Consider the following 248,851-nt stretch of genomic DNA (forward strand, 5'->3'; position numbering starts at 1 on the left):
GCACTGTGCCTTTGCCCATGCTATGCCTATTTCCTGGTATGCCCTTTTCCACATCACTTGTAATATTTTATTGTCCTTATTCATTTACTATTCAGCCCTTAGAGAACAATGGCTGTGTCTTTTATACATTCACTCATTTACTTATTCAGTAAAGATTTAGCTACCTGCCAGATCTGGGGAATACAGAAGTGATAAAAACAGACAAAAATCCCTGTCTTCATGGAACTTATATACAAATGATGTAATAAATGAGTAAAATATATTGTAGTTTACCTGGCGATAAGTGCTGAAGAAGGGGGATAGAGAGTGATGGTGAGGATGGGGTTGTGATTTTTAACAGGTGGTCAAAGAAGTTTTGACTAATGTGTCATGTGAGCAAAGACCTGAAGGAGGTGAGGGCAAATCATGTATGTAGATATCTGAGGATAAAGTGTTCCAGAAAGAGGGACTAGCAAGTGAAAAGGCACTAAGATGGGAGTATTCTGGATTATGCCTGGTTTGTAGAGAAGCCACATGAGGCCCGTGTAACTGGAGTAGAGTGAGAGAGGGGAAAAATAATCACATTCATCCTAGTATCCTAGGGCTTAGTACTGTGTCTGAAACATATTGGGAGTTAACATATCAATGAATATTTTGATGGCAATGTAAAAAAATGCCAATATGTCACAAAACGTGAATTGTACTAAATTCAATCCAGGTATTTTTAACAAAAATATTTTTTCTGCTTGCCTAGACTTTGGTTTTGCCATTGAGACAGATGTGACTTCTGTTAATTCAGATTTCAGGTCCCTTCAGGATGTTGTGTTGGAGTATTTCACAAAAACATCCACATCTTCTTTTTGCATTTCCTCTGTGAAAGTACTTATAAAGAACTGTAGCCTTTGGTGAATACAAACACTGGAAAATGCTGGCAAACAATGTTGGGTAGTACTCTAGTAACATAACATTCAGATCTCTTAGCAAAGGTAACAGCACTACTCAGCATCACTTAAAGAAGCTGCCAGTTTAAGGACTTATTTTGCTTCTAGAACTTATTTTTCTAGAACTTATTTCTCAGAACATCACTCACAGAATCTGTATGAAGTAACCTATGCATATAATCTTATTAATATTTATTTCATTTGCACTGTTATCAGCAGGCACGACGAACACATGTGTAAAATGGCAACTCTGGAAGACTGATTAGATCTTGATTAGATTGTCTCCTGCCTGCTCCTTTCCCTGGCTCACTTTGGACTCCAGGTGTTAACAATATCCTGCTATTGCTTTTGACTTGTCAGTGGATCCCTTTGAATCAGTACCTTCTCTATGTTGATTGTCAAACTTGAATTCTGATTGTTTAAGCTTTTATTCTAATCCTAATATTTTCTCCTGTCTTCCTGATTTCTCAGCTGATTTTTTCTGGAGATTCAGAAAAACATATACAGTCTCCTACAGTTCCCAAGAAATGCTTGAATGGAAACACTGATTGTAAAAGCTCTCTTCCCTCTAAGTCATCAGATCCTGATAGTTTGGGTGTTTTAATTGAATCGTCAAGAAATCAAACGTTCTCAGGCTTTAATGCTCTTCAGGCTTCTGTAACCAAGTTGGATTTACTGTAGTGAGGAAGAACACATAAATGGAGAACAATGGGCTGTCTCAGTAAGGTGTTAAGAAGTAACCTATTACAGGATTTGGGCTTTGGTTGGTGACTTGAGGGAGAAATCTAAGGAATTGGGGATTTGCTCTTATTGGATGCTGTCAGAAAGCTGGGGCAATTTATGATTGGGCATCTCAGTCTTATCTATACAGAGGGAAGGCTAGAATGAGAATAAAGCTATCATTTGTAAATAAGTAATAATCACTCATTGTGACCAAGAGAAAGGGTATCTTGTGGTACTTTGTGGTTGGCAGAGTGACCTTGTTTTTGTCTATGCTTAGGCAAACTTCTGAAGTGCTTTACTTTGTCTCATTTTATCATGGTCTCAGAGTAACCTTGTCTGAGGTTGGTATTTCATGAGATTATGTCTATCTAATAGGAGAATAATATGGCTTAGCTGTGAGTACTAGACCAGCTTCTGAATATCAGGAGCTCTTTCTTTCTTTCTTTCTTTCTTTTTGTTCTTAAATTTTTCATTCAGATATAATTTATATACAGAAAAGTACAAAATTTTTAAGTGAATTTTCATAAAGTGAACACACTTGTGCAACCAGAATTCAGCTCAAGAAAGAGAACATCGCCAACACCCAGAAGCCCCCTTTATGCACCCTTCAGATTACTAACCCCAAGACTACTCACTATCCTGACTTCTAACATCATAGATTCATTTTGCCTGACTTTGAGCTGTATATGAATGGAAATGTACAGAATTAGCTCTTTGTTGTCAGGTTTCCTGGGCTCTACATTATGTTTAAGAGAGTCATTCATATGTTGTGTATGATTGTAAATTAGTTCATTCTTGCTGCTGAATAGTATTCTGTTGTGTAAACACTCTACAGTTTATTGTTATTACTGTTGATGGCTATTTGGGTGTTTCCAGTTTGGGGAGATCAGGAATAGTGCTGCTGTGAATGTTCTTATACGTGTCTTTGGATGAATGCATATATTACATGCTTGCTGGGTAGAGGTAGAATTGGTCACGTTTACCTTTAGTAAATAGTACCAAACATTTTCCCGAAGTGGTTGTATCAATTTACACTCCCACCAGCCATAAGATTTGTGCTTGCTCTATTCCCATGTTATTTATACTGTTGCAGAATACAGAAAAAGGTGAAAACTTCTAAATATATTCTACAGGTCTACTATTACCCTGACACAAAATTGAGAAAGGACAGAACAAAAAGGAAAACTGTCAGTCATCTTTAAATAGGGCTGTAGAGATACTAAAGAAAATATTAGCAAACTGAACCTAGAAATAATTAAAAAACAAACAAACAAAAAAGCAGGACCAAGACCAGAGTGAGTTTATTCCAGGAACAGAAGTGTAATTCAACATTAGGAAATCTATTAACATAACACATTAAAATTTATATTAATTCATTAGTGTTTGTTAACATAATTCATTAAGTTCCTATTAATTATTAATATCATTGTTCATATAATTCATTGAAATAGAAACTTTATTAATATTTCCTTTAAAAGATTAAAGTAGAAAAAACATAATCTCCAGGGCTGCCGAAAAAACTGTTGATAATACTTAATTCCCATTTCTAATAAAAATTCCACAGAGATATATAAATGTCCATGTACCTTCCCTTCAGTCTACTTTTCAGATTCATCATCTATCATTACACCATATGCAGGCTAATTTCTGACTAAAACAACTTACAACTTTGATTTTTCCCTTGTTTCTCTACTTATTAACTGTGCAGCCTTGGGCAAGTTACCTAACCACTCTGTGCTAATTTCCTGTCTCAACTGGAAATAACTGTACCTACCTTAAGCAGTAAGAATTAACTCCCTTAAACAGTAAGGGAATCAATAAGTTACTATTATCACTTTTTAATTACAAGACTTTGTTCATCAGCCATCCCTTGACTGGACCATGAGTGCCCTGAGAGCAGGGACTAACAGTGGTACATTTGGGATACTCAAAGAATGTTTGTTGAATCCTGATCCAAGGTTTCTCATCTTCCTGCCTTTTTTCTTTGTTCTCTCACCCTGTTTACCCCTTCTCCCCTGTCCACCTATCTAAAGCCTAACCCCAAACAGTGAATAACCATTCTTTAGAACCCTTTCTTTGTACCATTCTGATGGTGCTTATTACAGTGTTTTGAGAACTAAATGAATATAATGTTGCTGTTGTTGTTTTTAACAACACTTAGGACATAATAACCACTCAGTAAAACTTAACTATTGATGGAAGAAATTTTCAGATATTGACGTATGGGGAAGCCACTCTAGCTTATACGTTGATTTAGCTTGAACTTTATGCTATCTAACAGCCTGCCTTGTAGCCCATCAACATGCATTGTATATCTGCTCTAACCAATAAAGAAAAGAGTGCACTGTCCAGAAGTAAAGAACGTCCCTTCTGAAGACAGAGATAAAAGTCTCCCTTTCTGGGACATCAATGCTAGTACTCCTTTGATGATAAGGATCCTTTCCTAGGTGCCAAAGCCATACTAACTTGCTGTGTACAAGCTAATCTGTTTTTTTGTTTGTTTGTTTTTAACTTTGAAGGGATGTACTCTTATCAGGTTTGATGTTCTTTCTTCTGAAAGAACATAAAATTGTGCTGAAAACCATGCTTCTCCAGAGCAGTTCCTCAGAGCTACCGAGAGGCTAACTCCTGGACTATAGTCCTCAGTTTGGCTCAAATAAAACTCTCCTCTATTCTTTTTAAATTTATTTATTTATCTTTGGCTGCATTGGGTCTATTGTTTTGGTGTGCAGGCTTCTCATTGCGGCGGCTTCTTTTGTTGCGGAGCATGGGCTCTAGGCTCGTCGGCTTCAGTAGTTGTGGCGCAAGGGCTTAGTTGCTCCGTGGTTTGTGGGATCTTCCCGGACCAGGGCTCGAACCCGTGTTCCTGCATTGTTTGGCAGATTCTTAAGCACTGTGCCACCAGGGAAGTCCTCTCCTCTACTCCTATTACAGATTGGTTATTGACTATTTCCTTTGACACTATCACAATCACGTTATAGTTGCTGCAGTTTTCTGAGTTCGTCCAGGGCAGAACTATGTAGTACATTTTTGTTTTCACTTTTCAGGGTCTGCCAAAGCACAGTGGCAAAGGCTGAGCTGGGAAGAAGCACCACGCTAAGGGCCCTGGGGTGTGGGTGGGGTCCCATAACGTTCAGCAAGATGGGGGTCACGGACGCATGCAAAGCAAGACACGGATTGGACCAATCACACAATTTGGGCGCTGAAGGCCCCATCTCCCAAATTTCCATTCACTATTCAAGTTAGAACCAAACTCTCCAGCAACGGATGCAGGTATCCGAGGCCCATTTGGGGCGCTCGGGACACCTAACCTTGGAAGGCGGGCGCAGGCGGAACCTTCGTCCTCAGCTCCAAGTTTCCCACAACTCCGCTTCTATCGCTACACTACCAAATAGACGGCCTCCTTCCCCCACCCACGATGGCCCAGTATTTTCAACGAAACGATTAACAGACACCTCAACAACTGAGGACTGTTTCTCCAAGCAGCGTTCCCCCAGCGCGGTCGCATGAATCCCGCAACACTGCGGCGGTGCCCAAAGAAGGGCCACCCACGCTTCCCCCGCCCAGTGAGAAAGAGGCCGCCGGCCGTAGCTCCGGGCGCGTGCTCTGCCGCTGACACCGCCCCACGCTCACGCCGCCCCGCGCCCACGCCGCCCCGCCTTCTTCTCTCCAGGACTTCCTGCTGTGCTGCTCGCAGACCCCCGCCGCGCTGCTGCAGGGACCTGACCTATTCGGAGCGCGCTGTTACCCAGGGGTACCGGAAGAGGCCGGGCAGCGGGGGAGAGCTGCAGAGGGAGGCGGAGCCCGTCACGCACGCCCAGGGAGGGCAGGGGGAGAGAGGGAGGCAGAGTTAAGCGAGGAGCGCGAGGAAGTGAGCTTGGGTCCGACTTGAGCTCTGGCTCAAGACCGAGACTGGTGGGCCAGGCCCCCAAACCGGCGTCACACCCCGTCTGAAGAAGACAGGCGGTCACATGGCTTCGCCATTCCTGCCTGCGGGAGCCACTACGGGCGACAGCGGCGGAGAGCTGAGCTCGGGGGACGACTCCGTGGATATGGAATCCCTCCAGAGCCCGGAGACCGAGGCGTCCAGGAGGCTGACGGAGCTGTTTGAGAAGGCTGCCGCGCACTTCCGAGGCCTGGTTCAAGGGGCCAGCAGGGAGCAGCTCTTGTACCTGTATGCCCGGTACAAGCAGGTAAAGTCGCAGGGAACGGGTGGATGCGGGAGAGCGACCACAGGCCTTCTCTTTCCTCCAAAAAACAGATAGTAAACGTGCTTGATTAATGGTTAGATGTAATGAAGTTTGTATGTGTGTGTGTGTGTTGTTTTTTTAATCATCTGCTAAGGATTAGCATCATTCTGGACATGGAAAGGACCTGTCTGCTATCCGAGGAGTGATATTTAGCTGACCCTGAATGACAGTTTTTCTGTGTCTTCTCTGACTTGCTTAGTGGCCTTGCACTTACGCTTCACCAGCTTCAGAACATTTACAAAACAAGATTTATCGTTCACTCTTGCCAGAGGGTCGTTTGGAAGTAAACGTAGTAATGTTAAAAAAACATTTCTGAGAATAATATGATTGTAATAAAGAGGGTGATGCAATGCGAAGTAAAGTATTACTACTTTTATTGTGATTTTTTTTAACCCTAAATATCTTAGACTTATGTTTTGGCTGAATATGCTTGTGTTAGATACCGTTATGAAAATTTTAGAGCTAGAAAACACCAGATGAAATAATGCCCTTCTCTTAGGAATAAGGAAACCCGGAGAGAGTAGATAACTTGCCTAGGGTCATAGAGAACTAGAACGAGATTGTAGCTCCTGACTCTAAGGCTTCAAAGATTACCTGGAAGTATGGAAATAATAATAATAATGTCATATGAGACATCTTTAATTTATCCTCAAAGAGTAATTGGGTTAGAAAAATAATTGCTTTATCATAATCGACAAATACTTGTTCAGCATCTTTTATGGCAAAACACTTGGGTGTTATGCCTGTGGGGGATGCAGAGAAGCAGAAGCATCATGACACTTGCCATCAAGAGACTTATAAAGTTACTTGAGGTGTTTAGATTTAAACATGTGAAAAATCGCTCATGAGAGTTAAATAACAGTTCAGGAAAACTCCAGCTCTTTGGAACACTGGAAGGAATGAAGTTCGGGATAACAGCCCATTTTATGCCTCTTGGTATCTGTTTCCCCCTGTATTCTTTTAAAAAAAAAAAAGTTGTGGGGTCCCTCTGTATTCTTAAACTGAATATACTAAGTAGAGATGAACCTTCTTTTGAAGATTCATGAATATCTGTTAAAGTGACCTGAGAGATACAGCTGGTAGGAACAAATGGTATAAATTATAGTGTTGAATGAAAATATGCCTGAATTGGCCTCAGAATTTGTTTTCATGCAGAAGTCCTGGATATCTGTTTTCTCTTTGGTCGTTTATCCTGTCCTAATAACATTAAAATGAGACTTTCAGTTATTTAACAAGAATTTATTGAGCATTGCGCTTGGACCAGTAACATGGCTGACTGATGATTCTCTGAGCAGTATAAGACTAATTTTCTCCAAATTTCCTAAAAACATTGTTTTTCTTTCTATGACATATTTATTGATATTAGCATCATCATTAAATATCTGATATTCAGTGATATCAGTGAACTATAGTCACCTGATATAGTGATATCAGTGAACTATAGTCACCTGTCAGTTGGCAACCATCTGTCTCAAATATACTTCATCCAGATAGTCTGGAAGAGGCGTGTGTTCCTCACCCTCTTGACATTAGTGTGGTTAGAGATATTCTGTTTCTGGAAATAAAATTCCTCGTTATTGGAGAATAATTATTAGAGAATTAGAGAATAAGATTATGCTTACTTAGATATGTTAGGGCACACAGTGTTTATCAATCTCTTCTAAATATTTTGTTTTTATCAGAATTCTGTGGCAGTATTAAAAATAGCATCTTTGATAGAATAACGAAGTTGAAAGTCCAGTATAATTCCTGTATGGTGGATCAGAATTTCTCATAAAATAATTACATTTCTCATAAAATCAACCTTTATCATAAAATAATTACATTTTCTATTCCAAATAGCACTCTATTTTGTCAGCAGGAAGAGGCTGAAAATAAGCTGAGATGTGAACCTTACTTAATAGAAGGCACCTGCCTTCTATTAAGGCAGACAGTAAAGAGATTTGCAAATTGTAAAACACTGTCACTTTTCTCACTAAATTTTTTTTGCTTTAAAATATATCAGGCAGAGCCCTAACATAACATAATAGCTCTTTTAGTCTTGGATAAGCCTATGACTGCACAATTATCTCTTAGTGAAGTTTCAGAAAGATCACACCAATTAACAGGGTTTTTTTGGTCCTCCATGCATTAGCCTGCACTCTCCCAGCAAAAGATAACTAATTGACACCTGTGAAACTAGAGGACAATGAAAATTTGAAGTTCCTGTTGAGGAACCTTCAGCATTAGCACAGGTGGGGATGCTCAGCATGTCCTCCTACTTTAACCTGGGTACACTTGATTCACTGGCATTTACCATTGTCAAACTTTGTTGAAATACTCTGTTTCAGGGGCACTGATATATCATACATATATCAGAGAGAACAGAGTTTAGATGATGCTCTGTTAAAGTGCTGCATTTTATAACTGTTTCATAGCTTAGGATTCATCATCCCTGATTTGGAAACTGTTACTTACGATGTCCTAAAATCCTGTAGTTTTATTTTCCCAGTCTTTGTGGATCCAGAACTATTCTTTGAATTTGGGAATACAAAAGCTTCTGTATCAGTGAGGATACTGGGTCAGCTGCTGAACTTTTATTTTCATCTCACATAATGGTCTGGAGGTAGGTGATCTAGGGCTGATAGGGTGCTTCTGTTTCATGTGATCATCCAGGGGCTTAGTCTTTGTCTATCTTGTAGTTCAGCCATCCCTCAAGGTAGCAGTTCTCAAACTATGGTCCCCTGACAATCCCTCAGACTTTCACAGAATATAAAGTCAAATCTATTTTCATAATAATACCAAGACACTACAGGCATACCTCAGAGATATCAAGTGTTCAGTTGTAGACCACTGCAATAAAGCAAATAGCACAATAAAGTGAGTCACGTGAATGTTTTGATTTCCCAATGCATATAAAAGTTATGTTTATACTATACTGTAGTCCATTAAGTGTGCAAAAGTGTTATGTCTAAAAAAATGTATATACCTCAATTAAAAAATACTTTATTGCTAAAAAATGCTAACCATCATCTGAGCCTTCAGTGACTCATAATCTTTTCGCTAGTGGAGGGTTTGAAATACTGGGAGAATTAGCAAAATGTAACCCAGGGACATGAAGTGAGCAAATGCTATTGGAAGAATGGTGCTGATAGACTTGCTTGATACAGGGTGTCCACAAACCTTTAATTTGTGAAAAACGCAGTGTCTGCAAAGCACAATGAAGCAAAGTGCAGTAAAACGAGATATGCTTATATTTGCCTTTTTTCTGTGCTGTCATGGCAGATAAAACTGCTGATGTGTTAGCATGAATCAAGGCAGTGGCAGCAGACTGTACTCGTAGTTATTTTTTTTTAACCACTATGTACTCTGAGTTAAAAAAAAAAAGGCCAGTTTCACTTTAAAATGTCTTTGATGAAACAGTGAAAATTATTGATTTTTATTCAGTATTAACTCTTGAGTACACATCTTTTTACTATTGTGTGTGATGAAATGGGGGTACACACAAAATACTTCTCCTGCATACTGAATTATGTTGGTTGTTTTGAGGAAAAACACCTGTGTAATTTTTGGTTGCAAGTTGAGCTACCCACATGAAACATGATTTTTACTTAGCAGAGCAACTCACTGATAAACTATGCTTATTCAGATTTGAGCATTTGGCATACAGTTCCTTGAAAATGAGTGAAGTCAGCCTGTCACTTCAAGGAAAACAACTGACAGTATTTGTTGCCAGTGACAACATTTGAGCCTTCAAGTGAAAATTAAGTTTGGAAAATCTGTATCTGCCACCCGATCTTGACAGCTTCCTAATACTGAAAACCGTTTTTGATAAGATTAGTGGAGGTTTTAATGATTGTGAACTTCCGGTATTATATGTATAATTAATTGTGTCATTTGGAAGATCTGCGGAACTCAGTGAACTGTTTTTTCAAATATTTCAGGGAATGAGGTTACAAATTATGTGTGGATAAAAGATACATTGAAAGTGCAGGTCAGACCAATGGATTTTAATGTAACAGTGTGAAAAATTTGTTGGTATCACTTCAGATTCCACATTGCAGTTAACCTTAAAGAAACTGCCACTTGTTTAGTTTTGGTGTGATATCAAAGACGAGTAGCCACAATTATCTGAAAACGCTACTAAAATACTTTTCTTTTCTAACAACATATCTCTGTGAAGTTGAATTTTCTTCATTTACTTCAACCAAAACAGCATATACTGCAATAGATTGAATGCAGAAGTAGAATACACCTGCCTTCTATTAAGGCAGACAGTAAAGAGATTTGCAAATTGTAAAACACTGTCACTTTTCTCACTAAATTTTTTTTGCTTTAAAATATGTATTTTTCATAAAATTTTGCTATTTATGTTAACATGTAATGAGTTTATTATTTTTAAATGAATTAATACATATTTTAAAATTTCATTTCTAATCTGGTAAATATTGATAGATATAACCCACGTAAACAAAAGCTCTTTGGGGGGATCAGTTTCTAAGAGTGTAAAGGGATTATGAGACCAAAAGGTTTGTGAACTGCTGCCCTAAGATTCTCTTCCCATGGCCAGAGATAGCTCACCATACGCATGTTCTAGCCAGGGCAGAGGGAAGGGGAAGAACAAGCCCCCCTTTCTTCCCCACCCCCACCCCGGTATGCAGGCCTCTCACTGTTGTGGCCTCTCCCGTTGAGGAGCACAGGCTCCAGACGCGCAGGCTCAGCGGCCATGGTTCACGGGCCCAGCCGCTCCGTGGCATGTGGGATCTTCCCAGACCGGGACACGAGCCCGTGTCCCCCGCATTGGCAGGCAGACTCTCAACCACTGCACCACCAGGGAAGCCCGAAGCCCCCCTTTCTTTTTAAGGAAGACATTTATATCACTTTCACATACATCCAGCCCCCCGAACCTGGGCAGAAGTTGCATGGCCACATGTAATGTTCAGCTCAATGACCATGTGTCCGGCTGAGACTTCTATTACCATAAGAGAGAGGAAGGCTAGATACTGGTATTTGTTTCTGCCACTGGCTGTTGTCTGAATAAAAAAACCACAAATAGTAATAACTGCTATTTTTATGATGCCTAGTAGTTTATCTCATTTCATATTTCTAACACAGTAGTTCAAGTGATTTTAGAGATGCCAGAACTGAAGCCTAGATTCTATGTGGCATATAAAAGTGTTGTATAGTAGAGTAATATTGGACTTTGGTGTCTAACAGCCCTGGAGTCAAGTCTTGACTCCTAATTCAAGATTTACTCATGTGTGAGCTCCTCTGTACTCATTTATAGAATGAATTTGTAATGGCAAGCCTAACAGGATTGTTGTGTGGCTGATTTGACATACATATGTGAAACTTTTGGTTTATGGTGATTGTTCAAGAAAAGCAGCTCCTGATCTTTCATCATTTCTTCCCCCATCCCATCATGACCGGGCTACCCCTGTGTAAATGTACGTTTTAATAACAGCCAGAGGGCCATGTGATTAATGGCTAAGCAAATGATAGAGATGATGGTTGTTAGGAACTCAGAGATGGATGAGATCATTGTAGATGGAAAGGGTTCTTAGAATTTGAACCTTGAGTGGGACTGCAAGGAGATTTAGCATTTTGAAAAGCTGAGAGAAGAGAAGTCTTTTTAGGTGAGGGCAATAACATGAGCAAAATAGAATAAAAATTCTAAATGCAGTGAGTAGATCAGTCTGGTTAGTGAGTAGACCATCAGTTTGATTTTAGCAAAATGCAAGTGTGTAAGAGTAGAAGGAGGTAGCGGGAAAGTCTTTGAGAAGTAGATGGGGTCCAGATTGTGGTATTTAGCTTTAGGGAAAATAGGTATTTTGTTGAACACATGCCTAATGTATTCATTTTATATGCAACAAACATTTTTTTACTGCCTTAAGCTAGACGCTATGTTATGTGCAATGAGCGACTTAAGAATGGTTTCTTAGAGGCTATATTCTAATAGCAAGATGAGACTACACAAACCTTGCTAACACAAGGTAAAAGTGAAAAGTGTCATCAGAGAGGTATAGAGTAAGTGCTGTGAGGGTTCATCAGAAAGGGAGATTACTGCTGGCAGTGGGAATCGAGCTGTGTAGTGAATTCTACAGTTGTGTGAATTTCACTTATGCTTATTCACAATGAAAATAATTACTGTGTAGTTTAACTACAAGTGTTTGAGGATTAAAAGTAAGTATTGAGCACAAACAAGAGAAGATTATTGTGGAATAAATAGAATTTATATTATTGAGAAACCTTGAAATTTTTTTTGTGTGGCTTTTAGCATCTAAATTTATGTTGACTAGTTTCATAATAGGGCACGTTAAAAATAGTGTGCTTTATCCTGGAATTTGAGAGAGATAAAATGCGGATAGTGTTATGAGAATCAACACAGACAGACGGTATGATGAATTCTGATAAACTGTACTTTAAAGCTTGTTTTATTGCATGTTTAAAAATTCTTCTACATTACAAATGGTAATAAGGATTGCATAATCTATATTTATAATTTGTTTCATATATATAATTTGTCTACGAATTTAGGAATGCACTGTCACCCTTTTTTTAAAATGTATTACACTGTTAGATAACAGTTTTTTTATGCAGTAAGCCAAAGCAGCCTGTATTTAAAGTTTGTTTTTTGGTTTGCTTTTGCAAAGCATGTTAAATTTTGTTATTTTATATGATGCAGATATTTTCTAACCTATAGTTATAAAGTATACATAATAGATTTAAAAATTAGAAGTTTCTCTGACATTTCTTTGAAAAATAAGTTCTTGCTTTTATCCCCCTCCCGCTTGATTTAGGTCAAAGTTGGAAATTGCAATACTCCTAAACCAAGCTTCTTTGACTTTGAAGGAAAGCAAAAATGGTAAGAAATTCTTGGGATCTAATGTGGTTGTTGTAAATGGCTTAGGTGTTTAGGAATTAGAAAGTAGTGAGCAGATTAAAGAATTAGTTTTCTATTAATCTCTTTCTGCTGTAGACTGTGCTAATGATAGGCCGTTGGGAGAGAGATTAAAAGAATCCGATTTTAGTTAAATCTCCTAAAGGATTCTTATGCCATGATGTTGGTATATAAGTAGTTCACAACAGACACACATTCCTTACATATGAATTGCTTCTTAGAGAGTGACCAAAAGAGCTATTGGTTGGAATTTTCCTTCCCTGTCATACAGCCCCTAATGGGACACCACTTCTCCCCTCTGGAGGGATCTTTGGAGGAAGGCCAGGAGGTTGGGAAGGTGGAAGAGCAGGGTAAATCCCAATTTTTTTACTCTTCTCCCCTTCGCAATTTTATCTGCTCATTTCTAGTGCCCTTCTGTTTCTTGCCCACCCATACCATGGTGAAGAAGTGCGTATAATACCCTGTTGGGCAGAAGGGGGAAAAAATAGATAGTCTACTTCTTTCCTGAATACATAAAAAGATTATGCCCTCCTAGATTTTTTTACTTATAATTCAGAGATTACCTCTTATCATTTGAGGCCTTATTTCCTCTTACCTTGTCTAAGTGAAAAGAGAGAAATTGCATACAATAGGGAACCTTAGTTATAGAAGGAAGGACCTTGGAGCATCAGCCCTAGAATTAAAAGTAGAGAGAGTAGGGTTTAAAAAGAAAAGATGAAATATGGTTATAGAGAGAAGAAGCGTATTTCACAATGTGGTCCCCTGGACAAGTTGCCTGTCTAGGAAATGTTTGTTACTCAGCTCTGAGGAGATGTAGAGCTTGAACCCGAATGCAAATATTAATGTCATTAAGCACAACTGTTTAGTTCAGCTGACTTTTTTTTGTGTAAGACATTCTCAGTGAAGGAAGCAGTGCTTTGATTTTCATTCTGGCGCAGGTTTTCTTTGCTGATGATAACAAAAAGTTCTCTGACTGGCATTTTATTACTGTTGTAGAGAATACCTGATGTAAATTTTATTGTGAGTTTTTTGTTTTAGTTTAAGAATTATAATTCACCATTATTTTTCCCCAAGTTTGCCTGTTATCTCACTGTTTTTAATAATTTTTAAAAGTTTAGACTTTACAACCGCTATAATAATAATCCAGTCAAGAATCATCAATGAAAAAAAAAAAGGATCATCAATGGATGTTAAAATCATTAGATGAAAAACTACTAGGGAACAATATTCACACAATCTGATCCACAGTTTACTTATTAATTACAAAGAGGAAACCGGGAGATACTGCTTTTACTAAGTCCTGACTCCTGTCACGATGGGACAAACTGCTGTCGTGTGATGAATTGTAAACGACATGTCACCTATATGTTGCTCTTGCCAAATATTTAACCTGATTCTAGTCATGATTAATCATTTTTGGCAAGAACACTCTGTAGGTGAGGAAACAATGAGACAAATGCAAATTGAAAAATATTTTATAAAACAGCTGGTTCAGACTCTTAGAAAATAGCAATATCATGGAAGACAAAAAGTCTAAAGATACATGAAACTCAGTGCTGTGTGTAAATCTTGATTGGCTCCTCATCTGGGAGAAGAAAGCTATAAAGAACCTTTTCGGGAAGTCAGGGAAATCTGAATATGGTCTATATACGTTTATTTAATAGTACTGATATTAAGTTTCTTCACTTTGAAGAATATATATTTGGGGTAAAGTGCTATGATGTATACAAGTAACTTTCAAGAGATTCAGCAAAAATAAATTTAGGAAACCTCAGAAAGACGTTCTGTTCATCATAGGAGCAGGCAGGTAGTGAGAAAACTGGGGGACTGAGTTCTGTTTTACAGTAGATCAGTGGCTGTACTTCCCGGGTGGAGGTAGAAAGAATTGGCAGGGAAAAGCCAAGAAGGAGGCCTGTCCTAGCAGCTGACAAAAAAGAAGAAAAGGAAAACACAGAAGGGGGCTCAGGACTAAAATATTGCCCTTGGTATTAAATTGCAGGAAGTCCCTACCTTCTTACTCACTGTATTCTTATCTCTGTCTTCACTTCCCCTCGCTTTTTTTTTTTTGAATTTTATTTTATTTATTTTTTTATACCACAGGTTCTTATTAGTTATCCATTTTATACATATTAGTATATATATGTCAATCCCAATCTCCCAATTCCTCACACCACCACCACCCCTCCCCCGCCACTTTCCCCCCTTGGTGTCCATACGTTTGTTCTCTACATCTGTGTCTCAATTTCTGCCCTGCAAACCGGTTCGTTTGTACCATTTTTCTAGGTTCTACATATATGCGTTAATATACGATATTTGTTTTTCTCTTTCTGACTTACTTCACTCTGTATACAGACAGTCTCTAGATCCATCCACGTCTCTACAAATGACCCAATTTCGTTCCTTTTTATGGCTGAGTAATATTCCATTGTATATGTGTACCACATCTTTATTCATTCATCTGTCGATGGGCATTTAGGTTGCTTCCATGTCCTGGCTATTGTAAATAGTGCTGCAGTGAACATTGGGGTACATGTGTCTTTTTGAATTATTGTTTTCTCTGGGTATATGCCCTGTAGTGGGATTGCTGGGTCATAAGGTAATTCTATTTTTAGTTTTTTAAGGAACCTCCATACTGTTTTCCATAGTGGCTGTATCAATTTATATTCCCACCAACAGTGCAAGAGGGTTCCCTTTTCTCCACACCTTCTCCAGCATTTGTTGTTTGTAGATTTTCTGATGATGCCCATTCTAACTGGTGTGAGGTGATACCTCATTGTAGTTTTGATTTACATTTCTCTAATAATTAGTGATGTTGAGCAGCTTTTCATGTGCTTCTTGGCCATCTGTATGTCTTCTTTGGAGAAATGTCTATTTAGGTCTTCTGCCCATTTTTGGATTGGGTTGTTTGTTTCTTTAATATTGAGCTGCATGAGCTGTTTATATATTTTGTAGATTAATCCTTTGTCCGTTGATTCATTTGCAAATATTTTCTCCCATTCTAAGGGTTCTCTTTTCGTCTTGTTTGTAGTTCCCTTGGCTGTGCAAAAGTTTTTAAGTTTCATTAGGTCCCATTTGTTTATTTTTGTTTTTATTTCCATTACTCTAGGAGGTGGATCAAAAAAGATCTTGCTGTGATTTATGTCAAAGAGTGTTCTGTGTTTTCCTCTAAGAGTGTTATAGTGTCTGGTCTTACATTTAGGTCTCTAATCCATTTTGAGTTTATTTTTGTGTGTGATGTTAGGGAGTGTTCTAATTTCATTCTTTTACATATAGCTGTCCAGTTTTTCCAGCACCACTTATTGAAGAGACTGTCTTTTCTCCATTGTATATCCTTGCCTCCTTTGTCATAGATTAGTTGACCATAGGTGCATGGGTTTATCTCTGGGCTTTCTATCCTGTTCCATTGATCTGTGTTTCTGTTTTTGTGCCAGTACCATAATGCCTTGATTACTGTAGCTTTGTAGTATAGTCTGAAGTCAGGGAGTCAGATTCCTCCAGCTCCGTTTTTTTCCCTCAAGACCGCTTTGGCTCTTCGGGGTCTTTTGTGTCGCCATACAAATTTTAAGATATTTTGTTCTAGTTCTGTGAAAAATGCCATTGGTAGTTTGATAGGGATTGCTTTGAATCTGTAGATTGCTTTGGGTAGTATAGTCATTTTCACAATATTGATTCTTCCAATCCAAGAACATGGTATATCTCTCCATCTGTTTGTATCATCTTTAATTACTTTCATCAGTGTCTTATAGTTTTCTTCCTACAGGTCTTTTGTCTCCCTAGGTAGGTTTATTTCTAGGTATTTTATTCTTTTTGTTGCAATGGTAAATGGAAGTGTTTCCTTAATTTTCTGATCTTTCATTGTTAGCGTATAGGAATGCAAGAGATTTCTGTGCATTAATTTTGTATCCTGCAACTTTACCAAATTCATTGATTAGCTCTATAGTAGTTTTCTGGTGGCATCTTTAGGATTCTCTATGTATAGTATCATGTCATCTGCAAACAGTGACAGTTTTACTTCTTCTTTTCCAATTTGTATTCCTTTTATTCCTTTCTCTTCTCTGATTGCCGTGGCTAGGACTTCCAAAACTGTGTTGAATAATAGTGGTGAGAGTGGACATCCTTGTCTTGTTCCTGATCTTAGAGGAAATGCTTTCAGTTTTTCACCATTGAGAATGATGTTTGCTGTAGGTTGTCATATATGGTCTTTATTATGTTGAGGTAGGTTCCCTCTATGCCCACTTTCTGGAGAGTTTTTATCATAAATGGGTGTTGAATTCTGTCAAAAGCTTTTTCTGCAGCTATTGAGATGATCATATGGTTTTTCTTCAGTTTGTTAATATGGTGTATCACATTGATTCATTTGCATATATTGAGGAATCCTTGCATTCCTGGGATAAATCCCACTTGATCATGGTGTATGATCCTTTTAATGTGTTGTTGGATTCTGTTTGCTAGTATTTTGTTGAGGATTGTTGCATCTATATTCATCAGTGATATTGGTCTGTAATTTTCTTTTTTTGTAGTATCTTTGTCTGGTTTTGGTATCAGGGTGATGGTGGCCTCATAGAATGAGTTTGGGAGTTTTCCTTCCTCTGCAGATTTTTTGGAAGAGTTTGAGAAGGATGGGTGTTAGCTCTTCTCTAAATGTTTGATAGAATTCACCTGTGAAGCCATCTGGTCCTGGACTTCTGTTTGTTGGAAGATTTTTAATCACAGTTTCAATTTCATTACTTGTGATTGGTCTGTTCATATTTTCTATTTCTTCTTGCTTCAGTCTTGGAAGGTTATTCTTTTCTAAGAATTTGTCTATTTCTTCCAGGTTGTCCATTTTATTGGCATAGAGTTGCTTGTAGTAGTATCTTAGGATGTTTTGCATTTCTGCAGTGTCTGTTGTAACTTCTCCTTTTTTCATTTCTAATTTTATTGATTTGAGTCCTCTCCTGCTTTTTCTTGGTGAGTCTGGCTAATGGTTTATCAATTTTGTTTCTCTTCTCAAAGAACCAGCTTTTAGTTTTATTGATCTTTGCTGTTGTTTTCTTTGTTTCTATTTTATTTATTTCTGCTCTGATCATTATGATTTCTTTCCTTCTACTAACTTTGGGTTTTGTTTGTTCTTCTTTCTCTAGTTGTTTTAAGTGTAGAGTTAGATTGTTTATTTGAGATGTTTGTTGTTTCTTGAGGTAGGATTGTATTGCTATAAAATTCCCTCTTAGAACTGCTTTTGCTGCATCCCATAGGTTTTGGATCATCGTGTTTTCATTGTCATTTGTCTTTAGGTAGTTTTTTATTTCCTGTTTGATTTCTTCAGTGATCTGTTGGTTATTTAGTAACGTATTGTTTAGCCTCCATGTGTGTGTTTTTTACGTTTTTTTCCCTGTAATTGATTTCTAATCTCATAGTGTTGTGGTCAGAAAAGATGCTTGATATGATTTCAGTTTTCTTAAATTACTGAGGCTTGATTTGTGACCCAAGATATGATCTATCCTGGAGAATGTTCTGTGTGCACTTGAGAAGAAAGTGTAATCTGCTGTTTTGGATGGAATGTCCTATAAATATCAATTAAATCTTTCTGGTCTATTGTGTCATTTAAAGCTTGTGTTTCCTTATTAATTCTCTGTTTGGATGATCTGTCTATTGGTGTAAGTGAGGTGTTAAAGTCTCCCACTGTTATTGTGTTACTGTCGATTTCCTCTTTTATAGCTGTTAGCCGTTGCCTTGTGTATTGAGGTGCTCCTATGTTGGGTGCATATATACTTATAATTGTTTTATCTTCTTCTTGGATTGATCCCTTGATCATTATGTAGTGTCCTTCCTTGTCTCTTGTGACATTCTTTGTTTTAAAGTCTATTTTATCTCATATGAGAATTGCTACTCCAGCTTTCTTTTGATTTCCATTTGCATGGAATATCTTTTTCCATCCCCTCACTTTCAGTATGTATGTGTCCCTAGGTCTGAAGTGGGTCTCTTGTAGACAGCATATATATGGGTCTTGTTTTTGTATCCATTCAGCCAGTCTATGTCTTTTGGTTGGAACATATAATCCATTTACATTTAAGGTAGTTATCGATATGTATGTTCCTGTGACCATTTTCTTAATTGCTTTGGTTTTTTTTTTTTTTTTGTGGTACATGGGCCTCTCACTGTTGTGGCCTCTCCCGTTGCGGAGCACAGGCTCCGGACACGCAGGCTCAGCAGCCATGGCTTACGGGCCCAGCTGCTCCGCGGCATGTGGGATCTTCCTGGACGGGCACGAACCCGTGTCCCCTGCATCGGCAGGCAGACTGTCAACCACTGCACCACCAGGGAAGCCCTTGGGTTTGTTTTTGTAGGTCCTTTTCTTCTCTTGTGTTTCCCGCTTAGAGAAGTTCCTTTACCATTTGTTGTAGAGCTGGTTTGGTGGTGCTGAATTCTCTTAGCTTTTGTTTGTATGCAAAGCTTTTGATTTCTCCGTTGAATCTGAACGAAATCCTTGCCGGGTAGAGTAATCTTGGTTGTAGGTTCTTCCCTTTCATCACTTTAAATATGTCATGCCACTCCCTTCTGGCTTGTAGAGTTTCTGTTGAGAAATCAGATGTTAACCTTATGGGAGTTCCCTTGTATGTTATTTGCCATTTTTCCCTTGCTGCTTTCAGTAGTTTTTCCTTGTCTTTAATTTTTGCCAGTTTGATTACTATGTGTCTCCACGTGTTTCTCCTTGGGTTTATCCTGTATGGGACTCTGTGTGCTTCCTGGACTTGGGTGGCTCTTTCCTTTCCCATGTTAGGGAAGTTTTCGACTGTAATCTCTTCACGTATTTTCCTTTCACTCTCTCTTCTCCTTCTGGGACCTCTATAATGCGAATGTTGTCACGTTTAATGTTGTCCCAGAGGTCTCTTAGGCTGTCTTCATTTCTTTTCATTCTTTTTTCTTTATTCTGTTCCGCAGCAGTGAATTCCACCATTCTGTCTTCCAGGTCACTTATCCTCAGTTATTCTGCTATTGATTCCTTCTAGTGTAGTTTTCATTTCACTTATTGTATTGTTCATCTCTGTTTGTTTGTTCTTTAATTCTTGTAGGTCTTTGTTAAACATTTCTTGCATCTTCTCGATCTTTGCCACCATTCTTTTTCCGAGGTCCTGTATCATTTTCACTATCATTATTCTGAATTCTTTTTCTGGAAGGTTGCCTATCTCCACTTCATTTAGTTGTTTTTGTAGGATTTTATCTTTTTCCTTCATCTGGTATGTAGCCTTTTGCCTTTTCATGTCTATCTTTCTGTGAATGTGGTTTTTCTTCCACAGGCTGCAGGATTGTAGTTCCTGCTTCTGCTGTCTGCCCTCTGGTGCATGAGGCTATCTGAGAGGCTTATGTATGTCTCCTGATGGGAGGGAATGGTGGTGGGTAGAGCTGGCTGTTGCTCTGGTGGGCAGAGCTCAGTAAAACTTTAATGTGCTTGTCTGCTGATGGATGGGGCTGGATTCCCTCCCTGTTGGTTGTTTGGCCTCAGGCTACCCAACACTGGAGCCTACCTGGCTCTTTGGTGGGGCTAATGGCAGACTCTCGGAGGACTCATGTCAAGGAGTACTTCCCAGAACTTCTGCTGCCAGTGTCCTTGTCCTCACGGTGAGACACAGTCACCCCCCGCCTCTGCAGGAGACCCTCCAACACTAGCAGGCAGGTCTGGTTCAGTCTCCTGTGGGGTCACTGCTCCTTCCCCTGGGTCCCGCTGTGCACACTACTTTGTGTGTGCCCTCCAAGAGTGGAGTCTCTGTTTCCCCCAGTCCTGTTGAAGTCCTGAAGTCAAATCCCGCTAGCCCTCAAAGTCTGATTCTCTGGGAATTCCTCCTCCCGTTGCCGGACCCCCAGGTTGGGAAGCCTGACGTGGGGCTCAGAACCTTCACTCCAGTGGGTGGACTTCTGTGGTATAATTGTTCTCCAGTTTGCGAGTCAGCCACCCAGCACTTATGGGATTTGATTGTATTGTGATTGCGTCCTTCCTACAGTCTCATTGTGGCTTTTCCTTTGTCTTTGGATGTGGGGTGTCTTTTTTGGTGAGTTCCATTGTCTTCCTCTTGATGATTGTTCAGCAGTTGGTTGTGATTCTGCTGCTCTCGCAAGAGGGAGTGAGAGCATGTCCTTCTACTCTGCCACCTAGAACCAAAAATCCCTCCCCTTGCTTTTTTTTTTTTTTTCTCCCCTTGCTTTTGATGTCCCTGCCCAAAGCCTCAGGATCTACTACTAGCAGCTTAGAGATGAGATAACAGCAGAAGGGGAGGTATATTTCTCACATCTTAAAATGAGAAGTTTGAAGCATTTCCCACAGAATATTATTTTGTGTGACGGTTAACATATTACTGAAATGCCACAAACACAGTTAATTCGTAAGATGGGAGCTACTCCTATTGTTTGTAGACCATACATTCTCAACAGGGGTTTGAAATTTGGGTTTGGGGGAGTTTTAAAATCTTAGATAGTAAAAAAAATAAAAAATAAAAAAAATCTTAGATAGTATAATAGTGTGTCATCTTCCAAAATTCAGCAGATGTGCAATATATGTGTAATTTTAAAATTTAACGGGGGAGGGTGATTAGGGGAAAAAAAGTCTCAAAGGGCTCCTTTGGTTGGGTGATAAGGTCTGTATTGCTGTGGACCAATGAAATGCAAAAAGAGAAGGCTACTCATATATGGCTTGTTATATCTGTATCTCCTGACCCTTAAAATGTGTGTGCCTTTTTTTTAATAATAAAAAGAAGAAATATACTGTTTGTATTCCTTACATAGTTAATGATAGGTCATTTTGGATATTCTCTACTTTAGGGAAGCATGGAAAGCACTTGGTGATTCAAGCCCCAGCCGAGCAATGCAGGAGTATATTGCTGTAGTGAAAAAATTAGATCCAAGTTGGAATCCTCAGGTAAGACCGAATGATTGTAAATAATATTTTCCAATAACATATTATCTTTCTCTCAAATAAATGTTTAAAACTAAGCTTTAGGCTTAAATAACATCCTTAAAGTTTTATTTTCTCAAATCAAAAGATTATAAAGTTATTGCAGTATTTATCTAAAAATATTGCTTATATGTTAATCAGCTACTGATACTGAGAACTTCTCTGAATTGTAGAGCATTTTTAAAAGCATAATTGTAATTTCAGTCATGTAAAAACTCAATTCATTTCAGAATTTGAAAGAGTTTAACTTGAGATCATATTATTATCTTGAGAAATGGAAGGTTTTTTTTTAAATGAGCACTTTCTATGAAAGTACAAAATGCTTGTTGATAGGGATAAAATATGAATGACATGCTTTCTGCCATTATGTAAAGTACCTTATAGAATATAAAACGTGTCAAAAATAGAGTAACAGTATAAAACAATAATAATGCGAATGCTAGAGTATCCAGTGGAAGAACAGATTACTTTGGACTTTGGCGGCAGTTATCACGTTGTTACATATTTATTACCAGTATGAAGGAATTTTGTTCCACCAGTGATGGAATCTTAAAATGTCAGAGTTGTAAGGAATCTTAAAGATGTATATGTTGTGACATATAAAAGTATATCTTAATTATGAGTACAAAGGGGGAGAGATAACCAAGTTAGGATAGCTCTAATGATACGACTGCCTTTTGGAAATCATTGAAACATTTCCTGATGTTTTTGATGTGCATGAGTATTCATTCTCAGAAACATTCCTTTTTATTAATATCTTTTATAAAATGTCAAGTTTGCATACAGATATATACCATAAAGGTCGTAAGGACTTAAACTCTGAAATTCAGTGGTAAAAGCAGGTGCATCTCTGAGCTGAACTCAGCCTGAACACAAATGGCATGATATTTATTTATTTATTAACATCTTTATTGGAGTATAATTGCTTTACAATGATGTGTTAGTTTCTGCTGTATAACAAAGTGAATCAGCTATACACATACATACATCCCCATGTCCCTTCTCTCTTGCATCCCCCTCCAACCTTCCCTATCCCACCCCTCTAGGTGGTCACAAAGCACCGAGCTGATCTCCCTGTGGCACGATATTTAAAAAAAAACAAAAACAAGACTTGGAATTGCATGCCTTAAGTGAGTCCTTACTCTTCAGGTCCAGCCGCTGTGGTCTCAGTTCTTCCCTATTGACTTATACTTGACCGTTTCTGATGCCTGGCTTATGTAGGTGTTTGAGTTGATAACTTCTGATAAATGACAGAATTTATGATTTCTTACCTTCAATAATTTAATTACTAAGTAAAATTCCGTTAACTATGACTCTTACAAATGCACAGTCCATGTAGTTAGGTAGTTCTTCCTTAGGGAAACCCAAACAGGCATTAAGGATGTTTTTAAAAATATCTGAATCTTACCTATTGAACTTATAAAACTTGAGTAGACTAAGCAGAACCAAAGATACTTTCTTTTATTTTTTCTTTTCTTTCTTTTTTTTCAACATCTTCATTGGACAAAGATACTTTCAAGTAAAAATGATTCTTTAATACATTGTTCTAAAAATATGTTAACATGATATCTAGTTGTAAACAGGAATTTTATGTTTCATTTACGTTTTAATTTTTAGTTTAAACATTCTGAGCTGGTCCCTTTGACTCATAGCTTTTTTTCCGCCTTTTTGATTGGTATGGGGCAGATCATAATCTCAATCTCAAGAGATTTGGTATTTGGTTCATTATCTTTTAGGTTAAAAGAACCATTTTCTTTTGATATTTGTTTCTAAAAATGATGAAATAATAACGACTCTCATGCTGAGTGTGTTAAGTTCTTTTCAGGTATTGCCCTTTGAAATCTTCATAAGAATTTTAAGAATTAGGAACTATTATTGTCTGTATTTTAAAAAAGAGAAAATTCAGGCACAGAGAGGCTTAGTAACTTTTCTAAGGTTAGCCAGCTAATGAATGGTGTTGCCAGGCTTTGGACCTATGCTTATATGAGTCCAGATCCCCACCCCTAATCACTCTGCTATCTGTTCTATAGCTGATATTATGTGTATTAAAAAAAGCATGTAAACTTAAGTGTATGGAAAATTCAAGTAAAGATATTTATTTTAAATTTATTATTTTAAAATTTTATTTTATTTTTGGCTGTGTTGGGTCTTTGCCGCTGAGCGCGGGCTTTCTCTAGTTGTGGCGAGCAGGGCTACTCTTTGTTGCTGTGCGCGGGCTTCTCATTGCAGTGGCTTCTCTTGTTGAGGAACATGGTCTCTAGGTATGTGGGCTTCAGCAGTTGTGGTGTGTGGGCTCAGTAGTTGTGTCTCACGGGCTCTAGAACGCAGGCTCAGTAGTTGTGGCACATGCGCATAGTTGCTCTACGGCATGTGGGATCTTCCTGGACCAGGGCTCGAACCCGTGTGCCCTACATTGGCAGATGATTCTTAACCACTCCGCCACCTGGGAAGCCCAAGATAGTTACTTTTTTTTTTTTTTGTGGTACGCGGGCCTCTCACTGCTGTGGCCTCTCCTGCCGCGGAGCACAGGCTCCGGACGCGCAGGCCCAGCGGCCACAGCTCACGGGCCCAGCCACTCCACAGCATGCGGGATCCTCCCGGACCGGGGCACGAACCCGCGTGCCCTGCATCGGCAGGTGGACTCCCAACCACTGCGCCACCAGGAAAGCCCCCAAGATAGTTACTTTTTAAATCAAAGCTACATGGTACCTTGAAGTATAAAATGAATAGTGCTTTAAAATGTAACACGTTGCCTGTTTTCTGTTTTGTTTCGTCTTTCTCAGGAATGTACTGTTGAATGTCTAATATAATCAAGGCAATTCTTTTGCTTTTACTTACATAGTTTTTTGGGAGGGAGGCAGAGAGGGTGAGTTTTTGTTTGTTTGTTTTTTAATAAATTTATTTATTTTTATTTTTGGCTGCATTGGGTCTCTGCTGGAGCACACGGGCTTTCTCTAGCTGCGGCGAGCGGGGGCTATTTGTTGCAGTGCGCAGGCTTCTCATTGCAGTGGTTTCTCTTGCTGCACAGCAGGGGCTTCGATAGTTGTGGCTCGCAGGCTCTAGAGTGCAGGCTCAGTAGTTGTGGCGCACGGGCTTAGTTGCTCCATGGCAACGCGGGATCCTCCCGGACCAGGGCTCGAACCTGTGTCCCCAGCACTGGCAGGCAGATTCTTTTTTTTTTTTTTTTTTAAAGAAGATGTTGGGGGTAGGAGTTTATTAATTAATTAATTTATTTTTGCTGTGTTGGGTCTTCGTTTCTGTGCGAGGGCTTTCTCTAGTTGTGGCAAGCGGGGGCCACTCTTCATCGCGGTGCGCGGGCCTCTCACTATCGCGGCCTCTCTTGCTACGGAGCATAAGCTCCAGACGCGCAGGCTCAGTAGTTGTGGCTCACGGGACTAGTTGCTCCGCGGCATGTGAGATCCTCCCGGACCAGGGCTCGAACCCGTGTCCCCTGCATTAGCAGGCAGATTCTCAACCACTGCGCCACCAGGGAAGCCCCCAGGCAGATTCTTAACCACTGCACCACTAGGGAAGTCCCAAGGGTGAGTTTTTAATTTTGGTATAATTTTTATTTCTTTTTTTTTTTTTTTTTTTTTTTTTTGCGGTATGCAGGCCTCTCACTGTTGTGGCCTCTCCCGTTGCGGAGCACAGGCTCCGGACACACAGGCTCAGCGGCCATGGCTCACGGGCCCAGCCACTCTGTGGCATGTGGGATCTTCCCGGACTGGGGCACAAACCCGCGTTGCCTGCATTGGCAGGCGGACTCTCAACCACTGTGCCACCAGGGAAGGCCTATTTCTTTTTTTTTTCTTTTTTTTCTTTCCTATTTCTATTATTTTTGACAAATAAAAATTATATATATTTAAGGTATACAATGTGATGTTTTGGTGTTTGGTATATATCTTGTGAAACGATTATCACAGTAAAACTAATTAATGTATCCCTCACCTCCCATATTTATCATGGTTTTATGTGTGTGTGTGACGTGTAAAGTTTCAAGAATAGTACAAGACGCTTCTGGATGGCCTTTGTCTAGTTACACCATTTTTTTTTTACATTTTTTTAGCATTCTTTCTCTATTTACTCATAAATACATACATACTACATATAAATAAGTTTTTTCAGAATTATTTTATTATTTTTTTTGAACTAAAAGTTATAGACATCATGTCCCTTTACTACTTAATACTTCAATATGTTACTATACTGCAGTTATCAAAATTGGTAAATTTTTTTTTTTTGGTGTCATGAATTCTTTTGAAATTCTTTTTTTTTCAGGACCCTGGGCTCAAGAGTTCCTACAGAGCATGCATGTGTGTGTGTATGTGTGTAGATATGTGTGTGTATACATATTTCTTTTAATATAAAAATTGTAAATGTATATTTAAGGTATACAATATGATGATTTGATGTATATATACATAGTGAAATGATTAGTCAAGCTAACTAATATAACATCTCCTCTCGTAGTCACCTTTTCTCTGTGTATGTGTGATGAAAACACCTGAGGTTTACTCTCTTAGCATACTTCCAGTATTCAATACAGTGTTATTAACTGTAGTCATCATGCCTGTACATTAGATCCCTAGACTTATTCATCCTACATAACTGCAACTTTGTACCCTTTGACCAATATCTTGCTATTTCCCCTAGCCATTGGTAAACAACATTCTATTCTCTGCTTCTATGAATTTCACTTTTTAATTTTTTTAGATTCTATATATGAGATCATATAATACTTGTCTTTCTCTCTCTGGCTTATTTCACTTAGCATGATGTCCTCCAGGTTCATCCACGTTGTCATAAGTGGTAAGATTTCCTTCGTTCTCATGGCTGAATAATGTTCTGGCGTGTGTGTGTGTATACACACACACACACACACACACACACACACTATATCTTGTTTATGCATTCATCCATACATGGACACTTAGGTTGTTTCCATATATTGGCTATTGTGAATAATGCTAAAAACATGAGAGGGCAAGATATCTCTTTGAGATCCTGATTTCATTTCCTTTAGATGTATACCCAGAGGTGAGATTGCTGGATCATACGGGAGTTCTATCTTTAATTTTTTGAAGAACCTCCATACTGTTTCTCATAATGGCTATAGCAATTTACATTCCTACCAATAATATACGATTCTCTTTTCTCAAAATCAGGAATTTTAACATTGATTCAACATTACTGTCAAATCCATAATTCATATTCAAGTTTATCATTTATCTAAAATATGTCTTTCATAGTTATTTTTAAAAATTCTGATCCATCATCCAGTCCAGGATCATGCATTGCATCTAGTTGTCATGTCTCTTTAGTCTCCTTTAATCTGGAATGGTTTCTCAGCCTTTCTTTTTCTCTCTTGACTGTGATATTTTTGAAGAGTATAGGCCACTTATTTTGTAGAGTGCCCCTCAATTTGTTTGTCTGTTTTCTCATGAGTAGATTTAGATCATACGTTTTTAAGAGGAATACCACAGAATTCTTCTCAATGCATTATACCAGGACATACATGATGTCTGTTTGCCCCCAAATTGGTTGTTAACATTGATCACTTACTTAAGGTGGTGTCTGCCAGATTTCTCTACTGTAACTTTCCTTTTTCCCCCTTTGTAATTAATGAGTAATTTGTGGGGAGATACTTTGAGACTATGTAAATATCCTTTTCCTAATCAGATTTCACTGACTAGTTTTAACATCCATTAATGATTTTCTAACTCCATCATTTCTTCTACATTTATTATTTGGCACTCCACTGTAAGGGTGGGCTTTCTCTTCTCCCCTATTTATTTATTCATTTTCAAGAACTGTGAAAGGTGCAGGATTGTACCCTACTTGCAAGCTAATAAGTTAGCCTGTTACTGTTTCTTAGGTGCTGGCCGAGGCTCCTGGGTCTGAGCCAAAGGGCTTTATTTATTCACGGCATGGCAAACTGCATGAGCTTCATTTGATTTGCATCTGTTTCTTGTGTCCCCTAAGTCCCACAGGTATGATGCAGGTGGGCCTAGATGGATTCCTGCGTATGCAGTGGGTTGTGCTATAGGGAAGGAGCACTGAGCTTTGGGGATTCACCACTTTTATAGCAGGTAGAAGCAAGCCTGCTATTTGTGAGGGGTTGGGGAGACGTGACGTCATCCCTGAAGGTGGCTTACTGTACGTACAACCCTGAGAAAAGGCCTAGATAAAGAGTGGTCAGAGGGCTTCCTTGGTGGTGCAGTGGTTAAGAATCCACCTGCCAATGCAGGGGACACGGGTTAGAGCCCTGGCCTGGGAAGATCCCACATGCCGTGGAGCAACTAAGCCCGTGTGCCACAACTACTGAGCCTGTGCTCTAGAGCCTGCAAACCACAACTACTGAGCCCACGAGCCACAACTACTGAAGTCTGCACACCTAGAGCCCGTGCTCCACAACAAGAGAAGCCACTGCAATGAGAAGCCTGCACACCGCAATGACGAGTAGCCCCCGCTCGCTGCAACTAGAGAAAGCCCGTGCACAGCAACGAAGACCCAACACAGCCAAAACTAAATAAAATAAAATAAATTAACTAAAAAAATAATAAAGCTTAAAAAAACAGAAAAGGAGTGGTTAGAGCCTGGCATACTGAACATGAATGTATAGGGATGCTCAGGGCCCATGGTCGATTGCCTCACCCAATATATACCAGTATATACTCATAGATTTCTATTTTATTCAATGGATAATAGTCAGTTACCATCATTATTTGGCCACTGAGAGCTCATTCAAGAGGGCTCCCCTGTCCTTTTGTTATGTCTCCATCATTCTTTGAGCACTTTCTTACTTTCTGGCACAAGATGTTTCAGACTGTATTAGTCCCCTCGGGTTGCCATAACAAAGTACCACAAACTAGTACTTTGTAGTTTAAAACAAGAGAAATTTATTCTCTTGTAGTACTGGAGACCAGAAGTCTGAAAATAAGGTGTTAGCAGAGCCATGCTGTCTTTGGAAGCTTCAGGGAGGAATCCGTCCTTGCCTCGGCCAGCTTCTGATGGCCTCAGATAGTCCTTAGTTTGTGGCAGCATAACTCCAGTTGCTGTCTCTGTCTTCACATGGCCTTCTTCTCTGTCTCCAGATCTCCCTTACTTTCTCTTATATGGACAACCAGTCATTGGATTTAGGGCTCACCTTAAACCTCATCTTAACTTTTTCCCCTAGCTTTATTGAGACGTAACTGACATATAACATTGTGTAAGTTTAAGGTGTACAGTATGTTGATTTGACACATATGTATTGCAAAATGATTACCACTATAGCTAATACCTCCATCATGTCACATAATTACTATTTCTGTTTTGTGATGAGAACATTAAAGATCTACTCCTTTAGTAACTTTCAAGTATATAATACAGTATTATTAACTATAATCACCATGCTGTACATTAGATCCCCAGAACTTATTCATCTTATAGCTTGAAGTTTGTACCTTTGACCAACATTTTCCCCATTTCTCCCCCACCCCCGAGGCTCCTGGTAAAAACCATTCTACTCTGTGTTTCTATGAGTTTGGCTTTTATAGGTTCCACATGTAAGTGATGTTATGTAGTAGTCGTCTTTCTCTGACTTTTTTCACTTAGAATAATACCTTCAGGACCCATTCATGTTGTTGCAAATGGTAGGAGTTCCTTCTTTCTCATGGCTGAATAATATATATATTTCATACTTCCTTTATTCATCTGTTGATAGACACTTAGGTTGTTTCCATATCTTGGCTATTGTAAATAATGCTGCAATGAACATGGGAGTAAAGATATTTCTTCAAGATCCAGTTTTCATTTCTTTTGGATATAAACACAGATGTGAGATTGCTGGATCATATGGTAGTTTTTGAGAAACCTCCATACTGTTTTCCGTAGTGGTTGTACCAGTTTACATTTCTTTCTTTCTTTTTTTAAAATTAATTAATTTATTTATTTTTGGCTGCATTGGGTCTTCGTTGCCGCGCATGGGCTTTCTCTAGTTGCGGCGAGCAGGGGCTACTCTTTGTTGGGGTGTGCAGGCTGCTCATTGCAGTGGCTTCTCTTGTTGCGGAGCACGGCCTCTAGGTGCGCAGGCCTCAGTAGTGGCTCGCGGGCTCTAGAGCGCAGGCTCAGTAGTTGTGGTGCATGGGCTTAGTTGCTCTGTGGCATGTGGGATCTTCCCGGACCAGGGCTCAAACCCGTGTCCCCTGCATTGGCAGGCAGATTCTTAACCACTGCGACACCAGGGAAGTCCCCAATTTACATTTCTACTAGCATTGCACAAGGGTATTTTTTCCACCTCCTCACCAACACTTGTTATCTCTTGTCTTTTTGATGATAGCCATTCTAACAGGTGTGATGTTTCACTGTGGTTTTGATTTGCATTTCCTTGATGGTTAGTGATGTCAAGCACCTTTTCATGTATTTGTTGGCTATTTGAATGTCTTCTTCAGAAAAATGTCTATTCATTTCTGCCCATTTTTAAATCAGGTTTTTTTCTTTTTTTGCTGTTGAGTTATATGAGTTCTTTATATGTTTTGAATATTAATCCTTTATTACATATGTGATTTGCAAATATTTTCTCCCATTCAATAGGTTATCTTTTCATTTTGTTGATGGTTTCCATTGCTGTTTGAAAGTTTTTAGTTTGATGTAGTCCCATTTATTAATTTTTGCTTTTGTTGCTTTTACTTTTCGTGTCAAATCCAAAAAATCATTGCCAAGACCAGTGTCAAGGAGCTTTTCCCCTATGTTTTCTTCTAGGAGCTTTATGATTTTTTTTTTTATGCTTACTTTTTTTTTTTTTTTTTTTTTTTTTTGCCATACGTGGGCCTCTCACTGTTGTGTCCTCTCCCGTTGCGGAGCACAGGCTCCGGACGCGCAGGCTCAGCGGCCACAGCTCACGGGCCCAGCCGCTCCGTGGCATGTGGGATCTTCCCAGACGAGGGCACGAACCCGTGTCCCCTGCATCGGCAGGCAGACTCTCAACCACTGCGCCACCAGGGAAGCCCTATGCTTATGTTCTTAACCCATTTCAGGTTAATGTTTGTAGGTAGTATAAGATAAGGGTCCAATTTCATTCTTCTACATGTGCTTATCCAGTTTTCCCAACACCATTTATTGAAGAGACTACCCTTTCCATTGAGTATTCTGGGCTCCCTTGTCAAATATTAGTTGACTATATACCTCATCTTGATGACACCTGCAAAGACCCGTTTCCAAATAAAGTCTCACTCTCAGATACCTGGGGTTAGGACTTGGACATGTCTTTGGGGGTGGCGGGGGGACAATTCAACTCACTACACAGGCTCATCTTATACTTTCCCTGTCCTTATCCTAGAATTGGTTGTTTCCCTTTGGTTCCTTTCAGTAGAGAATGATATTTAGAAACCAAAGTCTGGGTGTTGGTTATGTTCATTGCTACCGCTGTCATTACTTCTAGGCCCTCTCAGCAGACATACCTGAAAAATACATATGCTCAAATGCATGTATATATTAACATACATACACGTATGTATGTGTACACACATATGTATGCATACAGATATGTACATACACACAGATATATAGTCATTGTAGACACAGACGTGTGTATATACACAGACACACCTACATAACCCTCTCTAACATATGTATCCTATGTCTGTATTTTTATATTTATTTACTTACGTATTAAAAAGCACAAGTTCATTTGGTACCTGTGATTCCAACCCAACACTATAGAGTACATTGTAGTCGTCCCTCTTTCCATATTTGTAACTCCTTTCTACAACAGAACCCTGGCTGCTAATATTCTCATTATATGACCTAGAATACACAGGAAGCAGTTTCAGAATTGCTAATCTATACTGCTGTGAAAGAAAAGCAAGTTTACTAACTCAAGTTGACTATTTGTTTACAGGTTGTTTGTTTTTTATTTTTTAAAGTAAAATTTATATAAGGTGAAATGCTCAAATTTTAAGTGTATAATTTGACGTTTTAACAAATATTCAAAGTACTTTTGTAAAAACTTTGATAAAATTGGAAAATAACTGCATCTCAGTCACCTTGTTTTTCCTGACCACTTCCTAATTGACTATGGTCATTTGGAAGATTAAGATTCTTTTTAATGTGAATGCCCTGTCCCATGAAGTAACTCTGTTCTGAAGTGGCTGCCTTGCTTCTAAATAGATAACATGGACACAAAGATGTGTTTTTATAGCCTGATAAATATATTAGTTCTAGAGGAGGACATTTTCAAAATTAAAGAATTAAGTGTTTTTCTGTATTTCCTAGTTAATACTTGATGTATTTCCATAGCTCTTTCGAGAAGATTCTTATTCCAAGGTGTATAGTATGATGGATAGCATTTCTTTTGAGTCCTCTGTAAAGGCTTTTGAGTATGAATAGCAAGATGATTTAATATGAGTTTATTTGGTATCTGCTGGTCCTACACGTTAGGCCAAAAAAGAAAAAAAAGCATTTAATGACCTCTTTGTAGATCTTATTAAAAGACCAATATCATGTATTTTGCATATATAATTAAAGTTTATCTGTCATAGGGGCTTCCCTGGTGGCGCAGTGGTTGAGAGTCCGCCTGCCGATGCAGGGGACACGGGTTCGTGCCCTGGTCCGGGAAGATCCCACATGCCGCGGAGCGGCTGGGCCCGTGAGCCATGGCCACTGAGCCTGCGCGTCCGGAGCCTGTGCTCTGCAACAGGAGAGGCCACAGCGGTGAGGGGTCCGCGTACCGCAAAAAAAAAAAAAAGTTTATCTGTCATAGGTTACTGTTTCATGTTGAACCAAATATAAAATGAGGACTTTTGTCCTTTTTTTGGACATCTGTTAAAGTAGTATTGATATTAGTCATTCATTCATTCTACTCATTTCATTGTACACTTATTGTGTATAGGTTATAGCCCTAGGGGCTGGGGATGTATCAGTGAACAAAGGAGAACTGTCTCTGTTCTTAGGGAGTTTACAGTTTGGCAGGCATAAGTAATAAAATAAGTAAATATTATAATGTGTGAGAAGGTGATCAATGCTATGGAGGGAAAGCAGCGGAGAAGGATACATATATGGGAGGTGGGGTTACAATTTTTTTTTATTTTTAAAAATAAATTTACTTATTCATTTTTGGCTGTGTTGGGTCTTCGTTGTTGCACGCGGGCTTTCTCTAGTTGCGACGAGTGTGGACTACTCTTCGTTGTGGTGCGCGGGCTTCTCGTTGCAGTGGCTTCTCTTGTAGCGGAGCATGGGCTCTAGGTGTGCAGGCTTCAGTAGTTGTGGCACGCGGGCTCAGTAGTTGTGGCACACGGGCTTAGTTGCTCCGTGGCATGTGGGATCTTCCCGGGCCAGGGCTCAAACCCGTGTCACCTGCCTTGGCAGGTGGATTCTTAACCACTGTGCCACCAGGGAAGTCCGGGGGTTACAATTTTAAATGATATGGTCAAGGAAGGCTCACTGAAGAGGTGACATTGAGCATAGATATGAAGGAGTGAAAGAGTGAACCGTACAGGTATCTGGGGAAGAGCATTCTGTATGGAGGAAATGGCCAGTGCAAGTCCCTAAGGCAGGATCATGCCTGATGTGCTCTAGAAACTGCTAGGAGGACTGAATAGGTATATGGGAATGGGGGCAGGGTAGAGAAATAGGAAATGAGGTAGGGTGGAGCACATGGGATAGTCTGTTATAAGGATTATGGCTTTTATTCTAATGAGAAGAGAAATACACTTTGATTGTAAACTTGTAAAAAGATATAGATATTCTATATTGCCCAGTAAATAGTATTTTAATGAAGGTAATACAGGCATATGGAAATAGAAATTCAAACAGTATGAAGGGGCATAAAATAAAACTTTATAAAGTTCTTTGTCCCATACATCATATACCATTCAGTCCTATTTCCTAGTAGAACTATCCACTTGTAACTGTTTCTGTAATTCTGCACTGCTACTTCCATAGCACTAACATCTAAGTTTTTTTCTTTTAAAAAAGTGTTCTTTGTAAATTGAACATTTATTTGTCTGACAGACAGGTGAAGGTTAATCAGGATAGTTCCTGCAGTTTCATTCCTCTTTGCCATGTACCTCCGTTTCTACTCACACGTAGTAAAGCCTCTTGTGACCACCAGAGGGAGCAAAGTTCATTATAAATGAGAATTTTGTTCTCAGGAATTTCTAGGGCTTTCTGTGTGTTTCAGTAGTATTGTTAAAACCTTGCTTCTCATTGGCCATTTACTCTTTTGCCTTTTTTAAAAACTCCTTAGATCTTTAAAATTTTTATATGTACTTGGGATCTTACTAGTGACTTTATTTTTCTTCACCTTACTGGTCTGATGACTCTTAGGTTAGCATCCACTGTATTATTTTTGTGTATTGTCCATAAAGATAAATAGCGTAGATGGGAGAACTGGCACTCTCTTTTGTTCTTTGTGGTTATATAGCTGTGTAGTAGCCTTTTGTAAATTTTGCTGCTATTCATCTGTGGTTTTTGCAGCATCATCTACTTATCTTTTACCTATAAATGTTCATTGAATATTAGAATAGATAAATTCATACATATAGTATACTTACCTAAAAGGTAGTCATCATTTTTGAAATTTATATTTAGTAGTTAGGCAGATATGTATATTTTGACCAGGAAGTTACCTTCTTTGATTTTTTTCCTTGTCATTCATATTTAATTTTTGTAGACTATCAGGTATTGGTATTGAAATGTTTCTTTTCTCTAGCTGCCTGATGCTGGAGGATAATTCTATAAGTTACCTTTTTTCATGTATGAAAACTCTCATCTCAGAACTTCATCTAACCTTTGTATAGTACTACATTTAGCCTATAAGCACTTCAAAGCCTAGGACCATGTTGGATTCATCTTTGTATTATTATTATTATTTTTTTAATTGCGGTACACGGGCCTCTCACTGTTGTGGCCTCTCCCGTTGCGGAGCACAGGCTCCAGACGCGCAGGCTCAGCGGCCATGGCTCACGGGCCCAGCCGCTCCGCGGCATGTGGGATCCTCCCAGACCGGGGCACGAACCCACGTCCCCTGCATCGGCAGGCGGACTCTCAACCACTGCGCCACCAGGGAAGCCTCTCATCTTTGTATTTTGACCATACTGCCTACAATGTTTAGCACAGGGCAATGCCGCAGAAGGTACCTACCAAGTAGTTCTTAGATTATTCTAATTTCCTTTTCAAATGACACTACTTCCTTTAGATTTCTCTCAGGACAGGACCCTGTTCTGGCTCCTCTCTTGTTTCTTCAAGTTCCAGGGCATAACTTATACTCTGGAAATTAAGTATTAAGGAGATTATTCAATTCAGAAAACATTTACAAAGCATGAGATACGCAGGATGCTATTTTAATTCCTGAAAAAACTACTTGGAAATAGAAAATTTAGCATTTATTGTTGAGGACTAACAATGGTGCCAAAGAGATTAAAATATACAGACATGGAGAAAGTAAATTCTGAATTAAGATTTGAATGTGAGGGACTTCCCTAGTGGTCCAGTGGTTAAGATTCTATGCTTCCACTGCAGGAGGCATGGGTTGGATCCCTGCTCGGGGAACTAAGGTCCCGTATGCTGCGCAGCGCAGCCAAAAAAAAAAAAAATTTGAATGTGAATGTGGTAAAGGCCACTTTTAAGGTGATAGGAATATCATAAAGCGCAAACGCTGCATGATTAAATATTGTTTTGCCCAAGCCTGTGTTGATGTTTCTCCCTACTATTCTTGCAGTTTTAACTACTGCCTATGTTGATTCTAAATTTATTTTTTAGCCCTAACCTTTTCTGTGATCCTGACCAGGGCTCAGAGTTTTTAGAGCAGGATCATAAAAAATATTTTTTTAAAAAGTGAAATGCCTGCAGAGGCCAGGCCATTAATGTAAATGAATGAAGTGGGTTGGAATATATATATAGTCATGAGAGTTGTGGTTTACAGGGGAGTGCATGCCTATATAAACAAGGGAAACGGACCTTTGCTCTAGCCGGTTATTGCTATGAGTGCCCAGTAGTGCCAGTTCAGATATGAAATCTTGGTGTTACTGTGCTCTGTCTTGATTTTTGAATGAGGCTTTAAAAGAAGAAAGTTGAAGTTGGCTAGGCTGTTGCAATACAGTGTGAGCCAAATCAGATACACCTACAGGTACATTCAATCTTAAGGGCTCTACCTTTTGACTTTGTTTTAGGTTCATGTGTCAAAAACTCACTGAGTATTTCTGTTTTAGTGTCGCAGTGGCACTTCTACCTGTTCTCCCTATTTTGAATCTGGTCCCATTCAGTCTTGTCCTCTACATTGCTTCTAAAATGACTTATCTAAAATACATATTTGACCATGTTTTCCCAGTTTAAATGTGATTCCGTTTTACTTATAGGCTAAATTAGTATGGTATACAAACTCCACTATAATCTGTTTCATATTTATATTACAATCCCACCTCCTACCCCTCTTCAACCTTTATTTTAAGTTCCGGTACTATCAGACCTAAAATATTGTTTCACCATCCTGACTATGCGTCAGAATCCCTTTAGGGAACTTTAAAAATAGAGATGCATAATCTTCACTCCAGATTTACTTAAAATTTACTGGTAGGGTCCTGACATCTCTTTTTGTTTATTTGTTTTGGTTTTGTTTTAATGGCTCACCAATCACTTTGAAGCAGCCTGAGGTTGTCAGTGTCTACTGCCCTACATCTTGCTGTTTTACATCTTCTGATTTTAGTTCAAGTTTTTTTTCTCTATTTGGAGAACTCTCTCTGTTTACTAGATTAATTTATACTCATCCTTGAAGACTAAGTTCAGTGTATTTTCACCTCTAGGAATCTTTTCCCCATTCCTTGAACCATACAGAGATAGGCAAAGTGACTGTTCTTTGTGGTCCCCTGCTTTCATTGTTCTTACCATTTTGAATTGAGATTATTTTTCTCTTCCACTATACTTTAAACTTTTCCAGAATTAAGATTATGTCTTATTAATATTTATATTTGCTGTACCAGCACAGTATCTGAAACAGAAGATGATCAGTAAATGTTGGACTGGACTGATCAGGCAGTTGTGTTGTGTGTGGTGCAGGGGAGGGGTTGAAGAAGAGTTTGAGTCCATATAGCTAAAAGTGCAGTTTGCCTGGATTACCTTAGTACTTGTGTGTGCTATACCTCTGCTTGTTTTTGCTGTGTATAGCTTTCCCAATTATTAAATGCCAAGTTAATGGAAAATCAGGTTAAGGCCTTGTGTAAATTGAATTCTGAATTCAGTATCTTTATTCCTTTTTTATATGTGTTGTGTTCTTTCCTTTTTTTTTTCTTTTTTCTTTGGTTGTGTTGGGTCTTAGTTGTGGCAGGTGGGCTCCTTAGTTGTGGCATGTGAACTCTTAGTTGCGGCATGCATGTGGGATCTAGTTCCCGGACCAGGGATCGAACCCGGACCCCCTGCATTGGGAGTGCAGAATCTTAACCACTGCACCACCAGGGAAGTCCCGTGTCTGTGTTTTCTTAGGTTTGCTTTGTCTAGATTAATTGGGTAACATTAATTGGGTTAAATATTGTATTCCTTATGTAGGAACATGAAAGTTAATGCCATATTTAACTGCAAATTGAAATTTGGGTGAGTCAGAGGGGAGGAGAGACTTTAAAAGAAGTTGAAGAATTTTTGAAATAGACATTTCTCTAGAATAAACCTGTTTTTTTAAAAGAGCTTTTAAAAAAGAGCAGAAGAATTTTGCTTCAGTAACAAGGCAGGAAAATCCAAAATTCCTTGGCTGGATTATATTGTGATTTAGGTAAATTGAATTGTCTTTTAGATCAGTGGACTATAGAGGGCAGTGTTTTACAGCTTAAAGTGACTGTGATTTTCAAATACACTTGCCTATATTGTGCTTATTTTGCGTTTTTGTTTCCCTTATAGACACAAACTACAATAACTGCAAGGTTAGAAGAATTTTCTTGTTGTATTTAATAAATCAAAATATACTAGGTTTTTTTGGGGGGGTTTACAGTAAATTTTATTTATTTTATTTTTTAAATTAATTTTGTTTTTGGCTGCATTGGGTCTTCGTTGCTGTGCTTGGGCTTTCTCTAGTTGCGGCGAGCAGGGGCTACTCTTCGTTGAGGTGCGCGGGCTCCTCATTGCAGTGGCTTCTTTTGTTGCGGAGCACAGGCTCTAGGCTCACAGGCTTCAGTAGTTGTGGCTCGCGGGCTCTCAGGGTCAGTAGTTGTGGCTCATGGGCTTAGTTGCTCCGTGGCATGTGAGATCTTCCCAGACCAGGGCTCAAACCCGTGTCCCCTGCATTGGCAGGCGGATTCTTAACCACTGCGCCACCAGGGAAGCCCCAAATATACTGTTTCAATGAAAGATTTAAGATGTGCTTTAAATAAAGAACATACTATTTTTGCATCTAAAAATGTTGGTGCCTTGGAATAATAGATGAGAACTAAAAATGGGAAAAGATTTTGTTGTCCAATTCAATTCATATGAATTAAGAAAAATAAGCAACATAAATTTTATTTGGTAATCTAAATTTATTAGACAGTTTGGAGAAATTAGTATCCTGTGTAACTAAAATTTTCTTTTACAAAAGAATGCTTAAGACTTCCTTATTTGTACAATAGAATAGGATATATTTCTTTGTAAGTAAAGCAGTTACACATTTGAGTAGACTAACTGAATTATGATATTAAAGCCATAGGCAGAAGAAATAGGGAGGAGTAGGTCTTTTGGGATGGATTGTTTTTCAGATTTATTTTGATTCAAAAAATGACTTAAATTTATTAATTAGGAATTACTAATTGAAACTGCCTTTTAATCTAGTTTCAAAATTACAAGATTATTTTTTTCTACTGAAAAACTGTTCTAATAGCAGAATTCTGTTATAACATGTTTTGTTACTGGGAACAAAGAGTGAATATATTTTGGGTCAAATTTGTTAGCTTCCATGAACAGCTAATTTCTGATACAGAAAAGCATGGTGTATTAGTAAAAAATAAAATGGACTGTGCTACTGACTTCACAAAGGGTTGCACAATATTTAGGAACTATTGAATGCTTAATGCTTGTATGTGTTTGTGTGTGTTTGCCAGTTGAATCCAGTGGTCCCTATTTGTCATTAAAAAATATATGTTTTGGTTAGTTTTAGAGGAGAATTAACAAATAGATATTCATCTGGTACATTCATTGGGTATTTTCACATTCATTCCATGCATTTACTTGTCTTTGAGTTTTTTTAGTTTTCTCCTGTTATATTTGCCAGTTGAAGAAAGGAAGCAGTATGTAAACCTGTGCACATACCTGTGTGTATGCAAAAACTTTGAGTGACAGCTTCATTCTTTATTAAAAACATAGTTTAGTGGTATAACTTAAACGAAACTTGTGAATACTTTTAGGACTGGTGTTCCATCTTTAAATAACACCATAGTTTTGCATTAGTGAAGTCATATAAAATTACCTTGGGATAGATAAACATCTAGAGTTTCATTGATATTGGTGGGATAGGGTTGCATTGGAACCAGATTCTGATTTTAATATATGATGGGTGTTAGTTTTGATATTTCTTCTGATAGCACCTAGTCATAATAAATAAGTGTAGTCATGTCACAGTTTTCCAGTTTCTTCTTAGGTTGAATATTCTATATATTTGAAAAAAATTTAGTGAAACTCTTAGTAACGTATAATTTTAATTGAAGTAAAACGGAAATATACTTAGGAAAGATAAGTTGTTTTTCTTTTTTAAATGTCCCAGTTACTCTTTTTAATATATAATTAGGTCTTATCATGTGTTTCCCCACCCTCTAGTAGTCATGACACTGGGTCATTTTTTAAATTGTTATTTATTTCTTTATGGCTGCACCGGGTAGTTGCAGCACACGGGATCTTCATTTCGACGTGCGGGCTCTTTAGTTGTGGCATGCGGACTCTTAGTGGTGGTATGTGAACTCTTAGTTGGTGGCATGCATGCGGGATCTAGTTCTCTGACCAGGGATTGACCCCCAGCCCCCTGCATTGGGAGCGCGGAGTCTTACCCACTGGACCACCACGGATGTCCCAACTCTGGGCCATTTTAAATGTAGGGCCTCAAAATTTGTTAATTGGATTTGAAATCCAGTGAAGGGAGATAGTTTTTATTCCCCATTTACTTAAGAAAAAACTGCTTGGACAATTCAGTGTATCTCCTTTTTGAAAGTTTTAAAAATTCTTAACATTTTGGGATATTAAAATTTAGTATTATAAACCTAAATGGGTAAGGTTTGAGGTTGATTTCCCTTCCCATCTCCCCAAATTTGGATCGTGTGAGAAAGTTTTATATATCGAGAGACTGAATGTTTAAATGTCTAATATTTTTGTACTATAGCTGACTAAATGATTTTTATTACTATTTTAATCTTTAATTTTTATAGCCCTTGGGTCATTTCTCTTGTATATGTTTTATTCCATGAAATTATTCTATATTCTTGTTCATTACTCTAGTACTGTACTAGATTTCTGTACTTCCAGTCTTTGTTTTCTTTTCAGATCTATTTGTGTTGTAAAACTAGGGGTGAATGTGTTAATTTGTCCTTTGAGATTCAGTTCAGCTAAGATTTATTGAGCTTTTTCAGGCTGCATTACTTAGCATAAACTAATGCTGTAATCCTGCTGAAATCTTACAATAATAATGATTAATTATATGTCATCTTCTGAAATTTTTAAGGAATTGATGTACTTTGGAATATGATTTTCCCAGTAAACTCAAGATGCCAAATCACTTAGTTTTTACCTCTTTTCTCTAGCATTTCTGCTGATCATTGTAAAATCCTGAAATCATCCATCCTCTAGCATTTCTGCTGATCATTGTAAAATCCTGAAATCATCCAATTAAATTACTGTGTCATTGGGCTGTGACTTAAAAAAAAAACTGAATTAGAAGATTTTATGATTTTTTTTGCAATTATTGGTGATATATATATTATATGCCTTTGTGTTTGTGGTATCTTTCAAGGAAATTTAAATTGGAGACATTTCCCTTTCGACCAATAGCTAACCTCCTTTGGCTTTATCCAGAGTTTTTAGGGGTGCTTCAACTGAGTCTGCCCTGAGTCATGATACTGTCATCTTCTGATAATCTGAATCATTCTTGCCTATCAGTAAGGTGTGTAGCAGTTCTTTCATAGTCTAGCTTTTTGCCAGGTGTCACCTCATCATACAAATCAACTCTGAGTAATGAAGTAATGGAAGAGTAAACATATTTGGTACCCAAATGACCCCAGAGGGTTTGACACTGCAGTTGGAACCCTCAGATCAGGCCCTGCCATGTGTATATAAAAGTTCCTAAAATTTCAGCACATCAGAAATAATATCATTAAATGTATAACTTTAGTAATTAGAGATGTAAGCGTTGTCCAGTGTTTACAACTTTGTATGTATCTCTGTGTGTATGTGCATGTGTGAGAGAGGTTTTTGAGGAAACACATTGGTATAAACCTCTGCTGAGGCTGAAAACCATGCATCTTGAATAATTTGTTATACGAGCCACACTTGTTTTTTGTTTGATCATTTTTATGCTTAGATAAAACCTGCAGTCTTTGACTGCCTTATGCCTGTTGGAAAAGAGTGAAGTGTCAGTTATATCTTTTCTTCCAAGATGACAGATTAACTTTCAATTATTTGTATCATTTAGGAACAAGAAAATACCAGTTGCAAACAACAGGACAACAGTTCTTAAGTTGCAACTTTCTATTTAAGTTGTTTTCACAGGTTAATTCAAAAAGCTCTGAAATTTCGGAAAACTTAGAATATACTTTTGTTCAAATAACACTTTTAAGAAATGGGTTCATTTTAACAAAAAGCTTAACAGTTAAGTATTTTTACCCATCTTCAAGCAATAATATTTGGTTTTAAATGCTACTTCAGTCTTGTGCTTTTAAAATCAGTTCACTTAACTTTAAATATTCTTTTAAAATGTCTTTTATAGGGAGCAAAAGCAAAGTGCCCTCTTAATGCCTAGATAATAAGATGTAGTATTTGTATGAAAATGTTAAAATCTGTGTTGCTATCTTTTCTAGGCCCTTAAAAATTTTTTTTCTATATATTGGAGTTTCTCATCAGCTGTGTAAATATAGAATCATGGGAGGCTTGGGATCTTCAGGCATTTGAAATGTTGTAATATATACGCTAGTTTAAGTGTGTGCCCTTTTATAGATAGCCCTCATTTCATGCACAGTCCTGTATTTAAATAACTCATATCATTGCTATTCTAAGTAGTGCTTTTGCAGATTGACTTTTTTCCATAGATCCATAATTTATAAGAAAACATAAAATGAAAAGACTAGACCAAAATGATTTTGGTGCATGGTTATAATCTTAATATCAGTACTGAGAATAAAGCCTAAGTCTGTTCAGAATAGACTGGTAACTAGCTGATCAACTTAAATTTCATATAGTAATTCCTTTTCATTGTTTAGTTTGTGTTTTTTTTGCATTTAATTTGTAGGTTTAGGGTGTCTTTGATTTTATGTCCTTTGAGAAATTTATGATCTGGTGCTTTATTTATGACATAGTCATCTCAGCTTCGGCAACTGATTGAAATACAATATAGGGAAATTTAGTATGTAGTTTTTAAAAGCTTAAATTGGGAAAATGAACCAACAGTGCTCATGTGGAGCAAAGTAAGAAGGGACTGGCAGGTTAATTTCTCTATACTTCTATTGGGGTTTTATTGTTATAATCTTATTCACAATATTTGACGTGATTTGCTTTTGGAGATTTGTAGTATATTGTCATGTTTTAAAGTTGTGAAGGAAGATTATAATTCATTGAGGTTGTATATGTAGAAGAGAGTTTGTAAACTGTAGAGTGTAATGCAAATATAAATTATTTTTATTGTTATACCAACTATTATATTGAACAGAGGCAAGAATTTTATTAATATGCTACCAAAAAATAAATGGGATGCAGTGTTAGTGTTGCTGGGGATATTAGCAAGTGATAACATAGCACATGGTAGCTTATGTAGAATAAATAACTAGGTTGAAATTATAGAGGAATTATTCAGACGGAAAAGTTAATACATTTCCTTTGTGGCTGTACCATATCATGCCTAAAATTATATAGGACTGATTTAGTTAAGTCTAAGTCATATTCCTGTAATTTAGAGTTGGAGAATAGTTTTTTTCTATATATATCGAATCTGTCAGCTGCATGAATTAGATTTTGTTAGCCAAGTTGAAAATAAATACATTTGTTTTAAAAAAAATTATTACAAAGACTTGGGTTTAAAACACTATCTGAATACTACATTGTTTTCAGTCTCACTGTAGAGTAACTCCCTTCTGGAGGCAGTATAGTTTTATTCATATTACAGTGCATGTGAAGTAAGACTTCCAGCTATTTGACACAGTTTCTAATTTGAGACCAAATATATTACTAACTATAGCTTTAGAGTCAATAGCTACCATATGTTTGTTGGTCTTTCAATTTTTAGAGTATGACAAAGATGAAAAGGGTGAGAGAGAGGGGTGATGGATTGACCCTTGGGTACAATGCAGAAATCAAATAAAAAAAACCAATCAGGATAATTCTTAAAAGGAGAGCATAAGAGGAGAGAGATGTCAGAAATTTGAGTCTGAATTTCTTGGTGCCTGTCCTTGTATGAAGAAAAGGTTCTGTATTGAAGGAGGTTATGTTACGGTCAAAACCCGACAGTGATAAAAGAAAATTCCAACTGGACATTGGCAATGAGCTTGATTGGCTTAGAGACAGAGATGATGGCAAGCAGGGGTCATTGTTCTGACTGATACTGAGGCATTCTGGCTAGAGCTTGAGGTAACATGGAAGCTGATTGGAAATGTAAACTTGTCTTCTATGCGGAAGTTTCCCTGATAGAGTGAGAAGTAATTATGGAACCTGCGATAAGGAAGTTGTCATGTTCTTGCCTTGTCCTCTTCTGTTATTTCTATGGTCAGGATAACGAGCAAAGATTTTATGGTACTCTAAGCTGATAGCCTTAAGTGTCTGATTCATAGGTAACCCAAAATAATTTTAGGAAACAGTGCAGAGCTGAGAGTAACAGAATTCAGTAGTTTAATTATAGACTCCTAACGGAAGGGTGAGAAAGTACATCTGAAATGTATAAGAATAAGCCATCCCCAGAAGGAATATGAATGCCAGTTGATAGTGAAAGATGCGCTATCTCACTAATGACGAAGAAATGTAAGCTTAAGCAACGTATACTACTTTTCATTTGACAGATTGAATTAAAAGGCTTGTTGGCAGAGCACAAGGAAGTCAGCACAGGCATGCGCTTTTAGTGGAGCATGGATTGGCCGCAATCTTCTAGGAGATGATTTCTTCACCTCCTAAAACCACCTGACCACTTAGCTTTTGCTGTGAGGCTTAGCTTCAGCAGGACCTCCTACCTGACCAGTGTCGTGGAAACTTTGACTCCTTCTCTTACTTCTGGGCTCAGGGTGTGTGGCAGAAGCTCTGTCCCCAACAGCTGCTTAGAGGGGTTAGGTGGCAAGCCCAGAAGTTCAGGGGACAGACTTTGACCAAGAAGAGGCAAGAGATGGGAAGAAACTGGCAGTTAAATTTCTTTTCCTTTCTTGCCTTTCTTCATTTCCCATGCTGAGACATGGTGGTCCATTTAGCCTAACTAGAAGACATCCTGTGTGACCTCGGTCAGTGAAGCCAGCTTGGTAACAGTACCATCTTCTGTTTGCTTTTCCTCCTTACCTGCGTCACCTCTCTTTCTCTCTCTTTCTTCATATGCTGGGATTTTACCTCTCAAGAATTTCTTAACTTGGAAGGTTTGCCTCAGGTTCTGTTCTTTAGGAAATGTAGGCTGAGAAGCTAACAATTTCACTTCAGAGACTCTATAAAAATGTTTGCAGGTTCTGGAAGATTTGTGTATGTACACTGCAGCATTGTTTGCTTTACTGAGAAGTTGGAAACAATCTAAATGGTCACCAAATAGGGAAATGGTTAAATAATGATATATTATACAGTGGAATACTGTCCAGCAATAAAAAGAATGATATGGAAAGTTTTCCATGGTATACTGTGTGAGACAGAGTGCAGATCAGTATGTTTAGTTTGATCCCAATTGGGGAAATTAAGCCACCAAACAAATCAGGTATAGGCACAGGTACAGTATTGAAAGGAATAATGTAGAATTGGGAATGTTGTTAAGTAAGGAAAGAGAGGGATTTCTACTTTCACCTTACACACTTTTATAAAATTGAATTTTTCTACATTGAATATGTAATGAAACAATGGGAAAAACTTGCTACATAAATCATATAGATAATGGGATAATTATTAAAAATGGAGAATAAATATGCTTAGGAGATAGAAAGCATATCAGAGTGCTTAGTTCATCCAATATTAATCTTGGGGGATCATGAAGAAACTAACTTTTTAACTTTGTTTATTAAATATATACATACATATATAGAGAGAGAGAGGGGGAGAGAGAGAGAGAGAGAGTGTGTGTGTGTGTGTGTGTGTGTGTGTGTGTATAGATATAGATATGTTTGATATAAGCTGGGGCATTATTCAAAGTGCTTTATGGATATTATTTACTGGTCACAATAGCTCTGTGAGGTAGGTGTTGTTATTATTCCTGTTTTACAGATTAGGGACCCAAGGCTAGAAAACGTTTAAAAAACACAAAAAGCAAAACCTTTGACGTCTTATAGGTTTAACAGTGGTGGTTAGGAAATTAAACTAATATTGCCTGACTCCTGAGACTCTAACCTCTGCCTGAGGTTCTAACCATACTGTTTCTAAGTCAGTCCTATAGTATTAGTGATCACAACCTATATATGATCTGATTGTAAAGCTGCTTGCATACTACTTGACATAGATAGCCGAGTTTTATTGTCTTTGCTGGGTGGAAATGGATTTTTTATTTTTTTATTTTATTTTTTTGCGGTACGCGGGCCTCTCACTGTTGTGGCCTCTCCCGCTGCGGAGCACAGGCTCCGGACGCACAGGCTCAGCGGCCATGGCTCATGGGCCTATCCGCTCCGTGGCATGTGGGATCTTCCCGGACCGGGGCACAAACCCGTGTCCCCCGCATTGGCAGGCAGACTCTCAACCACTGCGCCACCAGGGAAGCCCGAAATGGATTTTTTAAAAAATCAAAGTGGAAATTGTTTTTTTCCCCAAATGTAAAAAATTTTATAGAAACTTTCAGAAAACACAGACAAGTTTTTAGATGAAAATAAGGATTGTCTTAAAAATAACCATTGTTGACATTTTGGTGTTTATTTTGAAAATTTTCTGTGTATAGTCACTTACACTTATAGTTAGAATTAAAAAAATTTTTTTTTCTCCAAATGGGATTATGCTACTCAGACTATTTTTTAAAATCTGCTTTACTTGCCAGTTATCACATCTTTGTGTGTGTGTGTGTGTGTGTGTGTGTGTAAATTTCTAATGGCTGCATAGTATGCTATTGTATGGATAAACCCCATTTAATTTAGCCAATATTCTGTGTTTGGATGTTCAGCTGTTTTCTTTTTATTATTACTATTTTTTAAATTGAAGTATAGTTGATTTACAATATTATTTTAGTTTCAGGTGTACAACATAATGATTCAATATTTTTATAGATTATACTTCATTTAAAATTATTATAAAATATTGTCTGTATTCTTTGCGCTGTAGGTATATCCTTGTAGTTTATTTATTTTATACATAGTAGTTTGTACCTCTTAATCCCCTACCCCTATCTTGCCCCTCTGCCATACCCTCTCCCCTCTGGTAACCACTAGCTTGTTCTCTATATTTGTCAAGACTGTTTCTGTTTTGTTATATTCATTCGTTTTATCTTTTTTTTTTTTTTTTTTTTTTTGCGGTACGCGGGTCTCTTACTGTTGTGGCCTCTCCCTTTGCGGAGCACAGCCTCCAGACATGCAGGCCCAGCGGCCATGGCTCACGGGCCCAGCCGCTCCGTGGCATGCGGGATCTTCCCGGACTGGGGCACGAACCTGTGTCCCCTGCATCGGCAGGCGGACTCTCAACCACTGCACCACCAGGGAAGCCCATTTGTTTTATCTTTTAGATACCACATATGAGTGATAACATACAGTATTTTTCTTTCTCTGTCTGACGTATTTCACTAGGCGTAATAACTTCCAGGTCCATCCCTGTTGTTGCAAATGGCAAAATTTCATTCTCTTTTTTAATGGCTGAGTAATATTCCATTATATATGTACCACCTTTAATCATTTATATGTTGATGGATACTTAGGTTGCTTCCATATCTCGGCTGTTGTAAAAATGCTACTATGAACATTGGGGTGCATGTATCTTTTTGAACTAGTGTTTTCATTTTCTTCCGATATATGCCCAGGAGCGAAATTGCTGGATCATATGGTAGTTTTATTTTTAGTTTTTTGAGGAACCTCCATACTGTTTTCCATAGTGGCTACACCGATTTACATTCCCACCAACAGTGTATTAGGGTTCTCTTTTCTCCACATCCTCGTCAGCATTTATTATTTATAGACTTTTTGATGATAGCCATTCTGACAGGTATGAGGTGGTATCTCCTTGTGTTTTTGATTTGCATTTCTCTGATGATTAGCAATATTGAGCATCTTTTCGTTGCCCTTTGACAGTCTTTATGTCTTCTTTGGAAAAATGTTTATTTGGGTCTTCTGCCCATGTTTTAATTGGGTTGTTTGTTTGTTGATATTGAGTTGTATGAGCTGTTTATATATATTGGATATTAACCCCTTATCAGTCATATCATTTTCAAATATTTTTTCCATCCAGTAGGCTGTCTTTTCATTTTGTCGATGGTTTCTTTTGCTGTGCAAAAGCTTTTAAGTTTAATTAGGTCCCATGTGTTTATTTTTGCTTTTGTTTCTTTTGCCTTAGGCGACACATCCAAAAAGAAAAAATCCCTATGATTTATGTCAAAGAGTGTTCTATGTTCTCTTCTAGGAGTTTTATGGTTTCAGGTCTTACATTTGGTCTTTAATCCATTTTGAGCTTATTTTCGTATATGGTGTGAGAAAATGTTCTAATTTCATTGTTTTACATGTAGCTGTCCAGTTTTCCCAGCACACTTATTGAAGAGACTGTCTTTTCCTCAATGTATATTCTTGACTCCTTTGTCATAGATTAATAGATCATAAGTGTATGGGTTTATTTCTGGGCTCATTCTGTTCTGTTGATCTATGTGTCTGTTTTTGTGCCAGTACCATACTGTTTTGATTATTGTAGCTTTGTAGCATAGTCTGAGGTTAGGGAGCACAATAGCTCCAGCTTTATTCTTTTTCCTCAAGATTGCTTTGGCTATTCGGGGTCTTTTATGGTTCCATATAAATGTTAGGGTTATTTGTTCTAGTTCTGTGAAAAACTTCATGGGTACTTTGATAGGGATTGCATTAAATCTGTAGATTGCTTTGGGTAGTATGGACATTTAACAGTATTAATTCTTCCAGTCCATGAACATGGGATATCTTTCCATTTCTTTGTATCATCTTCAATTTCCTTCATCAGTGCTTTAAAGTTTTCAGAGTATAGGTCTTTTACGTTCTTGGTTAAGTTTATTTCTAGGTATTTTATTCTTTTTGAGGTCTTTTTTTTTTTTTTTTAACCCTTGCAGATAATGCGGCAATAAACATTTTTCTACTTATGTTTTTACACACTTACCTAATTATTTCTTCAGAATGAATTCCTAGAGGTCAGTAGCCAAGTTTTTTAGTTTCAGTTTTTTATTGATGATTTAGACTCACCAAGCAATGCATTGTTTGTCTAGGAAGAAATAATACTGTCTTGTGTTTTCTCTTAGTCACTTGCAACCTTTCATTAATGGTTAATAATTATTATTAACAAATGGGACCTAATTAAACTTAAAGGCTATTGCACAGCAAAGGAAAACATAAACAACACAAAAATACAACCCACAGAATGGGAGAAAATATTTGCAAACGATGTGACTGACAAGGGTTTAATCTCCAAAATACACAAACAGCTCACACAGCTCAATATCAAAAAAACAGACAACCCAATCAGAAAATGGGCAGAAGATCTAAATAGACATTTCTCCAAAGAAGACATACAGATAGCCAAAAAGCACATGAAAAAATGCTCAATGTCTCTAATTACTAGAGAAATGCAAACCAAAACTACAATAAGGTATCACCTCACACTGGTCAGAATGGCCATCGTCAAAAAGTCTACAAACAATAAATGCTGGAGAGGGTGTGGAGAAAAAGGAACCCTTCTACGCTGTTGGTGGGAATGTAAATTGGTGCAGCCACCATGGAGAATAGTATGGCGGTTCCTTAAAAAACTAAAAATAGAGCTACCATATGATCCTGTAAGCTCACTCCTGGGCAGATATATAGAGAAAACCATAATTCAAAAAGATACATGGGGCTTCCCTGGTGGCGCAGTGGTTGAGAGTCTGCCTGCCGATGTGGGGGACACAGGTTCGTGCCCTGGTCCGGGAGGATCCCACGTGCCGTGGAGCGGCTGGGCCCGTGAACCATGGCCGCTGGGCCTGCGTGTCTGGAGCCTGTGCTTCACAGTGGGAGAGACCACAGCAGTGAGAGGCCCGCATACTGCAAAAAAAAAAAAAAAAAAAGATACATGCACCCCAGTGTTCATTGCAGCACTCTTTACAACAGCCAAGACATGGAAGCAACCTAAATGTCCATTGACAGATGAATGGATAAAGAAGATGTGGTACATATATACAGTGGAATACTATTCAGCCATAAAAAAGAATGAAATAATGCCATCTTGCAGCAACACGGAAGGACCTAGAGATTATCATATTAGGTGAAGTAAGTCAGACAGAGAAAGACAAATATCATATGACATCACTTAATCTAAAAAAAATGATACAAATGAACTTATTTACAAAACAGAAACAGACTCAGAAAACAATTTATGGTTACCAAAGGGGAAAGGTGGTGGGGAGGGATAAATTAGGAGGTTGGGATTAACATATACACACTACTATCTCTAAAATAGATAATCAACAGGAACTCTACTCAATATTCTTTAATAACCTACATGGGAAAAGAATCTGAAAAAGAATAGATATATGTATATGTATAACTGAATCACTTTGCTGTATACCTGAAACTAACACAACATTGCAAATCAGCTATACTCAAAGATAAAATTTAAAATAAGGACAAAAGAAAAAGAAAAAAAATACTGAATTCTCTCAGAGACTATTGAGCACTCACTGTGAACATGGCAACACCTTACTAGGTGTTATTTTTAGAATTTTTCTCTGGTTAAATCTGTGACTACCATCTGTGAGCTGGAGTGGCTTCATGGTAAAGGATGGAAACCATATAGGAGAATAGTATTCCATAGGATTTGGAGGGAAAAGAATGAAATATAACTTTAAAAATATGTAGATTATACTTTTGCTTATGTGGTATTTGTCTACTTCATTGAAAGTGACTTAATACTTTTCTCTTCCCTCCTATAAACTTTTAGCTCCAGGAGGTTAAGAGAACATATCTGTCTCAGTCACCATTGTACTCCCAGTTAGGAGGCAGTAACTATAAGTTGAATTAATGAATAGATGAGAAATAATATTTATACAGTGAAGTATGACGTTTGTTTCCTAGGTTGTTCATAGAACCGTAGCTACTGAGTCTTTTGGACATATGTTATGATGTTGCTAAAAATAAAGTTCTAAAGCTATATAGATGAGGACTTCCCTGGTGATGCAGTGGTTAAGAATCTGCCTGCCAGCTCTGTTTACAATAGCCAGGACATGCAAGCAACCTAAGTGTCCATCGACAGATGAATGGATAAGGAAGATGTGGCACATATATACAATGGAATGTTACTCAGCCATAAAAAGAAAGGAAACTGAGTCATTTGTAGTGAGGTGGATGGACCTAGAGTCTGTCATACAGAGTGAAATAAGTCAGAAAGAAAACAAATACCATATGCTAACACATACATATGGGATCTAAAAAAAAAAAAGGTTCTGAAGAACCTAGGCGCAGGACAGGAATAAAGACTCAGACGTAGAGAATGGACTTGAGGACACAGGGAGGGGCAAGGGTAATCTGGGATGAAGTGAGAGAGTGGCATGGACATATATACACTACCAAATGTAAAATAGATAGCTAGTGAGAAGCAGCTGCATAGCACAGGGAGATCAACTCAGTGCTTTGTGTCCACCTAGAGGGGTGGGATAGGGAGGGTGGGAGGGAGACGCAAGAGGGAGGAGATATGGGGATATATGTATATGTATAGCTGATTCACTTTGTTATAAAGCAGAAACTAACACACCATTGTAAAGCAATTATACTCCAATAAAGATGTTAAAAAAAAAAAAAAAGAATCTGCCTGCCAGTGCAGGGGACACGGGTTCGAGCCCTGGTCCAGGAAGATCCCACATGCCATGAAGCAACAGAGCCTGTGTGCCACAACTACTGAGCCTGCGCTCTAGAGCCCTCCAGCCACAGCTACTGAAGCCCATGAGCCTAGAGCCCGTGCTCTACAACAAGAGAAGCCACCGCAATGAGAAGCCCACGCACCGCAACGAAGAGTATCCCCCACTCGCTGCAACTAGAGAAAGCCTGCACGGAGCAACGAAGACCAAACGCAGCCAAAAAAAAAAAAACTATATAGATGAAACCAACATTCTCAGTTCATTTAATTAAGCCGTACCATTTTATATGTCCATACCATTTCATAAAGCGAGATAGTGAACTATCATTCTGTTTCCACATTATGCAGCCTAATTATAAACTCAGGGTCAGACCTATACTGGGAGATGGCAGACCAATAAATCAGTATTACAAATGATATGCCCCAAAGGAGTGTTTACCAGTTACTTTAGCCAGATTACAGATGAATAGCTTAAGACCACAAGTAGTTAGATAGGATTGAGAGTAAAGAATACCTATAAAATTGATGGCAAGTTTCTTGGTATTTGAGGGTTGTTACCTCTTTTATGTTGAGTGTTGTTCTGAGTTATCACTGGTAATCTCTGTATAGATGTTTCATCTTTCACTTTTCAATAGTAAATGTTAAATAATCTTGGTTATAGCTAGGAGAAAATAGGAAAAAATCCCAAGCAGCAGGTTTTCTGGATCAATTGGAAAGTATTTTGGCAACCATGGTCTGTTACTTTTTTGCATAAGCAAACTATTAATTAAAGGTAAATTTTAATGAAGATTCATCATAATTGTTTTAATAATAAAACAAAGTGTTTTTATTTGAAATTTAAATACACCCAATAATACATCATTAATTTCTTTCTCCAGCAAGTCAAGGAAACTAGCAAGTGCTGGGAAAGTATAAGGCTCTTAGTAAATAAGCATTATAACCAAACTGCCAAACTACCTACAGATGGCCTGATTCATTGCCAGTGACCACCAGAAACCTATGAACTTTAAAAAATTTTGACTTAGAATATTTAAAATACCGTTTATGTTAAAGAATACTTAGAATAATTAGTTTGATCTACTTGATAATTTTGTTATTGTACAAAGTATGATGATCCCTCACCTTTGTTTGAAAATGGTTAAATTTCAAAGACCTGGTTTAAACTTTTATATTGATCATTGTTTCATTATTATTATTGTTTTTATTCATTATGTTAATAGTTCATTTCCTTTCTAAATGTTCTTTAATGTTCTTCCCAATCATGAGATTCTCTATTTCAGTAGGTGTTTGGGTAGCGTACAAAATATTAAATTCCTGTAATTTGCATTGTAGTACTATGCTGTAGCTACTCAGTTACAAGGAAAGATTTAATAATATGCTTGTTTGTTTATTCATTTACTTATCATTCAATCAGCTTGCCTGGCCTTTGTGCTAGATTTGGGGATACAAAAGTAAATAAGGTATAATCTTTTTTCTCAGATCAAAATCAGGTGAAAGAAAAAAATTTAAACTGATCATTGTGGTGGAGTTTGACGAATACTAATAGCATTATGAACAAAGGGCTGTGGAATCTCAGGAATGACTATCTGCTTGTTGACAGTTAGAAAGCCATGAAGGTCATTTTTAAGCAGGGTCCTAGGGTTTGAGGAGGTTTATTAGAGGAAGAAGAGGATGGAACAGCATTTTGGGTAGAGGCAGCAGGTACAAAGGAGTAGATGCATAAGAGCGTTTGGCATATTTAGAAAATGGAGAGTTTAATGTGTGTGGATCATTGGTTAGGAAAATATGGATGGATAGATCAGCACTGCTAGATCATTTTTTATCAGCATTGTGAAATTCCTTCTGTAGTGAGGAGAGACTACCTTTTACTATTCTTTAGAAGAAAAATTTTGTTTTTAAATTTTATAATTCATTCATATATTAAAGATATTTAAATGCTCACTACTTGGTAGACCTTGTATTACTGCTTGAGAATTATTAATGTAATAATTGAACCTGATTGAGTAAGATGTTTAGATAGTGATCTAGAAAAATGCATATGTGGAAGAACTAGATTTTATGACTTGATTTGAAAGGATATAAAGAGGTACTTTAGAGTAGTACAAATGTATCTTGGATGCTTAAATTTTCAATTTTCAGTGCTTTAGATTGCTGTAGGAAAATTACACAGTGATATATAGGTCTAATATTCTTAAAGAAAACTTTTTTTTTTTCAAATTCTGAATGTGATATTTTAATAACATTATAATATACACTCTCACAATAACAGTATAAATTAAAATGCATTCTTAAATAATCAACGTATTTTAAATGTTCATTTTTTCCATTGATTTTAGTATACTTATCAAGATATAAAAATAGAAACAGTCTGTCAATGATGTTTTCTTTTTTAAACTTTTAATTTCAATTGTGTTATATCCGTTTTACCAATTTCTGAAGGATTCTCTTTCTTAAACCTTTGATGTCCAATACAGTCTACTCCTTCAATTCTGTTGTGAGATAGGCCATATTTACTATTACTAGATTCTGTCAGAACTCATATTAGCCAGGATGGGATGTCAGAAGGAACAGCTATCACTCTAGTCTGTAAGGGAACAGTTGTCAGCACATTCAGGGAAAGGGAACAAATGCCCAATTAGGTGAAGATATATTCTGGAGAGGCTGGCAGGTTAGGTTACCAGTTTTATCTCATGTGTTGAGTATTGACTACGATGGATAAAATTCTTTCAGATTAGTGTGTTTTTATTTTTTTAAGGATTATAAAACTCCTAGATTTTTTTTTTTTTTTTTTGCGGTACGCAGGCCTCCCACCATTGTAGCCCCTCCTGTTGCGGAGCACAGGCTCTGGACGTGCAGGCCCAGCTGCCATGACTCACGGGCCCAGCCACTCCGCGGCATGTGGGATCCTCCCTGACCGGGGCACGAACCCATGTCCCCTGCATTAGCAGGTGGACTCTCAACCACTGCGCCACCAGGGAAGCCCCCTAGACGTTCTTTGACATAGCCTGGAAGTATCCTTCCTTCTGACAGTTTTGGAAGTGATAAAACCAGACCCAGATTAGGCTGCACGTTAAGGATAACTTGAAAATAACCTTAAGAGTTTCCTTTTGGAATTGTGATGTTTTGGCCAATGTAGTTTAAAAATAACTGTCTTAAAAAAAAACAAAACTGTCTTAGACTATAATGCTTATCATTTATGTTTAACTACATCATCTATGAAAGTTTCTTTTAAATCACAAAATATGGGTACTTTGAAAATAAATGACTCCAAATTTGTTAATTGTTGTAGAGATTACAACCCCACTGCAGAGAAACTGCTTTCAAAGCACATGTGTAGTAAATATTTTTATAGAAATATGGTCATAAATAGTCCCAGGAAATCCCTCTTGAATATACTATATTTACATTTCAATTTTATGTTGTTGGTTTGTTGCTTTAAAATTGAATATAATTAGAATAAATAACACGCTAATGGCTTCATTTTACATTTTGAGTCAAAGCTTACTAAATTAAACCTTTACCCCCAGAATAGCATCTTGAGTAAACACATGTGGTTTACCAGGTTTAAATATTTTCTTGAGATCATGTGTGTTTGATTTTTCCTTTTGTAAAATTTGTGTGTCGTATAAATACAACTAGGTATGTAACAATCCTTTCCTGTACAAGCATTCCTCACTTAATAGAATTCTGAATAAGAGGAATTTATGAATTAAATTAAAAATTGACCTAAGTTTTTTCCTCTTCCCCTTGGAACTTGAGGATCTTAGCACTGCACATATATATTACCAGATGGAGTGCCAGAGTCCTCTTACTGTGTGTGTTACAGTTAAACTGAAATGAATGTGTGAGAACATTTTTTAACATGTACTAACAGCTATTAGTGAGATCCCTAGTCCCTAGTAAACAGACCTTTATATTGGGAATAGAATAGTCACCAAGGACCAGTTTTCTCATTTGCCTATCATCATCACAATTTGTTAGCTGTTTGTCAGTTCTACCTAATTTGACCTGGATGTCCTTAGCAAAACTAGGATTGAACATTTCAGTCTCTGGCTTTATGAATGATTTCCCCACATCCAAGGATACTCTTAACAAACTGTACAGATAAAATTGGGGGAAATGTTAGGAAATAGAACAGTAAATTATAGTTATGGAGAAAGTGCAAAAAAAGTTAAGATTATTGACAGTAGTTTCAAAATTAGAAATATTAAGGTGAACTGGAGCCAAATTACTAAAATATTAGAAATTTCTCTTAAATAACTATAATATCTTAAGCTCTCTATTATACTACTAGATTGCCTGGTGAGCTTTCACTCTTAGTGTCTTAATGTTATGAATAATTTTTTAGTTTTATAATATGAATTACTTTTAGTGGTTATACTACGGAGATCCTGAAAACTATAATTACTTTTACTAGAATGATTGAAGCTATATGTTTTAAAATTTGGTACCTTCTAGGTGTGATTGTGTTACATATGGAGAACAGTTTTATACTGGAACGTATGTTTCTCTTTATGATGAAGGTTAACAGGAAAATGACAAAAATTAGTTTTATACCAAAATCCTTAGGAACTCTTAGCTCAAATCTAAGATTTTAATTCTTACTTTCAAGTCCTCTGTAATTTGTATCTCCGTCCCCAGCTTCTCCAAATTTATCTCTAACTTTACCCACTGTAAACTTGACTTCCATCTGACATGCTTCCTCATCGTCCCTCAAATACAGTGAAGTTATTATGCCTTTCTTTCCTTGTGCTCTTTCCTGACATGCTTTTTTTTTAACCGTTTCTACCTCTGTGTATTTGTTTTTTTTTTAATCTCTGATCAATTCCTGTTGACTCCATGAAGTCCAGTCCGTACTAACTTACCCCTTTCTATAAATTTATCGCACTTATTGTTTATAGTGTACATTTTAATATTTGATCTTATTTGATTTATATTGTTTATTACCTTGTTTTATGTGACAGCATAGCCTAAATCCGTGGTAATACTCAGTGTCTTGACAGCAGTTACCTCAATTAGTATACCTTTCAGTGATAAGAGAGTAAGTGCTTAAGAGTACTTACAGTGTTGAATTGAGTTGAACTGAAAAAAGTTGGGGATATTTATTAACATAAATTATGCCTCATAATATGGCATGTGTGCTTTTTGAGGGTGGTTATAACGATTAGGTGTCTTTTTTCATTGTCTTTTTGAAAACGTTTTAGTTGTGGAATCATGCTTATTCATTGAAGGGCTATTTTGAGCCATGCTATGGGAGAGATATATTAAACTGTCATGTACATTATCAACATTGATAAAAAGTTAATATTTGTAGTACAGGACACTTTTATGGAATAATACCTTTAGTGTTCACGTATGTCTGTGTCCTTATTTTATTGTATGAAAGCTCTCTTCTGTTCCTTCGATTAATTTTGCCTACCTCAAAAGAAGCCACTCATTCTGATTCATCTTAGCTTCTCCCCCTCCTTAAATGATTATAATTTTTCTCTGACTACTGATATTAGGTTTCCTTAGCACTGATCTGATCGTCGAGGTCTTTTGAGCAATAACAAAGCAGACGTCAATTTTTTTTCTAGTCTAATAGACGTGTGAGCTCTGATTTCTCTACTGAGACAAAGTGAGATGATGTAAAAGAGACCTTTCTTTTCTTAGGAGAATGCTGAGAAATGGTAGGTCCCTCTCAAACGAAGAGATTTAGTCTACCAGGCTGGGTTAGGACTGCCAAAGTAAGCAGGATTCACCATGTATAGGACCATATAGCATGTGGTGGGTGTGATCCCTCTCTGCTTGCTAAGGGAATCTTTCTTTTATCTTTATCAGGTGGTTGGGCCCCTGAAGTTTAGTTTTACTGCCATGGTAAATTTTTTTTTTTTCCTTTTTATTTTTTTTTTAACATCTTTATTGGGGTATAATTGTTTTACAATGGTGTGTTAGTTTCTGCTTTATAACAAAGTGAATCAGCTATACATATACATATGTTCCCATATCTCTTCCCTCTTGCGTCTCCCTCCCTCCCACCCTCCCTATCCCACCCCCCCAGGCGGTCACATAGCACTGAGCCGATATCCCTGTGCCATGCGGCTGCTTCCCACTAGCTATCTACCTTACGTTTGTTAGTGTGTATATGTCCATGACCCTCTCTCGCCCTGTCACAGCTCACCCTTCCCCCTCCCCATATCCTCAAGTCCGTTTTCCAGTAGGTCTGTGTCTTTATTCCTGTCTTACCCCTAGGTTCTTCATGACATTTTTTTTTTTCTTCTTAAATTCCATATATATGTGTTAGCATACGGTATTTGTCTTTTTCTTTCTGACTTACTTCACTCTGTATGACAGACTCTAGGTCTATCCACCTCATTACAAATAGCTCAATTTCGTTTCTTTTTATGCCGTGGTAAATTTCTATCCTAACCTTTGGGCCTATGGATCTCTTGTCCCGCACCCTCTCCTTTTAGGTATACCATAATTTCTTCCAGATTTGTTTTAGTTGCGTTGCTTCAGTACGTTATATGGAGGGCAAGGGAACCAAGGCTATGTGTTTAGTCTACCAGCTTCCTATTATTGTTTTTAGGTTAAGTGTGCTGTTTCTGCTGTTTTTCTGATGTTTCCAGAGTTTCCAGGTTTTCAAGGCTCTCTGTTTGATATAGTTTCCAAATATGGAAAGCTTTTGTTACAGTGTGATGTTATGAAAGATAATTTATTTGGACTCTTGCTAAAGATCAACATTTAGTCATAGTCACTGTGAGTCTTTCTGATATTCTTCATAGTTAGTTGAAAGGTATAGGTATAAAAGATACAGGAATATCTTTTAGAATTACATATTAGTTGTTCCTGTATCATTCTTATCAAAAGAATGTTGTGCATGCCTGCTGTGACTGTAACCACTGTGCTCACTCTTCACCCGCTTTCTTAGGGCAGAATTTCTGGATCAGATGCATCCAAGGTAAAGTTTACCATGTCTCTTCAGGCTGACCCTCAGTAGTAACAGAAAATACCAGAGCAATTATTGCACACACATTAATGGTCTTCTAATCTCCAACCTTGCATGTAATTGCTGCTGTCAAATACAATTACTGTCTGCCCAGGTTTCTTGCCCTGGGGGCAGTCGTGCCATGCCTTGGTATAGAGTTAGAAAATGCAAAGAGAGTTTCTGAAACTTTTTGAAGGTTTTGCTTATATCTACTTTGAAAATTTTAAACTATAAAACTACATTGCCTTTTTTATTTTTTAGAAGACTGACCTGATTAAGTCTGACAGTAATAAGAGAAGAATAACAAAAAAGATTTGAAGGTTCATTGATTGTAACTGTATTTCTGAACAATTAATTATGAATACATTTCCTTTATGCATTGGCACCACATTGGCCACAGTTCAGAAAATATAATGCTAAACTGGTGTTCCTTTTTTAAAAGTATGTATACTAGTTAAAGCTCTACACAATCTTGAATTAATTAGATTTTTGTGATTGTAGTAATAGGATAAGACTATAATCTAGTGGTTCTAGATTGGAGATCGCCTATTGTATAGTAATGCCTCCTTGATTTCGGATCTGGGGATGAACTGTTCCACATGGGTGAATTTTTCAGCTAACTGGATGTATTCTTTAAAATAGCTAAACTTTAAAAATTTTTAGGTAAAACCTTTTCTAATATAATCATGTTTTCTAGCTTCTTTAAACATAATTTACTAAGCACATTTTATCGTTTTCCTCACAGGTTTATCATTACATTTACTAATTATTGTGAAGCTAGTGGGAAGCAGCCGCATAGCACAGGGAGATCAGCTAGGTGCTTTGTGACCACCTAGAGGGGTGGAATAGGGAGGGTGGGAGGGAGATGCAAGAGGGAGGAGATATGGGGATATATATATATGTATATGTTTATGTATAGCTGATTCACTTTGTTACAAAGCAGAAACTAATGCACCATTGTAAAGCAATTATACTCCAATAAAGATGTTAAAAAAAAAAGAAAAGAAAATTAATGTGATGAGCTTAAAGGTTAGTTAGGGTATGGATTTTTTTTTTTTTTTTTTTTTGCGGTACGCGGGCCTTGCGCTGCTGTGGCCTCTCCCTTTGCGGAGCACAGGCTCTGGACGCGCAGGCTCAGCGGCCATGGCTCACGGGCCCAGCCGCTCCACGGCATATGGGATCGTCCCAGACTGGGGCACGAACCTGTGTCCCCTGCATCGGCAGGTGGACTCTCAATCACTGTGCCACCAGGGAAACCCAGGGTATGGATTTTTTATGTCTTCACCTACTATCTTGAAACTTTGTGCTCTTTTGGGTGCCTTTCTTTTAATTGAGACACACCATAATTCATACATTATACAGTTCACCCATTTGAAGTGTTCAATTCAGTGGTTTTTAGCATATTCACAAAGTTGTACAACCATCACCATGATCAATTTTAGAACATTTTCATCATCTCAAAAAGAAACTCCATATCCTTTAGCCATCAGTTTCAACCTCGCAATTTCCTTCGGCCCTAAGCAACCAGTAATCTACTTTATGTCTCTATAGATTTGCCTATTCTGGACATTACAGATAAATAGAATCATATGTGATCTTTTGTGATTGGCTTCTTTCATTTAGTTTAGTATGGAAGAACAAAGATTCTTCCAAGTTGCAGCATGTATCAGCACTTCATTCCTTTTTATGGCTAAATAATATTCCATTGCAGCATGTATCAGCACTTCATTCCTTTTTATGGCCAAATAATATTCCATTGTATGGATATACCACATTTTGTCTATATTCCATTGTATGGATATACCACATTTTGTCTATCTGTTCTTTTGTTGATGGACATCTGGGTTGTTTCCACTTTTTGGCTATTATGAATAACACTGTAAGAACATTCGTGTGCAAATTTTTGTGTGGACGTATGTCTTCGTTTCTCATGGGTATGAGGAATTGCCAGACTTTTCTCCAAAGTGGCTGGAACATGTTGCATTCCCATCAACAGTATATGAGGGTTCTGATTGCTCTACATCCTTGTCAGTACTCATTATTTTTTATCTTTTTGATTATAGGCATCCTAATAAGCGTGAGGTTGTATCTCATTGTGGTTTTGCATTTCCCTGTTGGCTAATGATGTTGAGCATCCTTTCATGTGCTTATTGGCCATTTGTGTATTATCTTTTTTATTATTATATTTATCTTCTCTTATGTTAGGGCTGTACTCTTATTGTTAGAAAGAATGTTAGTGGTTGTCTAGACTAATTTTCTCTCTCCAAGTTATTCCAACATACAGTTTTTTAGATTCTATTAGAAGACTACTAATGATGGAAATACACTGTTTCTGAAGAAGTTACCCCAATTTTTTTTAACAACTCTAATTATTAGAAGCTTCTTTCTATAGTAGGCCAAAATCTGGTACACTGTTTTTTTTTTGTTGTTGTTGTTGCTGTTACTGTTATTGTTGTTGTTTTTAAATTTGTTCTATTTTTGCTTTCTAGGCCTACGTATAAGTCCAGTTCTTCATCTTCATAAGAGTCCTTCATTGTTTTAAGACAGCTTTTAAATCTCCTCTTCGTCAGGCTAGATATTCCTAATTTCTAAAATTGTTCTTTCTCCCATCACCATCAAGTCCCACCACCATCCCAATCATTCTTTGTGAACAAGTTTCAGTTTCTAATAACTTTCCTTATAGTCTGGCTTTGGAATTGAACAGACTGTTTGAGATATAGTGTGACCACTATAGAATAAAACTTTTCTCTCATTTGAATACTGTACTTTTAGGGATGTAGCTTAAAACTACTTTAACATTTTTGGTAGCCACATTACAATGTTAATTCTTTAACTTTCAGGAAACTAAAATCTCAAATCTTTTTCACACATTCTGTTATGTAATGTTTGTTCTGTACTAAGTTCATTACCTTATGTGTACTCAATATTAAATTCCGTTTACTTGATTCATCATATTATTCCAACATTAAGATATTCTTTTGGATCATGAATGTGTCATCTAGGTTTGATGACCCTGTCATCAGGAAATTTGATTAGCATGCTTTTTTGTACCACAAGTCAACTTTTTTTTTTTTGGCTGCCTTGGGTCTTCGTTGCTGTATGCAGGCTTTCTCTAGTCGTGGCGAGTGGGGGCTACTCTTTGTTGCGGTGCGCAGGCTTCTCATTATGGCGGCTTCTCTTGTTGTGGAGCACAGGTTCTAGGCTCATGGGCTTCAGTAGTTGCAGCACACAGGCTCAGTAGTTGCGGTGTGCAGGCCCTAGAGTGCACGGGCTTCAGTAGTTGGGGCGCATGGGCTCAGTAGTTGTGGCACTCAGGCTCTAGGGCATGTGGGTTTCAGTAGTTGTGGTGCATGGGCTTAGTTGCTCCGCGGCATGTGGGATCTTCCTGGACCAGGGATTGAACCCGTGTTCCCTGCATTGGCATGCGGATTCTTTACCACTGTGCCACCAGGCAAGTCCTTAAGTCAGCTGTTGATGAAGGTGGTATATAATATGGATAGGGTCAGAGACTGACTTTGCTGCTAGAAACTTAACTGGAGATTTTTGATCCATTTATACATGACTTTTGGTTACTCAATAATAATAAAAATAATTATTAGCATAAATGCTGGAGAGGGTGTAGAGAAAAGAGTGGGTATGAAAATTGGTGTAGCCACTATGGAGAACGGTATGGAGGTTCCTTAAATAACTAAAAATAGAGCTACCATATGATCCAGCAATCCCACGACTGGGCATATATTCAGAAAAGATGAAAACTCTAATTTGAAAAGATATGTGCACCCCAGTGTTCATAACAGCACTATTTACAATAGCCAAGACATGGAAGCAACCTAAGTGTTCATCAACAGGTTAATGGATAAAGAAGATGTGGTACATATGTACAGTGGAATATTACTCATCCATGAAAAAGAATGAAATAATGCCATTTGTAGCAACATGGATGGACCTAGAGAATATCACACTAAGTGAAGTAAATCAGAGAGAGAAAGCAGATATTATATATTACTTATATGTGGAATCTGACAAATTAATACAAATGAATTTATTTACAAAACAGACTCCCAGACATAGAAAACAAACTTATGGTTACCAAAGCAGAAAGGAGGGGAGGGATAAATTTGGAGTATGGAATTATCAGATACACACTACTATGTTTAAAATAAACAAGGATTTTCTTTATAGCACAGGGAGCTATATTCAATATCTCGTAATAACCTATAATGGAGAAGAATCTGAAAAAATATATACATATATAACTGAATCACTTTGCTGTACACCTGAAACTAACATAATATTGTAAATTAACTTCATTTATTTATTTCATTGAAGCAAGCTTAAGACAGGAAAGAAAAATTATTAGCTGTATTTACTGAGCTCTTACTATGAGCCATGCACTATGCTAAGTGCTTTAGATATGTTATTCTATTTAGTCCTCACCACAATCCTATAAAGCAGACACTGTTATTATTATTATTTTTTTTTGTGTGTGTGTGTGGTACGCGGGCCTCTCAGTGTTGTGGCCTCTCCTGTTGTGGAGCACAGGCTCCGGACGCGCAGGCTCAGCGGCCATGGCTCACGGGCCCAGCCGCTCCGCGCCATGTGGGATCTTTCCGGACTGGGGCACGAACCTGTGTCCCCTGCATCGGCAGGCGGACTCTCAACCACTGCGCCACCAGGGAAGCCCCAGACGCTATTATTATCTGTATTTTCTAGACAAGAAAGCTGAAGCTTAGGGAAGTTAATAATTCATCCTGAAGTTACACAGCTAATAACTGGTAGAGTAGGATTTGAATAGTCTCTGTCATTCTAAAATTTATACTTAACTAAAATTCACTCTCATGTGAAAATCAACCTTATTTGAAGTTATGCCTTATTTTTCTTAACCATTTATTCATGCATTCAGCAAATATTTATTAAGTGCCTTCTATGTGCCAGGCACTGTTCTAAGTTCCTAGGATATGTCACTGAGCAGAAACGAACAAAAACCTTTCCCCTTGTGGAGCTTAAATTCTACCACAGGAAGACAAGGATAGGAGTGTAGAATGAAGGGGGTATTGGGTTACAGTTTTAAATAGGGTGGCAAGGGTAAGCTGTATTGAAAAGGGTGACATTTGGACTTTAAATTGGTAAAGGAGTGAACTACTTTATTTTTAAAATTCTTTTCCATTATGGTTTATTACAAGATACTGAATATAGTTCCCTGTGCTATACATTAGGACCTTGTTGTTTATCCGTTCTCTGTATAATAGTTTGCATCTGCTAATCCCAAACTCCCAATCCATCCCCTCCCTTCCCGACCCCTCCTCCCCCTTGGCAACCACAAGTCTGTTCTCTGTATCTGTGAGTTTGTTGTTAATGTATTTTTAAGGATTTTTTTCACTTATGTTAATGAGAGCAATTATCTTCCTTTTTTTGTATCATTCTTGCCAGGCGTAAGTGTCAAAGTTATTCTGATCTTATAAAAAGAAATGGGAAGTGTTGCCTCTTTTTCTATTTTCCAGAAAAATTTTTGTAAGTTTGGCATTATTTCTTACCTAAGTGATTGAATGAATATAACAGTGAAGCTATCCGGTATTCTTTGCAGTAAGGTTTTTAATTAAAGATTCAATTTCTTTAATAGATATGGGACTATTCAGATGTTTCACTTTTTATTCACTCAGCTTTGGTAAATTGTATTTTTTTGAGAAATTTGTCCATTTTTTCCAAATAACCAATTTATTTGCCTTAAGTTGTTCATAAGATTTACTTATTAATTTTTGATTCTCTAAGATATGTAGTGATGTCCCTTTTCATTCCTGATATTGGTCTTTTGTCTTTTTTCTCTTCTTTCTTCATCATTCTTGCTAAAATTTTTCTGATCTTTTCACAAAACCAGTTTTTGGCTTTGCTTATTTTTCTCTAGTGAACATCTGTTTTCTGTTTCATTGGCTTTTCCCCTTATCTTTATATTTCTTTATATTTAATTTTTTGTTCTTTTTGTAGCTTCTTGAAATGGAAACTTAAATTACTGTGTTCTTTTGGGAATTAAAAATCACTCAAGGACTTCCCTGGTGGCGCAGTGGTTAAGAATCCGCCTGCCAATGCAGGGGACACGGGTTCGAGCCCTGGTCTGGGAAGATCCCACATGCCACAGAACAACTAAGCCCGTGTGCCACAACTACTGAGCCCGAGCTCTAGAGCTCATGAGCCACAACTACTGAGCCTGCATGCCACAACTACTGAAGCTCACGCTCCTAGAGCCTGTGCTCCACAACAAGAGAAACCAACGCAATGAGAAGCCCATGCACCGCAACAAGGAGTAGCCCCCACTCGCCACAACTAGAGAAAGCCCACGCACAGCAACGAAGACCAAACACAGCCAAAAAAAAAAAAACAAAAAAACACAACACTCAAGAAGAAACTTACTGAGGATAAATATCGATATATATTCTTAACTTTTACTGGATCCTCTGGCTTTTCACTTGAAGAAAAAGAAGAATTTGATCTTGTTTCATCAAACAGGATGTTGATGAATAGAAAGAAAGGGCTCAAAATAAAAATTTCCTTGCCTATGTAAGGCTAATCTTATTTAAGTATAAGCTAAAAACAGACAGACAGTTTATCTCAGGACTGCAATACATGGGGCATAGAAAGATAAATAAAGTAGCATTTCCCCAGAGTATATTTTAGAACCCCGACAGTAATCAAAAAGTATCTTAAGTAACTGACTCTGACCCATGCAGATATTGCAGAATAACATCCAGGAGGAATGAATAGGAATTGTTTCTTTCAGTTAACTGAGTAGTTCACTCCTTTACCAATTTAAAGTCCTTATTCACTAAACTTGTCTTGCCTTATCAGTCTCTGCACCTCTTTTTCATGAAATCATCCATTTTATTAAGATAGTTGGTTGAATGGAGGCAAAAGTAATGGAAAAGAGAATGGAATGGAAACAGTTTAGCAATACTAATCTATTCATTTGTGTATTCCCATTCATGCATTCTGTCAAAAATCATTCAGAGTTATTGGAATTCGGGGATGATGACAGTGGTTATAGCATAGTTTTTGAATTTTCCCGAATCCTTAACAGAATAACTAGGATAGCATAACCAAAAGCACTTGTGCAATATCTGTAACAAAACCTAGTTAATCAGAGAAACTAGGGACAAACTATCAACAGCTCCAAGATTTGTGTAGCATTGGCATCTCTGTAGGACGAAGCAGAAGGAAACAGTAGTGAGTCTGATTGACCCGAGAATGGCAGAAGCCTAAAATTGCCCACAGGCGAGGAGTACAGGGGGTTCATGGTAAGGTTTTCTAGAGCTGTCTGGAGCTCTAGAGTTCCAAAATTAAGCAGCCAAAACTTCCCTTCCAGTACACAGCCTCACACTAAGAGGAATCTGCAGGACAAGTCAAGCAGGACAAGGACAATGAAGACAAAAGGAAAAAGAAACCAGATAAGAATTGGGAGAGGGGACCAGAGCCAAGTGATCTTGAAAGTATCCTAGGGGCCAGATTTTTAATTACTTCATGAAGATAACAGAAAAGGGACTTATATACCTAAAACTATATCCTGATTCACATTTCTCTCTTAAAAATTCAAAAACATTAATTTCACGTAAAGATGAGCAACAGAAAAAGAATTATGGTTGAAACCTATACAAAGTTACTTTAATTCAGAATTGTAGTTTTTTCTTATAATATCCAGAAGCTGTATTAATGGTTGAAATAATGAAAATGTGCTAATATTTTTATGGGTATTGGTAGGATTGCAAGATTGCTTTCCAAAAGAGTAATACCATTTTACAAGAGCATTAGGGCCATTAACTTAGTATAGTGCCTGTTTCACTACCGTTTTGCCAATTTGGATAATTTTGTTACCCTAATGGAATTAGTTTAAAATCTGTTGCTCGTTGTTGTTTTAATCTGCATTTTCTTAAATGATTATGGATGTTGAACTTTTTTCCAAGTAGTGATATAACATTATTGATATTTATGTATGTACGTGAATAAAATCCTAAACCTCTGTGTCACTTCAAATACGAATTGTTGCCTGCTCATAACCGTGGTCTGTTATCCATTGAATCTTAATGTTTTTCTTACATATGAGATCATTTCGATATATTGCTTAGAATATTATAGAAATATTAGCCATTCGTTTTATTTGCTTAAAATGCAGTTCCATCTTATTTATTTTTTACTACATTATTACAGAACTGCCAGTTTAAGTACTTGAATCTGTTAGTTTTTTATGATTTTCTTTGGTGCTTAAAATCTAAGAAAAAGTTACAATTTCTTCATAGTATGATAAATACTATATTCAGAATCATTTTCCAAAGAACATTTAAATCTTGATCAGTTACATTTCTAGAAAGTTATAATAACCTGAAGGTAATCTTCCATGATAGGCATTTAAAAACAGCATTAAATTGACCAGGGCACGAACCCGCGTCCCCTGCATCGGCAGGCGGACTCTCAACCACTGCGCTACCAGGGAAGCCCCTAAAAATCTTTTAAATGTACACTTGAGACAGAACAGGTTTTAAATCAGAATATTTGTAAATATTTGATAATGGTTTCTAAAATAGCTTGGAGAGGTGGCGTAGTTTAATAGAAAGAGCATAGTCTTTGGATACCTAGAAGATCTTGGTTTGGGACTCAATTCTGCACTTACTATGAGGCATTGGGTATTTCACTTTTCTTTATCTTTAGTTTTCTAATCTGTAGAATGGAGATATATTTTATCAAATATAAGGCAAACATTCAGTTTCTAACATTTTAAAAATCATGTGTTTTAAAATTGATGGAGTACTATATTTAATTGGCTGTGTTGTCTTTCTTAGCATTATAGAAAATAATGGGTACTTTTTATAATTGGTGATGTCTTAGATTGCATGAGACACAGTAAAAATGCCAATTTTATAGAATTGTTTTGAAGTTGGAATTGGATAATATATCTAAAGTGTAAAGCACATGGAAGATGCTCCTGAAGTCCTAGTTTCCTCCCCCGCCCCCCCCCCCCCCCCCCCCCACTTAATGACAGTGTCGTTGGTTGGTTGGTTTGGGGATTTGTTGTTTTACCAGGAGAATCAGCATAGACCTCACATTGAGAAATATTAGCTCAGATAGTTTTAAATTGTCTCACCTGTTTTTGATACTTCAGATGTATCCATTTTTATAGCAGTAGCTTTATTATATAATTATTTTATTATAGATTACCGTAATTATTTTCTAGACTAAGCAGAATAAAAATAATTATTTGTGCATCTCTGCATAAATACAAACATATATAGATGGTAATTAACTTGTTTAAAACTATTAGATAAAGACTTGTGGTTCTGTATTGTTGGTCACCACATCAAAATATCTTGCATCTGTGTTGCTGAGATATTTTCACTTTGGAGAAATGGCCGTATTGTGACTAATAATAATAATTATATATCAGCTAACATTTATATAGTGTCTACTTTGTGCTGGGCACTGTTGGTTTTACATATATATTTTATATCTTGGAAACACCCATATGAGATAGGTACTATTACTTTTATTTTTATAAATGAGGAAACTGAGGCAGAGAGATTAATTTACCCAAATTCCTATAGCTAAACCTATAAGCAAATTAAGCAAACAAACCAATAAAGCAGAAGCCAAGAAAGGTAGCACATGGAAGCAAGAAACTCCCTCCTTGCATATATTAGCCTGATAATCTTTGGAACAGTTATTTTTCAGATAGAAAGTTTCACAAGGTTTTACATCTTGACCCAACCCAGCAACTGACTAAGGTAGAATCTGAATCAAGTGAGAAAGATTCAGCCAACAACTTACCTTTCCCCCTTGAGTGAAGGAGCATTTCAGTGTCTCACATAATATAGTCTCAGGCAATATAAGAATTGGCAAGTTTTATCCTATTGGCTGCCAAATTGGAGTCTCTTTCTTTAACTGCTGATGCAACATAAAAATAACTTAATGGATTTTGAGTAGAGAGAAATGAAATAAACTTCTTAAACCTCTATGAGAAGCATTTCATTGGAGTGGAAATCAAGAGAGTAAAAGTAGCCAAAGTTTGGCCCTTATAGATGAAGTGGATGGAGAACAAAACTAATGCATCTTTGGCACCTTTATTCTGAATTCAATCTGATAATGGCAGATTATTAAAAAAAATTTTTTTTGCCTCAGATATAATCTCCCACCTCACCTTCCCAAAATTGTCACCAGCATTCTAATATGCCTGTGCAGTTGCTGCAGAAAGAGGAATTAATCCTAGGAAGAAATATACTTAGAATGCATTATAATTAAATTATAGAGTCAGTTTTTTCCCTGAAGATTTTAATTAAAACTGTATTATGCTTTATGTACAAAGGTATTCATCATATCTTGGTTTATGAATGAAAAAATGAAAATACCTAAATAGACAGTTGTCAGATAATGGTTAAGTAAATTATGGTACATCACTTCATGGAATATTATGCTGGTTTTTAAATTAATGTTTTTGGAACTTCTGCTCTTGGGCATAGTGGTATAATAGGGACAAGATTTACCCTTTTATTTAAAACAGGAAGAAAACAAGACACAGTAGTTGAAATAATGATTTTCAGACAATGCACTGAAAATCGTATGAAACTATGAGAGAAGAGAAACAAAGTAAACCCTAGAGTTTCCTCAGCTTATTATCTGGAAGCAGTTTCAGCTCAGGGAGGGGGTATCCAAAAGAGCTTGGCCACCTTGTCAGTTTGAGCCAGACTGAATATACAGGGCTGCATACTAGAGAGGATGCTCTTGCATACAAAGGGAGGGTTCCAGAGATCTATAGAAGGGTCTCTCTGGCTGAATACTAATCTGTGTATGTGTGAGAGGAAACTAACAGGCTGGAGAATGAAATACAAGAAAGCAGCAAGCCATACAGTTCGTGGAGTTGACATAGGATTGAGACTCTTTCATTTCCTACTGGTCAGAGTGGAAAGAAAATGTAGTGTATGGGGTATATGGTAGAGGCCTCTGAAGGATTTAACTTCAGTACTGGGGCTAAATTAAGCTCTAGATTAAAGGCTGCTCTGCCCCTGCCTTAACAAAGCTTAAAAATGAACCTTGAAAGGATCAAATTGATTCCATGTAACTGAATTAATGCCCAAACAAAGTCTAACATAATTTAAAGGAACACAACAAAATCCAGCAAACAAGAGTGTAAAATTTATAATATCTGGCTTACGGTAAAAGTCTTTCAAGCATGCAAAAGTAGCAGGAAAATATGATCCATAACCAGGAGAAAAACCTGTCAGTGAAAGCAGATACAGAAATGATAAAGATGAAAAACAGCTATTATAAATATATTCTATATATTCAAGAAAATAGAGGAAAACATGAACACAATGGAGAGAGATACAGAAGATACAGAAAGACCCAAATGGAACTTGTGGAGATGAGAGTTAACATCTGAAATGAAAAATACACTGGGAAGAATTAACAGCAGATTAGACATTGCATAAGAAAAGATCAGTGGGGCTTCCCTGGTGGCGCAGTGGTTGAGAGTCCACCTGCTGATGCAGGGGACACGGGTTCATGCCCCGGTCTGGGAGGATCCCACATGCTGCAGAGTAGCTAGGCCTGTGAGCCATTGCCGCTGAGCCTGTGCATCCGGAGCCTGTGCTCTGCAATGGGAGAGGTCACAGCAGTGAGAGGCCCACGTACCGCAAAAAAAAAAAAAAAAAAAAAGATCAGTGAACTTGAAGATATAGCAGGTGAAACAAAAATGAAGCACAGAGCATAAAAAGACTGAACAAATATACATGTAATTGGAATCCCTTAAGAGAAAAAGTGAGAGAGAAGACAGAAAAAATTTAATAAATAATGGCTGAAAATTTTAAACATTTGATGAAACCATAAACCACAGTTTTTCAGCCTTTGCATTATTGACATTTGGGGCTGTGTAATTCTTTGCTGTGGAGGGCTGTCCTGTGCATTGTAGGATGTTTAGTAGTAACCCTGGTCTTTACTCACTAGATGCCAATAAGACCAACCACTTGTGACAACCAAATGGAGGATAGGGGCAAAAAAAACAAAACAAAGAAAGACTCCCCTAGTTGAGAATCACTGCCATAACCAATGGAACAAGAAGCTCAATGAATGTCAAGCAGGAGAAACGTAAATAAAAATGATACCGTGACACATCATAATCAAATTGTTGAAAATCAGTGAAAAAGAGAAACTCTTAAAAGCATGCATACCAAAAAAAAAAAAAATGATACAGAGGAACAAATGTAAGAACTGCAGCAGACTTCTTCAATAGATCAATAGGGGCACCATCAAAGGAAAAAACTATCAACTTATAATCTATACCAGTTAAAATAGCTTTCAGAAATGAAGGTGATTTGCTTACCAAAAATTCACAGGTAACATACTCAAGGCTGAAAAATGGAAAGCTTTCCCCTTAAGATGAGGAATAAGACAGGATGCTTTCTTTTACCATGTACTATAAATTCTAGCCAGAGCAATTAGACAAGAAAAAGAAAATAAACAGCATCCAAATTGGAAAGAAAGAAGTAAAACTATCTCTGTTCACAGATAACATCATCCTAAATACAGAAAATCCCCAAAAAAACCACCCAAAACTACTGGAGTTAATAAACATTCAGCAAATTTGCAAGATACAAGATCAACATGCAAAAATCGGTTGGGTTAATATACACCATCAGTGAACACCCCAAAATGGAAACTAAGGAAACTATTCCATTTACAGTAGCATACAAAATAATAATAGTTTTAAAAGGAGGTGAAAGATTTTACACTGAAAACCATAAACCATTGCTGAGACAAGGAAGACCTAGATAAATGGAAAGACATCCCATGTTCATAGATTGAAAGGTTTTATATTGTTAAGATGGCAGTACTACCTAAAGTGACCTACAGATTCAATGCAGTCTATCAAAATTCCAACTAACATTTTTGCAGAAATGGAAAAGCTGATCCTCAGATATATATAGAATTATAAAGGGACCCAAATAATCAAAACAATGTTGAAAAAGAACAAAATTGGAGAATTCACACCTGCAATTTCAAAACTTAATACAAAATAACAGTAATTAGATCAGTGTTGTACTGGCACAAAGATAGGCACATGGACCAGTGGAATAGAACTGAGTCCAGAAATAAACCCTCACATTTATGGTCAGTTGATTTTTGATGAAGATGCCAAGACCATTCAGTGGAGAAGGAGAATCTCTTAAACAAATGATGCTGGGACAACTGGATATCCACATACAAAAGAATGAAGGTGCATTCTTATATCACACTATATACAAAAATCACTCAAAAGGGATCAACGACCTAAAAAAATATGAATGAGAACTATATTGACTGAAGTAAATATGTACTTATCTCAGTGATTTTTGATTTGGCCATGGATTCTTAGATATGACAGCAAAAACACAGGCAACCAAAGAAAAGATGGTAAACAGGACTGCATTAATGTTAAAACTTTTCTGCTATCCAAAAAAGTAAAAAGACATTCTACAGAAAGGGAGGAAATATTTGCAAATCATATCTGATAAAGATCTAGTATCCAGAATATATGAATAACTCATAAAAGATAACTAATAACTGGGTTGAATATAGACATTCCTCCAAAGAGAATGACCCACAATCACATGAAGGATTAGTTATTAGGGAAATGCAAATCAAAACCACAGGGAGGTATTACTTCACACACACTAAAATGACTATAATAAAAAAGACAGATAGTAACAAGCGTTGGCAAGGATGTGGAGAAATGGGAACCATCTTACATTGTTGGTGGGAATGTAAAATGGTGCAGGTGCTGTGGAAAATAGTTTGGTGGTTCTTCCAAAAGTTACACATAGAATTACCATATGACCCTGCAATTCTTCTCCTAGGTATATATACCCAAAAGAATTAAAAACAGGTACTCAAATAGCTGTACACAAATGTTCATAGCACAGTAATAGTCAAAAGGTACAAACAATCCAAATGTCCATCAACTGATAAATGGATATATAATATGGAGTATGTGTATATATATATACGTTAGAGTATTAATCATAGGAAGGAATGAAGTACTGATACATGCTCACGTATGATCACATATTGTGTGATTCCATTTATATGAAGTATCCAGAATGGGTGAATCCATAGAGACAGAAAGCTGATTGATGATTGCTAGGGTTAGGAGGAAGAGGAATGAGAGTGATTGCTTAATGGGCTCAGGATTTGTTTTGGGATGATGGAAATGTTTTGAAACTAAATAGAGCTGGTGGTTGTACAACATTGTCAGTGTACTGAATGCCACTCAATTGTATATATATATTTTGTTTTTTAAAAGGGGGAAACTATGTTTATTTTGTCTTTTTTTTTTTTAATTTTTTTTTTTATTGGAGTAGAGTTGATTTACACTGCTGTGTCAGTTTCTGCTGTACAGCAAAGTGAATCAGCCATGTGTATACATATATCTCCTCTTTTTTGCATTTCCTTCCCATTTAGGTCACCAAAGAGCACAGAGTAGAGTTCCCTGTGCTAATTGTATATTTTTAGATGGCTTATTTTATATTATGTGAATCTCATGTCAATACAAAAAAAAAAAAGTAAGGGTAAAATAAAGATTTTTCAGACAAAAGCAGAGATAATTCGTTGCTGACTGACATGCACTACAATAAATGTTAAAGGAACTTCAGGCAAAAGGAAAAGTGTATAAGATGGAAATTTAGACCTGCTTAAAGGAATGAAGACAACTGGAAGTGACAAATATGTGGGTAAATATAAGCCTTTTTTTTTTTTCATTTTAAAATGTCTTCAAAAGACAATTGAACTTCCAGTTTCAGCTCTGACATGTAAAGAACTTGGAAATCATCTCTCCTGTCTTCAACAACAGCAAAAATCTGACCAAACTGAAAATCATGGACTATTCTTAGATTAATCTGAGATTTGAGTTCACAGGGCAAACTGCCACTCCCCAAATGGTGACAGGTGAATACATAGAATCACACTCAGATCTGCTTATTGGGAACAAAAGCTGTTTGAACCAGTGAACTGGTAGGAACACTTAAATGGTAATTGATGAATTGCTGCAGGGTGAGTGTGGACTAGCTCAAGAGCTAAAAGCTTCCAGGGGCTCAGCCTTAGGAAGGCCCCCTGCTTTCATGGGTTTTGACCCCCAGGGCCCACCACATTCTTATGATGAAGATTGGAGAAAAATTTTTTGTTTTGATACAGGGGAAGTAGAATATAGTTAACACTACTGAACTTTACACATAAAAATGGTTAAGATGGTAAGTTTTATGGGTTTTTTCCCCAAAAACTAAGAGTTTTTTTTTTTTTTTTTTAAAGAAATGGGCTATCAAACCATGAAAAGACATGAAGGAACTTAAAATGCATATTGCTAAGTGAAAGAAAGATTACATACTGTATGATTCCAACTGTGTGATGTTCTGGAAAAGGTAAAACTATGAGGACAGTAAAAAGATCAGTAGTTGCCAGGGCTTCAGAGGGAGAGAGGGATGAATAACTGGAGCATAGGAATTTTAGGGCAGTGAAACTATTCTGAATGATATTGTAATGTGGACACATGTTATTATACACTTGTCAAAACCCATATGCAACACAGAAGATGAACCCTACTGTAAACTGTGGATTTTAACTAATAACAATCTGTTAATATTGGCCCATCTATTGTAACAAATGTACCACACTAACGCAAGATGTTAATAATAGGGGAAAATTGAGGAGAGGGGTATATGGGAACACTCTGTACCTTCTGCTCATTTTTCTTTAAACTTAAAACTACTCTAAAAAATAAAGGCTGTTAACTAAGTGAAAGAAATATACTCATCCCTTTCCAATACCATATAACTCCTAATTAGCAGTATGTATTTTCACAGCAAATAATTACCAAGGAAACTACAGGTATCTATTCTGAATTGCCTACTTCATGTTAAGGGTTTCAGTGAATGACACCGATAGAAACTATGATTGTCTTGTGAACAACCATGTGTTTTTGCTTCTAGTCTTGCCCCCTAAAATACATTAATTGCTTTCTGGCAAAAGACATGAACACCTCAGTTCTCTAACATTCTAAGCATACCCTCACCACAGGGCCTTTGCAATGGCTGTTTCCTATTCATGGGACAATTTCCCCCAGATATGTGCAGGACTCACTTGTTTACTTCCTTTATGTCTTTATTCAAATGACCTTCTCAGGCCCTCCCAGACCATCTTATTTAAAATTCCAACCCTCTTCCCTACACTAATTTTTTTTCTATAGCACTCATCACTTTTTAATATTAGAAAACCTTTTTATCTTCTGTCTCCCTCAGACATGACATGATTTTGGTATGTTAATTTTGTATCCTGTAACTTTTCTGGAATCATTTGTTACCTCTAACAGATTGATTGGTGAGGGGGGGAGTATGTCTTTAGGGTTGTCTGTGTATACGATCATGTTGTCTATGAAAGGAGATAATTTTACTTCTTCCTTTCTAATTTGGGTGCCTTTATTTCTTTTTCTTGCTTAATTGCTGTGGCTAGGACTTCGAATACATTGTTGAATAAAAGTGGTAAGAATGGGCATCCTTGTCTTGTTCCTGATCTTGGAGGTAAAGCTTTCAGCTTTTTACTGTTGAGTATGATGTTAGTTGTGGGCTTGTCATATATGGCCTTTATTATGTTGAGGTACATTCCCTGTGTACCCGCTTTGTTCAGAGTTTTTATCATGAACAGATATTGAATTTTATCAAATGCTTTTTCTGCATCTGTTGAGATGATCATATGATCTTATCCTTAATTTTGTTAATGTGATATATCACATTGATTGATTTGTGGGTGTTGAGCCATCTTTGCATTCCTAGGATAAATCCTACTTGATCATGGTGTTTAATCCTTTTAATGTTTTGTTGAATTTGGTTTGCTAATATTTTCTTGAGGAGTTTTACATCTATGTTCACTGTCAATATTGGCCTGTAATTTTCTATTTGTTTTCTTATTGTTGAGTGTTAAGAGTCTTTTAAGATATATTTTGAATACTAGTCATTTAATAGATTTGTGTTTGCAAAGGTTTTTTTCCCAGTTTGTGGTTTGTCATTTCATTCTCTTAATGGTGTCTTTCACAGAGCAGACATTTTAAATTTTAATAAACACTAACATCAGTTTTTTTTCTTTCATGGATCATGGTTTTGGTGTTGTTTCTAAAAAGTAATTGCAAATCTAAGGTCACCTAGATTTTCTGCTATGTTATCTTCTTGGAGTCAGTTCTTTTTCAGGAAACTGTGCTTGACACTCTATACTTGATTCTCTCTCCCTCTTTTTTTCCTTTGGTATCCAGTTTTTTCACTTCCAATTTTGTTATTCGTTTAGCAAGCATCTCTTGGGCAGCAAGTATGTTTCAACTTTATCCTACTAATGGAGTATGTATTCAGAATGTAATTGGGTTAAATAAAGTAAGTTCTCCCTTTGGATTGTGCTTTTTTAGTATAAGGGAAAACATTCTCTATCCTGAAAATTCTTTGCAGCATTTATGCTCTAAGACTTGGTCCTCAGAGGAGAGAGGGAACTTGCATTTACTTTGTGCTTCTTTTTTGCCAACATCAGGCTATTGTACTTTGTATACTTTATTATTTATTATGATGGTAGTTGTTGTTTATGACATTATACCTTTGTTTCTGTCATAAATTGATAACCGACTTCACCTCAAAAATCTGCACCATTTCTTGAAACTTTAGTTCCTCTAATGGTGTTACGAACTGACAGAATATGTTGCCCAGTGGTTCACAGACCAAAAGAAACAAACAAAAAAAGTAACAACAATAAAGCAAAACCCCTTCTTTAAAGTAAGAAAAAAAAAACACGTATAGGGGAACTGTCTGTATTTTTCTGAAGTGAAACTAATTATTTTTGCAGTCAAATAATAAAAGTAATTTTGACTCTAAGATAATACTTATGTTCAGAATCAGAGTTTTTATTTTTGTAGGGTATCCTGGCCTAAAAACTGTCAATATTGCAAGAGATGTGGGCTTTTGCACAGGTTGCAATTTGATCTTTCAGACAACAGTAATATCCAGGTTCACTGCTTCTACATACATGTTTTGGAAGAATCTTATTTTTAAATTTAATCTTAACCTTGTGCTTTTTGAGAACATAGAGGGACAGAGCCTACTGAATACTTGATTTTGGGAAGCGTTTCCATACGTTTGCTTTTTTTCTTTTATTTTAGATCTCAACCTCTTTCCTGTCTCCCTTCTACCTTCTCATCCTTCCTTCTTGCCACCTAAAAATATTTTCTTTATTTTTTTATGATTAAATTTTAAGTTTTATTACAATTTAGTTGCTTATTTGGGAACTTTAATTTTGTCAACCTAGATATGATTTTCCTGATCACATTCAGGTCTGGTATTTATATTTCATATTTTGTTTTCATTTTTCCACACTGAATGTCTCTGTTTTCCACAGTGAACATAGCTAACATAATCAGCTAGGGGAATGGCTCTTAGGTGGCTCCAGAAGACAGTAGTGGAATAACCTTAGCATGATAGAGGGTATTCATTCTGCTGCTGTGATGACCTGAGAGTCCTCTTGCCTTTCTGATGCCATCCTAAAATTGTCACTAGGGCCTTAGAGAAATGGTGGATCATCAAATATTAGTGTTCCTTAACAGAGTAGTATTTTGTAACCGGTTTAAATGCACACTGCTTTAATCCATGTGTCTTTTTTCCACCAATCCCCCCCTCCCCCCCCCCAACCACAGTCACCAGAGAAGAAAGGAAAAGAAGCAAATTCTGGTTTTGGTGGGCCAGTTGTTAGTTCTCTGTATCACGAAGAAATCATCAGGTAAATTCTTTTCTGGTCTTCAACAATAGGGGTATATACATATATGTATAGTACGTGTGTGTATGTATACATTGTGTGTGTGTTTATAAATTTATTTATTTATTTAATACCCAAAACTTTCATTTGAAGAACTTTTTCTTAACATGAAACCGATTTGGTGGTATCTCTAGGAGGATAATAAATGGCAGGAAATAAATTTTTATGTGTATAATCTTTAAAATCTGTAAGTATCTGAATCAGTGCCAGGTAATAACCTTTCTCCCACATAAGTAATTGGTAGGGCAAGGTTTTGTGTCGCAATCTAAAGCTATGGATTTTTGTTGTTGTTCTCATTAGTTTTCCTCAAAATATCATTATTTCTTTTAAATATTTTAATTTCTGTAGTTTATTTATTCTAGCTACAAGTTAAAAATCATTTCAGCTTTACAAGATGAAAAAGTTCTGGAGACTGGTTGCACAACAATGTGCATATACTTAATACTACCAAACCGGACACTTAGAGATGGTTAAGATGATAAATTTTATGTCATGTATTTTTAACAAAATTAAAAAATTTTTAAAGGTCATTTTGCATTATTTAACAAAGGTCCTTAAATTTTGTATGTTATGTATGAATTTCTTGGATTATTGTTTTCTTTACACACTGTGTAAATCAGAAAAAGGATTCTATCCTGCTTTAAAGCCATGTGACACATTCTTCTAAGATGGTTACTTTACAAGCAAAAACAAGAAATAGGAACTTCTGATGCTCTTACCCTTCTGCGTCACCTGAGCTTTACTTTTCTTACTTATTAACATGAAATAAATGAGCTCTAATTTTCAAGTGGAAAATTAAGTTCACCTAAATTGAAGGGAAATATCTATCTTCATAGAATGAAGAGGAAATTGTACGAAAATTTTATGCTTCACTCTTGCAAAAGAGTTGCTGACATTATTCACCACATAAATAATTAGTGATAAGAACTCCCAGATAGCATTCTAGAAGGAAAGCTATTGATACCCCTATGAATCAAAAACTTCAAATGCTCATAGTTTCTAGTTAATGACCAGCTAATACTAAGGGCCCTGTCTTGAATCTATTTGCATAGCAAGCACATCATTTTTTACTAAGATTAAATGTCTACTTGGGGTGATATAGTGGAAGACTGATGGAGATTTGAGGGGGATGAAGATACCCTTTAAGAATGCTGCTGGCCTGGAGTACATTTGCCACCCTGATCCCTTGAGGTACCCTGAAAGCTCTGAGAAGCCCATGTAGTTTTGAGGAAGCACAGTTTAAAAAACATTTTCAGAGTTTAACTCCCCCTTCCCCTTAACCCTTATAGAATCAGAACATGTTTGGGGGGTTCTTAATTTGTATATATTCTCTACTTAGAGCTTCTAAAAAATGGCATATTAGAACCTTAACCATATTAATCAAAGTTTATTAAATGTTCAAAGCAAGTCAGTAAACCCTTAGAGTCATTTTTCTAGGAGGGGAGATTAGTCATTCCTTCTCTGTGTTCCCATAGTCTTTTTTTTTTTTTTTTTTTTTTTTTTTTGCGGTACGCGGGCCTCTCACTGTTGTGGCCTCTCCCGTTGAGGAGCACAGGCTCCGGACACACAGGCTCAGCGGCCATGGCTCACAGAACCAGCCGCTCCGCAGCATGTGGGATCTTCCTGGACCGGGGCACGAACCCGTGTCCCCTGCATTGGCAGGCGGACTCTCAACTACTGTGCCACCAGGGAAGCCCCCCATAGTCTTTCATTCACACTTTTGTTATAGCATCTGTGACATTATGCTACATTGGGTTATAATTTTTAAAAATTTGTCCTTTCTGCTAAACTGTTAGTTTTTGGAGAGCAAGGGTAGTATTTTATCCATCTGTGTATTCTCAGTATCTGGGGAAGTTCCCAGAACTTAGTAGGTACCTAGTAAAAATGCCCAGAGCTTGGGAGGTATCCACAGCTGCTTCCCCCAAGGGGCTGAAAGTTTAGTGACTGGCTCACACAGTTAGCCTAGTGGCCCTATCATAAATCACACATGCCCATCCTCACCTCTTTTCCTAAAGAAATGTATAGGCCACTTTTCTAGTTAGATAATTAAATGGAGATAGTTTCTTAACTTTGCTTTTTTAAAATCACTATACTTAACTTTCTAATAATATCAATCACTTATCTATAAATAGTGATCTTTATTTTGTGTACTGATTTCCTTAAGGGCTCCCAGACTCTAGTATTTTTCAAAATGACACGTTGAATACAGTTTCTTTTGTAATATCCAGTGACGTGACTGATCACAGTAGCTCTGCAGAACAGAAAGCAAATCAAATGTACTCCTATTGATGTGATCGTAGATATCTGGGTAATTGGAGTATTCCTAAGAGTTAAACTAAACTGGAAAAGTTAACCTACCTGCTTATCCTCTACCCAATTCCTAAAGAAGTGACTCAGATTTAAATCAATATTTAGAATTTTGATCTTGAGAAAAGTGACAAAATAATATAGCTTTGTCTTCATAAAGTAGAGATTTTAATTCAACTCAACACACGTTTATTATGAACCTATGATGAGATGAAATATCGTGGATATTTGTGCTTCTCAGCTTCTTCACTTTTTTTTTTTTTGTGGTATGCGGGACTCTCACTGTTGTGACCTCTCCCGTTGCGGAGCACAGGCTCCGGACGCGCAGGCTCAGCGGCCATGGCTCATGGGCCTCATCTGCTCCGCGGAATGTGGGATCTTCCCAGACCGGGGCACGCACCCGTGTCCCCTGCCTCGGCAGGCGGACTCTCAACCACTGCGCCACCAGGGAAGCCTGCTTCTTCACTTTTGAATAGTATGTTTTTGGTATCTACATTTGAGTATGTTTAATAAACCTTATTGGTTGAGTGAAATATGAACCTCTGCTATTGGCAAAACTGGTTAGTCTTGGCCTTATTTCATTAAGTCATCCAAGTATTAGTCTTCTTATGATAGGATCTAAATCGTTGTATTCTGGAACATATTGTTAAGATATGAAACTAAGGAACGTGAACGTGAGAGAGCCACGGAAAGCCTTTCAGTTACAAACTGTAGTTTTGTTACTACTACAGTAGATCAGAAATGACAGCAACTAGTCATATTCTTATATTAGAGAATTCATTCTGTAACAATTCCAGTGTAACAAACTAGATCATGATAAAAGTTATTGTATAATGAAATGTTCGTTTATTCCAGTGAAGGACCAGATATAGTCCCTATTGTTTCTTAAGTATAAGAATGCAGTTACAACAGTGAAAACAGGCTATTTGTTGAAGTTTGTATAATCAAATTTTGCTTGTACTTTGGTGAAATTTAATATCTGGTGTTTTATTTTTCGAAGAGAAAACTGCTTTAATTGAGGTTAATTGCAGTTTCTTGGCAGAATTAATGTTCAGCTGAGGTGAAAGTGACAGTAGGTTTTATAATTTTAGAAACATCAAATGGTAAACTTGGATGAAAGGAAAAGCTTTCTTGTCTAGAACCATTAAAAAGAACATAAAAATGTATTTTGAAGGTCTGTTTTGGATACTTTAATATATAAACTTATAATTTTTTCCACACTTAAAATAATTTATTTACTTATTTTTGGCTGCGTTGGGTCTTCGTTGCTGCGCGCGGGCTTTCTCTAGTTGGGGCGAGCAGGGGCTACTCTTCGTTGCAGTGCGCGGGCTTCTTGTTGCTTTGGCTTCTCTTGTTGTGGAGCATGGGCTCTAGATGCACGGACTTCGGTAGTTGTGGCATGCGAGCGTGTCCCCTGCATTGGCAGGTGGATTCTTAACCACTGCACCACCAGGGAAGCCCTCCACATCTCTGAAGGTTAGGAAAATCAGTATCTAATGAACCCCTTTACTAAGGCTTGGGCTCCATTGTTGTGGCAGTTTCCTGACTAATATGCATTGTAGGTGACAAGTTAAGGGCCCATTTTATTTTTATTGTAAATGTTCCTGGGCCAAGGGCCACTGGGGCCAATTCCGAGCTTGCTCCCTGACTGTTTTGGTTCTGACCTTTATTTCCACTCTTTCACAGAAAGTGACAATATAATGTCATAGGTACAGATCTCTGTGTTAATATTCCAGAGCCCTGACACCAATTTCTCATTCTGAAGCTAGTTAATTGTTCTGTAGTATAATGGAGGAGATAGAAGGTGAGGCTAATTAAGAACAAAAAATTATGGAACCTGCTGGAATTCAAATGGTGGTTCCATCTCTTATTAGCTGTGTGACCTTGGACAAGTTACTTATCTATAAAATGGGGATGATTATAGTATATTATGCTTTCTCATATAGCATTTTTGTGGATTATATGAATACTTATACACAGGCATCCTAGAATAGTATGTGGCACAAAATAAGTTACTTTGTAACTATTAGTTTTATTAGTATTGTTACTAAGCATAGAGTCCCCACAGTGGAGACTCAGGGCACAGGGCTGATGGTGGGAGCTAAAATCACCTAACTGTGGAATTAGGTACAGGTTGTTTGCTTTTGCAGAAGAAAATGGCAAACCGGGAAGGGAGGCCAATGCTACTAGATCTGAGTTTGGAACTGTAGAAACAAGAGAGTAACAGATGTTGTGACTCTAAGTCTTGAGATCAGTTGTGTTTCATTTAAACTGCAGACTGGCAGAAAAAGGTCTGGTTAATAAGTATAGGGCTTTGCAAAGAGTCAAATGCTTCTGTACTACATATACTGACTCACTTACCAGGGAATCACTTTCAGTGACTTGTATAACTGAGAAGGTTTCACCTCGACGTTGGCACATAAATTGAGAAATTAGGACATGATTTAAAAATACAACAAATGAAACGTGTACAGTATCCAACCCACCCTGCAATAACATTTGATCTTCCCTGTTATATTTTGTAGTTTGATGCTATGTAATCTATCAGAATCTTATTAATCCCACTTACACAGGCAGCCATCTGGACCTTCTTTAAGCAAGACCAGACCAGTATACAACTAAAGTGATTGATGGACTCTGGAATTGATTAGTTGTTCTGTGAGACAAATGAACTCTTTTGGCAGAAAATACCAGAGGTCACTGCTGTGGTCAGACACAAGAGCCTGTAGAATTTTAAAGAGATGCTTTCATCATTGACTTACAAAGTTAAAATTTTTAAACCATAATAGATTTTGAAAATATTTTAGAAATATTTTTTCACTGGTTGCTCTCTAGTTCTGATTATAAAATGGTAAACTGTAAGTATAAAAAACTAGAAAGAAAGTGATAATTTTATGCTTTAATTTTGTATTTTTGGTGAAAATATGAACTGAAATAAAAGTAGCATAAAAGCCAGTCACTTACACATAAATTGTACTCTAAAATTTTCCTGAAAGAGATGTGATTGGAGAAAAAGCTACAACATAGCTTTGGTTTACATGGTTTAATGTGACTAATAGAATCAAATAGTATAAAATTCCATTTAGTTACTTATTCAAAGCTTCACATTGTTAACAACCTGTTTTTAACAAATCTATTTAAGACTCTGAAACACCAAGAGTATGTATTACACATATTTTGTATTTAAAAAGTTGAGTATTTGGATTTTTATGCTTTTAGTAGGCTGAGTCACTCTGGGATACTACTGTCCCATTGATACCACTGCCCTTAGCACCAAAAAGATTATCCTGCTTCCCTCTATCTGTTTGGCCGGTAGTAGTGAAATCCTTCCCTGTTTCACCGTGTTGCCTGTGATCAACATTGTGTTAACACTTTGGTGATAGGTGATAAAATGGATGACATATGTCTTGTTACATTCTGGTTATTCTTTGAGGTCTGCACAAGTGTGTATAGGCAAGTGGGCAACTCCCCCTTGAGAATGTGACTGCTCAGAATGAACTTGAGTTATGGATTTATTCAGCCTGTAAAACCTCAGCTGGCATAAATAATTGAGAAAGCAAAGGTTTGTCTGTGGTGCATACCTCAGGGACTCATGGCTCCCTTCCTTCTCTCTACTCCCTTTCTTATGAAAATGATCCCAGTTGCACTCCTAGATAATAACACACCAAGCAATTAAAAGCCATGGGTGGCTGGAGAGAGGAGAAAAGGTTTAGTTAATGAGCTTTTCCTCTTCCAGTGCCCATGAGAGCCTCAGGAATGACAAGGCGATTAAAGCAAAGAGATAATTATAGATTATGTGAAAATGGGTCCCTTGGGATGAGCAGGTCTTGACATAAACAGTAACTGTTGTAAGAGTCTCCTGGCTCTCATATTCACCCTTTTCTTGCGTGCTTTATTTAGCTCCTGTGTGCTCAGCGTCATGATGCCAACCAAGCATATAGGCAAATCTACCTGTTTGCAGATCAACAGCCCTTTCTGAACAAGAGGTCATTCATCAACTAAAACCATCATCTTCTCTTCCTCTCTGCTTCTCTTCTTTCTTTTTCCTTTTGCATCATCCTTTTCCTCACTCTACCCCTTCTAATCTTTTCCTTCTCTCTTTCTTATATCCTTATCCGTATATAGTACCTATGAAATGCTAGGCACTTAGTCTTGTTTAAGCGTGTGTCTGTGCGTGCATGCGTGCACGTGCAATTATAAAGACACATATGGTTATGGATATACTATGTTATAATAAAAGGTGGTTATATGTGTTACAGATAATATAAATAAATGTTTTCTCCTATTAAAATGCTTTTACAGATATATTTAAAGATATTTTAAAAGTGTTAGCAAAGATGTAAGTTTTGTGTGATAGACAAAGTCATCTTCTTAATTCCCATTGAATTGTTACCAGCTATTCTCTGAATGCTGAAAGCAAGCAATTTTGGTTCATTTCATTGCTTTTCAATTTATGAGGTCTTTGCTGATTGCATTGTATATATTAATAAATGCTGGTGTTTATTGAAGTTTGAGTTCTGTGTGAGAAAGGCATTATTACATTAATTACATGGTTTTTTATTTTAAAATTTTTACCTACTATAAAATTTTATATATTCATTAGATAAGTATTTTTAACAGTATTTCATGTAAAGTACGTCATTCCTAGGTCTATATGTCGTATTGGTCTTCTCTGTCTCTCACAGCTCCTAACACATCAGAAATTCTGTTTCCTTCGTGTTCAAAATAATCCAAATTCATCTGCTTCTCATTATCACTGCTATCATGCCTTTTGCATTACCATCACTACTCTAAACAGCCATCTTCTCTTGGCCAGGACACTACAGAACGATTTGCAAACTGGATTCCTCACTTCCTTTTCTGTCTCCTCCCCAGATTTATAACTCAAATCTCATAGCACTTTCCTGCATAAAATCCTGTAATGATTTCCCATAGCATTTAGGATAGAATTTTAAAATCCTTAACATGTCTTGCAGGGCCCCTCATTGTCTCATCTAATGCCAATTTCCCCCTCCCAACTTGTTCACTCTGCTCCAACCAATTGGCCTATTTTTATTTCCTTGAAGGTCCAATTAATATTTGTTAGGTAAATTGATGGAGAGTGTTATATGAATATGAAAAATGACTCCAGCTTAAAATATATGCTAAAATCTAGGGTAATAGAAATGTCAGCTAATATATATTGACCACTTATTGTATGCTAGTAACTATACCACATGCGTTATATATATTATTCCACTTAACCTTCAGAATGATCCTGTGAGATGTAGGTATTATTAATATCCCTGTTTTACAGATGAGGAAACTGAGACTCAAAGAGGTTAGGTTACTTGTCCAAGGTCACATGGTTAGTAACTCTGCTCTTAACTGCTACACTGTACTGCTTCTGAGATATTTGAGGAATCATTGTAATCTCCAATTATTGAAATTGAATTTGATAGTTGTTATTATATTAATATAGTGAGTATCTTCAGTTTACATTTTTAATTAAATTTCTTTTCCATTTAGTGTTTTTAAAAATGTGCTTCACTGGTAAAATTAGAGACTGTAGTCTTTCATTTATCAATATACTGATGATGATGTTTCCCTTAGATTAATTGTTTTTATTGATTTTAGACTTACCTTAATGGTTGAGAATGTAACTCATCTCTGTAGCCAAGGGATTCTATAGATTTTTCTGATGTGGGCACTGGTTTTAGAGGGATTGATCAGAACTGAACTATGTTTTTTCTCATGGACATTTAGAGTATCAGAAATTTTCAATAGACTTTTTTAGAGTTAACCAGGTTTTAACAGGTGAAAATGCATTTTTAGTAACTAGTGTTTTTATAAATTATGCCTAAATAACTTTTCCTGTACAACAAGTTATCTACAAGAAGTACCTGGGGCATTGATCTTTCCTTTGTCATTGCTCGTTTGAAAAAATATGAGAAAAATATTTTAAAATGTAAGTGGTTTCATTTGAAGGGACCCTTATCAACATGAGTAAGATAGTAAATAGAACTTTTTACTTGAGGCTTTTGAGAATTTTATGGTCCTAGAACTAAGTACACTACATATACAACCCGGTCTGAAAATAGTTATTACTTGGTGAAAGATGTTGCCATTACCACATGATAGGAAGTGGGAAAACCAACTGGTTATTTCCTATAACTGTCTGAAACCAAGTGTGGATATAGTAACACTCTGAGTGGAAGGATTGTGATTCAATACATATGAATTCTCTCATTCACTTGTCCATGTGTCACTGTGTATTTGGAACCTACCTTATTACTTTACTGATTAAAACACCATTGGTTTTAGAACACCATTGTTTAAATACTATTAAGAAAAAAAAGTCACTAATTAATTGTAAGATGCTGAAGGTTATAAGATCCATCAGAGATGTTAAAATATGAAAAAAATATGTTTACCAAATTGGCAGTGAAATATGCCAACTTAGTTAACAATTTCTAGGTGTTTATTTGGTACCTAGGATTTCAAGAATTATTTTAAGAACAGCTTAACAAACAACATAAAGCACTTTCTTAGTGCTTTGATCTCATTGCTAGGCTTCTCGAGCATTGTTACTGCTGAAGCAGTGTTTTGTCTCTTCCGGGACTTAGGACCAAAGTGTTTCAGAAAGGAGGTGCTATTTGTAAAATTTTACCTGAGGATCATAGTATAGACTCTCATTTATGGTCTTTGATAAGATTGAGACTCAAAAACAGTGTTTTACAAGGTGATATTAACATCTAAAATTTTAATTAGATATTAATTAAAGGTGGAGATTTTTTAATATGCTAAGTATGACAACTGTGGCGACTATTTAATCCTTAAGTTAGGAGTTGACTTTACCCGTTTTGCTCCTTATACCAGCTTCCTTAAAAACCTTTGAGTAAGAATAGATTCTTTCAGGGAGAGAAACAGCTGTAAGTAAAATTAAAATATGCCTGTATTTTTTTATATTTGTAAATTAAAACATGCTTTTTTAAAAAATACAGAGGGTAGCTTAATTTTTTTGTAGACATTTTATCTCAACCTCTAAAATATTAATGGTTTATAGTCATATCAAAACTTATATAAAGATTTTATATGTGTATATATAAAATAAAGATTTTATATATATCTATACAGTTGATCCTTGAACAAGGTGCGGGTTAATCCAAGTATAACTTATAGTTGACCCTCCATATCCACAGTTCCTCTGCAGCTGTGGCTTCAACCAACCATAGAATGTGTAGGACTGGAGTATTTACTGTTGAAAAATATCCACATATAAGTGGACCTGCACAGTTCAAACCTACATTGTTCAAAGGCCAACTGTATATCAAGGTTGTATAAAAAAGAATCAACAATAGGCTTTGTGCTTTGTATCTGGCGTACATAGTAGGATGTTGGAAATCATAGTCAAATGAGATCAGTGAGATGATATTGTTTCCTAACATTGTATTTGAACAGAAGAGTAATAACCCTTTACCTTTCTGATTGACAACTTCTGGTCACACATCCAACAAATAAATTAGGAACTTAAATTCCTACAAAGAAGTAGTATTCACCAGCAGTACTGCTGAGTTTTGTAAGACATGTGCAGGCTTTCATCCTTGAAAGATTGTCTCCTAAGGAGCTTCACAGAGTGGCTTTTTGGTGAATTTACCATAGGTCAGGGTCCGTTCTTCACTCTCAAAGATCTAAATAAAAGGCACATAGATGACCAGACCCTCAGAAACAATGTAGCAGTAATAAAATTTATCTGAAACTGATGTGTAAACTAAATGGCTTATTTATTTACCAATATATATCTTTATAGTGAACCAAATGCTTTGATACCCTGTGTACCCTCAGTCTGAGTATTGAGGAGCCCAAAAAGACAGGTGACCATTTGTGAATGTTAAATAGAGTGAGAGAAGGGGAATTATTTTTATTAATTATTTTTATTTTTGCAGTACGCGGGCCTCTCACTGCTGTGGCCTCTCCCGTTGCAAAGCACAGGCTCCGGACGTGCAGGCTCAGCAGCCATGGCTCACAGGCCCAGCCGCTCCGTGGCATGTGGGATCTTCCCGGACCAGGGCACGAACCCGTGTCCCCTGCATCGGCAGGCGGACTCAACCACTGTGCCACCAGGGAAGCCCGGGGGAATTATTTTTAGATTTGCTTTAGCCAAAGTCCTAATGATGCCTCTAGAACAGACTGTCTCCCAGCAGAGAAATACCTCAGAATGCCTTTTTGCCTTCGATTAATTGTTTCTTTTGGGCAGTGTTCAAAATTGGCTTCACAGATTTTTGCTTCCTCCTATGGTTCATTGCTAACCATTGCTACCTCCTACTCATGGTAGTTGTCTCACTGTTTTGCTTTTTTAGATGTGTTAAGGTTAGTGTGTGAATCAAGTAGCTGTTCAAGTTATCTAGGAGACATTCTTTTCTCCTCTCATTAGTAGCTTTTATTTAGTTTGTTTAGCTAAATAAGAGGACAATTGTACTACCCTTTACTCCAAGTTTTGGAAGGTGGATAAATATTCTGTTCCCCAAATAATTTGTTACTAACATTTGTTACTTATGTTATATGCAGTGTACCAAGAAGGTTCTTTGTGATCTGTTGTCCACCTTATAACCTTTAACTTTATCTCCCAACACCCTGCCGTAACCAGTTGCTTGCAGTTCCCCTGAACACCTCATTTTGTTGTGCTTTTCCTTTTCTTCTGTTCTTCAGGATCCTTCAGTAACTTAGCTGCGTTGTCAGTTTATCCTTCAAGGCTAGGTTGTAATGTCTACTCTTCTGTAACACCTTCTTTGATCATCCTTGGTTGAATGGCCCACTCCTTGGTTTGGGCCTCTACTTTATAGAATATTGGATTACAGCAGTGATATTTAAAAAACCTTTGCTGATATAGTTCCTAAGAAAATTTTGGGAGACTATTTATTCCCTCTTATGTTTCTATGATAGCATCTAAAATTTTTATTTAAAAATTTAAATAATTGCAAAGGGCATAATTTCTGGCATTTTGTAAATAATGGAATTTTAAAATAAACAGATTACTGTTTTAGATGTATCCAATAGAATCTAAATACTATAATGAAATCCATTTTTAACAATTTTTTTTTTTTTTCTTGATACGTGGGCCTCTCACTGTTGTGTTCTCTCCCGTTGCGGAGCACAGGCTCCGGACGCGCACGCTCAGCGGCCATGGCTCACAGGCCCAGCCGCTCCGCGGCATGTGGGATCCTCCCGGACCGGGGCACGAACCCGTGTCCCCTGCATCGGCAGGCGGGAAATCCATTTTTAAAAACACATCAACATGTTACCATTGAGGGAACCTGGGAAAATACTACCAGCTCTCTATTATTTCTTACAACTGCACATGAAGCTTCAATTGTCTTGAAATAGAAAGTTTAATTAAAATAAATAAAATTCTGATCTTGATTTTAAAATATAGAATAAGGTCTTTAATAGTTAGAAAGTTTACATCACTCCTTTTTCTCCTTTAATTGTACTTCTCCCACACAATTTTATTTTAAAGCAATATATTTTTGTGTAGTCTTAGTACACTATCAATTCTTTGCAACAGAAATATGTATTAAGTTGGAATTGTTAAAATTTTAATTTTCTGTGATGCAGAGGCTTTAAGCATTAAATTTTTCTCATTTGAATTATAACTATTATTTCTATACAGCTGATCAACATTAATTATACATTTTGTTAAATAATTATTAAGCATAAGTAAAATTTTATTGGAAACGTGTCTTAAAATTTTATTGGAAACGTGTCTTAATGTTAAAAATAGTGTATTTAACAAATGAATATTATTTTATTAGAATGAGACAGAGTTCAGCATTGTCTTTTTTTTTTTTAATTTATTTTTGGCTGCGTTGGGTCTTCATTGCTGCACACGGGCTTTCTCTAGTTGTGGTGAGCGTGGGCTACTCTTCATTGCGGTGCGCGGGCTTCTCATTGCAGTGGCTTCTCTTGTTGTGGCACACGGGCTCTAGGCACGTGGGCTTCAGTAGTTGTGGCTCATGGGCTCTAGAGTGCAGGCTCAATATTTGTGGCGAACGGGCTTAGTTGCTCCGCGGCATGTGGGATCTTCCCGGACCAGGGATTGAACCCATGTCCCCTGCATTGGCAGGTGGGTTCTTAACCACTGCGCCACCAGGGAAGTCCTAGCATCAAGTCTTTTTTGTTTTATTTCACCTCTTCCATCCTCTAACCTTAGTTGTAGGAGGGCTTCTCAAAACCAGTTTTTCACCGAAATTGTCCCTTTATTTGGTACCATGGACAATTTATATCTTGGAGAAGTACAACCTGGGATTAATTTTTTTCCCAAACCTTTCCTAGCACAGTGGACTCTTGTATGACATGAGTTTGACCTGCGCATGTTCACTTACAATTTTTCACGAAATATGTTCTATGGTACTGCACAATCCACGGCTGATTGAATCCTCAGATGGAGAACCCCCAGATACCGTGGGCTGACTGTAAAGTTAATTGGTGGATTGACTATTAACAGTTATTTTTGACTGTGGGGGGCTGGTCTGTATATTAGTTAAACAGAGTACTTTTAAGCAAAAGAGTAACAGATTTAATTAATAGTCATTTGCTAAATCTTAGTAAAGTCTTTTGGTTATGTTTCCTAGAAGTATACCATAGTATGGAGAGAGGTGTGTGCTTTTATTTTATGAACTAGGAGAATGGTTGAGCAGGGGGAATGTTGAAAATGGGAATGGCAATGAAATATTTACCACAGGAACTTTTTCAAGTAGATCAGTTTAGGAAAGAATGTGTTTATTTAGAAGTTTAGCTGAAATTGATTCTCTTAAAATTTTCCATTCCTGCATATTCTTTTGGGTCTTTCTGTACCCCAGGAGCCCACAGGTGTACATTCCTTGATTTGAGGAATTTGTGGCATTTGTTTAAATTTGTATAAGTATTGGCTTACCCTTCTTTGTGTTTTCATTCATTCAATAAATACTTTTTCTTTGTCTATTTACTGGAATACTGTTTTTTATATCTGATTGCCCGTTGCTTGATAAATACATGAATTGAATTGAAGTATTTACTGAATGTGTCTATTAAATAGTTAGATTTCTGAGCTAGCCCCATAAATGTGTTTTTTAATTCTGTGAGGTAGATGAAAAGTAGTTAAATGGACTTTAGATGGCTTGCCATCTTTAGAGGGCTAACTGTCTGAAATAGTCTTTTGGCAGGAAAATGCAGTCTTTGTAGAAAGTGATACAGATAGCATTTTTAGGAGTGGGTGGGCAAGAATCTCTTCTTCCCGTGATTCTGATGAAAGACAGCTATACTTAAACACCATCCCTCTCTTCCACAAGTGTGTGACCTTATATTTCAAAAGAATTTCAAAGAAAGCCAGTGGTTTTTTTCGTTCAGATAAATGTATTTTCTGTCAATTTTAGGAAATTTGGAGTAATCTAAAGAGAGTCCTGTGCTATGATAATATGGGATATTCTTGAAGGTAGGTAGCATCATGAAAATAATTCATACTCATCTGTAGAGAGTGGATATGATAATTTTGTCACTCACATTCATCAGAGAGAAGGAAAAAGATAACCGGGTAAGAATCAAAAGAGAAGGGAAGATAAAGTGAGAAGATGTAGAAGGGCACTAACATTTATTAAGGCTCTACTGTATTCGGTAATGGTTGAATTTGTTTGCACCTGTTGTTTCGTTTAAGTATAGATATACAGAGAAAAACTGCCTGTGGAAGACTGTATTAACTGGGAAATACAGAGGGAAAAAGACAGAATTTGATTTGTATATTGTACATAATCTTCTTGGGGGCAAGAAAGGAGATAACAGAAAGATGTTACTCCAGATGTTTCTCCATTTTGGCCACTAGGTGGTGATATTGTATAAAGACAGCTTGGTTGCTGGCTAGTAAGATAGTCAAAACTTGAAGTGGGGATAGATAACTATATTTAACAACTAAGCCCAAGAGTATCACTTAATATTTTTTCATATTAGTCACACAGCTTTGTAGCACATTTGTGGTGACTTTTATTGACTTTCCCATTTTATATTTAATTTACATTGTGTACTCTACCCTGAAGTATTTTATAAATACCTCTGTGTGCCTAACATACTTAGCAATGATAAACTGCAGTTGATAAGCAGGTATACAGATGAAAAAGTGCCCCGACCTCCAAAAAATTCACATACCAAAACAAAATAATTGATATAAATGATACATATAAGAAACATTGAGAATATATTAAGCAATATAAACATTTTAAATAATATTGCTTATGGCATAAGTGTACATGCACATTTGGAATTAAGGAAAAAGGACCACACAGAAGGTCCTCCCATCTCTGAATTATTCTTGCATTTTACTGGGATGGGTAACCTACATCCCAAGGATCCTCCATACTTTTCCTTTCTGTGTCCCACCACCAACTCCCCATTATTTTCAAATCCAAAACAATTGGTGAGTAGTGTATTTTTTATTATGACTTAAAATGATGCAATACTTTCTCTCACAGTTGAAGTTTCTGCCTCTTGAATTAGAGGGGTCTCTGTTATTGTATTGAAGGAAAATAGGTCCCTCTCTTTCCCAAGTCAGAATGCTGAATGCACTTTTTCATAGAAAGTATATTTTGTGATAGTTAAATATAGCTAAAATACTGTTATATGCAGCCTTAACTTAAAAAATTAGACTTCTCCTTTCAGGGGTTTTGGCCTCAGACTTCACTATTTTCTTCCAGAGTAAGTGATCTGGAAAAGCATTTTCTCTTTTGCAAATGAACATTTTCAAGAGACCCTATTTTTTTTAAAAACGTGGTTTTTTTCCTGGAAACATAGCTCATTTTCTCCAGCTTGAGGCAGGCTGTTTCTCCTCTGTATTCTGATAGGCCTTTTTAAAGATCCAATTTTACCTTATGTTAATGGTATATATATTTTTTATCATCTCAACCATACTGTACCTGTATTGAATGCAAAGTTTCTTGCTTATCCTTATCATCTCTTATCACCAGACTCTTGTCTAGTGTCTTGCATGTAGTAGGTGCTCAATTAAATACATGACACGTGTAAGGAAGGCTTAGACTGTTAATGCCAAAGTAGTGTGTTTTAAGTTAATTACCTCTGACTAGAAATAACTTTTTTTTTTTTTGCGGTACGCGGGCCTCTCACTGTTGTGGCCTCTCCCGTTGCGGAGCACAGGCTCCGGACGCGCAGGCTCAGCGCCCATGGCTCACTGGCCCAGCTGCTCCACGGCATGTGGGATCTTCCCTGACCGGGGTACGAACCCATGTCCCCTGCATCAGCAGGCGGACTCTCAACCGCTGCGCCACCAGGGAAGCCCCCTAGAAATAACTTTTTATAGGGTATAAGGTATTGGCTTTTAAGATAGAAGGACTCCTATGGTCAGAGGCTTTTTTTCTGATGAATGGAAGCTGTGGCCTTACAGGTTGTAGAACATACTAGTTATAATGTTTGAAACTCAAATTGTATTATTTTATGCCTGTTTAGAAAATGTAGAATAGTTTCATTATTAATATTCCAAATTACTGATCTTTTGGGAATCATAGATCCTTTTGAGAACCTCACTGAAGCTACCTCCCCCTTCCCCACCTACCCACTGCCAACACAGTCAGAAAAATGCATTATGCATCTGCACAGATAATTCTGTATACTATTTTAGAGAACTCATAGACCTCATGTTAAGAACTTCTGCTTTAGATTCTGGAAGAGACTACAGCTTACTAATTGAGATGTAGCTTGATATAATAGAAAAATGGACTATATGCAAAATCAGTTGATCTGAGTAAGTTCTAGCTCTTATTCTACCCTTGATAAATGTGATGCCATTTGACAGGTCATATAACCTCTCCTTACCTATTTCTTTATCTGTGAAGTGAAGCAGCTGTTGGATAAGATTAAGTGAATTAGTACATTGATATGCTTAGAATAGTGCTGAGTACATACTGTGCTTCCCAGTCTTTATTTTTATTATCTCATGAAGGACTTCTGAATTTCGTGATGCTCTAATTATCTTTCCCTTAAGAAAATTACTTTGGTGTGTGTGTATATATGTTCGTGTTGTGTGTGTAATTTCTTAAAAACTTGGATAGCAACCAACTTATCCTTCTGTTATTCTGTAAGAGAAGTAGTAAGCTATGTCCTGATCTTTTGCTACCTCTATACAGGCAACAGTAAATGACCTTCTCACTGCAGTGCTACAATTGAAAATTCTGAGTCAGAGGATATATGTGACTGTCAGTGTATAAAAGTAATTGGGGAGAAAAAGAGCACTGAGAAAATCTACTCAAGATGTTATATTAGGGTACTAGTGTAACTTGTTAAAGCAGATGAAGCTCTTCTGTATAATTATAGTTGCTAGGAACTTTAGTCTTTTCAGTGATTGGATGTATTACGTCTTACTGAAAATCCAGTATTGTTCATGTAAAATTCTTTATAAAAACAGATTCCATTAATGTTTGCGGCAAATAGGTTGTATTAAAAATATGTAACTTTTATGTATTACCTAGTAAGACAAACACTATTTTTTTTTTTACTCTAATTAGGGAAGAAGACAAAAACATATTTGATTACTGCAGAGAAAACAACATTGACCATATAACCAAAGTCTTCAAATCAAAAAACGTGGATGTGAATATGAAAGATGAAGAGGTAGGAAAAACGTGTCCTGTGAATTATTTTCTTATGCTTTGTTGTTCTGCCCCAGTGCTTTTTTTCTACACAGCAGGCCTCTGAACTACAACTCAAACCACATTATGGTTAAGAGTATATCAGAATATCTAAATGAGATGGTGTCACCCAGTTAAGATACTTTCTGTATCTGTATCCATCATATTTCTGTCCATTATAGAAGTTACTAGCTGAAACTTGCAGCAGGAAAATAACTTATATTTGTTCATGTTAAAGGGAGAGACTATTAACATATTTATGTGAAATCTGTAGGTAATATTAAAATATTTATAAATAGCTTTAGTATCTTCTGTCATTATACCTGAAACAAGTATATTGTCCTTTGCCCAGTAACTGTATTTCTAGAAAACTGTCAAAATTTTGGTAAATCCAATCATTTAAATGCAGGCCCACTATTTAAAGGGATCCTATACTAAATTATTTTGTAAAATATATTACTTATTAATTTAATTATTTTGTGAATAAAACTGTTCACATATCGAGCTTAAAACTGTCCCTGAATTATAGTTGTTTAAAAAGGAGCAGAATTTACTAATCACTTTTAATCATTTTTCTCATTCTTTGGTAATGCAGTGAAGATGATCAAAATGACCAGAGGGTGGCAATTGTTAGGAAGAGGACATGCAGTGGTCGTAGATGATGCGTAGAGTAGATGATCAACTTCTGTATTAATTGAGGGCTCTCTGTACAGGCTAGCCCTTAATATTATCTCACTTTTAGGCAGCATCTTTCCTGTAGTATATTTTCAGTGACATCTGGAACTGAAAATGTAAGACTGTAATTCTACAGTAAAGTTTGTTCTCCTATAAATAATGAAAGGAGTCAAGAAAGATGTCGCTAGAGAAAAGTGGAAGCCAGATTGTGGAACAGTAACACCGGCTCTTCTGATTCCCACTTGGGTTTTTTTTTGCCTTTCAGGATCAGAATACATTTTATTTTAGTCAGTCAGGCACGATTTCTTCTCCTGATTTTATTGTCGTTTTTAATGTTTGTGCTCATGAGTTAAGATTTTTATGAAGTTAATACATGTAGATAGTTCAAAGGAAATCAAATAGTACTATAAGTCTTACAACAAAAAATGTGCTCCCTTATCTGCATCCTTCTCACATTTGATTCTAGCTCCCTTGAGGCAAAAACTTTCAGTGCTTTTAGTTGTTTCTTTTGCAATTTACCTACATAATTCTAAATAATATACTTGTATCTCTTGATTTTGCAAGTCTAAACATTATTGATTTTCTTCTATGTTATATTAGGATTTAGCTCTTTTACTCATCTTCCCCCTCTCTCTCCCCACCCTCTTAACATAGTTATATCACAGTTTTTAGTGTCAGTTTTCTGATTGCATCTCTATTATATCAGTGTTTTTATTATTATTACAAATTATACTATAATTAATGTAATATAGTCAATTATGATTATAATGTAACTATATTATTATGACTATGTAAATATTGTTTGTTGCTGAGCTATGGACTGTACTATATGTATTAGTCAGCTTTTGCTGTAGTAAAAACAAAACAAACAAAACCCCAAATTTCAGTGGCTAACAACATTTATTTCTTGCTCATATTTCAAAAGCCTTGGAACCAGTTGAGACTCTGCTGGCTTCTACTAGCCTTGTTTGTGCTCAGTTCATCTTGATTTCATATGTCTTCTCATTCTGAGATCCAATCCCAATGGATAGGCCCTATATGGGGCAGACAATAAAGGCAGACAGAACCAGACCCCACAAATACATTTAAAGCTTTCCTTGGATGTAGCATGTGTCACATCTACTCACATTCCTTTGTCTAAAACAAGTCACAAGGCCAAGCCCCGGGTCACTATAGTGGGAAGTATGCTTTGATTGCAGGGAAGCAAGGCAAGGGTGGAAAGGGAATGAATAAATTATATAATTATGAATAATGCAATCTACATACAATGGTACAACATTTTGTTTTTCTTAAGGTTAATAATGGCCTCTTTTTTTCTTTGTCTTCTGTGTTCCTATTGCAATTCTTTCCTCAAATTGTCCAGTAGAGGTCTTCTCTGTACAGTCAAGCGCATCAGGTAATCAATCCCATGGTTTTTTTAGCAATATTCCTCTGGAACCCTCCTTCCTTCTTCATCTCTAAACTGGACTGGTTGTTCTTTAGGCCTCTCGCATAGATGTCATCCTGGGATTATGCTTTACCACTGTCTTTGGAATTCTCTTCCCCTTTTTCCTGGATTTTTCTATTTTGTGGATCCCAGGTCTTCATCTTTTATCGTTTACTTCTGTGTTTTGATGGAGTGTCTCCTCCACTAGCGTCCTCTTTTATTTATTTCCTGGTTTTGAAGGAGCATTTCCTTTAGTAGCTTCCTGGGTAAATGTTTTGAGATATTCCTTGTTGAAAATGTTTCTATCAGAGCTCTTGGTGTATTCCATATGCTCAATAAAGATTTGATGAATTATGAGTGAATGAATGATTGAATGAATGAATAAGCAGAAGCAGCATAGTATAATGGTGATGAGCTGGACTACCTGGGTCTGAGTGCTAGCACTGTCACTTCCTAGCTATATGACCTTTGTCAAGTTTGTTCTGTCTCAGTTTCCTAATGTGTACAATGGGAATAATAATAGTACCTGTGTCAGAATTGTTTTGAGTATTATGTATAAGGCACTCAAGCAGTACCTGAAACACACATGCCAAGCACTCAAATGTTAGCTGTCTTGATTATCCTTAGTGAATAATATGAATGAAGGATGATGATATAATGAAGAAATGAAGAAACCACAACTTTTTTTTGTAAAGACTTAGTTGTTTTTTTTTTTTAAGAGCAGAGCAGTTTTAGGTTTTATAATAAATTTGAGAGGAAGGTACAGAGATTTCCCATATGACCCAACATTATTAACATGGTACTTTTTTTTTTTTAAAACCAAGGATGAACCTACATTGATATATCATTATCATCCAAAGTCCATAATTTACTTTAGGGTTCCTCTTGGTGTTGTATATTCTATGTATTTGGACAAATGTGTAATGAAATATTCATCATTACAGTATCATACAGACTCTTCACTGCCCTAAAAATCCTATGTGCTCTGAATATTAATATCCCCCACTCCCCTGGCAACCACTGATCTTTTGGTTGTCTCCATAGTTTTGCCTTTTCCAGAAGGCCATATAGTTGGAATCGCGTAGTATATAGTCTTTTCAGATTGGCTTCTTTCACTTAGTAATATGCATTTGAGTTTCCTCCATATCTGATGGCTTGAGAGCTCATTTCCTTTCAGCACCGAATAATATTCCATTGTCTAGACGTACCACAGTTTATTTATCCATTCACCTCCTGAGGACTTTTCTTGGTTGCCTCTGAGTTTTGGCAATTATGAATAAAGCTGCTATAAACATCCATGGGCACGTTTTGTGTAGACATAAGTTTTCAGTTCCCTTGGGTAAATAACAAAGAGTACAGTTTGTAGATGATATGGTAAGAGTATTTTTAGTTTATTAAGAAACCACCACATTGTCTTCCAAAATGGCTGTGCCATCTTGTATTCCTACCATCCATGAATGATGCTCTTTTGTTAGGTACATACACCTTAAGAATAGTTACATCTTCTTGGAGAATTGACCTCTTTATCATTATGTAATACCCTTCTTTATCCCTCATAACTTTACTTACTTTGAAGTTTGCTCTGACTGAAATTAATATAGCTAATCCTGTTTTCCTGTTGTGTGTTAGCATGGTATTTTTTTGTCTGTCCATTTACTTCTAATCTATATGTGCCTATATATTTCAAGTAGGTTTCTTATAGACAGCATATTGTTGAGTTGTGTTTTTGATCCACTCTGACAATCTGTCTTTTAATTGGTACAGTTAGGCCATTGACATTCAAAGTGATTGCTGATATAGTTGGATTAATATTTACCGTATTTGTTACTGTTTTCTATATGTTGCCCTTATTCTTTGTTCCTGTTTTTGTCTTCCACTCTTTTCCTGCCTTTTGTGGTTTTAATTGAGCATTTAATATGATTCCATTTTCTTTCCTTTCTTAGCATATCAGTTATGCTTTTTTTGACCTTTTATAGTGGTTGTCCTAGAGTTTGCAATATACATTTATAACTAATCTAAGTCCATTTTCAAATAACATGATACTATCATGGGTAGTGTGAGTGCCTTATAAAAACAAAATATTCCTAATTCCTCCCTCCTGTGCCTTGTGTCATTGCTGTCACTCATTTCACTTACATAAAAGCATACATAAACATGTATATATGCATACTATATATGCATGTTTGTATATTAGTACACACATAAGATATATAAGATACATAAGCATGTATAATCAAATACATTGTTGCTATTATTTTGAACAAACTGTTATCTTAGATCAATTAAGAGTAAGAAAAATAAAAGTTTTTATTGTACCTTCACTATTCCTGCTTTGATGCTCCTTCTTTCGTTATGTACATCAGTTTCTGACCTACATTATTTTCCTTCTCTCTAAAGAATTTCTTTTAACGTTTCTTGCAAGGGAGGTGTATTGGCAACAGATTTCCTCGAAATTTGTTTGAGAAACTCTTTACTTCTTCACTTTTGAAGGATAATTTCTCAGGATACAGAGTTCTAGGTTAGCAGGGGTTTTTCCTCAACAGTTTAAATATGTCACTCCACTCTCTTCTCGCTTGCATGGTTTCTGAGGAGAAGTCTGATGTAATTCTTATCTTTGTTTCTCTATAAGCAATATGTTTTTTTTCCTCTGGCTTCTTTCAGGGTTTTTCTCTATCTTTGATTTTCTGTAATTTGAAAATGATATGCCTAGTGTAGTTTTTGAAGCATTTATTTTGCTTGGTGTTCTCTGAGCTTCCTGGATATGTGGCTTGGTGTCTAGCATTAATCTGAGGAAATTCAGTCATTGTTTCAGGTATTCATCTGTTCCTTTCTCTGTTTCTTCTCCTTCTAGTATCCCCATTATGCATACATTGTATCTTTTGTATTTGTCCCATAGCCCTTGGATATTCTGTTCTGGGTTTTCTTTTTTTTTTTCCCCCAGTCTTTGTTTTCACTTTTTAGTTTTCGAGGATTCTATTGATATATCTTCTAACTCAGAGATTCTTTCTTCAGCCATGTCTGGTATACTAATAAGCCCATCACAGGCATTTTTAAAATTTCTGTTACAGTGGTTTTTTTATCTCTATCATTTCTTTTTGGTTACTAGGATTTCCATTTCTCTGCTTACATTGTCTGTCTGTTCTTGCATAGTGTCTGCTTTATTCATTAGAGCCCTTAGCATTTTAATCATAGTTGTTTTAAATTCTCAACCTGATAATTCCAGCATCTCTGCCCTGTTTCATTCTGATGCTTACTCTGTTTCTTCAGATTGTGGATTTTTTGCCTTTTGGTTTGTCTTGTAATTTTTACTGATAGCTGGACTTGATATATCAGATAAAAGGAACTGCTATAAATAGGCCCTTAGTAACGTGGTGGTGAGGTGTTGGGGAGAGAAAGTGTTCTATGGTCCTATGGTTCTGTCTCAGTTTTGTAGTGAGCCTATGCCTCTGGACTGGGAATCTCACAAATGTTTCTCTTTTTTTTTCCTCCCCCTTTAGTTGGGACAGAATGGCTGGAGTGGACTGGAGTTGGGTATTTTCCTAACCCCCAGATCAGTTAGGCTCTGATAATACCCCAACAGGTTAGGTGCTGGTTAACCAGTTTCCCCTGAAGGCAGGCGGTTTTGAGAACAATAGAGCTTTGGCATATTTCAGAATGGTTAATTTCCCTTCCCCCTGCCAGAAGCAGTGAGGGGATGTTTCTCTGACATTTATTGTGGGAACCTCCTCAAGCTCCTAGAAGTAAATCTCACACTATTGGGGGGGTGCGGATAGAGGGGTTGAGTAGATGCCCATGGAGTTTATAACCCTCAGAGTTGTCTGCACTGTGCCTCCAGCAATTCATTAATTACGGTCAGGTTTTCTTACCTGGCTCTGGTTCCCTGGCTGGTTTCCACTTGTGAGGCTCTGCTCCAGGATGTCGAATTCATCTATCTGTCTCTCTAGTCTCAGGGGCAGTGGTTTGCCCTGTGTCTTTCCCTTTCTTATGGATCTAAGAATTGTTGATTTTTTCAGTCTCTTCAGCTTTTTTGTTTGTTTGTTAGGGTGGAGTGGCAACTTCCTAGCTCCTTATATATGGAACTGGAAACGAAAAGCCCACTTAACTTTTCACAGTCACTTTTTCACTGGAAATGATTGTGTATGTACTATATTATCCCTGTTAGAATTCTCCATCTTTCAAATAATACTATTTTATACAGTGTGGGTTATAGTTTACAGAGTACTTTCCCCATATTTACAACTCTGTAAGGTACTTTCACTTATTACCGTGTTGTCTTTACAACAGCCCTGTAAGGTAGATGTTATCCTCATTTCACAGACAGGAACTATTTCAGAGATGTACACATTACTTGTTCGAATACATACAACTGCTAAGTGGAAATGCAGGTCTGAGAGAGTGTTCTTTCCACCACTGGATTTAAGAAGGATAATCAATTTCCAGTCGACCCTGCTACTGTTGTGCTCTGATTTGCAACAATTTCTTTTATAAAATAGTCAAATCCACCTGTGACCTCTGCAAGGATCATTGGGCAGCAATGATAGGGATAAAATAAATGTCTAGAACTCAAATAGCTTACACTAAACAACACCATTTTTGTGTGAAAATAAAAGTAACACTTGTAAAATATCTTGCTTCTGTCATTTAGTGACTTTGATATAGTACGGTTTCCCAGGTCTTCCAGTTTGTTACCCATGCAGCTGCCTTTCCCCCAAGTCTGCCAGAACACTTGTGTTTCCATGAACAGGTGAAGTGCTTACACATTCATAGACTGAGACGCCCAGAATTCAGTTGGGTTCTCTCATTGCTCCAAGCAGATTTCTGCCCTTTCAGCCATGACAACTCAGGCTGGGCTCTAAATACTGATGGCAAGACCTTTTATTATTAATCAGGGATTTGTATGAATTAATTTAAGAACATGAGGGAGGTGGGAGCTTAAAATTAACATCCTAAATAAAATAAAGGGTACTGCTTCATGACGCTTAAAGCTCTAGCAAATAAAACAAGTTTGCAAGCTTTGATGATGGATTAAAAGTATATAATCTCAAAGTTAAGTTGCTAGCTAAATACTTTTAACCCCTTTATCAGAAAAAAGACATTTCCCTACTATAATAAGTTGGGTAACAATTACAATTTTGAAAGGATATCCTGGTCTTCTAGGTGTTTGTCTAATATTTGAGCTTTAGTTATTTCACTACTCATTGCCTAAGATTCTTTGGAATGGTATACGACTTTATTTAAAATGTTCATTCAGCAGATTCAGCCCAATTTCAGTCTTTCCCTGAGATGATTAAAAATTACATTTATTGCACTTAAAATTTTTGGTGAGCACATAGAGAAATTTTAATTATAGTCATAACATGATAAGCCACATTTGCACTCCCACATATTGAAATAAACATAATTATTATATTGCCTAAAATGCTTAGAATCTATAGCTATCATAGCACATGAACATATATATATATATATATAAAATGCCTTTTAAATAAAATATTCCTATTCTACAATGAAGTTATTTTATTATGCAGAAGTATAGTTCCTGGTGTGTATCTTTTATTTAAGTTGTAATTGCTACAGATATAGTAAGGCATATATTTCTAATTTGAGAAAATTACGTGGTGTTTCCTACTGATATGGTAATTAGGACGCTGTCTATATTTCATGTAATAAAAAAGTTTTGTAGTTAATACTTACTATTCAGGACGCTATAGGTTCCAAGTTTATAGCATCATGGTGTTCTATGTACTCATTTGTTAAATTACAGCTTTTATTAAATTTTTTAATCATTTGCAGAAATGTTTGGAAATTGAAGTGTAGATAATATGAAGAGAAATGTGAAGATCTAAAAGCTTATACATTTTTTAAAATGGTGCTTCAATTTTTATTTTTTGAGTCAGTTAATATAACTCTTCACACATGCCACATATTTATAGTTCTTCCAAGAAAATATCTTGGATGATTTAAATAATTTATAAAGTGTACTTAATATATGAACAGAATATTTCTTATCAATCATCAGGCACATATTATGTCTGCACAATTCTTGTCACACAATTTATATCTCAGATTAGTGCCATATACAGTAGACACTGAATATGTGCTTAGTGATATTTAAATAATATTTTATTTATTTCTAATTAATTTATTTTTGGCTGTGTTGGGTCTTCATTGTGGTGGGCGAGCTTCTCATTGCGGTGTCTTCTCCTGTTGTGGAGCACGGGTTTTAGGTGCGTGGGCTTCAGTAGTTGTGGCACACAGGCTCAGTAGTTGGGGCGCACGGGCTCAGTAGTTGTGGCGCACAGGCTCTAGAGCGCAGGCTCAGTAGTTGTGGTGCATGGGCTTAGTTGCTCCGTGGCGCGTGGGATCTTCCCAGACCAGGGCTCGAACTCATGTCCCCTGCATTGGCAGGTGGATTCTTAACCACTGTGCCACCAGGGAAGTTCCTTAAATAGTATTTTAAACTTTTACATTAATTTAAATTTGTTTTAGAACAAATGTAGCAATATAATAATATTTGAATGAATTAGATGACATTATTCCAGTGCAGCTATCATCACTCCCCCCCAGAAGCATTCATACAATTCATTGGTTTTTCCATAGATTTTTGTCTGATACACTCAAAAATTCCTCTTTTATTGAGCTGCTACTTTAGTTAAGTTCTTTCTGTTCTTTTGAAGGTCTAATTTTGTACCATTTTCCATATGTTTATTGATTCTTTCAAATACTTTGAAGAAGATCACCTTTCTGTTGACTCCATTCCTTTCTGCACTTGCTTTGTTTTAAATTTGTGGCTCATGTCAGAATACAGTTTACATGCTTTTGGTTTGAGAAACTGCTGCAAAATCTGGCAAAACAGACAGTACTAACCTAACAAAGAAGCAAAAGGTTTAAGAGGCAGAGTCAGTGTACTAAGGCTCAATTTATGCTTCTATTTAAGAAAGGAAGGAAAAAATGCATCCTCTTAAATAACTTTCTACACTTGAGTATATGTTAGTTTGGTTATGTAGTTGACTAACATATTAATTTGAAGGAACTTTATTCACACTAATAATTGAGAAATGCATTCTAAACTGTCAAATTATGCTCATTTGTATAAATACAGGCAGCACCATTTAAAAATCAAGCCTATGGTAATACTTTACACCAGAAACTCGTACTGAATGCAAAATGAGAAAATAGTGAAAGTCATTTAAATCTTATGAGCTTTGGCAGTATACTTTTTTTTTGAATTTTTTATCATGGTAAAATATACATAACAAAATTCACAGATTTAACCATTTTCAAGTGTACAGTACTGTGTCATTAAGTACTTTTACATTGTTTAACCATCACCACCGTTTTATCTCCAGAACTTTTTCATCTTCCCCAACTGAAATTCTGGACCTGTTAAACGCTAACTCCTCATTCCTCCCCTTCCCACAGCCCCTTGCAGCCACCATCCTACTTTCAGTGTCTATGAATCTGACTACTCTAGGTACTTCGTGTAAATGGAATCATACAATCATACACAAGCTCTCTTGAGACTGGCTTATTTCAGTTAGCATAATATCTTCAAGGTTCATCCATGTTATAACATGTCAAAGTTTCCTTCCTTTTTAAAAATGAATGATATTTGTATGTATATACTGCATTTTGTTTATCTAAATATCCATCTGTGGACAGTTGGGTTGCTTTCATATTTTGGCTATTGTGAATAATGCGGCTGTGAATGTGGGTGTGCAAATTTTTGTTTGTTTTTTTCCAACACTTTATTATGAAAATTTGTAAACATACAGGAAAGTTGAAAGAATTTTACAGTGAACATCTATATCCCTACCACTAGATTCTACCACTAGTTATTTTACTATGTTTGCTTTATCAATATCTAGCCGTTTCTCCATCCATCAATTGATCTATGTTTTTGATGCATTTCAGAGTATTTTATAGACAATAAATTTTCTTCTGAATGCTTCAGCATACATATCATTAACTAGAGTTCAGTATTAGTTTGGTTTTTCTTTTAAGGTAACATGTATATATACAATGAAATGCACAAATTTCAAGTGCACATTCAATTAATTTTGACAAATGCACATACCTGTGTAACCAAAACTCCTATCAAGATATAGAACGTTACTGTCACCCCAGAAAATTCCCTCATGCCCCATCCCAGGTGGTTCTTTCTCCTAATCGTACAAAGGTAACCACTGTTCTGATAATTCTTCTACCATAGATTGGTTTTGCCTGTTCTAGAACTTTATATAGATGGAATCATAATATGTACTTTTTTGTGTAAGGCTTCTTTCATTTAGCATAGTGTTTTTGAAGTTCATTGATATTGTCATATAGATCAGTATTCTTCCTTTATATTGCTGACTGATATTCCATTGTATGAATATGAATTCATTGTAGTGTATTTATCCATTATCTTCTGATGGACACCTGGCTACCTTATTATTATCACTGGATTACTTATTATTTTATACAGGATGAAGTAATATCTCCCTTGCTTACTCCTTAACCCTTTAGTTACTAACATTATGGCTTAGTAAATGCTTATAAAGGGAGTTTCTAAAGTAGTGTATTTAAAATCCTTCTGAATTCCCTGATAGCTCAGCAATACCATTTCCTTTTACCTTAGATCTTAGCCAGTGAAGGAGATCAAGTATTCACTTATTTTAAATGTGTATTAGCTTCCATGCTAGCCACATCTTGCGATCATAAACTGCCACCCAGTCCTACTGCTGTCTTGGGTTTTTGAAAGAACGTTGTTGGTTCACTAATGAGAGGTGGGTGGAAGTAGGAGGCTTTGTGTAGTTTCTGGTGGTTGCAGGTGGGGGAGTTCTCACTGTAGCCAGCTGCTACAATGGCAGCAGCGAAGGGTAGAAAATAGGGATAGGAGAGAGGAGGCAGAGACACTACAGGTTATTGGTAGCTGAAGTCAATCAATTGTAAGTTGAAACCCAATTTTTTGGAGAGAGAAATTCAAGTCAACCTATTTGCAGTATTTCACTTCGTAATTAGACAGTACTATACCATATCATCTTTGATAAAATGGCAACTCTTACAAATTTAAACATACCAACTTTGCCATGTTTTTGTCTACTGTATGTATGGTGTACATGCTTTGTTTGTATCTGTTCTCAAAATACCCTAAGAACATCGAGTCATTTTATAATACCATCTCTTTTCATTTAATTTGTGATATCCAGGAGAAATCTAATTTTTAAAAATTCTGCATGGTTTAAGAACAAGTAACCAGGGATATCAAAGAAACATATAAAATATTAAGACTCACTCTGTATTTTCCAGAAGGTATGAAAGTAATACCACTTAATAGGTTAGCTGCCACCCTGCACTTTCCAAGCACTTTAGAGTCATTCATCTGTCTGAGGTAAGACGGTATTTGCACCCTTGGTTAACAGATGGGAACTCTTTCTTCCCTGCTGTGTTTTACTGTATTTGAATTCCAGAATTTATCCAGAGCTCTCCAAACAGTGCTTGTGGTTTTCTGCTGACCTAACAAAGATTCCTTTTAATAATGGCTTTCCCCACAAATGTCCCAAATAGTTCTGCGATATTCTTTCAGAAGTTATTAAAACTAGAAGCAGACAAACAATTGTCAGCTTTTGTGGTAACAGTAAAAATAAATTTAACTTGAGAATTTGTAAGAGATTATATCATTCATAGAAGATAAAACAATTATATCTAAAAATAGGTAGAATATCTCATAAGTTTGTATAAAATCTTTAAGCAAATATAAATTTAATGTGCACCTAATTGATGGTTTTCCTTCTGGAAGAGAAATTATGGAATCCTGTATCTAAACTAATTTAGTAAATTTAATAATTGCATTATATTGGTCCATATATGTTTATGGTTAACAAAGAGAAAGGAGAGAAACCACAGGTGTTTATTTACTGATTTTATCAGTAGGGGTTATGAGGATAGATAGATATGCAGATATCTGTAGATAGATAGATATCTATAGATAGATATGCAGATATCTATAGATAGATAGATATCTATAGATAGATAGATATGCAGATATCTTCTCTGCAAATTACTGGTTATTTATTACTTGAACTAATAATCTTAGAGTATGTTTACAGGAACTCTACAATTTGAAGAAGTAAAGAGTTATCACATTCAGATACCTGGTTGTGCTGATCTTTGTTCATTTAAATGCAGGATATTTGAAGGCAAAAATTCCAAAGCCTGATTTACTTTATCTGTGCTTATTTACAAGTATGTTTAATCCTGCTCTTGTTTTTGAACTTCTTAATGCTGCATAAAAATATTAATCATTAGGTGGTCTTAATGTAGCTATCTTCAGCCCTTCTGCAGAAAGTCATTATCAGAGAATTGATTCTAATTCAAGGTTAATTAGCGTACCATTAAAATAATGTGTTACAAAAATTAATTACATTGCAGGTCAGAAAACCTGTTAAAAAGCATAGTGTAAATGTCTGAGAGCACATCATCCTCCTTAAAACATTGCTATACAAGTGCCACCCTTCTAGAAAATATATCCAAAGTGAAAATCACTACTGAGGTCCAGTCATAGGTGTTTCGTCTAAGTAAATTTTTGGCACCACATATGGGAAATTTAAAATATAACTCCCCATTAACAGTAAAATGCGTTGCTTGTCTGCTTTCCCACCGAAACAGCTAAGGATTTATAATTTAGCATTAGTCTATGTAACCCTATTGGGTTAAACCTAAGGAGAAATCAGGAATCTGGTTGAGAAATAGAAATTATCTGTACATCTTGTAGTAAAAATACTAGATATATTAATATTATGTTTTCTTACTTAACTATTAGGTACTTCTGGTAGGTTCCCTGTGTAAGTCTATCAGGCATCATTTTAACTATGTAGTAATTCTTGTTAATAATTTAACATAATAGCCATAAAATGTACAGTTAAAATTAGAACTAAGAATGATACAGACTTTGACATTTTATCTGATTATTTTAATGTAAAAGCTGTGAAACAATTACATTGAACTATAAAATATTTTATACATTGGTATTAGTTCTGAGAGTCTAATTAGAATATCTATCTATTCGTATAGAGGGTTTTGAAATTAGTGCTCTAGTCACACTAAATCAGTACACGTTAGAGCTGGAGAACATTTAACATAGGCAACTCTATTCTCTACTCCACAATACATTTTTTACTTGGCTTTTAGAATTGTCTCCATTTAAAAAATGTTTAGTGGGCTCTGAGCAAAGTAGTTTTGCTGTTACAATAAACTGTGAATGATTTGCCCACGTTTTAAAATTTTTTGCTTCCCTTCCTCTTTGGATTTTGTGTAAGCCTATTGCAAAACAGATATTCACAGGTAAGTAAAAATAAATTGAGCAAATGAAAGAAAAAGAAAAGGACAATTTGTAAGGAAGAAGTTGTCTTACTTTTTGTTTGTTTGTTTCAAGAATAGTTCCTGGTTTGATTAGTTGAACTAATAGGTATGTGAAGAGAGTCTGTAAGGTGAAGTGTGTGAGTTTAGAAAAGCTTTCTTGAAAAGTGCTTTTTACTTTAAAGTCATCTTTGTCCCAGCTTATATCTCCTTAAATCTTTTCTAAAATGACATAAAGCAGGGATTTCAACTTAATTTGGAAAAACATTCCATTCTTTAAAAAATGACATCACTACCACCCTGAAAAAAGTAGTGTTAAGCCATACATCACTCATTTCTTCAGAAAAGCCCTTAGCTTTGGGGGTTTTGTTTATTCTTTGGACTGAGTAGGCTCCTTTCATTAACTAAACCAAGATGTCTGACAGTGGAGAAAAGAATTAACACATTGGGAGTAACCGTTCATCCTTGGTAGACAACAGTTAAAATTAATGTTTCATATTTAGTACTTTTGTCTCCTGACAGTTAATATCTATTCTGTTTTACAAGTGGCTTTCACAGTCAGCATTTGAAGACAAACACTAGCAGACTTTACTAATGTTTTGGGGATATTTCAGGGTGTAAATTTGGGATATGAAGGGGAAATGCTTAGTTTCAAAGTGATTAAATTTTCTTACATTTTAAGGAATAAACTTGAGTAAATTTAGATAAACTGCATTTAGATTATGATCTCTACCTAGGTTTAAGTACTTATATTTTTTTTATCCATAGGATTTTTTTCACCAGAAGTGGACATAATTTAAAACTATCTCTTACCTTTATAGAGTACTTTAAAATTTACAAAGCATTATTTTGTAACTCATTCATTCAACAAATGTTATTGGTATTATTGTTGTTAGTGTTACCCCCACGCTGTGGGTGAGGAAGCTGTTCAGGCTGAAGAAAGTCACTGGGCTAGTACAGAACAGATTCCAGAAGTAGAACTCAAGACTTTCTATTGATTTCCAGTCTGCTGATTTTCCCATAGAACATTTTATATCAATCATTCTTAGAATAGTTAATCTACATTTTTGCATATTACTCTGTCTTTCTTCAGACCTTATATCTTTTATATGGTCCCACACTGGATTAACAAATTCATTTATCTTTTTCTGTGTTTTTAGGGCAGAGCTCTACTCCATTGGGCTTGTGATCGAGGACATAAGGAACTAGTCACAGTCCTGCTACAACATAGAGCTGATATTAACTGTCAGGTAAGAATGATGAAAAGGGAGCTTTTTTAAAAAAATTGGGGTAAAATCCACATAAAGTAAAATTTACCATATTAACAATTTTAAAGTGTACAGTCGAGTGGCATTTAACAATGTGCAACCATCACTACTGTCTTGTCCTGCAGCATTTTCATCACCCCAGAAGTACGCTTTGTACCCATTAAGCGGTCACTCCCTATTTCCCCCTCACTCCAGACTTTAGCAACAACTAATCTGCTTTCTCAGTGGATTTGCCTCTTCTAGATATTTCATATAAATGGAGTCATAAAATATGTGGCCTTTTTTTCTGGCTTTTCACTTTGGCATATTTTCAAGGATTATCCATGTTGTAACATGTAACAGTACTTCATTCCTTTTTGTGGCTAAATAATATTCCGTTGTATGGATAGACCACATTTTATCAATTCATCAGTTGATGAGCAGTTGGGTTGTTTCCACCCTTTGGCAGTTGTGAATAATTGCGGTGAACAATTTGTGTACATGTTTTTGTTTAAACACTTGTTTTCAGTTCTTTCGGTTCTGTACCTAGGAGGAGAATTTAAGTTATATGGTAATTTGATGTTTAACTTTTTGAGGAACCTCCAAACTTTTCCACAGGAGCTACACCATTTTACATTCCCGCCAGCAATTCACGAGTGTTCCAATTTTTCCACTTCTTCGCCAATACACATTATTTTTCTGTTCATTAGCCATTCTAATGGGCATGAAGTGATATCTCATCATGGTATGGATTTGATTTGCATTTCCCTAATGACTAATGATGCTGAGTATCTTTTCATGTACTTGTTGACAGTTTATATGTCTTCTTTGGAAAAATGTCTATTTAAGTGTTTCACCCCTTTTTAAACTGAGTTGTCTTTTATATTTAAGATCTAAAAATTCTTTATATATATTCTGGACATTAGACCATTATCAGATGTATGATTTGCAGATATCTTCTCCCTTTTCGTGGGCTGTCTTTTCACTTTCTTAATAGTGCCCTTTGGTGCATGTAAAGTTTTTAATTTTGATGAAGTCCAGTGTATCTATTTCCTTTTGTTGGTTGTGCTTTTGGCATCATACCTAAGAAACCTTTGCCAAATCCAAGGTCATTAAGATTTACCCCGAAATTTTCTTTCTTTCTTTCTCTCTCTTTTTTTTTTGACTGTGGCAAAATATATATAACATAAAATTTACCACTTTAACCATTTTAAGTGTACAGTTCTGTGGCATTAACTACTTTTACGGTGTTTAACCGTCACCACCATTCATCTCTAGAACCTTTTCATCTTCACCAATTGAAACTCTGTACTCATAACTAGCTCCCCATTCCCCACCGCACCCCCTCAGCCCCTGGCAGCCACCATTCTACTTTCTCTCTTCATGAATTTGACTACTGTAGATACCTCAGACAAGTAGAATCATACAATATTTGTCCTTTTGTGACTGGCTTATTTCGCTTAGCATAATGTCTTCAAGGTTCGTCCCTGATGTAGCATGTGTCAGAATTTCTTTCCTTTTTAAAACTAAATAATGTTGCATTGTATGTGTATACCATATTTTGTTTATCCAGATATCCATCTACAGACACTTAGGTGACTTTCATCTTTTGGCTGTTGTAATTAATACTTCTATGAATATGGGTAACAAATGTCTGTTTGAATCCTTGCTTTCACTTCTTTTGAGTATATACCCAGAAGTGGAATTGCTGGATCATATGGTAATTCTTCGTTTAATGTTTTGAAGAATCACCATACCATTTCCACAGTGGCTGCACCATTCTACCTTCCCATCAACAATGCACAATTGTTCCAGTTTCTCCAAATCCTTACCAACACTTGTTATTTTCTGTATTTCTGATATTAGCCATCCTGGTGGGTGTGAAGTGGTGTCTCATTGTGGTTTTAATTTCACTTCCATAATGATTAATGATGTTGAACATTATTAATGTTGAACAATCAGTTTTGGCCATGTGTGTATCTTCTTTGGAGAAATGTCTATTCATGTCCTTTGCCCATTCTTTAATTGGGTTGTTTGGGTTTTTTTTGTTGTTAAGCTGTAAGAAGTCTTTATATAGTCTAGATATCACCCCCTTATCAGATGCATGGTTTACAAATATTTTCTCCCATTCTTTGGGTTTTTTTTCACTCTGCTGATAATAGTGTCCTTTGATGCACGATAGTTTAAAATTTTGATGAAGTTCAACTTATGTATTTTTCCTTTTGTTGCCTGTGTTTTTGGTGTCATATCCAAGAAATCATTGCAAAATGCCATGCCATGAAGCTTTTTCCCAGGTTTTCTTTAAGAGCTTTATAATTTTAACTTTGTTTTTTGACCCAAGTAAAAGGTAACGTAAGGGTCCAGCTTCATTTTTTTGCATGTGGATATTCAGTTTTCCCAGCGCCATTTATTGAAAGGCTGTCTTTTCTTCACTGAATGGTCCTGACACCCCTTGTCAAAAATCACTTGACCATATATGCAAGAGTTTGGGATCTCTGTTCTATTCCATTGGTCTATATGTCTGTCTTTATGCCACTACTACCCTGGTTTGATTACTGTAGCTTTGTAGTAATTTTTGAAATCAGGAAGTGTGAGACTTCCAACTTGTTTTTCTTTTTCAAGGTGGTTTTGGCTATTCTGGGTCCCTTAAGTTTCCATATGAATTTTAGGATGGATTTTTCTAATTCTACGAAAAAGTCATTGGGGTTTTGATGGAGGTTGCATTGAATCTATAGATCGATTTGGGGAGTACAGGTTTCCCTTGCTCTCTGAAAGTAAATCATTCCTACGAAACCTTTTGTAAGCCAAAATGATGTAAAGCAAAGAAGCAATTAGCTTAGGACACATCTTGCTAACGAACGCACAAAGTAAACTGAGATAACGCACAGATGCTCACACAGTTAAAAGTTATGGTGGCTTCGTGCTGAGATGCACAGTGTAGTTCCTGGAGAAGGAGCTAGATGGTGCCGCTCTTAGTGCTCAGGGTGCGCGCTGCCTCTACAATAGCCAGCTGCAAAACAAAGGGCGAGCGCTGGTTTTTCTTTTCACCTTTTTTTGTAAAAGCAAAAATCGTCTTCAGATTTCTTTCGGTTAGCAAAAACAGGTACTAATGTAGGTCTTTAGTAAAAGTGAAGTGGCATAAAGCAGACTTTTGAAAAGCAAGAGATACCTGTATTGTCATCTTAACAATGGTAAGTCTTCCAATCCATGGAATGGCCTTTTTTTGTGTCTCTAATTTCTTTCAGCATTGTTTTATAATTTTCAGTATACAGTACGTTTGCCTCCTTGGTTTAGTTTATTCCTGAGTATTTTATTCTTTTTTGACACTATTGTAAATGAAGCTATTTTCTAAATTTCTTTCTTTGATTATTCATTGTTAGTGTTTAGAAATGCAAGTGATTTTTGTGCGTTGATTCTTTATCCTGCAACTTGGCTGAATTTGCTTATTAGTTCTAACAGCTTTTTGTGGAATCTTAAGGGTTTTCTACATATAAGATATGTTCTCTATGAACAGAGATAATTGTACTTCTTCCTTTCCAACTTGGATGCCTTTTATTTCATCTTCTTGCCTAACTGCTCTGACTAGACCTTCTAGTACTGTGTTGAATAAAAGTAGTAAAAGTGGGCATCCTTGTCTTATTTAGGAGTTTGCTTTTTAATTTAGTATAAATTATACTAAAGATAGATACAAAACACTTTTCCTTTACATAATATTTGTTGGCATATCCCTTCCACTTTAGTCCCCTCGGCCTCCTGGGCTCACCCTGAACTTTTCATCAAGTCTGAAATTTTCAGTTCTAATTGTACTCTCCAATTCATTTCACTCTAAATCTCTTATTTGACTTTATGGAAATTCTGAGTCCCTTGACTGATCTGCCTTCTCCCATTTTAGTTCATTTTGTCCACTCTCATGCAATTATCCTCATCTTCATTTCCATTCCCTGTTTTTCACCTGGCAAAACGCTAATTCTGATTACAGTTGCCTGCCTTCTATACATCTACACTCTGGGTCTGGGCAAAGCTAGAAAAAAAAATTACTCAGCCTGGATATTATCATAAATCATGGTATCCATCTTTAATTTTGACTGGCAAGTCTTACGGTCTTTCTTACTCTCACATTTTCCCTTATTTCACAGACAAAATAGAAGACCTCTTTATCTCCAACCTGTCTCTCAGCCAGTAGCTGCAGCAACATATATTTCTTGGACACCCCTCAGACACTTCAAATGCACAGTGTCTAACACTGAACTTACCATCTCTCAACAGCCACCGCCCCCGCCCCCCCGTAATTGGCATCAGCATCCACCCACTACTCCAGGACTCCTCCTTTATTCTTCTCTCATTTTCACACCCACTGAAGTCCTATAGGTTCTGCCTGCTAAGTGTACCTCAAATCTATCCACTTCTCTATTTCAGCATTGCCAACACACTAGTTTAAGCTTATTAAATTATTTCAGCAGCTCTCAACTATATCCCTGCTTCTAATCTTGATGTCCTTCGATACATTTCCCACTTTTCATCTGGAGATTCTTTCTAAAATGCTAATTTTCAGGGGCTTCCCTGGTGGCGCAGAGGTTGAGAATCCGCCTGCCAATGCAGCGGACACGGGTTCGAGCCCTGGTCCGGGAAGATCCCACATGCCGCGGAGCAACTGAGCCCGTGCGCCGCAACTACTGAGCCTGCGCTCTAGAGCCCGCGAGCCACAACTACTGAAGCTCGTGCGCCTAGAGCCCATGCTCTGCAACTAGAGAAGCCACTGCAATGAGAAGTCCACGCACTGCAATGAAGACCCAACACAGCCAAAAATAAATAAATTAGGGAAAAAAAGAATGAAATGCTAATTTTCAAATGTTCTCTTGTTTACTTTTATTATTCTAAGGTAAAATCTAAATTTAATTTGCCCTATAAAACCCTTCATGATCTGGACCTTGCTTACCTCTCCACTTATTTCTCAGCACACTCCTAGCTTATGGTATGCTGAGTTCCACTGGTTCTGAAGAACTTGACATGCTGCTCACCTGTTGGCCGCCTTTTTTTTTTGAACATCTTTATAGGAGTGTAATTGCTTTACATTGTTGTGTTAGTTTCTGCTGTATAACAAAGTGAGTCAGCTATATGTATACATATATCCCCATATCCCCTCCCTCTTCAGCCTCCCTCCCACCCTCCCTATCTCACCCTTCTAGATGGTCACAAAGCACCAACCTGATCTCCCTGTTCTATGCAGCTGCTTCCCACTAGCTATGTATTTTACATTTCGTAGTGTATATATGTCAGTGCCATTCTCTCACTTCGTCCCGGCTTATCCTTCCCCTTCCCGTGTCCTCAAGTCTATTTTCTACTCCTGCATCTTTATTCCTGTCCTGCCCCTAGGTTCTTCAGAACCTTTTTAGATTCCATATATATCTGTTAGCATACAGTATTTGTTTTTCTCTTTCTGACTTACTTCATTCTGTATGACAGACTCTAGTCCATCCACCTCACTACAAATAACTCAATTTTGTTTCTTTTTATGGCTGAGTAGTATTCCATTGTATATATGAGCCACATCTTCTTTACCCATTCATCTGTCAGTGGACACTTAGGTTGCTTCCATGTCCTGGCTATTGTAAATAGTACTGCAATGAACATTTTGGTACATGACTTTTTTTGAATTATGGTTTTCTCAGGGTATAAGCACAGTAGTGGGATTGCTGGGTGATATGGTAGTTCTATTTTTAGTTTTTTAAGGAACCTCCATACTGTTCTCCATAGAGAACAGTATCAATTTACATTCCCACTAACAGTATCAATTTACATTCCCACTAACAGTGCAAGAGTGTTCCCTTTTCTCCACAACCTCTGCAGCATTTATTGTTTATAGATTTTTTTGATGATGGCCATTCTGACTGGTGTGAGGTGATACCTCATTGTAGTTCTGATTTGCATTTCTCTATTAATTAGTGATGTTGAGCATCCTTTTATGTGTTTGTTGACAGTCTGTATATCTTCTTGGAAGAAATGTATATTTAGGTCTTCTGCCTATTTTGGCATTGGGTTGTTTGTTTTTTTGATATTGAGCTGCATGAGCTGCTTGTATATTTTGGAGATTAATCCTTTGTCAGTTGCTTCATTTGCAAATATTTTCTCCCATTCTGAGGGTTGTCTTTTCGTCTTGTTTATGGTTTCCTTTGCTGTCGAAAGCTTTTAAGTTTCATTAGGTCCCATTTGTTTATTTTTGTTTTTACTTCCATTTCTCTAGGAGGTGGGTCAAAAAGGATCTTGCTGTGATATATGTCACAGAGTGTTCTACCTATGTTTTCCTCTAAGAGTTTTATAGTGTCTGGCCTTACATTAGGTCTTTAATCCATTTTGAGTTTATTTTTGTGTACACTGTTAGGGAGTGTTCTAATTTCATTCTTTTACATGTAGCTATCCAGTTTTCCCAGCACCACTTATTCAAGAGGCTGTCTTTTCTCCATTATATATTCTTGCCTCCTTTATCAAAGATAACGTGACCATATGTGCGTGGGTTTATCTCTGGGCTTTCTATCCTGTTCCATTGACCTATATTTCTGTTTTTGTGCCAGTACCATACTGTCTTGATTACTGTAGCTTTGTAGTATAGTCTAAAGTCAGGGAGCCTGATTCCTCCAGCTCCGTTTTTCTTTCTCAAGATTGCTTTGGCTGTTCGAGGTCATTTATGTTTCCATACAAATTGTGACATTTTTTGTTCTAGTTCTCTGAAAAATGCCATTGGTAGTTTGATAGTGATTGCATTAAATCTGTAGATTGCTTTGGGTAGTATAGTCATTTTCACAATGTTGATTCTTCCAATCCAAGAACATGGTATATCTCTCCATCTGTTGGTATCATCTTTAATTTCTTTCATCAGTATCTTATAGTTTTCTGCATACAGATCTTTTGTCTGTTTAGGTAGGTTTATTCCTAGGTTTTTTATTCTTTTTGTTGCAGTGGTAAGTGGGAGTGTTTCCTTAATTTCAGTTCCAGTTTTTTCATCACTAGTGTATAGGAATGCAAGAGATATCTGTGCATTAATTTTGTATCCTGCTACTTTACCAGATTCATTGATTAGCTCTAGTAGTTTTCTGGTAGCATCTTTAGGATTCTCTATGTATAGTATTATGTCATCTGCAAACAGTGACAGTTTCACGTCTTCTTTTCTGATTTGGATTCCTTTTATTTCTTTTTTGTCTCTGATTGCTGTGGCTAAAACTTCTAAAACTATGTTGAATAATAGTGGTGAGAATGGGCAGCCTTGTCTTCTTCCTGATGTGAGTGGAAATGGTTTCAGTTTTTCACCATTGAGAGCGATGTTGGCTGTGGGTTTGTCATATATGGCCTTTATAAAATGTTGAGGTTAGTTCCCTCTATGCCTACTTTTGGAGAGTTTTTATCATAAATGGGTGTTGAATTTTTTGAAAGCTTTTTCTGCATCTGTTGAGATTATCATATGGTTTTTATTCTTCAGTTTGTTAATATGGTGTATCACATTGATTGATTTGCATATATTCAAGAATCCTTGCATTCCTGGGATAACCCCCACTTTATCATGGTATATGATCCTTTTAATGTGCTTCTGTATTCTGTTTGCTAGTATTTTGTTGAGGATTTTCACATCTATGTTCATTAGTGATACTGGTCTGTAGTCTTCTGTTTTTGTAATATCTTTGTCTGGTTTTGGTATCAGGATGATGGTGACCTCGTAGAAGGAATTTGGGAGTGTTCCTCCCTCTGCTATATTTTGGAAGAGTTTGAGAAGAATAGGTCTTAACTCTTTTGTGAATGTTTGATAGAATTCGCCTGTGAAGTCATCTGGTCCTGGGCTTTTGTTTGTTGGAAGATTTTTAATCACAGTTTCAATTTCAGTGCTTCTGATTGGTCTGTTTACATTTTCTAGTTCTTCTTCTGGGTTCAGTCCTGGAAGGTTGTGCTTTTCTACTAATATGTCCATTTCTTCCAGATTGTCCATTTTATTGGCATATAGATGCTTTTAGTAATCTCTCATGGTCCTTTGTATTTCTGCAGTGTCAGTTGTTACTTCTCCTTTTTCATTTCTAATTCTGTTGATTTGTCTTCTCCCTTTTTCACTTCATGCATCTGGCTAATGGTTTATCAATTTTGTTTATCTTCTCAAAGAACCAGCTTTTAGTTTTATTGATCTTTGCTATCATTGCCTACATTTCTCTTTCATTTATTTCTGATCTGATCTTTATGATTTCTTTCCTTCTGCTAACTTTGGGGATTTTTTGGTCTTCTTTCTCTAATTGCTTTAGGTGTAAGGTTAGGTTGTTTGAGATTTTTCTTGTTTATTGAGGTAGGATTGTATTGCTATGAACTTCCCTCTTAGAACTGCTTTTGCTGCATCCCATAGGTTTTGGGTCATCGTGTTTTCATTGTCATTTGTTTCTAGGTATTTTTTGATTTCCTCTTTGATTTCTTCAGTGATCTCTTGGTTATTTAGTAGCATGTTGTTTAGCCTCCATGTGTTTGTATTTTTTTTTTTTTTTTGCGGTACGCGGGCCTCTCACTGCTGCAGCCCCTCCCGTTGCGGAGCACAGGCTCCGGTCGCACCGGCCCAGTGGCCATGGCCCACGGGCCCAGTCGCTGTACGGCATGTGGGATCTTCCCGGACTGGGGCACGAACCCGTGTCCCCTGCATCAGCAGGCGGACTCTCAACCAGTGCGCCTCCAGGGAAGCCCCTCTATTTTTTTAACATTTTTTTTTCTGTAACTGATATCTAGGCTCATAGTGTTGTGGTCGGGAAAGATACTTGATACGATTTCAGTTTTCTTAAATTTACCAAGGCTTGATTTGTGACCCAAGATATGACCTATCCTGGAAAATGTTTCATGAGCACTTAAGAAAAAAGTGTATTCTGTTGTTTTTAATGGAATGTCCTATAAATATCAGTTAGGTCCATCTTGTTTAATGTGTCATTTAAAGCTTGTGTTTCCTTATTAATTTTCATTTTGGTTGATCTGTCCATTGGTGAAAGTGGGGTGTTAAAGTCCCTGCTATTATTGTGTTACTCTTGATTTCCCCTTTTGTGGCTGTTAGCATTTTTTGCCTTACGTATTGAGGTGCTCTTATGTTGGGTGCATAAATATTTACAACTGTTACATTTTTTTCTTGGATTGATCCCTTGATCATTATTTAGTGTCCTTCTTTGTCTCCTGTAATAGTTTTTAAAGTGCATTTTGTCTGATATAAGAATTGGTACTCCAGCTTTCTTTTGATTTCCATTTGCATGGAATCTTTTTCCATCCCTTCACTTTCAGTCTGTGTGTGTCCCTAGGTTGAAGTGGGTCTCTTGTAGACAGCATATATATGGGTCTTGTTTTTGTATCCATTCAGCCTGTTTGGGTCTTTCAGTTGGAGCATTAAACCATTTATATTTAAGGTAATTATCAATATGTATGTTCCTTTTACCATTTTCCTAATTGTTTTGGGTTTGTTATTGTAGGTCCTTTCCTTCTCTTGTGTTTCCTGCCTAGAGAAGTTCCTTTAGCGTTTGTTGTAAAGCTGGTTTGGTGGTGCTGAATTCTCTGAGCTTTTGCTTGTCTGTAAAGGTTTTAATTTCTCTGTCAAATCTGAGTGAGATTCTAGCTGGGTAGAGTAATCTTGGTTGTAGGTTTTTCCCTTTCATCATTTTAAATATGTCATGCCACTCCTTTCTGGCTTGCAGAGTTTGTGCTGAAGCATCAGCTGTTAACCTTAAGGGGATTCCCTTGTGTGTCATTTGTTACTTTTCCCTTGTTACTTTTCCCTTGTGTGTCATTTGTTCACTTTAATATTTTTTCTTTGTATTTAATTTTTGACAGTTTGATTAATATGTGTCTTGGCGTGTTTCTCCTTGGATTTATCCTGTATGGGACTCTCTGCTTCCTTGACTTGATTGACTATTTCCTTTCCTATATTAGGGAAGTTTTCAACTCTAATCTCTTCAAATGTTTTCTCAGTCCCTTTCTTTGTCTTTTCTTCTGGGACCCCTATAATTCGAATGTTGGTGCGTTTAATGTTGTCCCAGAGGTATCTGAGACTGTCCTCAATTCTTTTCATTCTTTTTTCTTTATTCTGCTCTGTGGTAGTTATTTCCACTATTTTATCTTCAAGGTCACTTATCCGTTTTTCTGCCTCAGTTATTCTGCTATTGATTCCTTCTAGAGAATTTTTAATTTCATTTATTATGTTGTTCATCATTGTTTGTTTGCTCTTTAGTTCTTCTATATCCTTTTTAAACGTTTCTTGTATTTTCTCCATTCTATTTCCAAGATTTTGGATTATGTTTACTGTCATTACTCTGAATTCTTTTTCAGGTAGACTGCCTGTTTCCTCTTCATTTGTTTGGTCTGGTGGGTTTTTACCTTGCTCCTTCATCTGCTGCATATTTCTCTGTCTTCCCATTTTGCTTAACTTACTGTGTTTGGGGTCTCCTTTTCGCAGGCTGCAGGTTTGTAGTTCCCATTGTTTTTGGTGTCTGACCCCAGTAGGTAAGGTTGGTTCAGTGGGTTGTGTAGGCTTCCTGGTGGAGGGGACTAGTGCCCGTGTTTTGGTGGATGAGGCTGGATCTTTTCTTTCTGGTGGGCAGGACTGAGTTCTGTGGTGTGTTTTGGGGTGTCTGTGAACTTACTATGATTTTAGGCAGCCTCTCTGCTAATGTTTGGGGTTGTGTTCCTGTCTTGCTAGTTGTTTGGCATGGGGTGTCCAGCACTGGAGCTTGCTGGTCGTTGAGTGGAGCTGGGTCTTAGCGTTGAGGTGGAAATCTCTGGGACAGCTCTCGCCGATTGATATTACATGGGGCCAGGAGGTCTCTGGTGGTCCAGTGTCCTGAACTTGGCTCTCCCACTTCCGAGGCTGAGACCTGACACCCAGCTGGAGCACTGAGATCCTGTCAGACACATGGCTCAGAAGAAAAGGGAGAAAAAAATAAAATAAAGGTATTAAAATAAAATTTTTTTTTAATTATTAAAAAATAAAAAAGTAATTAAAAAAAGAGAGCAACCAAACCAATAAACAAATCCACCAATGATAACAAGCACTAAAAACTAAACTAAGATAAACATATAAATCAGAAAGTAGTCAGTCTCACACAGCAAACCCCAAGTCTGCAGTTGCTCCCAAAGTCCGCTGCCTCAATTTTGGGATGATCATTGTCTATTCAAGTGTTCCACAGATGCAGGGAGATCAGGTTGATTGTGGAGATTTAATTTGCTGCTCCTGAGGCTGCTGGGAGAGATTTCCCTTTCTCTTCTTTGTTCGCACAGCTCCTGGGGTTCAGCTTTGGTTTTGGCCCTGCCTCTGCATGTAGGTTGCCTGAGGGTGTCTCTTTCTTCACCCAGAAAGGCGGGGGTTAAAGGAGAAGCTGATTAGGGGGCTCTGGCTCACTCAGGCCTGGGTGAGGGAGGGGTACAGAATACGGGGTGAGCCTGCAGTGGCAGAGGCTGGTGGGACATTGCCACAGCCTGAGGTGTGCCGTGTGTTCTCCTGGGGAAGTTGTCCCTGGATCACGGGACCCTGGCCGTGACGGGATGCACAGTTCCCAGGTGGGGAGGTGTGGATAGTGACCTGTGCTTGCACACAGGCCTCTTGGTGGCTGCAGCAGCAGCCTTAGCATTTCATGCCCGTCTCTGGTGTCCACGCTGATAGCCACGGCTTGCACCCATCTCTGAAGCTCATTTAGGCAGTGCTCTGAATCCCCTCTCCTCGTGCACCCTGAAACAATGGTCTCTTGCCTCTTAGGTCCAGAATTTTTTCCCGAACTCCCTCTCAGCCAGCTGTGGTGCATCAGCCCCTTTCAGGCTGTGTTCACGCAGCCAATCCCAGTCCTCACCCTGGTATCTGACCTCTGAAGCCCAAGCCTCAGCTCCCAGCCCCTGCCCGCCCCGGCTTATGAGCAGACAAGCCTCTCGGGCTGGTGAGTGCTGGTCGGCACCCATCCTCTGTGCGGGAATCTCTCCGCTTTGCCCTCTGTACCCCTCTTGCTGTGCTCTCCTCCATGGCTCCGAAGCTTCCCCCCCACCCACTCCCCGTCTCCACCAGTGAAGGGGCTTCCTAGTGTGTGGAAGCATTTCCTCCTTCACAGCTCCCTCCCAGAGTTGCAGGTCCTGTCCCTATTCTTTTGTCTCTGTTTTTTCTTTTTTCTTTTGCCCTACCCAGGTACGTGGGGAGTTCTTGCCTATTGGGAAGTCTTAGGCCTCCTGCCAGCATTCAGTAGGTGTTCTCTAGGAGTTGTTCCACATGTAGATGTATTTTTGATGTATTTGTGAGGAGGAAGGTGATCTCCACATCTAACTCCTCTGCTGTTTAGAAGGTCCTCCTGTTGGTCTTCTTAGATACTGTTTTCTGTCTCCTTTGTTCTCCCTCCTAGGCCTCAGTTTACACATCATTTCCTCCAGGAAGCCTTCCTTCACTCTGACCAGATAGACACCCCCACTTATATAGCTCCCTGTTCTTAAGCTCATCAAAGAGCGACCACAGTGTTTTGTAATTGTTTGTAATTGTTTTGTAATTCACTGCTTGTTTTGTAATTCACTGTTTACATGTCTGTCCTCAGCACCACCGTATACAGGTACCAGAGTATGGTTGTATGACCAGTGCCTCGTATGTCTGACATAGAGTCAGTGCTCAGTAAATATTGAACAAAGGAATATCAGCTTATAAAGAAGTTGACAAAATGTTAGAAAAAATATATCATGACAACCAGAAAAGACCAAAGCATTTACCAGAACCTTTGGGGTATCCTTGTTATTTTATTAGAATAAATACTTCTTTCCCCGTTAGACATGTGTGCATTCTTCTTGGGCCAGTTCCCTAGCTTCGAGTCATAGGTCAAACTCATAACCTTAAGCCATATATATTTCACTGATTTTTTTTTTTAGTAGTTTGTATATATACAAAGGAAAGAAAACTCAAAAAATGCAAAAGACTAACTTTAAATCTTTCTCCTATCCTTGTTTCAGAACTTTGATGTTTTAAGGAATATTAGCATTTTCATTGTGTTATAATTATTATTAAAACTTTTCTTCTAGTACTTTCATCATTTCATGGTTTCTGTGATCCATCTAGAATTAATTTGTGTCATATGTATGCAATAGGAATTTTATTTTTGTCCAGATGTTGCCAGCTTTGCTTTTGTCTAGATGATTAGCTGGTTGTTCCAATAATGTTTATTGAATAATCTTTTCTCTACTGATTTGAAGTGTCTTGTTTTTATAGTCTTACTTCATCTACATATTTCACTGTGTTTCTCGGCTGTTCTATTGCTCTGTTTTTCTGTTCATATACTTGTGCTATGCTGTTTTAAGTATTGTAGCTTCAAAATATGTTTTAATACCTGGCAGGATAGATTACTTAATTACTTATTCAGAATATTCTCTATTATTTTTGCTTGTTTATTTTTCTTTGTGAACTTTAAAATCATCTTTCCAACCCTCACTTCCCCCAGTCACCACCAACACTAAGTTAAAAAACAAACAAAAACTTATTGGTGCACTCATGACTTTTATTTGGTTTGCATTGTCAGGGGTAGTATTTTAGAGGGAAGTGTCCCTAGTCTAGGCTCAGCCTGAAGTTTTTGCCTGTGGATTTCTTGTATCCTATTTGAGTGTTATAAGACAAACAATACAAAAAACTGCTGTACGTGGCTTTATAGAATGCTCTTTACCTAACACTAAACTTTAATGCAAAGTAAAAGTTCCACGTAGGTTTTAAGGATGGATCAGTTGGGACTATATGCCTGGCCAGTGTTTTCCTTGCCCTGTTTGTTTTCATATGACCACTCTGTGTTGCGCCTTTTCCTTTATTATTGACAGTCCTAATCCATGTGATCTAGCTTCAGTTAAGGGAATGCTTTTGGCTTTGTCAGTTTGGGTTGCTAACATGCTTCCAAATCAGAGGGCTTTTGGAGATTAACTCTCAGAATAGCTTTCCCCTTGTAATTTCTTCTTAGGTTTCCTTATTGAAAACTCTTTTCAAATATAAACAATACAAACATAATAAATGGAAGGAAATGTTCATCTCCCTCATGACTCAGTCTTTCTGAAACAACATTATTATTGACTGGCCTATTGGTTGCCAAAAAGGAAAATCAATTTTATTAGAAGTATTTGCTTGGCCACAGATCTTGGTACTAACCCAGCAGAGACAGGCTGATGTTATCAAGTATCTGAAGACTAATTTTTACCATTAGCCTGAAACGGAGTAGTAATTAAAGATATGTCAACGTCTACTCTGTGTTTTCCTGTCATTTTTACCTTTCAGTATATCTCATATATACTTTTATTGCACTGCAGTTTCTGCATTCTGTGACTCTGATGGAATTGGATCTTTTAATTTTATTTCTGAGAAAGATCCTTTATAGATTTCATTTGTTATCTGGCAGTATTATGGACACAGTTTTGTCTTTTCCACTGCTTGGTATTGATTTTTAGTTCAGCTCTGGAAGTTAGGTCCTTAACTACATTTGAGATTAGGATATGGGTTAAATACACACCCCACCCCCACCCCCGCCAGACCTCTTGAGTAAGTTTGATCTTTAAGTCCTGGAGAATGATTAAAACCACTCTAAAAGCACATTTAAAAGTATCCGAATGCTAGATTTATTGCTAGACTTCTCAGCTTTATAGTAAAGTAGTGTTAAGGAAATAAGAGAGGTTGGGGGAGAAGTGGGAGCGTCTGTGGTGTTGGATGTCTACACTGTGTGTCCTGGGTGTTAAGCACTTCCAAAGAAGAATATTTTGAGTGTTACTGAAATGTTTAAGGACTTTGTGATTCATAAATTACATAAACTTACGGTTTATATAATGGCACAGAGCTACATACCCTCTCACTGAATACCTTCATGACTGTGTGTTATAGAAAATTTCAAAAAACATGAGATTTAACTAGATTTATTGCAGTGACCATTTTGTAATATATACAGATATCGAATCATGGTGTTGTATACCTGAAACCAATATGATGTTATACGTCAGTTATAGCTCAGTTTTAGTAAAGAATACTTGTGAAATGAAAGAATCTGAAAAGAAGAAATGCTATATGCAGATATAGTTTTATGAAATAAGTAGGAAATATATATTTTAAAAAAAAAGAATGGGGATAATGAGAATTCTAGATTACTCCAGGGTGTTGTGGGGCTTAAAATGATGACAGCAGCTCCTCTACCTCAGGGCTAGCCTACTGTTCTTTGGCCGGGTCTGCTCTTCCCCAAGTTCACCAGGCATATTGCTGCCAGTAGAGCCTTCCCAAGACTGCTGTTTATTGTGTCACTGACCTGTTCAAAACTCTTTAATGACTTCCCTGCTTATAGAATGAATTCCAAACTCTGTAGATTTGAATTCACAGTTCTCTATCATGGGTTGGGGGGGCGGCGGCAAGAGAAAAGTATATAAAGCAGTAAATAAAACCATCTGTAATTCTGTTGTGTGCGTGTTGGGGGGGGGTAGGATATAAAACAGTTTTTTAGTATTTGCCATGTACCAAGCATCTTATGTATAGTCATCACATTAATCTGATAACGTAGGTGTATTATTTGCATTTTCATGATAAAGAAACAGAAGGCATAGAGTTAGTAAGTGACAAAGTTTAGACTTGAACATGTTCTGATTCCAAAGCCCAAGCCCTTATCCTCTCCTCTGTAAAATTTGAGTACATTTCCTTCTCATCTTTATTTTTTCTGCTTACATGTATATAACATATTTTAAAGATAGTTGGTACATTATTGCACACAGAGTAGTTTTTCTTAATTATCTAAAATACTGAGATATAAAATACATTCAGTGAGGTACATATAGTACAAAAAATTAAGTATACAACCAAATGCGTTATATATGTGTGTGTGTGTATCTGTGCAACTGCCATCTATATCAAATTAGAATACTTCCAGAACCCCTTGCAGGTTTTTTTTCATAAGCTACTTCCTGTCACTATCAATCCTTCCACCCCCGCTCTGAGGTAACTGTTATTCTGACTTCCATCATCATCAGTTCTGTCTCTTCTTGAAATTCAGGTGTTTAGAATATCATAATAATATTCTTTTGGATCAGGCTTATTATGCTCAATAAAACAGTTGTACGAGTCATCCAGGTTGTTACGTATTTCATTTGTTCCTTTATTTGTATTGCTGTGTAACATTTCATTGTATGCATATACCACAATATATCCATTCTCCTGTTGATGGATATTTAGTTTTTAGGGGCTTTTTTCTGTCCCTTCAGTTTTAGGCTACTATGAATAAAGTGCCTGTGAACATTCTTGAACATGGACATATACACATATATTTCCATTCCTCTTGTGTATATACTTAGGAGTAGAATTGCTGGGTGGTAAGATAACTGTGTTTAACCTTTTGGGGAATGCTATGGTTTTTCAAAGAGGCTTCCCTATTTTACATTCCCACCAGCAATGTATGAGAGTTCCAGTTTCTCAACATCCTTGTCAACATTTGTTATTATCAGTCTTTTTGATTACACCCATCCTAGCATATCTCATCGTGGTTTTGAATTTCATTTCCCCTGTGGTTAATGATGTTGAGCATCTTTTCATGTGCTTACTGACCATTTTTATATGTTCTTTTTTTTAATAGTATATGATTCATGATTATTTATAAATTTATTTATAAATTTATTTATTTTTTAAATTTATTTTTGCCTGCATGGGGTCTTCATTGCTGCGTGCAGGCTTTCTCTAGTTGCGGCAAGCAGGGGCTACTCTTTGTTGTGGTACGCAGGCTTCTCATTGCAGTCGCTTCTCTTGTTGCGGAGCATGGGCTTCAGTAGTTGCAGCACACGGGCTCAGTAGTTGCAGCACGTGGGCCCTAGAGCCTGCAGGCTTCTGCGGCGCATGGGCTCAGTAGTTGTGGCTCGCGGGCTTTCGAGCGTAGACTCAGTAGTTGTGGTGCACGGGCTTAGCTGCTCCACAGCATGTGGGATCTTCCCAGACCAGAGCTAGAACCCATGTCCCCTGCATTGGCAGGCGGGTTCTTAACCACTGTACCACCAGGGAAGTCCCTTTATATGTTCTTTAGGTAAATGTCTATTCAGATCCTGTGCCCATTTTATTTTTAATTGGGTGGGGGAAGAAAAAGACATAGGAAGCACAGTAAGGTTCTCTAGAAGCAAAATCTGTTGAGGGATGTAATGGACTCAGGGCCAGCCTTTTGAGGCAAATCATCATTTGTGACTCATGTTACCATCCTTTCATCTGTCTGATATATTTACCTGGGTGAAATCAGCTTTGAGGACTACCATTGGTGACCTCAGAGGGAAAATATGTCACAACAGATGCCTAAAAGGTGTGAATACAAGGGAGTAGGTTGGAAGCTGTGCTTAGGTGATGGTATTAGTAGTGGGATGATGAAGACTAACTGAGTCAGACCTTTTATTTTGCTCTTGGCATTTTTAAAAAACCTCCCTAAATTCCCTACCCACCATTAGGAGAGACACCCCCCACCCTCCGTCAAAGAACAGGGACTAGGGTAGTTTCATGGATTCATCTAATTCCTTAAGGGTCTCTGTACCTTGAACAACTAGAGCAAACAGTTACTAACAGTGCCTATGCCCATTTTAAAAATTGAATTATTTGTCTCTTTATTATTGAGTTGTAAGAGTTACATATTTTGAGTGTAAATCCCTTACAAAATATATGATTTATAGGGAATTCCCTGGTGGTCCAGTGGTTAGGACTCTGCACTTCCATTTCAGGGGTCAGGGTTGATCCCTGGTTGGGGAACTAGGATCCCTGTGTGCCATGCGGTGCGGCAAAAAAAAAAAGTGTGTGTGTGTGTGTATACACACATATATATACATATATACACGATTTATAAATATGTTCTTCCATTCAGTGGATTGTCTTTTCACTTGCTTGATAGTGTCCTTTGAAACACAAAAATTTTTAATTTTGATAAAACCTAATTTATCTATTTTTTAATTTTGTTGTTTGTGTTTTTGGTGGTGTTTCTAAGAAACGATTGCCTAATCAGAGATCATAGTGATTAAGCCTTTTTCGTCTATTAGCTTTATAGTGTTATCTCTTATGTTTAGGTCTTTGATTCATTTTGAATTAATTGTGTATGATGTGAGATAGGAGTCTGACTTCATTCTTTTAAATATGGATATCCAGTTGTTTCAGCATCATTTATTGAAAAGACTATTCTTTCCCCCATTGAATTGTTGTAGTACCCTTGTCAAAAATCAATTGACCATAAATGTGAGGGTTTATTTCCAGATTTTCAATTCTGTTCCATTGATTGATATCTCTACCCTTAAGCCTGTACCACACTGTGTTGATTACTATAGCTTTGTAGTAAGTTTTGAAACTGAGATGTGTGAGTTCTCCAGCTTCGTTCTTTTTTTCTTTTTCCAAGATTGTTTTGGCTATTCTGGGTCCCTTGAATTTCCATTTGAATTTTATAATCAACTTGTTCATTTCCACAAAAAAATAAAGGCAGCTGAGATTTTGATAGGGATTACATTGAATTTGTAGATCAATTTGGAGAGTAGTGCCATTTTAAGATTTTAAGTCTTCTAATTCATGAACATGAAGTGTCTCCCCATTCATTTAGATCTTATTTTATTTCTTTCAGTGCTTTGTAGTTTTTAGTGCACAAGTCTTACACTTCTTTTGTTAAATTTATTCCTAAGTATTTTATTCTTTATACCTCTATTTTAAATAGAATTGTTTTCTTAATTTCTTTTGTGATTGTTAATTGTTAGTATATGGAAATACAATTGAGTTTTTTGTGTTGATCTTGTATCCTGCATTCTTGTTGAACTCATATTTCTAATAGGTTGTGTGGGGGGTGTTCTATATACGTGATTATGTCATCTACAAATAAAGGTATCTGAATGCCTTTTATTTCATTTTCTGGCGTACTTGCCTTATCTAAAACCTTCAATAAAATGTTGCATAGAAGTAGCAAGAGCAGACATCCTTGTCTTGTTCCTGGTCTTATAGGAAAAGTATTCAGTCTTTCACCATTAAGAATGATGTTGGGGGCTTCCCTGGTGGCGCAGTGGTTGAGAGTCCGCCTGCCGATGCAGGGGACACAGGTTCGTGCCTCGGTCCAGGAAGATCCCACATGCCGCGGAGCGGCTAGGCCTGTGAGCCATGGCCGCTGAGCCTGCGTGTCCAGAGCCTGTGCTCCGCAACAGGAGAGACCACAACAGTGAGAGGCCTGCATACCGCAAAAAAAAAAAAAAGAATGATGTTGGGATTGATCCATTTAAAAAAATTAATTAATTAAGTTATTTATGGCTGCATTGGGTCTTCATTGCTGTGCGTAGGCTTTCTCTACTTGCGGCGAGTGGGGGATACTCTTCTTTGTGGTCCATGGGCTTCTCATTGCAGTGGCCTCTCTTGTTGTGGGCTTCAGCATTTGTGGCACACAGGCTCCATAGTTGTGGCTCGTGGGCTGTAGAGCTCAGGCTCAGTAGTTGTGGTGTATGAGCTTGGTTGCTCCGCGGCATATGGGATCTTCCCGGACCAGGGCTCGAACCTGTGTCCCCTGCATTGGCAGGCGTATTCTTAACCACTGTGCCACCAGGGTAGTGATCCATTTCTAATTGTTAAACTAGCCTTGCTTTCTTAGAATAAATCTCACTTGCTGGTTTTAGTTTGGTAATATCTTATTTAGAGTTTTTGCATCTGTAACCATAAGGAATACTGATTGACCTGTAATTTGCTTTCATTGTAGTGTTCCTATCAGGTTTTGTTATCAGTTATACTAGCCTCATAAAACTAGAAGGGAAATATTCCTTCTTTATTATCTGAAAGAATGTGTTTAAGATTATTATTAGCCATTCCTTTAAATCTTAGGTAAGGGGTCTTCAGTTCCAGGCAAGACTCATTTCTCCCTATTCTTCCTCCTAAGTACAGGTAAAAACCCAACTGTGAAAGGCAGATTGGGGACCTAGAGAATTGAGGAATGACACTGTGGTGACTTCTCTTGAGTTTTCTTTTTGCTTCCTATGTAACCTGAACTGGGCTCTCGAGAAACCCACATCCCAGAAATGCCAGCAGGTATAGAAAAGAAAAACCTGTTTTCTCTCACCAAAGGACAGGGAAAGAGGCAGTCTAGCAGAATGGAACTTTTCAATAGTATCCACCCTACCCCAGCCAAACACCATACAGAAAGACATGTGCCACCCTTTGCAGTGTTTGGAGGTCAAGAGGGAAGCCTAGACATCCCCTGGCTGGTAGCAGACAATGCTTTCCTTCCTCACCAGGGTGGTATTAACAGAGGCTGAGCAGGAACCCTGGACTTGCACCTACTGCACAAAAGTAGCAGGCAGTGCTCCCTTCTCCTGCAAGGGTGGTATCAGTGGAAGCCAAGTGGTAAACTTGGACAACTACCCCCCCACTCTAGAAATAAAAGCAGTAGTAAAATGGTACTTACCCCCCTTTCCAAATAGAAAGTGGTGCTGTGGGGGTGGCGGTATTTCAGAGAAGAGGAAGCTGGAGAATGGGGTTCTTTAAGCTTATGTATGGAGTCCTAGGAAGATCCCAAAGTGACTCACACCTTAAACTGACTGGAATTAACAGAACAAAAGTTTTGAAAACTGAACTACGGTGTGGAACACTGCCCAGGTTTTCACATGGACCTCTAGGTAGCACGAAAACAAAGCAGACCAGAATCTCACTTCAAGGACTCTGAAAACTAAATTGTCATTGGACCCACAAGTCATAAAAGTAGGACAGGACCTGCATGAGAAACTTATATAGGGAGATTGCCTGCTAAAATAAAATAGATTTAAATAGGATCCAGATTCTCATAGCATACTCAAATTGAAAATTATTCATCATACCAAGAAGTAGGAAAATCACAACCTGAATGAGAAAAGGCAACCAACACACACCCAACACCAAGGTGACTCAGATGTTAAAATTATCTGACAGTTGTTTAATCATAAAAATGTTTCAGTGAGCAGTTATGAACATTCTTGAAACAAATGAAATGAAAAAGAACTAGGAAATCTCAGCAAAGGAATAGAAGATAAAAAAAGAACTAAATGGAAATTGTAGAACTGAAGATGTTATACAATGACGGAAATAAAAGTTTGCTGAGTGAGCTAAATACCAGAATGGAGACGACAAAGAAAAGGATCAGTGAACTTGAAGACAGATCAACAGAAATTACCTGATTGGAAAAACAGAGAAAGTAGATGGAAAAGAAATCAGCAGCATCTCCAGGACCTGTGGGATAATTACAAAAAAATCTAACTTTCTCATCATTGGAGTCCCAGAAGGAGAAGAGGAAGAGTGTGAAGCTGAAAAATATTCGAAGAAATAATGGCTGAAAACTTCCCAGTCTGATGAAAGATGTTACAGATTCAAGAAGCTGAGCGAACCCTGAACAGATAAACCTGAAAAACTCTATGCCAAAATACTTCAAAATCAAACTTTAGAAAATTAAAGAGAAGAAAACATTGAAAACAGCTAGTAGGAAAGAATACATTTTATCTATAAGGGAACAGTGATTCAAATGATTTTTCATGGAGGCCAGAGGAAGTGTCACCACATTCTTCAAGTGCTGAAAGAAAAGCTCTCAACTCATAATTCTATAGCCAGTTAAAATATCCTTCAGGAATAAACGTAAAATAAAGGCATTCTCAAATGAAGGAAAACTAAGAGAAATTGTCACCAGCAGACCTACTCTTAAAAAATGGCTAAATGGAAATTCTTTAAATAAAGAGGAAATGATAATAGAAGGAAACTTGGAACATAAACAACAAAGAGAAACAACAACGGAATGGGTAAAAAATAGAGGTAAACATGAATTTCTTTTATAAATTGCATTTGACCGTTGAATCAAAAATGTTAACATCATCTGATGTAGTGCTCAATGTATGTACAGGAAATTTAAGAGAGTAACATTATAAAGGATGGGGGAGGGGAATTCTGGTTTCAGCTTCAACGTGTAAAGAACGTAGAAATTGTTATTCTATCCTTACAACAACAGTCTTTACAACAGTAGTTGAACAAACTGAAAAGTAATGACTACATCAGATAAGTGCCACCCTGATATCTGAAGAGGCTCACAGACACAAGTAATCACAGCTCAGATCGCCTGGAGCAGAACCCATTGGAACCATAAACTGATAGGAACACAAGTGGTAATTGATGAATTGCTGGAGGCTAAGTGTGGACTGGCTTGAGAGGGAGTAACTCCTCAGGGGTTCAGTCTTAGGTGTGCCCTACACTCTTTCATGAGTTTTACTTTCAGGAACCCTCCTTCAGGTTCTCACAGTGAAGATCTGAGGAAAAAACCTTATTTCTGGCAGGAGGAGGGGGGAATAACCATGTTGAAATACACCTAGAGCATTCTCTATAGCAAAGGCCTACACTCCAAGGGAAAAGACTAATATATATATGTATACTGACATATGTCAGTTTTAATAAGTCAGGTTTTTGGTGGAATTTGTCCATTTCATCGTAAGTTATAAAAGATTGACCTGATGTTATTCATAATATCATTTTGCTATCATTGTAGTATCTTTAGGGTGTATAGTGCTATCCCTTTTTAAAAATTTTCTGATACTGATAATCTGTTTTTTTACTGACCATTCTTACTAAGGGTTTATCAACTTTAATCATTTCAGAGTATGAGCTTTTAGCTTTGTTGATTGTTTCCATTTTACATTTTGGTGTCTGTCATTGATTTTTGCTCTTTATTCTTTCCTTCTACTATCTTTGGACTTAATTTGCTGTTCTTTTTCTGACTTCTTGACATGGAAGCTTAGATCATTGTTCAACTGTTCTGATAGGTGTACTTAGAAGTATAAATTTCTCTATATGTATTACTTTAAATGCATTTAGTAAATTTTTACGTATTGTTATTATCCTCTAGTCAAAATATTTTTTAATTTCCACTGCAGTTTCTTTCTTTGAATCACGGGTTATCCAGATGTGTGTTTAATTGCCCCACATTTGGGGATTTTATAGTTTCCTTTTTATATTCATTTCTAGTTTGATTCTATTATTATAAGAGAACATGCTTGAGAGTTTCAATATTTTGAAATTAACACTTGCTTTTTGGCCCATTATAGTGTATATTTTGGGGAGTGTTGCATGTTTGCTTGGGAAGACTGTATTTTACAATTGTTTGCTCTAGACTTCTGCAAATATCATTTAGGTAAGGTTGGTTGATAGTGTTAGTCGAGTGTGCTAAATTCTTACTGGTTTTTTGTTGGCTTGTTTATCACTTACTGAGAATTATGTTAAAATCTCCAATTATGATTTATCTGTTTTACCTCTTAGTTCTGTTCATTTTTATATATCTTGAACTATGTTATTAGATACAAATTTAAAATTGTTTTCTCTTACTGTTGAATTGACCCTTTTATCATTGAGGAATGGCCATTTTAAAGTATTCATTCTTGCCTTAAAGTGTACTTTGTCCAGTGTTATATAGCCACATCAGCTTTACTGTGGATAGTGTTTGCCTTGTGTATTTTTTTCTGTTCTTTTACTTTTACTCTATCTCTGTGTTAGTCTTCTTGGGCTTCCATAACAAAATACCACAGACTGGGTGACTTAAACAACAGCCATTTTCTCACAGCTCTGAGGGCTTCAAGTCCAAGATCAAGGTACTCGCAGGGTTAATTTCTGGTGAGACCTTTGTAGTGCCTTACAGACAGCTGCCTTTTTACTGTATCCTCACATGACCTTTCTTTTTTTTTTTCCCAATATATTTTAACAATTTTTTTTAACATTTTTATTGGAGTATAATTGCTTTACAATGGTATGTTAGTTTCTGCTTTATAACAAAATGAATCAGTTATACATATACATATAGCCCCATATCTCTTCCCTCTTGCGTCTCCCTCCCTCCTACCCTCCCTATCCCACCCTTCTAGCTGGCTCACATGACCTTTCTATCAGTGCCCTCGTGGAGAGAGATCTCTGATGTCTCTTCCTTTTATAGGACACAAGTCCTATCAGATCAAGTCCCCACTCTTATGACCTCATTTAACTTTACCTCCTTAAAGGCCCTGTCTTCAAATACAGTCACATTGGTGGTTAGGGCTTAAACATACGAATTTTTTTTGGGGGGGGAGGGGTGGAGAGGGAGACACAATTCAGTCTATTAACATTATGTCTTTATATTTAAAGTGTGTTTCTTTTTGGCCGCACCGTGCAGCTTGTGGGATCTTAGCTCCCCGACTAGGAATCAAACCCGGGCCCACAGCAGTGAAGGCACTGCGTCTTAACCACTTGATCTCCAGGGAATTTCCTGAAGTGCGTTTCTTATAAACAGCATGTAGTTGAGTCTTAGTTTTTATCCAGTGTGATAATCTTTGTCTTTTAATTGCAGTGTTTAATATTTTTACATTTAATGTAATTACTGGTATAGTTCTGTTTAATTTTACCACCTTTCTTTTTGTTTTTTATTTTTTGTTTGTCTCACCTGCTTTTTGTCTTTGTTTTGCATTTCCCAGTGTCTTTTGTATTTGTCGAGTATTTTTTTAATTACTTCATTTTACCTTTTTTATTGGGTATTTGTTATTCCTTTTAGAATCATTCTTTTAGTGGTTATGGTAGAAACTACAAAATAGTCCCTTAACTTATTAAGTCTACCTTAAATTAATACTTTTGCCATGCCCTGAACACTGTAAAAATCTTAAAGTGGTTTAATTCTGTTTAGTTTTTTTCCTGCTTGTGTTGCTGTAATTGTGATATATTTTTACTTCTGTATTTGCTGCATTCCTCACAAGATACTGTTTTTGCATTAAATAGTCAATAGTCTTTTACCCTTATTCACATATTTACCGTTTCTGATGCTCTTTGACCTCTTGCACTTTCCTGATTCTATCTGGTATCATTTTTCTTTTGCCTGAAGAGCTTTAATATTTCTTATAGTATTGACTTCTAGTGATGAATCATCTCAGCTTCAGTTGTCTGAGTATGTCTTTTCCACTTATAGTTTAGAAAGGTAATTTTGCTTGATAGAGAATTCTGTGTTGGCCAGTTTATTTTTTCCTGCCCTTTAGAGCTATCATTCTGTTGTCTTCTAGCTCTCATATTTTGTTTTGAGAAGTTAGCCACAATTCTTCTGTTGTTCCTCTGAGAATAGTGTATCTTTTTTGCTCTGATTGCATTTAAGAGTTTTTCTATATTTCATTTTCCAGCAGTGGCTAAGTGTTCTTTGTTTGTTTGTTTCTTAAATTCTGGTTGGAGCTCCACATTGAGTTCTTAATTACAGATATTGTAATTTTATATGTCTAGAATGATTGATTTGATTAATTTCACCTGTTCCCTTTTTCTGTTGAAAATTTCCATCTTTTCCTCTATTTTCTTTCACATATTTATAATGATCATTGTAAAGTTCTTGTCTTCTAATTCAAATAGCTGAATCATCTTTGAGGCTGTTTCTTTTGGCTTTTTTTCTTTTGTTTATGGATCACAATTTCCTACTTGTTCACATGTCTAAATTAAATTTTTTTTCATTTCGAAACAACCTCAAATTTATACAAACAATAAGAGTATGTTTGAATCTTAAACCTTGAAGAAGAGTATTTTGCCAACATTATGCCCTACCACCCCTATGCAGACAAGGACATTCTACTATGTAACCACAATTCAACCATCACAATCAAGATATATCATCACTGATATATTACAACCATCTAATCTTTATACATCATTCAGGTTTGGCCAGTTGGCCCTAGAACGTCTTTTATAACAAGGATTCAGTTTAGAATCACACATTGCATTCATTTATCATGTCTAAAAGAGCCTAAAGGAAGTAACTAAAGATCTCCTTCAGTCTGCAACAGTTATACAGCTTCTCCTTGACATTTATGACTTTGATTACAGACCAATTATTTTACAGAACGTTTCTCGATTTGAGTTTGTCTGACGTTTCCTCCTGATGATGTTTATGTTGTGCATCTTTATCAGGGATATCGTAGAAGTGATACTGTATTCTCATTGGAACCTGTATCTGATGGCACAGACTTTCAATTTACTCCATTACTGATGTTGTTTATTTTGTTCACTTGAATAAGGTGGTGCCTGGCCAGATTCTTCATAGTAAAATTACTTTTGTCCCTTTGTAATTCGTTACTGTTTTGTGTGGAGATACTTGTCCTCATCAAAATTTCAATTTATTCATACTTTTATTTACATCAGTTTGGATTCATGGTTTCCTGTTTTATTCAGTGTTATAATATTATCATTATTTAATTTTATGCTCAAAGTATTCCAGATTTGGCCAATGGGAGCCACTTCCATCTGGCCTCTGTGTCCTGTTGACATGTGTCCATATTTCTTTGAGAATTTTCTCACTTTCTGGCATAACAAGTCCCAGGTTCATCTTGAACTTTTCCTTTTTCCAGCCATGGAAACAGCAGTTTCTCCAGAGAGCTCAGTTCAGCTCAGTAGACAATGGTATTTTGAAACCAAGATCTGAGCATTAGGTGTGCTCATTACCACTGGCTATCATTCTTCCCAGATTCTCTCATATATATACATATACACTTTAAAATCTGTGTTCATTTTTCCTGTGTGTGTGTGTGTGTGTGTGTACCATAAGTTTACACCAATACATCTTCTTCCAGTTCAATAAAACAGGATTCATTAAGTTTTTTCTTTCTATATTTGTAACTCTCTTATCTGACAGTGAGGACCCTGGCTCCCATTATCATATTTACTTATTTGATCAGTCTCCCAGTGTGTAACCAGTTTCTCATTTTGCTGCCACGCCGTCTCCTGCATGGATACCCTCACTATGCTGAGGCTCTGACAGTTTGCTCAGACCACTTCTCTACAGGATGCCCTCCTCTCAGTTATGACACCCTGAGACAGGTCACTGTCCCATGTCAGTGCCTTCCTCACTCAGCTTAGGCTTCAGCATCTAATACCATGCCAACCTTTTGTGGGAGTGTCTTCTTCACTCTACTTGGTCTCTGACACTTTGTACTGAACTGTCTTTCTATGTGTACATCCTCCTCATCCTGCACGAGTTTTGACACCTCACACTAGGCTGCTGCCACTCCAGGTGGACACCCTCCTCATCCCAGTTAGGCTCTGGATCACCTTGCTCTGGACCACTACAACTCCCCTCTTCTCTACCTTTCCACTCCCACAAAGACGTCTACCTCACTCAGCCATAACTTACGGCTTCAAAACTGAACTGTTCAAGAAAGGAAGAGGAAGAGCTGTATCTCATAATGTTTTATGGTATGTTGCAAATTATGTATAAAGAACTATAAGACTGAAGTTGGTGTTATTTTCCCCAAGAGAGGGCACTCCTTAGCCTCTGTCAGATATATAATTTGAGTGGCTGATCATGCCAGGTCACTGAGGAATTGAACTAGGCTGGGGCTGGGTTGAACTTAGTCCTCTGTTTTCCTACATATCTTGGGGGTGATTCTTTGGGATTTTGCTTATGAGCCTATGGGCGTCTGCCTGTCTTGAAAGACTGGTCAAAATTCAGTCTGATTTTTTTCTGCTTTGAGCTTTCTTTTCCAGCTTCTTGCCTCACACTGCTTCCAAATTTTGGCATATGTGTTCAAGCTGAGATTTGTCGTTTGAGGCAGGCCCCCTTCTTCAAGCAGAACTTTGTCTCAAATATTGCAAGACAGCAGATTCCTGTGTGCTTTTTTAGAAACTCTGGCTTCCCACGCAACCCCTGAATTCAGAAAATAAACCATGTGGGGAATAGCATTTTGTGTTTGGGACTTTTAAATGTTTTGAATTGTTGAGCCACCCCACACAGCCTCCAAAAGTTTTGCCGATTTTATTTTCCCGAGTGTCATCATTTCTTTTGAGCCACGTTCATCCTCAGCCTATGCAGAGAATCAGGAAATGCCCCCAGTTCAGAAAGCAGCAGGAGAGAGCCTGTTCTCCTTTAAATAGCTCTCTGATTTAGTTTACTCAGTCCTTTTTGTTTCCATGACTCTCAAATAGCTTTAGAAATACAATTTTCTCAATTTACCCAACTTTTTTTTTAGTTGTTGGGTTGAGAAAAGTTACTTTCTTGTATCTTCTTCCATCCTACCTGGAACCAGAAAACAGCTTTTGGTTTTTGTACTTCTTTTTCACTTAATGTTATATAGTGACCATTTTTCCATGTCATTCAGTATTTTTCAAAATGTTTTTTTTTTTTGCTTGCTGTACGCGGGCCTCTCACTGCTGTGGCCTCTCCCGTTGCGGAGCACAGGCTCTGGATGTGCAGGCTTAGCGGCCATGGCTCACGGGCCCAGCCGCTCCGCGGCATGTGGGATCCTCCCGGACCGGGGCACGAACCCGTGTCCCCTGCATCGGCAGGTGGACTCTCAACCACTGCGCCACCAGGGAAGCCCCTATTACTGTTTTTTTTAATAGCTCATCAAACTGAGGGCCTTATAGTGTGCAAGAATATATGAGAAACAGTAAGATAAATGTGGTGCATCCTTCCAGACTATTCATTTTCCTTGAAGATTTGGGGAATACAAACAATTTAACTCAGAAGTAGCTCCAAAAATCATTTGATATGTAAACAGACATGGATATATAATTGTGGAATAGGATATAAAATGCACACAAATTATTTAGATAAAACAAGGCTTCAGGGAAATTTCACGTTTTCAACAAGGCCGTGCAGTCACTTAAGATATTCCTCCTTTTTCTTGTTTTTCAAGTTTTTCTCCCAAGAGGAAGTAGATTTTAATTTAGATTTATGTTTCTTTTCTTTTTCTCAGTATTCAAGTATATAAATATCACTAAGTAGTTCCTTTTTCTAATTTTAGGAGACATGTATTGATCTTCTCTTTTTTATCTGCTTTTTAAAAAAATTCTCCCTAGGAAATAGAAAAGGTTTGCCTTCTCCTTTTTACTATCTTTTCTTTATTGTATATGTAGACACTGTTATTATTTGCAGGATTAAAGCAAATATTTAAATTAGACTGCAAAAGTTAGATGTTTAAGAAAAAGTAGAATATACTAGTAAATGACTTAGGTAGTAATCTTTTCGTAAACTAATCAAAGAATATTTAAATTATTTACTTTTTCAAATTATTAAATTATCAAACATTTATAAACCCATTTACAAATATATATGTAGTTGACTGTAGTTGACATACAGAGAGAGAAGTTATAAATCATAAGAGCTAAATTTTGAGTCTCAGAATTACTGTAGTGACAGATACCTTGAGGCCATGGCATTCTTTTTTTTTGATGTGGACCATTTTTAAAGTTTTTATTGAATTTGTTACAATATTGCTTCTGTTTTACGCTTTGGTTTTTTTGGCCACGAGGCATGTGGGATCTCAGCTCCCCAACCAGGGATCGAACCTGCACCCCCTGCATTGGAAGGCGAAGTCTTAATGGACTGCTAGGAAAGTCCCAGAGGCCATGGCATTCTTATTGGAATGACATTAAACTAATTATGTCATATTAAATAAATTCTAAGATGACTTTTTAAATGTTTTAACATATTGAAATTGAAATACATCTTACAGTCACCGTTAACCAAATAATGTAGTTGTCATTGCCTGTGCTTGAATGAAGTTAGTTGTTAATATTGTTGCTTCAGTTGAATTACATTCATTGTTATGTTGACTTTAATTGCCATCTAAAATATTTTCAGGAAGATGGCTATAATTGCTTATTGAAACAAAAAATTATTGTTTATGAAGAAAGGCACAAAAATAGAAATGAGAGGAATGACTATTATTCCATAGTTTTGTGTGTGTGTGTATGACCAAAAAAACCTCTTCAAGGCAGGGTTACTTTCTTGTTTGAATCCAACTGTTGAGTAGATTATTGTGCACTGGTTATCAATCCCAAGGGTGTAGGGTACCATGCACTGATTACTAATCCCGCGGGAGGACTCCAACTACATGGAGGATAGCAAACATCATCACTGTGCCGCCTACCAGGAATAGAAATCCAAACACTTCTGTCCGTTGCATCTTGGTATCAGAGTCACCAAGCAAGTCACAACACAGTCAAGTACTGGATGGAACAATACTTTGCTTACATAGCAAAGAGATAGAGCAATATCAGCTTCAGTAGTCGTTGTTGGTCCCCCATGGCCGGCAGATCTCTCCAGGTGTCCAATGCATGGCAGTTTGCCTATGCACACCCCTCTCTAGCTGCAATGGAAGGAGCCCCATCCCCTCCCCAATGAGGACAGATACAGTAATGGGTTATCCAGGTGCCGACATACACGCTTAAAGGAGACATCAAAGACTATTGAGCCTGAAACAAGGAATGATATTTCTACACGAGATGATAAGAGCCCTGTGATGGGCTTTCTGTCTCTTGGTAAGGCCCATTCTTCCGCAGCTGAGTGGGGGAGTCGAAAGACTGCCCAAATGAGACTGCCTTTCCCAACACCAACATTAACAGTTTATGCTAGATTTTTAAAAACTTTTTGTTTGGAAATAATTTTAGGCTCTATAGCTTAAAAGTTGCAAAAACAGTGCAGAGTTTCTGTGTAGCCCTTACCAAGATTTCCCCAATAACTTCTTACACATCCATAATACAGTTGTCTAAGTCAGGAAATTAACATTGGTATGATATTGTTATTTAAACTACAGACCCTATTTGAATTTCAACAGTTTTTCTACTAGTGTTGAAAATGTTTTCCGTTTTAAGGTCCTATCCGGTTTGGTATTAGTTATTATTTCTTCTTAGCTTCCTGCCATCTGTAATAGTTCTTCACCCTTTCTACGTCTTTCATGATCTTGACACTTTTAAAGAGAACAGATCAGCTATTTTGGATTTGGACTTGCCTAATGTTTTCTCTTGATTGGAATTACGTTGTATATTTTTGACCAGAATATCACAAAAGTGATATGCCCTTCTCAGTCATGTATTAAGGGGTTCTTAACGTCAATATATCTTATCACTGTTATGTTAGTGGTGAGCACTTTGTTAAGGAAGCATCTGTCTGGTTTCTCTGCTGCAAAGTACTGTATGTCCTTTTTAGTTAATACTCATGGGAGAGGTACTTTGAGACTATGCAAATCTTGTTTTTCCTCAAACTTCTGCCCACTAATTTTAACATCCATCAGTGGATCTTGTCTGCAACAATTATTATTGTGGTGTTTGCCTAATTGTGATTTTCTCTCTTCCTCTTTCCTTGCGCCTTTATTATTAATTGGAGTTCTTCTGTAAAGAGGAACCAACCTTTTTCCTCTTCTCCAGGTCATCTTGTATTTCCCCTACCTCAGCCCCAAATCAACCATTTCTCCAAGGATCTCTGGTTCCTTTAATTGAAGAGTGCTGTTTTTTTTTAATTTAATTTTTTTTTAATACAGCAGGTTCCTTTTAGTTATCCATTTTATACATATTAGTGTATACATGTCAATCCCAACCTCCCAATTCATCCCCCCGCCAAGCCCCCTGGCACTTAAGAATGGTGTTTTGAAACCAAGATCTGGGTGCCAGGTATGCTCATTCCTATTGGAATATCACTGCTTCTTGGTTCAGTCAGCAGGTAGGGCTAGGAAATACATGTAGATTTAGGAAATATATGTTTGTATACTAATCCATGCTTATATGTACACTATATTTCTGCATCAATCTGTATATATTTTGAATACTGTGTTTATTTTTTTATTTTAGTTTTTAATTTTTTTTGCTGTACGCGGGCCTCTCACCGCTGTGGCCTCTCCCGTTGTGGAGCACAGGCTGCGGACGCACAGGCTCAGCAGCCATGGCTCACGGGCCCAGCCGCTCCGCGGCATGTGGGATCTTCCCGGACCGGGGCACGAACTCGTGTCCCCTGCATTGGCAGGCAGACTCTCAACCACTGTGCCACCAGGGGAGCCCTGAATACTGTGTTTATTGATAGCTTCAATTATAATCCAACACTACAGAGTTTAGTTTACCCTTTATTTGTTACTTTTTTCTCCAATAAAAAACTGTCATCCTCATTATTTTGTTCAACTCTAGTGTACACATAAAGTAGTTTCACAATTGCTAACCCGTACGTCTGTGAAACACATTTACTAACTAGATTAAAACATTTTTGTATAGTGCATTTTGCCACTAGCCTTAGAGTATCCAGTCAAGATACTGTTTTCTAGAGTTACTTAAGTTAGTTTTCTTCCCTACCACATTCAGTATGATTGTGTTACTTAGGTCGGGTTCATTCATCAGTGTTTGTGTGTCTATCATTTTAGATTTCCCCCACATACTAGTTGGTTGTAATTTTTTGTTTATTTTGGGGTTATGTCAAACATTACTATCATTCTAAGAGTCACAGTGGTATACAAAGATATACTCAGAGAATTGTTCCTTCCTTCTCATCCCAGCTACCCCAGTCCCACCCGCCTACTTCTTTCCACTACTTTCTTTTTTTCGTTTTGAAATTGAAGTATAGTTGAATTACAATGTTTTGCTAATTTCTGCCATACAGCAAAGTGCCTCAGTTACACATATGTATACATTCTTTTTTACATTCTTTTCCATCATGGTTTATCCCAGGAGATTCGATATAGTTCCCTATGCTATACAGTAGGACCTTGTTGTTTATCCATTCTAAATGTAATAGTTTGCATCTACTAACCCCAAACTCCCAGTCCATCCCTCTCCTCCCCCAGCCCCATTGGCAACCATAAGTCTGTTCTCTATGTCTGTGAGTCTGTTCCTGCTTTGTAAATAGGTTCATTTGTGTTATAGTTTAGATTCCACATATAAGTGATATCATATGATTTTGTCTTTCTCTTTCTGACTTACTTCACTCACTATGATAATCTCTAGTTGCATCCATGTTGTTGTAAATGGCATTATTGCATTCTTTTTTATGCCTGAGTAGTATTCCATTGTATATATGTACCACGTCTTCTTTATCCATTCATCTGTCGATGGACATTTAGGTTGTTTCCATGTCTTGGCTATTGTGAATAGTGCTGCTGTGAACATGGGGGTGCATGTATCTTTTTGAATTATAGTTTTGTCCAAATATATGCCCAGGAGTGGGATTGCTGGATCATATGGTAATTGTATTTTTAATAGTTTTCTGAGGAACCACCGTACTCTTTTCCATAGTGGCTGCACCAACTTACATTCCCACCAACAGTGTAGGAAGGCTCCCTTTTCTCCACACCCTCTCCAGCGTTTGTTATTTGTAGACTTTTTAATGATGGCCATTCTGATTGGTGTGAGATGGTACCTTATTGTAGTTTTGATCAGCATTTCTCAAATAATTAGTGACGTTGAGCATCTTTTCATGTGCCTACTGGCCATTTGTGTGTCTTCTTTGGAGAAATGTCTGTTAAGGTCTTCTGCCCATTTTTCGATTGGGTTGTTTGTTTTTTTGTTGTTGAGTTGTATGAGCTGTTTGTATATTTTGGAGATTAAGCCCTTGTCAGTTGCATTGTTTGCAAATATTTTCTCCCATTTCATAGGTTGTCTTTTTTTTTTTTTATGGTTTCCTTTGCTGTGCAAAAGCTTGTAAGTTTGATTAGGTTCCATTTGTTTATTTTTGTTTTTATTTCTATTGCCTTGGGAGAGTGACCTAAGAAGACATTGGTATGATTTATGTCAGAGAATGTTTTGCCTATGCTTTTTTCTAGGAGTTTGATGGTGTCATGTCTTACGTTTAAGTCTTTAAGCCATTTTGAGTTTATTTTTGTGCATGGTGTGAGGGTGTATTCTAACTTCATTGATTTACATGCAGCTGTCCAACTTTCCCAGCACCACTTGCTGAAGAAACTTTTTCCCATTTTATATTCTTGCCTCCTTTGTTGAAGATTAATTGACCATAGGTGTGTAGGTTTATTTCTGGGCTCTTTATTCTGTTCCAGTGATCCATATGTCTGTTTTGTACCAATACCACATTTTGATTACTGTAGCTCTGTAGTATTGTCTGAAGTCTGGGAGGGTTATGCCTCCTGCTATGTTGTTGGGTTTTTTTCCCATCAGGATTGCTTTGGCAATTCTGGGTCTTTTATGGTTCCATACAATTTTGTGGCTTATTTGTTCTAATTGCGTGAAAAATGTCATGGGTAATTTGATAGGGATCACATTAAATCTGTAGATTGCTTTGGATAGTATTGCCATTTTAACAGTATTAATCCTTCTAATCCAAGATCATGGGATATCTTTTCATTTCTTTGAACCCTCTTTAATTTCCTTTATTAATGTTTTATAGTTGTCAGCATATAAGTATTTCATTTCTACTACTTTCTTATCTATTCCCTATAGGTAACCAGTCTCTTTTGTTTCTGACCTATCCTTCCCATATCTCTTTTGCACTAATGGGCAGATACATGACCATTTTCACTTATCCTCTTCTAATTTACATGAAAGATAACATTCTATAGATACTCTTCCGCACTTCATTTCTGTCATTTAACAGTAGGTCCTGAAAGTTACTCCATATCATTTCATAGAGATCTTTCTCCTTTTTTCATAGCTGCATAGTACTCTTTGTGTGGATATGTCATAGTTTATTCAACCACTCTCCTGTGTATGAGCATTTAGGTCATTTCCAGTATTTTGCACTTACAGTGCTACAACTAATAACCTTGTGCATATGTATTTTCATATTGTTGGATATGTACCTTCTGAATAGATTCCTATAAGTGGAATTACTGGGTCAGAAGGTAAGTGCATACATAGTATTTTTAAGTGTTGCCAAATTTCTCTCCAGAAGGGTTGTACCAAATTGCATTCACACTAGCAATATATGAGAGTGCCTTTTTCCTTACAGTCTTGTCAGTATACTGTATTCTTCATATTTTTACATTTTTGCCAGTCTGGTAGAGAAGTGGCATCCCAGTTTTGTTTTAGTTGCATGTGTGAATTTTTATGTTTTTTCATATGTTTGAGGGCCATTTTTGTATCCTTTTTTGTGTGTGCATTGTCTGTTCACGTTTCTGTCAGGTTTTTGGCCTATTATACCTCAATTTTTAAGAATTCTTTATGTATTAGGGGAATTAGCCCTTTGTTTGTGGCATATGTTGCAGATATTTCCCCCCAGCTTTTTCAGTTGTCTTTTGGCTTTGCTTATGGTATATTTTCTTATATAATTTTTTTTAATGTTAACATAGATTTACCAGCCTTTTTATTGCCTCTGGATTTTAAGTCATGGATAAAAGCTTTTTCTTATACCAAGGTTGAAGAGTAATTCACCTGTGTTTTCTTCTAGTGCTTGTATGCTTTCATAGTTTACATTTAGATCCCTAAATATATTGTATGAGAAATGCACCTAGTTTTGTCTTTTTCCAAATGGCCTCCCAGTTGCCCCAGCATCATTTATTTAAAGTCCATTCCCCAGTAATACGAGATTCCAGCTTTGTCATATACTGAATTTTCGTATATATTTGGGTCTAATTCTGGATTTTCTCGTGTATTAAACTGGTCTATTTGTCTAAAAGTACCAATACAACAGTATTTAATAAAGAGGCTTCATAGTAGGTGTTAAAGTCTGGAACACCTATTTCTCCTTCATAGTTATTCTTTTTAAATGTTTTCCTGGCTATTCTTGCAAGTTTGTTTGTTTTATCTGAACTTTAATGTCAATTTGTGTAACTCCATAAAATAGCTTGTTGGTGTTTTTATTGGGATTTCATAGAATTTATAAATTAGGGAGAACTGACATAATCATGATATTGATTCATCCTATCCAAATACAGGGGATGTCTTTCCATTTGATCAAGTCTACTTTTGCATCTTTCAGGAGTATTTAAAATTTTTGCTCTTAAAGGTTTTGCACATTTCTAGTTAAATTTATTCTTAAATATTTATCTACTTTGTTGCTGTAAACTGTTTACTATTTGTGAGCTTTCCAAATAATGTTTGAGACTTTTAGATCTCTAATTTGTTTACTTTAATGTAGTTCCCATACCATTTATATGGCATTAAGTCACTGTCTACATTTCAAATATTTCAACTGTAAGTGAAGGCATAAAATGGTTAAATTTTTGTTTTCCCTTACATATTGTAGTCGTGACCCTAATTAAGGGGTCATTTGAAAAGCCTGGGCTAATGTGTTAAATCACCTGTATGATTTGCAAGAGAATTGCTTTAATTCCACTTAAGAATATGCTGCAACTTAATGAAAGTCAGGTGTGAAAACAGACGCTGTTTGCCAAAACACGTTTTGTCATTTGATCTTCTTTTCCTGCTGAGTAGATCATTATGAAAATAGCCTTAGTCTTCAAATTATTAGTTTAATCCTTGATTCTCTCACACGTTGTGAAGAGTCCAGTTCTCATACCAGTTTTACTTTCTTCCTAGATTACTAACATGTTTTGGGTGCTGAGGAAGAAATGTTTACTAGTAGTTGAGCTTAGAACGTTTCCATGGGAAAATATAAAATTATTCTCTAAAATGAATGAAGTTTTATATAATCTACAGAACCTAAGTGAATGTGTACGTGATAGGGGGACGTGGGGGGATGCAAATTAAATCCAATAGCTATACTTTAAAAATATATAATTGTTTTATTTTTAATTATAAGAATCATTTTCATGTGTACCTATTTCTTTCCTCCAAGATTATTTGATAAGAACATTTCCATTCTTAAAGCCTTGATAAATCACTGATTTACAATGTTATGGTATAACCTTTTATACTCAGAATTTGTCTTCCAATATACATGGAATTCTTGGCATTTTGAGGGCAGAGTTCGTGGTTTAATTTTGCATTGCTTTTACTATTGAAATCACTGTTAAATTTAGCATTCTAATGAAATCTTTTCTTTATGTACCCTAGAGCCAATGAAAACTCAAAGTTTCAATAATCAACAAGTAAAAGCATTTTACTTATCAAAACACCAATTGATAATGTATATGCTTTTTAGGATTCTCTTTATACTTTCTAAAAATCTTACAATTTCAGTATCAAATACTAAACACTACATCCCAGAATGCAAACATTTTTATATTTTTTACATTTTAAAATAATTTTTTATATTTAGGGGGTAAGTCATAAAGTTAGAACAGTGTATTTAGCAAATCCTGATTCCACTATTTTTGAAATCAACATGGTTTAGAATTCTCATTGGCCAGTATGTAATCTGTCCCAATGGGTTATGGATTAAAAATAATTATATTTGTACATTTTTATTTTTTGCAAGCTTGGCTATTGCCTTGTCAGTGACATTCTTATCTGTCTGCTTTTAATGCACTAACTAGCAATAAATGCTTTTTGCTAAAAACTAGTATTTTTCATAGATGATGGTGTGTTTTTTTCTTCGTGTTCTGAGATTATACAGTGTTTTAAGTTACATTTTTAAAACAATTGCTTTAATGAGTTACTCTCTAATGAAACTCTAAAATAGCAGTAAAGTGCTAAAATGCAAGTACTTTTATTTCTCTATGCAAAGAACATGTTTAGAAAGCTGAAATAAAAGGGGGAATTCCAAAGGATGAAAAGAAGTGAAAAGTAAATGAGGTAATCAAAGTCAGAGAAATTGGTATTGGCAGGTTCTGAATGATGTTCTCAGATGAGCAATCTTTCAAAATACTTCTTGTACATTGCTGCTATTCCTTTATTTATTATTAAAATAACATGATCCATGAGGAGCTTGGGGTGACTCTCGACCTAGCTAATTCTAATTAATCCAGTCAGGGAGAGCAGTAGGGTAAGTGGAGCAGTCTATCGGATTGAAATTCATAACTTAATTGAGGTCAAAGTCCCAGTCTGGGAGAACAAAAGTCTTTTGCTAGGACCAGGCAGATCAATAGCAATAAATATCTGGCTTGGATACAAGTAGCTTATAGTGACAGATTATCTGACAGTGGCCAGAGTTCTTGGTTCTGTTAAGGGCAAAGTCTTGAGCATGTCATGCTTTTTGCTAATGTTCAGTCCATATCCATGACACTTGGAAAGAAGTAAATAATACTCTCAAGAACTCTTTGAAAGTCTTGTGGAAGCACCATGTATGAAAATCCAAGTGACTTCTGTTTGTTGCAATCAAAAGTACATTCTCTAATGATACTTTTTTTTTTTTAATGAGAGAGTAGTTTCTATCACATTACCAGTAAGATCCAAACGATTTGCAAAGTTGATCAATCATGAGAGCTAACTTTCCCATTAATAATTCAAAAAGAGTATTTAGAATTACTTTGGGGGAAGAACATAATACAAGCCTGTGTTGTCTTAATTTGTAGGTAAGTGTAAAAGTTAAGAGGACCATATTACATTAACATTAAGGAGTTAGTGTTAACTCTTTTAAGTGTGATAATGGTATTGTGGTTGTGTAGGAATCTTATTTATTATTAGGTGCACAGTAAATATTTAAGGACAAGATGTCATGATGTCTATAATTTCTTTAACCTCCTTTAACAAAAAAGAAAAAAACATGGCAAAATGTTAACAATGATTAAATATGAGTAGTGATGTCTAATTTCTTTAACCTGCTTTAACAAAATCGAAAAAGAAAATATGGCAAAATATTAACAATGATTAAATATGAGTAGTGAGTCTCTACTCTTAAATATATAAATATTTTCATAATAAAAAGTAATAACAAAGGAGAACCATGTGCAATAAAACCATTAGGCTAGTGTGTTACTAGGAAAGGTTTCCCTCTGTCCCATTCTATTTATATTTTCAGTTTCTACTTCGTTGTCAAAAACTGGACCATTTCATGTATTATATTATTGTTTAACCATAATAATAATAATTAATTAGTACAGAACTTTGGCATTTTGTTCCTCATTTAATAACACTATTGCCACTCAGGCTCAACTACTATCTTACTTAGTGGGAAAGGGACTCCTAAGATCTGCAAGTGTTGGCCTCGTAAGGTACGAAGAGCTTAGTATATATTCCATTTCCATTGACACTTCTCTGGTCCAGATTATCACTCCTTCATGTGTATATTATTGTGGCAACTTATTAATGTCACTTTTTTATTCTGTATAATTATGACAGATTAGTCTTCCTTAAATGGCATTATCTAGGGCTTCCCTGGTGGTGCAGTGGTTGAGAGTCTGCCTGCCGATGCAGGGGACATGGGTTTGTGCCCTGGTCTGGGAGGATCCCGCATGCCGCGGAGCGGCTGGGCCCGTGAGCCATGGCCGCTGAGCCTGCGCATCCAGAGCCTGTGCTCTGCAACGGCAGAGGCCACAGCAGTGAGAAGCCCGCATACCGCAAAAAAAAAAAAAAAAAAAAAAAAAAAAATGCCATTATCTAAATGTTACTTCAGTATCTAAATGATTCCATGATAAAAAATACTTCCAGTGGTCTCTTATCTATGAATCAATTCTCAACTTTTATTGTTACTGTCAAAGCCCCATCTCTATGACTAAACTGTTTTATCTAGTGTTCTTTACTTTATGAAGTGGGTGAACTCACTTTGTGTATCCCAGAGGTTCCCAAACCTGGATCATCACAATCAACTATAGATCTTTTAAAAATAAGCCTCAGCTCTAGAAATTATGATTACTCAGTAGGTAAATCAGGGATAAGGGGCATTGGGAAGATAATTTCAAAATTATAAACATCTACACCTAATTCTCTAGTACCAGGTTTGTAATTTTAAACCCTCTATTTACCTGCCAGTCCTTCAGTGCTTCTTAATCTTAAGTAGGAGTTAGGATAAAAACAATCAGGTTAAACTAATTCATTCCTACGATGAATCACTAACAACTGGTTAGAATTCCCAGATATAGTTGCATTTTTAAAGGAGGGAGGCAAATTTAGACATACTCTTATTGGCTGAGCACTTGCTGTTTTTAAAATCGCTGTGCAAGATATGTCTACATATTTGGTCTCGTTTTTCCTTATAATAATCCTGTGAAATGAATTTTTCTGTATAATAATCCGAAGTCACACAGCTACTGAAAGTGAAGATTCAGATCCAAGTTTTCCAATAACAAATGAGCTATGATTAGTGAATTTTCAGCTAGTTTATCAAAATAAAGTGAAATCAAGGCTTTTTAGAGAAGATATTTTTAAGCAGAACAAATAACAAGGCAGTCCAACATGAGGTCATTTTCTAGCCTGTTTCTACAGTTTCTTCCCTTTGTTCATTTTGGAAACCCCATATTTTCTATAAGTTCATGTATGCACCAAAATAATAAAACAACAACTCTGATGGCAAATGGGAGAACACAGGTGTAGTCTTTTAAGAGTCATTTGGAAGCCAAATGTAGTCAGAGACTATCTATCCTGAGTTCAGGAAAGCATGGTAGAAAAATTCCTGACCTAGGAAGGTGAAATTAAAGAAAAGGATCCTCAGTTCTCAAGAAAACTACACTATATAAATAGAATATTCTCCAACAGTTTTATTGAACTAGTGTTATTGTATTAATTGTGTTTACCTTACTATCCACTGTGTGTTGTCTCTCCAGTTGGTTGTGAGTTCTCTGAGTGCAGGGATCATGTTTTCTCTTTCTTTAGTATTCCTAGTGGTCTCTTGCATAATGTTTGACATATAGTATACATTCAGTAAATATTATAAAATATTGAAAAATGATTGTTCCTTTGTAGATAAATACAAAACCTGAAACACATACACGTTCGTGAGTGTGCACAGAAAGACACACACAAAATCCTTTTCCCTGTCTTTTTTCATTAAAGCATCACCTCTTTTGTGAAGACCCTGACCTAACCCCCCTCCTTTTTCTCCAACCACAACCTCTCTTTAGACCCCCCTCTTCTGCACTCCTATACTATACTTTTTTTACATCTGTCATAGAATATATGTTTTATTATAATTATCTCCATTCATAAGATTCTAGGCTCCTTGAGAGTAGGAACTTTGATATTTTTACATTCCCAACTCCTAACATAATACTTGACATGTCACTTAGTGTGTTTTTGATAAAGAATAACGATTTAGGATAGAAATAATAATGCCTCAAAGAAATGGTGTCTTTTAGAAATTTATGGAAAGAATAAAAGGAAATTAGATTAGGAAAACTTGATCTTTACAAGGTTATATGCATACTTCATGACATTCTCGACAGATCTGGTGAACATGCTTTGTTCTGCAAGAATTGTTTGAGTGTGGCAGGCTTAAACAAATACGTTGTAACATGTATCAGGTAGACATTCTAAGGCAGTAGATGCTAAAGAGTTTGTTCTGAAGATAAGTTAGATGCACTCTTAATTGCAGGTTATGCATTATGAAACCACAGTGCCCGTGTTGAAGTTACTTATTGCTGTTGACAGATATCTTGGCAGTGGAGTCATTCATGGAGCTGTTATCTTTTTCAGACCATTCTTTATTTTTTATGAATGCAATTTCTTTTTTTAACTGACCTTTTAAAACTGTGAGTGGGTTGAAAGAATTGTAGACAATCTCTTAAAACTATGGTAGAAGGTGTTTGTTTATGACTAGAGTAGTAAGAAGAAAGAGGTGAGGTGTAAGATAATCATCTCTCTTTTTCCCTTTCCCACAATGTAAAATTTACATCCACTTTGTACTTTTAAATCATCTTCCACCAGGGATGCAATTGACTTATGTAGAGACCAGTCCAAATGGCCCAGTTTACTTCCAGGATTCAAACCAAGGGCAGATATTGCTGCCAGCATGTGTGCCCCTAGGTCTGAAGCATGCAAGGGGCAAGTGAATGGAAGATGAGGGAATGGATTGAGCTTGGAAATGGGAGCTATGTCTATACTCATGTCTGTGAGGCCCTTTGTGATGTAGGATGGAGCCAGGGGTGGGTAAAGAAGGAGTTCTGGAGATCTCCACTTGTACTCCTGCCCTGGGTGCACAAATGTTAGGGGGAGGCCTACCTACCAGCTTGGTGGTTTTCACAGTGCTCTGTCAGTCTCCCCAAAGGTACCTAGAAATACACACACACACACACCCCGGCTTCAACTTTTACCTGTTTTAAGATTAGGCTTCTGAATAAGGTTTTGTTTTTTAAAAGAGTTCCCCTGTCATAGATTATGAAGGTAGAGACTAAGTCTAGTCAGTCCTCACTGTGTACCAAGGCTTTAGTATTATTTAAGTCCTGGGAGCTTTGGAGGCATTTTGTGAATATTTTTTGAATAATAAAACAAATGTATTCATCCCCTTATGCAAAGAAATCTCTACACCTCCAAAAAATGTAGGCAGAGTTTTCTGGGTTAACAGAGAAAGACAAGTGTCAATACAAAAGAAGCCTGAGAATTGTGAACAAGGATAATTAAACCAGTATTTAAAGACCAAATATCTTTATCATTTTTTATTCTAAAAATATGTTTATATATATTAACTCATTCTATCCTTACAGGAGTCCTGTGTGGCATTATACTCATTTCACTAAACTGAGAATTCAGAGAGGTTATGGGAATAGCTTGAGGGTACAAAGCTAATAAGTAGGATAGCTAGAGTTCACACTGAGGTTTTTTTTTTTTTTTTTTTTTTTTTTTTTGCGGTACGCGGGCCTCTCACTGTTGTGGCCTCTCCCGTTGCCGAGCACAGGCTCCGGACGCGCAGGCTCAGCAGCCATGGCTCACGGGCCCAGCCGCTCTGCGGCATGTGGGATCTTCCCGGACCGGGGCACGAACCCGTGCACCCTGCATCGGCAGGCGGACTCTCAACCACTGCGCCACCAGGGAAGACCCCCACACTGAGGTATTTTGACTGCAGATTCATTCATGCTTTTTCCCTGCGTTATGCTGCTGTCATACTCTTATCACACTGCCTCAGTGCTTTTTAGAATTCATAGCCATCTGATGCATTTTATGAGGATTATAATAAGCTCTTCATGTCGTATATTTTCTTACTTATAATGAAATTCTTTTATGTAGACATTTTGTTCACCAGTTTTCCCCTTCAGTGTGACTTTTAATTCGTATTTCTAATCTTACCGCTCACAATTTTCTTTAATAAGTTATTCTGTCATTTTTATATCGAATAGTCGCTTCTTTTGCTGACTTTGTATCTGAGGCTCACAGTACAGTGTGAATCAAGTTCAAATTACTTTGAGTTCAGAGAACGCCCAGTGTCATCTTATTTTTACATCTAACTGAATTATAGGACACTGTCAAAGTGTTATGACCTGGTATAGTAAATTGCTCCTTCTTAATGGCCCCCTGGCTACATTTTCTCTTGCTGTTGTTGTAAACCAGAAATTGTTGACATCTTATGCTTTCATAAGCTTGAAACAAAAGAACTGGTTTTTTATCCCCAGGCAATCCACTTTATCATAACGGTTTCTAAACATCTCAGCTACTACCTATAGCTGAATCTTAACATTTTGTACACTTTAAAGTTGATTGTGCCCTCAATATGGATTAATTCTATAATTTTGTAACTTTTAAAAAGTCAGGCAGTTCTTCTTCATTGAACTCAAGAAATGGATCCATCATTTGCCTTAAAAGAATTAACTTGAAGAATGGACTTGAGGACACAGGGAGGGGGAAGGGTAATCTGGGACGAAGTGAGAGAGTGGCATGGACATATATACACTACCAAATGTAAAAGAGATGGTTAGTGGGAAGTAGCCGCATAGCACAGGGAGATCAGCTCTGTGCTTTGTGACCACCTAGAGGGATGGGATAGGGAGGGTGGGAGGGAGACGCAAGAGGGAGGAGATATGGGGATATATGTATATGTATAGCTGATTCACTTTGTTATAAAGCAGAAACTAACACACCATTGTAAAGCAATTATACTCCAATGAAGATGTTAAAAAAAAAAAACTAGTTTGAGTGTTGAAATGGTGGCTCATTGATGATTTCTGAAATTTATTAAATGTATGCATGTTATAAAATCTTTTTCTTAAAGAAATGTACTACATTTTCTATTACTTTTATAGTTTCATTTTATATTACATTTAAATCTCTGATCCATTTGGAATTTATCCTGATCTATATTTAGGACAGATTCAAATTTGTCACAATGTCATTTAAATCTCAAATGCCATTTCAGATCTGTTTCCCACAGTTTGAGATGCTGCCTCTATCGAAACCTAAGTATTTTATGCATTAGTACCAATTTGTGGACTTACAGTATGTTAAACTTTAATCATTGGTCTAGCTATATGTATGATAACACAGCTCATGCAGCTCAATATCAAAAAAAATTAAAACTGGTTCTGTCAGTTTTAATTAATGAGTCTTTATTGTATATTTTTATTGTATGGTTACTTAAGTTTCCCCTTATTGCTATTCTGTTTTTTTTAATGAACCTTACAATTTACCCTTTCCTTTTTTTTAGTTTTTATTTTATATTGGGGTACAGTTGATTAACAATGCTGTGTTAGTTTCAGGTGTACAGCAGTGATTCACTGATACATATACATGTATCTATTCTTCTTCACATTCTTTTCCTATTTACATTATTACAGAATATTGAGAGGAGTTCCCCGTGCTATACAATAGGCTCTTGTTGGTTATCTATATTAAATATAGTAGTGCATATATATCAATCGCAAACTCCCAATTTATACCTCCCCCCAACCTTTCCCCTTTGATAGCCATAAGCTTGTTTTCTAAGTCTGTGTGTTTGTTTTGTAAATAAGTTCATTTGTATCAGTTTTTTTTAGATTCTGCATAGAAGTGATATCATATGATATTTGTCCTCTTTTTTTTTTTTAACATCTTTATTGGGGTATAATTGCTTTACAATGGTGTGTTAGTTTCTGCTTTATAACAAAGTGAATCAGCTATACATATATCCCCATATCTCTTCCCTCTTGTATCTCCCTCCCTCCCACCCTCCCTATCCCACCCCTCTAGGTGGTCACAAAGCACCGAGCTGATCACTCTGTGCTATGTGGCTGCTTCCCACTAGCTATCTACCTTACATTTGGTAGTGTATATATGTCCATGCCCCTCTCTCACTTTCTCCCAGCTTACCGTTCCCCCTCCCTGTGTCCTCAAGTCCATCCTCTAGTAGGTCTACGTCTTTATTCCCGTCCGGCCCCTAGGTTCTTCATGATTTTTTCTTTTTGGATTCCATATATATGTGTTAGCATATGGTATTTGTTTTCCTATTTCTGACTTACTTCACTCTGTATGACAGACTCTAGGTTCATCCACCTCACTACAAATAACAATTTCATTTCTTTTTATGGCTGAGTAATATCCCACTGTATATATGTGCCACATCTTCTTAATCCATTCATCTGTCGATGGAAACTTAGGTTGCTTCCATGTCCTGGCTATTGTAAATAGAGCTGCAATGAACATTTTGGTGCATGACTCTTTTTGAATTATGTGTTTTTCAGGGTATATGCCCAGTAGTGGGATTGCTGGGTCATATGGTAGTTCTATTTTTAGTTTTTTGAGGAACCTCCATACTGTTCTCCATAGTGGCTGTATCAATTTACATTCCCACCAACAGTGCAAGAGGGTGCCCTTTTCTCCACACCCTCTCCAGAATTTACTGTTTGAAGATTTTTTGATGATGGCCATTCTGACTGGTGTGAGATGATATCTCATTGTAGTTTTGATTTGCATTTCTCTAATTAATGATGTTGAGCATTCTTTCATGTGTTTGTTGGCAATCTGTATATCTTCCTTGGAGAAATGTCTGTTTAAGTCTTCTGCCCATTTTTGGATTGGGTTGTTTTTTTGATATTGAGCTGCATGAGCTGCTTGTATATTTTGGAGACTAATCCTTTGTCAGTTGCTTCATTTGCAAATATTTTCTCCCATTCAGAGGGTTGTTTTATTGTCTTGTTTATGGTTTCCTTTGCTGTGCAAAAGCTTTTAAGTTTCATTAGGTCCCATTTGTTTACTTTTATTTCCATTTCTCTAGGAGGTGTGTCAAAAAGGACCTTGCTGTGATATATGTCACAGAGTGTTCTGCCTATGTTTTCCTCTAAGAGTTTTATAGTGTCTGGTCTTACATTTAGGTCTTTAATCCATTTTGAGTTTATTTTTGTGTACGGTGTTAGGGAGTGTTCTAATTTCATTCTTTTACATGTAGCTGTCCACTTTTCCCAGCACCACTTATTGAAGAGGCTGTCTTTTCTCCGTGTATATTCTTGCATCCTTTATCAAAAATAAGGTGACCATATGTGCGTGGGTTTACCTCTGGGCTTTCTATCCTGTTCCATTGATCTATATTTCTGTTTTTGTGCCAGTACCATACTGTCTTTATTACTGTAGCTTTGTAGTATAGTCTGAAGTCAGGGAGCCTGATTCCTCCAGCTCCGTTTTTCTTTCTCAAGATTGCTTTGGCTATTCGGGGTCTTTTGTGTTTCCATACAAATGGTGATATTTTTTGTTCTAGTTCTGTGAAAAATGCCATTGGTAGTTTGATAGGGATTGCACTGAATCTGTAGATTGCTTTGGAGAGTATAGTCATTTTCACAATGTTGATTCTTCCAATCCAAGAACATGGTATATCTCTCCATCTGTTGATACCATCTTTAATTTCTTTCATCAGTGTCTTATAGTTTTCTGCATACAGGTCTTTTGTCTGCTTAGGTAGGTTTATTCCTAGGTATTTTATTCTTTTTTGTTGCAGTGGTAAATGGGAGTGTTTCCTTAATTTCACTTTCAGATTTTTCATCATTAGTGTATAGGAATGGAAGAGCTTTGTGTGCATTAATTTTGTATCCTGCTACTTTACCAAATTCATTGATTATAGCTCTAGTAGTTTTCTGGTAGCATCTTTAGGATTAGCTCTAGTAGTTTTCTGGTAGCATCTTTAGGATTCTCTATGTATAGTATCATGTCATCTGCAAACAGTGACAGCTTTAGTTCTTCTTTTCCAATTTGGATTCCTTTTATTTCTTTTTCTTCTCTGATTGCTGTGGCTAAAACTTCCAAAACAATGTTGAATAACAGTGGTGAGAATGGGCAACCTTGTCTTGTTCCTGACCTTAGTGGAAATGCTTTCAGTTTTTCACCATTGAAGATGATGTTGGCTGTGGGTTTGTCATATATGGCCTTTATTATGTTGAGGTAAGTTCCCTCTGTGCCTACTTTCTGGAGGGTTTTTACCATAAATGGGTGTTGAATTTTCTCCAAAGCTTTTTCTGCATCTACTGAGATTATCATATGGTTTTTAATTCTTCAATTGGTTAATATGGTGTATCACATTGATTGATTTGCATATATTGAAGATGCCTTGCATTCCTGGGATAAACCCCACTTGATCATGGTGTATGATTCTTTTAATGTGCTGTTGGATTCTGTTTGCTAGTATTTTGTTGAGGATTTTTGCATCTATGTTCATCAGTGATATTGGCCTGTAGTTTTCTTTCTTTGTGACATCTTTGTCTGGTTTTGGTATCAGGGTGTTGGTGGCCTCATAGAATGAGTTTGGGAGTGTTCTTCCCTCTGCTATATTTTGGAAGAGTTTGAGAAGGATAGGTGTTAGGTCTTCTCTAAATGTTTGAGAGAATTCACCTGTGAAGCCGTCTGCTCCTAGGCTTTTGTTTGTTGGAAGATTTTTAATCACAGTTTCAGTTTCAGTGCTTGTGATTGGTCTGTTTACATTTTCTTTTTCTTCCTGGTTCAGTATCAGAAGGTTGTGCTTTTCTAAGGATCTGTCCATTTCTTCCAGGTTGTCCATTTAATTGGCATATAGTTGCTTGTAGTAATCTCTCATGATCCTTTGTATTTCTGCAGTGTCAGTTGTTACTTCTCCTTTTTCATTTCTAATTCTATTGAATTGAGTCTTCTCCCTTTTCTTCTTGATGAGTCTGGCTGATGCTTTATCATTTTGTTTATCTTCTCAAAGAACCAGCTTTTAGTTTTATTGATATTTGCTATTATTTCTTTCATTTCTTTTTCATTTATTTCTTATCTGATCTTTATGATTTCTTTCCTTCTGCTAACTTTGGGGGTGTTTTGTTCTTTCTCTAATTGCTTTAGGTGTAAGGTTAGGTTGTTTGAGATGTTTCTTGTTTCTTGAGGTAGGATTGTATTGCTATAAACTTCCCTCTTAGAAATGCTTTTGCTGCATCCCACAGGTTTTGGGTCGTCGTGTTTTCATTGTCATTTGTTTCTAAGTATTTTTTTGATTTCCTCTTTGATTTCTTCAGTGATCTCTTGGTTATTAAGTAGTGTATTTTTTTCACCTCCATGTGTTTGTATTTTTTACAGATTTTTCCTGTAATTGATAACTAGTCTCATAGCATTGTGGTCGGAAAAGATACTTGATACGTTTCAATATTCTTAAATTTACCAAGGCTTGATTTGTGACCCAAGATATGATCTATCCTGGAGAATGTTCCATGAGCACTTGAGAAGAAAGTGTATTCTGTTGTTTTTGGATGGAATGTCCTATAAATATCAATTAAGTCCATCTTGTTTAATGTATCATTTAAAGCTTCTGTTTCCTTATCTATTTTCATTTTGGACGATCTGTCCATTGGTGAAAGTGGGGTGTTAAAGTCCCCTACTATGACTGTGTTACTGTCAATTTCCGCTTTTATGGCTGTTAGTATTTGCCTTATGTATTGAGGTGCTCCTGTGTTAGGTGCATAAATATTTACCATTGTTATATCTTCTTCTTGGATTGATCCCTTGATCATTATGTAGTGTCCTTCTTTGTCTCTTGTGATAGTCTTTGTTTTAAAGTTTATTTTGTCTGATACAAGAATTGCTACTCCAGCTTTCTTTTGATTTCCATTTGCATGGAATATCTTTTTCCATCCCCTCACTTTCAGTCTGTATTTGTCCCTAAGTCTGAAGTGGGTCTCTTGTAGACAGCATATATATGGGTCTTGTTTTTGTTTCCATTCAGCAAGCCTGTGTCTTTGGTTGGAGCATTTAATACTTTTACATTAAGGTAATTATCGATATGTACCTGTTACGATTTTCTTAATTGTTTTGGGTTTCTTATTGTAGGTTTTTTCATTCTTTTGTGTTTCCTGCCTAGGAAAGTTCCTTTAACATTTGTTGTAAAGCTGATTTGGTGGTGCTGAATTCTCTGAGCTTTTGCTTGTCTGTAAAGGTTTTCTCTGTCGAATCTGAGTGAGATCTTTGCTGCGTAGAGTAATCTTGGTTGTAGGTTTTTCCCTTTCATCACTTTAAATATGTCCTGCCACTCCCTTCTGGCTTGCAGAGTTTCTGCTGAAAGATCAGCTGTTAACCTAATAGGGATTCCCTTGTATGTTATTTGTTGCTTTTCCCTTGCTTTTAATATTTTTTCTTTGTATTTAATTTTTGATAGTTTGATTAATATGTGTCTTGGCGTGTTTCTCCTTGGATTTATCCTGTATGGGACTCTCTGCTCTTCCTGGACTTGATTATTTCCTTTCCCATATTAGGGAAGTTTTCAACTCTAATCTCTTCAAATATTTTCTCAGTCCCTCTGTTTTTCTCTTCCTCTTCTGGGACCCCTATAATTCGAACGTTGGTGCGTTTAATGTTGTCCCAGAGGTCCCTGTGACTGTCCTCATTTCTTTTCATTCTTTTTTCTTTATTCTGCTCTGCAGTATTTATTTCCACTGTTTTACCTTCCAAGTCACTTATCCATTCTTCTGCTATTGATTCCTTCTAGAGAATTTTTAATTTCATTTATTGTGTTGTTCATCATTGTTTGTTTGCTCTTTAGTTCTATATCCTTGTTAAACATTTCTTGTCTTTTCTCCATTCTGTTTCCAAGATTTTGGATCATCTTTACTATCATTATTCTGAATTCTTTTTTAGGTAGACTGCCTATTTCCTCTTCATTTGTTTGGTCTGGTAGGTTTTTACCTTGCTCCTACATGTGCTGTTTATTTCTCTGTCTTCTCATTTTGCTTAACTCACTCTGTTTGGGGTCTCCTTTTCACTGGTTGGAGGTTCGTAGTTCCCGTTGTTTTTGGTGTCTGCCCCCAGTGGGTAAGGTTGGTTCAGTGGCTTGTGTAGGTTTCCTGGTGGAGGGGACTAGTGCCTGTGTTCTGGTGGATGAGGCTGGATCTTGTCTTTCTGGTGGGCAGGACCAAGTTCTGTGGTGTGTTTTGGGGTGTCTGTGACCTTACTATGATTTTAGGCAGCCTCTCTGCTAATGTTTGGGGTTATGTTCCTGTCTTCCTAGATATTTGGCATAGGGTGTCCAGCACTGTAGCTTGCTGGTCATTGAGTGCATCTGGGTCTTGGCGTTTAAATGGAGATCTCCGGGAGATTTTCACTGTTTGATATTATGTGGAACTGGGAGGTCTCTGGTGGACCAGTGTCCTGAACTCAGCTCTCCCACCTCAGAGGCACAGGTCTGACACCTGGCCAGAGCATGAAGACCCCTGTCATCCACACGGCTCAGAATAAAAAGGAGAAAAAAAGAAAAAATAAATTAAAAAAATAAAGTTATTAAAATAAAAAATAATTATTAAAAATAAAAAACTTAGAAAGTAATAAAAATAAGAAAGAAAGAAGAGAGCAACCAAACCAAAAGACAAATCCACTGATCATAACAAGCGCTAAAAACTATACTATAAAAAACAAACAAACGGACAGATAGAACCCTATGACAAATGGCAAGAGCAAAGCTATACAGACAAAATAACACACTGAAGCATACACATACACCCTCACAAAAAGAGAAGAAGGAAAAATATATATATATATCGTTGCTCCCAAAGTCCACCTCCTCATTTTGGGATGATTTGTTGTCTATTCAGGTATTCCACAGATGCTGGGTACATCAAGGTGATTGTGGAGATTTAATCCGCTGCTCCTGGGGTTGCTTGGAGAGATTTCCCTTTCTCTTCTTTGTTCGCACAGCTCCTGGGGTTCAGCTTTGGATTTGGCCCCACCTCTGCGTGTAGGTCGCCCTCTGGCATCTGTTCTTTGCCCAGAGAGGAGGGAGTTAAAGGAGCAGCTGGTTAGGGGGCTCTGGCTGACTCAGGCCGGGGAAGGAGGGGTACGGAATGCGGGGTGTGCCTGCTGTGGCAGAGGCCAGTGTGACGTTGCACCAGCCTGAGGCACACCATGTGTTCTCCTGGGGAAGTTGTCCCTGGATCACAGGACCCTGGCAGTGGCGGGCTGCACAGGCTCCCGGGAGGGGAGGTGTGGATAGTGACCTGTGCTCGCACACAGCCTTCTTGGTGGCTGCAGGAGCAGCCTTAGCGTCTCATGCCCGTCTCTGGGGTCCGCGCTGATAGCTGTGGCTCGTGCCCATCTCTGGAGCTCGTTTAGGTGGCGCTCTTAATTCCCTCTCCTCACACCCCGCAAAACAAAGAGGCAAGAAAAAATCTCTTGCGTCTTCGGCAGCTCCAGACCTTTTCCTGGACACACTCCCTGCTAGCTGTGGTGCACCAGCCCCCTTCAGACTGTGTTCACACAACCAACCCCAGTCCTCTTCCTGAGGTCTGACCTCCGAAGCCAGAGCCTCAGCTCCCTGCGCCCATCCACCCTGGTGGGTGAGCAGACAAGCCTCTCGGGCTGGTGAGTGCTGGTTGGCCCCAATCCTCCGTGCAGGAATCTCTCTGCTTTGCCCTCTGCACCCCTGTTGCTGCACTCTCCTCCATGGCTCCGAAGCTTCTGCCCACCTCAGTCTCCGCCCCGAAGGGGCTTCCTAGTGTGTAGAAACTTTTCCTCCTTCACAGCTCCCTCTTACTGGTTCAGGTCCCGTCCCTATTCTTTTGTCTCTGTTTTTTCTTTTTTCTTTTGCCCTACCCAGGTACGTGGAGAGTTTCTTGCCTTTTGGGATGTCTGAGTTCTTCTGCCAGCGTTCAGTAGGTGTTCTGTAGGAGTTGTTCCACATGTAGATGTATTTCTCATGTATTTGTGGGGAGGAAGGTGATCTCCACGTCTTACTTTTCTGCCATCTTGAAGCTCCTCCTATCTTTCTCTGTCTTACTTCACTTAGTATGATAATCTCCAGGTCCATCCCTGTTGCTGCAACTGGCATTATTTCATTCTTTTCAATGGCTGGGTAATATTCCATTGTATATGTGTACCACATCTTCTTTCTTCTTTCATCTGTCAGTGAACATTTAGGTTGCTTCTATATCTTGGCTATTATAAATGGTGCTGTAAACATTGTGGTGCATGTATCTTTTCAAATCATGGTTTTCTCCAGATTTATGCCCAGGACTCGGATTGCTGGATCATATGGTAGCTCTTAGTTTTCTAAGGAACGTGCACACTGTTCTCCATCGTGGTTGTACCAGTTTACAGTCCCACCAACAATGTAGTAGGAGGGTTCCCTTTTCTCCACACCCTCTCCAGCATTTATTGTTTGTAGACTTTTTGACGATGGCCATTCTGACTGGTGTGAGGTGATTCCTCATTGTAGTTTTGACTTGCATTTCTCTAATAGTGATATTGAGCATCTTTTCATGTGCCTGTTGGCCATCTGCATGTCTTCTTTGGGAAAATGTCTGTTTAGGTCTTCACCCATTTTTGGATTGGGTTGTTTGTTTTTTTTGATATTGAGCTGCATGAGCTGTTTGTGTATTTTGGAGATTAACCCCTTGTCAATTGCATCATTTGCACATATTTCCTCCCAGTTTTTGGATTGTCTTTTCGTTTTGTTTATGGTTTCTTTTGCTGTGCAAAAGCTTTGGATTTTAATTAGGTCCCATTTGTTTATTTTTATTTCTGGTACTCTAGGGGATGGATCAAAAAAGATATTGATGCAATTTATGTCATAGAGTGTTCTGCCGGGCTTCCCTGGTGGTGCAGTGGTTGAGAGTCCGCCTGCCCATGCAGGGGACACGGGTTCATGCCCCCGTCTGGGAAGATCCACATGCCGCGGAGCGGCTAGGCCCGTGAGCCATGGCCGCTGAGCCTGCGCGTCCGGAGCCTGTGCTCCGCAACGGGAGAGGCCACACAACAGTGAGAGGCCCGCCGTACCATAAAAAAAAAAAAAGTGTTCTGCCTATATTTTCCTCTTAGAGTTTTATAGTATCAGGTCTTACATTTAGTTCTTTAATCCATTTTGAGTTTATTTTTGTGTATGGTGTTATAGAATGTTGTAATTTCATTCTTTTCCATGTAGCTCTCCAGTTTCCCCAGCACCATTTGTTGAAGAGATTGTCTTTTCTCCATTGTATATTCTTGCCTCCTTTTGTCCATTGTATACTCTTGCCTCCTTTGTCATAGATTGACCATTGGTGCGTGGGTTTATTTCTGGGCTTCCTATCCTGTTGCATTTACCTATATTTCTGTTTTTGTGCCACTACCATACTGTCTTGATTACTGTAGCTTTGTAATATAGTCTGAGGTTAGGGAGCCTGCTTCCTCCATCTCCATTTTTCTTTTTCAATATTGCTTTGGCTATTCAGGGTCTTTTGTGTCTCCAGACAAATTGTAAAATTTTTTGTTCTAGTTCTGCGAATAATACCATTGGTCATTTGATAGGGATTGCATTGAATCTGTAGATTCCCTTAGGTCGTATAGTCATTTTGAAAATATTGATTCTTCCAATCCAAGTTCATGGTATATCTTCCCATCTGTTTGTGTCATCTTCGATTTCTTTCATCAGTGTCTTATAGTTTTCAGTGTACAGCTCTTTTGCCTCCTTAGGTAGGTTTATTCCTAGGTATTTTATTCTTTTTGATGCGATGCTAAATGAGATTTTTCTTTATTTCTCTTTCTGATCTTTCATCTGTTAGTGTATAGAATGCAGCAGATTTCTGTGTATTAATTTTTTTATCCTGCAACTTTACCAAATTCATTGATGAGCTCTAGTAGTTTTCTAGTTTTGTCTTTAGGATTTTCTATGTAAAGTATCGTGTCATCTGCAAACAGTGACAGTCTTACTCCTTTTCCAATTTGAATTCCTTTTATTACTTTTTCTTTTCTGATTGCCATGGCTAAGACTTCCAAAACAATGCTGAGTAAAAAATGGCAAGAGTGGACATCCTTGTCTTGTTCCTTATCTTAGAGTAAATGCTTTCAGCTTTTCACCTCTGAGTATGATGTTTAGGTATAGGTTCATCATATATGGCCTTTATTATGTTGAGGTATGTTCCCTGTGTATACGCTTTCTGACGTTTTTATCGTAGAATTTTGTCAAATGCTTTTTCTGCATCTGTTGAGATGATCATGTGGTTTTTATTCTTCAATTTGTTGATGTGGTGTATCACACTGATTGATTTGCGGATATTGAAAAAGCCTCACATCCCTGGGATAAATCCCACTTGATCATGGTGTATGATCCTTTTAATGTATTGTTGGATTTGGTTTGCTAGTATTTTGTTGAGGATTTTTGCGTCTATATTCATCAGTGATACTGGCCTGTAGTTTTCTTTTTTTGTGGTATTTTTGTCTGGTTTTGGTATCAGGGTCATGGTGGCCTCAATGAATGAGTTTGGGAGTGTTCATTCTTCTGCAATTTTTGAAATATATCAGAAGGGTAGGTGTTAACTCTTCTCTAAGTGTTTGATAGAATTCATCTGTGAAGCCATCTGGTCCTGGACTTTGGTTTGTTGGGAGTTTTTATTTTTTTATTTTATTATTATTATTTTTTATTTTTTTCCGGTATGCGGGCCTCTCACTGTTGTGGCCTCTCCCTTTGCGGAGCACAGGCTCTGGACGTGCAGGCTCAGCGGCCATGGCTCACGGGCCCAGCCACTCCGCGGCATATGGGATCCTCCCAGACCGGGGCACGAACCCATGTCCCCTGCATCGGCAGGCGGACTCTGAACCACTGCGCCACCAGGGAAGCCCTGTTGGGAGTTTTTAAATCACAGTTTTAATTTCAATACTTGTGATTGGTCTGTTCATATTTTCTATTTCCTCCTGGTTCAGTCTTGGGAGATTGTACCTTTCTAAGAATTTGTCAGTTTCTTCCAGGTTGTCCATTTTATTGGCATACAGTTGCTTGTAGTAGTCTTTTATGATCCTTTGTTGCGTTAGGTGTAAGGTTAGGTTGTTTGAGATTTTTCTTATTGGGTTGGCCAAAAGGTTGGTTTGTTTTTTTCCCGTAAGATGGCTGTAGTTAGTTGTCTTAACGTCATTAAGACATTAACGTCATTAACATTAAAGACTTAGTTGTCTTTAACATCATTCGAAACAGTTTTATTAGACTGTATGTGACAGCTGTCATATTGGTGAGCATTTAAAGAAAGGCATCAAAATTGGTGAATTTTTGTGTAGCCATTTTAATTGAAGATGGAAGAAAACAACATTTTCAGCATATTATGCTTTACTATTTCAAGAAAGGTAAAAATGCAACCAAAATGCAAAAAAAGATTTGTACAGTGTATGGAGAAGGTGCTGTGACTGATTGAACATGTCAAAAGTGGTTTGTGAAGTTTCACGCTAGAGATTTCTCACTGGACGATGCTCCATGGTCGGGTAGACCAGTAGAAGTTGATAGTGAGCAAATCAAGACATTAATTGAGAACAATCAATGTTATACCACACAGGAGATAGCCAGTATACTCAAAATATCCAAATCAAGCACTGAAAATCATTTGCGCCAGCTTGGTTATGTTTATTGCTTTGATGTTTGGGTTCCACGTATAAGTTAAACGAGAAAAACCTTCTTAACATATTACCTCATGCAACCCTCTACTTAAACGTAATGAAAATGTTCCGTTTTTAAAACACATTGTGATGGGTGATGAAAAGTGGGTACTGTACAATAATGAGGAATGGAAGAGATCGTGGGGCAAGCTAAATGAACCACCACCAACCACACCAAAGGCCAGTCTTCATCCAAAGAAGGTGATATTGTGAATATGGTGGGATTGGAAGGGAGTTCTCTATCATGAGCTCCTTCTGGAAAACCCAAACAATTAATTCCAACAAGTACTGCTCCCAATTAGACCAACTGAAAGCAGAACTCAACAAAAAGCAACCAGAATTAGTCAACTTCTACAAAATACATAATCTTCCGTCAGGGTAATGCAAGACCGCATGTTTCTTTGACGACAAGGCAAATCTGTTACAGCTTGGGTGGGAAGTTCTGATTCATCTGCTGTATTCACCAGACATTGCACCTTCAGATTTCCATTTATTTAGGTCTTTACAAAATTCTCTTAATGGAAAAAATTTCAATTCCCTGGAAGACTGTAAAAGGCACGTGGAACAGTTTTTTGCTCAAAAAGATAAAAAGTTTTGGGAAGATGGAATTATGAAGTTGCCTGAAAAATGGCAGAAGGGAGTGGAACAAGAGGGTGACTACGTTGTTCAATAAAGTTCTCAGTGAAAATGAAAAATGTGTCTTTTTTACTTTAAAACCGAAAGTACTTTTTGGCCAACCTAGTATTTCCTGAGGTAAGATTGTATTGCTATAAACTTCCCTCTTAGAACTGCTTTTGCTGCATCTCACAGGTTTTGGATCATCATGCTTTTGTTTTCATTTGTCTCTAGATATTTATTTCCTCTTTGAATTCTTGAGTTATCCATTGGTTGTTTAGTAGCATATTGTTTAGCCTCCATGGGTTTGTGTTTTTTAGGTTTTTTTTTCTTGTAGCTGGTTTCTAATCTCATAGCGCAGTGGTCGGAAAAGATGCTTGATATTATTTCAATTTTCTTAAATTTACCGAGGCTCACTTTGTGGTCCAGTATGTGATCAATCCTGGAGAATGTTTCATGTGCACTTGAGAAGATGTATTCTGCTTTAGGATAGAAGGCTCTATAAATGTCAATTAAGTACATCTGGTCTAATGTGTCACTTAAGGCCTCTATTTCCTTATTTTCTGTCTGGATGATCTGTCCATTGATGAAGGTGGGGTGTTCAAGTCCCCCACTATTATTGTGTTACTGTCGATTTCTCCTTTTATGGCTGTTAGTATTTGCCTTATATACTGAGGTGCTTCTTTATTGGGTGCTTATATATTTACACTTGTTATATCTTCTTGTCTTGATCCCTTGATCATTTTGTAGTGTTCTTTGTCTCTTATAACAGTCTTTAAAGTCTATTTTGTCTGATATAAGTATTGTTACTGCAGCTTTCCTTTTATTTCCATTTGCATGGAATACATTTTTCCATCCCCTCACTTTCAGTTTGTATGTGTCCCTAGATCTGAAGTGGGTCTCTTGTAGACAGCATATATACGGGTCTTGTTTTTGTATCCATTCAGCCAGTCTTTGTCTTTTGGTCGGAACATTTAATCTATTTACGTTTAAGGTAATTATCAATACGTATGTTCTTACTTACATTTTGTTAATTGTTTTGGATTTGTTTTTGTAGGTCTTTTTTCTTACCTTCCTCATTTGTTCTCTTGTGATTTGATGACTAACTTAAGCGTTGTGTTTGGACTCCTTTTTCTTTCTTGTGTATGAATCTATGGTAGACTTTCAGTTTGCAGTTACCTTGAGGGTTTTTTTTTAATCTTATTTTTTTTAGTATTTCCTTTGGTTTTTTTTTTTTTTTTTTTTTTTTGGCTGCGTTGGGTCTTCATTGCGGCACACAGGCTTCTCTCTAGTTGTGGTGTGTGGGTTTTCTCTCTCTAGTTGTGGCGTGTGGGCTCCAGGGTGCATGGGCTCTGTAGTTGTGACACGCGGGCTCCAAAGCATGTGGGCTCTGTAGTTTGCAGCTCACGGGCTCTCTTGTTGAAGCGCGTGAGCTCAGTAGTTGTGGTGTGCAGGCTTAGTTGCCCCATGGCATGTGGGATCCTAGCTCCCCAACCAGGGATCGAACCCACGTCTCCTGCATTGGAAGGTGGACTCTTTACCACTGGACCACTGGGGAAGTCCCTACCATGAGGTTTTGATATAGCGGTCTATATATAAACAAGATTGTTTTAAGTTGCTGGTATTGTAATTTCAAATGCATTTTCAGTATCCTGCATTTGTACTCTTTTTTTTTTTTTTTTTTTTTTTTTTTTTTTTGCGGTACATGGGCCTCTCACTGTTGTGGCCTCTCCCATTGCAGAGCACAGGCTCCAGACGCACAGGCTCAGCGAGCCCGCTCCGCGGCATGTGGGATCTTCCCGGACCGGGACACGAACCCGTGTCCCCTACATTGGCAGGCAGACTCTCAACCACTGCGCCACCAGGGAAGCCCTGTACTCTCTTAATTGTTTTTTTTTTCTTGCGGTACGTGGGCCTCTCACTGTTGTGGCCTCTCCCATTGCGGAGCACAGACTCCGGACGCGCAGGCTCAGCGGCCATGGCTCACGGGCCTAGCCGCTCCGCAAAATGTGGGATCTTCCTGGACCGGGGCTCAAGCCCGCGTCCCCTGCATCGGCAGGTGGATTCTCAACCACTGCGCCACCAGGGAAGCCCCCATATAATTGCTGTTTTTGATTTCATATTTGTGTGTGGATGATTTCCTACCCTCACTATATGTTTGCCTTTACTGATGAACTTTCCCATTTGTAATTTTCTTATTTCTAGTTGTGGCCTTTTCTTTTTCACCCAGAGAAATTTCTTCAGCATTTGTTGCAGAGCTGGCCTGGTGTTTTTGAATTCTCTTGGCTTTTGTTCGTCTGTAAAGCTTTTGATTTCTCCATCGAATCTAAATGAGAGCCTTGCTGGTAGAGTATTCTTGGTTGTAGGTTCTTCCCTTTCATCGCTTTATTTTTTTTTAACATTTATTATGGCTGCATCGGGTCTTAGTTGTGGCATGCGGGATCTTTCATTTCAGTGCGAAGGCTCTTCGTTGTGATGCATGGGCTTTTCTCTAGTTGTGGCGCACAGGCTCCAGAGTGCGTGGGCTCTGTAGTTTGTGGCATGTGGGCTCTCTAGTTGAGGTGCCTCAGCTCAGCAGTTGTGGCCTGTAGGATTAGTTGCCCCATGGCATGTGGGATCTTAGTTCCTCCCAGGGATCAAACCCGTGTCCTCTGCATTGGAAGGTGGATTCTTTACCACTGTACCACCAGGGAAGTCCCTTCATCACTTTAAACATATCATGCCACTCCCTTCTGGCCTGCAGAGTTTCTGCTGAGAACCTTGTGGACGTTTCCTTGTATGTTATTTGTTTCTTTTGTTGCTTTTAATATTTTTTGCCTTTAATTTTTGTCAGTTTGCTTACTATGTGTCTCAGGGTGTTCCTCCTTGGGTTTGTCCTGACTGGGACTCTGCGCTTCCTGGACTTGGGTGACTGTTTCCTTCCCCATGTTAGGGAAGTTTTTAGCTATTATCTTTTCAAATATTTTCTCAGGTTCTCTCTCTCTTTTCTTTCTCTCTCTCTCTCTCTCTCCTCCTTCTGGGACCCCTATAATGTGAATGTTGTTGCGTTTAATGTTGTCCCAGAGGTCTTTGGGACAGTCCTCATTTCTTTTCATTCTTTTTCCTTTATTCTGTTACATGGCAGTGATTTCCACCATTCTGTCTTCCAGCTCACTTATCCATTCTTCTGCCTCACTTATTCTGCTCTTGATTCCTTCTAGTGTATTTTTCATTTCAGTTATTGTATTGTTCATCATTGTATGTTCTTTAGTTCTTCTAGGTTTTTGTTAAACATTTCTTGTATCTTATCGATCTGTGCCTCCATTCTTTTTTCCAGGATCTTGGATCATCTTTATTATCATTCCTCTGAATTCTTTTGGGGTAGACTGCCTATCTCCACTTCACTTAGTTGTTCTTCTGGGGGTTTATCTTGTTCCTTCATCTGGGACATACTCCTCTTCTGTCTCATTTTGTCTAACTTTCTGTGATTGCAGTTTTTGTTCTGCAGGTTGCAGGGTTGTAGTTCTTCTTGCTTCTGCTGTCTGCCCCCTGGTGGATGAGGCTGTCTGAGAGACTTGTGCAGGCCTCCTGGTAGGAGGGAATGGGTCTTGTCCCTCTGGTGGGCAGGGCTGTGTCAGGGGGTGTGTTTAGAGGGCAACTGTGTACTCACTCAGGAAGACTTTAAGTCGCCTGTCTGCTGATGGGTGGGGCTGTGTTCCCGCCCTGTTGTTTGGCCTGAGGCAACCCAGCACTGGAGCCTACAGGCTGCTGGGTGGGGCCAGGTCTTGGTGAGAAATTGATGGCCCCCAGGAGGGCTCATACCAATGAGTAGTCCCAGAACTATTGCCGCCAATGTCTTTGTCCCCACAGTGAGTCACAGCCATCCTCCGCCTCCACAGGAGACCCTCCAATACCAGCAGTTAAGTCTGGCCCAGGCTCTTACGAGGCTGCTGCTTTTTTCCCTGGCTCCTGGTGCACACAAGACGTTGTATGCACTCTCCGAGAGTGGAATTTCTGTTTCCCCCAGTCCTGTGTAATTCCTGTGATCAAACCCCACTGACCTTCAAAGCCAAATTCTGTAGGGGCTCCTCATCCCATTGCCAGACCCTCAGGCTGAGGAGCCTGACGTGGACTCAGACCTTTCACTCCTGTGGGAGAACTTCTGTGGTATAGTTATTTTCTAGTTTGTGGGTCACCCACCCAGTGGGTGTGGGATTTGATTTTATTGTGATTGTGTCCCTCTTACTGTCTCGTTGTGGCTTCTTCTTTGGATAATAGGGTATCTTTTTTGGTGGGTTTTGGTAGGTTCCAGCATTTTGGTTTTGTCAGTGGTTTTTCAGCACTGTGATTTTGGTGTTTTTGCAAGAGGTGAGCTCATGTCCTTCTACTCTGCCACTCTGCCATCTTGTCCCTGCCTCTATAAAATATATCTCCCTGTGCTCAGTGTTGCTGAGACTAAAATATTCTTCTAAGTGTCACATTATAAGGATGAATTAAAGGTGAGGGAGTTACACAAAGTAACAAAATGCTCCCAAATGAGTCAACACAATAAGGTCTGGAAATGGTGAGCTTGCCATTTTGATGATCAAACTGATACACTCCGAGAGTGGTTAATAATGCCTGAAAGATGGGAATAAGAATTCAGGAAAAAAAGTGACTCTTTAAAGAAAAGGTGATCCTTCTGTAAAATAAGTGCTATAGAATATTTATGGACTGATTCATATGCACAGGTATAGAGATCGATTATGCACAAATATTATCTGTAGAAAATGTGGCAGTTATTGTGGACAGTAGGTGAACAATGAGACTGCAACGTAGTGTTTCTTACAAAAGCCAACATAACACCACCACTGTAGTAACGAATATCTATAAAAACCAGAGCAAAATACTATTATATACGTAGCCGACTATAGTTAATATAAAGCATAAAACTTAGACTTTTATATTTCATAAAGGGTGTTGATAAATTTGAAGAATCTAGAGAAACAGTTCAAAAAATCAGTAGTTTGGAAATGGAATGTTTTAGGACAGTCTCATGGTCACAAACGGGCGTGGGTCACATACAGCCCAAAGATCTATTTTTGTTTAGCACCTATAGTGTTACAACACAGTTTATTTATAATTAACTGTCAGTTGATTTCACATAAAATACAGATATTAGGATTCTCTTGAAAAATCTGAAAATATGGTAATCCTCCACAAATTCCCATAGGACAACAATCAGGTAGAGCTGAGTAGCTACTGCCCTCTGTTGACAGCCCTTGAGCTCTCCAGTTCCCATCACCCCACTATTGCTTCCCTGACCCAATTAATAACCTCACTCTTCTGTTTACTGCCTGAGGACATATAAGGGGTCTATAACCTTATGTTTAGAAAGACTAGGTTTGGAGTCAGGTTACCTAGATTCCAGTTTCTATTCTGCTACTAATTGTGTGACCTTGAATAAAGCATAATTGTAAAATCTTAAAGGTAGAAGGGAATTTAAAGACCATCTGGTTCAACTTCCAGCCTAATGCAGGAATTCTCCCTGCTAAATTTTCAAAAGGTGGTTTAGCCAGCTAGCCTCGGTTTGAGCATTTCTGTTTACTTCACAAAGTAAAAGCCTGTTCCATTTTAGAAAGTTTAGAAAGTTCTAGCTATTAGAAACTTCTACACCTTGAGTCTGAGTTGGCCTACATGCAGTACTAAAACTGTACATTGTATAAAATACTTTCTCATAGTACTGAACAAAGCAGAACTATAGTAACTTAATAGATGTGATATGAAAGACAAGGTATCTACCTTCGTACTTCCTTTTATTCAAAAGTATAGTTTGTGTGTAAAATGTACTAGGCCATCAAATGGGTGAATGATTTTATAGCAAAGCATGATACAGATGTAAATACCATTATAATATTAGTTAGATTGTAGCCAGACCAGTTATAGAGCTTCATTGTAGACTTAGTAACCAGTTTTTATGTTATCATTGGAAATATTTGCCATTTCTGTAAAAAAAAAAAAAAAAAAAAAAGAGGAAAGAAGACTTAAAGATATCTTGTTTGTATAATGGCATTTGTCAGTGTGTTCATACTTTTTAATTTTCCAGGACTTGCAGACTTAATCCCATGAGCTCACTTCTAATATCAGTAAAGGGTATGAGCTGTCTATGTGGTTCAAGCTGCCACTTGAGGGTTTCTCCTTCCTGTGGAGCTTTCTAATGGAATTCAAGGTTCTCTCTAAGGGTGAGCATTATGAAGCCTTCCCAGGCTGCTTGAGAGGAGGAAGTGCACCATAGGTTCAAGGACACAGGCAAAGTTTAATGTGCACAAACATGCTTCTGCTTCTGCTTACTCTGATTGGCAAGGTTAACTCTGAGAGGCTGCAGCTTTTAAAAGTGATTTGATTAAACCCACCACTTTATTCCTTTCAGTTTTCCCCCTCCCCTTCAAGCACCAAACCACCACCTCCTTTGTCTTTGCAGTCTTTGCTTTACCAATTACCTTTTCTTTCTTTTTTCGTGATTTTGTGTCAAATTTTGACATTTTGTGAAATAGAATAATGATTTCAAAAGTAAGGTAACTTGCATCATTGAAAGTTTTGCCATTTCCACACTTATGTTTTCTACACTTATGTTTTATAAAACTCCAAATCCCTTACTTTCATTTGACTTACCTTATGATGTAAGGAAAGATAGAATTATCACTTACATTAGCAATTTGCTTAGATTTACCACAGCCTTTTATCAAGAATTGGCTTGTATACAATGAATTCCTTTCACAGAAGTGTTTTAAAAAATAATCTTTTAATTACAAAAAATCCAACCATGTGCAAACTTAGGGAGAATAATATACCACCAAACTTCTGTGTACTCATCATCCAGTTTCAGCAATTACCAATTCATGGCCAGTCTTTTTAATCTATACTTCTACCCTACAATAGTGGTCTTTAACCTTTTTAGGAAGAATATAAGGAGAGCTATGAACACCAAAGAGAAAGGATATGGATGTAGAATTTTCGCAAAGTTTTAATACGTTCATATACTTGCTGAAGCCCTTCCATGGATGTCCTAGGAATCTAAGAATCCAGAATAAGAATTCCTGCATTCCAGCAAAAAGGACACTGAATTTTCTCAGCTTTTCTGTTCACATGAATGTAAGGATTTGGGATTAGCAAAGGTCCTCCTATGAAAGCAACAGTAAAGTTAAGCCAATGACAGGGTTTTTTAATGATTAAATATTCGTTAGAGAATTTCATAATATACTCCCTTACTGCCATTTTCAGCTTCTTTTCCCTTTGGTTGCTTGTTAGTTTCTCTTCTAATTGATGGTTCTTTTACAAAAGTTGACAGACTTGGGAGACATTCAGTGACTCAACTCTCAAGGCCTAACAACTTTAGAATTTCATCCAGAGCTTCTGAGTTATTGCTAACAGCTAAAAAAAAAAAAAAGAAAACTATCTCTCCCTATATATCCAGGATAGAATAAATAATAATGAAATGCATTAAGTTGTTAAGAACTTAATAAAGCTGAAGTTTCCATTAAAGAGGATACTAGCTTTTAAGTACAAATTTTAATTAATAAAGCATATTTATCAGAACTGTAGGGATGGCTGATTGGACATGACAAAAGGGTAATCTTTCTTTTTCCCAACCTGCTTCACATCCTTCTTTTGTCAGCTGGTAGGTACTTCGCTAAGCCTCCCTCTGAAATAGCTGTGGTCATAGGGTAGACTCAAAACACGAGCGGTTAGTAAAGCATGCGGGATTCCCCTGTAGAACTATTTTGTTTTTGAACCCCATACCATCTGATCCTGATGTGAGCTAAAAGTATTTTTTAAAAAAGCAGGTAATAATAATAGAGGAATAGTTGATATAATTTAATTATTAATAATTTTATTTCAAAACAATAGATATATTATCTTTTCTCTTTGGCATGGTTTCTCCTCTTTTTCTTCTTTGTGTGGGGAGCTGGGGGACAGAGTAAGGTGTATGATACTCATTTGAGTATGGTTAAAAATATTTCTATTAAAGTGATGATTCAGAAAGGAACCACCCTTATTTATAGATAGCCCCCACCCCTTTTTTTTTTTAAGTCCTCCATTCTGGCATTCCCTCTATATTATGGTTGGGAGTACTTTTAACATTTTATTGAAGAGGGAAAGAATCAACAACAACAAAAAAATCCCATAATGTTTAACGGTTATATCCATTCAGCAAATACACCAAAATAAATATATGATCATAGAAGGTAGATATTCATATATTTCATATATATATTTCTATAGATGTGTGCAATCCATATAACATAGATCAACTTGTTTCTGCAGTATTTTGAAAGTTGTATAATGTGGGGTTTTACCCCATTACAGGTTGGGAATACACAGTCTTCGCTCTGCAGTACCTCCTTCTTTTGAGAGAAGGTTGAATGCCTAATCTCTGTGCTCTCCTTGGGCTTTGTTCAAGGCCAAATTGGTCAAGAAATTTTTCAGGAAGCTCAATACGAAAATATCACATATAAAAAGGTTAACCATCACTTTCAATACATTTTAAAATATTTTCTTTTTTATAAGTGTCCTCAAAATTTGTTTCAGATATTTTACAGATTCCATCATGGTTCCTTTTTTTTGTTATTTGGACTGAAGTTGAGCTCTCTACTGTTTGAGTGCCCTAACCTCTCTCAATAGACAGATGTCTAGGCACCTGTTTAAAAAAAATAAAGATGCCTGTTGCCTGTAACAAAAACTATCCCCACCTACAATTTATTAAACCTTGACATACTGCATTACTTAAGAATTCTCAGAGAAAATTAAAACCCTTTTGACTGGGTTCTGCCATGCAGGGAAATTTTTAGTGACATTTAAAAGGTTTCTCTTGTGTTCCTCTAATGGGATAAGTAAAAAAGGCTTGTTTTAGCCCAGCAAATGGGGGGACAATCCAATTTCCTTGATTCCATCAAGACACTTTTAAAGCATTAGCCTGTGCAGTAAAAAAAATTCAACTGACCCCCTTTGCCTGATGGCTTTGAAAAGTATCCTGATGTGTAGGTGTTTGCCCAACACAGCATACTTGGTTATTGCTCTTCCAACACATCCGTTGACGGAAAAATCTTATGTGAAGCGCCAATAAATGTCAGTTTATGTTACAGAACTATAAAAACAGTGCACCAGACTATAATGGTCTTTCTGATGGGCAGCCTTTCCCTGGAAGATGAAAAGAAATCCTGCCAAGTATGTTTAAATTTAAAAACTAAGGAAAAGATAAATTGTTTAAATAATTTAGTGAACTTTTTGTTACATTCAGTTTGTTCACTGCTGTTGATATTTACTTCTATTTGTCCAAAAGATGGTGCTCATTTACAGAGAATATACTAGCATAGGGCAGTGGTCCTCCAATGTTGACTAGTGTAAGAATCATCAGGGCTTGTTAAAACAAGTTTCTGGGCCCAACCCCCAGAGTTTCTGGTTCCATAGGTCTGGGATGGAGCCTAATTTGCATTTTTCACAAGTTTCCAGGTGGAACTGATACTGCTCCTCTGAGGCCCACACTTGGAGAACCACTGGCCTAGGGGATCTGAAAGGATACTCACCTCTGGATCAGTGGTTCAAAATTTGAATCAAATCACTTAGCCTGAAAGTCATTAACATCTGAGAGCACTCTGATGTGTGAAAAATGTGTTGATGGGCATCAATAAAGTCTTGAGTGGAGAGGCGTGTATTTGACATTTGGCTTTCTCTTTGGCAGTCTTTAAAACCCATTCCAAAGAGAAGGAAGACATAGACGATGGAGCTTTCGTTTTAGAGACAGGGCAGGAGAGAAAAGTATGGGAGCTCTATGTTACTGAAAAAAATAGAAACTGAACATAAGTTTTCTATGACGCATTGCCTAATAGTAGAATGAAGCTGTTGTTTATGGTATCCTGATATTTAAATTTTTCTTTTTAATGAGAACTTCTGCCCTTTAACTATGTAAAACCTCAAAGCACCTTCTTACTAGTTTTTAAAAAAGTAAACTACATTTGATATTCTGATTCTTTGAAACTTGATTTTTGTGTAAGAAATAATGGGATACTATTTATTCATTTGTCCTTAAAATGTACCTGTGAAGTAAATAGGAGACCAAAAATAATCACCTTTTGACGAGAAGAAATTATAATAGCAGAGAGATTTGTTGGTGTCTGAAAATCATAGAGGCAAAACTGGAAAGAAAGAAAATTAGGAACCTTAGATAGACCCTTTTAAAGAAGGTAGTGCAGCACTCAGTTCTTTTTCTTCTGGTGGAAGAATACATATACTAATCCGTACATGTATATCTGTTCTTACAGTGTCTAAATGCTTTATAGTGATTCGTAATGTTCTTCTGTTTCACACTTTTATTTTCTTCTATCTGTCCAAGTAAATTCCATTCAAACAAATCTTTTTTCATAAAATATTTATATCTTATTTTATAACACTATATTTTTAAAAAGACTTCTACATAACATTGATTCATGTAATCTGCAAAGCTATTGTTTGTCTGTTTTTTAATGGTTTCCTTTTAAAGTTATGGAAATACCATATAATATAGAGGAGGCCCCCCAAAATCTATCTGATTTGTTTTATTCATTGCACTGTCACCTTTTAAAAATATTTGTTGGGGCTTCCCTGGTGGCGCAGTGGTTGAGAGTCCGCCTGCCGATGCAGGGGACCCGGGTTCGTGCCCCAGTCCGGGAGGATCCCGCATGTCCGCGGAGCGGCTGGGCCCGTGAGCCATGGCCGCTGGGGCTGTGCGTCCGGAGCCTGTGCTCTGCAACGGGAGAGGCCACAGCAGTGAGAGGCCCGCGTACCGCAAAAAAATATATATATATATATTTGTTGAATTTGTGGCTAGCTTTGAAGCAAAACAAATGCTACTGTTTTTGTTTGTTTTTCCGATACGCAGGCCTCTCACTGATGTGCTACTGTTATTCTCTCAAACAGTAATGTTAATATCAAACAGAAACCAAAACCAACCAAAAAACAAATGAATAAAAAAACCCCAAACAATTTCAGTAACAAGGAAAATCAAATCAATGGTGTATCCTTTGTGGTAACAGAGATAGACTTGTCTGATTGTGGAAACCAGGTTAAAGACAAGGGCTTCGACAACTGTGCCCTGAAACAAGCAGACTGCTACTGTTTTAAAGAGTTATCAGTTGCTTTGGGAGTAAGGGTACTATCTGCATTACTTAAAACTCAATTTGAAAATAATTAAAGGTGACTGAAATTTCCATGGGTTAAATGAATGGAATCAGGTAATCAGCACTTTTCCAGAGCCCTCCTGCATTTCCCTAGAGTCCTGAGCCTACATTTTGTGATTCCCTTCCAGCACCAACCTTCTTTTTTGTTTTGGTTTTTCTCCTCAGCTAAGGATAGGTAATCAAGTCAAATGATCCACATGGTAGCAGGTATATTCTGCTGACCTTTCCCTGTGGTGCAGTGAGTACTGAAGATGGAGTCCAGAGAAGACTGCACAGAGGAGGTCAGTGCAGAAGTGGGAGCAGTTAATCTCTCTCCTGCTCTGATATCCGACAGCTGGTCTCATGTGGGCCTGGTGCCAGCAGTGTCTTTACAGGCTTTGTGGCAGAGATTATTTAAAGGAGATTAATCCCTCTAAACCCCTTATATTTTAATTATTTCTGTATGTATTTATAAAACCTGCAGTCTGCTTGTTTCAGGGCACAGTTGTCGAAGCCCTTGTCTTTAACCTGGTTTCCACAATCAGACAAGTCTATCTCTGTTACCACAAAGGATACACCATTGATTTGATTTTCCTTGTTACTGAAATTGTTTGGGGTTTTTTTATTCATTTGTTTTTTGGTTGGTTTTGGTTTCTGTTTGATATTAACATTACTGTTTGAGAGAATAACTAAAGTTAATATGACTTATTTTAGAATATCTGCTAAAATGCTGTTTTTGTATTACATGATAGGAATCTAAAGTTGTAGACTGTAGGATGTGAAAACCTCTCGGTATTATTAAAAAACAATAGATCTTTCAGGGTATTATATTTTAAAGATTGATTAGTGGACATGCCTACCATGGTTTCCAGCATTGTTAGCTAACTTTATGCCTGACCAGGGCATCCAGAACAAAGATTTCTGCCTTTCCAATTTATGTTATTGAGGACTATCAAAATTTCCTTCGAATTTGAGTCCACACAGTATGAAAGAACAAAAATCCTTCATTAAAAAAAAAAAAATAGCTATGAACTATCCTTTGTGGCATTGGAGCATCACGTCTCTAGCCACCATGGAAGTGCTTCTGTCTTTAACATGCAAGGAAGCATTTCTGCCTCTTCATGCACTCTATTGCACCTTCTTTCCAATAGCTAGGAAAGGAATTCTTTGGGAATCATCCTCCTGAAGGTCTTCCGCCTTCTAAGGAACCTCTAATAGGGCCTGTCTTGATTTAGAATGTGTTCATGATATTTGTATCTTCTAACTACTTGTTTTAGAAAGAAAACATGTCCGAATTAAGTACATACATAGATACATAAATAAGATCTGTGGGAGTAGCATAAAGATCTTTTACGCTCTACATATTTTGTGAATGCATTTTAATTGGTGTTAGTTGAGCTTTTTCCTTGGTCTTTCCAAAAAATGAATTCTTTCCTGTAACTGTTATTTTTCAATAATAGGTATTATGGAAGCATATATTACCATAAAGAATCAGATTGTAATGTAATAGTATAATACCGAATAATATAAACAATCTATTTTGTATAATATGTTCTCATATTTGAACTGATCTAAACTTCCTATATGTACAATGTTAATTTTTAAAACCATAAAAATATGCCAAATTCTATTAAAAGCTAGGGAAATCCTTAGTTAGAAATTCTTATCTGACTTGAAGACAATTAGAATATGCTTCAGAGTTTCAGGTAGAAGAATGGCATGCTTAGGACAGTGCTTGCAAAAGGGATAGGAGACCAGATAAATTATTAGGGAGGCTCTTGTAGGAATTAGTGGATTAGAAGGTTAGGACCTGGTTAAGGTCCATTACTGTAGAGAAAGAAAGAATCAGATACAGTACAGAAGGAGAATTCAATCAACTTCACTTGGTGAAGGACAGTATAAGAGGTAAAGAAAAGGGATAGGTTGAATATGACTCCAAAGCCGTAGGCAAAAAAGTTTTCTGGTTTTGATGTGGCTAACTTTAGGGGGCTATCCTGAAATTCATTTAAAATGTCCTAAAGAAAAAGAGAAGCCAAGAGAGAACATTTGTACACACAGAGATGTTTTTCCAAAAGAATAACAGATTCTAAGAGAAGGCTGAATCTTTATTTTAAAATCTCAGATACTGAAAAATCTCCATATAAATATAAAGATATACAGAGAAACCCGTAAAATCCCAGTAGTGTTTAAGAGCATAAGCTCTGAAGCCAGAGACTTAAGTTCTGGCTCTGCACCTTATAAATCCTGTGACCTCAGACAAAGTTACTTAACCTACCTAAGCTTCAGTTTCTTCATTTGTGAAATGAGATAACTTAATACCTACTTTATGAGGTTGTTGCGTGGATTACATAAGAGAACACATAAATTGCTTAGTGCAGTAAACAGATTTGCTACTACCATCATTGTTTTTACTCACAACTGACTAAAATCAGTCTTTCTTGCTATATTGGCAGGCTATAGGCAGAAAGGTATACAAAATGAACTATCATTAAAGTTGCCCACAATACTGCATCTTTGTCTGTTTTGCTACTCATACAAGGCATGTATATGTTTATTATAGAATTCTAATTCATAGATGACTTGAAGTCTTTTGTTATTTTTAAATCAATACCAGAAGTAATACCTTTTTATTTGACTCTTAGTTGTACAGCCATACACAAAAGTTATTAAATTACATTTGGGAGGTAGAGGGTAGAGTAGGGGAATAAACTAAAGCGAACATTTATTGAGACTCTTAATACAGTCATTCATTCCCCTTAATGAAGTCAGTCACTTATGCCAGAAAAACAGCTCAGAATAGTTTTATCTTTGAATATGTGGATTTTGCTACCTCTCTTCCCATAGGCTGTGTCCTTTTTTATTGGGTCCCGAGAAAACAGCTTATGTAATATTTCTTTTGGATACCCAGGAAAGAATTTAGGCAGCAGGACTCATGTGGACAGTAAAAACTGAGGTAAAAATCTTTCCATGTTTTTAAAGATTTAAAAAATTATCCTAAAAGAGGATGAAAGTGTGTGGATGGTGATAAAAGCCACCATTTGATTATATTTATCGGCAAATAGTTCTGAAGAAATTACAGTATGAAAAACTGAAATTGTAGCTTCAGGGGAAATAGAGGGTTAAATCTCTGAGCTGTAGAAGCAGATTGTGTTTTCCTTCTGTGATCTGGGCTGACAAGACATCAGTATTCTATTCATCTGTTGGGAATTAGGCTGTTAATCCAATCAATGACTCTTGAGTGAGCTGTGGCCTACCTCCCCCACTGGGGAACAATCGGATCAAACTGCAGATTGTTTAAGAGCACAGTGCTGTCCTCATGTCAGGTGGAATTCTCAAACGCTCCCTGGTGAATTGGGGATAGGGAAAGCTGCCTTGGCCCATTTATCCTCCTTCTTAAATAACCAGGTGTCTGCTTCATCCATAGGAAAGCATTAGGCAATAGTGACAACAGGAGTGCAATAGAAATCCATTAACTTTAGCTCACAAAAGTGTGGGTGAAAGGAAGCAATGCTTCCAAACACCCCACAAAACAGCTTATATGAAAGTTTATTCATATTTTTTCCTTACTCCTCAAACCCTAAATCATTTTTTCTGTGGGCTTTTTTTTTGGTTGTTGCTAACAATTCTATATCAGTGAATTTTGTTAACCACCATGAGCTCTTTCTGTGTATTTATACTGCCCTGCCTATATTTTTATAAGTCATCAGGGTAGAAGTAAATTTTAATATAGATTATGGGAACACTAATTAAATAAAATTTTAATTGTAAAATATCTTTCTCTGAGGAATGCTAATTAAATAAAATTTTAATTTTAAAATATCATAGTCTGAGCATACATAATTTTGACATCTTTTGCAGCCTAGCAAAATTTAATTTCTAATTACTGATTTAATAGTCCATTAAGTACATTTGGAAATTATTATTGAACTGATTAGATAGATGTTCAGGGTTGCTGTTACCTTCTATGAAATGCTATCTCAATTTTTCCTTTTAAACAGTAAGGTGAAATGAGCTATCATAAAGCAAAATATCCAAAATACAAAGAGGAATTCTCAAAGAAGGTACTGACAACCCCAATCTTAGTGAAAACAGGCTTAAAGGATAATTTTATTGCTTTCTATCTACATTACGTAGGAGTGTTCCAAAAAGAATTTCCTAAATTTGCCAATTTTATCCATTCATCCTGCGTATATAGCACACACCTTTTATACCCAGGACTCTTCCTAAGCATTGGAACTGGGCTTCCCTGGTGGCGCAGTGGTTAAGAATCCGCCTGCCAATGCAGGGGACACGGGTTCGAGCCCTGGTCCGGGAGGATCCCGCATGCCGCGGAGCAGCTCAGCCCGTGCACCACAACTACTGAGCCTGCGTGCCACAACTACTGAAGCCCACATGTCTAGAGCCCACGCTCCGCAACGGGAGAGGCCACCGCAATGAGAAGCCCGCGCACCTCAACAAGGAGTAGCCCCCGCTCACCGCAACTAGAGAAGGCCCATGCACAGCAACGAAGACCCAATGCAGCCTAAAATAAATAAATTTATAAAACTAAAAAAATAAAAGCATTGGAATTACCACCATGAACAAGACAGACAAGGTCCACACTCTTTGGGAGCATACGTTCTAGTGAGGGCAACATACCAAGAACAATAAATAAGACGCTATCAGATAAGCACTAAGAAATAAGTGAAGTAGGTTGGTTACTTTGAACAGAGTGATCAAGTAAGACTTTACTGAGGAAGTAATAGTTAAACAGAGACTTCAATGGAGAGAAGGTGCTGTAAGTCATGCCCCAAATCCCTGAAACAGGAATGAGCTTGACATACCAAGAGCAGACTACTTATATGTGTGCTGTTCCCCAGACCAGAGGGTTTCAGGCCTGGCAAAGCATCTGAATTTCCTTAGGAACTCTGTAAATATAAAGATATCTGAGCCTCTAGCTCTAGAAATCCTGGTTCGGCAGGGCTGGATAGGATGAAACCTGTGCATCCAGTGCCATGAACAGTACGGAAAACCTACTCCAGCCAGTGTAGATCGTTTCCTCCCTTGAATACATCACATTCTTACCTACTTCCATCTGTGCCTTTGCACATGTTTTTCCTTTGCCGGTAATGTTCACCCTTATCCTCTCACACATACATACATCCTCACCCTTTCAAATACCATGTGCTCTTCAAGGCCATGTCTCAATAGGAAGCACAGAGCACTATTTTTGAAGTATTCTTACCAAAAAAAGTTGAACCCAAATTTAATAAAACCTATTAAATACATGTGATAATGATGTAATGACATCAAAAGAAAGTAAACTGGCAAATCTGGACTATGGGACATTCTGCTGAACGACTGGACCCTTTCTATAATAAGTCAGTGGCATTTTTTAAAAAGTGAGACAATAAGAAACTCATTAAATAAAAAGAACAATTAGGAGCCAGAATGTAATCAGGTGCCGTAGTATGAGATATTCTGAAAGTACTTTGGAAGAGGTAATGGGGAAGAAAATGGAGAAATTAGTATGAACCACAGTAGTCAGAGACATCTTCAAGAGGGAATTGTGGCCTATCATGAACTGTAAAAGCTAGGTGCTATTTGATGGCCACTGAGGTGGGAATAGGGTTAGGTAGCAGAAACAGCTCAATCTAGATATGTGTTTTTCATGAAGAATAATTGGATAAAGTGGATCCAGAGCATGGATGCTTCGATTAAGGAATTTGTACTACTCTGTGTGTACATGCATGTGTGTGTGTTTTAAAAATAAAAAGGAATTTGTACTACTCTGTGTGTACATGCATGTGTGTGTGTGTTTGCGTACCGCAAAAAAAAAAAAAGGAGTAACATAATGGATTTTTTTAGAATGATTAATCTAGTGATGGTGTACTACTACTAGGGAGAAAGGCAACAGGGAAGAATAGCAGTGAAGAAACCATTCTGTTCATTCAGATATGAATTGATAAAGGATTTATATTTGAGTAACAACAGCAGAAGTTACTAACTAATTTCCCAGATACCAAAAGGAAAGTGCCTATTTCATAGCACCCTCTGTGGATGTGGAACTATTTTGTGGACCTAGCAGACTGTGAAAATTTTCATTGTGACACCAGTCAGATTTGTAGACTTTTAAATAAAGTCTACAAATAAAATGCTGGAGAGGTTGTGGAGAAAAGGGAACCCTCCTACGCTGTTGGTGGGAATGTAAATTGGTGCGGCCGCTGTGGAAAACAGTATGGAGGTTCCTCAAAAAACTAAAATAGAATTACCATATGACCCAGCAATCCCACTCCTGGGCATATATCTGGACAAAACTAATTCAAAAAGACATATACACCTCTATGTTCATAGGAGCACTGTTCATAGTAGCCAAGACATGGAAACAACCTAAATGTCCATCAACAGAGGAATAGATAAAGAAGATGTGGTACATATATACAATGGAATACTACTCAGCCATAAAAAAGAATGAAATGATGCTATTTGCAGCAACATGGATGCAACTAGAGATTATCATACTAAGAAAGACAAATAAGAAAGACAAATCATATGAAATCACTTACATGTGGAATCTAAAATATGACACAAATGAACCTATCTACGAAGCAGAAACAGATTCACAGAGAACAGACTTATGGTTGCCAAGGGGTTGGTGAGGGAGGGATGCACTAGGAGTTTGGGGTTAGTAGATGCAAACTATTACATGTGGAATGGATGGACAACAGGTCCTACTGTATAGCACAGGGAACTATATTCAATGTCCTGGGATAAACCATAATGGAAAAGAATATGAAAATGAAAAAATATATATGTATAATTGAGTCACTTTCCTGTACAGCAGAAATTAATACAACATTGTAAATCAACTATACTTCAATTAAAAAAATCTTTTTTCATTGTGAAAGTGAAAAGTGAATGAGTAGGGAAGGAAAGAATCATTTCTTGGATTTCTCCACTGTACGTCTGATTATTTACCATAGGAGGGATTTAGAATTGAGTAGACTGAAGAATATTGAGCTTTAACTGTATAGTATTATAGAAACAGTAATGCAGTAAGCAAAACACCCTTCAGAAGAGAAGATAGTTTGGCTCTGTTCCCTCATGTACCTAAAAATATATAGACTAAGCTACAGCTTCTCAAAATATGCATACTTGAAAAAGTACAGCAATCAACCAACGAGAAGTAAAAATAAATGTGTGGTCCTGAAGAGTAAGATTTATGCACTCTCTGAATGTGATATGTCAGTTTTGAGATTATGGTTAATAAGAATTACACAAGCACGCTAGATATGAGACTGTAATTTAGGCTACTCGTTGTCTTTAACAAAAAGAAAAATTTTAACTGCATTTCTTCTGTGCATTGTATTTATTTGTGTTGACTCCCCTTGCTCCTTTTCAGTAGCATAGTACAGTTGAGAAAACATGTATTTTGATGCTGGGCCTTGGGCAAGTTATATATATAATCTCTCTGAGCCTCATTTTACCCAGCTTGGAAATGGGAATAATAATGTTTATGTTAAGGGTTGTTGTGAGGATTTAAAAAAAATGATGTTCATAAAGCTTCCAGCACACAATAGGTATTCAGCCAATGTTTGTTCCTTTTTCTCTCCTTATTCTAATAAATCCTCAACTGTGTAGCACACTTTGCAAAGTTAAACATTCTAGATTAGTGTGGGTTTCAACTAGCTGAACAGTTACATTCTGCTTTTTATTTTTTAACTTTTTCTATAAATTTTTTTTTCTAAAATATATTCTATACTTCATTGCCTCCTTCTTAAATCATTGGCTGTACCACAGGTATTTATAGATGGTGAAGCATAGAGCCAAAGCTTCTCTTTCCCTCTTGAGATTGCTAAAATCTACTGGTTGGCATGCAGCCCAGCCCTCTTTATGGCTGGCTATTCTCTGTGGTCTAAAATGTCTGCAACTTGCCACCTCTGTCACAGCTTCTGATTTCTGCTGGCTGCTACTACTGCTGCCCCCATTCTTTCTTCTAATTACCATTAGGCTCTGCTGGCCCTCCTACCGTTTCTGCTCTCTAGTCCTTGCTTTTCTTCACTTTTCACTTTCCGTGCTTCTTCTGCCTCCTGTTGCATCTCATATTTCATAGACAAAGACTGGCCTTTCATTGCTTTGTCAACCCAGCTAGAAGCATCCTTCTATACAGGAGCCAACTGGTCACAACTTTTTAAATATGATTCTTATCAGCATCTTTCCCCTGTACGGTGGGCCCTATGCCAGGTACTTGAGAATGCCAAAAACCAAGCCCCTAGATTAGTGAGGTGTAACTATATTTGATTTTCCTGCAAGTAGTTTATTTTTGTCTCATTTAACTTTTATTTTATGCCAAGTTTTGCGCTAGACAGAAGGGATGAAGGAACTCTAGGGGTCTGTAAAGTTAAACTATGCTATAGCTCTTACCTTCAAAAGATCAGGAGGACACAAGCATATTCATAAATAATATAAGGTAAAAGATGAAGGGGGATGAGGGAAAGTTTTAAGTAAGGATTGTGAAGGCTCAACGTTCTACTTCAAGCTATAAAGAAGAGTGGCGGCTTGTGAACGCAGTCTCAGAGTAGTGGGTGATAGCTTAGAGTTCGCAAGCATCAGAACAGGGGAACAGGTCAGAGGGAGGGGAGCTTTCATGATTCCCTACCGTTTTAAAGATAGTGGTAAAGAATCACTTAGGTAAAGAGTCACATGGGTACATTTTTTCTTATTTGAGAGTCTGTGTCTTTAAATTCCCTGTATTACTTTGTCATTCATTTGTGTTCCTTATGAATTTTTATTTGGAAACAAAGGATATGTAGGTATAGTGTAGGGGGTGTACTTTTCTATGCTTTTATAGTTTGATTTTTAAGCATGGTTGGATTTTTCTACATTTTAACTTTATTATATGATTTTATTTTTAATTCAACTGAGTATTTTTACTTTACCCTAATGTATAATCCCTTATAATGATTTCAGATGTATGACCAATGTTAATTTATTTGAATTGTTTTTGCTGTTTATAACAACTCTATATTTATTAAATTTGAACATTTCCTTTAAGCTAAAGTGGAAAGGAAAAGCATAAATAACCATGACAAACAACCCTCTTCTGGTGTGGTCATTTGAAATGAAACAACCAAAAAATTTAATTAACTTAAATTTAGAAAAATTAGCTGATATAAGTTGTAAACCAGATGAGTAAAAGCTTTCACTTACTCATTCTTGACATTCAATTCCATTTATTCTTTGTAATATACTTTAAAACAGAATGTTTATAAAGACTAAGGTTTGGGTTCCTATATCCTGTTTTGAGGTTACCAAGAAAAAACTGTTTGGAGTCATATTCATGCTTTAATACAAACTCCACTTTAACACACAAAGAGGAATAACAGAGAAAGATTTTGCACATACAAGATGATGTGTATTATTAAAACATCATAATCATAATACTAAGAGTATTGTAATATAGTAGTCGATTGAAAATAATTATTAATAATGCTTAAAACCCGAACAGGCTTTATTTAAGTGAGTCATAATCATCAAGTTTATTGATCAAACGTTTCTTGAGTGCTTATTATGTGCCAGGCATACAAAAGATGAATAAAAGAAGAAGAATTTACATTTGGGTCCCTAAAGACTACAGTTTGGTTAGAGAGTAATTTTAAATAATCATCTTTTCTTTGTTTTACCCACATACCTATTCTTTGGACATGTCAAGGTACTTGGACATATAAACAATTCAGAGTTGAGGAAAATGTTTTATGTCTTTTTAAAGCCTGATCCTCTTCTCTGGTACTCTTGGAAGACAGAAAAGTTAATAGGATTAGAAGACAACCTGGTTGTCCTCCTGTCTTTCTGTTCCCCACTTGCCAATCAGTTCTGTGATTGCAGTCAAGGTTCTCGTGTTCATGCTCCTGCTCTAATTGATTTCTAGGTGGACACTCTCTAAGTTGAAAGATCCAAAATCTCAATATTTCACATTAGACACAAGAACACTTCAGCCCACAACATCTGAACTCAAAAGCCCCAAATTAGGCATGGTGATCTGAGGAGCATAGCAAACAAGAAATGGATGGGGGTGGGGGGAGGTACAGGCAGGCAGGTAACCCTATCATGCTTGTAACTGTAAATAGACATTTATAACTGATCATAGTTTTAATCGGTTTGATCAGTATTTATTGGCAATAGCCAAGTAATAATCACTGAAAAATGTTTGTAAATGTATAGATGGTATTCAGATTCAGAGAGAGTACAAATGAGCAGTAACTTTTTCTTATTTTAAAGTGATATCAATGTATTTTAGAAATTTTTACAAAATACAAATAATAAGTATAAAGAAAAAGGTTTCAGTCGTCCATAGTCTTACCCTTGAGATAACCGTTGTTATCACTTTAGATGCTTTCCTTATCTTTTTTCTATGGGTAGATAATACATTTTAAAAACAAAAATGGGATCATACTGTACATAGTTTTATATCCTACTTTATTTACTTATCATGAATATCTTCTCATATGCATATCAGACATTCTTCTTCAGCACAATTTCTAGGATGGCTGCCTAGTATTCCATCCTACAAGTATATTATACTGTAGCCATGCCACTGTTTAGATGTTTAGGTTGTTCTCTTTTGCAGTATGTAAGCTAGACTGTAAACTCCATGAAGGCAAAGACTATAACTGGTTTATTTACCACTATGTCCCTGATATATAGTAGGCTTTCAGAAAATAGGTGTTTAAATTAATTCTTCCACGTCTGTACCTATGCAGCTACACATGACAGGAGAAAAATACATAACCATGCTCACTTCAGGCTTAGAACCACTAATCTCATGTGGGCCTTCAGTGCTGCCCAAGCAGTGACACTACATTATATCTTCCCTCTGTTAGATGACTCTTTCATACGTTCTCTTCTCTCCTCAAAATTCAAACACCTCCTTCCTCATCCTCTGCTGATGACCTTCCGTCCCATTTAACTGAAGTGAAACAAGAGTCATTAAAAAAGAACTTCCACAAGTTCTACCATCTTATCTATCTACCTGCCTGCATCTGTACTTACATAGCCCACTTTCCCTCCTATGAGTATGTGTGAACTATCTGTGCTTCTAAGGCCAGCCCCTCTGCAGATGTACTAGGTGCCATCCTACCGAAAGACCTTACTGCATGTATCCGTTTTCACGTTATCAGTTTTCCGTCTTCTGTATAGGTTCCCTCAGATATAAATATGCTGCTGTCTCTCCACCCCACTTAACTGTCAGACTGCTGCCCCATTTCACTCCTCTTTACAGCAAAATTCCGTGAAAGAGTTGTTTATACTCTAATTCCTCCTTCCCCATTATTTCTTGAATCCTCGTGAATTAGGTGTTCACTTCTGTCATTCTTTCTGTTCTTATCAGAAGGTCAGTAACTTCTATTTTGCTAAATCTAGTGACCACTTTTCAGTCCTTACCATACCTGACCTATCAGCAGCATTTGGTACAACTGATTACTTCTTCTTTCAATACTTTATTCTCTTGTGTTCTAGGACACTGATTTTCTGACTGCCTTACTGGCCTTCTTGGTCCCTTTTGCTCATTCTTCATCAGTAGTTCCTTCTCAGTCCCTTTTGCTTGCTCCTTTTCTTGTCCTCCTGTCTTGAAATGCCCCAGAGTTCAATCGTCCGATCTCTTCTTTTTTTCTATACTCAACCCTTTGGTGATTTCTTCCAGTCTCTGGGCTTTAAATATCTGCCTTCGGATCTCAAGTTTATACCTCCAGCCCATACCCTCTCTTCTGAACTTCAGATGCATATATCTAACGGCCTGCTTGACCTCTCTCTTATATCTGTCTGATAGAGATCCCAAACTATTATTATGTCCAAAACCAAACTCCTGACCTTACCTACAAAACCTGCTTCTCCCCAAGTCTTTTTCATCTTAGTAAATGGCAATTACATCCTTGTTGTTCAAGCCACATTCTTGGAATGTGAACCTCTTCTGTTTTTCTTACATGAATATCTAATCTATCAGCAAATTCTATTACTTCTACCTTCATAATATGTCCAGAATCTAACTACTTCTCACCTTATCTTCTGCTAGCACTTTGGCCCAAGTCCCCACCGTATCTTATCTGGATGGTTGAAATAAGCTACCCTTCAGTCTGTTCTCAGCCTGGCAGCCAGAGTGATCCTCCTAACACATAAATGAAGTCAAGTTACTCCTCTGCTCAAAACCCTCTGGCAACCTCCCATTGAATTCAGAATAAAAGCCAAACTCCTTACAATGGCTTACAAGGCCCTATGCCATCTGACCCTCAGACCTCTCATACCTCATCTTCTCTGACCAGTGTAACTTGCTCACGTGGCCTCAGCCATACACTTGCCTCTTTTTGGTTCCTGAAACATGCCAGGCACATAACCATCTCAGGGCCTGGGTACTTGCTTATCTTGCTTCCTCTGTCGCTTTTCCCCCAAATATTCACACAGCTTGTTCTCCCACCTCCTTCAGGTTTTTCACTCTCAAGTAGTCTTTCCAATAAGGCCTACACTGACTACCTTATTTTAAGTTGAAACTCATTCTGCCCTGCCTCCAGCATTCCTCATTCTTTTCTGCTCTGTTTTTCTCTGTAGCATTTATCATCATCTAACATGTATTTGACTTACTTAGTTTATTTTCTATATCCCCCTTCTCCAAAACTAGGGTAGAGATTTTTGTCTATTTTTATTTATTGCACTTAGAACAGTGCCTGGCACACAGTAGGTACTCAGGAAATAACTGTTAATGAGTGAATGTAAGGAGTGAACATCCTTGGCAGATAAATATTTGTACAAATCCATAATTCATTTATTCATTCACTCAGTAAAATGTTTGAGTGCTTCCTGCATATCGGACTCTATGCAAGGTGCTAGGAGTATAACAGTCAAAAAATCACACATGGGGGCTTCCCTGGTGGCGCAGTGGTTAAGAATCCACCTGCCAATGCAGGGGACATGGGTTCAAGCCCTGGTCCAGGAAGATCCCACATGCCTCGGAGCAACTGAGCCCGTGTGCCACAGCTAGTGAGCCTGTGCTCTAGAGCCCGCAAGCCACAACTACTGAGCCTGCGTGCTGCAACTACTGAAGCCCGCGTGCCTAGAGCCCTTGCTCTGCAACAAGAGAAGCCACCACAATGAGAAGCCCACGCACCGCAACGAAGAGTAGCCCCTGCTTGCCGCAACTAGAGAAAGCCCGCGCACAGCAACGAAGACCCAAAGCAGCCAAAAATAAGTAAATCTAAAAATATAAATTAAAAAAAAAAAAAGTCACACATGGTTCCTAACCTTATGGAGCGCATAATCAAATGAAAAATAAATACATCCTTTAACTATAAATTGTAATAAATGCTAGTGAAGAAACAATGAGGGGATTGAACTAAAGAGTAACAATAGGAGATGACCTCTTTGAAGCAAATAGTCCAAGAGGACTTTCTCTACATAGGTGACAGGCTGGGACTTGAAGGATGAAGTAGGAGCCAGCATGTGAAGAGCATGAAGATCAACATTTTATGAGCTCAGATTAGAAAGTTAGGTGGGGCTAAATGTTGCAGGGTTTCCTAGCCCGGTGGTTCTCAAAGTAGGGACTGGGAGCCCCTGGGGGTCTTTGTGATATTTTCAGGAAGTCCATAAAGTCATTACTATTTCATAATAATTTTAAGACATTATCATGTACTCTTTTTCACACATTCTCTCATGAGCATTCAGTGGCATTTTCCAGAGGCCACATGACAGGTATCACAACAGATTGAATGCAGAACTAGAGGCGAATATCCAGTTATTTTCTGTTTAGCCAGACTTTAAAGAGATTTGCAAAAATGTAAAGTAATGCCACTCTTCTATGCTTTCTTACCTTTTGGAAAATATATTTATTTTCATTTTTGAAATTAAGTTACTTAGAGTAACATGTAATGGTTTTTAAAATTTCTCAACTTTTATTTCTAATATGGTAAGTACTGATAGATTTAAACTACATAAACAAAAACTCTTTGAGGTCCTCAGTAATTTTGAAGACTTATTGTAAAGGGGTCCTGAGACTAAAAAGGTGAAGAACTGTTGTCCTAGGCCATAGCAAGCATTTGGGACTTTATTCTTAGAGCAATAGGAAGTCATTGAAGGGCATTAAACCATGTAATGGTTTAATAAATGGTTTAATAATGGTTTAATAAATGGTTTAATAAAACCAGTAATGACATGATCTAATTTAACTTTTGAAAAGGCTACTCTCACTGCCGTCTGAAGAATAGATTGTAGTAGGCTGACAGTAGGAGAGGGGAGGAGGGGGACAAATATGAAGTCACTGCATCAGTCCAGGTAAGAAATGATGGAGGTTTGTACTGAGGGGGTGTATGCGTTTCCTAGAACTGGCATAACAAAGTGCCACACACTGGGTGGCCTAAAACAACAGAAATGTATTGTCAGTACAGTCACTCTCCCTCTGAAACCTATAGGGGGGAATCCTTCCTTGCCGCTTGGAGCTTCTAGTATTTGCTGACAATTCTTGGCATTCCTTGGCTTATGGATGCATCACTCTAATCTATTTCCAAATAAGGTCATATTCTGAGGAGCTGGGAGTTAGGATTTCAACATGTCTTTGGGGGGAACACAGTTCATAACAGGTGGTAGCAATGGGGATGAAGAGAAGTGAAGACATATATGTATTTTAGACCTAGAACCAATAGGATTGCTTATGGAATAGATGCAGACAGTGAAACAGAGAAATCAAGGATGGAACTCACATTTCTGAGTTGAGAAGCTAGATAAATAGTAGAGCCAAATGACATGAACACTTGGGGATGGGACCATGTTCCTTGGGGGATAAATTCCCAGAAGTGAAATTGCCAGGCCCCCATTTTCTTAAGTATCTTCATGCATTTATTCTTCTAGATAAGTTAGCTTTATTAATATTGTTTAATATTACTTAGGTTTATTCTATCAGATCCTCCTGATTTAAACAATCAAATGTAGTAAAATATAATATTGTAGACCAATTCAAAGAACTTAGGCAATAAGAAAGTAAAAATAGTAAGAGAGAACATTTGCCATGGAAGAACTTCTCATAATCAAAGTGGTAAAGTCTAGTGAGATATCAAAGTATTTCAAATTAAACTTCTAGATAGGAAATCTGGCTATATGAGTTTAATAACCATGTTATGAGATTAATTACAACTTCCCCTGCTGGATGAAAAGCTGGCTTTAGGTAAAAATGTCTTAAGTTCCCTGGTAACATGATGAGGTTAAGGATGTCACTTATATTACTAAGCAACATTACTTAAGATAAAAATGACCTCCTGATTGGTAAGTTGTATCTGGAATGGAAGGAACCGCAAAGGAATGATAAATTCCTGACAGTGACACTGCACTTTGGACTGTCCTGAGTTTCTTATAATTGGGATATCCATTGTGTGACCCTAGAAGCTACTGTTACAAGATACAATGCTCCTATAAAGCAGCAGGTTCTCCAAACCAAGATGGACCCACATCTAACAATATGGATCTCCTCACCCCTGAGCTATATCTCCTAGAGAGAAGATAGCACGTGGATGGCTGGACAAGCTGTCACATGAATTACTGCAAGAACTCCAGTCTGACACTGCCCTGATGGCAAGTTCTGAATGGTTTCTGTCTGAAATCCTTCTGAGTAAACTGATGCCAAGTGTGTTCAGTAGTAGTCTTATGAGTCTGAATGATTACATGAACCTAAGAAGACCACCTTGTGGGCATAGCACATACATTATCCATCCTTTAGTTTCAGCTGCTCACTTATACTGTGCCTACTTTACTCCAATTCCTCTCTCTCTCCAGCAATTTTAATAACATGTTGAAGTCAATGAAGTCATCTTAGCATCAGTTCCTAAAACAAACTTGTTCTTTTTTTTTTTTTAATATTTATTTGTCCACACTGTGTCTTGGTTGTGGCACACAGGATCTTCGTTGCCACGTGCAGGATCTTTAGTTGCTGCATGTGGAATCTTTGAGTTGTCGCATGCGGGATCTAGTTCCTTGACCAGGGATCGAACCCAGGCCCCCTGCATTGGGAGCATGGAGTCTTAACCTCTGGGCCACCAGGGAAATCCCGGCAAACTTGTTCTTGAGAACATTTGTGTAGATGTGAATCTGCTTTGTTGCCTTAGAAGGAGTGAGTAATCAGTAAGTGCTGCCTTTGGTTGTTTTCCTTTCATTTATTTTCTTATTGTGTTTCCCTGTTTTGTGGTGGATTAGATGGGTGTCCAGAGACAGAAAGAGAGCAGGTGAGACAGTGACATATAACTTAACCAGAGCCTTATTACTCAGCCTCCTCAAGTCTCTAGAAAGTGATCAAACTCTGCACAGTGGGAGCCCCTTCTGGTGGAGAAGCAAGAATGCCAAGTGTGCAGCGGAACAGCTCCAGGTTGCTCCCCTTCTCAGGCAAAGCAGTACCACCTTCATATTTGCCTCAATTACTTGTCACTCCAGATTCCAATGAACAAAAGCTTCTGTAGTGTAAAAAATATACATACTTTGAAAATCACTGATGGAGAATATAACCCAAAACCAAGATAAAATACACAGATCTGTGATAAAATACAGCAGATCATGTTGTGAGACCATCACAGACCATGGCTCAGAGACTTCCTAATTTTAGACACAACTTGAGAAACCCTCAGCAGAAGTAGAAAATATCAGGAGTCTAGGTGCACTGACAGTAATAAAGGATATTGGATAATCCGATGACTAAGGAAAAGCTTTAAATAAGTAAATAAAACTCAGTAATAAGCAAAAGTAGTCTGGGGCCATTTAGTGGAAGACCAAAGAGCTTTATATACCTTGATGCCCTGTGAAGGCATCATTCATAGAGTAGCATATACAGTAAATGTTTTTGTTCACTCATATGCCCAGACATTTACTTGGTGCAAGACATTGAGAGACATCATCAGTTTATGATGATAACTCTGAATCATCAAGAAGAGGTTAAATCATCTCCCATCTTCTCCATGTAGAGTGAAAAGGAGAATATGCCTTGGAAAGTTAATAAGGGTGGTGTTTTTAATGTTTGCATGCTCAAAGAGTAATGTTCCAATTATTTTTAAAAACTGCTGACAGGTTTTTCACTCTCTAAAGGTGCAAGTTAAATGAAGTGTTACTATACCTACTTTTTTCTTTTTTGAGAAAGGAGTATGCCTGTAACCAACTGAAGGCTTTAACTCATGCATCAGAAAAATTCTTAGAAAAATAATCATAAAATAACGTTTGTTAACATCTAAATTGTCAGATTAGTTTAATCATATTCTAATATAGAGTCACAGATCTCACATATTAGGAGAGGCAATACATTCCAAGCTTAGAAATATTAAAAATTATCTAAAATTATATTACTAACTCAGAATTTTTATCACTACTTCTAATTCCTCACAACCTATTTTGAGTGCCTCCCTTATCATATATTCATTTGAAATAATACTAAAATAGAATTTATATTCTAAATATCAAATTACTGGAGAAGAACAAAATCCCATTAGTCACACTGGAAAATCTGTCCCTTCTGTGCAGCTCTATTATTACTCTTTTAATGGTTCATGCTGCATACTGTATCTTTAGAAGTAACATTGGTAGAGATGGTAGATCAGATCTGAATTAGAGTATCAATGTCACTATGCTCACAGAAAAGAAAAGGAAACCCAGTGACACTCAGGAGAATTTTCTGCTCACAGAGAACATCTAGGAAGCATGTTATTTCTATAACTAAAATATATATGTGTGTGTATATGGATAGATAGATAGATCTAGACTTGGAAATGAGGCTCTTGAGTCAGCTTGATAAAATGCATTTAACAGGGCTTCCCTGGTGGCGCAGTGGTGGAGAGTCCACCTGCCGATGCAGGGGACGTGGGTTCGTGCCCCCGTCCGGGAGGATCCCACGTGCCGCGGAGCGGCTGGGCCTGTGAGCCATGGCCGCTGAGCCTGCACGTATGGAGCCTGTGCTCTGCAACAGGAGGGGCCACAACGGTGAGAGGCCCGCGTACAGCAAAAAAGAAAATGCATTTAACAGTAGGAAAAAAACTAGGACTTGGCTGATACAGAGTTTTATGCACAGAAAACAGCAATATTATCAGTGACTTAATAAGTTAATATTTTTATCAATACTTCATTTGGTAGAATTTAAAAAAACACTTCTAATTAATATTGTTAAAATGGCCATACTACCCAAAGCAATCTGCAGATTTAATGCAATCCCTATCAAATTACCCATGACATTTTTCACAGAACTAGAACAAATAATCCTAAAATTCATATGGAACCATAAAAGACCCAGAATTGCCAAAGCCATCCTGAAGAAAAAGAACCAAGTAGGAAGCATAACACTCCCAAACGTCAGACAATACTGCAAAGCTACAGTAATCAGAACAGCATGGTATTGGCACAAAAACAGACATATGTATCAACGGAACAGAATAAAGAGCCCAGAAATAAACCCACACATCTATGGTCAATTAATCTTCGACAAAGGAGTCAAGAATATACAATGGGGAAAATTCTCTTCAAGTGGTGTTGGGAAAGTTGGACAGCCACATGTAAATCAATGAAGTTAGAACACACCCTCACACCATACACAAAAATAAACTCAAAGTGGCTTAAGGACTTTAACATAAGACATGACACCATAAAACTACTAGAAGAGATCATAGGCAAAACATTCTCTGACATAAAACTGTACCAATGTTTTCTTAGGTCAGTCTCCCAAGGCAGTAGAAATAAAAACAAAAATTAACAAATGGGACCTAATTAAACTTAAAAGCTTAAAAGCTTAAAAACTTAAAAGCAAAGGAAACCATAAACAAAATGAAAAGACAATACAGAATGGGAGAAAATATTTGCAAATGATGCAACTGACAAGAGCTTAATTTCCAAAATATACAAACAGCTCATATAGCTCAACAACAACAAAAGAACAACAACCCAATTGAAAAATGGGCAGAAGACCTAAACAGACATTTCTCCAAAGAAGAAATACAGATGTCCAATAGGCACGTGAAAATACGCTCAACATTGCTAATTATTAGAGAAATTCAAATCACAGCTACAAGGAGGTACCACCTCACACCAGTCAGAATGGGCATCATTAAGAAGTCTACAAATAACAAATGCTGGAGAGGGTGTAGAGAAAAGGGAACCCTCCTGCACTGTTGGTGGGGATGTAAGTTGGCACAGCCACTGTGAAAAACAGTATGGTCGTTCCTCAGAAAACTAAAAATAGAATTACCATATGATCCAGCAATCCCAGTCCTGGGCATATATCCAGGCAAAACTATAATTCAAAAAGATACATGCACCCCAATGTTCATAGCAGCACTGTTCACAATAGCCAAGACGTGGAAACAATCTAAGCGTGCATCTGTAGATGAATTGATACAGAAGATGTGGTGCATATATACAATGGAATACTGCTCAGCCATAAAAAGGAATGAAATAATGCCATTTACAGCAACTAGAGATTATCATACTAAGTGAAGTAAGTCAGAAAGAGAAAGACAAATACCATATGATATCACTTACGTGTGGAATCTGAAATATGACACAAATAAACCTATCTATGAAACAGAAACAGAATCATGGACATAGAGAACAGACCAGTGGTTGCCAATGGGGAGGGGGTTGGGAGAGGGATGGAGTGGGAGGTTGGGGTTAGCAGATGTAAGCTTTTATATATAGAATGGGTGGACAACAGAGTCCTATTGTATAGCACAGAGAACTATGTTCAATATCCTATGATAAACCATAATGGAAAATATTTTTAAAAAGAATGTGTGTATACATATATATATATATATATATGTAAAACTGAATCACTTTGCTATATAGCAGAAATTAATACAACATTGTAAACCAACTATACTTCAATTAAAAAATAACAGTAAATAAAATTTAAATATATATGTACATACTTATATTTGATAGCATGCCCAATCTGAAGAGAGAAGAAAACTTAGTCCTTAAAGAAAATAATTACTAATAAAATGGAGATAATGATTAAAAATAAGAAAGTAAGAAAGGATTAGTGTAGAAAGAAATAACCTGTATAAATTCAAGAGAGACCAACTTGTGCTCTTCACATAGGAGAAAAAGGAATCTGAAAGTCAAACTGAAAGTAATAGTGATTTTTCACTGAGTTAACTGTAAACTGAGTCTCCTGTTCATGACTGTTTGGGCCCTTGTAGGATTATTACATCTGGCATTATGCTCTACACTGTAGGAAATATGTAGGGACTTCTTTTTTAAGTTCAGATAAAAGAAAAAAGGTCAGTCAAGAGATTAAAGAATAAACCAATAAGGAAAGATTAAAGTAATATATTCATTCTCTCATTTCATGAACATTTATTGAGCACACATGTTAGGCAAGGCACTGTGATGGGCACTGCATGAAAGACATAGTACTTGCATACAAGAAGTGTACAGTCTTAATGGAAGAGACAGATAAGTACATATAGTGTAAGCTATGCTGCAGTGGTAGAAAAGAGGGGCCCCTAACCCCACCTAAGGAGTCGAGGAGGTTTCCTAAAGAAGATGAACTGAATCTTAAAGACTGAGGGGATTTCCTTTTCTTACAAGATTCCAGACTAAATAATCTGAAGATTCTCCCACTAGAAAATACCCAGAAACGCAGAATAAAATCGCTTTAAATGCATAGCAGAGCTTACAAAAATGCAGGGTAGTTCTCTGAGGGCCAAAACCAAACACAGCTAAGAAACAAACTACAATAGTAAGCCTTAAATTTTTAATAAGCCCAAAGCTTTAAAAAGAAAATGGTAAGTTTAAACCAACACTTGGCTGCCGTGAAAGGAAGGATTGGCCAGTCTCAGTACCCATGAGGTAGAGATCTCTCTAAAAACAGCAACCACCATCAGGAAGAAGTAGACTTTAAAACTCTGCCCACCAACACAGAGTTGACATGGAGAGTTTTTCTTGGCCTGTACTCCAATCCCAGGAGTGGGAGGTGGGATCGAGAGAGGTTTGCCCTTTTCAAATTTACACTATTGGGTTACCACACCTACCACACCTTACCCAATCACCTTTCCCCACATCACCCCATGCTCCCCACACTCGCTACACCTCAGACAGCCCTGCTGCGTTATTCTTTATCCCATAAATACGCTAGCCCCTTGTCTTCCAGGAGCCAGATTTGAGATTTGTTCTCCTGTCTTCTCCTCGGCTGCCTTGTGAATAAGCACTGTCTTCACTGCAAACCTTGGGTGTCTCAGCATTTTGGCTTGCTGTGTTTCTGACAAAGGGAACCTGGCTTGGATAAATCTTCCCAGCAAAGAGAAATCCAAGACACCAAGTCAGATTTTTACCACATTTATCTATGCCGTGTGGCTGACAGTGTCTTGGTGCTCCAGCCAGGTGTCAGGCCTGAGCCTCTGAGGTGGGAGAGCCGAAATCAGGACACTGGACCACCAGAGACCTCCTGGCCCTATGTAATATGAATCGGCGACAGCTCTCCCACAGATCTGTCTCAATGCTAAGACCCAGCTCCACTCATCAACCAGCAAGCTCCAGTGCTGACACCCCAAAACACACCACTGGACACGGTCTTGCCCACCAGAAAGACAAGATCCAGCCTCATCCACCAGAACACAGGTACCAGTCCCCTCCACCAGGAAGCCTACACAACCCACTGGGGGCAGACACCAAAACTAACGGGAACTACGAACCTGCTGCCAGCGAAAAGGAGACCCCAAACACAGTAAGTGAAGCAAAATGGGAAGACAGAGAAATATGCAGGAGATGAAGGAGCAAGGTAAAAACCCACCACACCAAACAAATGAAAAGGAAATAGGCAGCCTACCTGAAAAATAATTCAGAGTAATGATAGTAGAGATGATCCAAAATCTTGGAAATAGAATGGAGAAAATACAAGAAACGTTTAACAAGGATATAGAAGAACTAAAGAGCAAACAAACAATGATGAACAACACAATAAATGAAATTAAAAATGCTCTAGAAGGAATCAGTAGCAGAATAACTGAGGCAGAAGAACAGATAAGTGACCTGGAAGATAAAATCGTGGAAATAACTACCACAGAGCAGAATAAAGAAAAAAGAATGGAAAGAATTGAGGACAGTCACTGAGAACTCTGGGACAACAGTAAACACACCAACATTCGAATTATAGGGATCCCTGAAGAAGAAGAGAAAGGGAATGAGAAAATATTTGAAGAGATTATAGGTGAAAACTTCCCTAATATGGGAAAAGAAATAGTCAAGTCCAGGAAGCTCAGAGAGTCCCATACAGGATAAATCCAAGGAGAAATATGCCAAGACACATATTAATCAAACTATCAAAAATTAAATACAAAGAAAAAATATAAAAAGCAACAACAGAAAAGCAACAAATAACATACAAGGGAATCCTCATAAGGTTAACAGCTGATCTTTCAGCAGAAACTCTGCAAGCCAGAAGGGACTGGCAGGACATACTTAAAGTGATGAAGAGGAAAAACCTACAACCAAGATTACTCTACCCAGCAAGGATCTCACTCATATTTGATGGAGAAATTAAAACCTTTACAGACAAGCAAAATCTGAGAGAATTAAGCACCACCAAACCAGTTTTACAACAAATGCTAAAGGAACTTCTCTAGGCAGGAAACACAGAAGAAGGAAAAGACCTACAATAACAAACCCAAAACAATTAAGAAAATGGTAATAGGAGCATACATGTTGATAATTACCTTAAATGTAAATGGATTAAATGCTCCAACCAAAAGACCTAGACTGGCTGAAAGGATACAAAAACAAGATCTGTATATATGCTGTCTGTAAGAGACCCACTTCAGACCTAGGGACAGGTACAGTCTAAAAGTGAGGGGATGGAAAAAGATATTCCATGCAAATGGAAATCAAACGAAAGCTGGAGTAGCAATTTCTCATATCAGAAAAAATAGGCTTTAAAATAAAAACTATTACAGGAGACAAAGAAGGACAGTACATAATGATCAAGGGATCAATCCAAGAAGAAGATATAACAATGTAAATATTTATGCACCCAACATAGGAGCACCTCAATACATAAGGCAAATGCTGACAGCCATAAAAGGGGAAATCAAGAGTAACACAATAATAGCAGGAGATTTTAACACTCCACTTTCACCAATGGACAGATCAACCAAAATGAAAATAAGGAAACACAAGCTTTAAATGATACATTAAACAAGATGGACTTAATTGATATTTATAGGACATTCCATCCAAGAACAACGGGATACACTTTCTCCTCAAGTGCTCGTGGAACATTCTCCAGGATAGATCACATCTTGGGTTACAAATCAAGCCTTGGTAAATTTAAGAAAATTGAAAACATATCAAGTACCTTTTCCGACCACAACACTATGAGACTAGATATCAATTACAGGGAAAAAGAAAAACTGTAAAAAATACAAACACATGGAGGCTAAACAATATGCTACTAAATAACCAAGAGATCACTGAGGAAATAAAAAAATACCTAGAAACAAATGACAATGAAAACACGATGGCCCAAAACCTATGGGATACAGGAAAAGCAGTTCTAAGAGGAAAGTTTGTAGCAATACAATCCTACCTCAAGAAACAAGAAAAATCTCAAATAAACAACCTAACCTTACACCTAAAGCAATTAGAGAAGAACCAAAAAACCCCAAAGTTAGCAGAAGGAAAGAAATCATGAAGATCAGATCAGAAATAAATGAAAAAGAAATGAAGGAAACAGTAGCAAAGATCAATAAAACTAAAACCTGGTTCTTTGAGAAGATAAACAAAATTGATAAACCATTAGCCAGATGCATCAAGAAAAAAGGGAGAAGACTCAATAAAATTAGAAATGAAAAAGGAGAAGTAACCACTGACACTGCAGAAATACAAAGGATCATGAGAGATTACTACAAGCAACTATATGCCAATAAAATGGACAACCTGGAAGAAATGGACAAATTCTTAGAAAAGCACAACCTTCTGAGACTGAACCAGGAAGAAAAAGAAAATATAAACAGACCAATCACAAGGACTGAAATTGAAACTGTGGTTAAAAATCTTCCAACATACAAATGCCCAGGACCAGATGGATTCACAGCTGAATTTTATCAAACATTTATGGAAGAGTTAACACCTATCCTTCTCAAACTCTTCCAAAATGTAGCAGAGGGAGGAACACTCCCAAAGTCATTGTATGAGGCCACCATCACCCTGATACCAAAACCAGACAAGATGTTACAAAAAAAGAAAACTACAGGCCAGTATCACTGAGGAACACAGATGCAAAAATCCTCAACAAAATACCAGCAAACAGGATCCAGCATCACATTAAAAGGATCATACACCATGATCAAGTGGGGTTTATCCCAGGAATGCAAGGATTCTTCAATATATGCAAATCAATCAATGTGATACACAATATTAACAAATTGAAGGATAGAAAGCATATGATAATCTCAATCGATGCAGAAAAAGCTTTCAACAAATTTCAACACCCATTTATGATTAAAAACTCTCCAGAAAGTAGGCATAGAGGAAACTTACCTCATAAACAACATAATAAAGCTCACATATGACAAACACACAGCCAACATCGTTCTCAATGGTGAAACACTGAAACGATTTCCACTAAGATCAGGAGTTAGAGAAGGTTGCCCACTCTCACCACTATTATTCAGCATAGTTTTGGAAGTTTTAGCTACAGCATCATAAAAGAAAAAGAAATAAAAGGAATCCAAATCAGAAAAGAAGAAGTAAAACTGTCACTGTTTACAGATGACATGATACTATACATAGAGAATCCTAAAGATGCTATCAGAAAACTACTAGAGCTAATCAATGAATTTGGTAAAGTAGCAGAATACAAAATTAATGCACAGAAATCTCTTGCATTCCTATACACTAATGATGAAAAATCTGAAAGAGAAAATAAGGAAACACTGCCATTTACCATTGCAACAAAGAGAATAAAATACGTAGGAATAAACCTACCTAAGGAGACAAAAGACCTATATACAGAAAACTATAAGGCACCATTGAAAGAATTTAAAGATGATACCAACAGATGGAGAGAAATGCCATGTTCTTGGACTGGAAGAATCAATAATGTGAAAATGACTATACTACCCAAAGCAATCTACAAATTCAGTGCAGTCCCTTTCAAACTACCAATGGCATTTTTCACAGAACTAGAACAAAAAATTTCACAATTTGTATGGAAACACAAAAGACCCTGAATAGCCAAAGCAATCTTGAGAAAGAAAAACGGAGCTGGAGGAATCAGGCTCCCTGACTTCAGACTGTACTACAAAGCTACAGTAATCAAGACGGTATGGTACTGGCACAAAAACAGAAATATAGATCAGTGGAACGGGATAGACATCCCAGAGATAAACCCATGCACATATGGTCACCTTATCTTTGATAAAGGAGGCAAGAATATACAATGGAGAAAAGACAGCCTCTTCAATAAGTGGTGCTGGGAAAAGTGGACAGCTACATGTAAAAGAATGAAATTAGAGCACTTCCTAACACCACACACAAAAATAAACTCAAAATGGATTAAAGACCTAAATGTAAGGCCAGACACTATCAAACTCTTAGAGGAAAACATAGGCAGAACACTCTGTGACATATATCACAGCAAGATCCTTTTTGACCCACCTCCCAGGGGAATGGAAATAAAAACAAAAATAAACAAATGGGACCTAATAAAACTTAAAAGGTTTTGCACAGCAAAGGAAACCCTAAACAAGACAAAAAGAACCCTTAGAATGGGAGAAAATATTTTCAAATAAAGCAATTGACAAAGGATTAATCTCCAAAATATACAAGCAGCTCATGCAGCTCAATATCAACAAAACAAACAACCCAATCCAAAAATGGGCAGAAGACCTAAATAGACATTTCTCCCAAGAAGATATACAGATTGCCAACAAACACATGAAAGAATGCTCAACATCATTAATCATTAGAGAAATGCAAATCAAAACTACAATGAGATATCATCTCACACCAGTCAGAATGGCCATCATCAAAAAATCTACAAACAATAAATTCTGGAGAGGGTGTGGAGAAAAGGGAACCCTCTTGCACTGTTGGTGGGAATGTAAATTGGTATAGCCATTATGGAGAACAGTATGGAGGTTCCTTAAAAAACTAAAAACAGAACTACCATATGACCCAGCAATCCCACTACTGGGCATATTCCCTGAGAAAACCGTAATTCAAAAAGAGTCATGTACCACAATGATCATTGTAGCACTACTTACAATAGCCAGGACATGGAAGCAACCTAAGTGTTCATGAACAGATGAATGGATAAAGAAGATGTGGCGCGTATATACAGTGGAATATTACTCAGCCATAAAAAGAAAATAAATTGGATTATTTGTTGTGAGGTGGATGGACCTAGAGTCTCATACAGAGTGAAGTAAGTCAGAAAGAGAAAAACAAATACCATATGCTAACACATATATATATGGAATCTAAAAAGTAAAAATGAAAAAGTACCTAGGGGGCAGGACAGGAATAAAGACGCAGACGTAGAGAATGGACTTGAGGACACAGGGAGGGAGAAGGGTAAGCTGAGACAAAGTGAGAGTGGCACTGACATATATACACTACGAAATGTTAGATAGGTAGTGGGAAGCGGCTGCATAGCGCAGGGAGATCAGCTCGGTGCTCTGTGACCTCCTAGAGGGACGGGATAGGGAGGGTGGGAGGGAGACGCAAGTGGGGGGCCTATGGGGATGTATGTATATATATAGCTGATTCACTTTGTTATTGAGCAGCAACTAACACAACAATGTAAAGCAATTATACTCCTATAAAGATGTTAAAAAAAATTTACACTACTTAAAGTGTTCAGACTGCTAATATCTCCGTGGTGTCTGGCAGAAACAAAAGCAAAATCATTCTGGAGGGACAGAATCTCCATCCAGAGAATACAGCACAGAATTTTTCACAGATAAAACCCCTCTTAAAATGAATTTACAGTCTAAAATTAGAAAGCACACAGGAAGCAATCAATAATACTCAAATCTCAGGCAGCACCACAAACATCACGTGTAGCATCACCTGCTTCCTCTCCCTGAGCTCAAATAAAAGAAATTTAGGGACTGTAGGTCTACTTAAAATGGTTAAATAGATCAAAGATGACTTTTAAAATAGGAGAAAAAAGCAAAACACTGTAAGGTTGGAGGAAAGTTTTCAAGCAGAGTGAAGAGCATTTACAGCTGTGGGAGTCGAGATAGGTATTCTTACTGGGAATCAGCAGTCACAAAATTGGGAGGAAGATGACCAAGGCTTGGGTCACAAATTGCCTTGAGTTCTATATTAGTCAGGACTCTTGTTTGCAAGTGACAAAAAGATCACATTTGCCTAGAGGGTATTTTGTTGTTGGCTCACCTAACCAAGAAAGGCAAGGGCGTAGCTGGAATGACAAGAACCAGAGACTCACTCTCTCTGGATCTTTCACCACTACCTTCTTCTTTGTGGATACTTCATTCTCTCCTACTGCAGACCAGTTTTCTCCAAAAAGTGGAGAACAGTGCTAGTTGTATAAGTTTTTGGCCCACATCTTTTACTTTTTTTTTTCTTTTTTAAAAAATTGTGTTAAGATATACATGAGAAAATTAACTAAGCATTTTTAGGTGCACAGGTCAGTGGCATTAAGTATATTCACATTGTGTGCAACCATCACCACTACCCATCTGCAGAACGTTTTCATCATCCCATACTGAAAATCTGTACCCACTGAACAATAACTCCCCATTCCTCCCTCCCTCCAGCCCCTGGTAACCACTATTCTATTTGTCTCTCTGAATTTGACTACTCTAAGCACTTCATATGTAAGTGGGATGCTACAATATTTATATTTTTGTATCTGTCTTTATTCACTACACCATTTTCTTTTGACCAGAGAGCAAAAGACCTTCTCTGCATACACACTTCTATCTCCTAGCTCCATTTTTTTAAATCCTGAGAGAAAACTCTAATTGATTTGGCTTGAGTGACTTGCTTACTTTTAGACCAGGAGGATGATGGATGCTATGATTTGCTCAGCTTGTGTTCCATGGCTACCCTAGACTCTTCCTCAGTTGTCTGTGTGTACATATCTTCTCATAAAGCTCTTCCTTGTTCTTTCTATCTAAAATAGCATCCCAGGGCTTCCCTGGTGGCGCAGTGGTTGAGAATCTGCCTGCCAACGCAGGGGACACAAGTTCGTGCCTCAGTCCAGGAAGATCCCACATGCCGTGGAGCGGCTGGGGCCGTGAGCCATGGCCGCTGAGCCTGCGCGTCTGGAGCCTGTGCTCCGCAACGGGAGAGGCCACAAAAGTGAGAGGCCTGCGTACCGCAAAAAACAAAACAAAAAATAAAATAGCATCCCACATCACGTTAGACTCTGCTATTATGCCTTTTTTTTTCAGAGCACATATCACTACCTATTTCAGAATAGATTTATTTGCTTACTACTTCACCTATCACTAGTATGTAAGATTTATAACATGAAAGACCTTCTCTGTTTTTGTCACCTCTTTGTTCCCAGTACGTAGAACAGTGCCTGGGCCATAGCAGGAGCTTAATAAACATTTTTAATTAATCAGTTGGAAGTTGGGGTGGAGATAGAGATTTAGTATTCATTGGTAAAAGTGACTAAAATAAGTTAATTATGCTTCCACCTCTCTAGTGAAGATAAACAATTACAAATAGAATGAAACTGAACTTTGAGTATATATGAACACAGTGATTAAACAAGAAAGTTATGCACAAATAGCAAGAGAACTAGTTTCTAAAGAGGATAATTGTGGAAAATATAACCTTGCATGATGGATGCATGAGTTAGAGTCTTGAAACTGCAATAGATTAAACTCTTTCTGAAATTGCTTTCTGATGCTGGGCATTTAAGCTATAAATGTGAATGTATAAACCCATCAAATGTGTGTACCCATATACACACACACTTTTACAGATTAACTCTGTAAACTAGCAAAGCAGATATGAGTCTAAAGCCATAATGGGCAGTGCAGTTCTTTCAAAACTGCCCTTGGCCATAGTCAGGCAAGGCAAGTCCATATACTCTGGAGTACAACTTCACACTGTTGTGCTGCCCCACATAATCATCTCTTCAATCCTGTTTACTGTAGCTGCCTCAGCTCTCTTCTCCTACCTGCCCTTAACCTCAAGGGCAGGGCAAGGCAGAGAGGAGCTGGGAGCAAAGTAGAGGCTGTATTGAAAAACACAAAAAAGTAGTAGACAAAAATGATCTCTTCCTGACTTCTTGATGCTGCTTTCCATCTTTTACTCCCCTTAGAGTTTATTATTATCCTTATGATGTGTAATGGGCATCCCAAACATAGCCACTGTTGCACCTCAGAAGAGTCTACCCTACTCACAGGGTTCCTCAAAATTACTTCTTTCATATCTCCTCCCACCCACCCACCCCTCACCTCCAAATCCAATGAGAACTCTTATTCCCTAGTAGGAAACAGTTTAATTAAACTGTATTGCCTCAAAGTTGTTTCTCTACCCCCACCAGCTGTTATCCCTGCCAAGCTTCTCTAGGTGTTAAAAAGCCCTTAAGGCATGACTTTTTTCTTACTACCTATCTGAACCAGAAAATAAGCTCTCTGTGGCAGCTTTTTGCTTTTCTTCTTAGGAGATTAAATAGAAAGAACCATACCCAAAACCTTCTGGGAACCAACTGCCACATTCAGCTTTTAGGAAATGGGAAAGGTAGATATGGCTTGTCCAAGAGTAGTTGATTTAAATCATAATACCACCCTGTCTCAGTTATTCACAATAATGGTTAAATCATTTATTCTTAATTACCAGGGGCTTAATAATGGCCATGCACATACTAAATGCATATCAACTAAACTACTAAATTCTACTTTTCACCTGTACTTAATCCTGATTATGTGTTGCTCATGTAATGTGATCACCTGCTCTCAGCTTAAGAAATATCATTGCTTAAATGGAAAGATATACCATGTTCTTGGATTGGAAGAATCAACATTGTGAAAATGACTATACTACTCAAGGCAATCTACAGATTCAATGCAATCCCAATCAAATTACCAATAGCATTTTTCACAGAACTAGAACAAAAAAGTTTTAAATTTGTACGGAAACACAAAAGACCCTGAATAGCCAAAGCAATCCTGAGAAAGAAAAACAGAGCTGGAGGAATCAGGCTCCCTGACTTCATACTGTACTACAAAGCTACAGTAATCAAAAGAGTATGGTACTGGCATAAAAACAGAAATATAGATCAGTGGGACAGGATAGAAAGCCCAGAAATAAACCCACACAGCTGTGGTCAACTAATCTATGACAAAGGAGGAAAGAATATACAGTGGAGAAAAGACAATCTCTTCAATAAATGGTGCTGGGAAAACTGGACAGCTACATGTAAAAGAATGAAATTAAAACACTCCCTAACACCATACACAAAAATAAACTCAAGATGGATTAAAGACCTAAATGTAAGACCGGATACTATCAAACTCTTAGAGGAAAACGTAGGCAGAACACTCTTTGACATAAGCTGCAGCAATATCTTTTTGGATCCACCTCCTAGAGTAATGAAAATAAAAACAAAAATAAACAAATGGGACCTAATTAAACTTAAAAGCTTCTGCACAGCAAAGAAAGCCATAATCAAAATGAAAAGACAACTCATAGGATGGGAGAAAATATTTGCAAACAAAGCAACCAACCAAGGATTAATCTCTAAAATTTACAAACAGCTCATTCAGCTCAATATCAAAAAAAAAAAAAACCAACCAAAAAGTGGGCAGAAGATCTAAATAGACATTTCTCTAAAGACAGACATACAGATGGCCAAAAAGCACATGAAAAGATGCTCAACATGGCTAATCATTAGAGAAATGCAAATCAAAACTACAATGAGGAATCACCTCACACCAGTCAGAAGGTGTGGAGAAAAGGGAACCCCTCCTACACTTTTGGTGGGAATGTAAACTGGTACAACCACTATGGAGAACAGTGTGGAGGTTCCTTAAAAAACTAAGAACAGAACTACCATATGACCCAGCAATCCCAGTCCTGGACATGTATCTGGAGAAAACCATGGTTTGAAAGGATACATGCACCCCAGTGTTCATTGCAGCGCTGTTTACAGTAGCCAAGACGTAGAAGCAACCTAAGTGTACATCGACAGAGGAATGGATATAGAAGATGTAGTACATATATACAATAGAATATTAGCCATAAAAAATGAATGAAATAATGCCATTTGCCACAAAATGGATGGACCTAGAGATTATCATACTAAATGAAGTCAGAGAAAGACAAATATCATATGTTATAACTTGTATGTGGAATCCAAAAAAATGATACAAATGAACTTATTTACAAAACAGAACAGACTCAGAGATTTCAAAAACTTATGTTTACCGAAGGGGAGAGGCAGGGGGAGGGATAAATTAGGAGTTTGAGATTAACATAGACACATTACTATATATAAAATAGATAACCAACAAGGACCTGCTGTATAGCACAGAGAACTCTACTCAATATTCTGTAATAACCTATATGGGAAAAGAATCTGAAAAACAATAGATATAGGTATACGTATGACTGAATCACTTCGCGGTACACCTGAAACTAACAACATTGTAAATCAACTATACTCCAATATAAAATAAAAATTAAGTTAAAAGAAATAGCATTGCTAAAAAAGACTTATCTGTGCTCTAACTAGTTTATGTAGTTAGAGTATCTTGGTTTTAAAGGAATAAAAAAATTAACTGAACAGTTGGAGTTTCCTGAGTATATGTGGGAACTTTTGACTTTAACAACTTGTAGGACTTTGTGTGATTTGAAATCACATTTCTTTATGATATTTGATATGATTGGGAAACCTAGTGTTATAAGCCTGGAATAAGTGAATCTTTGAAAAGGGATTAAAAAGCTACTAACTCTTACTATAAATCATAGACTTCTTAGATAGGTTTTGGGAATGTGCTTAGAAAACAACACTATAATACTAGCAAGATAAGTGATATACAGAGTCCATTTCTTTGCCACTAACTGCAGGTCTGGTCATCCTGTCACTCTAACTGTAGCTGCTGCAGTGTACAAGTCACCATTCAGCATTCTCCTTTTCTCCTAGATGGAGAGTTTGGTCAAAAGTTACTGTGAGGCTCAGAGAACTGACTTCCTTTCCTGTATCTTTTAAACCTATGGAACTTTGGTATATCATATATGTTTGCTGTAGCGTATGTACCTTCATACTTTTGCAATACCTTAGGTTCTAAAATATACTGTTTGTTTCTTTTATAGGACAATGAAGGTCAAACAGCTCTACATTATGGTAAGATGCTTTTAAATTATTACTAATTATATTTGACTTTTCTCTATTTGTTTATCTCAATTTTGTCCAGCCCAACATAGTGCTTAGAAAAATGCCTAGCCACTAGCAGAAATACAGTAACTAAAAAAAAAAAAAAAAGAAAGAAAAAAAAACAGATGAATAACCTGTAAAGTTGGAGATAGGTTAAAATTCTTATGGACACATTCACAGTAAATTGAGCATTTCTGTACAATCAACAGAAATGGAGGCTCCTCCAGTCTCCTTTTGAAAATTTATTATTTCATTCTTGCTACTGTCAGTGACAAGTAAGATGCTAATCACTGTCACTTAGGGGCTAGAATCTCTCCTATAAGAAATGCTTTCTTGATGTAGTTGAAGTGAAGAAAAATAGATTTTATTTTTTAACTTATTTCCCCTATTAACTGATTAGCGTGGTTAACTAATCTTCACTTACGTAATCTGTAAAACAGAGGATAATCTGTAATGGAAATAATATGGCTCTCGAAGAGCTACTGGGTAATTTCAGTGAGGTAAAAGATATTGAAGTATTCTGTAAACTGTAAAGTACCAGAAAAAGTGTTGTTACTTTTAATCTATTTGGGTGTGAATATGGTTGAATAAAAGACAGCCATCGATATTTAAACCAGAATATATCAAGAACATCTCCCAGTCAGTAAGAAAGACAATCAGGGCTTCCCTGGTGGCGCAGTGGTTAAGAACCTGCCTGCCAACACAGGGGACACGGGTTTGAGCCCTGGTCCTGGAAGATCCCACATGCCGCGGAGCACCTAAGCCTGTGTGCCACAACTACTGAGCCTGCATTCCAGAGTCCGTGAGCCACAACTACTGAGACTGCCTGCCACAACTACTAAAGCCTGCATGCCTAGAGCCCATGCTCCGCAACAAGAGAAGCCACCACAATGAGAAGCCTGCGCACCGCGACGAAGAGTAGCCCCCACTCGTTGCAACTAGAGAAAGCCCGCGTGCAGCAACAAAGACCCAAGGCAGCCAAAAAAAAAAAAAAAATGCCTGTCTATCACAGTATACAGGTAATCACTAGGCTCCTTTCTATAAACAGCCCTCCGAAGTAATTATTGTTTTCCCCAGTTTATAAATGAGGAAATCAAAACTCAAAGAAGTTAATAAACTTACCTAAGGGAGCCAGAGATTCAAACCCATATCTCTAGATTTACCAGGAAAGGAGAGAAAAACAAATGCCTTCCCCTGCCTCCTTCCACAGCACTCACATTTCTCACTCTGCAAAGGTGTTTATAGAATTCTGTCAGATAGCTCCTCTGACATCACCAAATGCTGGCTACTCTTAACTCTAATTTTCGACCCAGGAAAGAACGTTTCTCAGCTACCTCCCTAGCTGTTTGAACTTGACGTAAGTCAAACAACCACAGATAATCTGAAAGGGAAAAAGGGAAACTCTTCAACAGTGGTTGTGAGGCCCTCAGCCTAAAATTCAGGGCTACGCCTTCTTCCTGCTGCCTGGCTTCAAGAAGCCAGGCAAACTTTTTATTTCAATATACGTGCATAAGGTCCAGAGTTCACTGCTCGGCTTAGAAAGACAACTCCGCCAATGCAACCACGTGCTGTGCTAAATCAGTTCTTACTTTCATCCCCTCATTCCTTCTTTCATCCACTCATTAGACATTTTTTAGTGCCTTCTCTGTGGCACGTTTTGTGTTTTCCTTTCATTTCTCCATCCAGAAACTGTAGAAACAGTTAAACCAGACTAAATATGCCCTTGAGAATGTAGATGAGTCACTCTGTCATCCCTAGTTAACCGTTAGGGGTGAATGCCTTTACAGATGGGGGAATGTGTCCATTTAAGTTTGATATGTGTAAACTTCATTTCTGTGTAGCAGCAGGGTTGGGAATTTTTTTTTTTTTTTTTTGGCTGCACCGTGCGGCGTGTGGGATCTTAGTTCCCTGACCAGGGATCAAACCCACACCCCCTGCATTAGAAGCACAAAATCTTAACCACTGGACCTCCAAGGAAGTCCCTCAAAGGTCTTTCTGACTGGCTTCAAAATAAGCTGTATATTCTTTATGTACTGATATGGAAACATCTCTAAGATATATTGTTAAGTGAAAGGAATAAGGTGCAGAGCAGTGCATATACTGTGCTGCCATGAATATATCTGTACACATTTGCTAGTAAATGGAATGATACACAAAAAGTGAATGTTGGTTGCCTAAGGGAAGAAGTGTGGAGCTAGAATACAAGCACAGGATAAAAGTGTTTTCCTATAAACCCTTTAATGACTTCTGTATTTGGAACTGTATGCATGTATCTATTTGAAGATTCAGTTTAAATTATTTTAAATTTAAATTATTTTAAATCTAAATATCATAGGCTCTATTAGTACTATAAATACAACTTAATTATATTTCATTCATTCAACAAACATTTAATGAGCACCTACTATTTGCTGGATAAAATATACCAAACATCCTTTTCAAGGTAACAGATATCCCCAGACATTGGGTGTCCTTCACCTCGCAGCCAATAAACAAGGACCTGATAACCATAGTGCTAGTGTGTGAGTTAACACTGTCTAATCTGGGGAAACTGTGGGCTTGTGTTTCAATGACAGCAAACCCTGGAAATGTTGCTTCTTGAGTAATGGGAAGTTGGAACTGAGACCTGCATCCAGAGTAAACCAGCACTTTCAAAGGACTGCATCCTCAGTAGGAAAAAAAAGTTAAATTAGATTAGATTAGAAAAAGGTGACCCACTAGTGTAAGGAAGGAAAACAAGCTTATCTGCCACAGACCAGAATCTGGGTGGAAGAAAAGCCCCACCTCATGCAAGTTTGGGGTTTAAACTTATACTCTGTTTCAGAAATTCTCAAGTTGAGAAATTAACATAAGTGTACTAGGCTGGTTACCCCTAAAGGAACTGGCAGAAGCAAATGCTAAACTTCTCTTGAGAGACACATCCTCAACCAATGCAGCACAAAATTCCTACAGAAAGAAGTTCTGCTGAAAATGAGCTCACAATCCGGAATTACAGATTACACCTGAGTGAATGTCAGCCTTTAAGGAATTTAAGTAAAACTATTGGATAGAAATTATCAGAAAAAGATTGTATAAAATCAAGGAATCAAGAACACAGAAACAAGACACTCCAAAAAAGAATAAGCAGATTTGAAAGAGAATCAAATAGAATTTCAGGAAGTGAAAAAATATAGAAATCTTACAATATGAATAGGTTGAAGTGCAGAATTGGCACCCCAGAAAAAAAGCAAATTATGGTGAACTGAAAGGTAGTTCTAAAAGGCAGTACAGAAAAATAATGAAATGGAATTGTAAAAGAGACACTGAGTGTAAAATGATGAATCTCACGAACATACTGTGTTGTATCTGGCATCCTGAACTCAGTATGTACTATATGCTTCCATTTATATGAAGATCAAAAACAGGAAAAACTCATCTCCAGCATTAGCAGACAGGATAATGGTCACCTTGGGGAACTGGGTAGGTGGCATTTGGAAGGGATTAACAGGGCAGGGGTGCTTCTGAGATTCTAATGATGAGCTGATTCTTGATCTGTGTGCTAGTTACATGGATAAATTTATCTTAAGAAAGTTTATGTTTTGGAACTCTTCTGTATGTATTTTATACTCTAATAAAGTTTACACACATACAAAAAAAATATCCAGACCTAGGCAGATATAAGATGCTGGTGTTACTGTTTTCATATATAAAATCTCTTAACCTTTCCAACAGATGTCTGAGCTAGGCCTTGTTTTCCTACATTTGCAGATGAAAAACTGAAGTCCAGATAGGTGAAGTGACCTTGACAGGGTAACAACACAAGCTGTAGGTGGCAGAGCCAAGACACTTGTCCAGATCTTCTGATTCCACTTGCAGTCGTCTTTTCATAACTCTGTAAATAATTACAGTCCTAGTATCCTTTTAAAGCACACATTATTTTGTGGAAGATAGTCTTTTATAGAAATAAATGAAAGTCTTTTATCATTGGTCACCTTGGTCAATGGGTCAGGCTATTTTTCAAAACTGTACTTGTGAGTAAACACGTATATATGTGTCCATTTGTGCACCTGCATATTCCTATTTCTGTTCACTGAGAGTTTAGACAATCATAAAAATTATCCCTGATTCAGGAATCCTGCCCAAAATTGATCTAGTAAAATGATTTCTATTTCTATCTGTCTCTCAGATTATATTATTCATTGTAGAAAGAACAAAACAAATACCATATATGTTATAATCAAGATAATTAAACATTCCAGTAATATCATTAGTTAGAGGTTTTGGCATTACAAATATATAAAACTAAAATATTCTGACAACTCAGGAATGTTTTGTGAAATTAATACTTTAATGATCACTTTTAGGTGTGATTAATTTTTAATTTAGATTTTCTTACTAGGTCACTAGACTTTTGCCCGATTTTAAGGTTGTCAAAACAGAGCTTGGCATGTAACAATAATAATAATTGCCATTTATTAAGCACCTACTATATGCCAGGGAATCTGCTGGGCATATTTTATCCATTTAGTCATTTAATGTTATTTAATCTTTTTATTTAATAGGCACTCAATAGCTATTTGTTGATTTTATTTTATTTTAGGACCCTTAATCTATTCTTGGAACTTTCATAACACTATAAATATAGTTAAATCCAGTGATTGCAGACAATGTTGGGGATGTCTTGGGGGCTTAGCTATTATTTTTTATGAATTACAGTTTGGCTTGACAGCTGTCCTTGTGTTGACAGCTCTTCTGATTATAGCAGTTGTCAAACTCCATGCTTAAGCAGGTTGTAAATCCTGCCTTCTTCCGATTAAAACTGGGTCAGAGCCAATGGCAGGTTAACTAGAGGCCAGTGTTCTACTACTGTATTTCCTTACTAGTTCGCTCTACATGCGCTTTGCGTAGCAGCATCCTAAAACCTTCATTCGCCTCTGTTTTACTTTGGTGTTTCTGAATCTTCAGATATTGGTCCTCCCGTTGTTTTGTGATTTAAACATGGTCCCTGCTGAAGAGTATATTAGTGTAAGTGTGGGCTTCCTTGTAAATGGCCTGTTAGCCCTCCCCTCCTCCCCCTCCACTGGGAATACTAACATCATTGCATCTGTGTCTCCCAGGGGAAATCAGGGCTTTTCCTTGCACGTGCAGTCATGTGATTTCAGAGTGGGCAGGCTTTGTATCCTCATGAGCCCTTGGTCTTCCACGTAAAGCACCATCTGTTCTGTTCCTTGCACACTGTTACAGGGCAGTGGGAGGAGGCATTAGAGTGAAAATAAATAAAATAAAAAAAGAAAGAAATTCATCATCAAAACCCTGAGGATTAATGGAGTCAGAAGGCTCACTGCTCTGAATGAAAATTCATCTTCACCTGTGCCAGTGTCAGGGCTGCATCTATGGCACTTGACAAATAGAGGTTCCCAGGGTACCGTAAATTCAGCAACTGTTCTAATCCCTATAGGCTTGCTCAGGCTTTTCTGAGATGGGCTTATGACTGTTTTTGTATTTCCCAGCACATTGTGGGCACCAGTATCCCCTCATTAATTTGGTAAAATGTTAGCACCCTCTCCTTCTCATCCCTCTGTCATCTTCTTTGTCTTTGTCCGTTTTGAGGGGGAGGGCAGCTCATACATTTCTGAAAGAGGACTCTGCCTTGTGAACTGTGCTTCACTGAAGATGCCAAAGGCAGAGAAATCAATTAACTAATGAATTTTGAGCAAATACTAATCCCTAATACTGTGTTAGATGAAGAGGAGAATATAGAAAAGAATATAATCAAGTAGCTCACCGTCTAATTGGGAGCACAGAGCATATATTTTCAAAAACTGTCTGTTGGGCACCTATACCTGCCACAGGCTCTATGCTAAACATAAACATAATTGATGCCTATCAACAGTGACTCTCCAAGAGGTACTACAAATGCCCTCCTCATACTGGGGTAAGATTCACCTGTGTGCTTTCCCCTTGTCCTTTAAATCAGTCTTTCTCTTCCTGTCTTTTTTTTTCTACTACAACTTCCTGATTGCTTATGCTCTCATATCAGTCTGTCTTTGCATAAACCCAGGCATTTGTTAATAAAACTCCTTTCCTTGTGGGTACCATATCCCTTACTCTGAGGTACTATTTTGCAACCCCTTAAATTCCAAATTTAAATCTCACTTTATAGTTACAGTTGAGCTAAAATTTCATTTACATTTGTTAGGTTAGGGGATTGTTATACAGCCCAGTTAAGCCTTTTCTCAGCTGGTTGGCGGCAGTCCTCTACATGTGAAACTTAAAAATTTTAGCTCCATTCCTGGGTTAGTACTCATAGATTATACCATATCTCACTACTGGGAAAGTCACATCATCATACAGATTGTATGAAATTAATGCCCCTTTGTCTGAGATGGCCAGCTTAGTGTCTTCAGCCGTAATACACAGCTACTTAGCCTGATCTTCATGCTTAGCAGTCTCAAGTGTTGGGTTAGATTTGAGCTAAAGTGGGATCTGACAGACCATGGTAGTTGTTACCGTGTATCACAGATTTATACACTGCGAAGTTTATTCCTCTGATACTGCTTTAAAAGTTCCAATTTTATGGTACAGCCACTATAGAGAACATTATGGAGGTTCCTTAAAAAACTACAAACAGAACTACCATATGACCCAGCATTCCCACTACTGGGCATATACCCTGAGAAAACCATAAATCAAAAAGAGTCATGGGGGCTTCCCTGGTGGCACAGTGGTTGAGAGTCCGCCTGCCGATGCAGGGGACATGGGTTCATGCCCCAGTCCGGGAAGATCCCACATGCCGCGGAGCAGCTAGACCCGTGAGCCATGGCTGCTGAGCCTGCACATCTGGAGCCTATGCTCCGCAAGGGGAGAGGCCACAACAGTGAGAGGCCCATGTACCGCAAAAAAAAAAAAAAAAAAAGAGTCATGTACCAAAATGTTCACTGCAGCTCTATTTACAACAGCCAGAAGATGGAAACAACCTAAGTGGCCATCATCAGATGAATGGATAAAGAAGATGTGGCACATATATACAATGGAATATTACTCAGCCATAAAAAGAAACGAAATTGAGTTATTTGTAGTGAGGTGTATGGACCTAGAGTCTGTCATACAGAGTGAAGTAAGTCAGAAAGAGAAAAACAAATACCATATGCTAACACATATATATGGAATCTAAGAAAAAATAAAAATGTCATGAAGAACCTAGGGGTAAGACAAGAATAAAGACACAGTACTACTAGAGAATGGACTTGAGGATATGGGGAGGGGGAAGGGTAAGCTGGGACAAAGTGAGAGAGTGGCATGGACATATATACACTACCAAACATAAAATAGATAGCTAGTGGGAAGCAGCCGCATAGCACAGGGAGATCAACTCGGTGCTTTGTGACCACCTAGAGGGGTGGGATAGGGAGGGTGGGAGGGAGGGAGATGCAAGAGGGAAGAGATATGGGAACATATGTGTATGTATAACTGATTCACTTTGTTGTAGAGCAGAAACTAACACACCATTGTGAAGCAATTATACTCCAATAAAGATGTTAAAAAAAAAAGTTCCAATTTTAAAACCTAACCAAGTGTTTCTCATAACAAGTTGAGACTGACAGCTGTGGCAAAAATGTTAAATGATTATTCCTTAAAATATAAATGTCACGTAGCTAGTTTTAGGCAGGATAAATATCCTCTGTTCACAGCTACTTGATATTGGCAATGTGTCTTTAACTTTGTTATGTTTTCTAAGAGACTGTCTTCCATTGGAATCTAACTTGAGACTGTCTTCCACTGGAATCTAACTTGGTGTACAGTGATTCATGGTAAAACCTTTCAAAAATGTAAAATAAAAATGTTCATTATTTGGGGAGATGATTTTAAACTCTCAGAGGGATGTTATAATCCTAAACACTCTGTTGGTAAATATATCCTGTCTCTGCCTTCCTTCCTATCTAAGGCATACCCCAAAACATGATCTCAGTCCATTAACACCTGTCCCAGGATTAGAATAGGCAAATTTGCCTTTCTGTACCTTTTTCTCCTACTCTCTATTCACTTATTCAAATATTAATTTAACATTTATAATTCTAGTAGCCTTCTAAGAAATCCCACTAAAGGCAGAGAGATAGGGTTGCCAGATGGTCTGATTTTAGCTTAGAAAAATTTCTGCCTTCCACCACTGTTCCCTTAGAACCACCTCTGAGTCTGTGCTATTATAAATTAGAGTTTGGTACCTCAGTCTGTCAGGATGGATAATATAAAGAATCACCAAAGCTGTCACAAATTTGTAACTTATCACAACCTGGTTTTGGCTCTTGGCTCTATGCCCACTTCACAGCACATAGCCAGGGAGCCCTGAGCTGAAAGCACCCACCAGGGGAGAGAAGACAGGTGAGGGAGCCATAGAAAGAAGCTCTTTTATCTTTACATGAGTACCAACAAAGTGCAAAAGAAGAAACGTCACTACTAAATCATGTAAGACCAAACTCCCGGAGAGTTCTGCTTCCACTTGAGACAGAAAACTGCGACAGAACATTGCTCCCACACTAACAAGAAGAAAATGCTAGATAGTCTACAAAATCGTAACTTTTCTTAAACCCATCAGATAGTAGAAGTTGCGTGTCAGCAAAGTAAACCGAATTCCAAAGAATGACAAGCCCCTATAAGATACAACAACTGTTTCACCTTTGATAGAGCACCCAAGGAATAGGCAGCCACCATAAAAGCAGATAAGAAGAAAACAGATAAAATTAACAAATTCTTAAGGTGACATTTTAGAATAACTGGGAGCCTCAGTTATGACATTTTAGAATAATGGGGAGCCTCAGACCCAAGAAGATTTTTCACATGTACTTTTTTTGATTAACTGGGTGCTGTAAGACAAATTGAGAACAGAGAGATCCCTCCTCAGTGGCACACAGGCATGAAATCCTGCCACTTCCCTAGACCCTTATTTCATACAAAGAAAAATCCTTAAGCCACTGGGGGAAAAGCAGAAAGCTCTTCTATTCTCTTTTCCTGTTCCTGGGCCTAGGCAGATATCCACTGCCTTTGGAGGAGGAGTGAAAGCAAACCCTGTCTGCCGCTGTGGCAGGACAGGGAGCCCCTGGGCTCCAGATCCTGTGCTGACACAAAGCAGAGATCTCTTGCCCCTGGGGGCTGGACAGGGAGTTCCCACTCAAGACATGTTTTCTTTCACACAAGGCAGAATTTGGCTGACATCTGCGGGGGCAGGGAGGATGCAAGAACACTGAGAAATTGCCACCCCTGAGGGCCTAAGACTGAGACTAAACTAAAAGGACAAAGAACTCTATCCCACTCTCACCATGAGCCTCACTCTGAGTAATAAGCAGTAGCAGTCTTATCGATGGATGAGGAGAAAAAGTACAGAGAGAGATTCCCTCTGTGGTAGATGTGCAGAGACTACTGAAAGCTGAGGGTGGAGTGAGAATTCTAAAAAAGAAATACACCCTCAGGCACCCAGGCCTCACACTAAGCATAAGGTAGCAGCAGCCCACAGCTGGAGGAATTTAAGTGTGTGATGCCCTGAGGTTATACATAGTAACAACAAAACCAAACCCGGTTCAACGGCTGACTAGATTGACTCAACACCCATACTGATGGCATGACAGAAGAAAAGGCATGACCATTTCTGGGTGTAAATAGTATTATTTACTTCAGCCTCCTCTGTCCTCCTACACACAATGTTCTGCATTCAAGAAAGCACGGCAAAAACAGCCCTTTTCAAGCAATAAATGAGTAATTGATAGAGCAAGTAGATAAAAATTCAGCAAGGATTTGAAAGACTTGAACCATACTATCAACCACCTCGACCTAATTGACATTTATAGAACGTTACACCTAATATACACACTATACATTGTTTCAAGTACACATGGAACATTTACCAAGACAGACCATATTCTAGGCCATAAAACTAACCTTAACAAGCATAAAAGAAATCATACAAAGTTTGCTCTGTGACCACCACAGAATTAAATTAGAAATTAGTAACAGACACGTATCTGGAAAATCCCTAATTGTATGAAACTTCAACACACTTCTAAATAACTCATAGGTCAAAAAAGAAATTCCAAGAGAAATAAGAAAATATTTTGAATTGAATGAAATGAAAACATGCCACCAAAAGTTGTGAGATGCAGCTAGAACAGTGCTTAGAGGAAAATTGGATCTTTTATTAAAAAAGAAAGGTCTCAAATCAATGATCTAAGACTCTACCTTAAAAATTTTTTGAAAAAGAAAAGCAAAGTAAGCTCAAGATAAGCATTGTAATAAAAATAAAGGTCAGAGCAGAAATCATTGAAATAGAAAACCAAAAATCAATGAAACCATTGAAAACCTTTAAAAAGGTCAATAAAACTGATAGACCTCTAGCCAGACCAATTTAGAAGAGGAAAAACAAATTAATTTCAGAAATGAAAAGGAGTCATCAACACAGATCCTACAGGTATTATGAAGCAAATAAGGGAACATTATTAACAGCTTTTTACCAATAAATTAGATAACTTAGAGTAAATGGACACACTTCCTAAAGACACAAACTAACAACATTCTCTCAAAAAGAAATAGAGAACCTAGATAGCCATATATCTATTGAAGAGATTGAGAATTGTTACTGAAAACTTTCCCACAGCAAAATCTCCAGGCCCTGATTGCTTCACTGTGAATTCTACTAAATATTTAAGGAATAATACCGGTTCTACACACAAACTCTTCCAGAAAATAAGAGGAGGGAACACTGCCAAACTAATTCTGTGAGACTAACATTACCCTAATACCAAAACCAGAAGAAGACCCTAGAGGAAAAGAAAACTACAGGCTGATATGTCTCATGAATATAGATGCAAACAATCTTTAATAAAATGTTAGCAAATTGAACATAGCAATATACAAAAAGGGTAATTATAACCAAATGTGTTTATCCCAGGAATCTAAGGTTGGTTCAGCAGCTGAAAATCATTGTATTTCACCATATCAGACAAATCAAAACCAAAAATAAAACATATGATCATCTCCATATATGTAGAAAAAGCCATTGAAAAATTCAACCTCCTTCATGATTTGGACAAAACAACAAAAAACAAAAACAGAACAACAAAAAATAAAAAACAGAGCAAAATAGGAATAGAGGGAACTTCTTCAGCCTGAAGAAATCAATAGCTAACATCGTCCTTAATGGTAAAATGCTGAATGCTTTCCTTCTGACTGGGAACAAGGCAGAGATGTCCACTCTCTCCACTTTGATTCAACATTGTACTGGAAGTTCTAGCTAGTGCATTAAGGCAATGGAAGGGTCCCAGCACCCTTTACTGCCTTCCTGGAGAGACTTACGCCATGATATTTATATCCAGTATTTACGTTGGTCTGTTTCTGGGCTCTCTATTCTATTCCATTGATCTGTTTTTCTATTCTTTTGTCAATACCATACTGTCTTAATTATTATAGCATTATCATAAGTCTTGAAGTCAGACAGTGTCTGTCTTCCAGCTTTGTTCTTCTCCTTCAATATTGTGTTGGCTCTTCTGGATCTTTTGCCTCTCCATATAAACTGTACAGTTTGTTGTTATCCACAGCCTGACTTGCTGGGATTTTGGTTAGAAAGAACTGACATCTTGACAGTACTGAATCTTCCTATCCACGAATGTGGAATATCTCTCCATTTATTTAGTTTGTTGATTTTGTTCTGAGCTTTATAGTTTTTCTCAAATAGATCTTGGCAAATATCATGTTAGGTTTATACCTCAGTATTTCATTTTGGGGGTGCTAATGTAAATGGTATTATGTTTTTAATTTCAAATTCCACTTGTCCATTGCTGGAAAGCAATTGACTTTTGTACATTAACATTATATTCTGCAACATTGCTATAATTGCTTATTTGTTCCAGGAGGTTTTTTTATCAGTTCTTTTGGATTTTCCACATGGACTATCATGTCATCTGCAAACAAAGACAGTTTTATTTCTTCTTCCCTAATCTGTATATCTTTTATTTCCTTTTCATGTCTTATTGCATTACCTGGAACTTCCAGTACAGTGTTCAAAAGGAGTGGTGAGAACAGATATCCTTGCCTTATACCCGATCTTAGTGTGAAAACTTTGAGTTTCTCACCAGTAAGTATGATTTTAGCTATAGGCTTTTTGTAGATGTTCTTTATCACATTGAGGAAGTTCCCGAGGAGTGACGTCAGCAACATAGTGGAGTGAAAAGCTACCTTTGTCTCTCCCTTTCAATCTGCAACCAGTAAAACATTCATAACTCAACAAAGGTGCCTCTGCCCAACACACCAGGATGCTAGAGAATTCCACACATCTGTACATCTAAAGGTCAGTGGACTGGAACACATATAGGAGGCAGAACCAAAGAAACAGCGGAGGTGGTACCTGTAGTCCTGGCCTTCCCACCACAGCAGCTGAGCCCACAGCCCCAGAGAACCCAGTAGCAGCCGGGGAGGCAGTGCACACGACTCCAGCTACATAACACCTGTGGCCACAGGCAACTGGGCAACAGCAGTAGTGGGGCCTGGGACCCCATCCCTCCAGCCACTGATGTGCCCACCACTCCAGCCACCTGCCCTCTCCCCCCGAATCTGCAGCGGCAGAGCCCACTAACTTTATAATACCAGACACGGAAGAGGTGCCCTCACAACTCCTGCTTCCCCCCTTCCCTTACTCTCCCCCTGCAGTGGCAGAGCCTGTGACTCAGGGGATCCCAGACACAAGGGAGAGCCCACCATCTTGGTACACCAGGTGGTGATGCCAATAACACTGGCAGAAGCAAGGCACCAGTGACCCCAGAGATGCAAGAACTGATAATGTGGGCAGGGGGCCACATGTTATGGGCAGTACAGGGTAGAAAGTGCTAACTCTCAAATGTAACAAGAGGCAGCTCAGGTAAGAGAAACCAAAAACTTATGCTATAGTGCCACCTACTGGAAAACAGAAAGCCTCTGATTTCTGACCTGTTGCTACTTCAGATGTGCTGGCAGAGGAACAACTCATCAAGCACCATGAAGAACTAGAGTAACACTACCACAGAAAGAAAATGATAATTCTCCAGAAACCAAACTTAAAGTCATGGAATATTGCGATCTAACTGATAGAGAGTTCAAAATAGTGAACATGAAGAAACTCAGCAAACAACAAGAAAATTCAGAAAGGCAGTTCAGTGAGCTCAGGAATAAAATGAATTAACAGAAGTAATACTTTGCCAAAGAGATTTAAACTCTAAAAAAAGAACCAAACAAGTTTTGGAGCTGAAGAACTCAATAAATGACATAAAGAATGCATTAGAAAGCATTGAAAGGGGACTTCCCTGGTGATCCAGTGGTTGAGAGTCCGCCTTCCAATGCAGGGGATGCAGCTTCAATCCCTGGTCCAGGAACTAAGATCCCACATGCCGCGGGTCATCTAAGCCCACACACCACAACTAAAGAGCCTGCATGCCGCAGCTACAGAGCCCACATGCTCTGGAGCCTGCGCCACAACTAGAGAGCCCACATGCCACAACTAGAGAGAAGCCTGCAAACCGCAACGAAGAGCCCATGTGCCGCAGCTAAGACCCAATGCAGCCAAAAGTAAATAAATGTTTTTTTAAAAAAAAAAAAAACATTGGAAACAGAGCAGACCACATAGAAGAGAGAATTAGAGAGCTCAAAGATAGAAATCTAAAATTTATACAAGTAGGAGGAAGAGAAATAGCATTTAAAATTGAGGAAATTCTGCAAGACCTATCTCACTCTTTCAGGAGGGGCACCATTAGGATAATAGGTATCCCAGCAGGGCAATAGAAGGAGAAGGGAGAAGAAAGTTTATTTAAAGAAATAGCTGAGAACTTCTCAAATTGAGGAAGTTCCCCTCAATTTCTAGTTAACTGAGAGGTTTTTTTTAATCACAAATGAGTGTTAGATTTTGTCAAGTTATTTTTCTGCATCTGTTGATATGATCATGTGATTTTATTTTTTTGCCTATTGATACGATGAATTACATTAATTGATTTTCAAGTGTTGAACCAGCCTTGCCCACCTGGGATAAATCCCACTTGGCTGTGGTATATAATTCTTTTTATTCATTGTTGAGTTCAATTTGCTAATATTTTGTTGAGGGTTTTGCGTTTATGTCCACGAGAGATATCAGTCTGTAGTTTTTTTTCCTGTTTCTTATAATGTTTTTGTCTGTTTTTTGTTATTAGAGTAATGGTGGCCTTATAGAATGATTTAGGAAATATTCTCTCTACTTCTGCCTTCTGAAAGAGATTGTAGAGATCTGGTATAATTTCTTCTTTAAATGTTTAGTAGAATTCACCAGTGAACCCACCTAGGCCTGGCACATTCTAGTTTGGAAGGTTATTAATCATTTATTCGATTTCTTTACTAGTTACAGGCCTATTCAGAATGTATATTTTTTCTTGTGTGAATTTTGGCAAATTGTGTCTTTCAAGGAATTGGTCCATCTCATATAGATTATCATATTTGTAGGCATAGAAATGTTTGTAGTATTCCTTTTTATCCTTTTAATGTCTATTGAACCTGTAGTAATGTCCCCTCTTTCATTTCTGATATTAGTAATTTGTGTCCTCTCTTTTCTTATTTAACTTGGCTGGAAGCTTATTGATCTTTTCAAAGAACTACCTTTTGATTTTATTGATTTTCTCTATTGATTTCCTGTTTTCAAGTTCATTGATTTCTGTTGTAATTCTTTTTTTTTTTCTTTTTTTTTCTGCTTACTTTGGATTTAATTTGCTCTTCTTTTTCCAGTTTCCTAAGGTGGGAACTTAGATTATTGATTTTATATCTTTCTTCTTTTCTAATACATGCATTCAATGCTATAAATTTCCTTCTAAGCACTGCTTTTGATGCATCCCATAAATTTTGATAAGTTGTGTTTTCATTTTCATTTAGTTCAAAATAATTTAATTTCTTTGATATTTTTTTCTTTGACCAATGTATTATTACTTACTACAAACTTACTATAAAGATACAGAAACCAAAACAGTGTGATATTGGTGTAGGGTGAGGTGTATAGATCAATGAAACAAGATAAATAACCTAGAAATAGACCAAACCACACATGGGTAATTGATTTTTGATAGAAGTGCCAAGGTAAGTCAATGGAGGAAAGGATACTCTATTTAACAAATGGTGCTGTCACAGTTGGACATACACATACATACTGGGGGGAAGAAAAGCCTCAACCCTTTTCTCATACCCTCCACAAAAATTATCTTGAAATGGATCAGAGACCTATACATAAGAGCTAAAATATAAAGAACTGGAAGAAAATGTGCAAGAAAATCTTTGTGATCTTGAGATAGACAAAGACTTCTTATATAGAACACAAAAAGCACAAAACATAAAAGAAAAAAAATAAATTGGACTTCATTCAAAATTTTAACATTTTACCCTTCAAAAGATACTGTTGGGCTTCCCTGGTGGCACAGTGGTTGAGAGTCCGCCTGCCGATGCAGGGGACACGGGTTCGTGCCTCGGTCCGGGAAGATCCCACATGCCATGGAGCAGCTAGGCCTGTGAGCCATGGCCGCTGAGCCTGCGCTTCGCAATGGGAGGGGACACAACAGTGAGAGGCCCGCATACCACAAAAAAAAAAAAAAAAAAAAAAGATACTGTTAATAAAAGACGAGACACAGTGGGAAAAAATATTTATAAAACATATTTGGAAAAAAACTTATATCCAACAATATATAAAGAATAATTGTAACTTTATTAAAAAGACACCCCAATTAATAAGTGGACAAAAGATTTGGATAACTCACCAAAGGTAGATGACTGGCAAATAAGTAAGTAAAAAGATGTTCATCAGTAGACATTAGAGAAATGTAAATTAAAAACCACAATAAGGGCTTCCCTGGTGGCGCGGTGTCCGCCTGCCGATGCAGGGGACACGGGTTCGTGCCCCAATCCGGGAGGATCCCGCATGCCGCGGAGCAGCTGGGCCCGTGAGCCATGGTCACTGTACCTGCGCGTCCAGAGCCTGTGCTCCGCAACGGGAGAGGCCGCAGCAGTGAGAGGCCCGCGTACCGCAAAAAAAAAAAAAAAAAAAAAAAAAAAAACCACAATAAGAAGACCTGACTATACTATATAGTACCTATACTATACGTACTAGAGACATGACTAGAATGGCTAAAAAGAATTTTAATGATAATAACAAGTGCTGACAAGGATACAGAGCAACTAGAATTCATACATACTCGTGGGAATACAAAGTTTGGAAGTTTGGTAGTTTCTTATTCAAGTTTAATGTTCACTTACCATGTGACTCAGCAGTCCCACTCTAGATATTTACCCAAAAGATGTGAAAACATAAAAGATCCATAAAAAGACATGTATCCAGGTGTTCATAGGATCTGATTCATAATGGCCAAAAACTGGACACAAGCCAGATGCCTACATACTTTTATACAATGGAATACTACTCAGCAACAAAAGGGAAAGAACTACTCATACCTGCAGCAACATGGATGGATCTCAAAAGCATCATGCTCAATGAAAGAAGCCAGACACAGAAGACTATAGGCTGTATGATTTCCATTTCTGGAAAAGGCAAAACCTAAGGACAGAAATCAGATCAGTGGTTGCCAGGGGCAATGGGTGGGGGTAAGAGGATTGGCTGCAGAGAGGCCAGGAAGAGCTTTTGGGGGTTATGGACATGTCTTATGTCTCTATTGTAATGGTAGCTACACAAGTAGACACATTTGCCAGAATTCAAATTTTTAAGAAGAATGAATATTACTTCAGTTTTTTAAAAAAAGAAGAAAAACCAGGGCATCTTGCTCTGTATGTTAACTGGCACAATCCAAAGTGGATGAAGAATCTGGGACGGACAAGATGGCGGAGTAGAAGGACCTTGAGCTCACCTCTTCTCACACGCACACCAAAATCACAACTAACTGCTGAACAGCCATTGATTAAAAAGACTGGAACCTACCAAAAAAGATATTCTACGTCCAAAGACACAAAGAAGAAACCACAACAAAACAGTAGGAGGGGTGAACTCGTGATATAAACAATTCCCATACCACCCAGGTGGGTGACCCACAAACTGGAGAATAATTATATCGCAGAAGTTCTCCCACAGGAGTGAGAGTTCTGAGCCCCACATCAGGCTTCCCAGCCTAGAGGTCTGGCATCGGGAGGAGGACCCCCAGAGTACCTGTCTTTGAAGGCCAGAGGGGCTTGATCGCAAGAGCTGCACAGGGCTGGGGGAAACGGAGACTCCACTCTTGGAGGGTGCACACAAGGTCTCACATACACCAGGACCCAGGGCAAAAGCAGTGACTTTGTAGGAGCCCAGGCCAGACCTACCTTCTGGTCTTGGTGGGTCTCCTGGGGAGGTGGGGGGGGGCAGCTGTAGCTCACCCTGGGAACATGGACACTGGTGGCAGTGGCAGAAATATTGGAGAGCGTCATCTACATGAACTCTCATGGAAGGCAGGCATCTTGCCTTGGTCATAAGCACCGAGGCCTGGCCCCACCCAACCGCCTTTAGGCTCCAGTTCTGGGACGTCTCAGGCCAGACAACCAACAGGACAGGAACACAGCCCCAGCCATCAGCAAATAGGTTGCCTAAAGACTTCCTGAGCACACAGCCACCTCTAGATAGGTCCCTTGACATGGCCCTGCCCACCAGAGGGCCAAGACGCAGCTCCACCCATCAGTGGGCAGGCACCAGTCCCTCCTGCCAGAAAGCCTGCACAAGCCTCCAGACCAGCCTCACCCACCAGGAGATAAACACCGGAAAACTACGATCCTACAGCCTGCAGAACTGAGTCCATAAACTCAGGTCAGAACCTACCCTGGGAACAGCTGGTCCCTGCCCCTGAGTGATGAGAGGGGAATGCACTGCTGGGACGAGGACCACTTCTCCAAGGTTGAGAAATGTAACTAACCTACCACAGAAACAAAAATACAAATAGAAATTTAAACAAAACGAGACAGCAAAGGAATATGCTGCAGACGAAGTAACAAGATAAAACCCCAGAAGGACAACTAAGTGAAATGGAGATAGGCAATCTGCCTGAGAAAGAGTTTCAAGTAATGATCATAAAGATGATCCGAGAACTCAGGAAAAGAATGGATGCATAGATCAAGAAGTTCTCAGCAAAGAGAAAATATAAAGAACAACCAAACAGAGTTGACAAATACAGTAATGAGATGAAAAATACATTAGAAGGAATCAATAGCAGAATAAATGAGGTAGAAGAACGAATCAGTGAGCTGAAGACAGAGTGGTGGAAATCATTGCCATGGAACAGAATAAAGAAAAAATGAAAAGAAATGAGGACAGTTTAAGAGACCTCTGGGATATCACATGCACTACCAGTCACATTATAGGGGTCTCAGAAGGAGAAAGAGAGAAAGGGCCTGAGAAGATATTTGAAGAGGTAATAGCTGAAAACTTCCCTAACGTGGGAAAGGAAACTGTCACCCAAGTCCAGGAAGCGCAGAGTCCCATACCGGATTAAGCCAAGAATTAACACACCAAGACACATAGTAATCAAATTGACAAAAATTAAAGACAAAATATTAAGAGCAACGAGGGAAAAGCAACAAATAACATACAAGGAGACCCCCATGAGGCTAGCAGCAGATTTCTCAGCAGAAACCCTGCAGGCCAGAAGGGAGTGGCAGGATATATTTAAAGTGATGAAAGGGAAAAATCTACAACCAAGAATACTCTACCCAGCAAGGCTCTCATTTAAATTTGATGGAGAAATCAAAAGCTTTACAGACTAGCAAAAACTAAGAGAATCTGGGACCACCAGGCCAGCTTTGCAACAAATGCTAAAGAAACTTCTCCAGATGAAAAAGAAAAGGTCACAACTAGAAAAAAGAAAATTACAAATGGGAAAGCTCACCAGTAAAGGCGAACATACTGTAAAGGTAGGAAATCATCCACACACAAATGATATCAAAACCAGCAACTGTGAGAAGAGGGTAGTACAAATACAGGATATTGGAAATGCATTTGAAATTAAAAGACCAGCAACTTAAAACAATCTTGTTTATATAGAGACTGCTATATCAAAACCTCATGGTAACTGCAAACCAAAAATCTACCATAGATACACACAAAAAAAGAAAAGAAAAAAGAATCCAAACACAACTCTAAAGTTAGTCATCAAATGACAAGAGAAGAGAACAGAAGAGGAAAGGAAAAAAAAGTCCTCCAATGTACCTAGCTAAGCACTTGTGCTTTGTGCATGCGTGTTTCCTTCTGCCCAAATCCTGAATTGAGGTACTATACTAGCCACCCAACCCTCCAACCAGGCGGATCAGAATTCAGAGAACCTGAAGCAGCCTTGAGGTCCATAGGCTCACATAAGAATATGATTTCCTCTATAATAAACATAATAGTAGCTACCATTTAATAAGCATCTACTATTTGAGTCCTCTAGTAGACCCTGGACATGCATTTTCATATGCCTAGGAAGACCATCTGAGGATAGTTACTCAAGGTCACACAAACCCAGCTTGGATTCTAGAATCCATGTTCTTTCTATGGCACTACTTATAAGGGCCTGTCCACCTGGGTCTCCAGGTTAATGTGGCAGTTTCCTCCTTTCGGAGCTGTATCCCTATTCTGAATGTAGGCATTCTTGACTGAGGTTCTGACACTCCGTATATATCTTACTAGCCCCACCCCCCCTGCAATGGTTGGACCTGACTTGTGGACTAGGTCACTGGCTGGAGTCCTGCTCCTTCAGGGATGGTTTCTGGCAACAAGGCCATTCAGTGGTGACTGTCCAGACCAGTACTGTCCCACCACCAAAGCCCATGGGTGGGGTTAGTTCACTCAGCCTGATCTACTTTCAACACCTTCTTCATAGTAAATACTGATGAGAGATATTTGGATGGTCACCTTCTGTGGGCCAGCATTACATTAAGCACCTAAAATTTATTGTTGAACTTGAGTGGTACTTATCTGCCCCGGACCCTCAGGCTGCCTGTCATCCGAGCCCACATCAGATCATGGCCAAAAGCCAATATTCCTTTGGTATGTTGACATAGTTGAAAAGGCCTTGTGCAAAAGATATACTAAGAAACAACAAATGTGAGATATACACAGAGAGACTCTGGGTTCCTGCAGAATCATGGGTTGTAGGTCATAGTTCACACTGTCATCAGGAAACTCACCCAACACAGGTTTGTAGAATTACATCAGTAGCAATAAGGAAGTTGGAAAAAGTAGTGATTGGTAAGGTTGAGTCATAATAATTAGTCTCAGGTGGGAGCAGTTCATCCTATAGGCACTATACCACACATCAGTTCTTTACAATGTGCATGAAAATCACCTGTGGCTCTTGTTACACCATGAATTCTAACTCAGTACATCTGAGGTGAGGCCTGAAGCTCTGCATTTCTAACAAGCTCCCCTAATATGCTGAAAGCCACTGATCCTCAGACTACACTTTGCATGGCAAGCCCATAGACCTCCTTGACACAGGTTTAAAAAGGAAAAAATAGAGTTGACTTACTAGGCTCTAAGTCATGCATGTAGGTGGCATTAAAACCTTCCAGCCGGGCTTCCTTGGTGGCGCAGTGGTTGAGAGTCCGCCTGCCGATGCAGGGAACACGGGTTCGTGCCCCGGTCCGGGAGTATCCCAAGTGCCGCGGAGCGGCTGGGCCCGTGGGCCGTGGCCGCTGGGCCTGCGCGTACGGAGCCTGTGCTCCGCAACGGGAGAGGCCGCAGAGGTGAGAGGCCCGCGTACCGCAAAAAAAAAAAAAAACCTTCCAGCCACGGGCCTTCCCTGGTGGCGCAGTGGCTGAGAGTCTGCCTGCCGATGCAGGGGACATGGGTTTGTGCCCCGGATCGGGAAGATCCCAAGTGCCGCGGAGCGGCTGGGCCCGTGGGCCGTGGCCGCTGGGCCTGCGCGTACGGAGCCTGTGCTCCGCAACGCGAGACGCCACACGGTGAGAGGCCCGCATACCGCAAAAAAAAAAAAAAAAAAAAAAAAAAAACCTTCCAGCCAAGGTTCATGATCTTACCAGAAAAGTAATCATTCATAGAGGAAAAAGACCAAGCCAGCCCTGAGTCTCAGAGCATTAGGAAGATGGAGCCCGGGGTTGAGGGGTCTGGAAATACATATAGAAATCAGGATAGGGAAAGAATGCGCAGCAGTCATAGAACTAACAACAACATTGTTCAGCTGTTTGAAAAGCAGAGAAGAAGGTAGCCTGGGGTATTTGAAGTCAGGCCCGGAACGCCAGACCCAGGACACTAGACTCACTGGCACAGAAAAGGCAAACTTCAAAGTCTTAACAACAAACAATGGAAAAAAATCAGCACAGGCAAACCAGCACCGTCACAAATGTCCAGAAGGCAACCAGGTATATTCCCAGATGTGGGAAGTGAACTTACCTGCTCATCTTCCGCTTCCAGAAGGAACGGAGCAAGGGAAATCAAAGCGTCCTAGTGCCAGAGGAAATAGCGTGTTCAGCAAAGAATCCAGGAGAGGATGAAGTACGGGAACTGGAAAACTCAGCAAAGGCTCAGCTCTGCTACCCACGTCACATCCGACGTAAAGTTACGTCGCACTGAACCAATGAGAGGCCTGTGTTCCTTCTTACCTGTGTGGGGCATTATCAATACGTGTGAGTTAAGTGGCTCTAGCTGTGAAAATTGAACAATAGTATGAGGCAGGAGGCACGCTGGTAGAGCCCTGAGTCTCAGAGTGAGGTCCCAGATCATCAGTATCAGCATCACCTGGGAACCTGCTAGGAAATGTAAATTCTCAGTCCTGCTCCAAACCTACCAATCAGAAACTGCGGCGCTGGGGGCGGGGGGCACCCTGCAGTCTGTGGTCCAACAAGCCCTCCAGGTGATTCTGATGCAGGCTCACTGCAGTAGAGTCTAGTGAAAGCCTGGTGGAGAGAGAAGGCCAGGTGTGGCAAAGGAGAATCATCATAAGTAGGCTTGATAATGGCGCTTTTAAAGAGCTGGTGGGGCTTCCCTGATGGGGCTTCCCTGGTGGCACAGTGGTTAATCCACCTGCCACTGCAGGGGACATGGGTTTGAGCCCTGGTCCAGGAAGATCCCACACGCTGCAGAGCAGCTAAGCCAGTGAGCCACAACTACTGAGCCTGCACTCGAGAGCCCATGGGCCACAACTACTGAGCCCACATGCCACAACCACTGAAACCTGCACGCCTAGAGCCCATGCTGCGCAACAAGAGAAGCCACTGCAATGAGAAGCCCGCACACCACAACGAAGAGTAGCCCCTGCTCGCCACAACTAGAGAAAGCCCGCGTGCAGCAACGAAGACCCAACGCAGCCAAGAATAAATAAATTAATTTAAAAAAAAGAGAGCTAGTGAAGTCTTAAGCCTGTTTATAGGGAGAAGAAAACCCAGTAGAGATAATGTAAAATAATAATTAGTAAAACATGCTTAGTGATCAACAATGAAAACCAAAGTGGATGAATGTAAATTGTAGTAAAAATTACAAGTGAAAATTTAATAACGGGCATTAACAGTCTTTGCCTCTTAAGCTTTTTATTTCCCAACCACATAAATGTGTCTACTGGTAAGGACACCATTAGGAATTTTCAATAATCTGTATGGCTCTTTCAAATGTATTTCTCCAGCATGGTAAGGGAAACCACCTTAGGTAGGTAGCTCTTTGGCCAGAGTGATCATGTAATATAAATATATTTAAAGAGTATCCAGAAAAATTGCTAAAAATCCTGAGCCCAAAACACATGTCTTCAGAAAGTCACACAGTACAGTAAAAATGGAGATAGTAGTGTGTATGGGGTGAGTGGGTTTTCTTTTTTGAGATTCAAATTTTACCTCCCTACTGAGCTTATCAATATAGATATCCCCTAGTACCACATATTTATCATGTCCCAAACAATATTATTTCTACCCCTCCATAATTTTCTGCTTCTGTTCCCCTCCAAAAACTTTGCTCTTCTGCTTCTGTTCCCCTCCAAAAACTTTGCTCTTCCTTATTTTAGAGCTGTCACCAGCATCTATGTGTTCTGCAAGACTAGAAACATAGGTGTCATCTTTGATTCTTCTTTTGACCATTGGATTGATTTGTTAAAGTTTTTTTTTGTTTTAATATTAAGGATATTAGCGCTTATCTGTGTTATGTAGGTGAATATGTTTCCCAGTTTATGGTTTACTTTTGTATATAGTATTTTCGTGTGTGTGGTATAGCTGTTTTAAATTTGTGTTCAAATTTATCAGTTTTAGGTTTCTATATAATCAGATGTATCAGTAATTATATCAAGTGTAGAAATACTCAGGCTGTTTTATTCAGTAAACATTACGATCACAGGCCTTGGGCCTAAGAGCTTTTCAAAAACGTATAAAAGTACCTGAAATCTGAAACAAAATATCTTTGCTCCAGAAAACAAAAAGAAAATTGCAAAATATAAATAATTAAATGTTTAGCTAGGTGTCTACAAATATGACATTATATCAGTTTCGTTAATTATTAAATTTAGTGTTCACAAACTTTTTTTTAATTAGAATTCTACCTTTATTCTTTTTTTTAACATCTTTATCGGAGTATAATTGCTTTACAGTGGTGTGTTAGTTTCTGCTTTATAACAGAGTGAATCAGTTATACATACACATATGTTCCCATATCTCTTCCCTCTTGCATCTCCCTCCCTCCCACCCTCCCTATCCCACCCCTCTAGGTGGTCACAAAGCACCGAGCTGATCTCCCTGTGCTATGTGGCTGCTTCCCACTAGCTAGCTATTTTACGTTTGGTAGTGTATATATGTCCATGCCACTCTCTCACTTCGTCACAGCTTACCCTTCCCGCTCCCCATATCCTCAAGTCCCTGCTCTAGTAGGTCTGTGTCTTTATTCCCATCTTAACCCTAGGTTCTTCAGAACCTTTTTTTTTTTTTTTTAGATTCCATATATATGTGTTAGCATATGGTATTTGTTTTTTTCTTTCTGACTTACTTCACTCTCTATGACAGTCCCTACGTCCATCCACCTCACTACAAAGAACTCAATTTTGTTTCTTTTTATGGCTGAGTAATATTCCATTTTATATACGTGCCACATCTTTATAGGTTGCTTCCATGTCCTGGCTATTGTAAATAGAGCTGCAATGAACATTGTGGTATGTGACTCTTTTTGAATTATGGTTTTCTCAGGGTATATGCCCAGTAGTGGGACTGCTGGGTCGTATGGTAGTTCTATTTTTAGTTTTTTAAGGAACCTCCATACTGTTCTCCATAGTGGCTGTACCAATTCACATTCCCACCAACAGTGCAAGAGTGTTCCCTTCTCTCCACACCCTCTCCAGCATTTATTTATCAGTCCCTTCTTTATACTCCTGCCAACACTAGCTAATTTCAAGCCCCCGAGAAGGACTACCACAGTCTCTTAACTGCCACAAATGCTTAGGTTCTACAAGTCACTCTAGAATTATCATCCTAACACAGAGGTCAAATTATGCTACTCCCCTCCTCATAAATGCCCAACTTCTTAGTATGGCTTTCAAGGCTTTGTATAGTTTAACTTAAATCCAGCCTCTGCTTTTGACGCTCTATATTGCTTCTCTGAGCCAGCAGACAGTTCTCTCAGCATTCCCTGTGCTCTCCTGCTTCTCTTAATGTTGTTTTGTCACTCTGCATGCCTTTTCTTCTAAGTTTACCTGGAATTTTACGCTGTCCTCAAAGCTCAGCTTACATACCACCTACTTGTAGTATTTTTCCTGATTCCTTAGCTTCCTCCTCCTCTCCCCATCCCCCTCACCTTTGCAGGTGTGTGTGTGTGTGTGTGTGTGTGTGTGTGTGTGTGTGTGTGTGTGTCCCCACCTGCCACAGTGTTTACTCATCCTTCTAAGTTCCTTAGAGCAGGAATCTTACCTGTATCCTTGATAGGACTGGTATGGTATGTATTCAGTAAAATACTCATTGAATCAAACTACTTACCCTTCTTGCTCTCCCTTTCTTTTAAAAACCTTTTGTTGTTGCTGTTGTGTAATATATCACACTACAAAATTGTATATAAAATGTATATGAAGAATTTAAAATGTACCTTTAAAAAATTGTATACCTACCACGTAGTTTAAGAAAGAGAACATTGCCAGTATCTTTGAAACCCCCTGTGTGTGTGCCTATCCAATTATATGGCCTTCCCTGCACCACCCCCCACCCCAGATTAGCACTACCCCAAATTTCATACCACTGTTTTCCCTTAGAGTTTCACTTCGTATTTGTGTCTCTGAACAATGGTGTTTAGTCTTGCCTGTTTTTAAAATCGTGTTTAAATGGAAACATACTGTATGTATTCTTCTAATTTGCTTTTTCCCTTCAACATTGTTCTAAACTCATGTTATATGAAGCTATAGGTCATTAGTTTTCATTTTGGTAAGGGATTTCATTGTATACGTAAACAATATTTTATTTTTACATGTTATTCTTAATGGGCATTTGAGTTGTCTACATGTGGGGTCTATCACAAACAGGGCTACTGTATGTACCTTCTTGCGGATATCTCCTGGAGAACACATGCAAAGGTTTCTGGAGAGTATAACTAGGAGTAGAATTGCTGGGTCCAAGGGTAGGCATTTGTTTAGGTTTAACGTGTAATGCCAACTTGTTGTCCAAAGTGTTGTCCAAAGTGATGCACAGTGTACACTCTCCACAGTCCAGAGGGGAGTCTCCCTTGCTCCTGGCCTCCTTCACACTTGGTATTGTCTCAGTTTTTAGTTTTCAATTATCTAGTGGGTGTGCAATGGTATCTCCTGGTTTTAATTTTTATTTCCGTGATTACTAATGTGGTTGCTCATCTTTTCATATGTTTGTTGCTATTTGTGTTTTATGTTGTGTGAAATGCCTACTTTTGACTTTAGCCCAGTTGTCTCAGTGCCATCTAATTAATGGAGCTTTGTTTCCTCGCTGATCTTCAATGCCAGCATTGTCACAATCAAGTTTCTGTACGTGTGCAAAAGAATGGATGGCCCTCTCTTCTAGCCCTTTGGTCTGTTTGTCCATCCTGGGGGCAGTACCATACCATCCTCATAATAAGTCTTGATATCTGTAGGCCCTTTTCCTCTTCCTGTGTCTTGTGTGATTGGTACCATTTTTTTAAGGTTGCTTTAGAGGGATGGTCTGATTACTAGGCCACCTTTTTTTCTTTCTTCATTTACGAATTTTAAAGTTCAGTTAGTTACCCAGTTATCCCCTCTTCAAAGACAAAACAAAATCCTTTCTTTGGCATTTACAGTATTTTGAGCCTTTTGACTTAGCCTACAAACCTATCATTTCGATCAAAGTAAATGAAATACTTAAACTATTTTTGTTCCTTCCCTTCATCCCATCCTGAAGAATAGAGTCCAGAAGCCTCACAATTTTAAAAAATGTATTTGTTTGTTAGCTTCTGGGCAACCACAAAGGCAAATTTGATTTTCCTAACACCGGCAAACCCACCGTCAGGCGCAGTTCCGTTACAAGGCCTCATCACCCCCAGCCACTGTCCCGTCGCCCACTGTTCAGGATTCCTTATTGCTCAGCACTTGCCTTTCCTGCTGACGTCTAGTACTCTCTGTCTCATGGTAACTTGGTTTTCGTATTTGTCGATTTTCCTGTCAGCTGCTGCCTGTGAGTTTTTGGACATTGTTGAGCTGCTGCTCCAGTCCGGCGCCGACCCCACAGTCCGAGACCAGGATGGCTGCCTGCCGGAGGAGGCGACAGGGTGCAGAGCGGTCACTTTGATGTTACAGCAGCACACGACTGGCAAGGCTTAATCAAAAGACTGGAAACCCACAGTCTGTAACAGCACAGGGCTTCAGTGGTGGAAGAAAACTTCAAAAATAACCCTTCTTTTGCCACCCCTCTTTGCTATACACTGGCTAATAAAATCAGTTGTGAGAAACTGGGGTTTTGAAGTCTCAGCAATTCCTTCTACTTACATATATTCCAGCAAGTACCGTTTGGTGATGAACATGTGTTCTGTGCATAATACAATCCAATTCCGCTGAACGTGCTCTGAAATTTATCACTGTTCTAGAGGCTGGGAGAGGAGGAGATGCATCATATTTCACAATATTAAACACGACTGCTCTTTTAAAAAACATAGAGAAGGGAAGTAGAACCGGCAGTACTACACTGACAGTTAGGGAAAGTTCCCTGAAATCCCAATATGGTGGAGCTCACATGGTCTCGTGGCACTTGGTACAGCTGGTCTGAATAAGTAGCTAAAACATCTATTCTTTTGTCAGACAGAATTGGGAAGATAGGAAAGAAGAGGGCTGTTAAGAAAGCAAAAGAGAGAAAGGGCAGAGTTTTGTCACGTAAGGGATATAGAAATCAGAGGAACAACCAGATTTACGGAGAAACCTCAGAATCTTGGACATTTGAGGATGGAAACACAGATTCTAGAAGAATGCACTGGTTAGGTCAGGATTCCTTAAACTCACCTTTACAAAACAGGGAGGAACCTCCCTAGGACCCTTTTAATTGGCTATCACGTTCCTGTCGCATAAGGCAGCGGTCTCTGTAACTAGCTCAGGCCTGAACTGTTAGGCCTGTTTGGGTCTAATATGAAACAGCCGTAATGCCCCAGTACTTTAGGTGTGATTGAAGTTATTTCTGGAGCACCTCTGTTTTTTATTAAAAACATAGACAAGCACGCCACAGGTTTTATTTAAAGGATAGACAAGTATGCCACTGGTGAAACTGGCTCCCTACATTTCCCCCTTTAAGCCTCAAGAACTCCATCTGGGAAATTCCTTGACATTTCTTATTATGTGAGGAAAGTAGATAGTTGTCATAGGAAGAGAAATGAAGAAACAAGTTGAGATGCCAAGATGACCATTTAAAAGATAATTTTTCTAACGTGTCACTCCTAAGATAGCAAGTAATAAACTTGTTTAGTGGAGCCCTCAACAATGGACAAGAGTTTCATTAGCTCAAGCTAACCTGTCCTTCTGGAACAAGCCCCCCCAGAGCAGCAATGAGGCATATTACCAATGCTGCTTATTTAGTGATTTTTCTAACCTCTTATTTTCTGAGATGTAACCCAAAACCACTCACCAAGGTTATTCATTTTTTAAATGACTTCTTAATTATCTGTGGAAGTGACGAGCACGTTAGTACATACTGAAATGTTACTGTAATTCTAGCAGAGCTTTCTCTTCGTTATCTGTTCTTTTCCCACAGTCCCAGCTACATGGCAACCTACTGTTCAGCTAAATCCTCTCATGTGGCACATTAATTGAATGTGTTTTAAGTAACATTATTCATTAGTTACAGTAAAAGTGACCAAGATGTTGCATGAAGCTTTTAACTGATATTACTTTGTGCATTTTTCGGACATTAGCAAATCAAAAAGTGTTTATTCGTTTCCAATTCACAGGGTAGTTATCTGAGCAAGAAGCTATGAAGGAACTCCTCTTTTCATTTCTCTTTTGTAATTCGACCTGGGTATGTATTAGACAAGTTTTTAATAAGCCGTTTTGCCACATCTAAAACAGGTTGTTTTTAAATAAAGAATGTAATTTGGTTTTTATTCATGTTATTTTAAGGTTTCACATTTGCATTGAAAGCTATCACTAAAAACAGTCATCGGGCTTCCCTGGTGGCGCAGTGGTTGAGAGTCCACCTGCCGATGCAGGGGACACGGGTTCGTGCCCCGGTCCGGGAAGATCCCACGTGCTGCGGAGCAGCTGGGCCCGTGAGCCGTGGCCGCTGAGCCTGCGCGTCCGGAGCCTGTGCTCCGCAACCGGAGAGGCCAAAACAGTGAGAGGCCCGCGTACCGCAAAAAAAAAAAAAAAAAAAAAGTCATCAACTTAACATTTTCAAGTGCATTTTAAAATCAGGTTCCAAAATCTATACTTTTGTTGCCCGTATCTGAATTTTCAAAAACTTTACTGTCGTATATAACAATCTATGGATCATCTCCCTGTGCCTTATTAAGGGGAAGATTTCATTCATAAATGTCAGAGAAAACTGGATCTTGGTTTGTTTTCATTCCCCTTAAATTATTGAACTATTATGAAGTGCATCACACTTCAGCCAGATCATGAGTTCCATTGCCAAAGCTGCAGCAGTTACCACCAAGCAAAGAACACAAAGATCCCACAAGCTGCATGGATGGCACGGGTTCAACCCCGATCAGGGATTGAACCCACGCCTTCCGGCAGTGAAAGGAATTCCCTAACCACTGGACCACCAGGGAATTCCCTGAAGGTTCATTTCTAGTCATGATTCAACTAGAACTTCAAAATAATTGTTCAGCCTTTTTTTTTTTTAATGTTTACTGGGATTGGGATTTTGTTTACCTCATCCTTGGTTCAAACTCTCTGATTTGTTATTTTTAGTGTACATGAGAATTTTAAAAATTGAGTCTCCGTTGTGTTCCCAAACTGGAAACCAGTTGGCTTGGAGGCATCTTTAGGTAGTGGGTAACTAAAGACGTTTGTCAGTGTTGTGAATAGTTGCTTTTTGCTACTTTACAACTTGCATTTTCCAGACTATTTATATTTTACCTTTCTACTTTAACCTCCTTCTCGGTTCCACATTTATTCTATTGTCTTGTCCTCCAGCCACCTCTATAGATGTGTGTCTACACATAAAAACATACCTAACCCCATTTTCCTGTGCCCTTAATAAAGTGAAAAAGGAAATTTGTTGCTTTTTCTTCTTTTTCTTTCCTGGAGATACTGTGATCAGAACAACGCTAATGGCTTTCTGTATTTAATATTTATTCAACGCTGTCATTTACTTTGCCCTCTATCAACTGATCTAAGAGGCCCTGATTGCCTTCACAGTAGTCTTGATACACACTAGTGAAAAACAAGGAATAAAAAGAGAATCATGTAAACAAACATTACAGAGGAGGCAAAGAAAAGCATCTGAATCACTGTTACCTTCAGAACTCTTGCTTGAGTCAGCTAAATCAGTGTTAACTCTTGCGGAGTTCCAGATCACTCTCCCCCTAGAACACAGTGTTGCGCATGGAATTTTGAGGATCTCCTGAAGCCCATCTCTGAACTCCACGGTGGTCTGTGAGTCCCATATAGAACCCCTTTTTTTCTGGCTTCTTGTTACAGTATTTCATTCTTGAATGAAATACAGTAATATGTTGACTGAACCAATTTTCACAGTTTTAAGTGCTTCTACCGGATGATGTATGGGGTCTTGCTGTGCCTATTTGAAAGAATGAGAGAAGTGCATCTTTTTTTTAAACCATTGGTCAAGATTCCAACAATACACATACAGTTTTATCACTGATCACCACGATTGGAAATTTTTAAAGAGGCCCTGGCCAAAAAGTTGGGCCCTGACCTATTTGACCTCTGGTTCTGCTGCAGGGCAGAAATGAGCCCACATGTTCAGTTCTGTGTGACTAATGATGGCTTTTTATATGCATTTAGCTCTTTTGACTTTCAGAATGCTTTCAGGGCATTATCTAATCTGTCATCCCTCCACAGTAACGCTGTAGAGTAGGTAGTGCAAGGGCTCTTAAGGCCACTTAAAAGAGGATGAATCGGAGACATTAACAGGTTACTTAAATTGCCCAAAGTCACAGAGTGGTAGTAGAGCCACAGTTAGGACCAAGTCTGCTGAATCTCAGCCCTTTATTAGACCACAGAACTCATGTGAAGTTTTGAAGCTCCTCCACCCTTCAATCCACAAATATTCCTTGAGCGCCTTCTCAATGACAGGCACTGTTCCAGGCCACTGTCATTCCCTTTTCCCATCATCATGGAAATTTAGAAGTACTTATATGATGTTATCTCAAGATACAGCATGAGATACCTTGAAAAGTCTCATAGAAATTAATAAGTTAATAAAAAGTAAATCTTTTAAACCTACTATAACTGTCTCTCTAATAAAGAGATAAGAAGTCAGCCAACTGAACACATACTGTTATCTCTAATGCTTGTTAGGTAGAAGGGTAACAACCAAAGTATAATAGCTAGAATCATATCTATTATAGCTTTTTTTTAATGTTTCAGCATTTTCCAGCTAAAGGGTTGCCATAATCCAGTGAACCTTTCCATTAAATAGGTATTTCTTAGCTTCCTGCCAGGTTTAACTACTCAGCTATGGGTTATTATTCCATGTACAATATGGCATCTCTGAGGATTAATGAACAAGGTGTGTGATGGGACCAGAGCTGAGCTTGGGTTGCAGAAGGGTTAGTACCCAGGCTAATGTATGCTTCAGCTGAACATGAAGACTTTCCAATGCTTATTTAGCATTTAACAGTTGAAACATGAAGGCTTTCCTCAAACTTCAGGTCCCTAAAAATGCCCTTCATAAGTAAATGTTTATCACAAGAAGGTATGTAACCCACCAACAATTCAGTCATGAAAATATCAAGTTTAAATGTTTATTGAGTGAATTTTAAATCCCAGCCCCTAAGGTGTTTTGTGTCAGATGTTTCTATAGTCGTCGTAATACTATATTTGATGACTTTTAAGATGCACGTTTTTTCACATTTTAAAGTATCCAAAATTGGATGTCTTTTACGAACCATGTTATAGTTGAATAGGCAGCTTTTTTTTCTTAGTAATGCATAAACTAATGTATCTTATAGTCAATACATCTTAACTTCAACGATGTTAACAGTAATCACACCTTACCTTGTGTAGGACTTTACACACAAGCATCTTAACTGAACCTCAGAATAATTATAAAAGTAGAAATAATAGGTATTTTCTCTATTTTACAAATCAGGAAATTGAAACTCAGAATTGTTAGGGAAATTGTCCAAGGTTATACAAATAGAAACAGTAGAAATGCCCATCTTTATATAAGCTTTATTATATAAATATAAAACACTTCAATATACATGATCTTATTTTTCCAGAATCAAGGTGATTTTCCAAACCTGTAATACCAAGTCCGAAAGTTTTCCCTGTACCACATTATCAGGATGAGTGAAAATGAAAACAAAAGCAACCACACTCAGAGGTGCCTTATCAGGCCTCTTCATGGATTTTATATATACATATTGGACTTTCTCCTTATAGCATAAAAAGCCTTCAAGGCAGTCTTTTATAATCATGTGATTTGAAAAACTATTATGATCGTTACTGGAGCTTTACCTTGAGCATCTTTAATTATTTCAGTAACCATACACAGCTACTTAATCAGAGGGGTTTAGGTCAAAGTATAGTGATTATCAGACCAAAGGGAAAAAAAGCTTCCCTGTTATACTTATCATCTAAGGTTTATTATGCACCAAGTATGATCAATTTTTCAAATATGCATTAATTGGCATTACACTAAAGGATTGAACAGGAAAAGCTATTTAATCTCATCTTTATTCACTTACTCTTGAAATATTGTTGTCATGCTCCTACTTGAAAAGCAGAACTTAATGGCTTAATCCTTGTACGGATCATCATAGTTATTAGGAGTTCATAGTTTTTTATTTATTACTGTTTTTACTTTTGTATATAAATTATTCAAATTTTTCTTTCCTGTGTTTTGTTACATCACTTTTTCTTCGCACAGTTATAAAATAAGTGATCGTTTTACATTTTTAATCTCTCTTCTTTTGGAAATTCATGAACTGGAGTCATTTCTGAGGGCAGTATTCCTTCTTCCAGCAAGAGAGAGCCCCCAGCCCTAAAAACCAGATCAGGATGTTCACAAGGTACATGCTCGCTTACACTCAGGACAGAATCTTCCTTGTTTCCTTCCTACATGTCTTAGAAGGAATGAACACGAGTTCTCAACCAGAACACTGAGGTTAAAACCAGAAGGGAAACATCCAAGGACCTGCCCCTATAACACGCATCTGCCTCGTGGTAGAACTCTAGGCACTCAGTGTGGGTTTCTCTTAGAGGTAGAAAAAGACCATTTGAACCTAAAACTACTGGATGCAGTGGCTGAACTTAAAGGACTGTGAGGGCATTAAGGAATAGAGAGGTGCCTTTCAGTGGGCTGCCCTGGGCAGCAGCAGCAGCAAATTCATCATCCACGCTGCAGCCAGGATTTATTTTTCCTCTCACTTGTGTAGCAATCCCGGTTCCCATTTTAATGTTTAGAAGGTAAGTTCAGTTGATGGACACTTTGCGTAATAAAAAGCTCTCTTAAAGTACGTGCACACGTACACACACAGGATAAAAAGTGGCACCGCCAGTGCCCGTGGCTTTCACGGAGTACATTTGCAGAGCCCAAAGCTTAGTCCTGGATATGTTTATAGCACTTTAGCTCCGTTTGTGAGTTTGGAACCCTTCCAAAAAAAGAAGAGAAAGACATATATTATTGTTTATAATCTGCTTTATTCCGCCAAACCTTGACTGAACAGACTTGTGGATTGCTGTTTAAATCCCTCAGTGCCTTTAACTACCGATACAGAAAGTGGTTAATGCGCATTCTAAACGAAGCTTGGCATCCACTCCAGGAAATCACTTTAATTGAGAAGCATTAAATGTTAAAATGATTCTGAAAAAAATAATAAAGCCAGCAACATATTGAGTATAAAAGTCCTGGCCCATCAGTAATACAGGTTCTTGGTTATCATATTCCTGTAGACTGGGTGAGCTGTAGTTTGACAAGTGTCAAAAAACGTGACATTCAATTCCCTAGGTCACAGGCAGCCCCCCCATCAGCTTGCCAGTGAGAAGACAACCTTCACCGTCTCTATTTTAGAGATGAGGAGAGAGCTGTCAACTTTATAAATGTTGGTTTTTCTGGAATAATATGCCAGTCCCAGGTGACTAAAATAATGAGATTTAACCCCAAAGTCCTTGCCTGGGCTTTCCACTGCTGTGCTGAAGCCATCTGTTGAAACCTGTTTACCATTTTAATGGCCTTTGGGAAAAAATACTGCTTCTTTCCAACTCCAAGTGTGTGCCAAGACCACTTTTGGGGGTTTATATTATATCTTTCAGGAAGCAATAGCCAGCCTTTCCAAAATCCCCAAGCCCCTCCCAACCAACAGGAGATCCTGGTCCAGGGTTGGCAAGCAAGTGAGAGAAACATAAATCTTAGCAAACGAACAAAACAAAAACAAAACCAAAAAACTCTGCCCCAACTCTAGAGACAGCCTCGCCTCTATCAGCCTTGGAAGTTCTGACCATTTCAGTGGTCTGCTAGACAACCTGAAGGATGAATAAGTCACGTGGAAACCTTTTTCTCCCAGGAGCCCCTTCCATGAGAAGGGAAAACATGGTTCTGTCAGGGATGGCCTGTGACTGGTCCATTTAATTACAGAATAACATACCAGTTAATAACATACCTAAATTCAGTCTTTGTGTTTAACAGGGGAGATGGCCAAAGGAAGAATCACCAAAGGAAAGGGTTTTAAAGGAAAATCCTGAAGTCACATTGGACAAAAACGAGAGAAGAAAATGAAAGAGTGACAAAGGGACAAATGTTACATGCAGAAGCCACACCTGCTTTCTCTGACAGGATGTAATACACTCTCCTAGGGCAGCAGCTGATCATTTAGAAGACTTAATTTAATAGTTTGGATGGGTTATTTTTATTACTTCTTTTAGAATTATGATAATAAAAAGTTCCCTCTTTCCTAATGATTTGGCCCCATTTTATAAACTTTGCGGGGTTCCTTCCTCCCTCCTAACTCACAGGGTCTCCCCAGCAGCAGCGGCTGACCATTGCTTATTTCCCTGAGGCAGTCATGACCCAAATAAGCGTCCAGACCCAGCTCCATCCCTCCCCGCTCACAGCACAGCCGTAATGAGGAGAGGCACCAGGAGTCCCAAATGATAAAACCGAAATAGCCTTTCTAGGAGGCTTGGCAAAGGGATGCAACAATTTTTCCATTTAGACTGTAAAGGACAATTTTTAAACTATGTCTCAAATATCAAATCTGAGAAGATACATTCAGATACGCTGAGGATCACCTCTTACGATTTTACTTCTAGTTTGGCAATTGGTTAACATTTACAACATACTGACTTGCCTTTGATTGCTTTTTATCCTTTTCTGATTTGAGCTGGATAGTTGGGAAAGAGGTGGAAAACGCTGACTGTTGAGCCTTTGATCTCCTGAGTTTGCGTCTTATTTCATTCTTTCTAGCCAGTGATTTCTTTCCTTTATTTGTCTTTAAACAACTGTCCTTTTGAAAAGCCACTGTCAGGAGAATCACACTGCTCAGGAGCTGGTCTGTAGTGACCAAACCAAAGGAAAACTTAAAAAGGACCACATCCTCCCTCTCCTTCCTTTGTGAGCTGAGAACACATTTCATAATTCCAAAAAGTTACTAGATTATCTTTGTGGTGGGAACTGTGTACACTAGAGCACAAAGTGGAAATGGGCCAATGAACTGTCAGCCTGATACACTCAAAACAATTGTTAGTGTATGGAAAGCAAAGACTCAACATCAACAGGCTGGTGATGAGGGGTTTGAGAACACCAGACTACAGACATGGTGCATAGGGCACACACTGGCAGAATTCTCAAGCCCTGTTATTAGTGCCTCAGGAAAATGCATAGCCTCTTTACAAACTTCCCTAACAACCACCCAAGGGACTGAGCTAGTGAAGGAAAAAAAAGTCCCTGTGTACCTCCTGTGGTCCTCTACCCACACCTCACTCCATTAGATGCTGTCACCGTCACCTTCCTTAGTGCATAGCCCGGAAAGGTTTTTTTGCCTTTCTCAGCCTAGTCAAGTATTTACCACCAGAGATGATGTGACAAAGGACCATCAACCCCTTTCCTTGATAGCAGAGATCTGAGTTTCCACTAAAAGACTCTTAAACTCTCCAAGAGGCTCACTGGACATGCTGCCCAGGAGGCAGTATCTTTCCTATTTAACTGGGTAGACTGCGGGGCACAAGTGGGTCTAGGATTTGGGTTGAGTCAGGACATCAGACTGCTCAGAGGACCAGGGCCCAGCCTCCTGCTTCAGACCTAAGCAAGTGGTTCTGGTGTGTAGTGCCACACACAGAATCCAATGGCAGAGAAGTTGGTGCTACCCACAGAGTCTGAGAATACTTCAGCAAGTACTCCAGGATAACTAGTAGCTAAACAAGTGATGAGTTATCTCTGCCCATTCTCCTCAGCCAGACTGTCAGCACTGTCCAATAGAACTTTCTGCAATGATAGAAACGTTTTATATCTGTGTGTCCAGATACAGTAACCACTAGCCACATGTAGCTGTTGAGCACTTAAAATATGGCTGGTGTGAGGAACTAAACTTTTATTTAATCAATTTAAATTTAAATAGCCGCAAGTGGCTAATAGCTACCGTCTTGCTCAGTGCACCTCTGTTTGGATCTTCTCTTCAACCAAACAAAACTAATCACTAATGCAAAAAGCACTCATTTTTCCTGGATGGAATCCCACCGCTAAAGAAATGCTATGACTTTAATTTTTTTTTTTTTTATTAAAGAATCTCTGTTGCTCTTTCCACTCTAGCTAAACTTCAGGTCCTGTACACTAATAAAGCCTCCTGCAGGGAAAAAACCTGAATGGAGATTTTCGTGGAAAAGCTTGTCCAGGAGCCCTGATGAGGTGTTTCTATCCCTCTGTCCACCTCTCACCCAAGAATAGACATTTGCACATGCCTGTCTAGGGAGAAAATGTACACATATAAAGGACTTTAAAATACAACAGGACATACAGTAACTAAAATTTATGTGATCAGCAGGTTTCCTCTGCCCATTCCTTAAGCCTAGAAACAGAGGACGGGGCCCCAGAAATTTGGTATTAGAAAAATCAGAGAACTTCCTCTATCCAACACTTATACAGAGTAGTGCAGGTATTCACAGTTGCAAGTGGTTCTGCATTCAGAGTTGTATCTTGAGTTTCCTTCTGGTGACGAAAGGAACACATGTCAGCACAGCTTTTTCATATGTCAAGAGAAAAACTTCCAGAAAACCAAATGAAAAGCAAGACACGCTGGCTTCTAAAGAATTTCCATATTTATTGGACATAGCTTTACCATACACATCTCATGCCAACACACAGGAGGCACATACAAACAAACGCACCAGCTTCTGTGTTCCAAAGTCACATGGCAATAAATAAGGATGGGTGGGTCCTTTTTTTTTTTTCTTTTTTTTTTTCCAGGAAATGAGACTTCATTTCTTTTTAACTGTACAAAATTTACACTGCGAAGGGTGAGGGCAACGATCCAGAGCTTAGGGGATCTGAGGCTTTGAGGTCTTGAGTACAAGTTCAGAGCAGCTTCTGGGATCCTGCAGTCCTGAACCTGCGTGTTTGGCTCAACACCGTCCTCAAGTGGGGAACGTACAAATGCTTCTTGTCTCTAGGTGGGCAGCGGATGAGCATGGGGCGTCCCGCTCTGTCCACCTGTGCTCTTCCTCCCGGGGTGAAGGATGCTTGGCGCACCTCCCAGACCTGCAGCTGACTCCTCACCAGAGCTAGCAGCGTGAAACTGTGCTTTCAGTGTGGTCCTACCAAGCAGCGTGTGGATGGGATGACTTTGCTGCGCTCTCTCTTTTTGGATCCAGTCAGTGTGTTAGAACAGTTGGAGCGACGACTGCAAAAAGGGCCAATTGACCAACCCAAGAAAGAGAGAGGCAGTGATGTGCTTTTTATTTAGCTTTCAGCATGCCCAGAGCCCTTCAGCAGCAGGCAATAAAACAAAACTCATTTCCGCTTAATTGAATTTTTCTTCATCTCACGGTTTCCAATTTCTAAAGTGCAATGTTTAAAAGTGAGCCTCCTCGGTCCTTCCAGACCCTGCTGGCTGAGGAGGTATGGTCATTATTTCCATGGCTATAACCAAGTTGTCGTTATAGTGAGTGGCGTGCGGGAGCGGGGGCGTGCGGGAGGGGGGCCGGACGGTGCCCTGTCACACAGCGCAGCTTTTGCTAAGCTGAAGCCTTAAACCCCTCCAGCCAGGAGGCAGTTGTTTCAGAATAACCAGCTCGAGCTTCAGAGACGGTAATGTCTTTTGTTTGTCAGATTTCTTATACTTCTTGCAAAGTGAACTTCATTGTGAAGATCTAATGGCCCCCAGGGATCTTACCAGATTTCATGTTTTACATTGGCCAAACAAAAAAAAACCTTATTGAAAGACACTGCTAAATGCTTTTCTTCTGTCTTAATTTTATCCTCTTTCCCTGGTGTTTCATGGTATTAGTTTGCAGGAGTAATGTTATCAATGTGGTAGTTGATTTTCATTTTATATTTATAACTGTCAGATGAGGCAAGAAAGAGGAAGCACAAGGACAGAAAAGAGTTGGCCTCAGGGTGCACAGCAAGTCCCTGAAAGGGCCGGGATCCAGGCTTCCCCACAATGCGATTTACCCAGTGGCCAGCTTAGCCTTTGCATTTGGTATTTCCTCCACGGTCTTACTACTTTTCAGCAAATATAGATTCTTCCATAGCCCCACAGATCCCGTTTTTGCTTATATCAGTTACCATTGGAAACTTGGGCTTGTTTTTTTTTTTTTTTTAAATATTATTCATTTGCTCCTGGATTCAGAAGCCTCCTACCCTCAGGTCCATCAGCCAAGCGCTGCAGATAACAGTTGCTAGTGAACAGCTCTCCTAGAGCCAGACAGGTCCAGATATTGTCAACGCCTCCAGAAGGTCTCATCTTGTTTTTAAAATTCATCTGTGTCATTTCGCAAAGGGGAAAACAGCTTCCGTGTAACACCTTATACATCAATAACAGACTACTGAGCGTTAAAGGAGTGCCTGGACCCGAATCTCAGGGTAGTTCTGTTCTTCTCCATCCCTGAGCCTCAGAAAAGCCAAGGAGCTGTCTTGGCCTGCGGCTCATTGGTAGCACCAGCCCATGCATAACACTAATCCCACTTGCAAGGAGATCCACTTAAAATCTGAGACCGATTGTGACTGTGCTTCTAAATGCAGCACCAGTGTTTGCTGCTTTCTGGCGAGGTGGCCCTGGGGAACTTAAATCCAGTTCCCCTGGCTTTCTGACCAGGGCTCCCTCAAGAGCTCTCCCAGCTAGCCAACCCCACCAAACCAAAGGAGCTCCTCCCGACATCATGATGTCACCCGCACTATTCACTGGGTTCCTCGAGAGACTCCTGTTATTGTATGAATGAGGAAGGCCTCCCATTTCTCCTGCCAGGGAATAGGGAGTGAGCATGATCCACCCATCTAAAAAACAAAAACTGGTCGATTTCATCTGGTCTCCAAAAGCAGTGCTACACAGGGGGATGTTCCCCCTTAAAGAGCCTGCTCTCACGGTACTGCACTTGCCAAAACTACGAAGCGCCTCTGACGTCCCATGAGATACTACTCCAAGTAATCAAGCTGAGACAGTGGTCTGGGTGGGGCGGTTTTTAACTGGTTTTAACCCAGCAGTCTTTCTCCTGTGTTTTGTAAGCAGCCTGCTAAGAACAGTGAGCTTAAGAAGCTGTCCTCCAAAAAGATGGACACACGACTTGTTACCTTGCGTGTGTGTCTCCATCCCCACCCCGAATAGTCACATTATTGGGGAATTCCCCACAGCACAGAATTGGCCAGGCTTAACACACCGTCATCCCTGCTCCTGGAACCTCCGGCAGAGGGCCGACATTTGCAGACTCCCCAAGCAAAACATCACAACAATCGAGCACATCAAAAAATAAGGGTACACTACAAAATTGATCAGAGAACAAAGATGGCCTGAAGGCTGACCCAGGAATTTACTGGCCATATATTTTAAAGAAGCTTCACTGACGGTAGTTTAGTCCTGGAAAGGAGTTTACAAAAGATGAAGCATCCAAAAAAGGAAGTGTTTATCTCTTCCTTTAGTCTGCCTACCTTATGCCTAAACCTTTGCGGTCCTCAAAACCATTCCCGGAAGGAAGGGTCCTTAGGTGCTTTGGCCCCATCACTTGCTGTGAAAGAAAGGCAATACCATCTTACCCTTTCCCACTCTGCTGATCTTGTTTAAGAGAATGAGAGGCCAGAAGAAGCAAACCACCATTTCCCAAGGGGACTGGAATAAATTCGACCTGGCTATATCCAGTATGCACACGGAGAGCTTCCTGATGGACAGATGTGTGGCATAAAGTGGGACTTGTAGCACCATTCGCAACGGTATTTCCTGTAGAAGTGCAGTCTGTTGCAGAGACAGCAGCTCATAAAGCAGGGGTTGCCCTTGCCCTTGCCTGAGGCTTGGTGATGGGCTACTGCAGACCCGCAAGCTGAGAGTCTCTGCACTGCCACTGGCTGGAGAGCTCTGCCTTTCTGAGTGCAGAACTGGAGCAACCCAGGGCCTGGCATGAGTCCAGCCAGCAACCCAGAGGGAGGCAGCCAAGGACCATTTGGAACCCTTTGGACAATTTTAGGGCTGCTCCCTAAATGATTCCTCCCAACCAAGATAGGCCAAGAAGCATTGCTAGTACTCGGAAGAGGCCAAGACTGTCCTCCAATTGAGTCAACTAGCACAGCAGAGAAAGCTCACATTTTTAAAGGGCTGAGGGGGGTTGGCTGCAGGCGAGCGGGGGCGGGTGGAGTTACAAGCTCATCTAAACCAAGTCCCTCAAAACAGACACAATGTCATTTCGCCCTACCGGATGAGAACTCTGGGAGACTGGCATCTGCTGACTTGGCTAAACAGACCGCATATTTGGAATCCAAACGTCTACAAATGTTTTCACTGATTGTCGTTCTGTTCTCTCCATATTTTAGCTTTGATCATTTTGGAACCCACAGCCTGTCTTGTGGAATAAATAACACAGGCAAATTAAAAAGGCACATTGTGTACCAGGGGGACTTGTCATGCAGTCGCTGTGATGGTCCAGGGCCACTCAGCTCCAGCCTCAGAGTCACCTGCAATGAAAAGCACTTCTTGCCGTCAGGGATTCAGTGATATAGATGGGATTTCGTAAAAACCAAAACGGACCAAATGGTCTCCGGCATGTATTTCTGGGTAGGGAAGAAGTCATATTTTTCACAGCAACAAAAAAAGGAGGAGGGAGCATGTTTTCAACATCGAACTCTGGCCATCAAAGTTTTCCACTGACCTTTAATAAGTGACTTTTTATTTTGAAAATTAGGGTTCAATAAAGGTGGTCCAGAAATCCCTTTTATCAATACTCAAGGGCCGTGATGCCTCCACCTCAGAAATCTCGGTTCTGGTGAGAGCAGTGGTTCGGGGGGGCACGATGAGACACTCCAGTTGGAGCAGAATTCCCAAAGAGCAAGGTGGCCTGACACAGTCATGCCGTCAACCAAGCACTGTGCAGCCAAAGCCTGTAA

General features: G+C 38.0%; 1 protein-coding gene across 4 annotated transcripts; it reads left to right on the forward strand.

The window, feature by feature from the left end:
• Positions 1-5,452: 5,452 nt before the first annotated feature.
• ACBD6 (acyl-CoA binding domain containing 6) lies at positions 5,453-234,607 on the forward strand. 4 transcript variants are annotated; one of them, XM_082834433.1, is made up of 8 exons: positions 5,453-5,836; positions 12,673-12,737; positions 21,567-21,663; positions 76,707-76,789; positions 93,652-93,757; positions 108,376-108,465; positions 207,697-207,727; positions 234,326-234,607. In XM_082834433.1, the coding sequence occupies exons 1-8, from the start codon at positions 5,615-5,617 to the stop codon at positions 234,478-234,480; spliced, it is 849 nt and encodes a 282-aa protein (XP_082690559.1). In that variant the 5' UTR covers positions 5,453-5,614; the 3' UTR covers positions 234,481-234,607. The 4 variants fall into 4 exon arrangements, 3 of the variants coding, with proteins under 3 accessions (XP_082690559.1, XP_082690560.1, XP_082690561.1); XR_014326024.1 differs by lacking the exons at positions 76,707-76,789; positions 207,697-207,727; positions 234,326-234,607; XM_082834434.1 differs by lacking the exons at positions 76,707-76,789; positions 93,652-93,757; positions 108,376-108,465.
• Positions 234,608-248,851: the final 14,244 nt, after the last annotated feature.

Source organism: Leucopleurus acutus (genome assembly GCF_964270905.1).
Source record: "Leucopleurus acutus genome assembly, chromosome: 2".
NCBI lineage: Eukaryota > Metazoa > Chordata > Mammalia > Artiodactyla > Delphinidae > Leucopleurus > Leucopleurus acutus.

Bases quoted from the DNA above. Each gene is read 5' to 3' on its own strand.
- ACBD6 (XM_082834433.1), top strand. From the start codon at position 5,615: ATGGCTTCGCCATTCCTGCCTGCGGGAGCCACTACGGGCGACAGCGGC. The intron at 76,790-93,651 runs GTAAATTCTTTT...TACTCTAATTAG, and splicing joins TATCACGAAGAAATCATCAG to GGAAGAAGACAAAAACATAT. The intron at 207,728-234,325 runs GTAAGATGCTTT...TTTTCCTGTCAG, and splicing joins TCAAACAGCTCTACATTATG to CTGCTGCCTGTGAGTTTTTG.